Here is a 246,716-nt window from a genome sequence, read left to right as displayed (position 1 = left end):
TGAAAGTCTTTTCTCGAGCTTCTCTTACACGGTTTAGTACCACGAATAAGTATAATTTATTTCTAATGTGTTTCCGTCTGCGTGAAATTGAGTATGTCATTGCTTGTTTAGTTTGTAAGTTCTTTGCTTTAACTGGAACTAGGGTTATAGATGGTTCAACAATACTTGTTCGTTTATAATTGATAATATATATATATATATATAGTATATTGATGTGATTTGGATGAAAGTCGACCATGGGTGTATCGGTTGGAGACAATACATTGGGTGTGGTGTTTGCTGCGGCACAGCGTAGTCGACCTGTTGTGCCAAGGCGTAGAGGTTGATAAATCGTCTACGGGCGTGTGTTACCGAGCACATATTCGGTGGTGTTTTGGCCTGTTAGTGGGCAGCGAGTGTACACCTCGCTAGGACCATTGTTTGATCTCTGGGTACTTTAGGTACCATGTTTGCAATGTGTTATGATTAAATTATATTTATTCGGAGTATTCTGTCCGGGTCCATGGACTTCAAATTTAGTATCCCATACCTCATTGAGTGACATCTTCGTTACTCACACCTCTCTCTTTCCCATTTCAGGTGAGACTGACGAGTATATGATATTTGGACGGATTGATATTATTGAACTTTTTATTTGGATTTTTATTTGGGCTTTGGGTGAATGTAATTGGGTATATGAGTTTTTATTATACGAGATATTGTTGGTGACCCGCTGTTCTCCGGATCGGAGGTGACGGGTGTCACAAAAACTTGAGAACAAGTAATGTTTATGATAACAAAAAAGATCAGAACAAAACAAAGGTCTCTAGTGGTTTTCTTTAAACATTGTAAATTTATCAAAAAATAAGTATAAACTAATAAACGATATTAAAATAATAAATGAAAATATGCCACAGATGTTATGAATATGATGATGTCCATTATGAATATTATGATGATGTCCATCATGATGTTATGAATATTATGATGATATCCATTATGGCTAGCTATTGTAACAAAGCGATTGTGATATAGTTACATTATGTTAATTAATTAATAATTACTTGGATCAGTTGGAACCTAAATAAAAAAGACTAGAGAGTGAAGTTGAATGACGTCATCTGACAGTGACGAGCACGTGGAACTCGCCAGCAAGTAAAAAAGTAGTGAGAATCCAATTCCAACTAAAACCCTTTTTTTTTTCCGCGGCTACTTTTGTCTTTCACCGTTGACACTTTTTCACCGCTCCTTTTAGGTTTAATTGGTAATTTTGCGGAATGACGACAATCAAAACTTAGAAAACAGCCGTAAATGACGGAATAGCTGACAAAAATATTAAGAAAGATTCTAATAAATAGAAAAGTGAAATTTTAGTAGATTATGACGAAAAAATTTACAAAATCAACATTTTCATATTATTAATTATATATGCTAATACTATCATAAAATTTAAAATACATATCCATAAATTTTTAATGATAAATAGTTATGTTGTAAATAAAATTATAATATAATTTGTATATTATTAAATATCAATCTATTATTAAAACATATTGAAAGATAAACTAGATATTTATAGTAAAAACTAAAATATTTTTAAATAAATTTTAGTTATTTTCACATTTTGTAATAACTAGTTTAATTATTGATATTTGTTTTTATTATAACAAATTGAATATCATATAAAATAGTTTGATCAGTTTAATATGTATTCCACTATTCCGCAAAATTTAAAATTTTCTACGGTTTGATTATTTTTTTCCGCAACTTAACTATTTTTTCCGTATTTTCGTGATACCAATCAGAGTCCTAATCCCTCCATCTATATACACACGCTTCTTTCAGCATTTTTCTAAACCGATGGTTAAATCCGGCTAACACATTTATCTGTTAACTGACAACAGTTAACAACCCATCTATTCTCCTTAAAAATTGACAAGTAAGTCTTCAAACAAGTCACAACCATCTATTCTCCTTAAAAATTGACAAGTAAGTCTTGAAACAAGTCACTGGTTGGAACTAGAATCTTGAACAGAGACAAGACGCAACTTGCACTTGCACCCCCAAAAAGATAACAAAGGGATACAGTTGTACACATAATGGAGTTAAATCATTGGTTAATTAACTAATATAGTTTTTTTTTCCGCTGATTATTTTTTTCACATTGATGTTGTACTGATCTTAAGAAAGCATTGGTCAAAGTTTCTTTCTAAACCCCCAGGAACAGAGAAGAGTTTCCTTTTAGTTCAAATTCAGACAAAAAAAAGATTAAACCTTTTATGAACACAGTTTCCATTTCTTACCTCTTGAGTGGTTCATTGAACCTTAGCTCTTAAGTTGCGTCTTAAAATCTCATCCTCACCCAAATAAAAAAAAAAAAAAAGTTTGCATTTTTATTTTCTGGGGTTAGGTTCTGTAATAAAAAAGGAAAAGACTTTACCCTTTTATCCGGAATCGTTTGTGTCGATTCCTCTGCCTTTCCAGTAAGTTTTCTCTTTCTCATTCTCTTGTTCAATTCTCTCTTTGATTGGTTTATGGATCTTTGTCTCTTTCATGATGGTTCTGTTTGCTTATGACTGCTTCTTTACAGATTCTTAAACATCGTTGTGTTCGGGTTAATGCTGGTTAACTAGCATCAAAACAATGGATGCTGCTAGTAAGAGATCTATTACACAGTTCGGGTGTTCTAAGCTCCACTGTCTTCCTCTGCTCTTGTCTTTGCTGATTTGGACTCCTTACATCTCCTTTGCTGCTACTAACCCTGACGATGGTAAGCAAGCACTGAGTTCTGAGTGAGATCTGTGTATGTTTCTTCAGATTTTCTGAGAATTTAAATCAGCATTGTTTGTGATTTTGAATCAGTTGTTGCAATCAACGGTTTATACGCTGCGCTTGGGGCGCCTACGCTTCCTGGTTGGACTGCTTCTGGTGGAGACCCATGTGGTGAAGCTTGGCAAGGCGTTATCTGCAATGTCTCAGATGTTATAAGCATGTAAGAAGTTCTTTTATATTTTTATATTACAATTGCACAGATTATTACAGTTTCTAAGTTGACATTTTATATTATATTGATTTTCTTGAATGGTTTATAGAACTGTAAATGCGGCGAATTTGGAAGGAGAGCTTGGTGACAACTTATCTAAGTTCACTTCTATCAGGGGAATGTAAGCATTTTCACACACACACACAAGAAAAATTATTGTGACAATTTAAGTTGGATACTTTTCTTTGTAACGTTTTTGTGTTTGTTTGCTTTATCTTCCAGAGATTTTAGTAACAACCGCATTGGAGGATACATACCGACTAATTTGCCAGTTACATTGCAGCATTTGTATGTATTACATTACACCCTAACAATGCGGCTTTTTTTTTTTTTTTGATAATGGTCCTTTTTTTTACCTTTGTGGCAGTTTTCTTTCAGCTAATCAGTTTACAGGAAGCATCCCTGAATCTTTAGGAACACTAAGCTCTCTGAGTGACATGTAACTTCTTCCTATTACTCTCAGTTTCTATTTGATTATTTCCAGTTTTTTTAAATTTGTTTTTATAAAAAAATCATACCGTTTGTTTTTGACAGGTCTTTGAATGATAATCAACTCTCAGGAGAGTTACCTGATGTGTTTCAAAACCTTGTTGGGCTGATCAATCTGTACGCTTGTCTTTTATTTTTATTTTTTATAAACTTGTGTGGGTTGTTTTAGTGATCTGTTATCTTTTTGCAGAGACATATCTGCTAACAATCTAAGCGGCACATTGCCTCCTTCAATGGAGAGTTTATCAGCTCTTACAACATTGTAAGTTTTGTTCTCTTTTTTTTTTTCCTTCTGTGTCTCTCTTCTTTTAGTTTCTTCAGCTGATATATCTGAATTTCTCAGACATGTTCAGAACAATCAGATCTCAGGAACTCTAGACGTTCTTCAAGTCCTTCCTCTTCAAGACTTGTAATGTTACTTTCTCTACCAACAATGTTCAAACTCTTAACTCCAAAACTTCTAATGTGTTTATTGGAAACAGAAACATAGAGAATAACCTCTTCTCTGGACCCATACCTGAAAAACTACTAAGCATTCCGAGATTCCTGTAAGTACTCTCTAGTTTTATGTTTTTTTCTCTAATGCTCTTTGTTCATGCTTACATTTGGTGATGCAGAAAGGAAGGAAACCAATTCAACTCCACCACACTTGCACCATCACTGTCTCCTTCTACATCTCCAACACGACCGTTCGTTGGAGTTCCACCACCTCCTCCTCCACCTGAAAGAAACCGAGGGAAAATTGATGGTGAACCTCCTTCTCCAAAAGAGCAGAAGAGCTCTTCACAAACCACACGGATAGTCCTCATATCAATCGCTGGCGTCGTCCTCTTCATAATCCTTGTTTTGGCATTACTCTTGCTGTTGCCAAAGTGTTTAAGAAGGAGAAGAGAAAGTGCTAGTAGTGTCTTTAAACCGCATCAAGTTGGTGCTGACAGAGGAAACAGAGAGAATGCTCTGGAGAATGGGCCTCCTCTACTGCCACCACCTGTTCGGTCTGAGAAAGGTAAAAAGATTTGAGTCTCCATTGCATTCTTATGTCATTATTGCTTAAACAATGCTTATGGAAACAGTACCATTCACCAAAGCTGGACAAGAACCAAAGGTTTTACATGACATTGAGCGGTTGCAAAGACCTATAACAAGACAAGAGAGTCAAGACATTGACTTCTCAACGCTTACGCCTCCACCTCCTCCTCCTCCTCCTCCACCGCCGCCACCAGCTCCTCCTGTGGTCACCTTTATGCCAATTAAGTCTCCTGAGAGACCCTTTAAGAAGCCTTCACCAAAGACACGCGTACCCATAACTTCTGTGAAGCATTACTCCGTTGCATCTCTTCAGCAATACACTCAAAGCTTCTCTCAGGAGAATCTCCTCGGCTCTGGGATGCTCGGGAGTGTTTACAAGGCTCGTCTTCCCGATGGAAAGGTACAATGCAACTTAGTTTCAAACACTTCTGAATCTTTAGTCTTATGATGTTGTCTTTTACAGATGTTTGCTGTCAAGAAGTTGGACAAGAGGGCTTGTGAACAGCAACAGGATCATGAGTTCATCGAACTAGTGAACGATATAGATAGGATACGCCACGCCAACATCGTTGAACTTGTTGGTTACTGCGCTGAGCACGACCAGAGACTACTGATCTACGAATATTGCAGTAACGGTACGTTGCAAGACGGTTTGCATTCAGACGATGAGTTCAAGAAGAAGCTCTCGTGGAACAAACGTGTCAGAATGGCACTTGGAGCTGCTAAAGCCCTTGAGTAAGTTTCTTGGTTTCTTTAACTTAAAATTTTTTTGGAATCTTTTCTAACTTGTGTTAATGTCTTAAAGGTACTTGCATGAGGTGTGTGAACCACCAATCATACACAGAAACTTCAAATCAGTCAATGTCTTACTAGATGATGATCTGAGTGTTCTTGTCTCAGATTGTGGTTTGGCCCCATTAATTTCATCAGGCTCTGTGAGTCAGGTAAAGTTTTAAACCCCCAATGATCTTGATTCAGATGGCTTTCACCTCTGTAGTTTTATTAGGGATAAAGTATCACACATCGGGAATTTAAGGAAACCGTAAATACTACTCCCTCCATTTCAAAATGTTACATATTTAAGACTTTTCACACATTTTAATAAAACACATTAAATTTGCATAATTTTGTGTGATTATCTTTTTCCTATAATTTTAAGCCAATAAAAATCCAATAAGTGCAATTAAGTTTTTTGAAGTTTGCAATTAGTTAATAAAACATACATTAAAAATGCAAAAAAAAATAGATCTTTTTGAAATAATTTTTTTTCCTATAATATGTAACTTTATGAAACGGAGGGAGTATATATATATAAGGTTTAGTGCCAATCCACTTAGTACCAATTGGTTTAAATTGGAAGCTTATGATAAATCCGAATTTAACAAGTTTCTTGGAGATCTAAAACCAACTTTTTTTTATTGTATTAATCAGTTATCAGGACAATTGCTTGCGGCTTACGGATATGGAGCTCCAGAGTTTGACTCAGGAGTCTATACATGGCAGAGTGATGTATACAGTTTTGGTGTTGTTATGTTAGAACTCTTGACTGGTAGAATGTCCTACGACAGGTATTGCACATTTACATTTTTGTTTCTTTCTGGTAAAATGTGTATTCATTCATATGAGAGTCTGATTTATAGGGACCGGAGTAGAGCAGAGCAGTTCTTGGTGAGGTGGGCGGTTCCTCAGCTTCATGATATCGATGCGTTGGGGAAAATGGTTGATCCATCTCTTAATGGACAGTACCCTGCAAAGTCATTGTCACACTTTGCTGATATTATTTCGCGGTGTGTTCAGGTAAAAAAAGCACATGTTGAACTATTATGAGAAACTGTGATTATATGCTTGTGATTGTGTGTTTGGTTTGAATAAAAGAGTGTTTGTTCTTTTTTTTTCTTGTGACAGTCTGAACCAGAGTTTAGACCATTGATGTCTGAAGTAGTTCAAGATCTTCTGGATATGATCAGAAGAGAGCGGCATGGTTCAGGGGAGCCCTAGCGCAGACTAGTGAATTGTGAAGAAGCATTTTTTCCTGAGGATATTTGTGAATTAGCGGAAACAAGAGATGTTCAGTTCTCAGAAACAACAACAAGAACAAAGGGGAGTGAAAAACGTAACACTTGAGTCATAATCCTGAGAAGGAAGCTGATTCTGCAGCCAAAGGGAGGCTTGTTTCATGTAAATTGGATAAGGAAAAGATCATTGTGCTCGTCTCCAGTGGTAGATGATTTGATTGGTAGGGGAGCTCGTTTTCTTTTTTTCTTTCTTTTCTGTGAATCTTAGATCATCCCTATTGTAATCATTGTTTGTTGAACGACCTCTAGTGTCAAATTGTGTGTTTACTTGATTCTTTGAAACTTGTTTGTACTAAAAAAAAAAAGTATGTATAATTTGCTGTGTTGTTGTGTTCTTTATAGTGCGTGTAACTTTATTCATATTTAACATTGCAAAACAAAGCTGTACTTTGTTAGTTACCGAAAGGACTTGCATTGTGCGAAAATGTATGTTGTTGTTTTGTTGCTTAGTGTATAAGATCAAGTAACGAGGATTGTTCAGGGCTTGTTTTCAGAATCTCTCTCTCCCAAACAACCAAATGGAATTAGAACCTCTACTAGCATATTAAGTCGGTAACAAAGAGAAGGATGAGTTGTAGAGAACAGAAACAGTGCAGAGTAGTACCTATTAGGACAAGATTGGTCTTATTAAAAAATTTAAGACAATGATCTAAGCGTCTAGGTCTTGGTGAATCTTGAATCAGTCTCTGTGTATTAACTTCTTTTTCCTTGAATACAAACCTCCTCTAGTGTAAAACTGTGTGTTTTGCTCTATTCTTTATGAGCTTGTTTCTGGAGGATTTTTTTTCTGAGTGTGTGTGTTCCTACCTTTAGACAAACACTATAGCTTGACCCGCGCGGGCGTGCGGATGTTCATTTTTATTTGTATATTGATCAATATTTTTATACATTTGTACTTAAATAACCGGGTAAACGAAGTACTTTACCAAACCGGATTAAACCAGACTAAACAAAAGGATAAGTTGTTGTTTGTTAGAACAAATCTAGGAGGATAAGTAGTAAAGAGATAGTTGAGATATTTCCTCACTATAGAGAGAGAGAGAGTCTAGACCCTTGAAGCTGCGCATCAAACCAACGTTGAATTTGTGAACATGGTAATCTCAAGAGGAATTTTTACATATATTCTCGTTTTTTCTTTAGCAGTTCCATGCCTTAAATGCATGAAACCCTGCTTGTGATCACAGGTATTACAGGAACGTTATGCGATACTAGAGAGGTTCAAAGCGCTTAGAACTTTGAAAGTAGGTTCTACTATGCTTTTTCGTGAAACAAGAGCTCCGTTTTGTCGTGTGGTTGGCTACATTTTTGGACTTGACTATGTAAAGAAACCTTTATATATTGTGAGATTGGAATCGGAGTCAGATTTCCAACTGCCTCTCGGTACACGTCTCCCTCTAATCCACGATGAATCTGTACAATATATTGATGAAGAGGATCTGTTCAAGATATTTCATGATCCAGCAAAGACTGACGTCTTTGATGAAGAAGAAGAAGAAGAAGTTAATGATTGCCAGAGTACAACAACAAAGAGGAGAAGGATGAGTACTAATGAACAAGAAATCATTAACTCAAATCATTATGATGGGAGCAGTCAGTTTTCAGAACCAAACCTTGGCGCACAAGGATTATCAGGGCAGAACAATTCTAACCAACTTCTTTGTATGCAGCCGCATCATATGGACGTTGTTCCCAATCTATTTCCAAGTCAAGCTTCTAGTTGACATGATCTAAGCGTCTAGGTCTTGGTGAATCTTGAATCAGTCTTTGTTTATTAACATTTTTTTTCCTTGAATGCAATCTCTAGGTGTAATAAAACTGTGTGTTAACTCGATTCTTTGAGCTTGTTTTGTACTTAAAAGCTTTTTAGTGTGTTTCCATTTGTACTACTAGATAATCAAACGAAGTTCTTTACCAAACCGGACTAAACCAGACTAAAAGGATAAGTTGTTGTTTGTTAGAACTTAATGATTTCAATATACACAAGAGATATGAAAATCTTTAGAAATCTAGGAGGATAAGTACTACGAGATATCTGCTATTTCTTAACTATAAATCGTGTAGCTAGAGAGAATATAGACCTTTATCAACAACAACAACAAAAAAAAAACCCCTAGAAGCTACATCAATGGGAATATCAAGAGGAATTTTAAAACTATGTTTGTTATCACAGGTTGTAAGGGCACGTCATGTGGTACTTGAGATGATCGGAGAGGATAGAACTTTGAAAGTAGGTTCTACTTTGCTTATAAGTGAAACAAGAGCTCCTTTTGGTCTTGTGGTTGGTTACTACTTTGGATTTGGATATGTAAGGAGACCTTTCTACGTTGTGAGAATGGAATCAGACATCAAAACGCCTCGCGGTACACTTATCCCTCTAGTCGCCCAGAAAATTGCAGAATATATTGATGAAGAGGATCTGTTCAAGAGATTTAATGATCCAGTAAGGGCTGCGTTTGACATCTTTGAAGAAGAAGAAGAAGTTAATGACTGCCAGAGTACAACAACAAAGAGGAGAAGGATGAGTAGTGAAGAAGAAATCATTAACTCAAACAAGAAGATTTTGAGGACTTGCAATCATTATGAGGGACAATGCCAAGACAATTTTAACCAATTTCTTTGTATGCAGCCACATCATGTGGACATTGTTCCCAATCTACTTCAAATTCTATGTCAAGCTTTAATGATGTACAACCAACAGCAGCAACTCACGAGACCTGAGACCAATCAGAATCTACTCCCAAGTCAAGCTGCTCCAGTGATAATGTACAACCAGCCACTAGGTCAGCACAATCTCAAACAACCTTTTGGCATGTTCCAACAACCTTTTCTCAATGCAGCAGCTCCAATGGTATACAATCCGCCGCATCATTTCATGAGACCTGAGATCAATCAGAATCTACTCCCAAGTCAAGCTGCTCCAGTGATGATGTACAACCAGCAGCATGGTTTCAGGAGCAGTCAGATTACAGAACTAGGTCAGCACAATCTCAGACAGCCTTTTGGCATGTTCCAACAACCTTTTCTCAATGCAGCAGCTCCAATGGTATACAATCCGCCGCATCATTTCATGAGACGTGAGATCAATCAGCCGAACAATATGGGAGTTGTTCCCAATCCATTCCCAGTTCAAGCTCCAATGATGTACAACCAGCAGTATGGCAGTCAGATTACAGAACCAAACCTTGGAGCACAAGCATCAACAATGTTTTTAGGTCAGAACAATCCCAACCAGCCTTTTGGTATGCGCCAACAACCTTCTCAAAGTGCAGCAGCTCCAGTGATGTACAACCAGCAATCCATGGGACCTGTGACTAATCAGCAAAACCAAATGAGTTCTATGAGGATGTTCAATGCTGCAGGACAGTCTTCTTACCGTGGCAGAGGAAGTCATCGCAGTAGAGCCAGAGGTCTTGGGAGGGGAGGTCGAGACTAAGCAGAAGCCTAAGTGACATGATTATCTTCACTATCTCAAAAGAGTCTCTGAAGGACTGTCTAATCAACTTTTATAACTAACTAGTTAGTTGAACTTTTCCAAATTATGTAGCAAAATTTCTGTTGGGCCGTTTTCTTGCATTGGTTTTGGTTGATCTTTTAGTATTGTCATCTCTTATGTGAATAAAGACTATGCTGCTTTAGGACTTATTTTATTAATAAAGGATTTTAGGAAATGTGTATAGAAAGCTTGGTCATGTGGCTTAATAAATGCTTACTTTCTTAACCTCGTTGCAATGTGTTTATTTCAGATTTGTGGGGGAGTTTTGCCTTTTGTCAATCTTGAATCTTTCTCTACTTGTAATCATTGTTCCTTGAAAACATGTTTGTGAACGGTAGATTCGGATCCACTTTGTCCTTGTCCCTAGTGCTCTTGTATACAGTATTTTTTTTAGTATGTGTGTTTGTGTCTGTAACATATTTTGTCTTTGTCATTCTGTTCCGGTTTAGTTTTTTTTTTTTTTTAATTCTAGAGATTTAGTATCTAATATAGTATTAAAAAAATTTTGGTTCGGGTAACAAAGTTGGCAACCGACTAATATCCGAGAAAAATTTGGATTTCATTTGGTTTTAGTTTGGTTTCGGTTTTCTGGTAATCCATATTAAAAACAGAAAATTTGGTTTTCGAATTAAATATCAGATTTTTCGGATTTTTGGATAAAATTTTGAATAATTTGGATAATTAAAATATTTTAGATAAAATTTATTATGGTAATTTTTTTTTGGTATTTTGGTTTGTATGTAGTATTTTAATTGATTAGTTTAAATGCAACAATGACTGTTTTTTTTGTGCACAATAATGACTGTTAATATTTACTTGTATATAAACTATAAACTATATTATATAAATTTGGATACTTATTCGGTTTTTGGTTCGGTTCCGATTCAGTTTTGATTTTTTGGTTTTAGAGATATAAGTCGCTCGGGTAATTCCTGAACCGATAAGTGTGCCCAGCCCTAAACATACTCATCCGAAGAAACATTGTGCTTACTAATCAGTAGAGGTCCAATAAACAGTGTTCTTATTCATCAAGAAATCACTAAAACCAAAGATGGCGAGATTAAATAAACCATTTCTCTTTCTCAAAACTCTCTGAAAACAATTACCATCCCTTATATAAAACTCAAAACAAAGGAGTCAGGTTCCTTGCTCTTCACTCTACATAATCTTTTTTAAAAATGACTCTCCTACCCTTTTTTGGTGTAATTAGTAACTACTCACTCTTCATAAGCGCGTGAGATTCCAACGATTCGGTTAGTGTGGAGTTTCACACGCACTTACAAACCCTAACGGTCTAAGCACTCGCGCCATATATTAGAAGATCTTTAACTTGTTTCTTCTTCTACGCTCTCTCATCTTTCTCTCTAGAAACTTCTCTCATATCTGGCCATGGCTACTTCTCCAACTGATAAAGACGAAGTGCAGAGAGAGGAGGTTGATCCCGCCAAAACAACCGAAGAAGAAGTCAATGAAGAAGCTATCGAGAGCTCTCTTAATCAGAATCGTCAAGAAGACGCGATCGCGGTAAGCATATTGTCTCTGCTTCTTGTTACTACATTAGTACTGATCCAAGACTTAAACCAGATTCGTACGAGTGGTGAAACGATGGAACGTGGCTCAACCTCTTTTGCAAGTGAACAACAGAACCCGTATAGTCCTTGCCCCTATCTTGGTGGCATTCAGTTCAATACAGAGGAGGAAACTTTTGGGTCATTAGGATTCTCGTCCACGGTACCTTCTAAACTTTGTGATGATCAAGAACGTTTTTAGTGATTAGAGTCTATGTATATTGTCTCTGTTTTGCTCTGTTTTGCTCTGTTTCGCTCTGTTTCGCTCTGTTTCGCTCTGTTTCGCGTCCCGCCATTAACGTTGGATTAGTTAGACGTAGTCTTGTTACTACTCCGTACTGATCCAAGTTTTGATCAGATTTATAGGAGTGGTCAAATGATGGAACGTGGCTCAGCATCGTTTGCAAGTGATCTCAACCGTCCTCTTGATTCTAATCCCAACACTTCTGCTATTAGTCTCAGCATACAAGACCAAGCAACTGAGAACCAGAATCGTCAAGAAGACTCGAGCACGGTACATCCCAAACTTTGTGATGATCAAGAACTCTTTTAAGTGATTAGAGAGTCTAAGCATATTGTTTATGTTTTGCTATGCTATGCTTCTTGTCCTGCCATTAATGTTGGATTAGGTTTAGTCGTACAAGTGGTAGAGTCTAGGTCTATTGTCTCTGGTTATCTCTGCTTCTTGTGCCCACCATTAACGTTGGCTTAGGTTAGTCCTAGTCTTGTTACTAATGATCCAGGTCTTATTCAGTTTCATAGGAGTGGTGAAACGATGGGACGTGGCTCAATATCGTCTGCAAGTCAACAGAACCGTGGTCTTGTTCCTTCTGGCGCTCAAATGTCTCAACAGATGATGATGCCTCATCCATATCAGCAGGAGCGACCAGTTGCACATTTTCAAATGCCTCATCCATATCAGCAGGAGGGATCAGTTGCTCCTTTTCAAATGTCACAACAGATGATGATGTCGCATCTTAGACCAAGTGTGCCTCCATATCAGCAGGAGCGACCAGTTGCACCTGTTCAGAATGAGTTTACTCAGCAAAGGGGAAAGCGGAAAGTGTATGAGGCAGGTGAGAGCTCCTCCTCCAGGAAAAGGCAAAACCATCAGCCTGGTATGAGCCAACAGCATCTATGGCAAATTGAAGCTCCTAGGGATTCAGAGGGGTATCAAGAGTACTTGGAGCGTCTAGGAGGATCATCAGGTGGATCACTTGGGGCTTTTAGTGCTAGGCATCCCTTGAACCAGGGAAGGCAAAATCAGCCGCCATGGATGAACTACAACCAGCCGCAGCAACAAGCAGTGAGGCCAGTGATGAACTACAACTACAATCAGCAGCAACAAGCAGCGAGGCCAGTGATGAACTACAACTACAATCAGCAGCAACAAGCAGTGAGGCCAGTGATGAACTACAACTACAATCAGCAGCAACAAGCAGTGAGGCCATGGATGAACTACAACTCCAATCAGCAGCAACAAGCAGTGAGGCCATGGATGAACTACAACTACAATCAGCAGCAACAAGCAGTGAGGCCAGTGATGAACTACAACTACCATCTGCAGCAACAGCAATTCCACCAAGGACAACAACGCTTTAGGTTCCCCATGAATATGATTCAACACCACCAAGCTTCTCCCAGTGCAGCAGTACCACCACCGCCTGAGCAGGTAAATCAGCAACTTCAGCCTCAAACACAACAGCCAAGGCAGTTTCAGGGGTCTAACGCTGATGAACCATCGTCTTCACGCCAAGGTCAAGGCTAGAGCAGAAGAGGTTAGGTAAAAAGTAAAAGACGATTTTCTTTCAAAAAATAGACTTCAGATTGATTTTGATAATTGTAAATGAAATACTGGGTACTGTTTTAGTCAAAGATCTGTTTAGAAACCAGTATGTTCTCCATTAAGATCTAGAAGCGCCTCCTTATAGGAGAGGCTGGAGATTGCAATGTATGTGAGGTAATGAAACTCAAAATTGTACAGTGCTTGTGTTACACTCAATAGAAACAGTTAATACAAAACGATCATTGTATCCCAAATGTTTCTAATATAAAGCAATAACAGTAGACAAAATTTTTTTTTATAGCAAGCTGGATTGGATCAGAAACACGTTAAGGGATTTGAAAGACACAAAAATGGATGTTCTCTGTGTCTAGCAAGTTTTGGTTTCTCTATATTGGTGTCGATCATTTTTACAATGGACCCTTCTTTTGTGGTGTTGATCAATTACCATTAGATAAATGTTTTTTTATGCTTAGAAGAATCAAATGCGGACATTTCAAGATGTGACCATCCAAGATCAGTTAGCAATGTTCTAGTTGTAATGATGATAATGATCTGAGGGTACTTGTCTCAGATTAGTGGGGGAGTTTTGCCTTTCGTGAATCTTGAATCTATCTCTATATGTAATCATTGTTCCTTAAAAACAACATGTACCTTAAAACGTAGATTCTCCCATTTTGTTTCTACTGCTCCTGTATTTTTCTCTTCTTTTAGTATGTGTGTTTGTGTCTGTAACATACTCACCTGAAGAAACATTGTGCATACTAATAAATTGGAAATCTAATAAACTTTAATTATTCTTCCTCTTCAAGAATCTCTAAAACCAAAGATGGTTATGATAACGACCTCTAGTGTCAAATTGTGTGTTTACTTGATTCTTTGAAACTTGTTTGTACTAAAAAAAAAAAGTATGTATAATTTGCTGTGTTGTTGTGTTCTTTATAGTGCGTGTAACTTTATTCATATTTAACATTGTAAAACAAAGCTGTACTTTGTTAGTTACCGAAAGGACTTGCATTGTGCGAAAATGTATGTTGTTTGTTTTGTTGCTTAGTGTATAAGATCAAGTAACGAGGATTGTTCAGGGCTTGTTTTTAGAATCTCTCTCTCCCAAACAACCAAATGGAATTAGAACCTCTACTAGCATATTAAGTCGGTAACAAAGAGAAGGATGAGTTGTAGAGAACAGAAACAGTGCAGAGTAGTACCTATTAGGACAAGATTGGTCTTATTAAAAAATTTAAGACAATGATCTAAGCGTCTAGGTCTTGGTGAATCTTGAATCATTCTCTGCGTATTAACTTCTTTTTCCTTGAATACAAACCTCCTCTAGTGTAAAACTGTGTATTTTGCTCTATTCTTTATGAGCTTGTTTCTGGAGGATTTTTTTTCTGAGTGTGTGTGTTTCTACTTTTAGACAAACACTAGAGCTTGACCTGCGCGCCCGCACGGATGTTCATTTTTATTCGTATATTGATCAATATTTTTATACATTTGTACTTAAATAACCGGGTAAACTAAGTACTTTACCAAACCGGATTAAACCAGACTAAACAAAAGGATAAGTTGTTGTTTGTTAGAACAAATCTAGGAGGATAAGTAGTAAAGAGATAGTTGAGATATTTCCTCACTATAGAGAGAGAGAGAGTCTAGACCCTTGAAGCTGCGCATCAAACCAACGTTGAATTTGTGAACATGGTAATCTCAAGAGGAATTTTTACATATATTCTCGTTTTTTCTTTAGCAGTTCCATGCCTTAAATGCATGAAACCCTGCTTGTGATCACAGGTATTACAGGAACGTTATGCGATACTTGAGAGGTTCAAAGCGCTTAGAACTTTGAAAGTAGGTTCTACTATGCTTTTTCGTGAAACAAGAGCTCCGTTTTGTCGTGTGGTTGGCTACATTTTTGGACTTGACTATGTAAAGAAACCTTTATATATTGTGAGATTGGAATCGGAGTCAGATTTCCAACTGCCTCTCGGTACACGTCTCCCTCTAATCCACGATGAATCTGTAGAATATATTGATGAAGAGGATCTGTTCAAGATATTTCATGATCCAGCAAAGACTGACGTCTTTGATGAAGAAGAAGAAGAAGAAGTTAATGATTGCCAGAGTACAACAACAAAGAGGAGAAGGATGAGTACTAATGAACAAGAAATCATTAACTCAAATCATTATGATGGGAGCAGTCAGTTTTCAGAACCAAACCTTGGCGCACAAGGATTAACAGGGCAGAACAATTCTAACCAACTTCTTTGTATGCAGCCGCATCATATGGACGTTGTTCCCAATCTATCAAGATTCAATGATGTACAACCAACAACAGCTCGATCAACCGAACCAAATGGGATTTTTTCCCACTCTACCCCCAAGTCTAGCTCCAGTGACGCCAATGATGTACAACCAGCAGCTTGGTTTCAGGAGCAGTCAGCTTACAGAACCAAACCTTGGCACACAAGTACCAGCTATGCTTCTCAGACAACCTTTTGGTATGCGCCAACAACCTTTTCTCAATGCAACAGCTCCAATGATGTACAACCCGCCGCAGCAATTCATGAGACCTGAGATCAATCAGCCAAACCAAATGAGAATTGTTCCCAACCCACTTCCAGTTCAACCTCCAATGATGATGTACAACCAGAAGTATGGCAGTCAGATTATAGAACCAAACCTTGGAGCACAAGTATCAGCAATGTTTTTAGGTCAGAACAATCCCAACCAGTCTTTTAGTATGCGCCAACAACCTTTTCAAAGTGCAGCAGCTTCAGTGATGTACAACCAGCAATCCATGAGACCTGAGATCAATCAGCCAAACCAAATGAGAATTGTTCCCAACCCACTTCCAGTTCAACCTCCAGTGATGATGTACAACCAGCAGTATGGCAGTCAGGTTATAGAACCAAACCTTGGAGCACAAGTATCAACAATGTTTGTAGGTCAGAACAATCCCAACCAGCCTTTTGGTATGCGCCAACAACCTTCTCAAAGTGCAGCAGCTCCAGTGATGTACAACCAGCAGCAGCAATCCATGAGACCTGTGACTAATCAGCAAAACCAAATGAGTTCTATGAGGATGTTCAATGCTGGACAGTCTTCTTACCGTGGCAGAGGAGGTCGCCGCAGTAGAGCAAGAGGAGGACTTGGGAGGGCAGGTCGAGACTAAGCCGAAGCCTAAGTGACATGATTATCTTCACTTAGGATAGAACGTTAAGCATATCTTTGTCTTTAACTAGGATTTAGTCATGGTATTTGATTAGTTAGCTCTTGGTGGTTGAAATCATTTACTTAGAACCTGGAAACTCTACTGCAAAATGTCTATTGAATCATTTCTTTTTTGGATTATTGAGAGTCGGTTTTATGAATCTCTTTTTATTGGTTTGCATCCAAAATTTTATGTGTTCACCTGTATCAAAGGCTAATAAACTGAATCTGGTTTGGTGTTGAAGAAACATATTCGAATCAACATCATTCATTCGATAGGGTAATATGGTTTTAAGAAATGAGAAAAGTGTACAGCTAGGGTGAAGAGGCATGTTTAGGTTTCAGAGACTCAAACTGGATGTTCCCTGGTTGATCCATCTCTTAACGGTCAGTACCCTGCAAAGTAGTTGTCACACTTTTGCTGATATTATTCAGGTAAAAAAGCACATGTTGAACTATGAGAAAACTGTGATTAGATTGCTTGTGATTGTGTGTTTGCTTTGAACAAAAGAGTGTTTTGTTCTTATATTTTTGTGACAGTGAACCAGAATTTAGACCATTGATGTGTGAAGTAGTTCAAGATCTTCTAGATACGATCAGAAGAGAGCGTCATGGTTCAGGGGAGCCTAGTGCAGACTAGTGAATTGTAAAGAAGCATTTTTTTCTTCAATAGATGTTCAGTTTCTCAGAAAAACAACAAGAAAAACGGGCACTAAACCGAAGACATAAAATGAGTCATAATCCTGAGAAGGAAGCTGAATCTGCAGCCAAAAAGTAGGCTTTGTTTCATGTAAATTGGAGCTTAAGGAAAAGATCATTGTGCTTGTCTCCAGTGGCAGATAATTTGATTGGTGGGGGAGCTCGTTTTCTTTTTTTCTTTCTATTGTAATCTTTGTTTGTTGAAACTTGTTTGTAACAAGAAAAAAAAGATGTATAATTTGCTCTGTGTTGTGTTCTTTATAGTACAATGTTTTAGTTGACATGATCTAAGCGTCTAGGTCATTAACTTTTTTTGTGAATCTTGAATCAGTCTTTGTTCATTAACTTTTTTTTTTCCTTGAATGCAATCTCTAGGTGTAATAAAACTGTGTGTTAACTCGATTCTTTGAGCTTGTTTTGTACTTAAAAGCTTTTTAGTGTGTTTCCATTTGTACTACTAGATAATCAAACGAACTTCTTTACCAAACCGGACTAAACCAGACTAAAAGGATAAGTTGTTGTTTGTTAGAACTTAATGATTTCAATATACACAAGAGATATCAAAATCTTTAGAAATCTAGGAGGATAAGTACTACGAGATATCTGCTATTTCTTAACTATAAATCGTGTAGCTAGAGAGAATATAGACCTTTATCAACAACAACAAAAAAAAAAAAACCCCTAGAAGCTACATCAATGGGAATATCAAGAGGAATTTTAAAACTATGTTTGTTATCACAGGTTGTAAGGGCACGTCATGTGGTACTTGAGATGATCGGAGAGGATAGAACTTTGAAAGTAGGTTCTACTTTGCTTATAAGTGAAACAAGAGCTCCTTTTGGTCGTGTGGTTGGTTACTACTTTGGATTTGGATATGTAAGGAGACCTTTCTACGTTGTGAGAATGGAATCAGACATCAAAACGCCTCGCGGTACACTTATCCCTCTAGTCGTCCAGAAAATTGCAGAATATATTGATGAAGAGGATCTGTTCAAGAGATTTAATGATCCAGTAAGGGCTGCGTTTGACATCTTTGAAGAAGAAGAAGAAGAAGTTAATGACTGCCAGAGTACAACAACAAAGAGGAGAAGGATGAGTAGTGAAGAAGAAATCATTAACTCAAACAAGAAGATTTTGAGGACTTGCAATCATTATGAGGGACAATGCCAAGACAATTTTAACCAACTTCTTTGTATGCAGCCACATCATGTGGACATTGTTCCCAATCTACTTCAAATTCTATGTCAAGCTTTAATGATGTACAACCAACAGCAGCAACTCACGAGACCTGAGATCAATCAGCCTAACCAAATGGGATTTGTTTCCAATCTACTCCCAAGTCAAGCTCCAGTGATGATGTACAACCAGCAGCATGGTTTCAGGAGCAGTCAGATTACAGAACTAGGTCAGCACAATCTCAGACAGCCTTTTGGCATGTTCCAACAACCTTTTCTTAATGCAGCAGCTCCAATGGTATACAATCCGCCGCATCATTTCATGAGACGTGAGATCAATCAGCCGAACAATATGGGAGTTGTTCCCAATCCATTCCCAGTTCAAGCTCCAATGATGTACAACCAGCAGTATGGCAGTCAGATTACAGAACCAAACCTTGGAGCACAAGCATCAACAATGTTTTTAGGTCAGAACAATCCCAACCAGCCTTTTGGTATGCGCCAACAACCTTCTCAAAGTGCAGCAGCTCCAGTGATGTACAACCAGCAATCCATGGGACCTGTGACTAATCAGCAAAACCAAATGAGTTCTATGAGGATGTTCAATGCTGCAGGACAGTCTTCTTACCGTGGCAGAGGAAGTCATCGCAGTAGAGCCAGAGGTCTTGGGAGGGGAGGTCGAGACTAAGCAGAAGCCTAAGTGACATGATTATCTTCACTATCTCAAAAGAGTCTCTGAAGGACTGTCTAATCAACTTTTATAACTAACTAGTTAGTTGAACTTTTCCAAATTATGTAGCAAAATTTCTGTTGGGCCGTTTTCTTGCATTGGTTTTGGTTGATCTTTTAGTATTGTCATCTCTTATGTGAATAAAGACTATGCTGCTTTAGGACTTATTTTATTAATAAAGGATTTTAGGAAATGTGTATAGAAAGCTTGGTCATGTGGCTTAATAAATGCTTACTTTCTTAACCTCGTTGCAATGTGTTTATTTCAGATTTGTGGGGGAGTTTTGCCTTTTGTCAATCTTGAATCTTTCTCTACTTGTAATCATTGTTCCTTGAAAACATGTTTGTGAACGGTAGATTCGGATCCACTTTGTCCTTGTCCCTAGTGCTCTTGTATACAGTATTTTTTTTAGTATGTGTGTTTGTGTCTGTAACATATTTTGTCTTTGTCATTCTGTTCCGGTTTAGTTTTGTTTTTTTTTTTAATTCTAGAGATTTAGTATCTAATATAGTATTAAAAAAATTTTGGTTCGGGTAACAAAATTGGCAACCGACTAATATCCGAGAAAAATTTGGATTTCATTTGGTTTTAGTTTGGTTTCGGTTTTCTGGTAATCCATATTAAAAACAGAAAATTTGGTTTTCGAATTAAATATCAGATTTTTCGGATTTTTGGATAAAATTTTGAATAATTTGGATAATTAAAATATTTTAGATAAAATTTATTATGGTAATTTTTTTTTGGTATTTTGGTTTGTATGTAGTATTTTAATTGATTAGTTTAAATGCAACAATGACTGTTTTTTTTGTGCACAATAATGACTGTTAATATTTACTTGTATATAAACTATAAACTATATTATATAAATTTGGATACTTATTCGGTTTTTGGTTCGGTTCCGATTCAGTTTTGATTTTTTGGTTTTAGAGATATAAGTCGCTCGGGTAATTCCTGAACCGATAAGTGTGCCCAGCCCTAAACATACTCATCCGAAGAAACATTGTGCTTACTAATCAGTAGAGGTCCAATAAACAGTGTTCTTATTCATCAAGAAATCACTAAAACCAAAGATGGCGAGATTAAATAAACCATTTCTCTTTCTCAAAACTCTCTGAAAACAATTACCATCCCTTATATAAAACTCAAAACAAAGGAGTCAGGTTCCTTGCTCTTCACTCTACATAATCTTTTTTAAAAATGACTCTCCTACCCTTTTTTGGTGTAATTAGTAACTACTCACTCTTCATAAGCGCGTGAGATTCCAACGATTCGGTTAGTGTGGAGTTTCACACGCACTTACAAACCCTAACGGTCTAAGCACTCGCGCCATATATTAGAAGATCTTTAACTTGTTTCTTCTTCTACGCTCTCTCATCTTTCTCTCTAGAAACTTCTCTCATATCTGGCCATGGCTACTTCTCCAACTGATAAAGACGAAGTGCAGAGAGAGGAGGTTGATCCCGCCAAAACAACCGAAGAAGAAGTCAATGAAGAAGCTATCGAGAGCTCTCTTAATCAGAATCGTCAAGAAGACGCGATCGCGGTAAGCATATTGTCTCTGCTTCTTGTTACTACATTAGTACTGATCCAAGACTTAAACCAGATTCGTACGAGTGGTGAAACGATGGAACGTGGCTCAACCTCTTTTGCAAGTGAACAACAGAACCCGTATAGTCCTTGCCCCTATCTTGGTGGCATTCAGTTCAATACAGAGGAGGAAACTTTTGGGTCATTAGGATTCTCGTCCACGGTACCTTCTAAACTTTGTGATGATCAAGAACGTTTTTAGTGATTAGAGTCTATGTATATTGTCTCTGTTTTGCTCTGTTTTGCTCTGTTTCGCTCTGTTTCGCTCTGTTTCGCTCTGTTTCGCGTCCCGCCATTAACGTTGGATTAGTTAGACGTAGTCTTGTTACTACTCCGTACTGATCCAAGTTTTGATCAGATTTATAGGAGTGGTCAAATGATGGAACGTGGCTCAGCATCGTTTGCAAGTGATCTCAACCGTCCTCTTGATTCTAATCCCAACACTTCTGCTATTAGTCTCAGCATACAAGACCAAGCAACTGAGAACCAGAATCGTCAAGAAGACTCGAGCACGGTACATCCCAAACTTTGTGATGATCAAGAACTCTTTTAAGTGATTAGAGAGTCTAAGCATATTGTTTATGTTTTGCTATGCTATGCTTCTTGTCCTGCCATTAATGTTGGATTAGGTTTAGTCGTACAAGTGGTAGAGTCTAGGTCTATTGTCTCTGGTTATCTCTGCTTCTTGTGCCCACCATTAACGTTGGCTTAGGTTAGTCCTAGTCTTGTTACTAATGATCCAGGTCTTATTCAGTTTCATAGGAGTGGTGAAACGATGGGACGTGGCTCAATATCGTCTGCAAGTCAACAGAACCGTGGTCTTGTTCCTTCTGGCGCTCAAATGTCTCAACAGATGATGATGCCTCATCCATATCAGCAGGAGCGACCAGTTGCACATTTTCAAATGCCTCATCCATATCAGCAGGAGGGATCAGTTGCTCCTTTTCAAATGTCACAACAGATGATGATGTCGCATCTTAGACCAAGTGTGCCTCCATATCAGCAGGAGCGACCAGTTGCACCTGTTCAGAATGAGTTTACTCAGCAAAGGGGAAAGCGGAAAGTGTATGAGGCAGGTGAGAGCTCCTCCTCCAGGAAAAGGCAAAACCATCAGCCTGGTATGAGCCAACAGCATCTATGGCAAATTGAAGCTCCTAGGGATTCAGAGGGGTATCAAGAGTACTTGGAGCGTCTAGGAGGATCATCAGGTGGATCACTTGGGGCTTTTAGTGCTAGGCATCCCTTGAACCAGGGAAGGCAAAATCAGCCGCCATGGATGAACTACAACCAGCCGCAGCAACAAGCAGTGAGGCCAGTGATGAACTACAACTACAATCAGCAGCAACAAGCAGCGAGGCCAGTGATGAACTACAACTACAATCAGCAGCAACAAGCAGTGAGGCCAGTGATGAACTACAACTACAATCAGCAGCAACAAGCAGTGAGGCCATGGATGAACTACAACTCCAATCAGCAGCAACAAGCAGTGAGGCCATGGATGAACTACAACTACAATCAGCAGCAACAAGCAGTGAGGCCAGTGATGAACTACAACTACCATCTGCAGCAACAGCAATTCCACCAAGGACAACAACGCTTTAGGTTCCCCATGAATATGATTCAACACCACCAAGCTTCTCCCAGTGCAGCAGTACCACCACCGCCTGAGCAGGTAAATCAGCAACTTCAGCCTCAAACACAACAGCCAAGGCAGTTTCAGGGGTCTAACGCTGATGAACCATCGTCTTCACGCCAAGGTCAAGGCTAGAGCAGAAGAGGTTAGGTAAAAAGTAAAAGACGATTTTCTTTCAAAAAATAGACTTCAGATTGATTTTGATAATTGTAAATGAAATACTGGGTACTGTTTTAGTCAAAGATCTGTTTAGAAACCAGTATGTTCTCCATTAAGATCTAGAAGCGCCTCCTTATAGGAGAGGCTGGAGATTGCAATGTATGTGAGGTAATGAAACTCAAAATTGTACAGTGCTTGTGTTACACTCAATAGAAACAGTTAATACAAAACGATCATTGTATCCCAAATGTTTCTAATATAAAGCAATAACAGTAGACAAAATTTTTTTTTATAGCAAGCTGGATTGGATCAGAAACACGTTAAGGGATTTGAAAGACACAAAAATGGATGTTCTCTGTGTCTAGCAAGTTTTGGTTTCTCTATATTGGTGTCGATCATTTTTACAATGGACCCTTCTTTTGTGGTGTTGATCAATTACCATTAGATAAATGTTTTTTTATGCTTAGAAGAATCAAATGCGGACATTTCAAGATGTGACCATCCAAGATCAGTTAGCAATGTTCTAGTTGTAATGATGATAATGATCTGAGGGTACTTGTCTCAGATTAGTGGGGGAGTTTTGCCTTTCGTGAATCTTGAATCTATCTCTATATGTAATCATTGTTCCTTAAAAACAACATGTACCTTAAAACGTAGATTCTCCCATTTTGTTTCTACTGCTCCTGTATTTTTCTCTTCTTTTAGTATGTGTGTTTGTGTCTGTAACATACTCACCTGAAGAAACATTGTGCATACTAATAAATTGGAAATCTAATAAACTTTAATTATTCTTCCTCTTCAAGAATCTCTAAAACCAAAGATGGTTATGATAACGACCTCTAGTGTCAAATTGTGTGTTTACTTGATTCTTTGAAACTTGTTTGTACTAAAAAAAAAAAGTATGTATAATTTGCTGTGTTGTTGTGTTCTTTATAGTGCGTGTAACTTTATTCATATTTAACATTGTAAAACAAAGCTGTACTTTGTTAGTTACCGAAAGGACTTGCATTGTGCGAAAATGTATGTTGTTTGTTTTGTTGCTTAGTGTATAAGATCAAGTAACGAGGATTGTTCAGGGCTTGTTTTTAGAATCTCTCTCTCCCAAACAACCAAATGGAATTAGAACCTCTACTAGCATATTAAGTCGGTAACAAAGAGAAGGATGAGTTGTAGAGAACAGAAACAGTGCAGAGTAGTACCTATTAGGACAAGATTGGTCTTATTAAAAAATTTAAGACAATGATCTAAGCGTCTAGGTCTTGGTGAATCTTGAATCAGTCTCTGTGTATTAACTTCTTTTTCCTTGAATACAAACCTCCTCTAGTGTAAAACTGTGTGTTTTGCTCTATTCTTTATGAGCTTAATCAACCGAACCAAATGGGATTTTTTCCCACTCTACCCCCAAGTCTAGCTCCAGTGACGCCAATGATGTACAACCAGCAGCTTGGTTTCGGGAGCAGGAGCAGTCAGCTTACAGAACCAAACCTTGGCACACAAGTACCAACTATGCTTCTCAGACAACCTTTTGGTATGCGCCAACAACCTTTTCTCAATGCAACAGCTCCAATGATGTACAACCCGCCGCAGCAATTCATGAGACCTGAGATCAATCAGCCAAACCAAATGAGAATTGTTCCCAACCCACTTCCAGTTCAACCTCCAATGATGATGTACAACCAGCAGTATGGCAGTCAGATTATAGAACCAAACCTTGGAGCACAAGCATCAACAATGTTTTTAGGTCAGAACAATCCTAACCAGCCTTTTGCTATGCGCCAACAACCTTCTCAAAGTGCAGCAGCTCCAGTGATGTACAACCAGCAGCAGCAATCCATGAGACCTGTGACTAATCAGCAAAACCAAATGAGTTCTATGAGGATGTTCAATGCTGGACAGTCTTCTTACCGTGGCAGAGGAGGTCGCCGCAGTAGAGCAAGAGGAGGACTTGGGAGGGCAGGTCGAGACTAAGCCGAAGCCTAAGTGACATGATCATCTTCACTTAGGATAGAACGTTAAGCATATCTTTGTCTTTAACTAGGATTTAGTCATGGTATTTGATTAGTTAGCTCTTGGTGGTTGAAATCATTTACTTAGAACCTGGAAACTCTACTGCAAAATGTCTACTGAATCATTTCCTTTTTGGATTATTGAGAGTCGGTTTTATGAATCTCTTTTTATTGGTTTGCATCCGAAACTTTATGTGTTCACCTGTATCAAAGGCTAAGAAACTGAATCTGGTTTGGTGTTGAAGAAACATATTCGAATCAACATCATTCATTCGATAGGGTAATATGGTTTTAGGAAATGAGAAAAGAGTACAGCTAGGGTAAAGAGGCATGTTTAGGTTTCAGAGACTCAAACTGGATGTTTCCTGGTTGATCCATCTCTTAACGTTCAGTACCCTGCAAAGTAGTTGTCACACTTTTGCTGATATTATTCAGGTAAAAAAGCACATGTTGAACTATGAGAAAACTGTGATTACATTGCTTGTGATTGTGTGTTTGCTTTGAACAAAAGAGTGTTTTGTTCTTATATTTTTGTGACAGTCTGAACCAGAATTTAGACCATTGATGTCTGAAGTAGTTCAAGATCTTCTAGATACGATCAGAAGAGAGCGTCATGGTTCAGGGGAGCCTAGTGCAGACTAGTGAATTGTAAAGAAGCATTTTTTTTCTTCAATAGATGTTCAGTTTCTCAGAACAACAACAAGAACAACGGGCACTAAACCGAAGACATAAAATGAGTCATAATCCTGAGAAGGAAGCTGAATCTGCAGCCAAAAAGTAGGCTTTGTTTTATGTAAATTGGATCTCAAGGAAAAGATCATTGTGCTTGTCTCCAGTGGCAGATAATTTGATTGGTGGGGGAGCTCGTTTTCTTTTCTGTGAATCTTTTAGATCATCCCTATTGTAATCTTTGTTTGTTGAAACTTGTTTTTAATATAAAAAAAAAGATGTATAATTTGCTCTTTGTTGCGTTCTTTATAGTGAGTGTAACTTGATTCATATGAAACATTGTAAAACGAATCTGTACTTTGTTACTTACTGAAATGATTTGCAGTATGAGAAAATATATGTTGTTGTTTTGTTGCTTAGTGTAGTATAAGATGAAGGATTCGAAACTGTCTTTATTTAGAATCTCAGTGAAGACAATGTTCTAGTTGACATGATCTAAGCGTCTAGGTCTTGGTGAATCTTGAATCAGTCTTTGTTTATTAACCTTTTTTTTTCCTTGAATGCAATCTCTAGGTGTAATAAAACTGTGTGTTAACTCGATTCTTTGAGCTTGTTTTGTACTTAAAAGCTTTTTAGTGTGTTTCCATTTGTACTACTAGATAATCAAACGAACTTCTTTACCAAACCGGACTAAACCAGACTAAAAGGATAAGTTGTTGTTTGTTAGAACTTAATGATTTCAATATACACAAGAGATATGAAAATCTTTAGAAATCTAGGAGGATAAGTACTACGAGATATCTGCTATTTCTTAACTATAAATCGTGTAGCTAGAGAGAATATAGACCTTTATCAACAACAACAAAAAAAAAAAAACCCCTAGAAGCTACATCAATGGGAATATCAAGAGGAATTTTAAAACTATGTTTGTTATCACAGGTTGTAAGGGCACGTCATGTGGTACTTGAGATGATCGGAGAGGATAGAACTTTGAAAGTAGGTTCTACTTTGCTTATAAGTGAAACAAGAGCTCCTTTTGGTCGTGTGGTTGGTTACTACTTTGGATTTGGATATGTAAGGAGACCTTTCTACGTTGTGAGAATGGAATCAGACATCAAAACGCCTCGCGGTACACTTATCCCTCTAGTCGTCCAGAAAATTGCAGAATATATTGATGAAGAGGATCTGTTCAAGAGATTTAATGATCCAGTAAGGGCTGCGTTTGACATCTTTGAAGAAGAAGAAGAAGAAGTTAATGACTGCCAGAGTACAACAACAAAGAGGAGAATGTAGAAACACAAACTCAATAATAAGAAGTCCTTCTTTTATTAATCAATCACAAGATCTTAAGATCACAATTCACCGAATATCAAAATCACACTATGCATCATATTATGCATTCAATATATATAGGACCTAACATATTCCTATTCCATCTATCATTATCATATTTCCTAATCCTTAAAGATAATCATAACTTGACAAGGAAAAGGAAACTTGTATCACAAGCTTATCCAACATTCTCCCCCTTAAGCTTGAACTTTCTTTCACACACATCTTGAACACCAATGAGGTCCCTCATTTCTTTGAATTTTATTCTTCCAAGTGATTTGGTAAGAATGTCTGCCTTTTGTTCGCTCCCCGGGATATGCTCGACCTCCACTTGTTCTTTCTCAACACACTCTCGTATAAAGTGAAATCTTCTGTGAATGTGCTTGCTGCGTCCATGAAACACGGGGTTTTTACTCAATGCAATGGCAGATTTGTTGTCAACTTTGATCACCACTCTTTTGCTTTCTTCACCAATAGCTTCACTCAAAAGTTCTTGCAACCAAATTGCTTGTTTTGCTGCTTCTGTTGCAGCCATAAACTCAGCCTCGCATGATGATAATGCTACTATCTCTTGCTTCGTCGAGCACCATGTTATGGGACTCTTACCAAAATAGAATATATGTCCAGTCGTACTCTTACCATCGTCAGTATCAACATTGTGAGACGCATCACTAAAACCCAAGAGCTTAGTACCTTGGTCACGAGGATAATATAATCCCAAAGTGCAAGTACCACGTAGATATCTAAGGACCTGCTTCAATGCTGCACCGTGAGATGTCCTTGGGTCCTGCATATAGCGACTGAGCACACCCACACTAAACGATAGGTCAGGTCGCGTGTGCAGTAAGTAACGGAGACACCCGACAGTTCTGCGATAGTTTCTCTCGTCTATCTTCTCTTCTTTACACGCCTTAGATAGATTTGCATTTAGCTCCATCGGAACATGTACTGCGTTACACGAGCTCATCTGAGTTTCCTCAAGTATCCGCAAGGCGTATCTATCCTGTTTGAGCACGATTCCATCCTTACCTTGAAGAACCTCAATTCCAAGATAGTATGTCAATAAGCCAAGGTCACTCATCTCAAAATTAGTTTGCATCTCGCCTTTGAACGCCGCTATAGCCTTTAACGAAGACCCTGTGACCAAGAGGTCGTCTACATAGACTACCACAATAAGCATATCACGGACGTTCTCTCGTCGGTAAAGTGATGGTTCCTTTGAACAGCGTCTGAAACCCAAACCTCGGAGGATTGCATTAAGCTTTATATTCCACGCTCTAGGTGCTTGCCGTAGCCCATAGAGAGCCTTCCTTAGTTTATACACTTTATGTTCTTTTCCAGTGACAACAAAACCTTCTGGTTGAGTAACATATACATCTTCTTTTAGTTCTCCGTGTAGGAATGCGGTTTTAACGTCAAGGTGATGTACTTCCCAGCCGTGTGATCCAGCTAAAGCTATGATCAACCTAATTGTTTCAATACGAGCTACAGGAGCAAAGACTTCATCGTAATCAACACCATGACGCTGAACATATCCTTTAGCTACTAGACGAGCTTTGTATTTGCTAATGGTTCCGTCTGCATTACGTTTGATCTTAAACACCCACTTTAATCCGATAGGTTTCACTCCTGCTGGTAACTCAACAAGATCCCAAGTATTATTCTTCTCAATAGAGAAGATTTCATCCTTACAAGCGTCTATCCAAACTTTCAATTCCTTAGCTTCCCTAAAATCCCAAGGTTCGTCATTAATAACCATTAGTAAGCGTTCGCTTTCTACTTCTGCTAAGAGAATATAGTCGTCGAGGTATGCGGGCTTTGTTGATATTCTTCCTGATCGTCGAGGTTGCTCTGCTACACTTAAGTCGTTGTTGTCGCTATCGTCATCATCGATATCTTCTTCGTCGTCACTTATGAGTTCTTCATTCTCATTGGTATTATCTGTCATCTCAATACCCGTAGCTCCAATACTCAAGTTGTCTCGTCGTATAATGAACTTCCCAGCTTCGATATCGTGGTTTTGTTCTGTCCAACGCCATTCCTTTCCTTCGTCAAACACAACGTCCCGACTAACAATAATGCGTTTTGTATGAGGGTCAAGAAGTCGGTATGATTTAGATCCCGGCTCTGTTCCTAAGTGGACAAGAACTCTGGATCTATCATCTAGTTTCTTCCTTCCGGCTGTCTCTGTTCTCGCATAACACATGCAGCCAAAAACTTTCAGGTGGGAGAGATTCGGCTTTCGACTCTTCAAAGCTTCATACGGAGTTAACCCTTCCAATGATCTTGTTGCTACCCTATTAATCAAGTAGGTAGCATGTCTGATTGCTTCACCCCAAAGATGATTTGGAACATTCATGTGTTTCAAGATGCTCCTTGTCATCTCTAGAAGTGTTCGGTTTCGTCTCTCCACTACTCCATTCTGCTGTGGAGAGTAGGGTGCTGTTAAGTGATGATTGATGCCGAACTTATCGCAGTAAGATTGGAATTCCCGTGATACGAACTCGCCACCTCTATCCGTTCTTAAGGTTTTCAATTCAGCTTTAGTTTCTTGCTCTACACGCTTCTTAAAGATTTTAAATTTTTCAAATGCTTCACTTTTATCTTTGAGAAGCACTGTCCACATGTATCGCGAGTGGTCATCGATAAGGACGAAAATATATTTCTTCTGAGATGGAGTTGACGGGGTGATAGGTCCGCAGAGATCGGCGTGGACAAGTTCCAGGAGCTTCGGTGCACGATAAGAGGTTGCTTGCGGAAAGGGCTTCCTAGTTTGTTTTCCTTTTAGACAAGAAACACAGGTCTCTGTGTTGTCCGCTAATGGGGGTAAGCCGGTAACAAGCTCCTTCTTTATCATAGCCTTCATTGTATCTTTGTTGACGTGTCCTAAGCGTGCGTGCCACACTGCAGTTTCTTCTCCAGACGTTAAATGCATACACTCGATAAGTTCGGTCTGTAGTGTGACTTTGTACAGACGATTTTTAGCCCTTTTGGTTTTTACCATTAATTGACCATGTCTATCGAATAACTTGAGCATGTTATCTTTCATATTCACTTCGCAGCCAGCCTCTGTAGCTTGTCCTAGTGAAACGATGTTGCTTTGAAGTGCTGGTATATAGTAGACATCCTTTAGAATTTTCTTTTCACCATCAATAATGAAACGAACAGAGCCCTTTCCCATTATGTCAACTCTTGAATCGTCTCCGAACCGTACTTTTCCATTAATAGTGTCATCAAGCTCGCAAAAGAACATACGATTCCCACTCATATGGTTGCTAGCCCCATTATCTAGATACCATACATTCCTTGCATCCGTTTCTGTATCAAACGTTTTAGGGTTTACGTTTTTTTCATTCAAGTAAACTATCTCGTTCATCATCAAGTTATCCGCTTCATGGGTATCTTCATCTTTTTCCTCATCCTTTGCAACAGTTTCTTGAAGTTTTAACAGTTTATCTGGACAATCAGTGGCATAATGTCCAACTTTATCACAGTTAAAGCACGTGATATGTGATGCGTCACCTCCAGTTCGACCTTGTTTATAGGCTTCGCGCTGTTGTTGGAAGGATCCTTGTCGGCCGCGACCTCTTCCCCTCCAGCTCGATCTTCCACCGCGTCCTCGTCCTCGGCCGTTGTATCCATAGTTTTCTGATCCAGAGCTTGTATTAGCATACATCAGTTTACCCGAATCATCATCTTTATCATCTTCTTCTTCAGCTATTCTTTCTTCATATGCTTTCAATCTACCAACAATATCTTCAAAGCTTGTAGTATTGAGATCTAGAACTTGTTCAAGTGAAGCAACCATGTGGATAAACTTCTTTCTTGGTAAGCTCTTTAGAATTTTCTTTACAAGCTTAGGTTCTTCAATTACTTCTCCTAAAGAAGCGGCTTTGGAGACAATTTCCGATAGTTTGTCCGAGAACATATCAACTGTATCACCATCTTTCATCTTGATCCTATCGAACTCTGCCATTAAGGTTTGTAACCTAGCCTCTCTAACTCGTTCAGCTCCGACATGTCTTGCTTTAATTGCATCCCACGCTGCTTTTGCTGTATCTATATCCCCAATTTGTAAGACTAACGTCTCTGGTATGGATTGGAACAAGAATGCAATAGCCATATTGTTCTTCTTCTCGTCTTTGTTTCCGGGATCAATTGTTTCCCAGACCTCGCTAACTTTGAGTGCGATCTTCATTCGTAAAGCCCATACAGTATAGTTCGATGGAGTTAACATCGGAAACTTAACAGAGTTTGGTCCGGTTTCTTTGCGCGACACGGTCTCATCCTTGACATCTCCCATGGTTGTATTTCGTAGGTTTCAAAAGCTTTATATGATGGCTCTGATACCAAATGTAGAAACACAAACTCAATAATAAGAAGTCCTTCTTTTATTAATCAATCACAAGATCTTAAGATCACAATTCACCGAATATCAAAATCACACTATGCATCATATTATGCATTCAATATATATAGGACCTAACATATTCCTATTCCATCTATCATTATCATATTTCCTAATCCTTAAAGATAATCATAACTTGACAAGGAAAAGGAAACTTGTATCACAAGCTTATCCAACAGAGAAGGATGAGTAGTGAAGAAGAAATCATTAACTCAAACAAGAAGATTTTGAGGACTTGCAATCATTATGAGGGACAATGCCAAGACAATTTTAACCAACTTCTTTGTATGCAGCCACATCATGTGGACATTGTTCCCAATCTACTTCAAATTCTATGTCAAGCTTTAATGATGTACAACCAACAGCAGCAACTCACGAGACCTGAGATCAATCAGCCTAACCAAATGGGATTTGTTTCCAATCTACTCCCAAGTCAAGCTCCAGTGATGATGTACAACCAGCAGCATGGTTTCAGGAGCAGTCAGATTACAGAACTAGGTCAGCACAATCTCAGACAGCCTTTTGGCATGTTCCAACAACCTTTTCTCAGTGCAGCAGCTCCAATGGTATACAATCCGCCGCATCATTTCATGAGACGTGAGATCAATCAGCCGAACAATATGGGAGTTGTTCCCAATCCATTTCCATTTCAAGCTCCAATGATGTACAACCAGCAGTATGGCAGTCAGATTACAGAACCAAACCTTGGAGCACAAGCATCAACAATGTTTTTAGGTCAGAACAATCCCAACCAGCCTTTTGGTATGCGCCAACAACCTTCTCAAAGTGCAGCAGCTCCAGTGATGTACAACCAGCAATCCATGGGACCTGTGACTAATCAGCAAAACCAAATGAGTTCTATGAGGATGTTCAATGCTGCAGGACAGTCTTCTTACCGTGGCAGAGGAAGTCATCGCAGTAGAGCCAGAGGTCTTGGGAGGGGAGGTCGAGACTAAGCAGAAGCCTAAGTGACATGATTATCTTCACTATCTCAAAAGAGTCTCTGAAGGACTGTCTAATCAACTTTTATAACTAGTTAGTTGAACTTTTCCAAATTATGTAGCAAAATTTCTGTTGGGCCGTTTTCTTGCATTGGTTTTGGTTGATATTTTAGTATTGTTATCTCTTATGTGAATAAAGACTATGCTGCTTTAGGACTTATTATTTTATTAATAAAGGATTTTAGGAAATGTGTATAGAAAGCTTGGTAATGTGGCTTAATAGATGCTTACTTTGTTAACCTCGTTGCAATGTGTTTATTTCAGATTTGTAGGGGAGTTTTGTCTTTCGTGAATCTTGAATCTTTCTCTACTTGTAATCATTGTTCCTTGAAAACATGTTTGTGAACTGTAGATTCGGATCCACTTTGTCCTTGTCCCTAGTGCTCTTGTATACAGTATTTTTTTTAGTATGTGTGTTTGTGTCTGTAACATATTTTGGCTTTGTCATTCTGTTCCGGTTTAGTTTTGTTTTTTTTTTTTTAATTCTAGAGATTTAGTATCTAATATAGTATTAAAAAAATTTGGTTCGGTTAACAAAGTTGAGAACCGACTAATATCCGAGAAAATTTTGAATCTCATTCGGTTTTGGTTTGGTTTTGATTTTCTGTTAATTCATGTTAAAAAATCTGATCTTCGGATTAAATATCAATTTTTTTTGGGTTTTCGGATAAAATTTTGAATAATTTAGATAATTTAAATATTGTAGATATAATGTATTATGGTAATTTGTTTTTTTTTTGTATGTAGTATTTTAAAATTATTAAATTAGTTTAAATGCAACAATGACTGTTAATATTTACAAGTATATAAACTATAAACTATATTATATAAATTCGGATACCTTTTCGGTTTTGTTCTGATTCAGTTTTGATTTTTTTTGGTTTTAGAGATATAAGTCGCTAGCAAAACTCTTACACACAACTCCAAATGATGAGGAGACTCAACCACCGCCTGAAGCGCAACACCTCGGCCCCCTATGGTCGATTGACGCCTCTTGGCATAAAGACGACGCTCTCTTTGGCGGAGGTATGGTCCTGACGGACAAGGATGGGGTAACGACCTTCGGTTCATTCACTAGTAACCGAAGCTTAACCCCCCTACATGCTGAGCTTCATACTCTGCTGTGGACCATGAAATCCTTAATCCGACTGGACCAACTAGATATAACCTTTGAGACAGATTGTCAACAATTGGTCAAGATCATCAAAAACGAAGAAGAAGACGACTGGCCAGCTTTATTGGTCGAATTTGAAGAGTTTCATCACCTTCACTCTATGTTTGAATGTCATCATCTTGGCAGAATAGCGTAAACAATAGTGGTGGAAAGCTGTTTTTCATGGCTGACGATCCTTCTTTCTACCAACTTATTCTTCGAGGCGCAGCTCCTAGCGTTGCCATGGACAGTGGAATTATTTTTTCACCTACAGGTGAAGAAAATGATATTTGAAACATCATCTGAATAGCTTAGGCAAGCTTTCATCCCACATATAGAAGTACCCAACACTCATTTATCATTTCCGAAACATTCATCATCTCCTTGTGTCTTTTCGTAGTGGAAATTGGATCATGTGGGTAAAGGAAGGGCTGAGGTGGCTCAACTCATCGCTACTAGTGTTACTAAGGAACATCGATTCCAATCGTACGTAGCAACATGAGGTCCTAGATAGCCGGCTACAAGAGATTATCTCTCAAGAGTTGATCTCGATCGATCTTGTGACATGATTTGGCGACCAAGATATCTCAGGGACTTGTTGTACATCATCTCTTACTATTGTCTCTACTTACAGAGAGCTTTTAAAAAATTGGAAAGTTTTCTAAAAGAACTTTTATATATTTCCTTTAAAGGATTTAAAAAAAAATGTATGCAAATCTATGAAGATCAATCACAATCAGTGGAAATCTATATAAAATATTTGTTAAGTTTACTTAACTTTTAAAAGTCCATCAACTTTTAAAACCACTAAATTTCATACAAATTCTTGTTTGAATAACCCCCCTAAGTGTGTGTTTCTACGTTTAAACAAACACTAGGTGTTTTCCTGCACCATGTGCAGTAAATAATTTTTTTAATCTAACTTATATTTAAAAATAAATTTTATTAAATATTATAGATTTTACTATTTTCTTACTAATATTTACTATAGATTTGATATATATTAAATCAATTTGTATAAAAATAATATAAAATTGTATAATTATCAAAAATTTACCCTAAACAATATTTATAAAATTTGTAGGTATATAAAAAACTAATGATTTTACTATTAGATATTTAAAATTTTAAAAAATTGTAGGAATTTTTGAAAGTTTTAGTAATACAAATTGGATAATTATACAAAAATAATAATATTTCGAAATTTGAAATGTTATATATGAATATATTTATTTTATAAATGATGTATGAGCTATTACCATATTTAAAATAAAATTTACCAAAAAGAAATATCAATATTAAATGTAATATATGAATTATTACCATATTCTAATAAGTTTGCCAAAAATATAAATCAACATTAAATGAAATTATCCATGTCATATTTTTACGGAAGTCATGTCATCAATTTCATTAGCCATGTCATATTTGTTTTGTGAAATTGATTGTAGAAAGGACATGTTGCAAAATCACTTCGCAAATATAGTCTAGGGGATTTGTACTTGAATAACCAAACGAAGTACTTTACCAAACCGGATTAAACCAGACTAAACAAAAGGATAAGTTGTTTGTTAGAACAAATCTAGGAGAATAAGTACTAAGAGATAGTTGAGATATTTCCTCACTATAAATGAAACAAGAGCTCCGTTTTGTCGTGTGGTTGGTTACTACTTTGGATTTGGATATGTAAGGAGACCTTTATATATTGTGAGACTGGAATCAGATATCCAACTTCCTCACGGTACACTTATCCCGCTAATCAGAGATGAATTTGTAGAATATATTGATGAAGAGGAACTTTTCAAGAGATTTCATGATCCAGGAAGGTCGACCGAGTTTGACATCTTTGAAGAACAAGAAGAAGAAGTTAATGATTGTGAGAGTACAACTACAAAGAGGAGAAGGATGAGCAATGAACAAGAAATCATTAACTCAAATCATTATGACTCTTATGTTCCTCAGTTTCAACAACATCACCATTATGGGAGCAGTCAGTTTTCAGAACCAAACCTAACAGGGCAGAATTTTAACCAACTTCAGCCGCATCATATGGATGTTGTTCCCAATCAAGCTTCAATGATGTACAACCAACAACAGCAACTCATGAGACCTGAGATCTATCAACCGAACCAAATGGGATTTGTTCCCACTCTACCCACAAGTCAAGCTCCAGTGATGATGTACAACCAGCAGCATGGTTTCCGGAGCAGTCAGATTACAGAACCAAACCTTGGGGCACAAGTATCAACAATGTTTGCAGGTCAGGACAATCTCAGACATCCTTTTGGTATGCGCCAACAACCTTTTCTCAATGCAACAGCTCCAGTGGTGTACAATCCGCCGCAGCATTTCATGAGACCTGATATCAATCAGCCGAACCAAATGGGAATTGTTCCGAATCCACTTCCAGTTCAAGCTCCAATGATGTACAACCAACAGTATATCGGTCAGATTACTGAACCAAACCTTGGAGCACAAGTATCAACAATGTTTTTAGGTCCGAACAATCCTAATCAGCCTTTTGCTATGCGCCAACAACCTTTTCAAAGTGCAGCAGCTCCAGTGATGTACAACCAGCAATCCATGGGATATGTGACTAATCAGCAAAACCAAATGAGGTCTATGAGGATGTTTAATGTTGGACAGTCTTCTTACCGTGGCAGAGGAGATCGACGCAGTAGAGCCAGAGGACTTGGGAGGAGAGGTCGAGACTAAGCAGAAGCATACTTTACATGATTATCTTTCCTAAATTCTGTAGCAAAATTTCTATTGGGCCATTTTCTTGCATTGGTTATGGTTAATCGCTTAGGAATGCTATCTCTTTATGTGAATAAAGATTAAGACTTTGATGCTGCTTTAGGACTTGAAGAGATGATTTGGGTCTTCTGTCTGAATCAATTTCATTTGATGGATTTTAGGAAATTTGTATAGAAAGCTTGTATCTGTTAAGAATGATTATAACCAGCAAAATATTTTTACTTCTGTTTATGTAATTCTTGTATATCTGTCAACCCTTGTTGTAGTTTAGTCAGTCTCTTAACTGATGTCATGTGTTTATGTGTAACAAATATAAAGACTTTGGTGCTACTGCTGGTTACATGTTGGAGAGACTAATTTAGTTAAATATCCTTCTGCACCGGTCTGTATAGAAAAATGTTTTTTCTTTGGGAACAAGGAAAATGTATAGCAGGCTGATTTGGATCAGAAACACATCAAGGGTTTTCAGAGACAGAAACATGGATGTTATCTGATTCTAGCAAGTTTTGGTTACTCTATATTAGAGTCGATCATTTATACACTGGATCCTTCTTTTGTAGTGTTGATCAATTACCATTAGATAAGTGTTTTTTTTTTTTTATGCTTAGAAGAATCAAATGAGGACATTTGAAGCTGTGAACGTCCAGGATCAGTTAGCCAATGTTCTAGTTAATGATGATGATCTAAGGGGACTTGTCTCAGATAACTTATCGCAATGTGCTTGCTACATATTGGTGTTGGAGTTTTGCCTTTTTGTGAATCTTGAATCTGTCTCTATCTGTACTCTTTGTTCCTTGAAAACAAGATGTACTGTAAAATGTAGATTCTTCCAATTTGTTTCTACTGCTTTTTGTATTTTTAGTTTTCTTTTAGTATGTGTGTCTGTGTCTGTAACATACTCATCAGAACCTGAATCAGCCAATGCATTCACAAACGCAGCCATTTCTCATTCTCTCACCGAGAATGAAGGAGGAAAGCTCAAGATAAGAAGAAGATAACCCTTTTTTCACTGACATTTTCTCACAAACGTTCTTCGGATAGATTATATGAACTATAAAGAAATGTTGAAAACTCTATGTAAGAATTTTTTTTAACTTCTTAATAATTTTTAGATTAGTAACATGCACCATCCCTTATATCAAACTCAAAACAAAACAAACAAAACAAAAGAGTAATGTTCGGTGCTCTTTACTCTACGTAATCTTTTAAAGACTGCAACATTTTTTCACTTTTTTGTGTAATTAGTTAATTACTCTGCATACGCGCGTGAGCTTCCAACGATTCGGTTAGTGCGAAAGCTTCACACGCGCCTAATCCCTAACGGTCTAAGCAACAACCAACAACCTCGCACCATTATATATATATAAGATTCTTGGACTTGTTCTTCTTCGCTCATTCATCTTTCTCTCTAGACACTTCCCATCTCTGGCCATGGCTACTTCTCCATCTGATAAACTCGTCCAAGAACAAGAAGTGGGAACAGAGGAGGTTGTTGATCCCGCCAAAACAACCGACGAGGAAGACGAAGCGCGAACAGAGGTAGACGAAGTGCGAACAGAGGAGGTTGATCCCGCCAAAACAACCGAGGAAGAAGACGAAGTGCGAACAGAGAAAGAGGAGACGCGAACAGAAGACGACGAAGCGCGAACACAGGAGGTTGATCCCACCAAAAAAATCGAGGAAGAAGACGAAGTGCGAACAGAGGAGGAAGAAGTACAGACAGAGGAGGAAGAAGTACAGACAGAGGAAGAAGATGAGCCCAAGGAAGAAGCTATCGAGAGCCTTCTTGAATCTGCTCGTAATCTCAACATAGAAGACGAAGAGACCAACCAAGGAACTGAGAATCAGAATCGTCAAGAAGATCCGATCACGGTACATCCCAAACTCTATGATAGATCAAGAACTCTCTTAAGTGATTAGAGTATATGCCTATTGTCTCTGTTTTTGCTCTGTTTCGTGTCAACGCCATTTATGAAATGATTAGGTTACTAATGATCCAAGTCTTGATCAGACTCGTAGGAGCGATCAAGCCATGGAACGTGGCTCAACATCGCTTGCAAGTGACCAGAACCGTCGTCTTGATTCTGATTCCAACACTTCTGCTATTAGTCTCAGCATACAAGACCAAGGAACCGAGAACCAGAATCCTCAAGAACAGTCAATGGTACATCCCAAACTTTATGATCATCAAGAACCTTTAAGTGATTAGAGTCTATCCCTATTGTCTCTGTTTTGCACTGTTTCTTAGTCCCACCATTAATGTTGGCTTAGTTTAGTCGTAGTAGTTATAGAGTCTAGGTCTATTGGCCCTGTTTTGCTCTGTTTCTTGTCCCACAATTAATGTTGGCTTAGTTGGGTCGTACTGATTAGAGTCTATGCACACTGTCTCTGTTTTGCTCTGTTTCGCTCTGTTTCTTGTCACACAATTAATATTGGCTTAGGTTAGTCGAAGTGACTAGAGTCTATGAATATAGTCTCTGTTTTGCTCTGTTTCGCTCTGTTTCTTGTCCCACAAGTAATGTTGGATTAGGTTTAGACGTAGTCTTGTTACTACTGAGTACTGATCCAAGTCTTGATCAGATACGTAGGAGCGGTCAAAGGATGGAACGTGGCTCAACATCGTCTTCAAGGGATCAGAACCAAAACCGTCCTCTTGTTCTTCCGAATCCTCCTCCTAGCGCTCAAACCTCTCGACAGATGATGATGATGCCTCCTCGTCTTGGACCAAGCGTGCCTCCATATCAGCAAGACCCTTTCGGTTTGCCGCAGCCAAGATGGCTCGTAGTAGACCACTTCTACTCAGACGGGCTTGGTCTATACGGTGCACTATGGAGATTCCGAACTATAACTCCTTTTCTCCCAAATCAGAACACATATCCGCATCAGCTGGTGGCGATGGAGCTCCCTGGTCAGCCTGGAACTGTTTTAGTATGCTACAGCCAGTCGTTCGGTGTGCTTCACCAGGGCCAGCTCGTTCCCCACCACGAAGCTCCTCCAATGAGGCCGCAGCAGCAGAATCAGTTTCGAAGGCTACCTCCAATGAGGCCAATGCTGCCACAGGACAACTTCGTTGTCCATCTAGGTCAAGTCCCGGTGAGGCCGATGATGTATTACCAGGAACAGAACCAGATTGTTCCCAACGCAGGCATAAGTCAACCCCCATTGAGGCCAAGCCTACCCCAACTTGGAGCTCCGATGATGCAGCCACCGGTGCTTTTATATCCGCCACCTATAGTTAACGCTGTACCAGTGAGGCCAGTGATGAACCAAGGAGGACAACGGTTTAGGTTCCCCATGATTCAACAGCACCAAGGTTCTCCCAGTGCACCATGGCCTGAGCAGAATCAGCAACTTCAGTCTCCAAGGGAGTCTCAGGGTTCCAACGATGGACCGTTTTCTTCTGGCGGAAGTCAAGACTAGAGCAGAAGAGGTTAAGTAAAAAGTTAAAAAAAGAACGATTCTCTAGATACAAAATGATCTCAGGTTGATTTTGATAATTGTAAATGAAATGTTGATTACTCTTTTTTTACTCAAAGATCTGTTTAGAATTTTAAAAGGAAGCGTTATCAGGTTATCTCTCACCGTTAAATAAGTATACGACTAGGTTCTATAGTTTCTTTCTTCTCCGTCGATAATGCCACGTGTATTTCATATGGTCTAAGATAGTAATTAAAAGCTGATTACAAAACCATGAATTTTTAAAGGAATCACCTTTTGAATAATATTAACGGGCCAGAGAGAAATCGGAGAGGCCTGTTAGTGTAATAAACGAGCCCATTAATATGTTGTAAATGAAGTGAAACAGTCCCACATCGCTTGTGTAAGAAGAAGAATCTGTGTTTATATAGCGATGGAGTGACGAAGGTGATTGTCCCTTCGGGGACATCCGATAAAATTGGAACGATACAGAGAAGATTAGCATGGCCCCTGCGCAAGGATGACACGCACAAATCGAGAAATGGTCCAAATTTTTTTTGTTCTTTTTTTCCTTCAATTCCATTCGGATTGCAGCTCAAATGTTGATTGTCAAATGGATTTGTTCCCATTCCCGGTCGATTTTAGATCTTCAGAAACCACTATGTTCTGCATAACGATCTCGAAGCTTGGAGCATGCTATGTCTGTGAAAGAGTGATCCACCAGGCCCTGATGCTGAGAGGTTAAAGGAGCTTGCTCAGATACTTTTATCTAATGAATACAGAAGTAAGCAGTGTTCATGAGATGTAATGAAACTCAAAAATTGTACATTGCTTGTGTGACACGCACAAATCGAGAAATGGTCCAAATTTTTTTTGTTCTTTTTTTTCCTTCAATTCCATTCGGATTGCAGCTCAAATGTTGATTGTCAAATGGATTTGTTCCCATTCCCGGTCGATTTTAGATCTTCAGAAACCACTATGTTCTGCATTAAGATCTCGAAGCTTGGAGCTTGCTATGTCTGTGAAAGAGTGATCCACCAGGCCCTGATGCTGAGAGGTTAAAGGAGCTTGCTCAGATACTTTTATCTGATGAATACAGAAGTAAGCAGTGTTCATGAGATGTAATGAAACTCAAAAATTGTACATTGCTTGTGTGACACGCACAAATCGAGAAATGGTCCAAATTTTTTTTGTTCTTTTTTTCCTTCAATTCCATTCGGATTGCAGCTCAAATGTTGATTGTCAAATGGATTTGTTCCCATTCCCGGTCGATTTTAGATCTTCAGAAACCACTATGTTCTGCATTAAGATCTCGAAGCTTGGAGCTTGCTATGTCTGTGAAAGAGTGATCCACCAGGCCCTGATGCTGAGAGGTTAAAGGAGCTTGCTCAGATACTTTTATCTGATGAATACAGAAGTAAGCAGTGTTCATGAGATGTAATGAAACTCAAAAATTGTACATTGCTTGTGTTACACTCAATAGATTTTTGTATCCCAAATGTTTCTAAAATACAAAACAATAACGGTAGAAAGCAAAATGTTTATTTCAAAATCAAGGTTTAAGCAAACTTGTGTAGAGGATAGGGAAGAGAATCACAATGACAAGAACAATAGCGAGTATGATAGCAATACAAGTCCACTTCCTCGAGTTCCTCTGAAGCACTTTAGCTCCCTGCAACTGCTCAGACCCTCTCATGACGAAAGAGCTCGCCTTTGAAACGTTAGACTCGATGTCGTTGAGTATACTCCCTTGAGCTTCAACAAGAGCTGCCATGTCGAGGAATATTTGGTGCAGCTCCAGCAGACTCCGTTCTATGTCTTTAACCGCGTCGTGCCTTTCTTGAATCTCTGATAACGTGTCCATGATCTGTCCACGACCTTGCTCTTGTATGGCCTTTTGGAGGAAACGCTCGCTCTCTCCGCTTGATATCAGCTTCTCTATCGTCTCTTCGTCTGCTTTTTGGCCCGTTACAGTGAAGTACCTTCAAAAATTCAATATCAAAACACATAAGAACGTTACCATCTAAACCTCATAATGATATAAACTTTTCTTGTGAAGCAAGGAAGGTTGATCTTTGGTGAATCATAGTATACCCTAAAATGAAGTAACAGAAGAAGGACCGGTTTGGTTTGGCATCGGTTACTTTGGTTCTCTATAAAAAATATATTTTGTAACCATAATACCAAAACCGAACTAACCAAATCTCAAGAACTAACAAAAATAAATGAACTAACCGAATTTATCTGAAATATTAACAAAATTAAACCAAAATCTAACCAAAAAAATTGGTAAATTTTCAAAAACCGAATTAACCAAATTTATCCAAAATTTTAACAAAATTAAATAAAAATATAACCGAAATAAAAAAATTGGTAGATTTTCAAAAATCGAACTAACTGAACCGAACCGAACTTTATTTCGGTAAAATTTATGTTGAACCGAATTACACAAACCAGCATGCCTAATCTAAACCCTTCAAGATAAACTTTCCTTGTGAAACAAGAAAGATTGATCTTGTGTGAGACATAGTAAGCCCTAAAATGAACACAAAAAGAAGAAGAAGAAGAGGAGAAGTACCGTCTCTCGACTGTTTCTTTGTATTCACTAGCCATTTTGGTTCGTAGTCTCTGAAAATCATCCATCATGTCTTTAAGCTTCTTCCCTAACCCACTCACGACAGATGTCCTCGTCCGATCAGCAGAGGAGCCAGGTCCACAACCAGGGACTTTCCTCTGAGCAGCATTCGATTTCTCCAACGCCACGAGCTTGGTCTTTATCATCTTGACACGTTTCAAGACCTCTGTAACACTCGTGTCCATACGAGCGCGGAGCTTCTTCACGGCCTTGGAGTCGTGTACGGTCTTGGACTCTTCGTTAGCATCTTGTAGACGCTTATGAATCTCGTCGACAGCTTTCATGTCTTCTTTAACACTCTCGACGTATCCGAAGAACTCATCGAGGTTGCCTGAGTCGAGAGACGCGTTTTGAGACTCGATGTCGTCGAGCTGGACTTGGTGGTTTAGGTCTGTGTATCTCTTGAACGAGCTTGAGATGAGATCGTTCATGGTGTCAAAATGGAGAAATCAGAGGAAATGTGCAAGTTTATTTTTTGAGAGAAAGGAGTGGTTACATGATGCTAGAGAGAGACCTTTAAGAGCTGTCTGAAAACGAATGAGTTGTTACTAAACAGAGTTATTTTATGAGCTGTGTTTAGGAACCAGTCAAGGGTTTTAAAGACCAAGGAAGACTTTGTGATGGAGATCGAATGTAATTAAGACATTATGATTTGGTTGGTACCATGTTGCGGGGACGTGGTCTCCATTAGTTATTACCATTTCTTATTTCTGTGTAAACATGAAGGCCACTTAACTATAAATCCATTGTAATTAAGCCAATGGAGAGTCAATGGACCTTGATGATTTATGAATTTCGTACAAAGTCTGATCTAGTAGGCTAGCTTAAATATTAGGATTCAGAACATGAAGACCAAAGCCTGTTTTCTTTAATACAGAGTAAGAAAATTTTGATTTGTTGACAAATAAAGTTTTGAGTTAGAGTTTTCTGGGTCAACACATTAAAAAGGGTTTAGATAATCAATTTGTGGTATACATAATCAATATTAACCATTGTTATAAAAAATTCGAGTAATGCATGCTAATTTCTCCATCTTAGTATTCTCTGCACATAGAATAGTATATGTCTCATAACAAAATTAGTTAATTACTGAAAAGACTTCATACACTGCAAAAATTGAATTAATATAAAATCCATATAAACACCATTTTCTTCAAAGTCAGAACAGCTTAAAATGTTTTCATGCTCAGTAGAGACCCATATTACAACTTCCTCTAGTATTTTTCATCTATTCCCTCACTACAAAATCAGCTTTTTCTTAAAGATCATCAACATTTGAAAGATTATTACTCTGAAAATCATGAATGATGAGGACCTTAAGTCAGTAGCTGGACCACCAGCTCATAAGATCAACCATACAAGCTACATTGGAGCCAGCACTGACATAGGTGCATCCAAAGAAGGATATCTTTGCGACCATGAGGATTTTGGCCGTGAAACCACTTCCTATAGATTCTCAACTCAACCAGAGCACGCGGCGAATTGGTTTCACACCGAAAGGAGTAGTGGTTTAGGAGATACACTATTTACAAGTCAGGCTACCTACACTGCATCCGAACTGGTTCTATTCAAGGAAAGTAATTCTTTGCTTAAGGAGTGTGCAACTCAAACTCACGTGTGGAAGCCAGGAGATCATTCATTACATCTAAGACCAGTTGGAGAGTTGATACCATGCACTAAACCTCACTGGATCAGCCAGATTCTTCACCATCTCAACTTGCCATTTTTGGAGCAGATTTACAATAAATCCCAACAGCTCTTTCTCTCTATGATTGCAAGCACTTTGGCGATTTGTTCTATCAACCATAAGATCTCAAAGGCTCCTAGGATCTTCCCAAAGTTGTCCAGATCCAAGCAGCTCATCCTTTGGCCGAGATTCTTGCATAATTTCTCATTTAAAGCCTAACGGCTAGTTTTCTGAGCATTATATAAGCTCATTAGATATCACATTGTAAGGCACAAATTTCCTACCCAAGAATTAATAAACTTCTTAGTTTCTTTTCTCCAAAGTCTTTGTGTCTTTGTGTGATTTTGGTCATCTAGTCTTGTGTGGAATCACTAGGCTCTTTGATTAGCGAGTTAGATTGCTTGTGGATTCAAGTATTCTTATTCGTGGTTGATTGTGGAATCAGTCAACACCCTTTTCTGTCCGATATCATCATTATCACTCCCATCCAGCCGGTTTTATAGTCGATTAGATAGAATAGAAGAACCACCCCACTTGTTGGATCGATCATCACTTTGATCCAAGGTGCTTGTAATCCTTTGACAGCTTAGGACTACATCAATGAAAGTAGAGGTTTCTGAAAATCCGTTTCTTTCCAAACACGTGAAAGATTATGTCTAATTTGGTTGTAATCTTATAATTTGATAACTGGAAGATTATTACTCTGAAAATCATTAAATTAGAGGTTTCTGTATATTCCTTACTAATTTTCTGTCGTGTCTAGTTTTTTCTTGTAAATTTTCTTTGTTTTTCAGTTATCAAATTATAAGATTAAAACAAAATTAGACATGCTTTCAAACCATGAGCCACTACGCCGATTTATTTGACATTAAAAAAGTTGATTTAAGCTACTCTCGCAGAGAGTTCTTTCAGTTTTACACACGAGACACTGACACTAAGCTAAAAGACTCCACAGAAGACTCTTAGACCTCGATAAGACACAACCACAACAACCTCTCTCTCTTACTTGTTCCTATATCAAGCACGCAAACACCATAGAGAACCACCTTTTCACCTGAGCGGTCTCGAAAAGCCTCCCAAGTTGAAGAGAGTATGAATCGAAGCAGCATCGGTCACAAAAGGAATCTGAGCATAAACCCCAGCGAGAGCGCACCGAATACACTCAAGAAGCAGACAGATGTACGTAAACCCAATCACCATCCAGTAATACATCCCAAGCCGTCCTTTGAAATGAATCAGCGGGAAGAAGTTGCTGGTGCACCAAATGATCTGAAGCGCCGTCTCGAGAAGCATACCCATCATCATGTGGAACCTGAAGTAGTGAGGCAAGTCCTTGTTCTTGACCACGAACATGTAGCCCAAGTAGCAGTAGAGCATGAAGAACCAGCTCGGCCATCTGTTAATAGCTCCGGGGATGAAGTAGATCATGTCTCCGATGGCGTCGTACTTTTCTAGAAAAGGCTGGACGTAGAAGCCGACGTCTGATATCTGGAGGGATATCAGGTAAGGGATGCAAGCCAGCGTCCTCCACCACCACTCTGGTCTCTCAGCGATTTTGGGGAGTTTGATTTTGAAGAAGTCGTCTTTGAACGCTCTCGCAGGCTCTACAGGTCTCTGACGTCTCGTAAAACCGGTAGTTAATGGTGGTAAGCCATGAGCAAAGAGATCGTTAGATGATGCTGGTGCAGTTGCTGCAGAGTTTACAAACATTTGTTAAATCACATTAGTACAGTAATTAATCTCAAACTCTCAGAGCCATGGAACAGAGACAGGACAAACACAAGTTATTCAAATGTCGTCCAGGCAACATTTGGGATGAGTTAAAACCACACTAGAACAGTAACTAATCTCAAAGTATCAGAACCATAGAGCAAACACAGGACACAAGCTTATATAATGATTTATAAAAGATCTTTTTTTTTGTAATAAAGGGTGACAAGTTAATGTCTTCTAGGTGATTATATTGTTATACAATAATACCTGAAAGAGGAGAAATCATCACACGGGGACATCTCTGTGAAACTGAGTCTGCTGACAATCTTAGTTTTGGGAATGAATCGAGCTTGGGGAAAGACACTCTTTGATTCACATACTTGTTTAGGATTGGACTATGCTGCTGCTTCCTGGTTTTATATAAAATCACAATCATTAATCTAACTGAAAGACTCTAAACCAAACGGAGACTCCGAGAAAACATAAAAGAAACAAGACGACGAGACATAACGTTGGGCTGCAAGTGAGACTCAGATCCCAATTCAAATCGAACGATTTTAAGATTTCAACAGTAAACCATCATCTCAAGAGAGATGAACGAAGAGTCCTAAATCAACATCTATCGACACGAAAACGAAGCGAGATGATTGAATGAGACCATGAGTTGATTACGATGTCAGAGAGCGAGAAGACTAAACCTGGGAGCGAAGAAAGTACGAGAGCCAAGGTTGGTGGTGGTGGTCGCCGCCAAACCCTGCATAGTTTCTTTACCGGCGGAAACCTCTCTTTTAGGTTTTCGATGTTAAAAATAAAAATCAAAAAAAGAAAATTCACAAAATAGAGTATCTTTACGTGCAAGAAATATGAATGAATCTACCTGATTTTTTTCTTTGACGAGGTATTTTCTAAGTCGGTTTTAAGGATCTTTCTCGAACTTGAGTGAGTCTGCAGTCTTATTGGGCTTTCAATTAAAGCCCAACTACACATAGACCGGTTCGTATAGGTAAGCTGGTTTACGTTAAACCAAAGAGGATTTAGTGTAAAATGTAAATGATTTTAACATTAACTAGGCCGGTTTACATTAAAATCAAATCTAATCTAACAATAATAAAAGGAGAATAAGCTCAACAAAGAGAGGGTCCACGTCGGCATTAAAAATGAGCCAATCATATGCATCTATTATGTCATGTCATCACTCGACACTAGCAATTGAGTCGAATTATATGGGCTCTTCAGTTTTGGTTATGGCCCATATCAAACCTACCTCTCTCCTTCGGCTCCGACTCTTCTTCTCCATCACGATCGTTTCCACTCTCCTCAGCTCTCTTCTACTTTGCAATAACCAACACCCACTCTGAATGATTGATCCATGTTCTTAACTCCTTCATTTATGTCAGATGTACCCTTCTACTTCTAATTTGTTTTACACCTATATAAATTCTTTGTTGGTTAAGCAATTTACCAAAATCTACATCCTCCACAGTCGAAGATCAACCCTCATTCTTTTTTTTGTCTGTTTCGAAATCTAGATCTAAAACGCAAACAGTTAACTCTTCCACATCCCCTCTCTCTCAGTAGCCGGTTGTCTCTTTTGATTGAAGGAGTTATACATTGGAGAAGAAGATGGTCTCCACCAAAGAGATAGAAAATTAGTGACTTCGAGCTATTGGGTGGTGTCTCTACCAGTGAAGGACTCTGCTTGGAAGCATTCCTTTGATACTCCTGTTTATCGGGAACTCAAGAGTTTCATCGATTCTATTGAAAATTAGCAAAGATCTCCCGATTGCGTTCTGACGATCTGATCTCTTCCATTACACAGCTTAAATTCCTAATCTTTGGGTTGGAACATTAAATCTCTCTCGAAGATGGTCTGCTCAAAGGTAATATTTTGCGTTTTCATCTCCGGATTGGATCATATTTGGAATTTGTTCTAGGTGATTATGATGATGATCATGATCTATTGAGATATGCAAATACTGATGATTAGTTTCTTTTGATGTTTTTCACAGAACAAGGAGAATCACCAAAAAAAATTGCTCCACAGGGTGAACCGCAATAATAGAATATGAGAATCTTCTGAGGTATTGTTTTTGGAGCAGAATTTTAAATTGGATTCTACAGATTTTAATGTTTTTGGTACTATTAATTAGCTTACGATTGTAGCCTCACCAATGTAATATTGTATATCCTTCAGATGGTGCTATTCTCCATCTCAATTAACCAAAGAGGTAAGCACATTGTCTCATCTATGATGTGTAGTTTTTGTTAAGACAACCAATGTTTGGTATCAATGTGTCCACATGATATCTCATGTTTAAGATTTTTAAGACTGAGATGGAGTAATTCAAAAGCACATATAGTATTAATGTTCTTTGATTTGCATATAATTTATAGTGATAAAATTATTTTAATTAAAAAAATTCAACAGAAAGGCCACGATCCAACAAAGAAGTTAAGCTTATCTCACAACAGTCCTTACAATATTTTTTGCTAAATTGCAGGCCTACTTGATGTTCTATGTGATTTTATGTTGTCTTTTGTTCGAAAAGCCGTAACTTTCTCCTCTAATCCTTCGGTAGAATTAATAATGGGGAAAATGAAATCTTTAGTCTGTGATCAGTATGTTCTAAAAGGAAATGAAAACATATAGTAGTCTTTCTCTAATTGCTTGCGTTTGTAGGAAAATACATGATCACCCTAAAGTATAGCATGTTTGTGATTGTTTTATACTAGCAATAATTGTTTAGGAATAAGAAGGCTAGAAGAAAACTGTTTGTTTGATAGATTTTTGGATGGATTTGTTTTAGCTGTAGAGTATGGAATTATGCGTTTGTGTATTACTATTTCATAGCTGGAGACTGGATTGTGGAATCTTACAACCAAGTGTTTTCACTGCATATATATAATATAAAGAGTAAAAATCCTTGTGATGATACTATTTTTTGTTTGGCGTTACCTTTCAGAGTGCGTTAAATATTTGTCTGGCTGGTATTGAAGACACGACGGAGCTTTTGGAGACGCAATTACACTTTTGAAATATCAAACATGTTGCTATAGGAAGCACTGACACTGGCTCGTGCCTTCAGCCACTTTCTTAACATGATAGGCGTTGCCAAAACCCATCATAGGCTAGCTAACTACACTTGACATCCGTGTCACAAAAATAAAAAGATTTAATCAATTTAAGTTTTCATACACTTGGAAGATTGCTTTATCATTTAGAAATTTGTTTTCCTATTTTCAGAGTTAGTAGAGACTGCAACCTTCTACACCTCATGAGGTCATGCAATGATGTATTCACTAAGCCGAGGCAAGGTGGTATTTCCCCATATGAGCTTCACTACTTAGTTTGCAAACAGGTTATGCTTCATTGTCCTACTCACTTTTACAGTTTCATCATTGCCAGCTCTTCTCAGACGCCTTTAATTCTTTGGTAGGCTCCTAAGTCCTAATTAAGTACGTTTTTCATGAGCCATATTCAGTGTAGATGATGAAGAAAGATCAGAGCAGCATCTCATAAATGCAGCAGACAAAGAGGTTGTGTATCTAAAAATAAACCAATGGGACTTACTAAAGAAGATATCTAAGAAGCCAATCAGCGATTACTTCCTTCTGAAAAATCATAAACAAGGGGAGTAAAGTGGCATACGTCTCCTAATTATTGTGATTGAACTACCCGTAAAATTGGTTCAGTATTCTTCTCACTCTACGAATGTAAAAGAAAACATATATATATATATATATATTTCCTATGGAGCTCTATGGAGTTCTCAAGGACATCGAGTTCCTATCTGCACCTTTTGCTTTCATCTTCTTTTCGCATGTTTCAAGATTATGTAACTCTCGAGCTGATTCGTTGGCGAAGAATGCTCTGTTATGTGATTGTTCTATCTTGTACTGAACCCTTTATCCTATATAATTTAGCCGTTGTTCAAAAAAAAGGAAGCGATGTTCTCTTCGAAGGAATGAGACACAGTTTAATCTATGAGCAAAAGCCACTACCAAAGTTTTTGTTTCTTGATCTGAAACATTTTATATCCTATGTAAATTATGTCTCCTGATGACCTGAAGAATATATAATATGTATTTTTTTTTATTTTTTTTTTGTGTTGTGAATTAATAAGAAATAAATCTTTGAATATGAACAAGTTACCGAAGACTTATTCATTTTAGTTTTTACTGCATGTGAGGTTGGGTAAAATAATACACGGTTTGTAACGTAAAAGAATACCAGGTCAGGTTTATCAAAACTGAACCACCATTTGCAGTAAAACTTTGAAGTTTTCTCCGCATCTTTCATATTTTACTTCTTTATGATATTTTGTCCGAACATAAAAGTAGAAATATTCTTTTTTTTTTTATTTAGTAGCTTTTAACATTCTATTAAACATTGCATGTTAACTTTGTTCCTTTTTCTATGAGCGTAAGTGTTTATAAATCTAAAATTATTTTATTTGAAACCTTTAATAAATTTTACATAAAATATCAAGTCATGTGTAATAATACTTCCTCCGTTTCAGTTTAATTTTTGTTGTAGAGTAAAGTTTTCGTTTCAAAATAAGTGTTGCTTTAGAATTTAAAGCAAAATTTATTAATAATATTCTCCAGATTATTTTTATATTGGTTTAAATATGGTTAGGTGTATAAATAATGGTGTTTTTTATTTTTAAAATATGCAAAATTAAATATTTTCTTATTCTGTGTACATAAACCTCCACAATTAAAATGAAACGAAGAGATTACGTGTTTGTATGATTTATAACTTCTTATAAAACGTATATTTATTTGATTATAAGTCTATTCAGACACTGTTATAAATGATTTGTTAAATTTTTATAAATAATTTTAAAATTCTTATAAATGATTTTGTATACTTTTAATAAATGATATATAGACTCTTATAACAATTTGTAAATCTTATAAAATTCTTATAAATGACTTTATAAATCTTAATATTGAATTTATAAAAAATTATAAATAATATTATAGTTATATTAAGTATGAATTTTATGAAAATTAGTATATTATGATAATGCTTTATATAAAATGTAAAGTCGTTATATTTGTTGCCACAACTTATTCTTTTAAAACAAATTGTATAATTTATAAATTCCTAATTGGTAAAAAGTAATTGATGAAAGATTATATATATACTTTCCATAATTTTATAATTAGTTAAAACATGTATATATGAAATATAATTTTTACATTTCTAACATACCCTCCATCTTATATAAAAATTATAATATACACCAACGATTGTAAAGCTTTCACAACAACTAAGCATCTATGTTCACATAGCTAAAAAGCATAAATAATCAAAAATATAAAATTATTGTGGTGGAAAAGATTACATGTTCAATATATAACTGTCAAAACAAGAACCCAAAATGTAATACATTATGATTAATATCTCTTATTTACAGGGAAGCTAATGCTCATTTCATCGCTAGCGACACAGTTTTACTTTGACAACATAATAAAAATCATCAAAAGCATCTAAGGCAAGATAAAATTCAAGTTTAATGTATGAATTTGAGAAAAAACAAAAAAACAACCTATACAATTCATAGGATGATCTTCAAGAAAACCCAACTAAAAGCAACTTTTTCGATCTGTCTTTCAAACAGTTTTTGTATTCTAAACTTAGTCTTAATATTTTAAAAACTTACAAAAAACAATTTAGAAGAACAAAAATAAAATAAAATGCAACATTTAAACAACCAAAATCAGCCCATGTCATCCCCCCCTACCCCCCCCCCCTCATTTTATACTACTCCATCCGTTCCATTAAGATAGACTTTTTAGAAAAAAAAAAGTTTGTTTCACAAAGATGTATTTTCTTGTGTTTTCTATGAAAAAATTGTAAAGTTCAAAAAAATTAATTGACTTGAAAATTGAAAATTACATAAAACAATACATTTATTATGGTAGTTTGATGTGTTTTCTTAATATGTGTGAAAATATTAAAAAGTCTATATTTTTGGAACAAATAGAGTATATGTTAGGGGTTAAAAAATTGTAAAATTGTAAAATTGTTAACTTTAAAAGTAAATTATCCGCGCGTAGCGCGGAAAACGAACTAGTAATGGTAATAACACAACGAATTTAGGGTCTGATTGGTAAGGGCTTTAAAATTTTTGCTGTAGAAAAAAATTAGTTTTTGCTGTGGTTTTAGATTTTATTGTTGTAGAATTTTATGGAAAGCACTAAAAAATTGCTTTGGATATTTGGCTCTGCAGAACACTTGTACAGCTGTAGGTTGATTGCTCTGAATTTGGTGTTTTAAAAATAAATAGGGTTGTGGACAGCACCTACAGCAACTACCAATCGCACCCTTAGTCTGTAAATATATTAAAAGATAGAAAGATCTTCCTTTTGAAAAAAAACACTAATAAGTAATCTTGATGTTTTTTTTTTGTGAAACTGAAAAAACTTTAAAAGCAGTTGTTTGGTACAGGGAATAGAGTATTATTGACTTGGGAAACTGTATGGAGAGGTGGGTGGAGAAGAAAAGGCCATTCTGATACGAAGCAAATAACATTTCAGCCAATGGCCATTAAGGACTCTGGAAAAATTTAGAAGATCGTCAGAATGTGCTTATATTCCAATACAAGAATCTTCCTTCCTTCACATCAAGATCAAGGTTTTGTTAACAAGACTCTCTCCCTCTCACACACACACCATCGTAGGTCGATTACAAACTGATATCTTCAAACTTATTTACTAAGTACCATCATCATCGAAGCGAGCAAAATGAAAACAAAGAAGCCTAAAACAAATAATCCTATATCAAGTATGCAACACGATGAGTATCATCTTTTCACCTTAGTGGTGTCTCGAGTGTGAATGGAAGCAGCATCGGTCACGAAAGGAATCTGAGGATAAACTCCAGCGAGAGCGCACCGTATGCATTCAAGAAGCAGACAGATGTATGCGAATGCCATCGCCGTCTCGTAATACATCGCAAGCCTTCCTCTGGAATGAATCAACGGGAAGAAATCGCTGGTGCACCATATGATCTGAAGACCTGTTTCGAGAAGCATACCCATAATCACGTGAAACCTAAAAAAATGAGGCACTTCCTTGTTCTTCACCAAGAACGTGCAACCCAAGTAACAGTACAACATGGAGAACCACCTCGGCCATCTGGTTATCGCCCCGGGGATGAATTTAATAATGTTTCCAGTGGCGTCGTACTTTTCTAGAAAAGGTCGGACGTAGATTCCGACGTCAGATACTTGGAGGGATATCAGATAAGGATACAAGCCAGTGTCCTCCACCACCATTCAGGTCTCTCGGCGATTTTAGGCAGTTTATCGTTGAACGCAGGCTCAAATGGTCTCTGTCGACGTCGACGTCTCCCAAAACCGTCATCAAAGGGCGGCAAACCATGACCAGGGAGCTGTTTAGATGATGCTGATGCAAAGTAAACACACAAGTCAGTGTGTTAAACCACACTAGAACAGTAAATAATTTGAAAGTCTCGAACCATAAAAAAAAGACAGGACAAGCTTCTGTAGTGATTTATAAAAGATCCTTTTTGTAGTGAAGGGTGAAAACACACAAGTTTAGTGTTTTCCAATCCTAATTATTGTCACGATTTGTCATTATGTTTTTATACAATACTCCCTTAGATTGATTCTTGTTTCAAAATTAGTGTTGTTTTATAAATTCAATGCATATTTATTAATTTTATATGCTATTTTATTTTTTTATTAGGTGAAATGTGGTTAGTGTATGAGTATAATAATTTATTTTAAAAAATATGTAAAATTAAATGTTTTTAATTTGTGCATAGAAACCTAAAAGGACAACTAAAATAAACGGAGAGAGACTATTATGTTTATAGAATCATGTTGTGAGTCGAAATAATACCTGAAAGAGAAGCAATCTCACGAGGAGATCTTGAGTTTGCTGACAGTTGTAGTTTTGGTAATGAACCGAACCTGGGGAAAGATACCCTTTGATTCACATACTTGTTTAGGATTGGACTATGATGCCTCCTGGTATATCTAAAATCATGAGCACAAAATGGTAAACATGAGTTGATTATGATGTCGAAGAGGGGGGGAGAGAAGAAAACCAAACCTGGGAGCGAGAAAAATAAGAGAGCCAGTGGTGGCCGTCGCCACCAAACCCTGCATAATTTCTTTTCCGGTGAAAACCTTGGGAGCCTCTTTTAGGTTTTCGATGCTAAAATAAATCATAAGATATCTTTACCTGCAAGAAATATTCTAAGTAGGTTTTAAGGAGATTTCTTGAATTCTACTCCTCAATCTTATTGGGCTTTCCATAGAAGCTCAACCAATATCACATAATTAGGCCGGTTCACATTAAATTCAAAATAACGGTTCCGGTAAAATACAGATTTAGTCTAAAAAAGACATTCATTTTGTAAAAGTTTACTAATGATAACCTTGTTTTTTTTGAAACTGAAGGAACATATTAAATATAAAAATACTATAAAAGCAGTCAAACAAATGAGTTCATACATTCCAAAATGGGACTGACCTTCCACGACCAAACGAAAATAAAGAATAATAAAATGACACATTGTCTTATCGAAAACTCGTTTAATAGTAGAGGAGGAGGACCTATCAGCCCGGTAGCCTTAACCATTATGGTTAAGTTTACTCAAACTTCCTCCAGTCAAGACCGAGAGAGATCTTTCTCCACATCCTCCTTCTCAAAGGAAAGAATTGTTCCACCAAAATCTTTCTTTGTAAGAGGTGACCAGTTCCCGGTAAACAAAACTGGACAAAGTTGCCAATTTCCAAACCGCTTGCTATCTTGTGTAAAAGTCCACTTGGGGCTGGTAAATGCAACAATTCTCATTCAGTTAAGATTCTGAGGTTTTGGAAAAAGTTGTGCACAAAAAAAAAAGTAGAGGAGGAGGATGAAATAAAGAAAAGATAAGAGAATTGGTCATTGATGAAGATGCATACTTGATTTTTTGTTCAAGACTGTTTTCATATGATCTTCTGGGTTTGGCATGTTCTGCTATCTTCACAACGAAATAGGCGTAGTGGTTATCTTTTCACCTCCCACCTTTGATATTGTTCCACGGGAGGGTAGTATCACAGTTAAACAGTTTACTCTGATGTTACATACTGCTTCAAACAAATAAAAGAGTTACTCTGAAAAATTTAGAAAGAGTTAGAATTTACTTATATTCCAAAACAAGAATCTTTCTTCACAACAAGGTTTTGTTAACAAGACTCTCTCCCCCCTCTATCTCTCTCTCTCACAACTTGGTAGGTCACTTACAAACTGATATTTCCTCCCAAGTCTGATATTAACAACGCTTATTTACTAAGTATCATCATTATCATCATCAACCAAAGACTAGCGAACCAAATGAAAACCACAAAGAAACAAAGCCTAAAGCTCCAATCAATCAATCGTTTCAATACACTGAACAACTGGTAGTGCCAAGTCGCGGTAGGTCTCTTCTCGTCCTCCTCGTCTCTAGCATATGCTCTTATGCGCCCCAGGTTTCTTCCAGCAGATCTTGTCAAGCCATGAGCAAAGAGGTGCTTGTTGAACGATGATGATGACGTCGCTAGCGCTGCAGATCCTCACGGATTAGTTTACAGTCATTATTTAACAAGAAATCAAGCTTCGATCGAGAGCATTATACCTAAATGTGAAGCAATCGAGCTCCCAAAGTTAGAGAAACACACGCTTGCTGGTTTCCTGAGATTCGAACTCTTCGGATTCCTGCTTCAAACCCTAACTCATCAATCAAACGGAAAGATAACATCCAAACGCAGCGAAATCGAAAAAACGCAATGGAAACCTTGGTTTTAAATGTCGTGTGGCGAAAGGAGGCTCGACACTCGCCACTCGCCATGGCGTTTCATGGCGATCGCATCGCGTATCAGCCGCTCAAAAGGTACCTTCTATTCCTAATACCATCAATTATATGAACCTTTGAAAAAAGACATAGTAAATAGAAAACCAAAAACCAGTTTTATTTGATAACTTAAACTTAAAAACACCAAATGAAAAGCATAAAACCAAAACCAAAACATAATCCAAAGTAAAGAAAAACAATTCAAAGCAGAACACATAACATCAACACTCTAAAACTCAGTTTCAGAGTCATCTGGAAACTCCCATTCCTCATCTTGACCGAAACCACCTGCTTGTAGTTCCAAATCAATTTCCGGTTCATCCTCATCAATATCAACAAGAGATAGAACAGAGGGACCTGGACCATATCGTTTCTCTCTTGTTTGAGTTGAAGAAGATGCTATCCCTTTTCCCTTCTCAGCAGCTGAAGCGTTTGTTCCTCTAGTAGAGTAGGTTGGTTCCTCAGCTCCAGTGGCTTCACTCCATGTCAGATCTTCATTCTCGAAGACATGATCATCTAGTTCATCACTGTCAGAGTTCCCATCCATTCTTCCCATCAACCATTCATTGCTTTCATCAATCTCCTCTAGGATAATAGGATCCGTGGCCTCACTTCTCTTCATGCGACGCTGCAAAGCTCTGTTGTACTTGACAAATACCATGTCATTCAAACGATGTTGAGCTAAACGGTTTCTCCTCTTTGTGTGAAGCTATAATAAATTTAATCAACAAACCATTAGTGAGCTACTGAGCTTAAGATCAAATCTGACTATGAAATAGGAAGAATATAGAAAAGACTTACAAGCTCAAAAACACCCCAATTTCTTTCACATCCAGATGCACTGCAAGTTAAGCTAAGTACTTTCACAGCAAAGTCTCTTAGATTAGGAGCTGATGATCCATAAGTAGACCACCAATCAGCTACAAAAAAAATACTTGATGAGATTAGTTTAGAAGTAAAGTTGTCAAAACAAAGTAAATCGTATGGGTGAGTCTTTTACCTCGTGCTTTCATCTCTCTTTGCCTTATTGCCATGTTATGGCCAAAGAGACCAGCAGCGTTCTTAAACATATCAAGCTCCAGCATCACCTTGTCTTGAATCTCACTGTCCGGGACAAGCCTGTTGATACAGTTGTACAAACCGGTCTCAACTTCCTCACAACAAACGTCCTCAGGATTGGCGTAATGGATAGCTGGATTTAGGAAGTATCCAGCTGCGTGAAGAGGCTGGTGAAGCTGACAATTCCACCTTCTGTCAATGATCTCAAATACATTCTCATATTTCTCTTGCTTCATCTTGAAACTCCTTGCAATAGCTTCTTTAGCTCTGTCCATAGCCGCATATATGTATCCCATAGTCGGCTTCTTATCACCATCCACCATCCTAAGCACCTTCACCAGTGGACCAGTGAGCTTGAGGGCGTAGCTAGCATTCCTCCAGAAGCTTTCTTGTAGAATGTATTGCTTCAGTTTCTTTGCCCCTGCTTCCCTTGGCCATTTGCTCTTGTTCCAATCGTCAGATGTGACCATCTTCTTCAGGTTTGATTGCTGGATGTGGAACTGAGACATGGTGATAAACGAAGTGGCAAACCTCGTTACAGCTGGCCGATGAAGATTGTGTTGATTGGTGAATCTCCTCATCATATTCACCAGAGGCACACGACAGTAGATGTATCCATTCATGAAAATACACTTCTTCAACGCATTCTTAACCGGCTCCAACTTCCCAATGTCTTCTAGCATAAGATCAAGACAGTGTGCTGCACAAGGAGTCCAATAAGGTTTGGTCGTTTAGCCTCTAGCAACTTCCCTGAAATTTCAAATTGTTTTTCATTAGATAAATGATCTATCTCGGTTTAGATGTAATCTAGAAAAAAAAATAGATTAGATAGACAGTACCTGCTTTTACATAATTAGTAGCATTGTCTGTGATCACTTGAACCACATTCTTCTCACCAACTTCTTCAACCATCTCATCAAGCAGCTTGAACAACATTGTTGCATCTTTCACCACTTCTGAGACCTCCTTAGACTTCATGAAAACAGAGCCCTTGGGAAAGTTAACTAGAAAGTTAACTATGTCCTTTTGGACCACTGAGTCACGCCATCCATCTGACATGATAGAGCACCCTTTAGCAGCATGGTATGAATGTTTGCGACTTCCCTCTGAAGGAGAGGCACTCTGAGCTCATGCATACTAGGTGGTTTTAAACCCATTCCATACTGTCCAATGAACTCTGTTATCTCTTTGAAAGAGTCATAGGTGACAGCATTGAACGGAATACCCGCATCATAGAACCACCTAGCTATTCCAGCGCACACCTTCTCCCTTAGCTCTTTGTCACAAGCTCCAAACACACGCTTCATGTCCTTCCTTCCTTTCAAAATGTCAGGAGGAGTTGAAGTGACAAACCTGTCAAAGAACAGAGAATATATAGTTATTTGTTTGTCCAATGATCTATCAAACCAAGAAGACGAGAAAAAAAACTATATACCTGTCCAGTGGACCTCTCTTCTTCCTCTTGTTAGAGTTAGCTTTCTGTTTAGGCTCACCTTCAACATCCTCACCATCGATATCATTCAGGACAGGTTCATACCGCATGGTCTGAGCTGCTCTTTCCTCAGCTTTTTTGATTGCATAGTCTCGCAATTCAATTCTCACATGCTCGGGACAAGTTGGACACCTGATCACGCTTGTGCTGTCTCCAATTAAGTGGTGTTTCAGACGTGAAACACCTCCATTTGTTTCTTTCCTGCAGAAGATGCACGTCCACTTGTTCCTGTTTTTAGGCAGACAGGTTCCATACTTACGTCCTGGATCAACTTCATATGCCCCTTGTTGTGATGCTCCACCTTGTGTTGCGCCTCCTTGGGATGATCATCCAATCTCAGATATGATGAACCTTCAAAGAAAAAGCAAAAAATATAAGCTAAGTACATAAACTTTAGCAAACATAATTTAAAAAGAATGTTAAGCTACGTATATAATACAAACTAGGTACATAAACGTATAAGGTTCTTAACACAAGCTAAGTAAATAAATTCTAACAAACAAAATGAATGATGCGTGATACATAAGAGGTTTGCGTGAATAGAGAAGAGATGAATGGTATGTGATAAAGAAGATATGACACTATGAGCCTTATACGTGATCAACATGATGTGTTAAACACTAAAACTTTAACTAACAAAACAAACCGATAAAGTGAAGAAGAGCTTATGCCGTCAGTAGCTTAGAGAAAGCAAGAGAACTTGTGAAAAAGTAAGGGGGACGTATTACTATTATATAGTACATTCACTTAGGGTTTTTACTTTTTAGATGGATTAAGGCATTCGGTTAGAGTATATTTAGCGTATATTTAGAGTATATTTAGAGGATATTTAGAGTATATCGTGGTCTTAATTACTTGGAGGATGAGTGTTTGTGGAAGAGGGAAAATGGAGTTCAAGCCGGGTTTTCTCACTTCTCACACCTGGAATATCATTAGAACATCAAAGCCGAAGGTAGAGTGGAGCAAAGGGATTTGGATTTCTGAGGCCACTCCCAAATTTGCTTTCATAACATGGGTGGCAATGCATAATAGGCTTGCAACAGGAGACAGAGTGTTACGTTGGAATCCTCAAGCCATAACTACTTGCTGGCTTTGTAGGATAGAACCTGAAACTAGAGATCATTTGCTATTTGAATGTCCTTTTTCAGAGGAAGTGTGGAAAGGAGTCATTGGAAATTTGGTGAGTAGTGGTACTGGCTATAGCTGGGCTCAGGTGACTCAAACTGTGGTAAATGGATTGAGGGAGAGAATTGCAACCTTTCTCTTGCGATACAGTTTTCAAGCAGCAGTCTATGCTCTTTGGAATGAGAGGAATGCTAGAAGAGTGGGGGATTTTTCTCAACCAGCTACATGTCTGATTACAAGGATAGATAAGTTGGTGAGGAACAGAATAACTTCACTTAGACAGAGGAATAGAAGGAAGTACGAGAAGGCAATGGAAAAGTGGATGGAGAGAACTTGATTTTCTTTTTTTCTATTGTTACATAAATTAGAAAGTAAAAAGTTTTGTTTCTTTTTTCAGTATACAGAAAAAGAATAGCAGTCACCTCTGTAATAAGGTTTTTTTTGAATAAATTTAAAATTCTTTCAAAAAAAAAAAAAAAAAAAAAAAAAAAAAAAATTTTGTTAACGGTTTGATTATCAACACGATCGACTCAGTGTATACAGGTATAGCGAGGAAAGGCGGTCAACTCTCGTACCTCGCTTAGCATTGGGGTCTTGAGTTGTTTTGGAGGTCGCCTCACGTCGCTACTCGCCATGGCGAACGGAGCGGTCGCCTTTTAAAACCAAGATGGAAACAACTAGAAAAGTGGAGACGATGAGAGGAGGAGGAGAAACGAACATTGGAGCGAGGAACTTGAGAGAGACTCGGTTGGTGATCGTCGTCATAACTGCTTTGCAGGAGAAAGTGCTTTCCAAAGAAGTTTCCAGAATAATCGTTGAGAGAAGAAGTTACAGTGAAGAGAGGCGGTTTTTCTCTATATATATATATACAAGTTTTAAGGCCATAAATTTTTATCGGGCCTTCGTCTAAAGCTCATTTACCGTAAAAATTTCCGGTTTCCTATCAAACCGGTAACGAATAGGAACATTCGGTTTACATTAAACCATCAACCGACATGTTTCAAGAAGAGCGAAAATAATAACGAACTTATCGGGCTTTGAACAAGGCCCACCAACTCGATGATATAAACCAACATTGACGAAAATGGAAGTTTAAATAGCGGGGTAGATTCGTCAATTTAGACTAGGGTTTTTAATCGAACGCATGCTCCTCTATGTATATATAACAATCGTATGAATTCAATAGCAATCACCACCACCAAACCTTCACGATTGATTCTTTCTTTGTAGCGTAGGGTTCTTTAAAACTTAGTGTTAAATTATTAAGTTCTTGCAGGAGCCTCCCGGGCTAGTCTGATTATAAATTCATGAGGAATTAAGCCCCAAAGCTCCTGCTAGATTGGTGCCATTCGTGTTGCAGTTCTGTCTCAAATTTCTTCTGGCTTAACTGTGTCAAAGCAATGTCTAGATTTCGTTTTAATTGTTTTATTAGTTTTGATGATGATCAAAGGTGTGTTTGGCTATGATTACAAAATTATCCGCGCTTCTGAGATTTATTCCATGAAGTAATCGGAAAACAATGGTTGAATTTCTTAATATGAGCCACCTCTTTGCAATTTGATTTGATTTAGTGCTTTGTATTTGGGCAGTGATGATTAAAATTAACAGCTTTACGCCAGTTCTGCTTCAGAAAATTCTTGATAGAAGAAGCTGTATAAACTCTGAGCCCCTTTAAAAAAAAAAATTATTGAAAAAGTTTGTTTTGATGCCGATGAGGAAATCCAATATTGTGAGGTGCAGTGGAGCTGAGACCCTGTTTTTCAGGGAGAACCCCTTGGCAGAAACTGCAATTTCTATGAAGCTAGTGGACTAACTGAGGCTTTGTTTTTTTATTCTGTTTCAATTGATTATTTGATTTATTTTCAGAGTTTAATTATACACTAGCAGTAAGCCAGTAACCAATGTGCTTGTAGTCTGAATAACTCAGAAATTGGATTGTGTTTACATCAGCTTTGTCTCTGGCTTAGGCCTTGAGATTCTGGTTAAACTAGAACTCCTAATTTTTATCAGCCTCCTTGAGTTCTTGATCGTCGTTTTATTAGCGAACCAGTTACTTGGTTGATGTTTCCCCGGACCCAACGTTGACCCATTATTCGAAAAATCTATATAAATTTAACTGTGTCGAATAAATTTCTAGCTTTGCTTGATGAACTAAAGAATGATGTATATTGTGTGGATTGAATTGGGATCTTTGTTTTATAATGGTTCTTGTTTGTTTGTAGAACCATATTGAATTACAATAAACATTATGACCCGATGTACACAGATTGCGACTCTCATGTTATTGGTATTTCTCACAGATTTGTTTGGATTCTGCTCTTTTTTTGGGTTAAAAAGTTTGGTTATATTATATTTGGATAATTTCTATTTTTTATGTAAAAAAGAGATAATTTCTATATTTATCATATTTATCTTCTAAAATTAAAATGTCAAACCAAATCTTCTTAAAAAATAATATTTATATTAATCATATTTATCTTCTAAAATTAAAATGTAAAACATACATATAAGACATTGAAGATGAATTGGCTCAAAACTCTCACGAAAAATAGGGATTTGGATCATTAGTTTTGTTTTAATTTAATTTATATTAGGTGTTGTATTTTTTATTTTGTAATGTGTTTGTTTCTATTTAGTATTTAATATTTATGTTTTAGATTTTTTAATATTTAAATTTTGAACAATATTATAGACGTTATTCTATCATTATTTTATTTTATAATTATTATTTTTATTTATATCACGAGTTAGCTCATTTAACTCATGTTCTAAATGATCTGAGTTCGAGTTTACATATAATAAATGAGGTGAGCTGAGCTAGTTCATGAAAGAGCCGAGCTCACTATGAATTGAGCTGAGTTGAGCGAGTTAGCTCATTTTGACACCCCAAATCATATACTTTAGTGTTGTTTTAAAAAAATTAACCATATTTTGAAATTGTACTAATGTATGTTAAACTTTTTCTCATTATGCATAGAAATCGTTTCAATTTTTTATCAATTAATTTAATAAAATTCATAATACTCCTTATATCGCTATTTTTCTAGAAAAACAGAAACAAAAAAAAGTTCCAAATTTTTTTGAACATTATAATATATTAGTGCAGAATGCAACTGTGCATTAAAACAATATTGTCGTATTTTTTTTAAAAAAATTCAAAATCTATGCGTTAACCCCAATAAAAATATTGAGTTTTTAGTAAATACTTTATATAAGCCTATAATCTTTAGTGTTTTTTTTTAAATTTCTATTCATATTCTACATTTGTATTAATGTATGCTAAACTCTCTTTCATGGTAAATGAACATCGTTCAATTGTTTTTATAAATTAATTTTGTAAAACTTCATATATCCCTAAATTAGTGGAGTAACCATTATAAATTCACTATTTTTTAGAGAAATTGAAACAACAAAAATTCCAAACCTCTTTGACCATCATCATATATTAGTACATAAGACAACTATGTATTAAAGCAATATTGTTATATTTTTTGAATTTTTCTCAAAATCTATGTGTTAACCTCTACAAAAATATTGAGTTTTACGTTAAACGCTCTATATACTGAAGCTTATATTTTTTATTGTTGTTCTAAATTTTCTAACAACATTCTAAATTTGTATTAATGTATGTTAAACTCTCTTTCATGGTATATGAGAATCATTCCAATTTTTTTTTTATCAATTAATTAGTAAAACTTCATAATACTAATCAATGGAATAACCACTATAAAATCGCTATTTTCTTAAGAAACAGAGAAAACAAAGGTTCCAAGCGTCTTTAAATATCATCACATGTTAGTGCAGGATGCAACTATCCATTAAAAATACTGTCATATTTTTTGAATTTTTCTCCAAATTTATGTATAAATTGCTACGAATATATTGAGCTTTACGTTAAACGCACTATATACTGAAGCCTATACTTTTTAGTTGTTTTAAAAACTTTAACTACATTCTACATTTGTATTAATGTATGTTAAACTCTATTTCATGATGCATGAAAATCGTTTTAATTTTTTATCAATTAATTTAGTAAAACTTCATAATACTCTCTAAATCGGTGGAATAACCACTATTAAATCGCTATTCTATTGAAAATAGAGACAACAAAGGTTCCAAACCTCTTTGAATATCATCATATGTTAGTGCATGATGCAACTATGCATTAAAACAATATTATCATATTTTTTGATTTTTTTTCAAAATCTATGTGTTAACCCCTACGAAAATATTGAGTTTTTAGTAAATATTTTATATACTGTAGCCTATAATCTTTAGTGTTGTTTTAAAATTTCTGACCACATTCTACATTTGTATTACTGTATTTTAAGCTCTTTTTCGTGGTATATGAAAATCGTTATAATTTTTTTATCAATTAATTTAGTAATATTTCATAATATTCCCTAAATCGACAGAATAATCACTATAAAATCATTATTTTCTTGAAAAACAGAGATAACAAAGGCTCCAAACTTCTTTGAACATCATCATATGTTAGTTCAGGATGCAACTATGCATTAAAACAATATTATCGTATTTTTAAAAATTTTCTCAAAATCTATGTGTTATAACCCCTGAGAAAATATTGAGTTTTTGGTAAATATTTTATATACTGAAGCCTATAATCTATTGTGTTGTTTTAAAATTTCTAACCAAATTCTACATTTGTATTAATGTATGATAAACTCTCTTTCATGGTAAATGAGCATCGTTCAATTGTTTTTATAAATTAATTTAGTAAAACTTCATATGCTCCCTAAATTAGTGAACTAACCATTATAAAATCGCTATTCTCTAGAGAAATGGAGACAACAAAGGTTTCAAACCTGTTTGACCATCATCATATATTAGTACATGAGGCAACTATGTATTAAAGCAATATTGTTATATTTTTTGAATTTTCTCAAAATCTATGTGTTAGCCCCTACGAAAATATTGAATTTTACGCTAAACGCTCTATATACTGAAGCTTATATTTTTATTGTTGTTCTAAATTTTCTAACAACATTATAAATTTGTATTAATTTATGTTAAACTCTCTTTCATGATATATAAGAATCATTCTAATTTTTTTTATCACTTAATTAGTAAAACTTCATAATACTATCTAAATCAGTGGAATAACCATTATAAAATAACTATTTTCTTAAGAAACAGAGACAACAAAGGTTCCAAACGTCTTTAAACACCATCACATGTTAGTGCATGATGCAACTATCTGTTAAAAAATATTGTTATATTTTTTGAATTTTTCTCCAAATCTATGTATAAATTACTACGAATATATTGACTTTTACGTTAAACGCACTATATACTTTTTAGTGTTGTTTTAAAAACTTTAACCACATTCTACATTTGTATTAATGTGTGTTAAACTCTATTTCATGATGCATGGAAATATTTTAAATTTTTTATCAATCAATTTAGTAAAACTTCATAATACTCCCTAAATCGGTGGAATAACCACTATTAAATCGCTATTCTCTTGAAAAATAGAGACAACAAAGACTTCAAACCTCTTTGAACATTATCATATGTTAGTGCATGATGCAACTATGCATTAAAACAATATTGTCATATATTTTGAAATTTTTTCAAAATCTATGTGTTAAATATTGAGTTTTTGGTAGATATTTTAAATACTGAAGCATATAATCTTTTTTTTTTTTTTTTTTTTGTCATCTACTTTACAGACTCATATAGACTTTGTGAACTAAACTGGGAGATCTTGATCCATGTGAACTACAAAAGACGTTTCTTTCCTAGCGCTACAAAAGAAGCCTATAATCTTTAGTGTTGTTTTAAAATTTTGGACCATATTCTACATTTGTATTAATGTATTTTAAGTTCTTTTTCATGGTATATGGGAATCGTTATAATTTTTTTTCAATTAATTTATTAAAACTTCATAATATTCCCTAAATCGACGGAATAATCACTATAAAATCACTATTTTCTCTAAAAAACGGAGAAAACAAAGGCTCCAAACCTCTTTGAACATCATCATATGTTAGTGCATGATGCAAATATGCATTAAAATAATATTGTCGTATTTTTTGAAATTTTCTGAAAATCTATGTGTTAACCTCTACGAAAATATTGAGTTTTTGGAAAATAATTTATATACTGAAGCCTATAATCGTTAGTGTTGTTTTCTAATTTCTAACCATATTCTACATTTGTATTAATGTATTCTAAACTATCTTTCATGGTAAATGAGCATCGTTCAATTATTTTTATAAATTAATTTCGTAAAATTTCATAATACTACCTAAATCGATAGAATAACCACTATAAAATCACTTTATACTTGTAAAACGGAGATAACAAAGGCTCCAAACCTATTTGAACATAATCATATGTTAGTGCAACTATGCAATAAAACAATATTATCGTATTTTTTAAAAAATTTTCAAAATCTTTGTGTTAACCCCTACGAAAATATTGAGTTTTTGGTAAATACTTTATATACTGAAAGCTAAAATCTATTGTGTTGTTTTGAAATTTCTAACCAAATTCAACATTTGTATTAGTGTATGCTAAACTCTCTTTCATACTAAATGAGCTTCGTTCAGTTGTTTTTATAAATTAATTTAGTAAAAATTCATATACTCCCTAAATTAGTGGACTAACCATTATAAAATCAATATTCTCTAGAAAAATGGAGACAACAAAGGCTCCAAACCTCTTTGACCATCGTCATATGTTAGTGCATGATGCAAATATGCATTAAAATAATATTTTGGTATTTTTTGAAATTTTCTCAAAATCTATGTGTTAATACCTACGAAAATATTGAGTTTACGTTAAACGCTCTACGGAAGCTTATATTTTTTATTGTTATTCTAAGTTTTCTAATGACATTCTAAATTTGTATTAATGCATGTTAAACTCTCTTTCATAGTATGTGGGAATCATTCTAATTTTTTATCAATTAATAAGTAAAACTTCATAATACTATCTAAATCAGCGGAATAATCACTATAAAATTGCTATTCTCTTGAAAAATAGAGACAACAAAGCCTCCAAACCTCTTTGAACATCATCATATGTTAGTGCATGATGCAACATGCATTAAAACAACATATTTTTTGAAATTTTTTCAAAATCTATGTGTTAACCCCTACAAAAATATTGAGTTTTTGGTAAATGTTTTATATACTGAAGCCTATAATCTTTAGTGTTGTTTTAAAATTTCTAACCACATTCTACATTTGTATTATTGTATTTTAAGCTCTTTTTCATGGTCTATGGAATCGTTATAATTTTTTTATCAATTAATTTTGTTAAATTTTATAATTTTCCCTAAATTGAGAGAATAATCACTATAAAATCACGATTTTCTTAAAAAAACGGAAACAACAAATGCTCCAAACCTCTTTGAACAGTATCACATGTTAGTTCAGGATGAAACTATGCTTTAAAATAATAATGTCATATTTTTTGAAATTTTCTGAAAATCTATGTGTTAACCCCTACGAAAATATTGAGTTTTTGGTAAATAATTTGTATACTGAAGCCTATAATCTTTAGTGTTGTGTTATAATTTCTAACCATATTATACATTTGTATTAATATATGCTAAACTATCTTACATGGTTAATGAGCATCGTTCAATTATTTTTATAAATTAATTTAGTAAAATTTCATAATACTACCTAAATCGATAGAATAACCACTATAAAATCACTATTTTCTTGAAAAACGGAGATAACAAAGGCTCCAAACCTATTTGAACATAATCATATGTTAGTGCAGGATGCAACTATGCATTAAAATAATATTATCGTATTTTTTGAAATTTTCTCAAAATCTATGTGTTAATCCTCTACGAAAATATTGAGTTTTTGGTAAATACTTTATATACCGAAGCCTATAATCTATTTTGTTGTTTTAAATTTTCTAACCAAATTCAAAATTTGTATTAATGTATGCTAAACTTTCTTTCATGATAAATGAGCATCGTTCAATTGTTTTTATAAATTAATTTAGTAAAACTTCATATACTCCGTAAATTAGTAGACTAACCTTTATAAAATCGATATTCTCTAGAAAAATGGAGACAACAAAGGCTCCAAAACTCTTTGACCATCGTCATATGTTAGTGCATGATGCAAATATGCATTAAAATAATATTGTGGTATTTTTTGAAATTTTCTCAAAATCTATGTGTTAACACCTACGAAAATATTGAGTTTACGTTAAACGCTCTATATACTGAAGCTTATATTTTTTATTGTTGTTTTAAATTTTCTAACCACATTCTAAATTTGTATTAATGTATGTTAAATTCTTCTTCATGGCATATGAGGATCATTCTAATTTTTTGTCAATTAATTAGTAAAACTTCATAATACTATCTAAATCAGTGGAATAATAACTATAAAATCGCTATTCTTTTGAAAATAGAGACAACAAAGGCTCCAAACCTCTTTGAACATCATCATATGTTAGTGCATGATGCAACTATGCATTAAAAAAATATTGTCATATTTTTTGAATTTTTTTCATAATTTATGTGTTAACCCCTACGAAAATATTGAGTTTTTGGTAAATGTTTTATATACTGAAGCCTATAATCTTTAGTGTTGTTTTAATATTTCTAACCACATTCTAAATTTTCATTATTGTATTTTAAGCTCTTTTTCATGGACTACGGAATCATTATAATTTTTTTTATCAATTAATTTAACAAAATTTCATAATATTCCCTAAATCGACGGAATAATCAATATAAAATCACTATTTTCTTAAAAAACGGAGACAACAAAGGCTCCAAACCTCTTTGAACATCATCATATGTTAGTGCAGGTTGCAACTATGCATTAAAATAGTATTGTCGTATTTTTTAAAATTTTCTGTAAATCTATGAGTTTTTGGTAAATAATTTATATACTGAAGCCTATAATCTTTAGTGTTGTTTTCTAATTTCTAAGCATATTCTACATTTGGATTAATGTATGCTAAACTCTCTTTCATGGTAAATGAGCATCGTTCAATTATTTTTATAAATTAATTTAGTAAAATTTCATAATACTACCAAAATCGATAGAATAACCAGTCAATATTTTTTTGAAAAACGGAGATAACAAAGGCTCCAAACCTCTTTGAACATCATCATATGTTAGTGCAAGATGCAACTATGCATTAAAACAATATTATTATATTTTTTTGAAATTTTCTCAAAATCTATGTGTTAACCCCTACGGAAATATTGAGTTTTTGGTAAATACTTTATATACCGAAGCCTATAATATATTATGTTGTTTTAATATTTCTAACCAAATTCAACATTTGTATTAATATATGCTAAACTCTCTTTCATGCTAAATGAGCATCGTTCAATTGTTTTTATAAATTAATTTAGTAAAACTTCATATACTCCCTAAATTAGTGGACTAACCATTATAAAATCGATATTATCTTGAAAAATGGAGACAACAAAGGCTCCAAACCTCTTTGACCATCTCAATAATTTAGTGCAGGATGCAAAAATGCGTTAAAATAATATTGTCGTATTTTTTGAAATTTTCTCAAAATCTATGTGTTTAACACCTACAAAAATATTGAGTTTACGTTAAACGCTCTATATACTGAAGCTTATATTTTTTATTGTTGTTCTAAATTTTCTAACGACATTATAAATTTGTATTAATATATGTTAAACTCTTCTTCATGGTATATGAGGATCATTCTAATTTTTTATCAATTAATTAGTAAAACTTCATTATACTATCTAAATCAATGGAATAATCACTATAAAATCATCATTCTCTTGAAAAATAGAGACAACAAAGGCTCCAAACCTCTTTGAACATCATCATAGGTTAGTGCATGATGCAACTATGCATTAAAAAAATATTGTCATATTTTTTAATTTTTTTCAAAATTTATGTGTTAACCCCTACGAAAATAATGAATTTTTGGTAAATGTTTTATATACTGAAGCCTATAATCTTTAGTGTTGTTTTAAAATTTTTAACCACATTCTACATTTTTATTATTGTATTTTAAGCTCTTTTTCATGGTCTATTGAATCGTTATAATTTTTTTTACAAATTAATTTAGTTAAACTTCATAAGATTCCCTAAATTGACGGAATAATCACTATAAAATCACTATTTTCTTAAAAAACGGAGACAACAAAGGCTCCAAACCTCTTTGAACATCATCATATGTTAGTGAAGGATGCAACTATGCATTAAAAGAATATTGTCGTATTTTTTGAATTTTTTTGTAAATCTATGTGTTAACAACCCCTACGAAAATATTGAGTTTTTGGTAAATAATTTATATACTGAAGCATATAATCTTTAGTGTTGTTTTCTAATTTCTAACCATATTCTACATTTGGATTAACGTATGGTAAACTCTCTTTCATGGTAAATGAGCATCGATCAATTATTTTTATAAATTAATTTAGTAAATTTTCATAATACTATCAAAATCGATAGAATAACCACTATAAAATCACTATTTTTTTTTGAAAAACGGAGTTAACAAAGGCTCCAAACCTATTTGAACATAATCATATGTTAGTGCAAGATGCAACTATGCATTAAAACAATATTATCGTATTTTCTGAAATTTTCTCAAAATCTATGTGTCAACCCCTACTAAAATATTGAGTTTTTGGTAAATACTTTATATACCGAAGCCTATAATCTATTATGTTGTTTTAAAATTTCTAGACAAATTCACAATTTGTATTAATATATGCTAAACTCTCTTTCATGCTAAATGAGCATCGTTCAATTGTTTTTATAAATTAATTTAGTAAAACTTCATATACTCCCTAAATTAATGGACTAACCATTATTAAATCGATATTCTCTAGAAAAATGGAGACAACAAAGGCTCCAAACCTCTTTGAACATCATCATATGTTAGTTCAGGATGCAACTATGCTTTAAAATAACATTGTCGTATTTTTTGAAATTTTCTGAAAATATATGTGTTAACCACTAAATAGAGAGTTTTTAGTAAATAATTTGTATACTGAAGCCTATAATCTTTAGTGTTGTTTTCTAATTTCTAACCATATTATACATTTGTATTAATGTATGCTAAACTATCTTTCATGGTAAATGAGCATCGTTCTATTATTTTTGTAAATTAATTTAGTAAAATTTCATAATACTACCAAAATCGATAGAATAACCACTATAAAATCACTATTTTCTTGAAAAACGGAGATAATAAAGGCTCCAAACCTATTTGAACATAATCATATGTTAGTGCAGGATGCAACTATGCATTTAAACAATATTATCGTATTTTTGGAAATTTTCTCAAAATCTATGTGTTAACAACCCCTACGAAAATATTGAGTTTTTGGTAAATACTTTATATACCGAAGCCTATAATCTATTTTGTTGTTTTAAAATTTCTAACCAAATTAAAAATTTGTGTTAATGTATGTTAAACTCTCTTTCATGCTAAATGAGTATCGTTCAATTTTTTTTATAAATTAATTTTGTAAAACTTCATATACTACGTAAATTAGTGGACTAACCATTATAAAATCGATAATCTCTCGAAAAATAGAGACAACAAAGGCTCCAAACCTCTTTAACCATCGTCATATGTTAGTGCATGATGCAAATATGCATTAAAATAATATTGTGGTATTTTTTAAAATTTTCTCGAAATCTATGTGTTAACACCTACGAAAATATTGAGTTTACGTTAAACGCTCTATATACTGAAGCTTATATTTTTTATTGTTGTTTTAAATTTTCTAACGACATTCTAAATTTGTATTAATGTATGTTAAACTCTTCTTCATGGCATATGAGGATCATTCTAATTTTTTGTCAATTAATTAGTAAAACTTCATAATACTATCTAAATCAGTGGAATAATAACTATAAAATCGCTATTCTTTTGAAAATAGAGACAACAAAGGCTCCAAACCTCTTTGAAAATCATCATATGTTAGTGCATGATGCAACTATGCATTAAAAAAATATTGTCATATTTTTTGAATTTTTTTCAAAATTTATGTGTTAACCCCTACGAAAATATTGAGTTTTTGGTAAATGTTTTATATACTGAAGCCTATAATCTTTAGTGTTGTTTTAAAATTTATAACCACATTATACATTTTCATTATTGTATTTTAATCTCTTTTTCATGGTCTATTGAATCGTTATAATTTTTTTAACCAATTAATTTAGTAAAACTTCGTAATATTCCCTAAATCGACGGAATAATCACTATAAAATCACTATTTTCTTAAAAAACGGAGACAACAAAGGCTCCAAACCTTTTTGAACATCATCATATGTTAGTGAAGGATGCAACTATGCATTAAAATAATATTGTCATATTTTTTGAAATTTTCTCTAAATCTATGTGTTAACCCTACGAAAATATTGAGTTTTTGGTAAATAATTTATATACTGAAGCATATACCCTTTAGTGTCGTTTTCTAATTTCTAACCATATTCTACATTTGGATTAATGTATGCTAAACTCTCTTTCATGGTAAATGAGCATCAATCATTTATTTTTATAAATTAATTTAGTAAAATTTCATAATACTATCAAAATCGATGGAATGACCACTATAAAATCACTATTTTTTTTGAAAAACGGGGATAACAAAGGCTCCAAACCTATTTTAACATAATCATATGTTAGTGCAAGATGCAACTATGTATTAAAACAATATTATTGTATTTTTTTGAAATTTTCTCAAAATCTATGTGTTAACCCCTACGAAAATATTGAGTTTTTGGTAAATACTTTATATACCGAAGCCTATAATCTATTATGTTGTTTTAAAATTTCTAACCAAATTAAGCATTTTTATTAATGTATGCTAAACTCTCTTTCATGCTAAATGAGCATCGTTCAATTGTTTTTATAAATTAATTTAGTAAAACTTCATATACTCCCTAAATTAATGGACTAACCATTATTAAATCGATATTCTCTAGAAAAATGGAGACAACAAAGGCTCCAAACCTCTTTGACCATCGTCATATGTTAGTGCATGATGCAAATATGCATTAAAATAATATTGTCGTATTTTTTGAAATTTTCTCAAAATCTATGAGTTTAACACCTACGAAAATATTGAGTTTACGTTAAACGCTCTATATACTGAAGCTTATATTTTTTATTGTTGTTCTAAATTTTCTAACGACATTCTAAATTTGTATTAATGTATGTTAAACTCTCCTTCATGGTATATGAGGATAATTCTAATTTTTTATCAATTAATTAGTAAAACTTCATAATACTATCTAAATCAATGGAATAATCACTATAAAATCGTTATTCTCTTGAAAAATAGAGACAACAAATGCTTCAAACCTCTTTGAACATCATCATATGTTAGTGCATGATGCAACTATGCATTAAAAAAATATTTTCATATTTTTTGACTTTTTTTCAAAATCTATGTGTTAACCCCGTACGAAAATATTTAGTTTTTGGTAAATGTTTTATATACTGAAGCCTATAATCTTTAGTGTTAATTTAAAATTTCTAACCACATTCTACATTTTCATTATTGTATTTTAAGCTCTTTTTCCTGGTCTATGGAATCACTATAATTTTTTTTATCAATTAATTTAGTAAAACTTCATAATAATCCCTAAATCGACGAAATAATCACTATAAAATCACTATTTTCATAAAAAATGGAGACAACAAAGGCTCCAAACCTCTTTGAACATCATCATATGTTAGTTCCGGATGCAACTATGCTTTAAAATAATATTGTCGTATTTTTTGAAATTTTCTGAAAATCTATGTGTTAACCCCTACGAAAATATTGAGTTTTTAGTAAATATTTGTATACTGAAGCCTATAATCTTTAGTGTTGTTTTCTAATTTCTAACCATATTATACATTTGTATTAATGTATGCTAAACTATCTTTCATAGTAAATGAGCATCGTTCTATTATTTTTATAAATTAATTTAGTAAAATTTCATAATACTACCAAAATCGATAGAATAACCACAATAAAATCACTATTTTCTTGAAAAACGGAGATAACAAAGACTCCAAACCTATTTGAACATAATCATATGTTAATACAGGATGCAACTATGCATTTAAACAATATTATCGTATTTTTTGAAATTTTCTCAAAATCTATGTGTTAACAACTCCTACGAAAATATTGAGTTTTTGGTAAATACTTTATATACCGAAGCCTATAATCTATTTTGTTGTTTTAAAAATTCTAACCAAATTCAAAATTTGTATTAATTTATGTTAAGCTCTCTTTCATGCTAAATGAGCATCGTTCAATTGTTTTTATAAATTAATTTTGTAAAACTTCATATACTCCGTAAATTAGTGGACAAACCATTATAAAATCGATAATCTCTCGAAAAATAGAGACAACAAAGGCTCCAAACCTCTTTGACCATCGTCATATGTTAGTGCATGATGCAAATATGCATTAAAATAATATTGTGGTATTTTTTGAAATTTTCTCGAAATCTATGTGTTAACACCTACGAAAATATTGAGTTTACGTTAAACGCTCTATATACTGAAGCTTATATTTTTTATTGTTGTTTTAAATTTTCTAACGACATTCTAAATTTGTATTAATGTATGCTAAATTCTTCTTCATGGCATATGAGGATCATTCTAATTTTTTGTCAATTAATTAGTAAAACTTCATAATACTTTCTAAATCAGCGGAATAATAACTATAAAATCACTATTCTTTTGAAAATAGAGACAACAAAGGCTCCAAATCTCTTTGAACATCATCATATGTTAGTGCATGATGAAACTATGCATTAAAAAAATATTGTCATATTTTTTGAATTTTTTTCATAATTTATGTGTTAACCCCTACGAAAATATTGAGTTTTTGGTAAATGTTTTATATACTGAAGCCTATAATCTTTAGTGTTGTTTTAAAATTTCTAACCACATTCTACATTTTCATTATTGTATTTTAAGCTCTTTTTCATGGTCTATTGAATCGCTATAATTTTTTTAACCAATTAATTTAGTAAAACTTCGTAATATTCCTTAAATCGACGGAATAATCACTATTAAATCACTATTTTCTTAAAAAACGGAGACAACAAAGGCTACAAACCTCTTTGAACATCATCATATGTTAGTGAAGGATGCAACTATGCATTAAAATAATATTGTCGTATTTTTTGAAATTTTCTGTAAATCTATGTGTTAAAACCTACGAAAATATTGAGTTTTTGGTAAATAATTTATATACTGAAGCATATACTCTTTAGTGTCGTTTTCTAATTTCTAACCATATTCTACATTTGGATTAATGTATGCTAAACTCTCTTTCATGGTAAATGAGCATCAATCAATTATTTTTATAAATTAATTTAGTGAAATTTCATAATACTATCAAAATCGATAGAATGACCACTATAAAATCACTATTTGAACATAATCATATGTTAGTGCAGGATGCAACTATGCATTAAAACAATATTATCGTATATTTTTAAATTTTCTCAAAATCTATGTGTTAACCCCTACGAAAATATTGAGTTTTTGGTAAATACTTTATATACCGAAGCCTATAATCTATTTTGTTGCTTTAAAATTTCTAACCAAATTCAAAATTTGTATTAATGTATGCTAAACCCTCTTTCTTGCTAAATGAGCAGAGTTCTATTATTTTTATAAATTAATTTAGTAAAATTTCATAATACTACCAAAATCGATAGAATAACCACTATAAAATCACTATTTTCCTGAAAAACGGAGATAACAAAGGCTCCAAACCTATTTGAACATAATCATATGTTAGTGCAGGATGCAACTATGCATTTAAACAATATTATCGTATTTTTTGAAATTTTCTCAAAATCTATGTGTTAACAACCCCTACGAAAATATTGAGTTTTTGGTAAATACTTTATATACCGAAGCCTATAATCTATTTTGTTGTTTTAAAATTTCTAACCAAATTCAAAATTTGTATTAATTTATGTTAAACTCTCTTTCATGCTAAATGAGCATCGTTCAATTGTTTTTATAAATTAATTTTGTAAAACTTCATATACTCCGTAAATTAGTGGACTAACCATTATAAAATCGATATTCTCTAGAAAAATAGAGACAACGAAGGCTCCAAACCTCTTTGACCATCGTCATATGTTAGTGCATGATGCAAATATGCATTAAAATAATATTGTGGTATTTTTTGAAATTTTCTCGATATCTATGTGTTAACACCTACGAAAATATTGAGTTTACGTTAAACGCTCTATATACTGAAGCTTATATTTTTTATTGTTGTTTTAAATTTTCTAACGACATTCTAAATTTGTATTAATGTATGTTAAATTCTTCTTCATGGCATATGAGGATCATTCTAATTTTTTGTCAATTAATTAGTAAAACTTCATAATACTATCTAAATCAGTGGAATAATAACTATAAAATCGCTATTCTTTTGAAAATAGAGACAACAAAGGCTCCAAACCTCTTTGAACATCATCATATGTTAGTGCATGATGCAACTATGCATTAAAAAAATATTGTCATATTTTTTGAATTTTTTTCAAAATTTATGTGTTAACCCCTACGAAAATATTGAGTTTTTGGTAAATGTTTTATATACTGAAGCCTATAATCTTTAGTGTTGTTTTAAAATTTCTAACCACATTCTACATTTTCATTATTGTATTTTAAGCTCTTTTTCATGGTCTATTGAATCGTTATAATTTTTTTAACCAATTAATTTAGTAAAACTTCGTAATATTCCTTAAATCGACGGAATAATCACTATAAAATCACTATTTTCTTAAAAAACGGAGACAACAAAGGCTCCAAACCTCTTTGAACATCATCATATGTTAGTGAAGGATGCAACTATGCATTAAAATAATATTGTCGTATTTTTTGAAATTTTCTGTAAATCTATGTGTTAAAACCTACGAAAATATTGAGTTTTTGGTAAATAATTTATATACTGAAGCATATACTCTTTAGTGTCGTTTTCTAATTTCTAACCATATTCTACATTTGGATTAATGTATGCTAAACTCTCTTTCATGGTAAATGAGCATCAATCAATTATTTCTATAAATTAATTTAGTTAAATTTCATAATACTATCAAAATCGATAGAATGACCACTATAAAATCACTATTTTTTTTTTTGAAAAATGGTGATAACAAAGGCTCCAAACCTATTTGAACATAATCATATGCTAGTGCAAGATGCAACTATGCATTAAAATAATATTATCGTATTTTTTGAAATTTTCTCAAAATCTATGTGTACCCCTACGAAAATATTGAGTTTTTGGTAAATACTTTATATACCGAAGCCTATAATCTATTATGTTGTTTTAAAATTTCTAATCAAATTCAACATTTGTATTAATGTATTCTAAGCTCTCTTTCATGCTAAATGAGCATCGTTCAATTGTTTTTATAAATTAATTTAGTAAAACTTCATATACTCCCTAAATTAATGGACTAACCATTATTAAATCGATATTTTTTAGAAAAATGGAGACAACAAAGGCTCCAAACCTCTTTGACCATCGTCATATGTTAGTGCATGATGCAAATATGCATTAAAATAATATTATCGTATTTTTTGAAATTTTCTCAAAATCAATGAGTTTAACACCTACAAAAATATTGAGTTTACGTTAAACGCTCAATATACTGAAGCTTATATTTTTTTATTGTTGTTCTAAATTTTCTAACGACATTCTAAATTTGTATCAATGTATGTTAAACTCTCCTTCATGGTATATGAGGATCATTCTAATTTTTTATCAATTAATTAGTAAAACTTCATAATACTATCTAAATCAATGGAATAATCACTATAAAATCGTTATTCTCTTGAAAAATAGAGACAAAAAATGCTTCAAACCTCTTTGAACATCATCATATATTAGTGCATGATGCAACTATGCATTAAAAAAATATTGTCATATTTTTTGAATTTTTTTCAAAATCTATGTGTTAACCCCGTACGAAAATATTGAGTTTTTGGTAAATGTTTTATATACTGAAGCCTATAATCTTTAGTTTTAATTTAAAATTTCTAACCACATTCTACATTTTCATTATTGTATTTTAAGCTCTTTTTCCTTGTCTATGGAATCTCTATAATTTTTTTTATCAATTAATTTAGTAAAACTTCATAATATTCCCTAAATCGACGGAATAATCACTATAAAATCACTATTTTTTTTAAAAATGGAGACAAAAAAGGCTCCAAACCTCTTTGAACATCATAACATGTTAGTTCAAGATGCAACTATGCTTTAAAATAATATTGTCGTATTTTTTGAAATTTTCTAAAAATATATGTGTTAACCCCTACGAAAATATTGAGTTTTTGGTAAATAATTTATATACTGAAGTCTATAATCTTTAGTGTTGTTTTCTAATTTCTAAGCATATTCTACATTTGTATTAACATATGCTAAACTATCTTTCATGGTAAATGAGCATTGTTCAATTATTTTTATAAATTAATTTAGTAAAATATCATAATACTACCTAAATCGATAGAATAACCACTATAAAATCACTATTTTCTTGAAAAATGGAGATAACAAAGGCTCCAAACCTATTTGAACATAATCATATGTTAGTGCAGGATGCAACTATGCATTAAAACAATATTATCGAATATTTTTAAATTTTCTCAAAATCTATGTGTTAACCCCTACGAAAATATTGAGTTTTTGGTAAATACTTTATATACCGAAGCCTATAATCTATTTTGTTGTTTTAAAATTTCTAACCAAATTCAAAATTTGTATTAATGTATGCTAAACACTCTTTCTTGCTAAATGAGCATTGTTCAATTGTTTGTATAAATTAATTTTGTAAAACATCATATACTCCGTAAATTAGTGGACTAACCATTATAAAATCGATATTCTCTAGAAAAATGGAGGCAACAAAGGCTCCAAACCTCTTTGACCATCGTCATATGTTAGTGCATGATGCAACTATGCATTAAAAAAATATTGTCATATTTTTTGAATTTTTTTTAAATATATGTGTTAACCCCTACGAAAATATTGAGTTTTTGGTAAATGTTTTATATACTGAAGCCTATAATCTTTAGTGTTGTTTTAAAATTTCTAACCACATTCTACATTTTCATTATTGTATTTTAAGCTCCTTTTCATGGTTAATTGAATCGTTATAATTTTTTTTACCAATTAATTTAGTAAAACTTTGTAATATTCCCTAAATCGACGGAATAATCACTATAAAATCACTATTTTCTTAAAAAACGGAGACAACAAAGGCTCCAAACCTCTTTGAACATCATCATATGTTAGTTCAGGATGCAACTATGCTTTAAAATAATATTGTCGTATTTTTTGAAATTTTCTGTAAATCTATGTGTAAACCCCTACGAAAATATTGAGTTTTTGGTAAATAATTTATATACTGAAGCCTATAATCTTTAGTGTTGTTTTCTAATTTCTAAGTATATTCTACATTTGGATTAATGTATGTTAAACTCTATTTCATGGTAAATGAGCATCGTTCAATTATTTTTATAAATTAATTTAGTAATATTTCATAATACTACCAAAATCGATAGAATAACCACTATAAAATCACTATTTTTTTTGAAAAACGGAGATAACAAAGGCTCCAAACCTATTTGAACATAGTCATATGTTACTGCAAGATGCAACTATGCATTAAAACAATATTATCGTATTTTTTGAAATTTTCTCAAAATCTATGTGTTAACCCCTAAGAAAATATTGAGTTTTTGGTAAATACTTTATATACCGAAGCCTATAATCTATTATGTTGTTTCAAAATTTCTAACCAAATTCAACATTTGTATTAATGTATCCTAAACTCTCTTTCATGCTAAATGAGCATCGTTCAATTGTTTTTATAAATTAATTTAGTAAAACTTCATAAACTCCCTAAATTAGTGGACTAACCATTATTAAATCGATATTCTCTAGAAAAATGGAGACAACAAAGGCTCCAAACCTTTTTGACCATTGTCATATGTTAGTGCAGGATGCAAAAATGCATTAAAATAATATTGTCGTATTTTTTGAAATTTTCTCAAAATCTATGAGTTTAACACCTACGAAAATATTGAGTTTACGTTAAACGCTCTATATACTGAAGCTTATATTTTTTTATTATTGTTCTAAATTTTCTAACGACATTATAAATTTGTATTAATGTATGTTAAACTCTCCTTCATGGTATATGAGGATCATTCTAATTTTCTGTCAATTAATTAGTAAAACTTCATAATACTATCTAAATCAATGGAATAATCACTATAAAATCGTTATTCTCTTGAAAAATAGAGACAACAAAGGCTCCAAACCTCTTTGAACATCGTCATATGTTAGTGCATCAGGAAATTATGCATTAAAAAAATATTGTCATATTTTTTGAATTTTTTTCAAAATCTATGTGTTAACCAACCCCTTACGAAAATATTGAGTTTTGGGTAAATGTTTTATATACTAAAGCCTATAATCTTTAGTGTTGTTTTACAATTTCTAACCACATTCTACATTTTCATTATTGTATTTTAAGCTCTTTTTCATGGTCTATGGAATCGTTATAATTTTTTTTATCAATTAATTTAGTAGAACTTCATAATATTCCCTAAATCGACGGAATAATCACTATAAAATAACTATTTTCTTAAGAAACGGAGACAACAAAGGCTCCAAACCTTTTTGAACATCATCATATGTTAGTGCATGATGCAACTATGCATTAAAATAATATTGTCGTATTTTTTTAAATTTTCAGTAAATCTATGTGTTAACCCCTACGAAAATATTGAGTTTTTGGTAAATAATTTATATACTGAAGCCTATAATCTTTAGTGTTGTTTTCTAATTTCTAAGTATATTCTACATTTGGATTAATGTATGTTAAACTCTATTTCATGGTAAATGAGCATCGTTCAATTATTTTTATAAATTAATTTAGTAATATTTCATAATACTACCAAAATCGATAGAATAACCACTATAAAATCACTATTTTTTTTGAAAAACGGAGATAACAAAGGCTCCAAACCTATTTGAACATAGTCATATGTTACTGCAAGATGCAACTATGCATTAAAACAATATTATCGTATTTTTTGAAATTTTCTCAAAATCTATGTGTTAACCCCTAAGAAAATATTGAGTTTTTGGTAAATACTTTATATACCGAAGCCTATAATCTATTATGTTGTTTCAAAATTTCTAACCAAATTCAACATTTGTATTAATGTATCCTAAACTCTCTTTCATGCTAAATGAGCATCGTTCAATTGTTTTTATAAATTAATTTAGTAAAACTTCATAAACTCCCTAAATTAGTGGACTAACCATTATTAAATCGATATTCTCTAGAAAAATGGAGACAACAAAGGCTCCAAACCTTTTTGACCATTGTCATATGTTAGTGCAGGATGCAAAAATGCATTAAAATAATATTGTCGTATTTTTTGAAATTTTCTCAAAATCTATGAGTTTAACACCTACGAAAATATTGAGTTTACGTTAAACGCTCTATATACTGAAGCTTATATTTTTTTATTATTGTTCTAAATTTTCTAACGACATTATAAATTTGTATTAATGTATGTTAAACTCTCCTTCATGGTATATGAGGATCATTCTAATTTTCTGTCAATTAATTAGTAAAACTTCATAATACTATCTAAATCAATGGAATAATCACTATAAAATCGTTATTCTCTTGAAAAATAGAGACAACAAAGGCTCCAAACCTCTTTGAACATCGTCATATGTTAGTGCATCAGGAAACTATGCATTAAAAAAATATTGTCATATTTTTTGAATTTTTTTCAAAATCTATGTGTTAACCAACCCCTTACGAAAATATTGAGTTTTGGGTAAATGTTTTATATACTAAAGCCTATAATCTTTAGTGTTGTTTTACAATTTCTAACCACATTCTACATTTTCATTATTGTATTTTAAGCTCTTTTTCATGGTCTATGGAATCGTTATAATTTTTTTTATCAATTAATTTAGTAGAACTTCATAATATTCCCTAAATCGACGGAATAATCACTATAAAATAACTATTTTCTTAAGAAACGGAGACAACAAAGGCTCCAAACCTTTTTGAACATCATCATATGTTAGTGCATGATGCAACTATGCATTAAAATAATATTGTCGTATTTTTTAAATTTTCAGTAAATCTATGTGTTAACCCCTACGAAAATATTGAGTTTTTGGTAAATAATTTATATACTGAAGCCTATAATCTTTAGTGTTGTTTTCTAATTTCTAAGTATATACTACATTTGGATTAATGTATGTTAAACTCTATTTCATGGTAAATGAGCATCGTTCAATTATTTTTATAAATTAATTTAGTAATATTTCATAATACTACCAAAATCGATAGAATAACCACTATAAAATCACTATTTTTTTTGAAAAACGGAGATAACAAAGGCTCCAAACCTATTTGAACATAGTCATATGTTACTGCAAGATGCAACTATGCATTAAAACAATATTATCGTATTTTTTGAAATTTTCTCAAAATCTATGTGTTAACCCCTAAGAAAATATTGAGTTTTTGGTAAATACTTTATATACCGAAGCCTATAATCTATTATGTTGTTTCAAAATTTCTAACCAAATTCAACATTTGTATTAATGTATCCTAAACTCTCTTTCATGCTAAATGAGCATCGTTCAATTGTTTTTATAAATTAATTTAGTAAAACTTCATAAACTCCCTAAATTAGTGGACTAACCATTATTAAATCGATATTCTCTAGAAAAATGGAGACAACAAAGGCTCCAAACCTTTTTGACCATTGTCATATGTTAGTGCAGGATGCAAAAATGCATTAAAATAATATTGTCGTATTTTTTGAAATTTTCTCAAAATCTATGAGTTTAACACCTACGAAAATATTGAGTTTACGTTAAACGCTCTATATACTGAAGCTTATATTTTTTTATTATTGTTCTAAATTTTCTAACGACATTATAAATTTGTATTAATGTATGTTAAACTCTCCTTCATGGTATATGAGGATCATTCTAATTTTTTGTCAATTAATTAGTAAAACTTCATAATACTATCTAAATCAATGGAATAATCACTATAAAATCGTTATTCTCTTGAAAAATAGAGACAACAAAGGCTCCAAACCTCTTTGAACATCGTCATATGTTAGTGCATCAGGAAACTATGCATTAAAAAAATATTGTCATATTTTTTGAATTTTTTTCAAAATCTATGTGTTAACCAACCCCTTACGAAAATATTGAGTTTTGGGTAAATGTTTTATATACTAAAGCCTATAATCTTTAGTGTTGTTTTACAATTTCTAACCACATTCTACATTTTCATTATTGTATTTTAAGCTCTTTTTCATGGTCTATGGAATCGTTATAATTTTTTTTATCAATTAATTTAGTAGAACTTCATAATATTCCCTAAATCGACGGAATAATCACTATAAAATAACTATTTTCTTAAGAAACGGAGACAACAAAGGCTCCAAACCTTTTTGAACATCATCATATGTTAGTGCATGATGCAACTATGCATTAAAATAATATTGTCGTATTTTTTTAAATTTTCAGTAAATCTATGTGTTAACCCCTACGAAAATATTGAGTTTTTGGTAAATAATTTATATACTGAAGCCTATAATCTTTAGTGTTGTTTTCTAATTTCTAAGTATATTCTACATTTGGATTAATGTATGTTAAGCTCTCTTTCATGGTAAATGAGGATCATTATAATTTTTTTTTCAATTAATTTAGTAAAACTTCATAATACTCTCTAAATCGGTGGAATAACCACTATAAAATCGCTATTCTCTTGAAAAACGGAGACACCAAAGGCTCCAAACCTCTTTGAACATTATCATATGTTAGTGCATGATGCAAATATGCATTAAAAAATATTGTCATATTTTTTGAACTTTTTTCAAAATCTATGTGTTATCCCGTACGAAAATATTGAGATTTTGGTAAATGTTTTATATATTAAAGCCTATAATCTTTAGTGTTGTTTTAAAATTTCTAACCACATTTTATATTTTTATTATTGTATTTTAAGCTCTTCTTCATGGTCTATGGAATCGTTATAATTTTTTTATCAATTAATTTAGTAAAAATTCATAATATTCCCTAAATCGACGGAATAATTATCATAAAATAACGATTTTCTTAAAAAACGGAGACAACAAATGCTCCAAACCTCTTTGAACATCATCGTATGTTAGTGCAGGATGCAACTATGCATTAAAATAATATTGTCGTATTTTTTAAAAATTTCTGTAAATCTATGTGTTAACCCCTACGAAAATATTGAGTTTTTGGTAATTAATTTATATACTGAAGCCTATAATATTTGGTGTTGTTTTCTAATTTCTAAGCATATTCTACATTTGGATTAATGTGTGCTAAACTCTCTTTCATGGTAAATGAGCATCTTTCAATTATTTTTATAAATTAATTTAGTAAAATTTCATAATACTACCAAAATCGATAGAATAACCTCTATAAAATCACTATTTTCTTTTTGAAAAACGGAGATAACAAAGGCTCCAAACCTACTTGAACATAATCATATGTTTGTGCAAGATGCAACTATGCATTAAAACAATATTAACGTATTTTTAAAAATTTTCTCAAAATCTATGTGTTAACCCCTACGAAAATATTGAGTTTTTGGTAAATACTTTATATACCGAAGCCTATAATCTATTATGTTTTTTTAATATTTCTAACCAAATTCAACATTTGTATTAATGTATGCTAAAATCTCTTTCATGCTAAATGAGCATCGTTCAATTGTTTTTATAAATTAATTTAGTAAAACTTTATATACTCCCTAAATTAGTGGACTAACCATTATAAAATCGATATTCTCTAGAAAAATGGAGACAACAAAGGCTCCAAACCTTTTTGACCATCGTCATATGTTAGTGCAGGATGCAAATATGCATTAAAATAATATTGGCGTATTTTTTGAAATTTTCTCAAAATCTATGTGTTTAACACGTACGAAAATATTGAGTTTACGTTAAACGCTCTATATACTGAAGCTTATATTTTTTATTGTTGTTCTAAATTTTCTAACGACATTCTAAATTTGTATTAATGTATGTTAAACTATCCTTCATGGTATATGAGGATCATTCTAATTTTTTATCAATTAATTAGTAAAACTTCATAATACTATCTAAATCAAAGGAATAATCAATATAAAATCGTTATTCTCTTGAAAAATAGAGACAACAAATGCTCCAAACCTCTTTGACCATCATCATAAGTTAGTGCATGATGCGAATATGCATTAAAAAAATATTGACATATTTTTTGAATTTTTTTCAAAATCTATGTGTACCCTACGAAAATATTGAGTTTTTGGTAAATATTTTATATACTGAAGCCTATAATCTTTAGTGTTGTTTTAAAATTTCTAACCACATTCTACATTTTCATTATTGTATTTTAAGCTCTTTTTCTTGGTCTATGGAATCGTTTTAATTTTTTTATCAATTAATTTAGTAAAACTTCATAATATTCCCTAAATCGACGGAATAATCACTATAAAATAACTATTTTCTTAAAAAAAACGGAGACAACAAAGGCTCCAAACCTCTTTGAACATCATCATATGTTAGTGCAAGATGCAACTATGCATTGAAATAATATTGTCGTATTTTTTGAAATTTTCTGTAAATCTATATGTTAACCCCCTACAAAAATATTTAGTTTTGGTAAATAATTTATATACTGAAGCCTATAATCTTTAGTGTTTTTTCTAATTTCTAAGCATATTCTACATTTGAATTAATGTATGCTAAACTCTCTTTCATGGTAAATGAGCATCATTCAATTATTTTTATAAATTAATTTATTAAAATTTCATAATACTACCAAAATCGATATAATAACCACTATAAAATCACTATTTTTTTTGAAAAACGGAGATAACAATGGCTCCAAACCTATTTGAACATAATCATACGTTAGTGGATTAACCATTATTAAATCGATATTCTCTAGAAAAATGGAGACAACAAACGCTCCAAATATCTTTGACCATCGTCATATGTTAGTGCAGGATGCAAAAATGCATTAAAATAATATTGTCGTATTTTTTGAAATTTTCTCAAAATCTATGAGTTTAACACCTACGAAAATATTGAGTTTACGTTAAACGCTCTATATACTGAAGCTTATATTTTTTATTGTTGTTCTAAATTTTTTAACGACATTCTAAATTTGTATTAATGTATGTTAAACTCTCCTTCATGGTATATGAGGATCATTATAATTTTTTATCAATTAATTAGTAAAACTTCATAATACTATCTAAATCAATGGAATAATCACTATAAAATCGTTATTCTCTTGAAAAATAGAGACAACAAAGGCTCCAAACCTCTTTGAACATCGTCATATGTTAGTGCATGATGCAACTACGTATTAAAAAAATATTGTCATATTTTTTGAATTTTTTTCAAAATCTATGTGTTAATCCCTACGAAAATATTGATTTTTTGGTAAATGTTTTATATACTGAAGCCTATAATCTTTAGTGTTGTTTTAAAAATTTCTAACCACATTCTACATTTTCATTATTGTATTTTAAGCTCTTTTTCATGGTCTATGGAATCGTTATAATTTTTTTTTATCAATTAATTTAGTAAAACTTCTTAATATTCCCTAAATCGACTGAATAATCACTATAAAATCACAATTTTCTCAAAAAACGGAGACAACAAAGACTCCTAACCTCTATGAACCTCATCTTATGTTAGTGAAGGATGCAACTATGCATTAAAATAATATTTTCGCATTTTTTGAAATTTTATGTAAATCTATCTGTTAACCCCTACGAAAATATTGAGTTTTTGGTAAATAATTTATATACTGAAGCCTATAATCTTTAGAGTTGTATTCTAATTTCTAACCATATCTACACTTGTATTAATGTATTCTAAACTCTATTTCATGGTAAATGAGCATCGTTCAATTATTTTTATAAATTAATTTAGTAAAATTTCATAATACTACCAAAATCGATAGAATAACCAAAGTAAAATCATTATTTTCTTAAAAAACGGAGATAACAAAGGCTCCAAACCTATTTGAACATAATCATATGTTAGTGCAAGATGCAACTATGCATTAAAACAATATCATCGTATTTTTTGAAATTTTCTCAAAATCTATGTGTTAACCCCTACGAAAATATTGAGTTTTTGGTAAATACTTTATATACCGAATCCTATAATCTATTATGTTGTTTTAATATTTCTAACCAAATTCAACATTTGTATTAATGTATGCTAAACTCTTTTTCATGCTAAATGAGAATCGTTCAATTGTTTTTATAAATTAATTTAGTAAGACTTCATATACTCCCTAAATTAGTGGACTAACCATTATAAAATTGATATTCTCTAGAAAAATTGAGACAACAAAGGCTTCAAACCTCTTTGACCATCGTCATATGTTAGTGCAGGATGCAAATATGCTTTAAAATTATGTTGTAAAATTTTTAGAAATTTTCTCAAAATCTATGTGTTTAACAACACCTACGAAAATATTGAGTTTACGTTAAACGCTCTATATACTGAAACTTATATTTTTTATTATTGTTCTAAATTTTCTAACGACATTATAAATTTGTATTAATGTATGTTAAACTCTCCTTCATGGTATATGAGAATCATTCTAATTTTTTCTCAATTAATTAGTAAAACTTCATAATATTATCTAAATCAATGGAATAATCACTATAAAATCGTTGTTCTCTTGAAAAATAGAGACAACAAAGGCTCCAAACCTCTTTGAACATCATCATATGTTAGTGCATGATGTAACTATGCATTAAAAAAATATTTTTGAATTTTTTGAATTTTTTTCAAAATCTAAATGCTAACCCCTACGAAAATATTGAGTTTTTGGTACATGTTTTATATACAGAAGCCTATAATATTTAGTGTTGTTTTAAAACTTCTAACCATATTCTAAATTTTCATTATTGTATTTTTAAGCTTTTTTTCATGGTCTATGGAATCGTTATAATTTTTTTATCAATTAATTTAGTAAAACTTCATAATATTCCCTAAATCAACGGAATAATCACTATAAAATCACTATTTTCTTAAAAAAACGGAGATAACAAAGGCTCCAATCCTCTTTGAACATCATCATATGTTAGTGCATGATGCAACTATGCATTAAAATAATATTGTCGTATTTTTTTAAATTTTCTGTAAATCTATGTGTTAACCCCTACGAAAATATTGAGTTTTTGGTAAATAATTTATATACTGAAGCCTATAATCTTTAGTGTTATTTTCTAATTTCTAAGAATATTCTACATTTATATTAATGTATGCTACACTCTCTTTCATGGTAAATGAGCATCGTTCAATTATTTTTATAAATTAATTTACTAAAATTTCATAATACTACCAAAATCGATAGAATAACCACTATAAAATCACTATTTTCTTGAAAAACGGAGATAACAAAGACTCCAAACCTATTTGAACATAATCATATGTTAGTGCAAGATGCAACTATGCATTAAAATAATATTATCGTATTTTTTGAAAAAATTTCAAAATCTATGTGTTAACTCCTACGAAAATATTGAGTTTTTGGTAAATACTTTATATACCGAAGCCTATATTCTATTATGATGTTTTAATATTTCTAACCAAATTCAACATTTGTATTAATTTATGCTAAACTCTCTTTCATGCTAAATGAGAATCGTTCAATTGTTTTTATAAATTAATTTAGTAAAACTTCATATACTCCCTTAATTAGTGGACTAACCATTATAAAATCGATATTCTCTAGAAAAATGGAGACAACAAATGCTCCAAACCTCTTTGAGCATCGTCATATGTTAGTGCAGGATGCAAATATGCATTAAAATAATATTGTCGTATTTTTTGAAATTTTCTCAAAATCTATGTGTTTAACACCTACAAAAATATTGAGTTTACGTTACACGCTCTATATACTGAAGCTTATATTTTTTATTGTTGTTCTAAATTTTCCAACGACATTTTAAATTTGTATCAGTGTATGTTAAACTCTCCTTCATGGTATATGAGAAACATTCTAATTTTTTATCAATTAATTAGTTAAACTTCATAATACTATCTAAATCAATGGAATAATCACTATAAAATCGTTATTCTCTTGAAAAATGGAGACAACAAAGGCTCCAAACCTCTCTAAACATCATCATATGTTAGTGCATGATGCAACTATGTATTAAAAAAAATATTGTCATATTTTTTGAATTTTTTTCAAAATCTATGTGTTAACCCCTACGAAAATATTGAGTTTTTGGTAAATGTTTTATATACTGAAGCCTATAATCTTTAGTGTTGTTTTAAAAATTTCTAACCACATTCTACATTTTCATTATTGTATTTTAAGCTTTTTTTCATGGTCTATGGAATCGTTATAATTTTTTTTATCAATTAATTCTGTAAAACTTCATAATATTCCCTAAATCAACAGAATAATCACTATAAAATCACTACTTTCTTAAAAACGGAGACAATAAAGGCTCCAAACCTCTTTGAGCATCATCATATGTTAGTGCATGATGCAACTATGCATTAAAATAATATTGTCGTATTTTTTGAAATTTTCTGTAAATCTATGTGTTAACCCCTACGAAAATATTGAGTTTTTGGTAAATAATTTATATACTGAAGCCTATAATTTTTAGTGTTGTTTTCTAATTTCTAACCATATTCTAAATTTGTATTAACGTATGCTAAACTCTCTTTCATGGTAAATGAGCATCGTTCAATTATTTTTATAAATTAGTTTAGTAAAATTTCATAATACTACCTAAATCGATAGAATAACCACTATAAAATCACTATTTTCTTGAAAAACGGAGATAACAAAGGTCCAAACCTATTTGAACATAATCATATGTTAGTGTAAGATGAAACTATGCATTAAAACAATATTATCGTATTTTTTGAAATTTTCTCAAAATCTATGTGTTTAACCCATACGAAAATATTGAGTTTTTGGTAAATACTTTATATACTGAAGCCTATAATCTATTGTGTTGTTTTAAAATTTCTAACCAAATTCAAAATTTGTATTAATGTATGCTAACCTCTCTCTCATGCTAAATGAGCATCGTTCAATTGTTTTTATAAATTAATTTAGTAAAACTTCATATACTCTCTTAATTAGTGGACTAACTATTATAAATTCGATATTCTCTAGAAAAATGGAGACAACAAAGGCTCCAAACCTCTTTGACCATCGTCATATGTTAGTGTAGGATACAAATATGCATTAAAATAACATTTTCGTATTTTTTGAAATTTTCTCAAAATCGATGTGTTAACTAACACCCACGCAAATATTGAGTTTACGTTAAACGCTTTATATACTGAAGCCAATCATCTTTAGTGTTGTTTTAAAATTTTTAACCACATTCTACATTTGTATTATTGTATGCTAAACTCTTTTTCATGGTCTATTGAATCGTTCTAATTTTTTTTTCAATTAATTTAGTAAAACTTCATAATACTCTCTAAATCTGTGGAATAACCACTATAAAATCGCTATTCTCTTGAAAAACTGAGACACCAAAGGCTCCAAACCTCTTTGAACATCATCATATGTTAGTGCATGATGCAACTATGCATTAAAACAATATTGTCATGTTTTTTTATTTTTTTTTTAAATCTTTGTGTTAACCCCTACGAAAATATTGAGTTTTTGGTAAATGTTTTATATACTGAAGTCTATAATCTTAAGCGTTGTTTTAAAATTTATAAACAAATTCTACATTTGTGCTATTGTATTTTAAGCTCTTTTTCATGGTCTATGGAATCATTATAATTTTTTGTCAATTAATTTAGTAAAACTTCGTAATATTCCCTAAATCGACGGAATAATCAATATAAAATCACTATTTTCTTAAAAAACGAAGACATCAAATACTCCAAACCTCTTTGAACATCATCATATATTAGTGCATGATGCAAATATGCATTAAAATAATATTTCTGTATTTTTTGAAATTTTCTGAAAATCTATATGTTAACTCCTACGAAAATACTGAGTTTTTGGTAAATAATTTATATACTGAAGCCTATAATCTTTAGTGTTGTTTTCTAATTTCTAACCATATTCTACATTTGTATTAATGTATGCTAAACTATCTTACATGGTAAATGAGCCTCGTTCAATTATTTTTAAAAATTAATTTAGTAAATTTCATAATACTACCTAAATCGATAGAATAACCACTATAAAATCACTATTTTCTTGAAAAACGGAGATAACAAAGGCTCCAAACCCATTTTAACATAATCATATGTTAGTGCAGGATGCAACTATGCATTAAAACAATATTATCGTATTTTTTGAAATTTTCTCAAAATCTATGTGAACCCCTACGAAAATATTGAGTTTAAGGTAAATACTTTATATACCGAAGCCTATAATCTATTGTGTTGTTTTAAAATTTCTAAACAAATTCAACATTTATATTAATGTATGCTAAACTCTCTTTCATGCTAAATGAGCATCGTTCAATTGTTTTTATAAATTAATACAGTAAAACTTCATATACTGCCTAAATTAGTGGACTAACCATTATAAAATCGACATTCTCTAGAAAAATGGAGAAAACAAAGTCTCCAAACCTCTTTGACCATCGTCATATGTTAGTGCAGGATACAAATATGCATTAAAATAATATTGTCGTATTTTTTGAAATTTTCTCAAAATCTATGTGTTAACACCTACGAAAATATTGAGTTTACGTTAAACGCTCTATATATTGAAGCTTATATTTTTTATTGTTGTTCTAAATTTTCTAACGACATTCTAAATTCGTATTAATGTATTTTAAACTCTCTTTCATGGTATATGAGAATCATTCTAATTTTTTATCAATTAAGTAGTAAAATTTCATAATACTATCTAAATCAGAGGAATAAACACTATAAAATCGCTATTCTCTTGAAAAATGGAGACAGCAAAGGCGCTCCAAACCTCTTTGAACATCATCATATATTAGTGCATGATGCAACTATGCATTAAAACAATATTGTCATTATTTTTTATTTTTTTTCAAAATCTATTTGTTAATCCCTACGAAAAATATTGAGTTTTTGGTAAATGTTTTATATAGTGAAGTCTATAATCTTTAGTGTTGTTTTAAAATTTCTAACCACATTCTACATTTGTGTTATTGTATTTTAAGCTCTTTTTCATGGTCTATAGAATCATTATAATTTTTTGTCAATTAATTTAGTAAAACTTCATAATATTCCCTAAATCAGCGGAATATTCACTATAAAATCACTATTTTCTTAAAAAAGGAGACAACAAATGCTCCAAACCTCTTTGAACATCATCATATATTAGTGCATGATGCAACTATGCATTAAAATAATATTGTCGTATTTTTTGAAATTTTCTGAAAATCTATGTGTTAACTCCTACGAAAATATTGAGTTTTTGGTAAATAATTTATATACTAAACCTATAATCTTTAGTGTTGTTTTCTAATTTCTAACCATATTCTACATTTGTATTAATGTATGCTAAACTATCTTTCATGGTAAATGAGTCTCGTTCAATTATTTTTATAAATTAATTTAGTAAAATTTCATAATACTACCAAAATCGATAGAATAACCACTATAAAAACACTATGTTCTTGAAAAATGGAGATAACAAAGGCTCCAAACCTATTTGAATATAATCATATGTTAGTGCATGATGGAACTATGTATTAAAAAAATATTATCGTATTTTTTGAATTTTTCTCAAAATCTATGTGTTAACCCCTACGAAAATATTGAGTTTTTGGTAAATATTTTATATACTGAAGCCTATAATCTATTGTGTTATTTTAAAATTCCTAAACAAATTCAAAATTTGTATTAATTTATGCTAAACTCTCTTTCATACTAAATGAGCATCGTTCAATTGTTTTTATAAATTAATATAGTAAAACTTCATATACTCCCTAAATTAATGGACTACCATTAAAAAATCGATATTTTCTACAAAAACGGAGACAACAAAGGCTCCAAACCTCTTTGACCATCGTCGTATGTTAGTGCAGGATGTAAATATGCATTAAAATAATATTGTGGTATTTTTTGAAATTTTTTCAAAATCTATGTGTTAACACCTACGAAAATATTGAGTTTACGTTAAACGCTCTATATACTGAAGCTTATATTTTTTATTGTTGTTCTAAATTTTCTAACGACATTCTAAATTTTTATTAATGTATGTTAAACTCTCTTTCATGGTATATGAGAATCATTCAAAAAAATTTATTAATTAATTAGTAAAACTTCATAATACTATCTAAATCAGTGGAATAATCACTATAAAATCGCTATTCTCTTGAAAAATAGAGACAACAAAGGCTTCAACCCTCTTTGAAAATCATCATATGTTAGTTCATGATGCAACTATGCATTAAAACAATATTGTCATATTTTTTGAAATTTTTTCAAAATCTATGTGTCCCTACAAAAATATTGAGTTTTGGTAAATGTTTTATATACTGAAGCCTATAATCTTTAGTGTTGTTTTAAAATTTATAACCACATTCTACATTTCTATTATTGTATTTTAAGCTTTTTTCATGGTCTATGGAATCGTTAAATTTTTTTATCAATTAATTTAGTAAAACTTCATAATACTCCCTAAATCGGTGGAATAGCCACTATAAAATCGTTATTCTCTTGAAAAACGGAGACAACAAAGGCTCCAAACCTCTATGAACATCATTATATGTTAGTGCATGATGCAACAATGCATTAAAACAATATTGTCGTATTTTTTGAATTTTTTTCAAAATCTATGTGTTAACAACTCCTACGAAAATATTGATTTTTTGGTTAATACTTTATATACTGAAGCCTATAATTTTTAGTGTTGTTTTTAAAAAAATTAATCACATTCTACATTTGTATTAATGTATGTTAAACTCTCTTTCATGATGCACGAAAATCATTAAAATTTCTAACCATATTCTACATTTGTATTAATGTATGTTAAACTCTCTTTCATGGTATATGGAAATTGTTATATTTTTATCAATTAATTTAGTAAAACTTCGTAATACTCCCTAAATCAGTGGAATAACCACTATTAAATCGATATTCTCTTGAAAAATAGAGAATAACCACTATTAACTGCGCATTAAAACAATATTGTCGTATTTTTTGAAATTTTCTCAAAATCTATGTGTTAACCCTACGAAAATATTGAGTTTTTGGTAAATACTTTATGTACTTTAGCCTATAATCTTTAGTGTTGTTTTAAAATTTCTAACCATATCTACATTTGTATTAATGTATGCTAAACTCTTTTTCATGGTAAATGAGCATCGTTCAATTGTTTTTATAAATTAATTTAGTAAAACTTCATATACTCCCTAAATTAGTGGACTAGCCATTATAAAATCGCTATTCTCTAGAAAAATAGAGACAACAAAAGTTTCAAATCTCTTTGACCATCATCATATATTAGTACATGAGGCAACTATGTATTAAAGCAATATTGTTATATTTTTTTAATTTTTCTCAAAATCTATGTGTTAACCCCTACAAAAATATTGAGTTTTACGTTAGACGCTCTATATACTGAAGCTTATATTTTTTATTGTTCTTCTAAATTTTCTAACGACGTTCTAAATTTATGTTAATGTATATTAAACTCTTTTCATGATATATAAGAATCATTCTAATTTTTTTTATCAATTAATTTGTAAAACTTCATAATACTATCTAAATCAGTGGAATAACCCACTATAAAATTGCTATTCTCTTGAGAAATAGAGACAACAAAGGTTTCAAGCCTCTTTAAACATCATTATATGTTAGTGCAGGATGCAACTATCCATTAAAATATATTGTCATATTTTTGAATTGTTCTCAAAATCTATGTATAAAATGCTACGAATATATCGAGTTTTACATGAAACGCACTATATACTGAAGCCTATACTTTTTAGTGTGTTTTTAAAAAATTTAACCACATTCTACATTTGTATTAATGTATGTTAAACTCTCTTTCATGATGCATGGAAATCGTTTTAATTTTTTATCAATTAATTTAGTAAAATTTCGTAATACTCCCTAAATTGGTGGAATAACCACTGTTAAATTGCTATTCTCCTGAAAAGTAACAAAGGCTCCAAACCTATTTAAACATCATCATATGTTAGTGCAGGATGAAACTATGCATTAAAATAATATTGTCATATTTTTTGAAATTTTCTCAAAATCTATGTGTTAAATGTTTTATATACTGAAGCCTATAATCTTTAGTATTGTTTTAAAATTTTTAACCACATTCTACATTTTCATTATTGTATTTTAAGCTCTTTTTCATGGTCTATGGAATCGTTATAATTTTTTTATCAATTAATTTAGTAAAACTTCATAATATTCCCTAAATCGACGGAATATTATCAATTAATTTTGTGTCTAGTTTAGGCCTTGACATCTAATCTATTAAAACAGGAGTACAAATAGTACTTAACCCTGAATTTTCTTCAATAATTACAGGAGAATGCCACTGAAATTAAAACACAATCGTTTCATATACAATCATTAATAACCCTTTCCTTCGGTGGCCAATCCATTGTGCTAATCCAATTCGTTCGCCAGCCCATCAATTTGCCAACTTTGTTACGAATAAATTAGTTTAGGTTAGGCTTATTATAACTTTATGGCCCAGATAATATTGACTATTTATAAAATTCAAAACCAAATCAACAAAACATATGACCAATTTTTTATCTGTTAGCTAACCCATCACAAATGAAACGATTGATCTAAGTTTACGAAAACATGAAATTTGTAATTTATATGAGATTATGTGTTTTCAGTAACCAATACATGAGTAGTCGATTTCTTAACATTATTTATTTCGTTTTTGATTTATGAAGACCAACATTGGGTAGCTGATTTAATGGTTTAGGTATTTTATGGTTTAGCTGAATTCTGATATGATTATATTTAATGAGTATAGAATCAAAACTAACCATAATTTTTTCCTTGCAAAACTCAACATCTTTCAAAATACCATTCCTGCTTCTACGCAATATCAATTCGCTGGAGAATATCATAACTAAATATTCATTTTTGAAAAACAAAACAATATGACGATTTTGTTTTCTACGCAGTCGCGCATATCAATTAACTACTGAGATCATTATATTATGTGTTTAACAAAGTATATAGGAAAAAGTGAATGGATCTGTAATCATTTAAAAACATATATTTGGTTGGATTTTGCGAGTAAATCATAACTAACCAAATCATTTTTAGTTACTCGAATTTAACATGCCCTTTCCAGTCCCAAGTGTATATATCTCATATGTATTGTCAAACACATCACAAAAAAAAACAAACCTCAACCTAAACATGTCTATTGTGACGGCTTTTACTCCTCTCACAAAATGTTATGTGCATATATAAAAAAATATGTAATATGATAAATGTAACATTAAATATATGTTTTATATTAAAAAAATTACATCCGTGCGGGTGCGCGGATCAAAGGCTAGTTTTAGTTAAACTAGAACACCAAATTAACAATCAACAATACAGATTAGTCAACCCATTATCTTTTTCTGGCTGAAGTTTTAAATTAATGATGATACTTTTGGCTTGATGAACTGGTAATGAAGATACAGTATGGCTTGAAATGGGATTACTTGTCTTACTATAGTCGATTTATGCAAGACAATTCGTATTATTTTGTTGAACGATACATTAGTGTTAACAGATATGAAAAGAACACAATCTACAAATAATATGAATATAAGCCAAACAATATGAACAGATTTACTTAAAAACTAAGAATTATACAGACTTTTCACTTCGTCTCATAGTCAGGATTCATTAATTTAAAAATATAACCCACCTATAGCGTCGTATAAAATTAGCAACAATTTTTACAATGTGCTCTCGCAAACCTAGACACTATAAAACAAACTCAGTTCATGTGATATTTCCTTCTAGAATGCGAGAGAAAAAAGGTTAACACAAATAAGCCAAAAAAAAATATAAACAAACAATCATAAAATCATCAGCTCATTGAGCTAAGATCTGACCCTTCTTCATCATTTGTCTAAACTCCTTGTAATTAACCCTACCATCACCATCACCATCCACTTGTATTATCATCTTCCTACACTCCTCCAAGGTCTTACCTTGCTTGAGTCCCAAGGAAGACAAAACCGTTTTCAACTCATCCACCGTAATAAACCCATCACCGTTCTGATCGAAAACGTTGAACGCTTCCTTCATATCTTCATCTCCTATCTCATCCTCCTCTTGGACCATTATCGACTTGTAAAGCTCTCCAAACTCTTCGACGTCAACGCAACCATCGCCATTCACATCGATCTTCTCGATCATCTGCGATAGCTCGTTTTCTGGTATTATTATCCCGAGGTTTTTGAATGACTCGTTTAGCTCCGTCTGTGTGATCCGACCGTCTCCGTCCTTGTCGAACATTTGGAACACACGTTTCAGCTCCGTGGAGTCCATTTTTAGGGTTAGGTTTGGATTTAGAGATTGCGTGTGGATTAAGAAATGGTGAAAACAGAGGATGGTGAGACTCCTAGAAGCCGAGAAAGCAGTTCTTTCTTGGCTCCTTGGAGACCCGATGAGGGTAGGTTCAGAAGCTAAGGAGAATTTAAAAGAAATGTGATTGAAAATCTTAGCAAAGAGTTGAGATAATAACTTGTAAACACGGATAAAAATAGAAGAGGTCGTCCAAGGGTTTAGATTATTGTTGGTGGAGAGGAAGTCTTGGGTCTTTTAAATACGGTTCTTTGATATTTAAACCTAAAATAAACCCTAAACTTTATTTTTAGTTAGATACAATACTAATTTACATTATTACGGATTAAGTAAAAAGAAAATCCTAAAATATCAATTCAAACCAAAAGCTGTATTCAACATTATGGTAATTATAAAGTGATTAACTAAGTAATTAGCAGGCGGTTAAAGACTAATTCCGTTGGAGTGGAGTGGTGGTGAACCACTTTGTTGTGCCGTCTCAACTACGTAAAGTCTTTATAATAAAAACAATAAAGATGATATGTCAACAACAAAATATAATAATCATTTGTCAACTCTTTTTTTTTTATAATGGTATTTGTTCACATTCTCATTTTGATAATCGCTTGTGTTATGGGGAAAAGATATACAAAGAGAAGGTTGGTAAAATTGTAACACGACGCGTTTTAAAAAATAGAAATGAGCCAAAAAAGTGCCCACACGCAGGATCGAACTACGGACCTTCAGTTTACAAGACTGACGCTCTACCACTGAGCTATACGGGCTTCTTGTAAAGAATGTACATACAATGATAATTTTGGAACACAAAGTGTATGTTGAGATTTGAGACCAGATCTAACTACACCGAAAAACTTGCATAGATAAAATCATAAAATTGTGAAATTAAACAAAAGACATAGGAAGTGAATGAACATAAAATTCATATAAAGAGGCAAGAATTCACAGAGTAATTGCCATGAAATGTATGATTACACACATCTTTTACATTATAATAACATTCAAATACAAAAAGACAGCCATCCCCCATTCTTCTCCCCACAAAAAGAGTTGTTGTAAGAGAGATTTAAGACCACCAAGGGGCATCACCAGTCCTGAAGTCAGTTTCAACCCATGGAACAAACACAACCTTTCCACCATCATCAATATCGGCATGAGCCAAGGCAAGCGACTGTGTTTCATGAAAATCAAGTTTAGCATAGACAGTTTACTCAGAGATATACTAGAGAGAAAGACCAATGTATTTGACTTACCAATGGAGCTGGACCTCTAACGACTCTGCCTTGTGCATTGTATTGGGATCCATGGCAAGGACATAGGAACTTGTTCTCAGCTTTGTTCCATGGCACAACACATCCAAGATGTGTGCATACTGCGTTTATACCGTATGTCGCTAGTGTCTTGTCGTTCTCCACAACTAGGTAAGTTGGATCTCCCTATAACATTAAAAATAAACATCATTGAGATCAAGTGATTTTTCAAGGGCTTAATAACTTCTTCATCTACCTTCAATCCTTGGGTCAAGGTTCGATCACCAGCACCGTGAGTCTTTAGCCACTCCGCTGCAATTACATCGTTTCCAAGTGCATCCTTGGCTGGTGTACCACCACCTTCACCTCCTGATCTGCATTTTTTTCAAAGAAACGTTAGAGATTAAAGAAACCAAGAACAATGAACTGGAAAAAACTCTCAATGAAGTCTCATTGATCTCACAACATCTCAGTAAGATAAAAAGAAACTGTCTCCAGTTGTTCTAACCAGTGTTTTATCGGTCTAGTCGGCAAATCGGATCTGAACAAAACAATTTTTCCAAATCAATTTTTCAAAAAATGACGTTTAAAAAATCGGCTTAGACACCCACCTAAACATTTATCCTCTATAAAGCGTGTAACCACCGCCTAGCGATTTCTTGAACATTAGTTCTAACTAGTAACTACACATTGAAGTCAGATAGAACCACAAGCTAAAAGCATATAGAGCAAATGAAAACTTCACACTCAAGCAAAACTCAACACAAAGAGGTAATAAAATTTATGAACTGTTATTGTAATAACATCTCAGTAACACCAAAGAAACCATCTAACATTATTCATAATTTCATATTAGACTGAAACAGGACACTACTCTTAAGGCTTTTTGTAACGATAAGAGTCTCGAGATAAATTCCTAATGCAATAATCAATGTTCAGAACAAAAAGAAGAAGGCAAGAGCCATGAGATTAAAAAGGGAAACTGACCCAGGAGGAGCAAAGAAGGTAGCGTAAGGCACAAGCATAAAGCCAGTAGGTAAAGAAAGAGCTCCGACAAGAAGAAGATTCAAAAGCTTCCTCTTCTCCATGTCTGGAACATTTTCCGCTGGAATACTCGTCGCCTGACAAGCGATTCTCAGACCAATCTTCTCCTTCCTCACCATCTGGTGACTCGTCCTCGCTGGCTTCACGAACATCCCACGCGACATCATCGCCAACATAGTAGCACTTCTGCTCGAACCAAGCTGCACCCACGACAACAAAACTCAAGAATAAACAAGACCCATGAAACAAGAAAGAGACTTTTTGATTAAAATGAACGAGAGTGTGAAACCTGAGTAGCAGGGGAAATGGGAGAGGACGCCATTGATGTATGTAGTCCTCGAAAGCTTTAGTCGAAAACGTGAAAGTGTTTTGATGTTATGGAGGAGGAAGAGAGAGTAGGATCAAGCAAGAGAGATTTAAGACCACTGAAGCAGATAAGGCACGCGCCAGCCTCTGATTCCACATAGCCACAGATTTTGGATTTCCCGATGACGTAAGCATAAAATGGGCTTTTAACGGGCCAAAACAAAACTAAATTGGTTGGTTATTAGCTGTTAGGCCCATGTTATTAATGATACTAGTTAGAAGCCATATTCTCTAATGGTTATTTATCAGAAACAATTAGCAGTCAGCAGGTCACTGGTTTCAGTTAGATTAAAGATTGGTTTTCATGCACAATTATTAAAGATTTTCAGTAAGTTTGCATGCACAGTATTAAAGATTTCCAGTAAGTTTGTTTTAATCATTTCCACAAAGTAATATTTTTAATAATAACCTCCAAACCTAATGTAAAACCATTAGTAGAGATCACTGGTATATGCATGTTTTTTCACGATATTTCCCATTATTAAGAGATGAGTGGCTAAACAAATGGACTTTATAGTGGGCAGATTAATCTGTTTCAGCCCATATAGTTAAAAATGTATTTTGATTAAACACAAGAGGAGAAAGAAAATTACTAAGTAAAGAGGCACCGAGAGTTGATCAAAAAAAAAAAAAAGAGGCACCGAGAGTCAAAGAAACAAGTTTAGGTGACATGATGAAATGTGCATGGCGTGAGACTCTGAGAGACATGCACTCATCACGTGCTTGCATGTGTGTCTCTTTGCTTTCTATATCTCTCTTTTTTTTTTGCTTAGTTTTTTTGAAAATTATTATTTTTGCTTAGTAATGTTAAATAGATAATCCCCAATTCATAATTGTCTTTCTTAATTGGCTAATCAGTTTCACATTATTAATTAGGCACGTAAATATGGAAATGACCCATATCCGTTGCCATTTTTGCCTTGAATCTTTCACCACTTAGATTTAACAATAATCCAAAGTTATATTCTTAATTTTAATCAGATTAAAAACCCCTAAAATAAATAAATAAAACATTCTTAAGCCTTTTGACTATTATATTTTTATCGTTTTTAATTATTTTTGTATTAAAGTATCGTTTTAGGTCGAATGTTTGGCCTTTAATTTTGTAAGAAGGGTAGAAAATGGTTATTTGCCTTATTGTTTATATAGGAGTCACGATTCGGCGTGATTAGTGTTTTCATTTGATTGAGATATATTATATAAAATAAAAAATAATCAAAATATGAACTTGTAAATTACAACTACTTTCTAAACCAACTAAAATGATTTTGATCATTCTTTCTATTGTCTTATAGTGACTTTTTCGGTCGGCTCTATTTTGGTAATGGTTAGAAAAGCAGAACATGCGAATGTTCTTTTTAAATGGATATATTCACGAAAAAGAATACATTAATGTTACAGAAACATAAAACCTTAGAAGAAATTATAATAATTCAATTGATTTGTGGGAGTGCTTTTAGGCTTTCCCTTTATCCAATGCATCATATCTTTCCTGTCCTCTTTCCAACAATGCATCATATCTTAAACCTTGAAAATTCGTTAGGTAAAAGTAAAACTGTATCAACTTTTTCGGGTGCATATAATTCCAGTAAATAAATGCATTTGCTCCATATTTATAGAATGGCATTAAGTCTTTTTCTTGCATTTATTAAAAGATAACACATAAACTTTCAAAGTATACATATTCACTTGGACCCGAGATGCAACTAATCACACTTGCAAACAATTTGAAAATTTACATTATCTTTTATTGCTTAGTGTATTTGCAAACAATTTTCATAGGATGCTATACATTAAGCATATAATATTATGACGAAAATGATAGTTTAGTTATAAATATATGAAAATACAAATATAGTTTAAAGATGGCGCGATGGCGAAGCAAGGCACCCCAAGGCAAATAAGTGAGCTCATAAAGTCACTGACGCTTCGTCTAATATTCGTCTGCTCCCTTTTCTATCCTTTTCATTTTATTTAGTGGGTTATTTACAAGAAAAGGCACCTCCTATGCTTTATACGAGATTGCAATTCTTGAATCATACGAGATTTAGATATAACCAAAGTAATTAATATTAGTAATACATCTAACTCACGCCCATACACTACTATAAAAACGGAAAATTATCATATATATAATATATTGTTTATATTTCTCTCAATGTTTTGCTGTGAGTTTTCTAATACATTTCTTCCATGTTTAGGAATGAACAATTGGAGCGTGAATAGGTGGGATTGTACACACAAATGCATTACAATCAAGAGATTTTAAACCTTGATTATGATTCTATACTATATTAGTAATAAATTTAATCCATAACCAAAAATTAGTTCAAAGATGAAGGATTGTACTTATATATCATCCACAATTTTTAGAAAAGTTTTGATGTTGGACTAATAAAAATTTTAAAGACAGAAGATAAACTAATAATCTTGAATTTAGCAACCCCTCCTCCATTAGTCAATTTCACATTTAACTATCAGTTACTTGTAATCTCCGTTATCAACTTGTTATTTTTACTATAGGCTCCAAGCTTTGGATTCCACGGGGAATTACAAAGCTCATCGTTTTCAATTATTCAAACGACAATAAACAAATCATGTGTCTTGCTTGTACATTTGGTAACTACATATATAGAATATGGCAAACACATATTTCATTAAGGTTTCTTAATTAAGATTCTTTTGTAAAATGCATGCGTTGATCATGATGAAACCTTGTGGCTATTAGATGACCGGTCAATGCACATATACCTCTCTATACATAGAGGTTTCCAATGATAATCGACTTATTATTGACACGTCTTACTTAAAATTTGTTAAAAGCAGATATTAATGAGATAATATACATTAATTAGTCATGCAACTAGAAATGTTGGTATATAGTGTCATGATTTGGTCGTGGATCTCTCACTCTGTTCCACACACTCTGCAGTTGCAGAAATAAACAGCAGGTTCTTTGATTTATAATTGGTTGTTTATTTTTGTAATTCTCTGGAATGTCAACATATATATATACATATCTGGGGTGGGAGTTTTATTTTTAGTGATTAGAGATTAATATATATATATATATAATATAATCTTTTCTGTTGGGAACCTGAATCTCTCCGGACCAAACTAATCACAAAATATTCAAGCACCTTGATAATAATGTAGTAGTAAAAGACTGAAGTGCATCTGCTGATCTACTATGTAGTTTATAAATTACTGAGAATTATACAGATTATCTAATAGACAGTTAAAAAAGTAACAATAAGGATATGCTTTGCATCATTGTTAGTTTATGGACTATTGCGGAAAGTAAGAAAGAAAAAAGCAAAGCAAAGCAAAGAAGTACCCTTTAGTCTTCAAACAAAGTAGGTGGATGGCCCTTGAGAATTTGGGTGTTATTCACTAATCAACATACTTTGAATCATTTTTTTGTTTCATATAACTTTGAATCTTCATTTATTTGATTTTTTTTGTAAACATTAATTTGAATTTAATCCCTTCTTCTTATGCGATTACCAGTCTCAAACAGGTATGATTAATATCTCTCTTCTTTGTTAGTCATATTAGGTTAGCACTGTTTCTTTCTATTGCTTATTAGCTAATACGCCAAAACTAAAACGCTTGTTTCCTTACGTTACATGCATAACTTATATTTTCTTTACATCTTATTTAAGTTAGGTACTATTTATTACTAACGGTCAGTCAAATGCCTTTTTCATTTCGTTCACGTCTTGAATTTCAGAGGGCTTGATATTTCACATTGTGTAGCATATATAATAATATACTGTTTTTAATGTTTTTTCTTTTTGTAGTTGTCGTCAAAAAAAAAAAGACAGACAGGCTTTGGCAGTAAAAGATAAAAGTAAAAAAAGAGGGTTGTTCAAATGGCATATTCACATGGCAGTTTGTTCATTGACTTATCAATTTTCTTTATTGACTTAAAAACATAATTAATTTGAATACCTATAATATTGGGAAATTCAAAACCTAACAAAAGGTGAGTACAAAGACTTAAGGACAAGGAAACCAAGCTGTCACAACCTAATTAACAAATGTATGATAAAATAAGAAAACAAGACTAAGATTTCCAAAAGTTAATTAATGTTTGTAACTGTTGGGACGAGATGACGAATCTTTCGATGGGATTTTATAAATACAACAATACTTTAGTACAGAACTTCATTAATTACTGCGCGCGTGAGTTGGTTAAAAATATGGTTTGATGATGAATGATAGTGTATCAAACCAAGAAAAGATATGTGCTAAAGATGTAGAAAAACAAAAATGTTATGCATGATCTAAACTTGATGAAGAATCTCTTTATGTAGTAATAAAGACTTGATTTACCTATGTCAGAATCTTAACTAGGAACAGATGAATTTAAGATTTTAACTTGATGAAGAATATCTTTATGTAGTAATTAAGACTTGATTTACCTATATTAGAATCTTAACTATGAACTATTAACGAGAAAAATCGAATAACTACTTTAAAAAAAAATCGAATAATTACAGAGCGATGATCATATGTTAATAACTCAAAAATGATAGATTAAGTAAGAAAAGAAGAGTAATAGCAGTATCCCTCAAAAGACCAAAACACCATCTCTCTCACAATAAAGTCAGCTTCTCTCTTTTAATGTCTCCCTCCTCTCTATCTCTCTCTTCTTCTTGAGCAGAGACTCTCACTAGTCACTACTCTCTCTCAGTCAATCAATGGAGTTTCATCTCGAACACCCTCTCTCACATTCTCCTTCTATCCACAACAACAAAAACGAAACAAATTTCAACGATGATACTTTACCACCACACTCTCTCTTCCTCGTCGAACCACAACACATGCCTTCTCCTCATTACTTCCACACCCTCAAATCCTCGGCTTCTCTCCTATCTAATCGAAACCACGCCATTTCTTCAATCATTAAGGTCTCTTTAACAAACTTCTACTGAGTCATTATCTTGTAAGAAAAACTTATACCCTTTTTGATGGTTTACTAACTTTGCAGTATTCAAGAAAACTCGACGACCCTTCTCTGACGTATCTTGCGGTGAATTATCTAGACAGGTTCTTGTCCAGTGAAGATATGATGCCGGTAAGAAAAAAACAGAACATGTCCTAATGTTTCATCTGAGATTTGACTTTGTTTTTTAATTTATAATTATTGTTTTTCTTTGACAGCAATCAAAGCCTTGGATTCTCAAGCTTATCTCTCTTTCTTGTGTCTCTTTGTCTGCTAAAATGAGAAAGCCAGATATATCTGTCTGTGATCTTCCGGTAAGAGACCTCCACTAGAAAGGACACTGATCATTGTATCTAAGGTTCCGGGTTCGGGTCCGAATGGCCGTTAGGACGAAACTAATATTATATGATGTGGTTTTGGGTTTGAGGGGATTAACATATGCTTCGGTCTCGAACCTCCTTGTATTCAAAAACAAAAAGAATGTATGTATGTGCTTCATACTTTCATGTGTATGAAGAATTTGAATTTTTCAGGTGGAAGGTGAGATGTTTGATGCTCAGATGATAGAGAGAATGGAGAATGTGATCTTAGGAGCTCTTAAATGGCGAATGCGCTCTGTTACTCCTTTCTCCTTTCTCTCCTTCTTCCTTAGCCTTCTCTTCGAGCTCGAAGAAGATCATTCAGTACTTAAACATTCACTCAAAGCTCAAGCTACTGATCTCACTTTCAATCTTCAACATGGTATAAAACAATTGAATGTTTCACAACTTCTTCAATTAGTCTAAATCTAAAACATCTTTTGGAATTTTTTTTTTGGCAGATATCAAGTTCCTAGAGTTTAAACCATCAGTGGTTGCAGCAGCTGCACTTCTCTTTGCTTCTTCTGAGCTTTGTCCTCAACAGTTTCCATGTTTCAGTAACAGAATATGCCAATGCACATATGTAAATAAGGTAAAAAAAAGTTGTAACCATCTCAAACTTTGTTTTGAAAACCGCGCACTAAATTGATATGTTTTGGGTTAAAGGATGAGTTAATGGAGTGTTACAAGGCAATGCAAGAGAGAGATGTAGTTGAAGACAACGAAGGAAGCAATGACACAGCAATAAATGTACTTGACCAGCAATTCTCTAGCTGTGAAGAAAGTGCAATCACAGCTTCGTCACCTAAGAGGAGGAAAACTATTACTACTAGTCGATGTTAAGCTGAAAAGGTGGTTTAATGGTCAGACATAATCTCCAGCCAATGCAATCACTTCAAAACCACTTATGATCGTCCCCTTTTGAAAGAGACACTTTGCTCTTGCTTCTTTCTTCATCTCTGCTTCAAAATAAGCCATTACTCTCTTCATGGAAGATGAGAGAGTGATGAATGATCAAAACACCATATCTCATTGCTCCTTCCTTTGGACCACATCATAAAGCTCAAAAAATGAAGAAAAAAAAAATCAATCAATGTGTGTTATTTTTATCTATCATCATGTTCTGTATTTACAGTTTTGGTTTCTGCAGTTAAGTTGTTTCACTTGAAGTGGAATAATCAATAAATATGTGTTCTTACGTAATGTATATAACCTATGGTTTATGTTACTTACTAGATGGACACTAATGTGGTCACGAGAAGAAAACTATTGAATTTAATTTTCAGGCATAAGATTTTGTCTTATGAGACTTCGTTATCCGAGTTATATGGATCCAGTTGCCAGAATCTCTGTTGCCGGCAGGCACGATGATACTCTTTGGACCACTTTACAGTTTTGAATCATTCAATTGCTTTTGTTCTTACTGCAAGGCTGTAACAAAACAATTGACCATCCGGTTTACCAGAATCAAAATTGAACCGAAAACTAAACTGAAAACCCGGATTGGACTCAAACAAACATTTAAGAGAAAGAGATTGAAAGACTCTTTGCAATCTATAATATCTCAAACTGTGCTTAAAAGAATGTATAACATATGTTTTTTAGTTTCAGACATTATTGAGAAGCTGGAAAAAAGAAACAAAGCTTCTCTGATGTAACTTTTAATGCACAACAACAAAGTAAAACATAAAGAGAAGATATTGAAGAGAGAAAACCATCTTCTTCATCATTACCTCTCAGATAGGTCCAAGATTGCCTTCGCTACGAGTTCTACGCATAGACAACTCTGATCTCAGAGTAGCCAACCTATCACCACTCGCAACGCAATAGTTCTCGTAAGCAGCTGGTGATACTTTGTGTCCCACAGGTGGAAGACGGCTGCTGCTTCTCTCCTTTGATGATCTTTTCTGCACACCCGAAGAAGCTTTACGAGCTGCGGATGACGATCCGGCTTTGTGTGTACTCGAAGCACCGTGGCTACTCTTCCTGCCGTTGTTTTTGAGCTCTGATCTGAGACCTCGTTCCAACTGAAGCGTGCTTGTCCCTAGCCTAGCGTCTTTCGCGCCTTGTCTGTTATAGTACACCAAATGTGGCAAGAGCCCCAAAAGATACTTTCTCAGTTGCTCATCGCCAACGTTCTTCTGCGCAGGGTTGCCTTCCAAGCTTATAGCCTGGAGAGAACTGTAGTTTGCAGCGAGCAGGCCGAGACATTTGGTGGTTGAAAACTTATTGAAGCGTAGATCCAAGACGGCCAGCTTCAAGAGACGATGAAGACCCTCGATCTCGCTGATCTTGTTCCCAGCTAGGTATAGTTCTTTCAGGGAGGAGCAAGAAGCCAAACCTAACCCAACAACAACAAAGATCAAAAGCGTAAGTACATCAAACATGGATGGTTTCAATGTAGCTGAGCAAAGAAGTCATACCATGACCAAGTCTCAGTATCTTGTTGTAACGCAGGTCTAACACTCGAAGCCGAGTGAGTTCACGCAGCCCCTCGATCACCGAGATACAGTTCTTTGACAAGTTCAATGCATGTAGTCCTCGAGGAAAAGCACCAGCGGTTATCTTAACTGTAACATTGTATTAAGATCAGTAACAATAGACGGAAACACATAAACAATCACAGGGCAATAGAGTCTCTCTACCTATTGCATTTCCTGAGAGATTGAGAACTCTCAGACCAACGAATTTGCTTAGGAGTGGTATCACAACAAGGCCACGGCTAACCAGCTGAGCTGTGGTTGCAGCACTACTCAGAGAAGAGAAATACTTTTTCGCAGCCTCCATTCCAGGAGTTGGCCTCATGACATCTACACTAGGAGAAGCAGCTGTTGTTAGCTCCGGTTCTCTTTGAAACTCATCATCGTTTATTTCATCGGCTTCTTCCGCTGAGGAGTTTACATGCTGAAGGTCATTGACCCAATCATCAATACGCTTGAATCTAGAATCCTTTCCTGGATATCCTGCATGCTGGTTTGATGTTTCTCCTTTGATAAACTCTGTTGAGTTGAGCTCGTCTGTAGCTGGTACTATCCAATCTTTTGCCATGGAAGAATAACCATTTGCATCATCATCATAGTCTTGATTTCGCTTCGCTTTTGCATCAGTTTCGTGGACAGGTTTATTATCTCTCTGGCGTCTGCCAAGAGCACAAAGGTCATCTGAGGATCTTGAAGAGTATTTGAGAGGTGAAGATTTCCCTGAAGCAGAGTCTGCGATATTAGGCATTGAGTTCGACCTCACAAGCAATGGTGAACCATAAGGCGTTTGGCTGTTTGAGTTCTCCATCTGTTCACCGTATAAGGAGATATCATCATTACGAAGATCTCCAACCGAGAAAATGGACCCATAGAGCGCTTGATCAGAGCCCTGGCAAGCAGAAACCGAACCTGGAGCATCTTTCTGATACACATTAGGACTTCTTTCTAAACGCTTGGTGCTGCTCATTCCTGCCGCGAGAGTCTCCCTCTGTTCAAGAGAGTTTGGAGAACCAACCCGATCTGTGCCATCGTCTGTTCCATTCTCCGTAGCGTCCCTCCCGTCCAAGTAGAGCTCATCTCCATGAGACTGACTTTTCTTGAGATGACATACATGATGATGCTTCCCAGTTTCTTGAGGAGGTTTAATCTCCTCAGATTTCCAGATACGCTCAATAGCAGCGGTAGAGTCATCAGCAAGCTTGCTGCTTTCACCAACGGAAGAGCTCAATCCTTTTGAGTTAGACCCATCTTCTCTGATCACTCGTTCTGACAACCCTTCCACGGATTCCTGTATCACCGGAACATGAACAAAACGGTTATACAGTAACAAGAGTCAATGATGTTCCAGAGCTTTACCTTAGGTCTATGGCGAGGGATGCGGGAGTTGAAGCAGAAAAACCTTACCATTGTGCCAAACTCAATAACATAGACAACATTACCCACTAGAACTATTAAAAAAAAAAAAAACTAAAAAAATGTTCTAACTCAAAAGACAACAACAACTATAAACAACAAGATTGTTAAGAAACGTTAGCCGTAATCAAGGGTGAGACCCTGAGAGACACGACGGAGCCTCCAAATGATTGAAGCGAGAGAAACCCTGGGGAGAGGAGAGAGTGAAGTCACCACATCAAGGCCACCCCACACCTGTGCAGAGGTGCGAGAAGCACGCGGCTTTGCAGAAGCGGCCAGAGTGTAATAACAACTTGATCTCGAGCTTAACAAATGCCCAATTCCTCCTAAAACTCCTAATAAACAATGAGACATGACCCAAATGAAAAAAAGCAAGAATCTTTCTGCAATTCAGATCACAACAACTTAATATACCAAAGATGAAGAACACTAGGGTTACAGAGAATCAATCCTACCGTCAAAATCGAATCGAACAAAGACGATGTCTCAAACCGTTCGACGAAATTACAGGGAATCAAAAGGTCAACTAACAACCCAAACACCGCAACAGCAAATCACAAGCACTAATTGCAAAAAACTACAATCGAGAACGAAGCCCAAACATAGAATCGGAGATCGGAGGAATGTGGAGAGAGAGAGGGAGGAAACATTCTCACCAGAGAGCGAAGCGAGATTTGAAATGGAGAGGAGGATTGAGAGCGAACGGATTCGAAATCAAGCTTCAGAGAAAACGGATTATCTTCAAAATGAGAGAGACTTTGAGGAGGCAAAAAGACACGCTTTCCCTAAACAAAAAAAAAAAAAAACTTGTTTGGACGGAATCATAATAGAACGACGACCACACACTTTTTTTTTTTTTTTTACCAAAGTTGTCAACGGCTCTGGTTTTTTTCAAGTTTCTGTTCACACACACATTAACTGTTTTTATTTGTTTGACTTATTACAAACCGGACCGCCATTTACGTAATAAACCGGCTGATCAAATCCTTCTTGTGGGCTTTAAATGGGCTAATCCTGCTTGCTATTCTTTTGAATCGCAAGCTTCGTGTGGCCTTCGTAACAAACCAATTTAGCTAAGAAATTCAATAACCGGTACCGGTTTAGGAACAAAGCAAAACCCAAAGAATCCAAAAATTCAAACCTAACTTTAGAATATATGAAAAAAACAAAACATCTGAATCATCCAAATTTATAATTTTAATTTTAATTATTTTAATTATTATGTGTGTTAATATTTTCTAGACATACTATTTGGTAAAACATAATTTTTTTGTTTGGTTCAGATTGTTTTGGATATAGTAAATTTAGATTCCTGTTTGGATATTTATATCCAATCAGGTTTGGTATTCGGATTCGGATATACTGTCCATGCTTAGAGGCCATTACATACATACATACAATAGTTAAATAGCTCACTGCTTCTTTCATTTTATCACTTTGATAGACATATTATGGATACCAAAATGTAGAAAAAGCTCTAACATTTTTTCACTTACCTATTAAAACCATGTAACCTTTATTCACATCCTAAACGGTATAAACAAACCGAAAATTTTCCTAATCTTCTTCCTTTGTACCTCTTAAACTTAATCCATAGAAGAGCTAGATTCTTCCGTTTCGTCTCCATTGAAACTAGACGGCAACTCCACACCAGACCTACAACATCCTCAGTCAATTTCATCTCTCTGTTGTGACAACAAATATACATTATGATGATTTTTTTACCAACCGGTTTATCTGGTCTTTTCTTTCAAAAGTCTCGCTGTAGACTTGCTGAGGATAGCCATGTTTCAATCGTTTGGTAACCTTTTTTAACAGAAGAAAAGATTAAGGTTAAGAACAATGCTGGACCCTTCAAACTCTCAAGTATGCTTAAACTTCAAACTCACCAGCGGTTCACCGGTTGAATGCAATTTTTCTCTATGCATTTTCATATGATTTATCTTCTCTCCATGATACTTTCCCACCTTACCACACAAAACAAAAGTCATATTTCTTCAATACAAGAGTAAGGAATGAACATGTAGGGTTAGATGTATTGGAGAAATCATTACCATTCCAGAAGATGTATCTCTCTCCATTGAATCAGAGGATCGGCTGCCACTCAGAGGCAACATGTTTGAAGATTTAGTGAGATACCCGGTCTTGCGTCCACCATTGAGTATACTTTTATCATAATCATGAGCCTGACTGGTTCCAGAGAGATTATGGAAGTTGTCAATCAGATTGTTTCTCGAACCTTCAGCCCGACCTTTGGAGCTTATATGACTCTTCTTGCTGTTTGTTAGAGGGACTCCTTGAGGTGGACCTTTGCGGTCAGGGACAGTGTTAGAGTAACTGAGAGAAGGGGATTTAAAACTTGGCTCCCGAAGACTCTGCTTATCTCCTAGACCAGGCTCCATTCCACCCATCATGTCATCATCATCATCATCGTCATCCTCCTCCTCCTCTGATGATGAATATGGATCTGACGAAAGCATCTTCGGTTTACGAGCTGGTTCATAGCTCTATTACAAGACATCAAAACATAAAGAAACTTAGTTTATGATCCTATGGATATGTAAAAAAGAAGAAGAAAGGCTTCAAGAAATTCACTTACAGGACCAGGAACAAAGCTCTTCCTAGTTCCAGTGAAGTATGGAGGCTGAGACCGTCTTTGATTCCCAACATAGATTGGCTCTGACACACAAAGAAGATGACTTTAGCTTCTCTGAACCACTAACTCAATAAAGCTACAACATTTTTTTTATCATGACTCACCTTGAACTATAACATTATTAGTCTGAGGCTCAAATGCACCAGGAGGAAGAGGATCAAACTCAACTCCCAAAGGAGGACCATCCTCTCGGTACTGTCTTCCTAATTGTCTCTTTACCGCAGTAATAGCAACATTCTCACTATCTCCCTTCACTTTCAAGTACCCTGAAGGCTTACTAGCCCCATGGCTTCTCATAGCCTGAGGATGATGCTCACTACGTCCAACGTATCTAGAACTCTCCACATCTTTGCTAGAGACAAGATTCTTATGCAACGACGAGCGACGTTCCGAAGATGTGCTATCTTCACCATCATCATCATAAAGCCTTTGACTTTCAACTTCCCTTGCCTTCGGGTTCCAATAATCGGTTTGCTTAGTGCTACCGCATGAATCCTGTCGAAGCACGCTGCCACGATCCTGAAGAACAACGCTTGACCGATCTTGGCTCCCTATGTTGTTCCCATCTTCTTTAACAGAACGTTTGTCCTTTAACCTTCTGTGGCAGAACCAGCCTGAAACTTGCTTCTCGGTTAAGCCTATTTCCTCTGCTATCTCAGCCTTCATTTCTTCGCTCGGGTACTTATGCTCTGTAAAGAAAGCAAATCACAAGCATATAAATACAACTTGGCATAAAGGAACATATACACAAAACATAAGTCCATTAACTACCATTGTAAAAATTCTCAAGGGCCATGACTTGCATAGGAGTCTTAAGCTTCCGTTTCTTGCTGTTCTCTGCAGAGTGTTTATCGCCATCAGCAGGCATCTCTCCTGAATCTATTAAACAGAAAACACATAGCTTGATTTAACCATAACCAAGAGATTAATCACAAGACCAAAATCAAAACTTTTGATTATGTATTTATTTTCCTACAATTTTTTTTTCCCAGTAATTCTGCAATTTAGACCTTAAATCTACACAAATTTCACATAAATGATTCAACTTTAGCACCAAAACACCAATCAAAACAATTAGAAGAGCAAAATCTACAAAAGTTTTCCTACAAATGCTGCCATTCAAGCCTTAAATCTACACAAGTTTCACACAAACAAAAGGATTCAGCTTTATCAGTTTTTGACGTTTCTATGATCTGCACCCTCCAGATGTTTTTAGCTCCATTGCTAGTACCAAAACGCTCAAAAAATCACGGTTCCTTTGATGGGTTTCACTAATTAAAACTACAAAACATGGGAATCGCATTGTGATTCGACAGACAACATGAACTCGAGAGGATCATTGAAAAAGCTATTCTCTCACGTAAATTAGCAGGAAAGAGGAAGAAAAATAGCAATATAATAATGGAAAAGACAGATATTGAACCTGAGAGCATGTTTCCAGAGACTGATGGATCAAAAGTTCCAAAACCTAATCAAAACTCTGATTTTCTCATCCGAGGAAGAAGAAGAAAACAACTCTCTTCGCGAACAATTCAATCGGTTTCACATCCGGGTTAGCTACAAACCGATGGGTGAGATTTGAAAATTCTTGGTTTGTTCGGTACATGGCAAATTGGCAACCAAATAAACTAAATAAATTAATACCAATTTTACTTGACTAATTTTGGTTTTCACCCAATTAACCGTATTTCAACACAAAATGATACTCAAGAACAAATTGAATAACCCAGCTTCGAACCTAACCCAAAATATAATTTGGTTCATTCTCGGTGATATTTTTCGAAACACATTTAAAAAAAAAAACCGACCAAAAACAGAGAACCGAATGCCCAGCTATAGAAATTTTTTGAACCGGATTGTATTTTAAACCGGTGACTCTAACCGGGTAAATCTAAAGTTGGGCTTCACTGTGGGTCTAATTAGACAAGGAATAAATAAAAATCTATTGGGCCGACCAAACCTGAAAGTTGAGACTTAGTATGGGCCTAATTAGCAAGCGAAGAACAAGTACAGAGGGAGAGGCGACGAGTGTTGTCAAAAAGATTAAAGCTCGTCTTTTTGTGATTCTTGGAGGCATTGCTCATCCCAATAGTAAGGGAACTTCAACCTCGCAGCAGTGTGTGGCATAAACCAGTCATCGTACGCAAAGCTGTTAGAAAAAAAAGAAGAAGCAATGTTCACATACAATAATCTATATATGAAAATTGGTGGAAACAGATGTTGCATACACTTTAATTGGCGGGCGAGATATAATAACCAGCAACTGCAGGTCCTCTTGACCAGTGTTCTTGACCTGTAAGAACCGTCATAGATGAATGTAAGCTAGTTGGAAAAGACCAGTGTTTCTAATCATTGTCTGTAAGTGTAACATAGGACATGCAGCAAATCTAACACTCTCGAGCAAGACTAAGCAAAAGATATGGATATTAGATTGGTTATCATCAGCCTTAGACAACGTTTTTCTAGCGTTTAATCAAAATTACAATGAACGCAAACTCTAACGAATTTGGATTTCAAAGTCTTAACTCAAGAGTCTAGGCAAGGGCCAAATCATCTGAAAAGATTTGGGAGGTTGAAGACTTATACCTGATGAGCATCATTGATGGGAATATGAATAGTACCCGTTGGCAAAGACTGGAAACTCAATTGGTTTCCCAGGGAAAGTTCCATGTGTTTCAGCGAGATGCAGAGTACTATTCCCCTTAAGAACAACGAAAACCTATTCACAAGAGTGCCTGTGAATCGGTGTCCCTGAGCCTGGAGCAAACGTTTAAAGCCATATCTCAACGAAGACTTCTTCTCTTTCCCTGGGAGCTCGAAATTTGAACCATGGAGGGACCAAACAGACTTCACACATCTTAAGATCAGGAATCAACACATGTCTGAAACATAACATTCACGTAGATTAGCTGAAAAAACAAGGGACTTTTCAGATGCTTAATAAACTTGAGCTAATCTGTCTCAGCCACAGATAAATAAGCAAATATAGATAATCTACCTGTTTTTTTCTAGAGCATTTCCACAACACCAGAAGCTAAGAAGTTCCCTCCCAAGCATGGAGTCTTTTTTAGGAGAATGCAATCAGCAATAAAGATCCTCAGTACACAACATCATGGCAAAATAAAGTCTGGACTTGAGACAAGAATCCCTCAATGTCTGTTTCCTTCCAGTTCATCCTCGAGATTCATGGTTAATATGCGAGTTTCACTGATAAAGCTAACCACGAGGTCAGTCCATGGAGGTCAGTCTGTTTCCTTCCAGTTCATCCCCTGCATTTTCTCAATATAGCCGAGTACATGGAGGTCAGTCTCTTAAATCTTAACACCAGCTTTAGTTCGGCATTTATTCACGCATCTGCATTTACACATCTCTTTTGTCTTCTTCGACTTTTTGGTTGCTTCAATGGATGTTGTAATGGACGAAGTCAAATGTAGGCCAAAAGGGTTTGCTTATGTCACATTTTATTCTAAAGAATAAGCTGTGGAAGTTTTGTTACAACTGAACGGACAGGTATCAAATCCTTCTTGCAAATCAATGACCCCAACACAATCCTATCTCGATCTCCTGTCGCTGTTATTGGTGTAGGATTAATCGATGCATGGTAAAAAAATTTAACCTTGAAAGCGAAAAGATTGCATAGTGTATAATACTTATCATAATGTTTTTAATGAACTCTTCAGGTATAGACTTATAGTGGCCATTGTTCAAGAATAGTTGCTCAAAAGAAACAGAGGAAGCTGGAGAATAGCCCATATTCTGCTCCAAACGCAAATTTAGCTCTCATGGCTTGCTCTCTCTCATGTTACTTTGAGTAGAGGTTCAATGCGGAAGGAAGAGAACCCAACCATGGTCTCTCATGATATTCCAATGTCTCGCAATAGCTCAAACCGACAAGCTGTTCTAAAATGGTGAGATTTTAACCTACCATAGTTACTGTGTTTAGCTTAAAAAGTCTAAAAGATGTTTGGCTTGATGATAGTAGTAACATGTGAGAGCAAATCGTTACAAAAGGTTGTCAACCTTTTCTCTGTTGTTTGATTGTGAGTACAAGAATCTAGGATGTGTATTAGAATATGCTTTTAGCTTAGATTCTTTCATATTCTTATATGTGTGTATTTGTCTTCAAGACTAACCTTTATCTTAATAAAATAAGTGAAAAAGTAGCATTCAGCTCTATTGTAATATATCACATGGAACCACATGAACAAAATTATTTAGACCAAAGACGTCTAGGTTAAAGAACATGATTGTTTATCTTTTTCTCTTTAGTCAATTCATAATGATCATCTTTGTCTAAAATATGTGGGGGCATCTGCAGGATAGAACGTGATATGTGGAGTTGGAATACTTTCATTTGTTTGAAGCTGCCAAAGAAGGAGGATGGTTGGGACACCACTGTTTATATATGTTTTGCTTTCTTTTTACACCGCAATACTCCTGCGTTCAGCCTCGACAATGAGTCTGACCTCAAGACCTATCCCGACATTGACCAACCTGCGTTTGATACCACCAGACGTATCTTTGTTTCGGTAAGGAGCTAATTTCTTTCAAAAGATTATAAATCTACCTTCACAGTGAAGTTATAAAAGTTAAGAACCATATAAGAGAATATGATTTGTCTTTTGGATTTTGACCGAGTGGAAATTCTGAAAAGCTAAGGACATCAAGTAGATCAATCAGTCAATCTCTCACAAATGTTTCCCTAATTGCTATCAGAAGTCAATGGTAAAATATATGAGTTCACACTATGTTTCATCGAATATAACAATAGATTCTTACAACTATGTTCTTAGTGGAGAACACTACTCTCCTTTGTAGTGAAATTATATTATAGTTACAAATGAATGATATACTACTCTTAAATGATTAACCCAGTTTATGAAAGTCGAGCCTTTCTTTCAGATATGTAAAATATCTGTTCTTTTGAGATTTACTCGCTAAGTTATGTCTGTACAATTGACTTAGTAGTTAGTACAATGTTTGTAGCTTTAGATGGTTTAAAAAAAGTTTTCCAAGAAAGTATCAAATTTACCTGTTGAAAATATGATTCTCATAGTTACCGGTTGTGTTCAAGTTACCAAATGGCTTAGCAAAATTAATAATAAAAAGACAAGATAAGGTTGTAGAAATTTAAAGGCAGAGACGAAATCCTATTTATTAAAGAATATTATTCAAGATAATAAAATAAATTAAGGATAGGACATTCAAAACAAGAAAGAAACGAGTTAGATTGGTCGTCTATATTTTTTTTTCTTATAAAAAAGCTTCGGTTACATATCATGCATTATCATGTGTAATCCAAAGACATCTATATATATTTTTAAGCACGTAACATAATTTGTTATACTTTGTCAATAACTATTTTGCTCAACAGCCAATTCTGAGAAAATAACAGTATTTTCAAAATACGTTTGGGTCATTATTCAAAATTGATTATATATAGCAAAAAAATATAGATGGTGCAAAATTGATTATATAAATAAAATAGATCTAAGACGAGGTGGAACAAAAATGATTATATATATATATCAAAATAAAATTCTAATTCTCTTGAAATTTATGAATTTAATGTTTTAAACACAAAAATAAGCTTTATGTTGGATACATTTAACAATTATTTATAGATAACCAAAACAAGTAAAATAAAATAACATTCAGATCATAAGAATCAATTATTTTTATTCACTTTATTTATCATGTTATATGTTATATTATTTGTAGTAACAAAAAAGATCATAATTTTTAACAACCGAAAAGTAAATTAATATGAATTAAACTTACATTTTCATAACAGATGTCAATACAATATAACAAAATATACTTACAAAATATATAAAAGATTTAAGTGTTGATGTGTCAAAACTTAAATTTTATGTCATGTTGTTGAAATCTTAAGAGGTTATATTCCCATTTATCAGGTTGTAAATATTTTCCTAGCCTATATAAATAAAATTAAAAGAAACTAAAATGATTAAAGATGAAATTTATTTACTACAATCTTTGACTATTAAAAATATATATAGATATGTTCATAATAAATAAATAGTTTACGCTATAAATAGAATTAAAATCTCTACAAACCATGTACAAGTTTTAGTACTTCAGTAATAGAAATCCAAATATTATGTATTTCAGGTTTTTTTTAAAAGTATGTTAGTTGTTTTAGAAAAAAATAATCCTCTCTATTTATAGAACAAAAAATATTTAATTTAGTTCGAATGCAACTTCGGATCTCTTAAAAGGAACCAGTTTCTACCAATGGGTCCTCCAAATCTTGACAACAAAAATATCTTGGTAGCTGATCTCGAATGAAACATAGATACCATTATGAATCTCTTCCCTCCAAAATCTAAAATCCAATGCTTAAGAGTTAAGACGAAGCAAGAAATGGCCCATAAATGTTCATATTTGTTCCTAACAAACAGTTGGACTTATTTTACCAAAACTGAGTATCACTCAACAATAAACCTAAGAAATGAAACCAATGAACACCAAGAACAACATTCACAACCGAGGAACACCATATCCAACCCAACAGGATGGCTAATGTTTGGATTGCCAATTTCTCACCAAAATTGAGATTTTCTTTTTGGAAAATTATGCAAAGGCCTTACGGTTGGCGAAAACCTCAAAGAGTCATATACATATACAAATTATTCAACTGCAAATGACATAACAACTCACGTGATGATGCCATTGAAGCAAAAATTCAAAACAAAAATTACTTACAAACAAACTAACCAACAACTTAAATTAATAAAATAGTATATCTCAATACCAACCAAACGTTCATTACGCGGTGTCTCTATATTGAAAAAGAAGTGTTATCGAACTAATATGATATTTATTATGCCACTAAGAAAAAGCCATCTCAATAATCTGGAATCAATGCAGTGATTTTTATTACTATAAACAAATAGAGAAGTTCTTAGAGTTGGTTTTACGGTGAATAACAAGTGTCTTTAGCACCGACAACTACTCAGTTTTCACACTTTTCCATTTCAGTGTTTTCTTATTTTGATTAGCTTTGCTTTACTACCTTCTTCGCATTCAATATAATATTCTACTTTAAATAAGAAATGCAACTTCAAATAATAACCACTTCCACTCTAATAGCATGTCGAAAGACTATGATTTCAACATAGTAACTACTCTTATAACATGTACAAAATTACCCACAACCCGATCCTTCCGAACCTAAAATACTATAAACCACAAATAACTCACCGATTTTTTTTTATAAAAGGAAACAACATGAAAACCATTTGAATCAATATAAAAACAAGTAAAACATATCTTATCACATATACCCTCCTTATCTAAAATTTTCTAAAAGACAAAAATCAATATCATACACATCTCTTACAAATGCAAATCTAAAACACAAACCACAAAATCATACGAAAAATAATAATCTAGATTACAAATAAATTATATCCCGCCCGTATGGCGGGCCGACCCTAATAACCTATAAGAAGAAGCGAAGAAATAGAAGGCATTATCATAGACCGTATAAGTAAAAGATGAGTAGAAAGACACAGATATCAACTTCTACTTGTTGATGAAAGGATAATCCAAATAATCCTTAGAGAACAGAGATGTATGTTGTCGTAGTACCTGATGCCCTTGTGGGGTAAGCAAATGGATCTCAATTCGAGTGCATATCCTGCAAAAAGATAAACACCTCTGCCAAACTAACCATATAATGGATCTGATACAGCTTTACAGGTCAATGATGAATCAAGAAAGAAATGATAATAACTCTCCAGCATTTATCAATAGTGGCATTGATCTTCTTCGGTTTACAAATCTCCGTAACAATAATCCCCCAAGTAGAAGCTTACTTACTCATCATTACTTCCATAATCTTACAAGCTCCTGATACTCCCTGCGGCTTCAACAAGCTCCTCCCTTCTTCACAAGAATCTAAATTCTCGCTCAAACTCTTCAAAAATATGTTACAAGGTAATCACATCCGGATCACAATCTAACATACAGTTCAAGAGATCAACCGCTGTAGAAGCATACACAAACCATCTAGATGTATATTGTAAGTAACCAGGTTGTGACTTGGGTTCCTCTTGGCATAACATCTCAAGTTAAAGTCTTAAAGCCGCATCAATAGAGCCAATGCCACAAAGATCTTTAATCATCGAACTAAAAGATATGATATCACGGTTGTGAGCATCTTTGGCCAAACCATCATTAAAAAAAACCATAGTTTCATTGCATCATAAAAAGCCCAACTACATACAAATCGACAATAATGACTTTTTTTTCAAACAACAAACCTAAATTCAGAAAAGTAATGAAACTTTGATTCCAACTAAGGTCATGACTGACCCATCTAAACCGGTTCATGAGTGTCATCTTCTTCTTCTGCTGCAGCCTCCGCAAGCTTCCCGTCTCATTTAACATTAACTGAATCAAACTCGTGCATTATAGAAACAAGATTTTCTCTTGCCATTTCCAGAGCAAACTCGCTCCTCTTCATTTCACACTCCATCTCACAAATTTCTTCAACAGAACTCACCAATACCAAATTGGTTGCAGCATCCTTGTAGGCGCAGTTGGCTCGCTTCAAATCTCTGTCTGCTATCTTTAGGAGCATAGTGGTTGTCAACCATATGATAGCAATCACAGATAGATGCCCAAATAGTAAGCTCGATCTATCCATAGTCCTCTTAAAATCAAATTTTGATTTTAATCAAGATTTCCCATGCTTTCAAGACTAGATATGCAGTGAAACTTATACCAAAGAATAGAAGACATGCATTGGACATGTCGTTTGAAGAAGAGGGAGGTACTGGCACATGATCAATAGTTTCATTATTATTCAGTTGCCCAAATTTTGTTATAGTAAGATTTTGTTACATTTTTCCAACAAATTTTGCTAACTAAAAAAATTCAAACTCATAGTTCCTAATTGATAGAATTTCTTTTTATCATTTAAATTTAATAATATAAAAATAATTTTATTTAAATACTAATATAATCAGACTTAGATAGAGAAACCATCCAGTAATGTTACTTTTACACTTTCAAGGATTCTAAACACAAAACCAACAAAAGAGCTGAATGAAAATAATAACCATACATAAGTAATTAACTAAATCCACTCTTTTTGGATTAATACAACTATACAAGCATCTAACAGGTTTCCGGTTTCCAAAATAAGGCAATTCACAAGCTCTTTCTTTTAGTTTCCTCAATTTTAGAAAAGTCATTAGTGTTCAGCTAAAATGAATAAAGATTCACTTTCTTGATTTTGATAACACTGATAAAGAAAGTTTACATGATTGTATTCCAAGAGGCCAGCCCAAGAAAATACTTGAAGACAATTAGATAAGAGACAATAAGGACTCTTCAAGCTGTGACCAAACCGGTTCATATCAGTTGTGTTCGACCAAGAGAAACTTCTTACCAAATTCGGTTTAGTTGTCTCCATGACGCTACGTTCCTTATGTACGTACATTATTATCTCCTATATATTATTTGAAAAGCATTACAACTTCTTTTTATAGCCACATGTCATCACTAAGATGATTCTTATAATTATTAGAGAAATATGTTGGTTCATCTAATTATATAATAAGCTTTTTATTAAACTAACAATAAATTCATCATTAATGTACTTTATTATTTCCTTAAATAAAATTTATGGAATTGCCTAATGTGGCTAAAGTATATAGGGTAATTAAAAATTTTAAATAATAAAAATTTGATAAAAAAATAGTGTATCTTCTATCATATTTGTTTAATTTTAAACTATTAAATAAATTAAACAACCACAATAACCATATAATAAAAATTTAGATTTTTATTTATATGTTATATTTTGAATTTTTACAAACGGCTATAAATTACTAAAACTGTTAAGAGTCTCGCATTCAAATTTTATGATCCATGGTTTAAAAATTTTGTTATGTCAAAATACAAATGATTACAAAAATTATATAAGTAAAAAGTCTAATTTAATTAATTATTAAGATTAATATATATATATCGTTTTAAATTAAACTATAAACCATATAAAATACAATATTTTAGTTTCAAAATTTACTTTGAACAATTTTTTTGATAAAAGTTTTGAACGATCATTGACAACTTATTTTTTTTTAAATTATAAATTACTAAAACTATTAATCCCACATAAAAATTTTGTTATCAGTAATTTAAATTTTTTTCTATAAAAGATATAAATGATCAAAAAAACTATATGAGTAGAAATTATTATTTAATAAACATTAATATTAAAAATATACTAAAATATATTATCTATGTTAGTATCATTTAAATTTAATTACATATTCTATCAAATATGAAAAAAAATTGGATTAATAAAATTGTTTTATATGTTCGCACCAATTTAATTATATATTTAATAGTTACTAAACTTTAATTATTTAATATATATTAATTATTTCATAATATATAAAAAATATTTAATACATAAAATAGTTTTTATATATAATGTTGATCCCGAGCGGACCCTAGTTATCTTTATTTATCAACAAAAACGTTGATCTTGTTACTCGCAACATAAGCAAAACATAAAAACATGGAATTTTTCTTTTACTTGGACAGCAAGCGAGTAAGAGAAGAAGAGTCAAAGACAGGAGGACTACAGGTAAAGTGTTGACAAACAAGAGCCACCACTTTCTCAGAGTTTCTGTTCCTCTTTGCCATCTCAGCTACGCTACTGTTACACTCTTCCCAAAACTCCATCTCATCAGAACCCCAAGGATCTATGTGAATCACCTGCTCATCCAAAAACATCCCAAACTTAATGCTCGTTGGTCTGAGAACTCTGAATCAATTTTAAAAGCCTCTTTACCGTTTTATTAGGATCATAGACCGAGTGTGCTGCTGTCAGCATGTTGTTGAGCTCCGCAGAAGACTTGGAACCAACCAGCACAACCTGTTTCCTCGACGGAACAGAGATCATATCCGCCGCACAGCACATCAACGGCACCGCCACGGCCATTTCTTTCAACCTCAACTCAAAGACTGCCTGCAAAAAACAACAGCAAAGAGACACATTAACAAAAAACCTCAAATGAATAGCAGATTGAGTTAAGTTGTTTAGTTTATTTACCAGGAGACGCTGTGCAGTGGTTAAGTAGGAGTTAGCCTTATCTCCAGCAACAATGGAAGCTAACCTCACAAGGTTAATAGCAGAAACAGAGTTCCCTGAAGGCTCTGCACCATCATGATCCTCTTTTACACGGAGAAGAACAGATGGGTCATGTCCTTCAGTGTTGAAGTACGCTCCTCCTTCTCGGTCTAGATACAACTCATCCTAAAAACAGTCTTTCACTTTTAAAGCCAAAAACATATACAGTGAGAGAAACTGAGATCTAAACTTACTTGTGTCTCTTGAAGTTCAATGGCCCATTTAAGCCAGTTGATCCCACCTCCATTCTCGTAGAGATCAAGCAAACCAGAGATCAAAAAAGCATAATCATCTAAAAACGCAGGAGCCTTGGATGGTCCCTTTCTGTAACTGTGTTGCAGCCTGTGTGATTGCTCATCATAGAGATTCTTTCTTATAAACAAAGCTGCTTTCTCTGCAACGTCTATGTACTCTTCCGGCTGTAAACAGAACAAGAAAAAGTCAAAAGAAGAGACCAAAAGGGACAAAAGTAAGAAAGCATTTCATTACCTGACTATTCACCACAGGGAAACAGTACTTGGTGCCTTCAGGCTCAGCCCCAAGAATCTTAGACGCTCTCGCCAAAGCCGAGATAACAAGACCGTTCCACGACACAATTATCTAAGCAAAAAAAAAAAATCTTAAAACACTTAACAAAGGTGAAGAAGGCAATTAAAGAGTCTTTTACCTTATCATCTAAATGTGGCTTAGGTCTCTTCAGCCTGACGTCGAAAAGCTTTCTTCTGCATTCACCCAAAATCTCCTGATACTTCTCAACGGAGAGGCTGAACTTTGACGCCATTGCAGACAGCTCATTTCTCTCGATCAGCACGTTCTTGCCAGCGAACTCGTTGTGCGGATCACTCATGCTTGAGAGGTCGCAGTTACCTGACTTCTTAACATAGTAATGCTCCTTGAAAAGATCTGCATTCTCCCCAAGAACCTCATCAATCTTGATACCAAACACATAACACAGAAGGAAAGAAATGTTAGTATACATAATGCCAACTCAATTAAGTGATGAGTGTATAGCATGCAAATTTGGTTCGGTTAGTTTGGTCCGATTAAAATCTCACCGAATTGAACCGTAAAAAAGTTTAGTTCGTTATTAGAATAGTTCGGTTTTTAAAATTTTTACCGAAACTAACCAAAGTTTTTTATTTCGATTAAGTATCATTAAAAAATTTGGGCAAAATAGTTTAAATTCATATCATTTCGGTTAGTTTGGTTACTTCGGGTTAAAATTTGATTAGTTTCGGTTCAAAATTTTGGACAATTTCGGGTGGTTCAGTTACTTCAGTTCCAAATTTTGGTTAGTTCGGTTTGAAATTCGGTTAAAATTCCCATCCCTAAGTGTACATAAGAGCAAAGAACAACCTCATCGTTGGTCCATATATAGAAAGCTCCTTCCTTCTTTCTCTTTGCGCCTTCGAACTCAAAGCTATCAGCATCTTCAGCAGAGTATATTCCACCTTCAGGTGCAATCATGTCTCTCCTCAGATAATCAAGGACGTCTCTCGCCACATACGAATACATAACATCCTTGGTGATGATGAAACCATCTAGGTAGACATTAGCTAGCTGTCCTTGATCATATAACATCTTCTCAAAATGAGGCACTGCACCAGAAAAAACACAAGACGCATCAACTTAAAATATTCTTAATCTGTAAATTTGATAATATTTGAAAGTCTCTCTCACCATGCCAACATTCATCGACGCTGTACCTATGGAACCCGCCTCCAACGTGATCATGCATCCCTCCATTGGCCATGCCTTGGAGGCTGAATAGAACCATGCTTTGGTCTTCATCAGCCTCGCTGGTTTTTCCAGCTTCCTTGAGCTTTTTGGAGTAGTAAAGCATCAGCTGGATCTCTACAGGCCTTGGGAACTTTGGAGCAGATCCAAAACCACCGTATTTTGAATCGTAGTTTCGAGAAAGCTTTGAAAACACAAACATTGTAATGTTAGAAGGGTTCTTCATTGCACACCAGAGTTTGAGACATTACTTGTTTTGCGCATATAGTCACAGCCGTCCGGGAAAGTCCATCTGGCAATTTATCATTGCCAGCGTTTGCAGATAAGGCTTTTGAGAGTTCTTCAATAGCGTAAGTACCGCTCTTCACAAGCACATCCCTCTTAGTGTCCCACGCGTCTTTAACTTTCCTGAACCAAAGTCAAAAGAAAACCAATGGCACCAATTTTGAGCTGAGAATGCTAAGTGTATAACAAGAGAGAAGGGGTATAGTTCATGTACTTGAGGAGAGTCTTGAATCCTGGTCTTCCGTAGTTGTCACTTGGAGGAAAGTAGGTTCCACCCATTAGCGGCTTCAGATCAGGTGAAAGGAAGACGGAGAGTGGCCAGCCTCCTCCACCGTAGAGAGCCTGGACGAATGACATATAAACCTACAAGTACAAGTAAAAAAGAATTGTATGTCAAAAGTCCATGAACGTATCACCGCTTATTTTTTCCACATGCTCAGAAACCATTACAGTTAGAACTAATTCAATACAACTAGACTATGAATTTGCATCTCTCTCTCTCTCTCTCTAGAGTTACCCTAAGAAGCAATGTTCTCCAATGATGTAACCAAACATGATCGAACCAGATGAAAGAGAGAGATCGGAAACTAAGCATTCATAGAAATGAATGAGAGTTCCAATTTCAAGGAGGAGTAAATTACCTTATCCACATCAGGCCGCTCTTCTCGATCCACCTGTTGCAGAGACATGTGAAACAAGAAGTTAGTAAAGTGTCTGAAGAGAAACCAGCTCATTTTATAATGGACAGACAAGAATTTCTTGGGCCTCAAACTCTAACCTTGATACTAACAAATGAATCGTTCAAGAGTTTCGCCACTTCTTCACTTTCGAATGACTCAACTTCCATCACATGGCACCTGAAAAAGAGTTTGACTGGTACTGAATCATACATTCCAAAACGGAAAAGAAGAATCATAGCATCCCAAAACAAGATTATGATTTCTTAGACTACAATTCTTCCTCCACTTTCCTTTCACAAAATCCTTGTAGTCCTTCATTAGGATTATATTAACAAAACTAGAATCATTATTTCATTCATTCTCCTACTTCTTCAACTCAGCAAAAGAAGAACTATAACTCAGAATCCAAATATAACAATTGAATCCTCACCAGTGACAGGTACTGTATCCAACTTCAAGATTCCATACCCAAAAAAAAAAAAAGAGATTTTTCAAAACAAAAGGGATCCCAATTAGTGTCATAAACTAAATAATCAAGCTGAAGTAAAAAAAGATCAATAAGGGATAAAAAGAAAACTTACTTGATAAGAAGATGGGGACGTCTCTCTTCCTTGCTTCTTCAAAAGCTTCTTCTCCCCATGGATACCAATCAACCTTTTTCCACATGAACAATTAAATCATTCCAAATTCAAACCAGGAAAAATTAAAAAAAAGTTCAATCCTTTGAGCAAAGAACCGGTTAATGAAGCTATTATGTCAACAATTTAAACCGGTTATGGCCTAACTACTTGCAACAAAACTCCCTAACTGAAACTAAAGATGTCTTAATCGAAAACAAAGGTGTTCTTTTTATCTATAGACCTTGTCTGAATACTAGAAAAGATTAATACTTTACAGAAGGGAGAGTTCAATACCGGATTGTGCGCGTGCTGAAGGAGATAAGGACTGTGCTCAGCAGCCAAACGATTGGTATGTTTCGGAGATGCTGCTGACGAGCTCGACGCCATGGCCAAGACCTTGCCTGAAGAAACGGGTCTCGAGAGAATCGGGAAAGGAAACGAAGGACGATTTGTACGGACGATGATTCTTCGTCTGAGTAGAGGAGAAGACAGAGTTGCGATGCTGCGAGAAGCGAAGCGGTGGAGGAGGATTGGGGAAGACAACAACAAGTGGAGACTTTTCATCAGCAAGCATTTGGGTGTGGAGTGAAACGACGGCGTATTGAGGTTTTGGATAAACGAGGTGAGGTGAGGTGAGGTTCTATTCTACACTAGAAGATTCGCCACGCGAGCGGGGAGAGGTGTTCAGAGTTCAGACACATCTTACTTCTGTTGTTGGATATTTTTTTATTATGTGGCACGTGCAGATAAGACAAGAACACGGATACTGGATCTGATCGGTGGCCTACAACTTTTTATTTTTAAAGAACAGCAGTAAAATGGGGAAGTGCTGTTATAAGAATTGGTGAAGTATAAAATTTGTTTCATATTATGGAGAATGAAGAATAAAAATATGAAATTCGTTTTTATTACCAAATAATTTAAACTTATTCTAATTATTTATGTTGTATAGATAACATCATAAAAGTGATTCGTCATTTTCGAAAATAATTTTATTCGGTTATTTCCAATTTTAAGTTACTATACAAACTTATTCACAAATAATTTTCTATTAAATTTAAATTATTTTAATTTAGTTTTTTTTTTTTTTGAGAAGGTTTTATATTTGTTATTTCAATTTTCCATGCATTGTGGTATTCATCCTCATGTCACCAACTGAAATGTGAGTACAATTACTAACAAAAAAATTGTAATGAATTTAACAATTTGTTTGCAAATGAAGTTAAAAAAAAATACTGGCAATTCATTTGGAGGGTACAATCTGTTTTCATAAATTTTATAATGTTTTGTACAATATGATGTGAATGAATTTCAGTGGTAAAATGCTTAAAATTAAATTATTTTCAATATGGAGGGTAAAAAAATTTATACTGGTAATTTTGAGGGAAATTGCCAAAAATAAAAATTAAAAAAAGTTTTTTTTTTGGAAGTTATACTGGTAAACTGTTTATTTTAAACCTGCCAATTGGATCTTCACACCGTTTTCTATACCGTAAACTACTAATAAACCGATGTGAATGCATGTGTGAACTGTGGTATTCCATAAATAATTGGATTTAAGAATCATATTACACAGACTACATGTGATGATTGGTGAAACTAATTATGATTAACGCAACCAACTAAATTAGTGACATACACAGGCTACGTAGCCGGAGGTTGCACATGGGTGCAAGCTCAACTCTATTAATGGTCTCACATGGCCACTGTCTCCTCTGTTTTCTCTTCTCTGTTGTCAGGTTTATATATATCAAAACCTTCAATTCTTTCGACTCATTTCGAATCAAATCTCAAAACCTCTCTTCCCTCTCTCTCTCTCTCCGTCTCTTGTTCTGATGGATCGTCGATTCCCATTTAAGGTTCTTGAGCATATCTTCTCCTTCGTTGACTCCAACGAGGACCGGAACTCTGTTTCTCTGGTGTGCAAGTCGTGGTTCGAGACAGAGCGGCGAACTAGGAAACGTGTCTTTGTCGGAAACTGCTACGCGGTTAGTCCTCTCAAGGTTGCGCGGCGGTTCCCGAAGATGAGGTCTCTGACACTTAAAGGGAAGCCTCATTTCGCTGACTACAACTTGGTTCCTGACGGTTGGGGTGGCTATGCTTGGCCGTGGATTGAGGCTATGGCGGCGAGGAGACCGTTTCTTGAAGAGATCAGGTTGAAGAGGATGGTGGTGACTGATGAGTGCTTGGAGAAGATCGCTGCTTCGTTTAGAGATTTTAAAACACTTGTGTTGACTTCTTGTGAGGGTTTCTCCACTGATGGTATTGCAGCCATTGCATCAACTTGCAGGTTCGGTTCCAAACAAAACACAACAAGGAAAACTTTATTTGTTAAGATTAAATGGAATCTTGTGTTAACAACTAGGCATATGCATGGGCATTTAGAAAATCAGTTTAGATATTGGGTAGTTCGGGTAGGTTTTAGGATCTAACAGTTTTGGGTTTGGGTCGGTTCTAATAATAACCGGCTTTGAGGTTCCTCTTTGGTTATTTTGAATTAAATATTTTGTATTTTAAAGTCACTCAAATGATTTCGATAAAAATTTCATATAATTCGGGTTAGTTTGGACAAAAATATCTTGAAATTTTAAAGATAATTTCGGTAGTTTTGAGTCATTCGGATAATTTTGAATAATTCAATTTTATGAAATACTAAATTTTAATTATATTTACCCATACCCATTCGAATCTCGATTTAGTTATGGTTTGGTTTAAATATTTTGGATATATATATATTTGGGTATTTGGAAGTTCCGGTCCGGTTCCAGTTACATTTATTTGGTTCGGTTTTTTTGAATATAGGGTAAAATGACTAGGCCTAGTAACAACTTTGATTTTTTTTTTCTGTTGTCTGAAACAGAAAACTGAGAGACCTGGAACTGCGAGAGTGCATAGTTGATGATCTAGGAGGAGACTGGCTTAGCTACTTCCCTGAAACTTCGACTTCTCTCGTCTCTATAGACTTCTCTTGTTTGGACTCAGAGGTAAAACTCTCGGACTTAGAGCGTCTCCTAAGCAGGTCTCCAAACCTCAAGTCTCTCAAGCTGAATCGATCTGTGACTCTAGACGTTCTCGAGAGCTTACTCCGTCGAGCTCCACAGCTAGTTGAGCTTGGCACAGGTTCTTTCTCAGATGAGCTGGATCCAGAAGAGATTGCAAAGTTAACAAAAGCTTTGTCAGAGTTGAAGCAACTTAAGAGCTTATCTGGTCTTTGGGATCTCCTCCCTGAGTATATTCCACTTCTTTACTCTCTTTGTCCTCGTCTTACCTCGTTGAACTTGAGCTATGCTACTGTCCAAATGCCTGACCTTATCGACCTTCTTAGTCGATGTTCGAAACTGCAGAAGCTATGGGTGAGTACTCTGCATTTGATTCTTACAAGTTATAACACTTTTTACTAGTGTTCTGAAATGCGACGGCCTCGACAGTATTTAGGTCCTATGCGCTAGTCAGTCGTATCATTTTATGTTATACAATGTTTTATTTGGATTTATATAATGCAGATGTATAATAGCGTTTTGGCAGACATTATGCGGGTTACGAGGATGCTTAGGCGAAATTTAATTATTAATATTAAAAACTAAATTGTTATTATTATATATTTTATTGATTTTATTATTTATATTAATCGTATAATTATAACTATTGGTTTAATTGTTTGCAAATTTTATTTATATCACTAATAGATAATCTAAAAGTTTTAACTACTAACTCAACTCGTTGGTATCTGTATTTGGTTCTTACTATATTGGTTTCTTGATACTAAATGAGACATTTTTCTTACAGGTAATGGACTTGATAGAGGACAAAGGTCTCAAAACTGTTGCCTTGTGTTGCAAGGAACTGCGAGAACTTAGGGTATTTCCATCTGGAGCAGATCTAGATGAAACAGACGTGACTCTCACGGAACAAGGTCTGGTCTCCGTGTCTGAAGGCTGTCCAAAGCTTGAGTCTGTTCTCTACTTCTGCGTTCAGTTTACAAACGCAGCTTTAGTCTCCATCGCAAAGAACCGTCCAAACTTCAGATGCTTCCGTCTCTGCGTGATGGAGCCGTTCGCTCCGGACTACAGAACACAGCAGCCACTTGACGAAGGATTCAAAGCCATAGTCGAGAGATGCAAGGATCTTCGAAGACTCTCCGTCTCCGGTCTCCTTACTGACAAGGCCTTTGAGTACATTGGAGTACACGCCAAGAAGCTAAGGATGCTGTCGATAGCATTCGCTGGAGACAGTGATCTAATGCTACACCACTTGTTGTCGGGATGTCAAAGTTTAAAGAAGCTAGAGATAAGAGACTGCCCATTTGGAGACACCGCGCTGCTCGAGAACGCTGCGAAACTTGAAACCATGCGATCCCTTTGGATGTCTTCTTGCTTTGTGAGTTTTGGTGCTTGCAAGCAGTTGAGTCAGAAGATGCCAAGGCTTAACGTTGAAGTCATCGATGAGCATCCTCCAAAGACAAGACCTGATAGCTCTCCTGTTGAGAGGATATACATATATAGAACGGTCGCGGGACCGAGGTTGGATACGCCTGAGTTTGTGTGGACGATACACAAGAGCCCTGAGGTTGGAGTGTCACGTCTATCCATACGGTGAAACTTGCTGCTTCAGTGGCTTTTCAAGTTGAGTTTTTTTTTGCAGGCAATATTGTGGGAGTATCACCTTCTATATATGTTCGTTTTTTTCTTATTGTTTTTTTTTCACTAAGGGTGTTAGAATCATTTCATTAAACAAAAGCTTTTGTCTTTGTACTAAAAAGTTTGGAATAAAAAAAACTCACTTTGTGAGATTTATATATTTCATCAGTTGTTGTAAACAGTAAGCAAACACAATGTAATGCTGATACTTGCAAAGCCTAGCTAAAACCTACAATAAAAATTACCTGAGGCTAACACACTTAGTACAATACGAACCAGTAATAATATCATTGACAAGAACTCGATCAGTTCTTTCGATGTTACCTTTTGCGTTTTTTGTTTACTTGTTTTCTTACAATTCTGTTTGGAGGTTAAGGTGCCTTTTGTAGTAATAGAACTCATTAAAGACTTTTCCTTTACACTTTACTTGATATCCACGTAACACAGTAGCAGCAACAACAACTAGAGCATTTTAACCTGGACCGAAAAACCCGAACCGAAACCGACAAAAAAATACCCGATCCAGAACCGAACCTAAAATTTACAAGTACCATTTGGGTCTAAATTTCTTTTACCTAAAAGAACCGAAACCGAAAGGAACCGACCCGAATAAACCCGGTCCCGAAAAGAAAAATGTTTTATTTTAATTATTAGTAGTTTCATTTAAGTTATTTGTAAAATTTTAGATATATATAACAAATATCGACTAAATTTGGTGGAGTTGGGTATGCCACGTCTTTTCATATCCTAAATACCTTAAACCCGATCCGGACACGATATAGACCCAAAAAATTACGGATATTTTATGGGTATTTTAGTTACAGACCTGAACCGATCCATACCCGAAAAGAACCGACCCGAACCCGATCCGAAAATTTGTAAGTACCTATTAGATTTAAATATTTAGGACACAGAAGAAACCGGCCCGAAGACCCGAATGTCCAGACCTAACGACAACCATTAAACTTTTATACAAAAAGACAAAAACAAATAATTTTTCCGCAGCCAGGATTTGAACCCGGATTTCATCATATTGAAATTAACCTGTGTGCTACTGCGGATCTGATTGTACATGTGTTCCACTATATATATATAACAACATATAATCGGGAGAGGCCCATCAGGATGGATATTGAACGGGCCTTGAATTGATTTGATGGTCTTTAGCTTTTCGTAACATTGCGAGCCTTATGATCAAAATATGACGTCATCTTATCTTTCTCACTCGACTCAACTGCAGCCACCGAACAGAGTAATCACCAAAGTGAGTGGTAGAGCACGAGAGGAAGGAAAGAATGAGCTCATGGGTTTGCTCTTACGTGACTCGAAACGTCGTAACCTCCGATCATCCACCACAACATCCTTTCTCACTATCCCAACACTTTGGTTCTCCGGCGTCGTTTCGAAGAGCATCCGTCAAGTTACCCTTAACATCTACGCCGAAGTTTCGGCCACTGAAACTCCAAAAGTTTCGATCTTTATCGACGACACATGAAGGGGGAGAAGACTCCGAATCAGTCGTACAAACCCTCAAGATTCCAGACGAGTGGTTGCTCCCTTCCAAGGCCATTGAGGTGCTTACTCGAACTCCCCTGCTTTAGGGTCTCTCTGTTTACTCATAAAGTTGCTTACTTTAACAAAAATAGCAACGTTTCTCTGTTTCTAGTTCTCTGTTTTTTTCACAAAGTTGCTTACTTTCTCATGAATACCAAAGTTCCTCTGTTTCTAGTTCTCTTTTTCTTTCACAAAGTTGCTTACTTTCTCATGAATAGCAAAGTTTCTCTGTTTCCAGCTCTCTGTTTATTCACAAAGTTGCTTACTTTCTCATGAATAGCAAACTTCCTCTGTTTCTGGTTCTCTGTTTATTCATAAAGTTGCTTACTTTCACAAGAATATCATGCTGATCTTTGACATGTCTGATCAGGAATCTGAATGGTTGAGAGTAACTCTGCACAAGTGGTTGGATGATGAGTACTGCCCTGAGCCAACCAATGTGGAGATCAGTAATGTAGCTGCAAAGTCTTTCCACACTTCACTCTTAGAGAAAGAAACTGACATGGGGACGATTTTGCTCAAAATGGCTCAAGACTTAACCTCAGTTTCTTACCAAGAAAGCTTCCACGGAGCCTTCACATCCGCAAACGCAGCTATAAATTTGATTGTAGAAAGATTAGAATCATAGTTTAGTTTAAGTATGTTTCAAGAACAGTGTCTTGTTTTGTAAAAGAGTTATGAATATTATTAAACTTGATCAGGTGCAGGGAAATCTAAACTCTTTACAGTTGTGAATCCTCCATCTACCACAAGGTTATGCCCATTTACATACTTCGAATCATCTGATGCTAAGTAAACCGCTGCGTTAGCTACGTCCACCGGTTCGCAAACCTCTCCGTTCAACACTCCTGTGCCGTGCACTATCTTGATTAGTCTTGAGTCGTCGAGGTTAGGGTACATCTGCCGCATCTCGTCCAGCACGAACGATGTCGTGATTGCGAATGGGGAAATGCAGTTGACTCTGATCCTGTGCCTGCATAGCTCTGAAGCTGTTGATCTAACTATACCGATGACTGCGGATTTCGAGACGCTGTAAGTGTGTTGTGATAAGCCTCCCATCATCCCCGTGACGCTCCCTGCGCAAATGATGGAACCTGAGTTGCGTGGGATCATCACGCGAGCTGCGTGTTTGATTCCTGCTATGACTCCACGTACATTTGTGTTTATTACCTGCAAAAAACATAAAAAAGAACCTGATAAAACTGTCTTTAGACCTGTTCTCTAGTATGTTCTTGTATTATCAGTACCTTGTCGAAAACGTTGAGATCGAGATCGACGATACTTGGAGGCGTTTTGCAAGGGATACCAGCATTGTTGTACATAATGTCAAGCTTTGTGTGTAGAGAGACAGCGAAATCAACAGCGTTTGCAATGTCTGATTCTTTGGTCACGTCGCAGAGACAAAACGCTGCGTTTGGACCGAGTTCTTGCTCGGTTTCTTTACCGAGCTGCGGTTGGATGTCTGCAATGACAACTTTGGCTCCATGGCTGATGAATTTTCCGGCTGTTGCTTTGCCAATCCCACTTGCTCCTCCTGTGATGAGAGCTACTTTGCCTTCTAGCTTCCTATTACAAATGTGTGACAACTATAGATTATGAATTACTGTTAGGTAAGACTTCTCATATAAAACTAAGTATGCAAACATTTTTTAAATTTCATATGTTCAAACATGGCTTGCAGATTGGTTGGAATCCAGCAATCCAGTATTAACAGAAAACCGGCCAAAACGACCAATTTCTTTTTATTTTTTATTTTTACATCAAAAGATCATTTTATTATTCAAATTTGAAATGGTTTAAAAAAAAAACTGAAAATATGTAATAAAAAATAACTCTTATTCGAAAATCTAGCACTCTTTGACCAAACCCACCAGTTATAGGAGGAATCCAAACCAATTCAACCATACCATTCAAGTTGAAACCTAACAACTTATGTTCAAACATGGCTTGCAGATTTTTTCTTTCAAATATATAAACAGGAACACAAAGTTTTAGCACTTAGCAAACAGAGAAAATAAAACAGAAACATGTTTGTGGATTGTGGTTCTACTTATGTTTAATTAATATTTTGTTTCTGCTTTATTTTCTTTACTTGCTAAGTGCTAACCCATTTGACATTTCTTAGCTGGAAGAAAGACGAAAAGCATTCTAACTTCAAGATAAGGTTTTGTTGAAGAAGACAAATGAAAGCAACACAACTTGTAATATCAAAATATTTACGTGTACAACATATTGACATTCACAACAAAGACATATATATTGAGATTATGGCTTTAATTTGTTTGATTCACAAACCCCTCAACTTGCAATGAATAAATAAGATCCATTTGTTTTTAAAAAATAAAACAGAACATGTTATGCCAGGTATCTCTATCTATTATTGCTTTGACTACTAATAAACCTATAGTTATACATACAACTTTTTGTGGTTCAATTAAATATAAGATTCTTTGACACATGAACTAAAATAAAGAGGTCAACAGTTCAGATTCTATGGAAAATGGGAATAAGATGGGACTTACCTTGAACTTGAATGAGATGATGCAGAAGAGGAGAATCCCTTGATGACAGAGTTTGTGCCCACGTACAATAATCTCTTGATCAATGCATTTCTTCTGTTTTCAGATATATAAAAAATAAAAATTTAGAATACAGATAGTGTTCATTGCTAACATCAGCAGAAATGGAGAAAATAGGTATTGGGAAAAGAAGGTTTACCTTATCTGAATCATGTCTCGTGTATTGCTCTGAGATAGATCGGTCTTTGTCGTTTTCTAACTTCTTTCTTCGAGTCCTGAGATGTGTTTCTGTATTTGTATATAGAGTAGATATATATAGAGTAACAGAGAAACAGAGAGATACGTAAAGGTGGTGGGCTTTAAGGAGAGAGAGAGAGAGAGAGGTGTACCCTTGAAGGATAGAGAAGGAGACAAATAAAAGAGAATCTAATGTGGCTGTGATTGAACCAGTAGCATCCTCGCATGCATGTGTTTTTGTAAAAAGTTTGATCCTTATTTTTTTTGTTAATAACGACAGAAAAGGAACATTTTATAATAGTCAAGCAAGTGTTGATTTCTTACCAACATAAGATGTAATAGCTTAATAGGCTGAGGCTAATCTTAGATCTACAGATTTTAATCCTTAATATAATTTCATAGTATTTCCATGTTCTAACAATTAGACAGCATATAAACGTCGTATATATAAACATTGACGCCTAATAGTCTTCTATCGGGTTTTTGAACATCTTTTAATTTCTATCGTTTTTGTCATAACATTATTTTCTAAATTCAGGGTCTCAATTCTACCTGCAAAGATTTTTGAGGACGTCAGAAAAAATTTATAAAACATATGATGCTTGTGGCATGCATGCGTTGGTACTTATTATGAGCTGTCTGTTAATGAATTATATTTACGTATTACACTTATACAACGTACCTACCAATACCATCTTCAGATGCCGACAGAAAGCTATTCACATTATGATGTTATTATCCAGACACATCGATCTGCTGGATTGCATTTGACCAATTTTCATTTGTTATCTAATGGTGTTCCACCTAATCAGATGTTTTCTAGGTGTATCTTCTATATTACAGTATAAATAAAAATTAAAGTGTTGATAAAATATAAATCTTCTTTACAGCATGCTACATATTATGTAAACTACCTTATTAAACTTTTATAAATGTAATTAGGTGGAACACTTAGCTAGATACATCGCATGGGATGAAAAAAAAGAAACTAGAGGAAGGGAAAAGAAAAGCAAAGTGTTGCCCATCCTTCTCTGACTTATGGATAAACCGTAAGATTCTCAAATATTCGATCTTGCTTATAAATTGTAATTAGGTGGAACTACATTAGATATACATCATAATCTATAAAAATGTTATATATTGTAAGATTCTTGGCCAATTTTCTTACCAAGAAAAGAAAAACCGAGATGAATCGAATAAGTAGTTTTGTTTCCTTCTAGAAGGCATACATAAAACGTGTTTACTCCTTTTTGTGGAATATAGCTGAAGATTTAAAGGGAAAACGATATAGCTGAAGAGAATATGGTGAACAAGACAAAGAGAAGCAAAATAAATAGACGAATGAAAAAGAGGGGCGTTCCGAGAATTGAACTCGGGACCTCTCGCACCCTAAGCAAGAATCATACCACTAGACCAAACGCCCTTTGTGTTCGTTCTGTTACATTTTACTTATTAAATTAAAACTTTATTTTCAAAACCATTCGACATAGCCCTGGACTCGTCTCTCTCCCGCCCAATGTCCCCCCCCCTCACTATCGTCAATGGAATCTCTAGGGCTTCTTCTCGGTCACTAGCTCTAGGGCGATTATAGCGATTCGATTTCTCGAAATTCGAGTTTCGATGGCGAACGACAGCGACGCTGAAGCTTACGCCTCCGATTCGAAGTCTCCTTCAGCTTCTTCGGATCACAGTGAGTTTTTTGCGATTACGAACGATCTTATCTTCATTTCGCCTTACGAATTTCGAAATAACTGTAGCTTTGAGGTGTGGTAGATTCAATTTGACGGATGAACAAAACTTCCCCTTTTCCGAATTGTCTTAGGGTTTGAGGTTAATGAGATTCACGATACAGAGCCGATTGATGATGATGATGATGATAATGATGATGATGATCTCTCCTTAGTTGAAAATCTATTCAACGATACGGAGCTCGTAGGTGACGGAGAAACACTGGACCACGAATTTGGCGGTTTTGATCAAGTGGTGGATGATAGCGAGGATGACGGAGGAGGAGGAGGAGGAGGAGGTAAAGGAAGTGTCGATTCCTCTAAGCAGCAATGTTTGCTGGAGAGAAGAAGCATTAAAGCTGGAGATATGCTCTTGGAGTCTGATGGATCTAATGATCAAGAATGTCACACAGGTAGAAACGAATCTGATCCTCTTCTGGTGCAAATGGATCTCTCTGATGAAGTCTTATTTTATCTTTTTTTTTTTATTTTAAGGGAAACAAGAATCGAACTGTGATGTCGTTACTGATAGTCATGGTCAAGGGCTGGATTATTTGGATTCTCAGGAACCAGGAGAGGCAACACAAGCGGAAGCTCTTGGTTTTGTGGACCAACTTTTGATGGACAAAGATCTGAACTTGTCACCACCAGTGAGTCTCACGGAAACTAGTCTGAGAAGGAAGTCGCCTCCTTTCTCAGGTGCTAAAGGACGTCAGTCTCTGGCCAAGAGAATCAAGACCATGAGTCCAACCAAGAAAATGAGTGTCTTTGATTGGGACTGTGAGGATCAGTGTGATGTGAGTGGCCCTCAAAACTCTCCGGTCAATGGTGCAAAAGTTACATTCTTCAAGAAAAGAGAAGCTCCTGCTCCTGTTAAAGATGATGATCCGTGTGAGGATAGAAACGTCTCAACTCCTCCCACTAAAAGATATATGCAGAAAGATTCTGCTAAACATAACAAGATGGATGCTCAGTTGCAGGAAAAAGCGTCAAAGGAGCATTCTGAACCTGAGGAAGATTTTGTTGATGTCGGTATTAACACTCAGATAGCTGCTGAAGCAATGAGTGCTTTACTGTTTGCTCCCTGCACTATAGAAGAAGCTAGTGAATCAGAAACGAGGGTTCAAGCCTGTAATCTCTCCGGAAGGAACAATGATACCATTGAGGGTAGTGCTCTAAACAAGAAGAGAAACTCTAAGAAGAAGAGGAAATTTACTATGAAAGAGAGAACCGGTACAAACCCCTATGCTGTAGCATGTCTTCTCAACTCATGTGAATGGAGGCATCCCAGGGCCAAAAGATCACGTCTCATCCAAACGCATCACGTCCCACGTAGGAAATCTTGGGGTGCTAGCTCGTCTAAAGACAGAAGCGAAACCAACACTCTGTCAGGTAGGTTAGTAGTATCATTAAGTGGGACAAGACAAGCCTCTTCTTGCCAATCAGGTGTCGATTTGGATGTTCTAAACCATGCATCTCCAAAGAAAATATACGGCAGAAGCTCTCGTGATAAAGATTTTCCTAGGCCATTTCTTCCGAAGGAGATCAAAAGGCTTGGAGGATCAGGAAAGGTGGGTGACTTTAAGTGGAAAGACTTGAGGAGACGAAGAAACTTGGCACATGTTCGAGTATTATTCAGCCATAATCTGGATGATGAAACAATCAAGCAGCAGCAGAAGGTTTAATTCCAATTCCTCATTTTTATCATATTTGACAAGAGTTAAGTATACCATATTAGTTATCAAGAATTCCCTTTCTTCTTCCATAGATTATGGGCCGACTGGGAATTTCTCAGGCATCTTCCTCGGCAGAATCAACACATTTCATAGCAGAAAGGTTTTGTCGGACAAGGAATATGTTGGAAGCCATAGCCCTTGGTAAACCTGTTGTTACACCTCTATGGCTGGAGAGCTGTGGACAAACAAGATGCTTGTTAGATGAGAAGAATTACATCTTAAGGGATAACAAAACGGAGAAAGACGGGTTCTGCTTGCTAACATCCTTGGCCCGTGCAAAGCATCATCCCCTTCTTAAGGTCACAATCTATCTCAACTGAAATTTATCCTCAGAGCTTCACTAACACTCTTTGCTCACTTTTATTCATAGGGGTTAAAAGTCTGCATCACTCCTAACATTAAACCGGATAGAGGTATGATTGCTCACTTAGTGAAGTTGACTCAAGGGCAGGTAAGAACAATTGACTTCCGTTGAGTGATTTTGTTTTATAGACAGACATCTTGGCACTTCTTCAGAATAGTTACGAGTTCATTTTATCATTTATCAGGTCGTGGAGATAAGTGAAATAATTGCTGCAGAGGATAGAGAAATTCCAGATGATCTATTGATTATTTCTTGCGAAGACGATAGAAAATTATGCCTTCCTTTCATTGATCAAGGTAACCTACCTCTGCGAATTTAGCACTATGAAGTCACACTAAGAAACAGAACTTTTAACTTGTGTTTTGTAATGTAGGAGCTGAGATCTACACCGCAGAGCTTTTGCTGAATGGAATCGTGATTCAGAAACTGAATTATGCCAGGTTTGGAACTCTTCTTATATATCACAGGTCACTACATTCTGATATTTATAATCCTAGTTTGTGTGACGACGAATCCATTTTAATAGATGGTAGAAAGTGGTCACATGCCACAAATCTCCTTAAAACTCTTTGTTTCTGTGTTGCTGCAGGCATCGTCTCTTCTAAAAGGAACAAAAGAAACACAAAGTTTGCAGCAACACGGATATATTGGTTGGTGCAAGCAATGAAGTCATTTTATCAAAATCTTTTTTAAACCTGACTGTTTATTATAAGAGACCTTTCATCATTCTATGGAAATAAGAATCTAGTACATAATATTAAGCAATTCACATACAATATTTCTAAACGTCTTCACATGGATTAAGATTAGAAAAAGGTAAAACAAAACTGTGTTAAACAAGAGCGGTGAGCATTTTTTGGCAGGAGAAAAATAACTCATCAGACCTACAGTCTACTCATTGCTTTCAGGAGATTCAGCACCAGGGTTCGGATTGTTGAAGCCAACACTTGGTGGAGCAGCAGCTGGATTTGTATGATAAGGAGGCGGAGGAGGAAGTCCATTGTAATTGGGAGGTGGTGCACCACCTTGACCTGGTATTTGAGCCAATCCTGGCGGCCTAAGCATACCGTTTTGTGGAGGTGGTGGTGGTAGAGGAGCGCCAGGCGGTGCCATCATCTGTGGTACTCCTGGAGGAGGCATGTAACCTGTAAAGGTACAATATTATCACAAGTCAATTAAACAATAAACAACTGAATGCAATGACTTATGATACATCACACAAGTGACAACCGAATCTCAGATTGATCAAAGTGTAAATCCGTGCACCAACCAAGCAGGTTATAACTTTATAATTCTAGTAAACAGACATTACCTTGACCAGGCATCATGGGTCTAGGGAGAACAGGAGGTCGCATCCCCATAGGCATAGGCATCATAGGAAGGCGAGGTCTAGCAAGCATATGCTGATTAAACACAGCACCAACCTGATTGTACGCTGCAGCTTGGCCAAGATGCTCTTTAATCCTCTGATCAATCAGACTTTGCGTTTGCTGTTCCTCAAATTGCTGATAGTATGTTCTCACATTCGCCTGAAACATCATCATAACTCTTAAACTTAAAACAGAGGTAACAATACAAAGCATATACTTAAAACATTGTGGACTCCTTATGTATTAAACCTTGTGTTTGTAACCAGAATTGTGCTGCTTCCTCACGGATGGCTGAAACAAAAGAGAAAACATATAAACACATGAGTGATAGATGATAACAACTCAAAAACATCAAAAAAGAAAACAATAGGCAAGTAAACTAAGTCAAGCCAAAAGCAAGAATCGAACGAATGTTTTTAAATCTAAAACCTAACTGACAATACAACTAATGTTAAGTTCATTAGCTGCCTATAACTAAATTAAAACCTAACGGAGATTAATTTCAATACAACTAGATTAAGTTCATCAACAACGGCGACGCATAAGCAAAGAGAGAAAAAAAGGAAGGAAGACTTACGGAGTCGTGGGTGAGATAAGTGTCGCAATAATCACAGTAATACCTGCCAAAAATCAATATTAAGCAAAATAAACCTAATATCGAACTACATATGTATCACACTGTAAGGCTAATAATAAAGATCTAGAAACCCTATACCTCGGCATCGTGAGAGACAGCAGCAGCGAGAGGAAAAAGACGACAGTGCAAAGCGTCGGCTTTTTCCTTGTCTTAAAAAGGATGAATTTTCATCCAACGGTTTAGATTGGTTTATAACATCTAACGGTTATTAATAACCGGAGAAGTATCTTTATTAGAACGACGTCGTTTCGCACGACGCATATTTAAAAAAAAAAAAACAAAGGGGACACACCATTTCCTAGAAAGGAACAATGATCGGAGATATCTCCCCGCCGGTTGCTTCAATCCCAGGTTCGTCGGATCCTTTTGCTTTTGATCTCTCTATGTGTTTCATGTTAAATATCGTGAATCGAGATTTCATCGCGGGAAGATATGTATGTGTAGTGGTTGTTGAAGGAAACGCGCAAGCGATGAATCCGAAGAATCTTCTTCCGCCGCTATCGACGGTGGCGACTCACTTCGGCACTAGCGGATTGTCCGTCGCGTTGGCTACTGGCGTCACTCATCCACTCGGTTAGACTCCTCATTGCCTTTTTTTCTTCACTTCGTATGAATCCAATTATTGAAAATGTGATCAACGTTGGGTCTACTAATACCGGTTCAATCCGGTTAAGGGATGAGATTGCTCTTCAATCATTTACTCTATCTTTAAATGTTTGCTTTGGCAGATGTATTGAAAGTAAGGTTGCAGATGCAGCATGTGGGCCAAAGAGGCCCTCTACTCGGAATGGTAATACTCCCTCCCTTTCGATTTAATTGTCTGCAGGGAAAATTTTTTGTGTGTTTAAAAATTTTAATGCAAAATTTATTAATAAGATTCTCCACTTTATTTTTCTATTGGTTGAAATATGATGATGTGTATAGGTAACTGTGTTTTTATTTTGGAAATATACAAAATCATATGTTTTCTTAATCTGCGTGCATAAAACTAAAACGACAATTAAAATGAAACGGAGGGAGTATATTGTTCTAATGAAATAAGTAATGACCTCTCTTGATGTTGTTATTGGGGTTGTTAGATTAATTCTTTAAATGTTGTTTTTCAGACAGGAATCTTTCTTCAACTAATGAAGCAGGAAGGGCCTAGGTCTTTATACTTGGGTTTAACTCCTGCTCTCACTAGATCAGTACTCTACGGTGGTCTCAGATTAGGATTATACGAACCAACCAAGGTTTGTTTTGATTGGGCGTTTGAGTCTACCAACGTCTTGGTGAAGATAGCATCTGGCGCGTTTGCAGGGGCGGTTTCCACTGCATTAACCAACCCGGTTGAAGTTGTCAAGGTAGATGAAATCATGAAACCTTATAGTATTGGTTTTAAAAGACGCGTAAGCAACGGTTTGTCTTTCTGTTTAGATTAGGTTGCAGATGAATCCAAACGCGGTTCCCATTGCGGAGGTGAGGGAGATGGTTTCTAAAGAAGGTATAGGAGCTTTATGGAAAGGAGTTGGTCCTGCCATGGTTAGGGCTGCTGCATTAACTGCCTCACAGCTTGCGACATACGACGAAACCAAGCGGGTCATTTTCTAAGACTTTACTATGCTGTTTTCTAACATTTCCAGCTTCTAAAGTTTATTGTGAATTGCAGATTCTGGTAAAACGGAGTTCTTTGGAAGAAGGGTTTCAGCTTCATTTGTGGTAAAACCATTAACCAATTCAATTGTTATATTCGGAGATAATGTACATAAACTAACTTAGTCTAGCACTTGATGAATGAAGCTCAAGTGTGGTTGCAGGTGTAGTAAGCACTCTGATAACCGCGCCCATAGACATGATTAAAACCCGCGTGATGTTGCAGCAAAACTCTGGAAGCGTCAGAATCTATAGGAACGGGTTTCATTGCGGTTACAAGGTAATGTAATATTGGTCCCTTCTTTTTATACATTACAGGATTTGCGTGCGTTGGAGTTTAATGTTCTGTATCTCTGTATCATCCTTCAGGTTATTCGCAAAGAAGGCCCTCTGGCACTTTACAAAGGGTTAGAAAAAAAGAATCATTTTCTTGAGGATAATATAGTTAAAACAATTCTTATTAAAATATATACATTATTGTTTTTTCATTGACACAGAGGCTTTGCGATTTTTGCACGGCTGGGGCCACAAACGATGATCACGTTCATACTCTGCGAGAAGCTAAGATCACTAGCTGGACTTCACAAAATGTAGCCACTGACCAGCTCGTGCCATGCCTGTCCGGTTCCAGCTAAGTTCTACTCCAATCATTTTTTTTCACCACCAAAAGTTTTATTGATCATTTATTTGTTCCAAAACTTTTATTATAAAGAAAGGTACGTCCACGCTGGATGTGAATTATGTTTTTTTTTTTCTTGATTAGTGTGGATAGACATTGAATTGAAATGCAATTATCCAACTACGTAGTGGTTATGTTGAAATCATTTCTATATTGCAAAGTGTGCGTCACTCTAATAATACTAGTCTCTATCATGAAGAATACAATTTTGTGTTTATAATTGAATATTAACTAATTTTTTTTCTTTGAGCAACTGAATATTAACTAATTATCCAACTAATTATGGTGGAAGTTGGTTTTTAACTTTTTATTTTATTTTTTGGGGAAGAATAGAACATGCACGTTAAAAACTTGTAGGGTCATAACGTAAAAGGTGAATGAATTCAGGGGTCTATTTGTTGGAAATAGAAGAAAAAATTTGTAATTTTGTGGCGTGGAGAAAGGAACAAGTTGGAGCAGCTCGAGTCTCTTGTTTTCGGGTCGCGTTGGTGGCGCGACAGCCTGTCATGCTTATGTTTTGCCCCTGAGTTCACGATTTATTCACGGTTTTACCATTCTGAGTATTTTCTCTCAAGACAATGACCTGTCAGTTGTGCTCCTCTTGCATTATTTTTGACATCTACGGTCAAACTCTTTCCGATATAGTTCAAAAACATTTTACTCGGAAACTTTTAAAATGTTATTTGAATATCGGATATTTTATTTATATTATTAAAAGTTTTCGATATTATTATTTTAGCATCATAAGTGATAAATAGTAACTGGCTGTTTCAATGAATAAATATAACACTAGTTGATAAACAATATTAATGATTTATATATTTAAAATAATCAATATTGTTTTCTCTTGTTAATTTTACAAAAAAGTTAATTATGTGGTCAACTAATCATATTAAACAGAATCACCCACCAACCAAACTACAAGTTTGACTATATTTCGAAATAAGAAAAAAAAATAAAGAGAACCACAAGAACGGCGCGGGTAAAACGGGAGGGTAATTATGTAAATTCGATTGCATTACCACAAGGAGACAAAACAATCCGAAGTGTTCCGTGGCATCATAAAGCTCTTTCGCCTTCCCTTTTGTACAGCTGTAGTGGCAACTTCCGTAATTTAATCGTAACAGAAAGGGCGAATTTTGTCAGCATTTAATTTATTTCCAACTTCTCAATTTTCCACCAGTTTTTTTTTTTCCTCCTTCATTTTGAGAATAAATAAACTTTGGAAACAAAAATTTTCAGAGAGGAGAGAAGGAGAAGACGACGAAGACAGGTAGGGAGAGAGAGAGAGAGAGAGAGAGGGGGACGACCGTTTTTGTCAACAGAGAGGCAAAAGAAGGAGAGACGGAGACACAACAATGGCGGAAGGAAAGGAGGAGAAGCAGAACGGAGAAGAGAGCGTTAAGGTTTTCGTCGGACAAATACCGAGACACATGTCGGAATCTCAGCTCCTTGCATTGTTTCAAGAGTTCGCTGTCGTCGACGAGGTCAACATCATCAAGGACAAGATCACACGCGCCTCTCGAGGTTTCTCTTTCTTCTTTTTGGTTTAAGAAGTTTTCAATTCGAGAATGTGATTCCTCGAGATTTATTTGAATTTTCGAAAGCCTAATTTAATTTTGTAAATATATATATTTTTTTTCTATGGATATTAGGATGCTGTTTTGTGCAATGTCCGTCGCGAGAGGAAGCAGATAAGCTGGTCAATAATTGCCATAACAAGAAGACATTACCTGGTGTATGTTTTTTTTATTTCTTACTCTTTTTTTTTTTTTTTTTTTTTTAAATTTCTTCAGATGCTTGAATTTGATTGATGATGTTCTGTAGTTTACATTTATTTCAGAGTCAGGTTTTAGAATCTCAGAAGAATTTCATTTTTTTTTAATACACTGCATTGTACTTCTTTTTGGTTTTCTGTTTAATTCCAGAATAGGCAATTTGTGATTTGTGTAATACATGTTTACTATCTGTGTTTAGGTGAAGGTCAATTTTCCTTTTATCAAATCAGAATCGAATCTCTCGATCTTATGAGATTGTTTCGAAAATGATGTCTTCAAACCCAAGAAACTCTCACATCAATGCAAATTATCTAGAAATTAGACCAATGAACTCGCTTAAAACAATAACAACAGTTCTGACAAACAAATGCAACCCCTGTGTGTGTGTGTGTTTTCCAAGCTGTGACATGGTTAAATTCGGTTTCTTTTCATATGTTTGACAAACAAATTTGACTTGCTTTTTATATGTTTCACAGGCAGCTAGTCTATTGCAAGTAAAGTATGCAGATGGCGAATTGGAAAGGCTAGGTACCATCTCTTGTTTTAACTGCTTATAAGTAATTGTTGTATCAGCAATTGATGGATGTATTGTACTGTGTTTCTAGAACACAAGCTTTTTGTTGGTATGCTTCCAAAGAGCGTCTCCGAAGCTGAACTTCTATCGTTATTCTCCAAGTATGGTACCATAAAGGATCTACAGATTCTTAGAGGCGCTCAGCAAACAAGCAAAGGTTTTAACTTCATTCTCTGTGTTCTACTAATCTTTGGTTTTTCCATTTGCCAAAGTTTTGATCACGTTTTTTTTTTTTTTTTTTTTTTGCTAGGCTGTGCTTTTCTCAAGTATGAGACAAAAGAACAAGCTGTTTCCGCCATGGATGCCATCAATGGAAAACACAAAATGGAGGTGATTGTCAACACTCTTCACCTTTTCCCCCACCTCTAGTGTAACAGTTTCATCATTTTTGTTTGTTTGCTTTCTTCTTAGGGTTCAACCGTTCCTTTAGTTGTCAAATGGGCAGACACAGAAAGAGAGAGACACACAAGAAGACTCCAAAAGGCTCAGTCCGACATGGCTAGATTATCCAACGCTGATCCAACAAACCCTTCATTGTTTGGAGCATTGCCAATGAGTTATACTCCACCATATAACGGTTATGGTTATCATGTAAAGCAAAAAAAGCCTAAAGCTATATAACATTTGCTTCGTTTAAGCTATATAAAAATCCTCCTTTCTTATTTACACAGCAAGCTCCTGGAACTTATGGTTACATGCTACCACCGATTCAGAACCAAGGTAATCACAACGCCTTGCAAAGAGCCTCACCTGACTCTATCCCACCTCGCTTGGCCCGGAGAAACTTTCCTTACATGGGCTCTGGTTATCCTCCTGTACGAGGTCTTCCTTATCCACTGTCTTATCCTAGAGGGATCATGAGTCCTCGCCTTCTAAGTAACTCTCCTGGTTCTATATCTCCTGTCATTGCACACAGCAGCGGGTCAGCAACACCTTTGAGTTCCATTGTTCAAACCGAAGGTTAGTGTTGGTTCTTTAGCTTCTCTCATTCCTTTAGATTTGAAACATTAAGTTTGGTTCTTTTTAGGTCCGGAAGGTGCGAATCTGTTTATCTATAACATACCTCGTGAGTTTGGGGACCAAGACCTCTCCGCTGCGTTTCAGCCTTTCGGTATTGTTCTGAGCGCTAAGGTTTTTGTAGACAAAGCCACTGGTGCAAGCAAGTGTTTTGGTAAGCTCTCTCTTTGTTTGGTTCTTGCTACTCTCATTGTAAAAGGTAAGAGTGAATGCATCTTCTTGTTGTTGGTTGCAGGTTTTGTTAGTTATGACTCACAAGCAGCAGCTCAGAAAGCTATTAACATGATGAATGGTTGCCATTTAGGCGGTAAGAAACTGAAAGTCCAGCTTAAGAGAGACAACAACAACAATGGCCAGCATAATAGTTAAAAACTCTAAGCCATCCTCATGCAAATAACAATTTGTAATTTATGTGCATTATTGAAATTTATGTAAACATTTTATGATTTATTAACATTAAAATTCATTCAAATTTTTCTCTTTACTTTTATTGATGTTTTGATGTTGGTCTTTAGAAGAAAGATTCACTGTTTCAAATGAAATAAGTAAAGTGAGAGATCATATTATCTTTGCTACAACAAACCAAACAGCAAAACACACACAGACAAACACAAACATGGAGCAAGGACTACAACAACAGTCAACAAACAGGTTCAGCCCATGCTGAACCCTAATCAGACTCAGCACCAACAATCTCTAAAGACCCTAACAAAGTGGACAATAATCTCTGTATTGATTTACAGACACAACCGGTTCTTGTTTGCTCTATCTGCAGCAGATTAGGCATGACAAAATGTGATGGTTACCTAAAGTGTTGAATTAGACGGTCATAGATTCATCTTGGTCGCTTGTGCTTGAGCCAGAAGTGTTGTTTTTGTTGTCTGTGAATGATACCACTGGAGAGCATTTCGGGCTTAAGTCTTCAGACATACTGGTGTCTGAAACTCTAGCATTGTTGTTGAGCTGACTCAAGAAGCAGTCCTCTATCAAGCTTAGTGATCCAATATCATTTACATCTTGTTTTTCTTGTTCTTCTTCTCCTACTCCGGATTCTGAATCTGTGCCTTGTGATTCACAGCTAACTTCCATATCTTGTGCATTGTCAGACTCAGAATCAGTTTGGGAATCTGATGAATGGGAAGGTGAATACCCTTCTGATCCACTTGTCGTTCCTTCCCGTTCAGCTAGTGTTCTGGTGATGAGGGTCTTAAGCAAGTTCATCACTTGGACAGCATGCATAAGAGCAGTTAATGGATCTGTCATCTAAGAGTTATACAAACACAAGAGTCAGTATGTAATATTAAAAAAAAAACAAGGTCATGTTTAACTCTTCTTACCTGAGTCATATTAGGAGCAAAAACCATGGCGATATTCCTCGCATTCATCTTATTCAACTCCTCTTCCTCAACAACATCAGCCATAAGATCAACAGCCCAACTCAGCAAAGCAGACTCAGTAGGCTTCAGCTGCTTTATAAGCTCAACAGAATCTTCCTCGGTGTTGCAGTTAAGAACCTCCTCAGGAGAAAGACCATCAAGCACTCCACAAGGCAACTCTCTAAACCAAGCTTTGATAAGAGCACCCAAGCAATGCACATCGATGTTCTCAGGGACAACGCCTCTGTTGAGTTGGTCTCTCACATGCTCCTCTTGACTGTTCTCAGGGTTTATCCTAAAGATCCCTTCAGCCTATTTATTTAATCCACACAACAAAGATAAACAAAAATGAGAACATGTGAGAGTATAAATCTTGATTTGGTTTTGTTGCAGTGTCCTTACCTTGAGACCTTGTTGAGAGTATAGTCTCTGCTGCATTAGTAATAGAATAGTTGGGACACTGTTTCCTTTGTTGTCATAAGAACATTGCATTGACTCCGCAGAGACACCAAACACACTCACACTGCATTAATGTTGTAAAGATGTCAATGTTCTAAAAATCGGTTTAAGCGTGCACCTAGACAGCAAATCATTCATATCCAATTTTTTTTTTTGTTACAATTTGATTTATGCAACTCAAATCGGTTTAAACAGTTATAATAGATTAAAATTGATCTACATTGGTTTAAATCAATCTAAATTAGTTTAAATTTGCTGAATCAAACAATAATGTTAATAAAAATCTATAAAATTGTCTAATTTCTTTTTGTACATCTAATATAATTAAATCCAAAAACTAAAATATCTAACATAAATATTATTTTTACATATATTTTATAATTCGTTGACATCTTGCCTGAATCCTGAATAATCTGTCTAGTGGCTATTACTTTACAAATCAACTAGTTACTTGCCTACAGTTTTATTGAACATTGACAGATGTAATTAAGAAGCATTGATTAAGCTAATTACACACGCATAATTACAGATCAAGTTTCAAAGTCTCTGAAGCATTTTATACCTTGCACTAGGGACACGACATGGGATCTCGACTTGAAGCTCGTGCGGGAGACCGAGGAAGCCACGGAATCTATCGAACGTCACGTGAGTGATGTGTCGGACGTTTGTTGGCCATCCGATCTCCATGTGATGAACGGAGGAGATCCCTCCTCCTCCTACGACGTCGTCTTGCTGGTTATTGTCGACGCGGCAGGATATTACGGATTTACGGAGAGCTGTTAGTAGAAACTCAACTACAGAGAGTTGCTGCTGGTTCTGCTCCTCCACGGTGGATTTGGTCTTCCCTCCTACTTTTCCTCCGCCGCAGCCAACGGTGGATTTAGTCACCATCACAAGCCCCGTCATTGGTTAGAGAAGAAGAAGGAGACAAAAGGATGTAGTAGAGACAAAGATTGCGGCTCGGACAATGAAGAATCTCTCTCTCCGGACTGTGTGTTTCTTCTTCTCTCTCTCTCTTTGGAAGAAGAAGAGTAAGTTTGATTTTGAAGTTCTCGAAAAGGTTTTTCTATCTTTATTTTATTGGATATTAATAATATTTATTTTTGGTTGAGATTTGTCTTTTTGAATTTCTGTCTTTTTTTTGGTTGGATTCGAAACCCAACGGCCACTCGTTTTCAAATTTCTCTCCCTCTTGGAGGAGGAGACTGCTATGCTTTTATTATGTAATGTTTGGCTTTTAATGTGAATCACGTTTTTACCCTGAGAGGTTTTGTAATATCTACCATAGTGCCACTCTATGTGTTACCTGGTTTGTTCCTAGTTTTCTTTTTCTGGCTAAACTACATCTCATTATCCCATATACAAGATTTTTGATTTCAACGAAGATTTTAACCACAAAGACAATGAAGTACCATCTAGTATCACCTATGATCACTCAAAGAATATCTGCGTTATCTAATCGACCATTGTTGACCTTCTTTAAAGTCTTCGTATTGCACCTCTTTTTATTTGATGAAAAAAAAAATTATAATCGACCATCGATGAATTATTATACCATTGTGACTTGTGAGAACATATTTGTTCTATGAAAAAATGAATCGTCTCTTAAACTTTAAAATATAGAAATATTTGAAAATAATTGATAATATATCGAGCTTAAATGTAACAAATCCAATCCGAATAACATAACCAGTGATCGCTGGATGATATGAGAGAAATCATGGTCAACTGACGCCACACTAAAAATGAATCCTCCCTTAAACCTTAAAGGCTAGAAATATCTGAGAATGATTGATTATACATCGAACCTAAATGTAACAAATCCAATCCAAACAACATAACCATTGCCGCATGATCCGAGACAAGTCCATGGATCAACTAGTGCCAGCCACACTAAAAAGCAAACATGCTTCTTGTTCACCGAAGTGAAGCCGAAAGAGGAGGAGCAAACACAACACCTCATAAAAGAGAAAGAAAAGGGAACAACAGTATACTGGTGCTAAAGGGGGTTTGTCCAAAACAAAGACTGCCGTAAAAAAAACTGTTATTACACCAAGAGCCGAGAGTGGTTAAATTCTTGGTTGTTGACATTACTAGAGATTTTTTTTTATGACAAAACTGATTTTTATTTCACTAAATAAACTCTCTAAAGCAAAAGTGTCAACAATAGATGATAACAGTCAACAACGTTACCTTAAGAAATTGGGCCAGATTGAAAAATCATTTGGGCTTCGATAAAACGTTAAAAAAAAAAAAAAATCATCACGTGTTCCCTCACGTGATTGTCTTCCTCGTCGTCTCGACATTTGTAAGCAAAAAAAATGGTTATTAGGGTTTGAAATTGAAATCGTCGCTGGGGGCAAAAAAAATAATCAGATTAAGCCCGCCGCTGACAAAGAGAGCGAGAGACGACGCAGTGTCACTACATCCACTAATTGACCTCCCTCTTCATTCAATTTTACCCTTTTACCCTCCGCTTCAAATTCAATTCTCAATTCATCCTCCCTCGCCTGCTAATTTCATCTCTTCAGTGACTGTTGAGTCATGAGTGGGTTGCTGGAGCCTAATCAAGTGGTTGCAGCTGTGAAAGGCTTGCATTGGCGAACCTCTCTGGAGATTCACAAGCTTCTTAAGGATAACGAAGACTTATGTATTACTTACAACGATGGAGAAGAAGGTGCAGAACCAGAAAAGGTGAAAACTTTTCCTTTTGGGTTTTGTTTTTTTTTTTTGTTGTTTTTGTTTGTTTTGGAAGTGAAGTGTTGATTTTTGAGTTGTTGGATTCAGATAGATGTAGAGAAACTGGTGGGGATGTTGCCTCTTCACCTCTTGTCAGTGTTTATATCTTCTGATGAGGAAGACGGGAAGCTTAGGTATTTGTTGTCTGGGATCAGACTGTTGAATACGTTTTGCGACTTAACGTCTCGTCATCCTAGATTGGACCAGGTTTGATCTTTTGTGTTCTTGTAAAAAAGAATTGGGATTTTATGTCTTGCCTATGGAGAAGTAATTAGAAAAAAAAAAATGCATGTTTGTATTATTGTGATAGGTGTTGCTTGATGATGTGGTATTAACAGCTCAGATGCTTGATCTTGTGATCTTTACCATGGTAGCTCTCGGCGGTAATAGGAAGGTATAATACTCTCTCTGTGTCTGATAGATTATGTCGAAATTAATTGTTATTATCTCGAGGGAGGGTGTTGGAGTATAGATCTATGGGACATATAAGGGACTTGTGCCACTACAATGGTTTTAAATTGAAAGCGTATGAAACTTAACAGGGTCTCTTCCTTGTAGGAAAGCTGGAAATCAGATTATGACTCATTGATAGAAGCTACAATGGTGGCTTCTACTCTTCACCTGATGCACGGGTTCATCTCTCCTAACTCCCAAGATCTTGTTATAGTCTTGCTTGCCCACCCTAAGGTATGACCTTTTACCATGAGGTGTCCTTGAAATGCCAATATATGGAAAGATCACGCTTGTGCTTTGAGATATTGGGATTCATTTGATCTGATTGTTATGTTTCTCATCTAGGTTGATGTGTTTATAGACGCTGCTTTTGGAGCGGTTCATAATGTTGTGAGATCTTTAAGAGCGAAGTTGCTGCATCGGCAAGCCGACCAACCGAAGAAGCTAGGTGCTAATTCTGTAGGGGCCGTTAACGCACACTGCCAACAAGCTGAAGCTGCTTTGCAGTTCCTTCACTCTCTATGCCAACACAAACTGTTTAGAGACCGTGTCGCTAAAAACCAGGTTTCTCTACTGCCTGACTCTTTAACCGCTATGATAGATTAATAATGTTTGGGAGAGTGATTCTCAGAATTAGGTTTTATGGTATTATTCTTTTCAGGAGCTATGTGGAAAAGGTGGTGTTCTTATGCTAGCTCAGTCCATACTATCACTATATATAACTCCTGAATGGGTTGGAGCAGCCGTAATAATAGCTTCCATATCTAGAATAAATGCAAAAGCCCTCTCACTTGTAAGTTTTGTTGTAACTTAGCATAGTTGTTTCCTCTATTTACTACTGTCTGTAAGTCTCATACCAAAAGTTTTATGTTTCGTGCAGTTGCACCATTTGTTTGAGGCGGAAAGTGTCTCATTCCTTGACGAGGTTGAGCGTTCAGGAAGCTTGCATTTAGCCCAAACTGTTGCCTCAAAGGTTAGTCCTAATAAGGGTTCTGTTTAAACAGTGGAGTAGTGTTGACTTATCTAATGATGTTATATCTGTAATCTAGGTTCTTGAATTAATGAGGCTTGGCCTTTCTAGAGCCTCCAAGGCTAGTACTCCTCCTCATGAGTATCCAATGGGTTTTGTGCTACTTAACGCTATGCGCTTGGCTGACGTGTTCTCGGATGACTCACATTTTCGACGTTTTTTCACCAAACATTTTGTAAGTATTTGTTGAATTACTCCCCTTGCCTTTGCTTTATCTGTGATTTTAATGTGTGAGGGATGTTAAATCTTAATCTACAGACAATGGTTCTCAGCGCAGTGTTTTGTCTCCCTCATGGAGATTTCTTGTCAATGTTGTGCTCTTCTGATCTTTCTTCAAGGGAAGACGATGCAACGCTTGACTACGATCTGTTTACCTCATCTGGATGGGTTCTAAGTGCATTCTCATCTCCTGGTGAATTGGCCGTTCCTCAGTTCAAGCTTAATTTTCAAAATAACCTCACCATGTCTTCATACGCTCATCAAAGAACGTCCTTGATTGTTAAAATCATGGCTAATCTTCACTGCTTCGTTCCCGAAGTCTGCACAGGTGAATTTTTAAATAACCTCACCATGTGCTTGTACCTTTGTTTCTCACTATGTGGATTTGCTGTTGAAACCTGCAGAAGATGACAGGAACCGTTTCATTCAAACGTTTGTGAGTGGATTGCGAAAGGATCCCACAAGCATACTGGTTAATCTATTACCAAGCTCTACATATACTCCGAAGGCTCAGAGAGGCACTAGTGTTTGCAAAAACATAAGTGTGTACCCCTTTATCCCCACACATTCTTGTTACACATCGTTTTGTTGATTTCATTGTGATGGATGTTTGTATTTTTGTAGGTTCTCTGTTGCATCACGCAGAGTTCTTGATCCCTAATGCACTCAATGTCGAAGATTTAATGATTTTGAGGTGAATGAACCTCTCTCAGTCATTCTACGTTTCACCTTGAAGACAATATTGAAGAAGATTTCTATAGTTCTTGAGCGGTGCTGTTTTGTATTGATATATATATATATATATATATTTTTTTGGGATGCTGTCGTCTGCAGGGTGTTCTGTCAACAGTTGGAGCCGCTAATCCGTTCTGAGTTTGAGGAAAGTCAGGCTGAGGTGAAGGTGAAAAGCTACTTACTCTCTTGTACATTGTTGTTACTTGTTACAATTGTATGCATTTGTTTATGAGCATCTGTTTATTTAAACTGATACAAGTAACTGCAACGACATTTTACTCTTGTCGATCATATGTTCTAGGACAATCAAGGTGCGGGAGGGAGTTCATCTGGCAAGCAGCTGGGGAAAGAGCCTCTGAATCTCAACAACGACGAAGCTTCAGAGGATTCTGATGTCCGAGCGGAAGGTGCCGCGACAAAGCAAGGCGTGAACAAGGAGGAGATGGAAACAGCTGAACGGTCCAAAGAAAGCGACAATCTCGAAACCAGCGGTTCAGAAACAAGCTCTAACAGAGGAGGGAAAGGTCTGGTTGATCAGGCTGAAGATGGAGATTTGGCTCGCACTTTCACCAAGCGGCTTAAAGTGAGCGCTTCCTCTGGAGAGGTGAAGGAGGATGAGAGAGCCGAAGCTTCTCTTTTATTGGAGAAACAGAGGACCAAAAGGAAGCGGAGTATAATGAGTGATGATCAGATGGCGATGATGGAGAAGGCGCTTGTTGATGAGCCTGATATGCAGCGGAACTCGGCTTGGATACGGACATGGGCTGATAAACTCAGCTTGCAGGGTCCTGAGGTTACATCTGCACAGCTGAAGAACTGGTACCTGCTTCTATCTCTCTCTCTCTAGCTATCACTATGTCTCAATCTTACATTTTTACTACCTCTGTTTCACAAAGATAGAATTTTGACTGTTTTCGTACATATTAATAAAACACATTAAATCGCTATAATAAATGTATTATCTTCTGTAATTTTGAATTTTTAATAACGTTGCATCCCAATAATAATTCAATAAAGTCGATTAATTTTCCTGAAGTTTAAAACTTTTTCAATGAAAACACAAAAAATTATTTTCGTGAAACAATTTTTTTTTCTAAAACATCTATTTTAATGGAACTGAGGGGGTAGTTTTTTTGTTGTTGTTGTTGTTGTCAGGCTGAATAACAGAAAAGCAAAGCTAGCTCGAGCAGCAAGCAAGCAAGGGCCATCACGTGATAACAATAGCTCAGGGGATTTACCAGAGAGTCCCGGAGATGAAAACACTTGGCAGCAGCAGCAGCAGAAACCAACAACACCATTTGCAGATAAAGCTTCTGCATCATCGTCAGAAGGGCTGAAGCGTGGGCAGCAAGTGATGCTTGTGGACGAGAGAGGAGTCGAGGTCGGTAAAGGAACGGTTTTGAAAACGGACGGTGAGTGGTACGGTTTAAGCCTGGAGACGAGACAGGTTTGCGTGGTTGATGTGATGGAGCTTAGTGGGTTATATGATTATAGCAAGATGAGCATCCCTTATGGGTCTGATGATGTTGGGAGGACTTTTGGAGAAGCTAACTCGAGGTTTGGTGTTATGAGAGTGGCTTGGGATATGAGCAAGCTTCAGTAACAGACTCGGTTTGCATTGAGATATCTGACCAGTAGGTTTTTTTTTATGTTCTTACCTGTTGTTTAGACTTTAGAGCTTTCTCTTTTGGTCTTAACCCGAAAGATTCTCTGTTTTTAGGAACTCTGTCTCCCTCTCGCTCTCTGGTTGTTAACAAGTAAAGGTTGAGACTTTGAGAGCAAATAACTGAAAATAAGTATAACAGTGGGAAGAGTTGACTCTTTTCTTCTTTAGTTGACTTTAATGCTATTTAAAGTACATTTCTTAATTTTAACAAGTAACCTTAGACAATGAAGTTCATAATGACTAGTGATTATTTGGAAATAGCACTTACTAAAAGTGTTTCTAGTCTTTCATAAATTACATAAGTAATTAATTAGAGTTTTTTTTTCAGAAATTGATTTGTTTTTGAACTATATAATTAAATATATGCATGTGATAACATATCAAATTACAGAAAACATGAAAAGAAAAAGGAACAAAACCTATACCATATAATGTGAAGTCAATTACATTCATTATTGTGAATAAAAGTTTAAATGTTTTAGAGAGCACAAAAAGCATGGAGAGTAGATTCAACTCTGCTACCTGCTTCCGAGTGAAAGAAGTTAAGGAAATCCATATATTCAAAGGGTTTGAACATACGAGGATGTTCTTCGTCGACAACCTCTTCAGGTGAATCTATGATAACTCCTGATTTTGGAACAGAGAACATTGCAGTCGAATACCTTGTCTTCTTTGCCACCATCAAGACTCGGTGGTATGGAGAATACAATCTACCATTCAAAAGTGCCTGCAACATCGATCAACAAACAAATGAGTATTGTTTTAAATAGTGTGTGCATGTGTGTGAAGTTTGAAGGAACTTACACATAGAGAATCTCCAACCATAATGATGAAAGAATGTTGAGATGGTTTCACTTTGATCCATTGTCCATCTTTGGTCATAATTTCCAAACCATCAACTTCATACTGATGAAGTATGGTGATGATGTTCTTGTCCGTATGAGAACGTAAACCTAGCTTTGCCTCTTCTACATCTTCATCAGGAGGTGCTGTGTACTTCATCATTCGAAAGAGATAGTTTGTAGAATTTAGATGCTCGTCAAGGTACTTCTCTACTCCAAAACTCTCCATTATCATTCTTCTCACCATTACATCCAGTTCCACTAGTTGCTCCGAGAACTTGTGCATCATCTCACTATTTCAAGAATGTTTCAAACGGAAATGATCAACCAAAATGTTATTCATAGACAAAAAAAATACTCCCTCCATTTTAAAAAGGTTAAAATATATATTTAGAGTTCCCCCAAAGAAAAAAAGAGTTCTCTTACATATTAATAAAATATATCAAATTATTATTATAATTTTATAAATATATTTATTTTCTGATTAACTATTTTTCATGTTAAAATTCAATAAATAAAATTAAATTTTTAGAAATTTACAATTTATCATTATCACTTGATAAAAATATATGAAAAATGTAAAAATATATCTTTAGAAACAATTTTTTAAAACATAGATTAAAATTACTAAGCCCAAAAAGTTAAAGTCATACCTAATACTCTTGTTTCCATGATCAGGCCATAGCAGTTGAATGAAGTCGTTGACTTTCTCTGCAACATTAGCATCTTCAATCCCTAAACTCTGGTAAAGATTGTGACTTAGATACCCATGAAAGGGTTTGGAAGACACGTTTCTCTGTTTGGTCTGAACCGGCAAATCGAAAAGCTTTTCCATGGCTTCATAAACAGACTTGTCAAGCTCTATGTTTGACACTTTGTCAACGTATGCTTGGAAACAGCCGTAGTCTTCTAACGCTTTACGCACATCAGCCTTCACTTTATCCCACTTTGAGGTTCCTGGTGTTAAGTTCTGGTCGGAGAAATCTATGACTGGGAGCTGGAGAGATTCAGAAAAAGGAAGAAGAGAGTCTGTATCCATTTTTTTCTTAATTCTCAGAAGTTTGGTGGTGTTTCGCTTTCTTGATTTTAGCCTGAATACCAAACTTTTTTCTTTTTACGGAATCGAGTTCTATAACTAGTAGTTAGAATGTGATTACAGATGCTAGCTTGAATTAGCTGTTATGCTAGTTGTTTATTAATTAAATAATTTTGTAATAAATGCGTTTGTTGAGAGTGACGACCACAATTAATAACAACTGTAACGCTGCTGCTTGCATGTGTATGTATTGAATACGTGTGTTATACACTTATTCGTTGAATGATTAAAAAATTAATTAGAGTCTAGAGTTTGTCTAATTTTTTTTCTTGATAATGCATACACAGTTGGTCTCTCTCTCAGTTTTCTTGTAATATAGTTTCATGTAAAGGTTTTGAAACATCTGATGTATATATTTTAGCAAAAAAAAAAACATTTGATGTATATATAAATATAATTGACGGGGATATAAATTGCATATACAGAAAACACGTGTTAATTCTATAACAAGCCAAGACATTATTATGCTATGCACACCAGCACCCATGTTTATATATGTTTCACAACTCAATCGAAGTTACTAGTTATGCGTGTGCATGCCAACGAAATCTCCAGAATATCGTCACTTTTGCTTACATATGAAGGATTGTCCTTGAACAAGACGGTCTAGTAGAGTTAATGTACCCATGTGATAACATATCAAATTACAAAAACATGAAAAGAAATAGGAGCAAAACCTAAACCATAAAATGTAAAGTCATTACATTCATTGTTGTGAATAAAAGTTTAAAATGTTACAGAGAGCACAGAAAGCATGGAGAGCAGATTCAGCTTTACGACCAGCTTCCGAGTGAAAGAAGTTAATGAATTCATTATACTCAAAGGGTATGAACATACGAGGATGCTCTTCGTCGACAAGTTCTTCAGGTGAATCTATGATAACTCCTGGTTTAGGAACAGAGAACATTGCAGACGAATACCTTGTCTTATTTGCCGTCATCAAGACTCGGTGACGTGGAGAATACAATCTACCATTAGAAAGTGCCTGCAGTGACATCAACATTTTAGATGATCATTACCGTCTTAAATAGTGTTTGTGTGTGTGTGTGAAGTTTCGAAGAGCTTACACAGAGAAAATCTCCAACCATGATGATGAAACAATGTTGAGATGGTTTCACTTTGATCCATTTTTCGTCTTTGGTCTTAATTTCCAAACCATCAACTTCATATTGATGAAGTATTGTAGTAATGCTCTTGTCGGTATGAGAAAGTAAACCTAGCTTTGTCTCTTCTACATCGTCATCAGGAGCTGATGTATACTTCATCAATCGAAGAACATAATATGTAGAGTTCAGATGTTCGTCAAGGTACTTCTCTATCCCAAAACTCTCCATTATCATTCTTCTCGCCATCACATCCAGTTCCACTGATCGCTCTGAGAACTTGTGCATCGTCTCACTATTTCAAGAATGTATCAAACGCAAATATGTTTTTATTTCATTTTTTCTAAATGTCGCCCAAGAATAAAATTTTATTACATTCTTACAAAAAAAAAAATTAAAAATTATGTGTGTTTTTATGATTTCAATTCAAATTTTTTTTATCTCTTTTATATCTTATTAAATTAAAAATAATAAATGTTATAAAATTATAATAATCAGAATTATAATAATCAAAAGGAAAAACTGAAAAATTTAACTGTTTTTTAATTTGCTTGATTTTTCTTATAACTATATCAATTTAAAGCACAGATGGAGTAGTTATAGTTTCAAACCTTTTTTTTTTGGACAACATAAAGTTTCATACCTAATACTCTTGTTTCCATGATCAGGCCATAGCTGTTGAGTAAAATAGTTAACTTTCTCAGCATCATTAGCTTCTTCTATCCCTAAACTCTGGTAAAGATTGTGACTTAGATACCCATGAAGGGGTTTAGAAGACACGTTTCTCTGTTTGGTCTGAACCGGCAAATCGAATAGCTCTTCCATGGCTTCAAAAACAGGCTTGTTAAGCTCAATGTTTGACACTTTGTCAACGTATGCTTGGAAACAACCGTAGTCTTCTAACGCTTTACGGACATCATCCTTCACTTCATCCCACTTTGAGGTTCCTGGTGCTAAGTTCTGATCGGAGAAATCTATGACTGGGAGCTCAAGAGATTCAGAGAGAGGAAGAAGAGAGTCTGAATCCATTTTTTCTTGATTCTTAGAACTTTGGTGGTGTTTTGCTTTCTTGATTTTGGCCTTAATACCAACTCTTTTTCCTTTTGTGGAATTGGGTTCTATAGCTAGTAGTTAGTAGGGCGTTTACGCATGCTGGCTTGATTTAGCTGTTATGCATAGTTAGTTGTATATTAATAAAATAGTTATGTAATAAATGCGTTTGTTGAGAGTAACGACCACAATTAATAACAATCATAACTTTTTTTATTTGAATTTAGATATATCTATCGCTTATTTTTTTACATATAGTATTTTTACCGGTTGAATCGGCATATTTTTTGAAACCCTGTAACTTTTCTTCAGCAAGGCTTGGACAGAATAGCAGAGCAAGTACACACGTTATTGATTCAAAAGAAGTTCATATTCAAGCGGAGTGCAGACGATATAACTAGTAAATATGGTTCCGTATGTATACGTGTGTGTTATTCCTTTATACATTGAATGATTAATTTTTTTTAAACTAAACTATACAGTTTGTCTATTTTTTTCCTGATAATGCATACGCAGTTAGTCTCTCTCTTTTTTTCTTGTAATATAGTTTCATGTAAAGGTTTTCAAACATCTGATATGTATAAATAATTGACCCAGATACATCATTGCATATACCGAAAAAAAAAACAGCGTAAATCACCTTCATTTGGAGAGGTAATCGGAGAGTAAAACACCTCTGGTTTATCATGCCCTGACTTTCTTGCTCAAAATCATTTAACATTCTTAAGATGTCTAATTAAAGATTTAAACTATCATGTCAAGACATATATATGTATCAAAGTATCAAAAAAAAATCAAAAGAAAAAATCAATGGAAAATTCAAATTCAAATTCACTTTCCCTTTATTTGTTTATTATTTTGAGTTTTATAAGTAAAGTAGAAAACTAGCAATGGAAATAATGTTATGACAGTTCGGAAATCTCGGTCTTCATTAGCAACACTGGCCAGGCGGCCACTATATTTTCAACATGGACTAATCTTTCTAGCTGCACAAAGTATAATAGTTAAAATGTTGGGTTCAATTACCCCAAAAAGAAGAAGTAGAAAGTTCTTGGAATTAAATTCATGCAATTTCATTGTTTGTCTACATTCTATGATTTGTTTTATCAAAGCTTTAAGAACTCCCTCTGATTACAAACACTACCCTCTAAAAAAAAACTACCCACTAAAAAAACTTCTATTTCTATTCGTAACCAACAAAGCATGAAACGAAAATCAGACGTGTGACCTAACAAATATATAATATCATTTACGAATATCTTTAATATATGCCTAAGTGAAAAAAAAATCAAAATCCTAATTTCATTTAGTCTCAACAACAGTCAACAGTACACAATGTACAATGTTGATAGTTTTCTGTCTTTTTCTAAAGCGGTACATAAGATTTGAATATCGCACACATGCGTGGGTTATAGTCTAGTTAAAAACAAATTAAAGCTAATTATCAGTCAAAAACTGTCACTGAAGCAGAGGCTAGATCCTCATTCCAAGCCCATTGCTATTTCGTCTCCTCCCCTTTAATAGCGGAGGGGCTGGCAGTGCGCGAAGCAATATCGCTATGCATAGAGAAGGGCCATCGGCATGTGCACTTAGAAACAGACTCGATCAACCTCGTTAAAGCTCTCACGACTGGGCCTCCAGCAATTGAAATTTACGGAATTGTGGAAGATATCACTTGTCTGTCTGCTGCTTTTGATTCGATTTCCTTTTTTTGGATCCCACGCAATAGGAATAGGGATGCTGATGCTCTTGCTAAGCAAGCCCTTCATAATGAATCTCTTGTAATGTCTCCCTTAAACATTGGGTTTTAATTTTAATGGAAGTCTGTGTTACAAAAAAAAAAAAAAAAGCTAATAATCAGTCAAAAACGTCATTTGGTATTGTGTCCTTTGAAGACCAAAACATAGAATCGTAATGATGATTATCTAACAATGTCCAAGTTTATTCATCAATCATCGACTTCAACCTCCAATCTTCTACCCAAATGCTCAAGTGGATCCAGCCAAGAATTTTGCTTTAACAATGAGCCTTGCTCCTTTTTCTCTTCATTATTGCTTTTCTTGATAAAAACAAATCACTAGCCTCAGAATTCAAGTGGTGATAATCGCAAGGAATCACTTTTACACTGTACATGAATGGCTCACGACCTCACGTGCTTAGTTAGTTAATTAGCTAAGAAGGTATATGAACATCATTATTGATGGTTTTTCAGTTAGTCCATCATCATTAGAAGAATGAAAATAATATAAATGTAGGAGATAGAATGAGATGAGTGACATGAGTCTCTCAAGTGAAACGCATAAAAAAACTTCAAATATGTTTTGTAAGAATTGGCTTTATATCAACAATTTAAAATGTCTTTGCAACTTAAAATTTGATTACACAAATAAACTATATTAAATCTGTTGTTATACTTGTTAGGAATTCACAAGAGTTTCTCAATAATGATTGATCTAAGAGTGTGAATGTTAATTTGGAGTGTAAATTTTTGACTTCAAATCTTGAAACAAAACCCCTTTTTTTTCAAAAGAAACACTAAAATGGGTTTCTTCCTCAAAATATCTTCTTATAAAAAACCGAAATTCCATACAATTAATAATTCATAGCCGTTGTTTTTCACATACACTTATCGTTTTCACAAAAGAGGAATGTTAGGTTAGTGATTGAGTTGTTGTTCATCTTATACAACGAAGGCAATTCAGTGTATTGGGACGCTATAAAGGATGAGATATACAATTCACCAACTTTTTAAAAGGTATCTGTTTTTGTGACATACCAACTTTCCTCCCTTTGAATTTTCATATTAAACCCACGTGTGTTTCTCTAAAGGAAAAAAAAAAAACCTGAAAGTAGAATGTTCTATCTATAAATGGGACACTCCATCATTTACTTTCTCAGCACGGAAGCAAAAAAAAAAACCTCAGGAAAAGAAAACTAGCTTGATCTCTTTGAATCAAAAAAACTCCAAAGGTAATTTTTTTTGCTAAAATGTTAAATACTCCAAATGTAGTTTTTCTTATGAATTTTGAATGTTTTCTTTTGTTGTGAATGATTAAAGAGCTACTTAAACAGTTTCTTTCGGGTTAAAATAAAGCTAATTAACATTTTATAAATATATTTTTTGGATTTGCACCAAAGGCGAAAAGAATGGGTGCAGACACTCCTCAACTTCCAGTCATCTATCTCTCGGACCAAACCCTAAAACCAGGAGATGAGAAGTGGGTTGAAGTGAGGAGTGATGTCCGTAAAGCTCTTGAAGACTACGGCGCTTTTGAGGTGTCATATGATAGAGTGTCAGAAGAGCTTAAGAAGTCAGTTTTGGATGCCATGATAGAGCTTTTCGAGTTACCAGTTGAGGCTAAACAGAGAAACGTGTCTCCGAAACCTTACACTGGATATTCAACTCATAATGGTCTCTCTGAGAGTCTAGGGATCCAGGATTCCAATGTTTTGGAGAAAGTTAACGAATTTACTCAACTGCTACGCCCTGATTGTGAGGGTAACAAGACTATGAGGTAACGTCATGTCAAAAAAAAAAAACTCAGTAGAGTAAATTAATTGTTCGTAAATTCCTGTTAATCTTTCATCAAAAATATTTTCGTAACTTTTTGCTAGTTGTTTTTCATAAGTTATGTGACAATTTTCTATAAAAAACCTTGTTTTTATCTTTATTTTTTTTGAAAAATGTCAGTTCACTCATATAGTAATGAACTGAAATTTTGTTTTCAATCTCACGTTTCACGCATTTTTTTTTGTTTCTATTAAAATAGCTATATAAATTTTCTTTGTGTTGAAAACAGCGAAACGATCCAGAAGTTTTCAGAGAAGTTAGCAGAATTGGATGTAATGGTGAGAAGAATGGTCATAGAGAGCTTTGGGATAGAAAAGTACTTTGATGAACACCTCAAGTCAACGAATTACCGTCTGCGACTGATGAAGTATGTAGCACCACCTGATGTTGATGCTAATGTTGCGGTTGGTACTAAAGATTCTGATGATGGTGGTAATACGAATACAACTGCTAACGCTGATGCTGGTGATATTGCTAATGGTATTGCTAAAGTTCATATTGATGACGATGCTAATGCCAAGGGTGACGTTTGCACTGGTGTTGGTACCAATCATAATGGTGATGACGTTAATACTGGTGATTGTGCTAATGTTAAGTCTAATGTCGACGTTGGTACTAATGTTAGTGCTAAATCTAGTGTTGGTGCTGATGTTAACATTGGCACTATTGCTGATGTTAAGGCTAATACTGGTACTCGTACTAGTGCTACTGTTGGCGTTAGTGATAGTGTTAAAGCTAATGGTGGCGCAGATGATGAGGAGAAGAAATTAGGTCTACCTTCTCATACTGATAAAAACCTTTTGACGGTACTTTATCAATATGAGATTGAAGGTTTGGAGGTGTTAACCAAAGATGAAAAGTGGATCAGGTTAAAACCATGTCATAACTCTTTCGTTGTTATGGCCGGAGATTCTCTATATGTAAGTTCTAACTTATTTTATTTTTAAATCGGATGCACCATCCCCTATATATCATTTGAGAAGCATTACAACTTCTGTTTGTAGCCACATGTCATCACTAGGATGATTCTTAGAATCATTAGAGAAATATGTTGGTCCATCTAATTATATAATAAGCTTTTTATTAAACTAACAATAAATTCATCATTAATGTACTTTATTATTTCCTTAAATAAAATTTACGGAATTGCCTAATGTGGCTAAAGTATATATGACAATTAATGATTTTGAATAATAAAGATTTGATAAAAAAAATAGTTTATCTTCTATCATATTTGTTTAATATTTAAACTATTAAATAAATTAAATAACCACAATAACCATATAATAAAAATTTAGATTTTTATGTATATGTTATATTTTGAATTTTTACAAACGGCTATAAATTACTAAAACTGTTAAGAGTCTCACATTCAAATTTTATGATCCATGGTTTAAAAATTTTGTTATGACAAAATACAAATGATTACAAAAATTATATAAGTAAAAAGTTTAATTTAATTAATTATTAAGATTAATATATATATCGTTCTAAATTAAACTATAAACCATATAAAATACAATATTTTAGTTTCAAAATTTACTTTGAACAATTTTTTTGATAAAAGTTTCGAACGATCATTGACAACTTATTTTTTTAAAAAATTATAAATTACTAAAACTATTAATCCCACAATGAAAATTTTGTTATCAGTAATTTAAATTTCTATAAAAGATATAAATGATCGAAAAAACTATATGAGTAGAAATCATCATTTAATAGAAATTAATATTAAAAATATACTAAAATATATTATCTATGTTAGTATCATTTAAATTTAATTACATATCTTATCAAATATATAAAAAATATATTTTGGATTAATAAAATTAATTTATATGTTCGCACCAATTTAATTTTATATTTAATAGTTATTGAACTTTAATTATTTAATATATATTAATTATTTCATAAAATGTAAAAATATTTAATACATAAAATAATTTTATATATAATGTTGATTCCGCGCAAGGCGCAGATCTTAACCTAGTAATATATTAATTGCGATCCTCATAATAATCATAACTTTTTTATGATATATATATTATAACTTTATGATATACACATTCATAACTTTAGGATATAAATATTATATAATTCACCTTTTTATTTTTTCTTATCACTTTCACAAATGCATGTCGACGTTACTAAAGTGTTTATACATTAACATTATGTTTTCTTCTCATCATGAATCTTGGTGTTGGATTTTTTTTTACTTTTTTTTTGCAGGCACTTATGAATGGTAGACTATCTCGTCCGTTTCATAGAGTAAGAGTAACGGAAAGAAAGAAGACAAGGTATTCAATAGCATTGTTCTCGACTCCAAACGGAGATTACATCATCGAACCACCAAAAGAGCTTGTGGACGAGAAGCACCCACGTCTCTTCAAACCATTCACTTACGTTGACTTGATGAGTTTCTATCACACTGAGGCTGGTCGTAGACCTCGTTCTACTCTTCACGCTTATTGTGCCGTCTCTGGAGCATAAATGTGTGCGCTTACTTACGAGAGTTTCAACAATGTTTAAGTAGTTTCATGGTTCAACTAATATCAAGAACTACATGTAGTACTAAATAAGAGTTTTTGGATTAGTTGAGTATATGTGTTTTATTTCGGGAGAAGCAATCAAGTCTCTCTTTTGTATGAAAAATCAATAAAGTGTATGTGTATGAGCATGTTCAATAATGTAATGAATTTGGTTGGATCTGTTGGTTCACAAGATGTCAAGATCGTAAATAGGTTAATTAAATAGGTTAATTTCTTCTTCTTTTTTAAACTAAATTAAATTCATTTTTTTTTCTAAAAAAATACTAGTTTAATTTCAGCAGATGGGAAACGAGTGTGGAACATATAAAAACGGGTGTTTGCGATTTCAAACATTAAACGCTAAATAAGTGAATGATTTACTTTCATGTTATCGTAGCGATAGTGGTTTTGAGTTGACATGTAGATCCCCCTTACCTTAGGAATTTGTTTGTTTGCAAAATGCCAAAATCGTAAATAGTAAATTAGTAATGTTATTTAAAGTTTGACCGGTTTACTTGCAATAGGTGTATGTGTTGTGGTCCAAAAATTAGTGAAACGAATAATTACAATTGTAAATTAGTAATGTTATTTAAAATATAGACATGCATTGTCTCATGAACAAAGTGTTTGAAATAGCGATTTGCAAGTGCCAACACTCTTCTCATGAACAACGTTACAAATTAGGATCGGTCTTGGGCAAAGCCTAACGAAACATTACCTTTAATAAATCACCTTTGGCCCCCCAGCCTTAAAACGCCTCCAAGATCTAGCTTTTCAAATCTCAAGCTTCAAACCCTCATTTGACTTCAAGAACATCACCTCAGGTTATAAACTGTACAAGTTTTAAGAGCTTCTGAAGACATGGTAAGGAAACTTTTCGCTCTACAAACTACAACGCTAGTTACCGGCGAAGAATCATGGCAAGACGTTACTTAAAAGAAGAAAAAGGAAAGACCCAAGCGGTTGAAGAACATGTACCCCACATCAAAAGAATGAAGGCCCCCTATGTAGACAACTCAGCGCTTATCAAGGAAAACGCCCTTACTCTCATAGGTAGGGTGACTAACCCGCAGGAGCAAAGAATCTGGGCAGTCTTACCAGCCTTACCTCGCAAATGGCACATGCAAGGAAGAGTTACTGGGTCAGATCTGGGAAATAGATGTTTTCAGTTCAGATTTATAAGAGAAGAAGATCTACAGAGAGTTCTGGACAACAGACCTTACCAGTTTGCTTACTGGATGGTCATAATACAGAGGTGGGAAACCATAATATCGGCTTCATTTCCTTCACAGATCCCCTTCTGGATTCGCATTAAAGGTCTTCCTTTTCACTTCTGGCTAGAAGACATGATCTGTAATATAGGGAAGGACCTTGGAACGATCCTAGACCACGAACTGACTAAAACAACAACAAGGGTCAAAGTTCTAGTAGATGGACTCAAGCCACTGACTAAAGAAGCCATCATCGAATACGACTCCGGAGAGGAAAGCATCATCTACCTCGAGTATGAGAAGCTTGAAAATCATTGTTCACTCTGCAACTCCTTGTCCCATCTGAAGAAATATTGCACGATGGCTCTCCGGGCTGAACATGAAGGGGAATTCAAACAGAAGGAAAATATGACAGCACAGAGAGTGGGAACCTACTCGGAAGAAGATGGCTCGTACCGTAACAGCAAACATCTGGCACTAGTCCCCCACTGTAGTGAAGATGGATCTTTACCTGATGGAGGGGGAAGGGTTATGAACAGAGTTGAACAGCATAAGAGTGCCTTCCATGAGAGAGTAGACCGCCATGGGAACAGCTTCGGTGCTAGAGCTGCGACCAAGCAAACACGGGTTCCTCCACCAATAAGGACTTTAGAGAAATCAAGGGGAGAATCTCACAACTGGAGAAGCAAAGCTTCAGAAAGAGCTCCTGAACCCCAAGGATATAGCTCTCCGCCCTACACAATGAGAAGAGACATCGTGAGAGAGACTAATTTCCCAAGGAAAAACTCGTTCCCTCAGAAAGGGCTTAGCGAATGGAGAATGAAGCCAGCAACACTTACTTGCTCAGAAAGGGCCCATGTAGGTGTTCCAGGCGTTACATCTTCTCAGGGTCCTCTTTTAGAAGTCACTCAAGAACAAACTCGTCAAGAAACACCAAAGGGTCAAACGGAGGAACAAATTACAGAGGATCTAAATGAAGCAACAAAGCTTTACCTAAGCTGCCCAGATCCCATGGAAGCGGCTGCAAGAAGACACAAGGTACTGGCAGGGGATATTAGAAATCAAACTGAAGAGACTGCTGTAGGCCTTATGAGACTACGTGGAAGCTCTGATGGACATACGATAGAGACTAGTCAGAACTACCGTAATGGTGTGGGCTTATCTAAAGATCAGGTATTACAAGAATTGCAGGAAGTTACAAAACAGTACCTCAGTTGTGCAGATCCGGTTGAAACCGCGGCAAGAAGACAACGAGTACTCGCAGGAGACGCTGAAGGCTTAATGGAAAAGACTGCTGAGTCAATCTTAGCGGCATCAGCAGAACAGAGACGTCCCCTATCTCATTGGGAGCGTGGAGTTCGATCAGAAAGCCCTCCGGGTATTGACTTCGACTTAGCTATGCAACCATCAGACGTAGAAGTCACCCCTCCCCCCCCCCCTCCGGCAATACGAAACATTGACCCAAACGGTATTGAGTCCGTAGTGCTGACAAGGCGATCAAACAAGAGTCCTGAGGATATCTATTCTGGAAGGCTCAAATCAATTGTTGTAAGCCCTGAAGTTCGTATAGAAGAAGGAAATACGATTTCAAAGGAAGTTTTGGAAGTAGCAGATGATGAAGATACGCTACTAAATTTCCAAAACAAAACAAAGAAAAAGAGAGCATATAAATTTAGGATACGCTCACCACGCCTATCTCCAAACATTCTACGAGGAGTAAGCCTTAAGAAAAGGAAGTTTTCGCAAATCCAACACTCACCGATCAACGGAAGAAAGTGCCTCTCTGGAGCTCCATCCAAAAATCATCTGTCATCAGGAGTAACCAGAAGAGGAGATGCTGTGGAGAAGGGGAGTATATTGCTGACAAAGAACCCGGCCATACAATTGATTCCAGCAATGTCGCGAAAAAAGCAGGATAGCAGAGGTTCTCCTTCTAAGCAAAGTGAAGCAAGGCAGAAAAATGGAGAGGCAGGACCATCAAGAAGAGTTAACACCTCCTCGACCAGAAGACCTCCAAATCCCCCAAGGAAGAAGCAGGATTTTCGGCCTCTTCCACCCCCGGCTCCTTAGTCGCTCTGATCTGGAACTGTTGTGGGCTGAGGAACCCCATAACAGTCCAGCGTCTGAAAGAGATCCATGGAAGGAACTCACCAGACATCCTCTTCCTCATGGAGACGAAAAACAACACGGACATGGTCACAGAAACTCTGAAATGGCTCCCAATTGATAACTATCACACTGTTCCCTCACATAGCCCGGGAGGTGGAGGCTTGTTCCTCATCTGGAAAAAGGAAGTTCAACTCACAGTGAGAGCTAGCACAAAGAACTTTATAGATACCATCGTATCAGATAAAGGAAAGACGTACCAAATTACTTTTGTCTACGGGGAACCTGACCATACCAAGAGGCTCTCAATTTGGAATGAACTCTCATCTCTGCAACCAGCCCCTGGAAACCTGTGGCTTCTGACCTGAGACTTCAATGAACTTACTGACAATAGTGAGAAAAAAGGAGGGCCTGAGAGAGCAGAAGGAACTTTCTGCTCATTTAAATCTTTCCTCTCAAACAACGGGCTCTTTGATGTCAAACACTATGGCAATTACCTATCTTGGCGAGGGAAGAGAAGTACTTACGTTGTACAATGCAGACTAGACATGACCATTAGCAACAGTGAGTGGTTTGACACATTCCCGTCATGTAGGTGCCAGTATCTCAAGTACGAAGGTTCAGATCACCGCCCTCTGCTCACCTTCCTAGACACTAGAAGAAAGAAAGGAGCTAAAATCTTCAGATTCGATAGAAGACTCGAGGATAATCCGGAAATAAGAAAACTGGTACAAGAAACATGGAACGCATTTCCCTACCTGAAGGTGGAAGAAAAACTCTCATACTGCAGGAAAGCGATCTGCAGCTGGAGCAGGGCATATCATGAGAATAGTAGGAAAAATCTTGAGACTCTGCGATCTCAACTAGATGATGCAATGACCAGTCACACTCCTGATGATGAACTGATTCACGAGTTAAACATGAGACTCCTTAAGGCCTACAAGGCAGAAGAAGACTATTGGAGGCAACGCAGTATACAACTTTGGTTAACGCTTGGTGACTCTAATACAGGGTATTTTCATGCCTCCACTAAAGCGAGGAAATCGAGAAATAGAATGACAGTTTTAGAGGATGATAATGGAGTACCTTGGTTTGAGGAAGATCAAATTGCAGCAGTCATCTGTAAATACTTTGATCATATCTTCACCTCAGACAGCTTCAATGGGCTACAAACAGTAGAGAAGTCATTGCAACCTTGCGTCACTGCAGAAATGAATGAGGAATTAATAAAAGAGCCAACAATGGAGGAGATCAAAGAAGCAATTTTTTGCTATTCACCCGGATAAAGCTCCAGGTCCTGATGGATTCTCAGCTAGCTTCTTCCAAGCTAATTGGGATGTGGTGGGCCTAGATGTGGTAAAAGAGATCAAGACCTTCTTCGAGATAGAAACCCTCAGACCCTCGCAAAATGTAACACATGTCAGATTGATTCCCAAGATTGTTGGAGCAAAACGAGTCGCCGACTATCGCCCTATAGCGCTATGTAATGTCTATTTCAAGATTATTTCGAAGTTACTGGCACTCAGGCTAAAACCAACGCTACATTCTATCATATCCGAGAATCAATCAGCATTCATTCCAGGCAGGGCAATAGCAGACAATATAGTAATCACTCACGAAGTTCTACAATACCTAAAGACCTCTCAAGCTCAAAAGAGATGCACAATGGCATTTAAGACTGATATGTCTAAGGCATATGACAGAGTATAATGGAGGTTTATTGCACAGGTGCTTCAGAGACTAGGTTTCCACGAAAAATGGGTTAATCTGATTATGCAGTGTGTAACTACGGTGTCATACTCCTATCTGATCAACGACACTATTCAGGGCTCAGTCACACCTAATAGAGGAATTAGACAGGGAGATCCTCTATCTCCCTATCTCTTTATTCTATGTGGCCAAGTTCTATCTGGTCTGTGCCAAAGAGCGGAAAGAGACGGTACCTTGCAAGGTATTCGAGTGGCCAAGGGAAGCCCGAGGGTTAATCATCTGCTTTTTACAGATGATACCATGTTCTTCTATCAATCATCCCCTTCTAGATGTACGAAATTGAAAGACATCCTCTGGGAGTATGAGCAAGCTTCAGGCCAGAAAATAAACAAGGAGAAGTCAGCTATCACCTTTTCCTCCAGAACTTCAGCAGAGATGAGAGAAAATGTTAAGAGTCTAATCGGAATATCCAAAGAAGGGGGAAATGGAAAATATTTGGGTTTACCTGAACACTTTGGAAGACGCAAGAAGGATTTGTTCACGGCCATAGTGGATAGAATTCGACAACGAGCCTCCAGTCTGTCAACGAGATTCCTGTCCAGAGCAGGTAAGCTCACGATGCTGAAGTCGGTTCTGACTACGATACCAACCTTCTCTATGTCATGCTTCGAACTTCCTATACTTTATGCAAGCGTATACAGTCAGTTTTCACTAGATTTTGGTGGGACAATCCAAATGGAAAAAGAAAAATGGCATGGGTTGCTTGGGACAAGTTAACTAAACCTAAAGCAGGTGGAGGTTTAGGAATCAGAAACATCCAGACTTTCAACCAAGCATTGCTAGCTAAACAGGCTTGGCGCCTGCTTACAAATCCAGATAGTCTACTCGCTAGAGTCCTCCTAGGAAAGTATTGTCACTCAAAATCTTTCATTGACATTCAAGTGCCGGCGGTTTGCTCCCATGGATGGAGGAGCATCCTCCATGGAAGAGATCTCCTGAAAGGGAACCTAGGCAGGGTGATTGGAAATGGAGAGACTACTAGGATATGGAAAGATTCATGGATCTCATTGACTACACAGCTCAAACCGTTTGGCCCCCTAAGAGAAGCAGAGTTGGACTTAACAGTCTCAGATCTACTCACGGCAGATATGCAGTGGAATAAAAACAAGATTGAAGCACTCTTACCTCAACTGACAAAGGAAATTCAACTGCTGCAGCCAAGTCTGCTGAAAGCAGAGGACTCCTTCGTATGGCAACCACTAGCATCTGGAATATACACTGCGCGTTCAGGGTATTTCGCAGCATCTATGCAGTTAACTACACAACCAAACTGCTTCGAGCCAGGAGCCTTTAACTGGGTGAAAGATGTCTGGTCCGAAAAGTGTTCACCAAAAATGAAACTCTTTATGTGGTCTGTCATCCAGAGAGCTTTGCCTTTGGGAGAGAACCTGCAACAGAGAGGTATGGCATCAGGAGCCTATTGTAAAAGATGCAATGAACTAGAGACTGCAACGCACACCTTCTTTCATTGCCCCTTTGTGCGGGAGGTTTGGGAGCTCATTCCTCTTAATCGCAAGATCCAACTGGAGATAGGAAAGAGTTTCAAAGATGATGTCGTCGCCCACAAGAGAGTGGTGTGTCTACCCCCAACTGGAGTCACGAGCACAGTGCTCCCTTGGGTATGTTGGATGATCTGGAATGCGAGGAATCAACTGGTTTTTGAGGACAAAATAATTTCACCTAAAGAGACGGCATCGAGAAGTCTACGTTTAGCAAAGGAATGGATCACAGCACAATAACCAACCCAATCGAAATCAAAGGTAGTACCTCAAGGAAAAAGACAACGAAATCAATTGAGGGAAGATCCACTAGCGGTGACTTGCCGATCTGACGCAGCTTGGGATGTACGCTCCAAGAGAGCTGGCTTGGCCTGGATATTTACAGAGGCTACAGGAACAATCATTGGACATGGTACTACAACAAAGGAACTGGTTAACTCTCCTCTAATTGCGGAAGCACTTGCGCTTCGATCATCTCTTCTCTCCGCAGGGAACTTAGGGCTCACAAAGCTCCGATGTTTCTCTGATAACTCAACGCTCATCAGAGCTATTACCAACGACCTGCAGATAAAGGAAATCTTCGGTGTCATCAAAGATATCAAGCAAATTTCCTGTGCTTTCGTCGAGATCACTTTTTCTCACCTTAATCGATCGCTGAATGCCGAAGCCGACTGTTTGGCTAAACAATATCTTTCTTCTTCTTTGTTGCTGGACCCTCCTATTGGCTAAACTTGGGCCTAAGACCTTGATTGCTTTTAATTAATGAAAGCATGTGTTACAAAAAAAAATTCACTTTCCCTTTATTTGTTTATTATTTTGAGTTTTATAAGTAAAGTAGAAAACTAGCAATGGAAATAATGTTTTGACAATTCGGAAATCTCGGTCTTCATTAGCAACACTGGCCAGGCCCAGGCGGTCACAACATTTTCAACATGGACTAATCTTTCTAGCTGCACAAAGTATAGTTAAAATGTTGGGTTCAATTACGCCAAAAAGAAGAAGTAAAAAGTTCTTGGAATTAAATTCATGCAACTTCATTGTTTGACTACATTCTATGATTTGTTTTATCAAAGCTTTAAGCACTCCCTCTGATTACAAACACTACCCACTAAAAGAAAAACTACCCACTAAAAAAACTTATATTTCTATTCGTAACCAACAAAGCATGAAAACGTATACATACACCTGATATATAAAGGAATAACACACACGTATACCAACAAAGCATGAAAACGTAATCAGTTAGTCCATCATCATTAGAGCATCTTTAATAGTTTTAAATTTTTTTTGGTCTGAAAAAAAATAAATAAATTAAAAAACAAACCAATCGCGGATCGCCACGTATCGGTGGGGCCCACAAACAGTGCAAAAGCCCAACCAAGATCGGTCCTTAGACCATGATTAACCCATGGTTCTTAGAGTGGTATTCTTAGCGGAAGTTAAGAAACTGTTTCTTAACTTCCGCTAAAAATCTCATCCTAAGAATCACGGGTTAATCACGCTCTTATTTCATTACTTTTGTGATCGGTTTTTATGGTTTTTGTGGAACCTCCGGGTTAAGAAACCTCCTGATAACCCGGGATTAAAAAGAATGAAAATAATATAAATGCAGGAGATAGAATGAGCTGAGTGACATGAGTCTCTCAAGTGAAACACATAAAAAAACTTCAAATATGTTTTGTAAGAATTGGCTTTATATCAATTATTTAAAATGTCTTTGCAACTTAAAATTTAATTACACAAATAAGCTATATTAAATCTGTTGTTATACTTGTTAGGAATTCACAAGAGTTTCTTAATAATGATTGATCTAAGAGTGTGAATGTTAATTGGGAGTGTAAATATTTGACTTTTTTGAAACAAAATCTTTTTTTTTTCAAAAAAAACACTAAAATGAGTTTCTTCCTCAAAATATCTTGTTATCAAAAACCGAAATTCCATACGATTAATATTCTTAGCCGTTGCTTTTCACATACACTTATCTTTTTCACAAAAGAGAAATGTTAGGTTAGTGATTGAGTTGTTGTTCATCTTATACCACGAAGGCAATTCAGTGTATTGGGACGTTATAAACGAGATATACAATTCACCAACTTTTTAAAAGCTATCTGTTTTTGTGATATACCAACTTTCCTCCCTTTGAATTTTCATATTAAACCCACGTGTGTTTCTCTAAAGGAAAAAAAAAAATAGAATGTTTCTGTCTATAAAATGGACATTCCATCATTTACTTTCTCAGTACGGAAGCAAAAAAAAAAACTAAGGAAAAGAAAACCAGCTTGATCTCTTTGAATCAAAGAAAAACTCCAAAGGTAGTTGTCTTATGAGTTTTGAATGTTTTCTTTTGTTGTGATGATTAAAGAGCTACTTAAACAGTTTCTTTCGGGTTAAAATAAAGCTAATTAACATTTTATAAATATATTTTTTGGATTTGCACCAAAGGCGAAAAGAATGGGTGCAGACACTCCTCAACTTCCAGTCATCTATCTCTCGGACCAAACCCTAAAACCAGGAGGTGAGAAGTGGGTTGAAGTGAGGAGTGATGTCCGTAAAGCTCTTGAAGACTACGGCGCTTTTGAGGTGTCATATGATAGAGTGTCAGAAGAGCTTAAGAAGTCAGTTTTGGATGCCATGATAGAGCTTTTCGAGTTACCAGTTGAGGCTAAACAGAGAAACGTGTCTCCGAAACCTTACACTGGATATTCAACTCATAATGGTCTCTCTGAGAGTCTAGGGATCCAGGATTCCAATGTTTTGGAGAAAGTTAACGAATTTACTCAACTGCTACGCCCTGATTGTGAGGGTAACAAGACTATGAGGTAACGTCATGTCAAAAAAAAAAAACTCAGTAATGCTTCATAGAGTAAATTAATTGTTCGTAAATTCCTGTTAATCTTTCATCAAAAATATTTTCGTAACTTTTTGCTAGTTGTTTTTCATAAGTTATGTGACAATTTTCTATAAAAAACCTTGTTTTTATCTTTATTTTTTTGGAAAAATGTCAGTTCACTCATATAGTAATGAACTGAAATTTTGTTTTCAATCTCACGTTTCACGCATTTTTTTTTGTTTCTATTAAAATAGCTATATAAATTTTCTTTGTGTTGAAAACAGCGAAACGATCCAGAAGTTTTCAGAGAAGTTAGCAGAATTGGATGTAATGGTGAGAAGAATGGTCATAGAGAGCTTTGGGATAGAAAACTACTTTGATGAACACCTCAAGTCAACGAATTACCGTCTGCGACTGATGAAGTATGTAGCACCACCTGATGTTGATGCTAATGTTGCGGTTGGTACTAAAGATTCTGATGATGGTGGTAATACGAATACAACTGCTAACGCTGATGCTGGTGATATTGCTAATGGTATTGCTAAAGTTCATATTGATGACGATGCTAATGCCAAGGGTGACGTTTGCACTGGTGTTGGTACCAATCATAATGGTGATGACGTTAATACTGGTGATTGTGCTAATGTTAAGTCTAATGTCGACGTTGGTACTAATGTTAGTGCTAAATCTAGTGTTGGTGCTGATGTTAACATTGGCACTATTGCTGATGTTAAGGCTAATACTGGTACTCGTACTAGTGCTACTGTTGGCGTTAGTGATAGTGTTAAAGCTAATGGTGGCGCAGATGATGAGGAGAAGAAATTAGGTCTACCTTCTCATACTGATAAAAACCTTTTGACGGTACTTTATCAATATGAGATTGAAGGTTTGGAGGTGTTAACCAAAGATGAAAAGTGGATCAGGTTAAAACCATGTCATAACTCTTTCGTTGTTATGGCTGGAGATTCTCTATATGTAAGTTCTAACTTATTTTATTTTTAAATCGGATGCACCATAATATATTAATTGCGATCCTCATAATAATCATAACTTTTTTATGATATATATATTATAACTTTATGATATACATATTCATAACTTTATGATATAAATATTATATAATTCACCTTCTAATTTTTTCTTATCACTTTCACAAATGCATGTCGACGTTACTCAAGTGTTTATACATTAACATTATGTTTTCTTCTCATCATGAATCTTGGTGTTGGATCTTTTTTTATTTTTTTTTTGCAGGCACTTATGAATGGTAGACTATCTCGTCCGTTTCATAGAGTAAGAGTAACGGAAAGAAAGAAGACAAGGTATTCAATAGCATTGTTCTCGACTCCAAACGGAGATTACATCATCGAACCACCAAAAGAGCTTGTGGACGAGAAGCACCCACGTCTCTTCAAACCATTCACTTACGTTGACTTGATGAGTTTCTATCACACTGAGGCTGGTCGTAGACCTCATTCTACTCTTCACGCTTACTGTGCCGTCTCTGGAGCATAAATGTGTGCGCTTACTTACGAGAGTTTCAACAATGTTTAAGTAGTTTCATGGTTCAACTAATATCAAGAACTGCATGTAGTACTAAAATAAGAGTTTTTGGATTAGTTGAGTATACGTGTTTTATTTCGGGAGAAGCAATCAAGTCTCTCTTTTGTATGAAAAATCAATAAAGTGTATGTGTATGAGCATGTTCAATAATGTAATGAATTTGGTTGGATCTGTTGGTTCACAAGATGTCAAGATCGTAAATTGGTTTTTTTTTTTTGGCCATCTTTTATTAAAGTGCTGCGCCGAAGCCCAAAACACAGAAAAAACATTAAAAGCCCACAAAATGGACATAACAAAACAGAAACAAATAGGCCTAAAGCCCAATCAACCCACAAACGTAAACGCGCGTCAACCAAACATACGTGACCGTCCACGCGTTGAGATTCACCGTCAACGCGACACACGCGTCCGGACACCTCATGAAGCATGAACGCCACGTGCTGAAAAAGCCCAAACGCAGGGACACGTGCCACCCATCCACCACTTCTTTCCTCGTCGCCTGAACGGCACCGCTTTAATTCATCACCGGAGACACGGCCAGAGACCTCGTATCGCCAGAAAACACACCATACGACTACAAGCCTTCAACGCCAAAGATGACCACCAGCAAAGAAAATATCGGCGATTATCGAATCATTCAAGCGTCAATTCCAGAGCCAAATCGGAGAAACTCTATTCTCCACCATTTTCCGATGAAACCCACCTCTAACAACTGTATTAAAGGTATCGGGTTTCATCAGCTTCATCTCTCCGACACACACCGGATCACGTCCAGATCATGCGTATAAAACGCATACCCCTTCAACACCATCGCCTCTTCCAGCGATTGCCTTCCTCAGCTTCACTTCCTTTTTTCACCACCCGATCGTAAATAGGTTAATTAAATAGGTTAATTTCTTCCTCTTTTTTAAACTAAATTAAATTCATTTTTTTTTCTAAAAAGATACTAGTTTATTTTCAGCAGATGGGAAACGAGTGTGGAACATATAAAAACGGGTATTTGCCATTTCAAACATTAAACGCTAAATAAGTGAATGATTTACTTTCATGTTATCGTAGCGATAGTGGTTTTGAGTCGACATGTAGATCCCCCATACCTTAGGAATTTGTTTGTTTGCAAAATGCCAAAATCGTAACTAGTAAATTAGTAATGTTATTTAAAGTTTGACCGGTTTACTTGCAATAGGTGTATGTGTTGTGGTCCAAAAATTAGTGAAACGAATAATTACAATTGTAAATTAGTAATGTTATTTAAAATATAGACATGCATTGTCTCATGAACAAAGTGTTTGAAATAGCGATTTGCAAGTGCCAACACTCTTCTCATGAACAACGTTACAAATTAGGACTGGTCTTGGGCAAAGCCTAACGAAACATTACCTTTAATAAATCACCTTTAGCCCCCCCCCCCCCCCCCCCGCCTTAAAACGCCTCGGTGAGAAAGGACTCTCCCAGGCACATCTTTCAATGCAAGGAAGTAACGTCCCCAAGGTTTAAAGTATTCGACAACGACATATCAGCGCAATACCTTATTTGGAAAGAAACTGTCGGTCTCTTACGGTCTCCTCCTAGGAAGCCCTATTTCTTTTCTAGAAGTAGCGTCCTCCAAGATCTAGCTTTTCAAATCTCAAGCTTCAAACCCTCATTTGACTTCAAGAACATCACCTCAGGTTCTAAACTGTACAAGTTTTAAGAGCTTCTGAAGACGTGGTAAGCAAACTTTTCGCTTTACAAACTACAACGCTAGTTACCGGCGAAGAATCATGGCAAGACGTTACTCAAAAGAAGAAAAAGGAAAGACCCAAGCGGTTGAAGAACATATACCCCACATCAAAAGAATCAAGGCCCCCTATGTAGACAACTCAGCGCTTATCAAGGAAAACACCCTTACTCTCATCATAGGTAGGGTGACTAACCCGCAGGAGCAAAGAATCTGGGCAGTCCTACCAGCCTTACCTCGCAAATGGCACATGCAAGGAAGAGTTACTGGGTCAGATCTGGGAAATGGATGTTTTCAGTTCAGATTTAAAAGAGAAGAAGATCTACACAGAGTTCTGGACAACAGACCTTACCAGTTTGCTTACTGGATGGTCATAATACAGAGGTGGGAACCCATAATATCGGCTTCATTTCCTTCACAGATCCCCTTCTGGATTCGCATTAAAGGTCTTCCTCTTCACTTCTGGCTAGAAGACATGATCTGTAATATAGGGAAGGACCTTGGAACGATCCTAGACCACGAACTAACTAAAACAACAGCAAGCGTCAAAGTTCTAGTAGATGGACTCAAGCCACTGACTAAAGAAGCCATCATCGAATACGACTCCGGAGAGGAAAGCATCATCTACCTGGAGTATGAGAAGCTTGAAAATCATTGTTCACTCTGCAACTCCTTATCCCATCTGAAGAAAGATTGCACGATGGCTCTCCGGGCTGAACATGAAGGGGAATTCAAACAGAAGTAAAATATGACAGCACAGAGAGTGGGAACCTACTCGGAAGAAGATGGCTCGTACCGTAACAGCAAACATCTGGCACTAGTCCCCCACTGTAGTGAAGAGGGATCTTTACCTGATGGAGGGGGAAAGGTTATGAACAGAGTTGAACAGCATAAGAGTGCCTTCCATGAGAGAGTAGACCGCCATGGGAACAGCTTCGGTGCTAGAGCTGCGACCAAGCAAACACGGGTTCCTCCACCAACAAGGACTTTAGAGAAATCAAGGGGAGAATCTCACAACTGGAGAAGCAAAGCTTCAGAAAGAGCTCCTGAACCCCAAGGATATAGCTCTCCGCCCTACACAATGAGAAGAGACATCGTGAGAGAGACTAATTTCCCAAGGAAAAACTCGTTCCCTCAGAAAGGGCTTGGCGAATGGAGAATGAAGCCAGCAACACTTACTTGCTCAGAAAGGGCCCATGTAGGTGTTCCAGGCGCTACATCTTCTTAGGGTCCTCTTTTAGAAGTCACTCAAGAACAAACTCGTCAAGAAACACCAAAGGGTCACACGGAGGAACAAATTACAGAGGATCTAAATGAAGCAACAAGGCTTTACCTAAGCTGCCCAGATCCCACGGAAGCGGCTGCAAGAAGACACAGGGTACTGGCAGGGGATATTAGAAATCAAACTGAAGAGACTGCTACAGGCCTTATGAGACTACGTGGAAGCTCTGATGGACATACGATAGAGACTAGTCAGAACTACCGCAATGGTGTGGGCTTATCTAAAGATCATGTATTACAAGAACTGCAGGAAGTTAAAAACAGTACCTCAGTTGTGCAGATCCGGTTGAAGCCGCGGCAAGAAGACAACGAGTACTCGCAGGAGACGCTGAAGGCTTAATGGAAAAGACTGCTGAGTCAATCTTAGCGGCATCAGCAGAACAGAGACATCCCCTATCTCCTTGGGAGCGTGGAGTTCGATCAGAAAGCCCTCCTGGTATTGACTTCGACTTAGCTATGCAACCATCAGACGTAGAAGTCACCCCTCCTCCCCCCTCCGGCAATACGAAACATTGACCCAAACGGTATTGAGTCTGTAGTGCTGACAAGGCGATCAAACAAGAGTCCTGAGGATATCTATTCTGGAAGGCTCAATTCAATTGTTGTAAGCCCTGAAGTTCGTATAGAAGAAGGAAATACGATTTCAAAGGAAGTTTTGGAAGTAGCAGATGATAAAGATACGCTACTAAATTTCCAAAACAAAACAAAGAAAAAGAGAGCAGATAAATTTAGGATACGCTCACCACGCCTATCTCCAAACATTCTACGAGGAGTAAGCCTTAAGAAAAGGAAGTTTTCGCAAATCCAACACTCACCGATCAACGGAAGAAAGTGCCTCTCTGGAGCTCCATCCAAAAATCATCTGTCATCAGGAGTAACCAGAAGAGGAGATGCTGTGGAGAAGGGGAGTATATTGCTGACAAAGAACCCGGCCATACAATTGATTCCAGCAATGTCGCGAAAAAAGCAGGATAGCAGAGGTTCTCCTTCCAAGCAAAGTGAAGCAAGGCAGAAAAATGGAGAGGCAGGACCATCAAGAAGAGGTAACAACTCCTCGACCAGAAGACCTCCAAATCCCCCTAGGAAGAAGCAGGATTTTCGGCCTCTTCCACCCCCGGCTCCTTAGTCGCTCTGAGCTGGAACTGTTGTGGGCTGGGGAACCCCATAACAGTCCAGCGTCTGAAAGAGATCCATAGAAGGAACTCACCAGGCATCCTCTTCCACATGGAGACGAAAAACAACACGGACATGGTCACAGAAACTCTGAAATGGCTCCCAATTGATAACTATCACGCTGTTCCCCCACATAGCCCGGGAGGTGGAGGCTTGTTCCTCATCTGGAAAAAGGAAGTTCAACTCACAGTGAGAGCTAGCACAAAGAACTTTATAGATACCATCGTATCAGATAAAGGAAAGACGTACCAAATTACTTTTGTCTACGGGGAACCTGACCATACCAAGAGGCTCTCAATTTGGAATGAACTCTCATCTCTGCAACCAGCCCCTGGAAACCCGTGGCTTCTGACCTGAGACTTCAATGAACTTACTGACAATAGTGAGAAAAAAGGAGGGCCTGAGAGAGCAGAAGGAACTTTCTGCTCATTTAGATCTTTCCTCTCAAACAACGGGCTCTTTGATGTCGAACACTATGGCAATTACCTATCTTGGCGAGGGAAGAGAAGTACTTACGTTGTACAATGCAGACTAGACAGGACCATTAGCAACAGTGAGTGGTTTGACACATTCCCGTCATGTAGGTGCCAGTATCTTAAGTACGAAGGTTCAGATCACCGCCCTCTGCTCACCTTCCTAAACACTAGAAGAAAGAAAGGAGCTAAAATCTTCAGATTCAATAGAAGACTCAAGGATAATCCGGAAATAAGGAAACTGGTACAAGAAACATGGAACGCATTTCCCTACCTGGAGGTGGAAGAAAAACTCTCATACTGCAGGAAAGCGATCTGCAGCTGGAGCAGGGCGTATCATGAGAATAGTAGGAAAAATCTTGAGACTCTGCGATCTCAACTAGATGATGCAATGACCAGTCACACTCCTGATGATGAACTGATTCACGAGTTAAACATGAGACTCCTTAAGGCCTACAAGGCAGAAGAAGACTAATAGTGCCTAATAGGACCTATATGTTGATTCAAAATTCACCTTTTCACATCAACGAGGACACGCACTGCCTAAATGTTGATTCAAAATTCACCTTTTCACATATCTATTATGTCACGTTGAAAAATCTGAATTCCCCCCCCCCCCCCCCCCCCCCCCCCCCCCCCCTCAAAAAAGAAGAGAAACCTGAACTAAGCCCAGTTTAGGACCGGTTTAGGCCCACTTAAGGCCCAAGAAGCCTCACCCTGCTCACGATTACTCTTATAAAAATCTTTTTATCAAGCCGTGGAATCAGAATCAGTCCTTTGATCATTTCCATCTTCTCGATGACGACTCTCCCTCACTGATCCATCAAGTCGCCGGAGATCTCTCTCCCCGTCGGCACAAACCATGCCTTTACCAATCTTCTCCTCACGCCTACAGTCCTCCTCCTCCTCCTCCTCATCATCATCATCATCATCATCATCCTCGCGACCTTATCTCCCTCGCCCCAAGCCACGAATCGACCCAACCCTAACCCTAATCCCCGGCCTATCAAACGACGTCGCTCGGCTCATCCTCTCCTTCATCCCTTACCCCCACATCCACCGCCTCAAATCCACCTCCAAATCCTGGTACGCCTTCCTCTCCTCCAAGACCCTAATCTCCCTCCGCCGCCGCGACGACAACCGCCACCGCCTCTCGCACCTCCTCTGCGTCTTCCCCCAGGATCCCTCCATCTCGCCTCCGTTCCTCTTCGATCCGATCACTCTCTCCTGGAGATCCCTCCCCTTGATGCCGTGCAACCCCCACGTGTACGGCCTCTGCAACTTCGTCGCCGTCGGGGTGGGATCGGATCTCTACGTCCTCGGCGGCTCGGCGTTCGATACGAGGTCGTACCCTCTCGATCGGCCTTTGCCGAGTTCGTCAGTTTTCCGCTACAGCTTCGTGAAGATGGCGTGGGAGCGGTTGGCTCCCATGCTGTCTCCACGTGGCAGCTTCGCCTGCGCTGCGATTGGTGGAGATAGGATTGTTGTTGCGGGGGGAGGTTCGCGGCACTCGCTGTTTGGCGCTGCGGGGAGTAGGATGAGTTCGGTTGAGGTGTATGACGTGGAGAGAGATGAGTGGAGGGAGATGGATGAGTTGCCTAGGTTTAGAGCTGGCTGTGTCGGGTTTGTTGTTGGTGGAGAGGAGAGAGAGTTTTGGGTGATGGGTGGATATTGTGGGTCAAGGACTGTTTCCGGAGTTCTACCCGTTGATGAGTACTGTAAAGACGCGGTGGTGATGAATCTCGACGGTGGTGAGATTGAGAAGTGGCGTTTGGTTGGAGATATGTGGGGAGAGGGAGAGAGTCCCAAGCTGGGGAAGATTGTTGCTGTGGAGTCTTCGTTTTACATGTTGGATAGGGAGTGGATTCTTAGGTACGAGATGGGTTCGAACCGTTGGGTGAAGGAGTCGAGCGTGCCGAAGAAAGCTCATTTCGATAAACCGGTTGGGTTCGTTGCGGTGAATGGGGAGTTGCATGTTATGATTCTATTGGATGGGTATAATCTGATGGATACTAGACAGAGGAGCAATGCTGGTTGTTTGATGATTCATGTGTATGATCCGAAGAAGAGGACTTGGAGGTCTGTTGTTGCTAAGCCGCCGTTTAATCACCAGCTTGATTTCAGGACCACGGTTATGTGCACCATCAGATTGTAGCATCACATCATCTGGAAGAATAAATAATTGGTGTTCATGGTGTGAGCTCTGATTCTGAACAGTTCAGTTAGTATTACTGTGTCGTTTGTTTTACCTTTACGTTGTCTGTACAGGTTGAAAAAAAAATGAAGTCGGGGGTATTATGTTATATTGTAAATACAGATATTATTACACTACGGGTTTACTACCAACCAATGAAGGATTTGGTCATTGTCTTCTCTGTCAGTTACCGTCTAGAACATGGAGTGGATGATGATCGTATAAAAGTTTAGGTGAAGAGTTCTTCTTCTTCTATTAGTTAGTTGTCTTCATTTACTATCCAAATCCTGACACTCAGTCATCACAACAGGTTCTGTAATAAAGGTTTTACCATAAAAGAGAAGACAGTTTTCTGCTGCTTCCGTCCATAGGCAAAGGTGGTCATGGAGCAATACAAGACAGTCTCTTACCATTAAATTATTGTCGTAGCATGGTGTGATTGTTTGTGCTACGAACCAGACGTTTTACCTATTAGTAGATATAATAGTATTCTAAGTCATTTGCCAAATTTGCACTGGTATTTATATATATACTCCGTACACCAATCGGATTGAGATAATATGTTTATAATCACAATTCATATCATATGTTGTGTGACAATGGGTTCGAAGTTGCTAATTTTGAGTCAAAATCAAAAGATAAAAATAAAACCTTGATTATCTAATATAATCTGAATTTAGTAATTGAGTATATAGCAATCAATCAATGATTTGGAAGAGTGACCACAACACTTGCTCTATGGTACAAAGTCAAACGTGGCAAACACAGCTCTGCACGCTCCATCAAGACACACGTCGACGACACAAAACCGTATCCGCTCAAATTCGTCGAAAAAGGCAAAAACTTTTTTAACTCCGACAACTTGAGTTAAAGAGAAGAAGAGACCAGCGATCCTTTTTGCGAGAACCGTTACGAGTCCTCCTCCTTCGTACAGGTAAATCAATCAATCAATCATTTCAATCGAATTCGCGATCAGGTTTCCCAAAAACGATCCTGTTTCTGGGGTTTCTCTCGATGTCTCTGGTGATTTTATTTAGATAAAGACAACAACTTTGATTGATTTTGGAACTTGGGTTTTGTTTTTTGGCAGGTGAATTGGTGGTACGAGCGAATGTTCGATGGTGGTTGTCTCCTATAATGTTTTCTGGACCAAGTGATTCTGATACTGATGAAATGGGTTATGCAATGAGTAGACTCGAGATTGAATCCGATCTATGCGACGCTGGAAAGGGCTATTACGGTGTTGGTAGCAGCAGTGGTAGTAGTCACAGATCGAGTGAGCGTTTGGGTGATTTAGACAATGAGATCAGCCAAGTCACTAAGCTGAAGTCTTGTCCTCATGAACGGTTTAGCCGTCAAGTACCCGGGAGGCATCAGTTGCCTGTTTCCACTGTGAAGATGTTGGCTGGTCGTGAGAGTAACTTCTCTGGAAGAGGAGGAAGGTTTTCTTCAGCTGATCGTTGTCATATCTTGAGTAGATATTTGCCTGTTAAGGGTCCTTGGCTTGTGGATCAGATGGACAGCCGAGCTTATGTCTCTCAGTTTTCAACTGATGGGTCTCTCTTCATTGCTGGGTTTCAGGTATATTAAGTAACATGTCTCATCTCTAGTCTTGTGTTATGGAAATGTCTTGGCTTTGTCTGTTTGCAAAGTTAATTTTTTGGATTGTTTTACTTTCAGGGAAGCCATATTCGGATTTACAATGTAGAGAAAGGTTGGAAAGTTCAAAAGGATATTCTTGCAAAGAGCTTGCGTTGGACTGTTACTGATACTTCTCTGTCCCCTGATCAGCGAAACCTGGTGAGTTTTTTTTTGGATCTTTCAGTAACTAGTTGTTCATGTTTGATGTGAAAAGGTTTCATATGATTTTGAACTTTTTTTTATCATATTATTCCATCCATTTTACAATAAGTGTCGTTTAAGATTTTTGCACATAAAATACGAAAACTAGTAGATTTTTTCTGTTTTACCCTTGTTTAATACACTAATTTGTTTAATTTTTTGTTAATTAATGAACTAAAATAAAGGTAAAAGCTGGGAGTTATTTAATAATGCATTGAAAATGTAAAACCACACGTATAATAAAAAAAATTAGAAACTAAAACAACACTTAATATGAAACTGAAAGAGTATTTTATAGTGATGCAGGGAAAGTAGTTTTGTCTAGTCTTCATAGTCTCTGGTTTTTATATCAAATCTTTCTTCTTATCGTCCAAAGAAAGGAATAATGAATCTTTTTTTTTTTTTCATTTTTGGAGGTTTATGCAAGCATGTCACCTATTGTTCACATAGTCGATGTTGGATCTGGTACAACCGAGTCTCACGCAAATGTCACGGTATGAACCCACACCACTTTGTTAGTAAGAAGAACAGGATATTATAATGAGATGATATCTCAGCAGCTTCTTAATGGTGTTTAATTAAACTTCTGAGGTGTTTGTCTTTTACCAGGAGATCCATGATGGATTAGACTTCTCTTCTGAAGAAGATGGAGGCTACTCTTTTGGGATATTCTCTGTGAAATTTTCAACAGATGGACGAGAACTCGTTGCTGGTAGCAGTGATGATTCCATTTACGTTTATGATCTCGAAGCAAACCGAGTCTCACTCCGGACTGTTGCACACACGGTAATAAATCATTTCTCATTTGCTTTCCAGAGAAAGTTCCTTCCAATACTGATAATAGTATATTCTCCATTGCTGCCTGCAGTCTGATGTGAACACTGTGTGTTTCGCCGATGAAAGTGGACACCTGATTCTCTCTGGAGGTGATGATAATCTCTGCAAGGTAAAGTTACAATCATTTCTTTTGTCTTCTTGAAGGACCTTGTGGAAACTTCATCTGCATCAACAGGTGTGGGATAGGCGTTGTTTCATTGGGAGAGATAAGCCAGCTGGTGTTCTGGTGGGACACCTAGAAGGTGTTACATTTATCGATAGCCGCGGAGATGGTCGCTATTTCATATCAAATGGGAAAGACCAAACCATCAAGCTATGGGATATTAGAAAAATGTCCTCAACTGTACCTGCAAGGTAACACCAATCTTGTTTATGGTTTTGATGATTTGTGACAAGTGATTAGTTAGAATGAAGTTGAATTTGTTGTTATTTATTCTTATAACAGGAATGAGGTGCACAGAAACTATGAATGGGATTACAGATGGATGGATTACCCTTCGGAGGCAAGAGATCTAAAGCACCCTTATGATCAGTCTGTGTCTACATATAAGGGTCACTCAGTGTTGCGTACTCTCATCCGTTGCTACTTCTCTCCAGCTCATAGGTCAGTAGTCTTCTCAAGCTCAATAATGTACTCTAGGTTCTTGTCTCTGATTCTTTTTTATTTTTTTACAGTACTGGTCAAAAGTACATATACACAGGATCCAACGACAGTTCTGTCTACATATATGACTTGGTAATAGCCTTATCCTCCTCATAAACACATTCTAAGAGATAATCCTTATTGACCAATCTTGGAATCTATGTATGTGTTCTTAGGAAAGTGGAGATAAAGCGGCGGTGTTAAAGCACCATAGCTCACCTGTGAGAGACTGTAACTGGCATCCGCATTATCCGACGCTTATAAGCTCGTCGTGGGACGGAGATCTTGTGAAATGGGAGTTTCCTGGGAGCGGTGAGGCGCCGATCATGAGCAAGAAGAGGGTCCGAAGGAGACATTTCTACTACTGAGCCAATCTACTACATCTACTACACATACACATATATGGTATCTGTAAGTTTATATATAAAAAATGTAGAGAAGGTGATGAATGATATAAAACACAAGTGAGAATCATCGAATAAGGCTTTTAAAGGTAAAAGAAGGCTATGTTATGGTGTATGTTGTTGTGATAAAAATAAATAAACTATTCTCTTCTCCAACCATTTTTAAAAGGTTATTTATATATGTGTGTGTTTGTGATGGATTTTTGTAATATAAGTAAACTGAATAATAGGATTATTGAAATGAGAAACGAGCTTTGCAAGTTCAGCTGTTGATCTCTATCTCATAGTGATATCGATCACCATCTATGATCTCACGATGATCGTTCCGAGACTCATAGAGATGCAATATATAGTACATTTTTCCAGTCTAAAGATTCAAATCTGCTATCAACTATGAATTTGATTGAGCTCTATTTCTATGCTACATCTCTTTTCTTATTGGGAATTTTCAAAGACATTCCAAACTTTTACATATGTATAATCTCTGAGGCGTAAATAGAAATAGTTGTTCTTTTTTTTGTTTGTATTCACTGCGACTTTAAATTCTTGTTAGAACGTTTGCATCATGATCAACCAAAGTGGGGACTGATTTCGAAAGTAAAAAAGGTTTGTTCTGATTATAATATATGGAAATTTGTAAACCTTTTTTACAATTAGTAAACTAATCATTGTGATTGTGTTTACAATCAACACCTAACAAACCATAAATGATGGTTTTTATGGAGAACAAAAATTATATTAAGTATTGTGAAGAATCTTAAATATGCGTAAGATAAATACTTTTCGCATAATTTTAAAATTGAGATAGTATAATACTATTTGATAATCTAGCATCTCATACAATTTCAATATTAAGAGTTTCAAATATTAAATAGCGTATTTTTCTTTTGTGTAGACTTTTTGGTTTTAGGTTTTGATTTTTGGTTTACCTGTAAATTTAATAGTTTTAACTTTGAAAAAAAATATCATGTTTTGCGGTTTTTAAAAAGTGTCATTAATGAACAAAGTTAAGAAAACGATTGTAAATGTGCTTTAAGTATTTTTAGAACTTTATTTTATCAGATGAAAACGATTGTGAATGTTGTAAAAATATTTTTAGAACTTAAGAAAAGGTACTTTTAATCTTTAGAACTTTTAAAACTTTTATAAAAATAAAGTGAAAAAGATTAAAAACGAGTTAGTTAATACATAGGTCTTGCTCGTTTTATTCGAAGCCGTACGAATAAATTAAACATACATTGCATTATGGTTCTCATTCACAAAGTCACCAACGAATAAACGAATAGTTTTTCTTTATACCCTCGAAACTCGAAAGTTGTAACAAAATAACCGGAGAAAAATCTATTTGATACGAAAACCCATAACTATCTCAAATGACATTATTACCCTCTCCACTCGTTGCATTGCGTCGTGGGTCTGGTTTTCTGCGGACCGGCCTTAACCGGACACGGAGTCTGTACCGGCGGCACCATACAGTTGTACTGAAGACACAAAGAGCTGCTCACCGGAATATCCGCCGCCGGACTAATCTGTATCCCCGTCAAGAAGTTATGCTGAAGGTATAGCGTTTGTATACCCGATGCCAATAACCGATCCACGAAGGTAACCGGGACTTGACCGGTGAACCGGTTATTGTTTAAATAGAGGTTCTGCACGCTGGAGAGAAGCGGAGAAATCTCGCCGGAGAATCTGTTGAAGCTTAAATCGACGGTTGCAATCGTCACCTGATTCGCCGGTTGAACCGCGCCGTAGAAGAAATTGCGCTGTAGCTGGAGATTCGTGATCGGGAAAGCAAAGATCTGACCGGGAATTGCACCAGTGAACCGGTTTAAGCTGAGATCGAGGTAGCTGAGCTGGTTTAATCTGAGTAAAACCTGGTTTACCGGACCGGTTAGCTGGTTCCAACCGAGTGATAAGTATTGTAGCGACGGAGGGAGAGACGTGGGAGAAATTGCACCGGTGAGGTTGTTGCTTTTGAGATCGATTCTGGTGAGCGTCTGAGAGAAGAACCGAGGAAGCGAACCGTTTAAATGATTGTGACACAGAATCAAATTGGATAGCTCCGGTAAGGATCCGATTGACGGAGGAACCGACCCGGTTAACTGATTATAACTCAGATCAAGCGTTCCGAGTCCGCGAAGCTCGCCAAGACTCGCCGGAATCTCGCCGGAGATGAAGTTTCTGGTGATTGCTAAAAACCGGAGATTTTTGGAGTGAGAGATCGTGTCGGGTAACGAACCTATGATCCGACCCGGGACGATCGTGAGCTCCGTTAAAGCGTAGAGCTTTCCGATCGCCGGGTCGATCCGGCCCGATAAACCGGGCGACCCGGCTCTTGGATCGCCGAGATTAAGGGCGGTGACGTTGTCTCCGTCGCAGTAAACGCCGGCGAAGCTGCAAGGGTCGCCGGTGAAGTCCCAGGAGTCGAAGAAATTGGAACCCGGCAAGTCGTCCAGAGACTTTCGTATCGCTTGGAGAGCTAAGAAGTCAACTGGGTTGATCATCGCCTCCGTGAAAGGCTGCTCCCAGCGTAGTAGAAGAAGCAGAACCGGAACCAAACTCAAAGGAGCAAATCTCATGTTCTTCAAGTTACTTAGCCGTTACAGCTTTAAATAAAAACAGAGACTTTTTAGACACAAACCAAATGGATCGTGCGTGTATGTCGGAAAAAGATGATGGTGTGTTTGTGGGAGTTTTAATGGCGGATTTAAAGAAGAAGAAGAAGAAAAAAAGATTTCTTCGGACAGAAGTGTGTGAGAGAGAGAGGGACAAAAGAAATGGTAATGAAGATGGCTTGAGAAGGAAGCGAAATCAAGAGCTGAGTATTCTTTCTTTGTTCTTCTTCTTCTTCCTCCTCTGCTTTTTTTTTTTTGTTTTTGGAAAGCAAAAGATGTTTGGTGACTTTGTGAAGAAAAGAGTAATAAATTCTATAATGAAAAAGGGTTTTACATTTATGATTCGACCGTGTCAGTGAAATACTATTACTATAATGTAGTTTTTCTGTAACAGGGAAAACGGCCGTCCGAACCTGAGGTTCGGATTGACAGATCAGCACGGAAAGAAGAGCCTGTGGTGGTGGGGTCGTAAGTCATGTGCCACGTATATGCGATGTCTGTGACAGGTCAGCTATTTGTGTTTTGTTAACAATTTTATCACAATTTTTTAATACTTATAACAAATTTGCAATAAACAAGTTTACCAAAATTCATGATATTTTGGATTTTACATGCATATTATTCTTGTAAATTATATACATTAATTTAATATTAATCAGAAATCACACCCACGTATTTTTAAGAAAAGTAATTTATCTTCTTCTTTTTGACATGAAAAGTAATTTATCCATGTATCATTTTTTTTGGTTTTAATGAATTTCAAACGACGAAAAAGGATAGACTCTCTTTTGCCTCTTTGGAAAAATCAATTTACTTCTACCATTTTGGTATCCATAAAATTTTGAGTTTAGTATGTTTTCTTATTTAGCTGAATTTAAAACTTGATTTAGTAGCATATAAAACAAATTTGCTTTTCCTATCCTTGATTTATTACATTTTATATAACAGAATTAGGTTTGAATAAGTGTCATATAGTGTATTGCATCGAATTAGACTCTTAGAGCATCTTTATCCGGGTATACTAGAGGGTTTCTTAGCCTGTGGATCCCGCGTATGACCTATTTTTTTAAGAAATCGGTTACAAAAACTACTAAATAGTAGTCGGTTTTTAAGGGTTTCTTACACTGTTCGCGGGCCCTACTAACACGTGGCGGCTCACGATTGGTTCGTTTTTTTTTTTTTTTAAATTCGAAAAAGTAAAAAAAAAAAAATTCAGAGATAATGATGCTCTTAGTAGTCTGAGGAAGCCAATAGAGAAACTTCCAACTGATCAAAGCCAAAGCAGAAAACGTTACAAGCCTCCAAATCAAGGTCCCACCAATAGAGAAAATGTACACACCTGTTTGGAATGTGTGTTTGTGTCCTCTCAGTCGTCATGATCACTTTGCACCGATGTGCACGCCAAAGCTTATAACATAAAACAAAAACTAAGAAAGCTTCGACGTTAAGTTTTTTTTTTTTTTCCGACGTTAAGTCGTTTATGATGATGATGGTTGTTAACGGGATATGAGTGTTAGCGATGCTCTGTGAGTCGTCATTCTCACTCCATCTATCATTCCACTGTTTCTTCTTCATGGTCCCATACTTGACACTCACAAAGGAAAAGAAAACTACGGCTTCTAATGATTATTATCACACCAACATAGTTAGAACGATTCATTCTTGAAATGGAGTAGACTAACAACTTTTCAACTTAGAACAATCTTTTAGCTGCATGTGTGTGCACATTAACGAGGACACATCAAAACCTATATGATGGGACCATGTAATTCAATCGGTACCTAAAAAGATAAGCGATTATATATAATTAACCATTATCAATTGTCGACAATCATGTCCTAGAAACTAAATTAAATTGCTAATCATATGCCTACAAGACTAATGAACTACGCATTATATTCCAACCACTTGTGTATTTTGATAGAGGGAAATTATTAGTTTAAAGGTTGAGTTATCCACACGTTGTGATGATAACAAAAGGGTCGCATAGTATTCATAAGCTCCTATGAAAAGCGTTTTGCTTTACGGCTAAGCACACAAGAGTACTAACAAACTTTATGTATAAAAGCCATTGCCATATGAAAAACCATTATCAAAAATCTTATATGAAAAGAATCAAAATATCAATGTCCGTTATGAATTATGTCATAGTGAGAAAAACTGCTCAAGAGTGCAACTAGGCATATGCATATTTATCCGGAGCCGAACCAAAAAAAACGGAGGCTCAACCGAAATTTCATAAATATTCGAACCACTTTTCTATTTCTGAAACTGAAAAATAGAAACCGAGACGGAACCGTCCGTGAACCAATGGATACTCAATCTTTTTTACATTATTGTTTATATACTTAAAATTATTATTTATGTTTAGTTTTAAAATAACAAAATATTTAAAAAATACTATTTATAAACTGAATTACCGAAAAAATACAAATAGATTTCTATCCAAAATATTTCAGATTATCCGAAGTATCCAATATTTTTTTTAGAAAAACTAAAACTATCCATAAAATTTATCTGAATTAAACAAACATTTCCAAAAACTTGAATTGACCCAAAACCGAAATGGACCTTAAATTTTTACAGATTATTATCTTTAGGACCGAAAAAAAAAACGAAAACTAAATTTACTGAATCGAAAACTGAAATGCCAATGCAACTATCATAAATATATAGCGTGTAGTAGAATCAAGACCAAACTTTAAACAAAAATGAAATGTAAAGAAAGTCGGCAGAGCCTCTTCCATTTATTACTGATGGATATAAGAAAATGAGGAAATGTAAAGTCACCCTTTACAAGATGTGTATAATTTAGACGTAACTGATGTAATAAGAGCAGTTCAAAGAGAAAACAACCAAAGCAAAACCTTCATTGCCATCATGGTTCGAAAACACGTAAGCGGATAAAAAGCTTTACCCGCGAGCAAAACGAGCCTGGATCCTCCTCTGGATCTTGGCCCGACAAGACGGACAATCATCCATGGCTTCCTTCTCATGAAGCTGGTTGCATTTAGAGCAAAGAACCTGATGAGCACAAGGCAAGAAAATCACACTCATCTCTTCAGACAAACACATCACACATTCCCTCTCCCTTTTGATCTTCCCCTCTGTCCTATGATTGTTCTCCCAAATCAGACTTGCCTTTGTAGTTGTGGTGGTATGAGTCATATCATTGCTTCCATCAATACCTTTCTTCAACGCAGCTATCTTCAAACAATCTGACTTGAGTTTCAGCTTTGAGATCTCGCTCTCCAGTCTCTTGATATTCTCAGTGTAGTACCTCACGTCGTTCTCAGCTTTTGTTTTGATTCTCTCTTCTTCTGCTTTACCGAGCTCTTCCAGTTTCACCCTCTCTTCATGTAGTGCAGTCGCTTGAGCAGCAAGTTTCTCCTTTGCTGCCTTTTCTTGTTTCCAAGTAGCCTGCAAACTGTTTCATTAGTTATCTTTCATTATATCTTCTGCACTCAGGACCGGATCTGAGATTTTGGAGGCTTAAAACATTTCCAAAAAATTTAAATAAATAAATAAAAAATTCTCGTAATTTAGAGCCTATAAAAAATGTAAAAAAACCTTCAAAAATTTTGTGGGACAAGGCCAATGTTTCATTGGTCTCTGCCCAGATCCGGCCCTGGACTGCACTTAACACTACAATCTTTCACATACCGACCACTTCTAATCAACACATCTTGATGCAAAGAACCAAAAGATACCTTCTCTGTTGAAGGATTATGATCAGTAATCAAACAAAAAGACCTAATCTTTGCAAAAGGCTTTTTGTCTAACCTCAATTTGGTTTTGGCGATTTTTCGCCTTGGCAACTTCTTGCTGCAGCTCTGCCACCTTGTCCCTTTGACTCTTAACCTCTTCCTGCAACAAAGCCTTCTGCCCTTCCCATGACTGACTACTCTTCAACGTCTTTTGCACTCTCTCCTTGGCTTCTTTATAGTTCACAGCAGCCTCTGAAGCTCTTAAGTTAGCAGCTTCCCTCTCTTTCCTCAACAGAGACTGTTCCATCTCGAGCCTGCGAACCGCGTTGTTCGCTTTCTCCAGCTGTCTAGTCATGTTACTCAACGCAAACTCCATTTCGGACCGCCTCTTCGTATTGCTCTCTTCTAATATTTGCCTCTCTTTTCTCAACTCCTCCGCCTCTTCTTTCTCTTTCCTCAGCGCCTTGAGCTCAGGCTGGTCCTTGAGAAGTCTGCTAGTCGCCTGCTTTACTTTCTGATTGGCCCAGTCGGTCCATACCTGAAGCTCAGTCTCCAGATCTTTCATCCTGGGAGCTAGCTTTAAAACCAACTCATCTCTTTTGTTCCGGGGAACGTAGATCCCTAGAGATGCATCATAAGGGATCCCAGTGTAGTAATCCAGCGCTGGCTCAGAACCAGAAGGTAACGGTGCTGGTGGAGCATTAACAGCAGGTAAGGCAGTAACATATCCACTCCCATCTAATGCTGGAGGATCTTTCACAGCCTCTGGTGCTATCTTTGATGGTGATTTGCCTCTCTTCTCCACTAGGAAGCCGCCTACCGACGCATACTTTGCAGTCTTATAGCCGCCACTCCCTTTGCTGTAAGTTCTGATCTTATCCACACATGATTTTTGCCGCATCATGGCCACTTCTTTCTTGGTCCGGCCTTTTCGACCGGACACTAATTTCTCACCGGAAGAAGCAGCAACAGAAGAAGAAGAAGAAGCTAAGGTTTTTCTTTTAGCGACTTCACTAGAAGAACCATTACAGTTCTTGAAGTTCCCAAATTTGACGACAGGCTCACTGTACTTTGTAGGATTGCACTCCACAATGCCATCTCCTTCCATCTCAAACGCTTGGAAAACATTCAAGTCGCACATCAACAGCCTCCACATGGCTTCGACCGTCGAAACAGACGGCCTAACTTCTTTAACAAGGCTTATCTTCTCTATCAGCGTATACGCGACGAGCTGCTGCAGATCCTCAAACAAATAGTCTCTCAAACCAGAGACTTTCTTCCCACTCTTCAAGAAACTCAACGTGTCGTTCACAATGTTGGAAACAAGATCATTCCCTCCGCAGTAGAGTCTGCTCCCTGAGATAGCTTTGAGGACTACGTCCTCTCTGTACCCACAAGCCACGATCTGATCCATTGCGTTACGGAAGAGAGCCATTAGATTTGATGTTAAGAGCTCTTCGAGGTAACAAGCAAACGGATCATCCCATCCTAGGGATTCAGACTCTTCAGACAAAGGAGTTTGAAATTTTAATGAATGTACTAACTCATATGGAGGGAACTCAGTTAAGGAATCAGTGAGAGGTTGAGGAGAGTCAGCTAACTTTCTCTTGTTCTTTCTTCCTTTCCCTTGAGGCTGTGGTGGTGGTGACACTCCCACTTTGTTGGAACCATTGAGAGAAGCAACCACACACTCGTTCATTGCTTTCTGAGACTTATGACAAAAAGAAAAAAGAAACGATTGCGTTCACAAAACGGCGTTTAGATAGATTCAATAAACGATAAAGAACGAAGCTTTGAGATATATAATAATCAAACTCAATTCACACATTAGAAACATAAAGGTAATAAAGGAATTAAATCGAATCGAGATTGAATTAAATCAAATCAATTAGCAAAAACTGACCGGAATTGGATTGGACAGCCGGGGAAAGATGATCGGAGGAGAATTGATGAGAGAGAGGGATCGATGAATAAAGTGTTTTTTAAGACAGAGATTGTACTGTGAGGAGAAGACAGGAAGTGCGTGGCGAGAACAAGGAGGAAGAGCCGAACAGAATTGATCGTGAGCTTCCTTTTTGTCTTTGCGACAAGAAGAGGGGTTGGTGCTGGAAACTCAATATTACTGATTTGCCCCCATGAGGGTATTTTAGTCACTAGGAAAAATATTTATTACCAGAATGTTATCGAGAGTAGGCTTCCGGTTTGGTTCGAACGGTTAATTCGGTTGTCAGTTAATTTAGTTAACACATAATTGTGTTGAACTGAACCAAATGAATGTTTTATGGTTTGGTTCAGCATTCTGTTAGCTCGGTTGATAAAAATTCTATTGTAATTGCTAAAGCTTTTGATTTCAATTTGACGTTGGTTAAAATTTCGAGATTGCTTCGTTAATTTTTGTTAATTTAGTTAGTTTGGTTTAAAATTTTGAAAATTTAGTTAAAATTAGAGATGGCAAAATGGAAGCTTGCCTGCGGGCCTGGCCCATAAAGACCCAATGCGGGGCGGGATTGGGCACAGATTTTACGGCCCGTTTGTTAGCGGGCCTCGCGGGTTATGCCCGCAATGGTATTGGGTCGAAGCGGGTTGGGCAGAAGCGGGACGCGGGACAATTGGGTGGCCCGCTTGAATTTTCTCATTTCGTCTCTTTGGTAACACCGACAAGAGCTTAGAGCAAACTGGAGATGATTATGGTGATTCTCATTCCCTCTAAACGGTGAACCTAAACTCATTTACTTCAGTTGTGCCTCTTCTAGTTTGCTTTCAATCAAGGAATCATCTTTTCTCTTCAAGCTTTGCAATGTTGACCAGAACTCATTCACTTTCTTTGTTACTTATCGTAGGGAAAAAAAGTTTCGTTTTTTTTTTGAAGTGAGTGTGAGTGGAGACACGAAATTCTACACAAAACTTGTTTTTTATTGTTGTTTTTTTTCTGGAACAATCATTAGCTACGTGATGTAAAGCTTTTGTCTTGCTTTGGGACTTGATGGTAGCATAAGCTTTTACTATTAGTTACAAAAGCTTGCGGTTCCTATTGAATTTATTTAGTGATGCCAAGACTAATTTTTTTTTTTTTTAACTTGTATATATATATATCAACATGATTGTAGTAGGACAAGTTGCTGTTTCTGGAGAACACCAATGGGTACAGTGTCTTATGCTACAAACAAGAGTCGAGACAATATTTGTAACTTAATGGAATTGATCAACCTGATAACTTATTGCTGTCTCTTCTTCTTGCATGTTTACAAGACTGGTCAAGCTTTAAAGATATGGGCCCGCGGGCCGACCCGCATACCCGCTGCTATAGTGCGGGTCGGGATTGGTCATAGGGTTCAGGGACCGCGTCCCGCAGCGGTAAGACCCGCAAAGACCCAACTGAAAATGGTACCACAGCGGGACGGGACAAATGGGTTGCGGGTGAACCCAATTGCCATCTCTAGTTAAAATTAATATGATTTAATTACTATTTTTTTTAAAAAAAAAATGGAAAACCGACCAATTCCTAAACTAAATTGACAAGCAAATTGTTTTTAATCTGCTGAGCTGAGCCGAACCGAATTCATAACCAAATTTTGATCCAAAAAATAAAAGTTCGGTTTGGACCATAATGTCATTTCTAATCAAGACGAACAGAACGAATGGATACAATGATGAGGAGGATATTCTGATCAACAAAGAATATGTTATGTTCGAATTCAAAGCAAAATCATTATGTATCAAAAGACATCATTACATTCTTGTTCTGTTATCAACTAGGAAGAATCTGTTCTGTTCGAATTCAAAGCACATCATTCTCCACTGATCATCCATTAAGAAACAAACTTTTACTTGAATTCATTGTCTGAATAATAGAACATTGTTCTGTTATCAACATGAACAAAAAGAGTCGTTACAACGATAAGAGATTCTAAATCAACAAAGAATCTGTTCCGTTCGAACTGATCATCCATCAAGACACAAACCTTTTTACTTCCATTTCATTGTCTGAATCTCCCATTCGACCTTTTTGTTCCAAACTCCTCGTCCTCATCATCATCTTCCTCCTCCTCGTACTCAGATTCCTCCTCCTCCTCCTCCTCTCTTTCAGGCTGCATCAACGTACTCATATCAAAAGAAGCTGGACCGGACTCAACTTCCTCAATATCAATAGTATCATAACTCATCCTCTGCTCAAACTTCTCCTCTGAACAGTTCAGCATCCAAGCCAACGAACACTTAATCCCCTTCTTGACTATCCTCTTGTGCCTCGGCTTCACCGTCGACTCAAGCCCATAGGTAAAGAACGCAGGGAAGTCCACAAGATCCTGAAGAGGCCTCCTCATCTCCTTCCTAAAGTACTCGAAGCTAAGCTTCATTATCCCAATGTTCAAGGCCAGAACCTGAGGACACCCAATCACCATCTCCCTCGTCTGCTCCACCGAGAATCCACACTCCTTAAGGAAACCAACGTGCTTAACCATAGGCGCCTCGCTTAAACTAACGAACTGCGGCATCCTCTCGACTAAAGTCCCGAGATCCTCAGGGTTTAGATCGATAACCGAAGAAAGCAGCTCCCTCTGCGCCTCGAGCTTCGGTTTAAGATCTATCCCCATGATCTCGGGATACTGCGCGATCACAGAAGGAAGGTAAACTTCTCTGACGTTGAAATCTCGCAACGTCTGGACGTTGCGTTTCACCGCGTCGTCCAACTCGAAGCCGAGAATGTGAGGCCGCTTCTCGATCAGCCTCGCTATCGCCAGCTTAGGTATCCCAACACCTTCGAGATACTCCACGAGAGGCTTGATCACTCTCGCTACACGCATCCCCAAAACCTCGGGGTAACGAGTGAGAATCCCACCGATCTCCCTCCTCGCCACACCTATACCAATTAAATAAGCAACCGACGTGCTCATAGTACCTTCGAGCTTAAACCCCAACACCTCAGGATACCTCTCGAGCACTCTAGGCACGTCGACGGGTTTGATGTCAAGCCCTTGGAGGTACTTAACAACCGGAGCGAGGTCAATCACGACGCTAGCGTGCAGAACCTGAGGGTAGCGTCTGAGGAACTCTGTGAACGTCGACTTCCTCACGCCTAGCTTCCCTAAATAGTCTAGCACGGGAACCATGTTCTTCTTCACGCTACAGCCGAGGACTAGAGGGTAGTTGTTGATGTCTTCGATAGTAAGTCCCAGCTTGTGGAGGAAGTCTACACGCTCCTTCATCACGTCGGATGTCACGGGGAGCTCGAGGCCGTCGAGCTCGTCGGGGACGATGCCGACGCCGCGCAGGAAGTCGTAGACTTTTGCGCGGTTGGCAGCTTTCTCCTTGTTCATTTCTAGTAAACTAGGACGAGCGTAGAGGGACTGAGAAGAGGGAGAGTCTCTCTTCTTCCCTATGTCTTTGTTGTCGCGACGAAGCCTTTCTCTTTTGGGTGAGTTTGAAGAAAGTCTCCGACTTGCGATGGCGCAACGGACGTTAAGGCCTAGCCCCCCGTGTCGGTAAGGGAGTGAGTGAAACGATGGTGGCATGAAGTGGACTAGTAAGAGCCCCGGTTTGGTTAAGCCGCTACAGAGCCTAAGCTTCATCCTTCTCAGCGACTTGTGTACCTTATCAACGACAAAAATCGTATCGATTCAAAGGATTAATTTCTCAGAAAAATTTCGAAGAATACTGAAATTCGAACCTGATTAGAAGCAAACCGCAGATACTATGAAATTGAAAGGGAGAAGATTGAGAATGAAATCTCACCGGAGATGAAGGACGAGGAGGGTTTTAGAGGAACGGGTAAGGTTTTTTTCTTTCACAGGAGAACATGAATCCTCATCACAACAACAACAACTCAAGTCTCGTTCTCTCTCTCTCTCTCCAAATGTTTTATTTATCCGATCGCTCTACCCCATATTTTCTTATAGTTTCCATAATCGCCCATATTTTCTGAAATGTTTCACATTAACCCATATTTCTACTTCGATTGTCCTGATCAGTAAGTAATTGATTGGCTAGTCAAGTAGTAAAATGTCAATCTTTGCGATTTTTTTTTTCCTACCAGATTTTGATTTATTAAGTTACATTTTTCACATTATCGGATTGATCATGAATTATGTAAAACAATTAACTAATGACAATATTGATAAAACAATTAATTATATAAATTTGATTATCTGATTCAGTTATATTATTATATTATTCAGATTTTTGTTATATTTTATGTAAGCTTATATTATATTTTACTTTGACTCTAAATAGTCTTGGTTGGATATAACTCGATTTTATTATAAAAATACAAAATTTAATGAATTCAATTTAAAATGTTTATATTACACATACCAACGATATTTTAATTTTTTAAAATATCTTATATAATATAATAAGGATAATATTTTTAGTTTTAGAAATAAATTCTAAAATAAAATTGTGTATTCTAGATATAAATCATGACATATATTACCATATTAATTTAAACTTCACAAATATGAGTAATAATTTAGGATTATTTTATAAGTATTGGCTTTTAACCGTTTTTAAAGTATTGGGGTTTATGTAGAAATATACAAAGTTACAGGCCTATTTCGAAGTATCTTCATCTTTAATAAGTTGGGAGAGTTTTAAAGAGAGAAAAAAAAAACTGTTAGACGAAGCATCGCGATATAGCAATGATCCTACTTTCGGTTAGTTCCTCTTCATCATCTCCCATCGCCGCCGTCTTCTCCGTCGCGTTTCTTCTGATCTACTTCTCTGAACCTACTCTTGCAGCTCCTTGCCCGATCAATGGTGAATCTCGCTTTATCCCTTTTATACTCGCCATAAGGTTGCTTCGATTCACAACGTAGGAAGGAGACTATGCTCTTAAACTGCATATTCCCTCTTGTTTAGCGTTAGTTCCATTAGATTGATAGAATCGAATCTCCCACTTAGAATCTCCGATTAGAAATCAAAATGTGCTGAACTTTCGACCGACTCATTTCTCGAAGTGTTTGATTCCGTTGTGCCCCGGGTTCGAACCAGCTTTCATACGGATTGACTTCTGATTATGTGAGAGATATATGATAATAATAATAAGAGTAGAAGTTTAATCTCAATCTCTTGTATTAATTAGAGAGAATCTGATGTTAGTACTTGTTGGTTTTGGGATATTGAATGGTGAATCTAGGGTTGCCAATCGTGAGGAATATAAGTGAACTTCCTCAGGATAACTATGGAAGGCCAGGCCTTTCTCACATGACTGTTGCTGGCTCTGTTTTGCACGGAATGAAAGAGGTAGTAGTGTTTCATGAATCTTTAACTAAACACCCATGTTTCTTTTTCTTTTCCGTTGTTTATTTCATTATTGGATTTGTGATCGTGACTTGTTTTGGTTTTTACAGGTTGAGATATGGCTTCAAACGTTTGCTCCAGGTTCAGGGACACCGATCCACAGGCACTCTTGTGAAGAGGTTTTCGTTGTCCTTAAAGGCAATGGTACTCTGTATCTCGCGGAAACACATGGAAGTTTCCCTGGGAAACCAATTGAGTTTCCAGTCTTTGCCAACGGTACTATTCATATTCCCATCAATGATGCTCATCAGGTATAAGTCTTCAACCTCCCATATCTTCCCAGATGATTGCATAGACTCTTAAGTTAACGTCGCTTTGAAGTCCATGTTTGTTCGAGTTTTGTGTGTTAATTGGTAATTTTGATAAAAACGCTAGTGAACGTAGTGCAAGGCTGATGATAACCAATCATATCTTTTGCCTAAGATTGCTTGAGAGTGTTAGACTTGCTGCATGTTGTATACAGAGAACAATGATTTAGTACAACGGCCTTTTTGACAATCAATGTATATACAAGTAAATCAGAGAAAGATGGCTTATCTTCTGTTAAAAAAAACTCTTTGGGTTTATGAGATGAAACTAGCTTACATTCATCTATTACGGTTCTTACAGGTCAAGAACACTGGTCAAGAGGACCTGCAGGTGTTGGTTATTATATCTCGGCCGCCCATTAAAGTGTATGCAACATCTGTTTCCACCAATTTGCATATAGATATTATATGTGTCTCTGTCCTTTCACTTATCATTTGAACATTGCTTTTTTTTTCTAACAGCTTTACCTACGATGACTGGTTTATGCCACACACTGCTGCGAGGTTGAAGTTCCCTTACTACTGGGATGAGCAATGCCTCCAAGAATCACAGAAGGACGAGCTTTAATAAAGTAAATGAATGTTCACTCTTTGAAACTCTCAGTCTTATTGGTTTTGAAAAATATGTAACTGAGCAACATCTTACATACACTATTAGTCTGTACTTTGTAGTCTTTTCATAAACAAGTTAATGCGATCTATAGTTTTATTTGTCAACACACATTCTGACATTTGATCTTTATACTTGTTCCTATACTAATGACATAACACAAAGCTTAAAATGTCCAACAACAGGAACAAAGTTACATTTCTGTCAGCATATATTTGCAGAAAGCTGTGAAGCTATAAAGGAATGAGAATACTACTGCAACATAGTTATGTTCGAGTGTTTGTACGTTGGTCATCGGGTAACACTTCCTGGAAAAATCTCAATCGTATCTCCCTGAGCAACACGGTTCCAGCGGAATGACTGCTTCTCGTATAAAATTTGTGTTTTGTGTATAAAGAAGTGCCCTCCTTCAGGGAGAAGTAACTGACACCTCTGCTGCATCTTCGCCAGCTCTGTCCTCAGTACTTCAACGTTATCACTCGCGTTCACCTCCACAGGAAACTTGATCGCAGGTGTGTCACTAACGGGAAATGACAACACCATCACTGTCGAAAGATTCTTGGCCCGTTTCTTGCTGCTATTCTCAGGCGAATCTGGAATGTTAATCACGTGTCTGATCGACCTCGTAGGTGTCTGGGTCTGAACCACTTGACTCACAGGCAAATATTGATCGCTGATCCTATGTTCTTGGGTTGTACTCGCAGGCCAGTGACTTTGAATGTTACTGAAAAGTTCTGTTGGCAAAGGAAGATCCCCTCCGAATGTGTTTGACGTAGAAGATGGCCCACTTTGAAACAATTCTTGATTCTTGTCCTGTCTCGCCATCGCAGACCCTGCCAGAGATTGCTCCGGTTGATCAAGCATCTGAAAGAAGATGCTCCTCTCCACCGCAGACCAATCTTGATACTCTCCGAGCGAAGCTTGAACCGACGTTGACTGAGCTAGAGATTGCTCTGTTGGCTGAAGCATTTGGTTGTTGTCCTCATCGAACAAGAAGTCTCCAAATATGTTTGACGTAGAAGATGATGACTCTCTTTGAAGCCAAGCTTGATGGACGTTGTTGTTTCTCCACGACGGTTCTGGAACACTAACGTTTCCTTCCGTTGCCGCAGGCCATTCTTGAGTGCCGAAGACCTCATCAATTGACCATGATGGTACTAGAGATTTCTCGAGTTGATGAAGCACTTGATGACCGTCGTTGCTCTTGTCCATCACGTTCGAATCTTGATTCTTTTCAGGCGAATCTTCAATGTTAACCGACGTTGACGGAGCTGGAGATTGCTGCATTTGCTGAAGGATTAGACTGATGTTGTAACGTGAAAGGGGGAAGTATAACTCGACACGAGATTTTTTGACGATCTTGCATTGCGTGAGAGTAAGAGAGTCTCGATCTGCAAATAGAAGCTTGCCTTTGAAGAAGATGGTTTGGTCGGAAACAGCGATGCCTGTAGACTTTTTGATCTCTTGTTTCATCTCTAGAACTGTAGTCGAGGGATCTAATTCCATGGAGAATAGAATGACATTATTGCGCTCGAAGAACACCTCCATAACTGTATCAGTGGTGGAGACTGGTGAAGAAAAGAGTCGAGAGCGAGGTAAGTGATTTGACTTGCGACGCAAGTCATTTAATTTACCTTCTTTCGTTACACTAATATCGACCGTCCATATTTCGCCTTTGCTAAAATGGTCCAACGGTCAATTAAGCATCTTTTGTGTACGATAAAACTTGAAACGCAGTTTTTTTCTAAATAGAGATCTGACACATAAGCCAAAGTATTGACACATAAGCCAATGATCATTTAAAAGACGGTATGGTGATTTATCGTTTTGAAGATTGATCTTGATCAAGTTTTATTTATTAGGTTTGTTTATACCTAAAGTGTCCAACAACAGGAACGAGTCTCTTCGTATCAGCTCATACCGGTAATTACATTTCTGTCAGCATATATTTGCAGAAAGCTGTGAAGCTATAAAGGAATGAGAATACTACTGCAACATAGTTATGTTCGAGTGTTTGTACGTTGGTCATCGGGTAACACTTCCTGGAAAAATCTCAATCGTATCTCCCTGAGCAACACGGTTCCAGCGGAATGACTGCTTCTCGTATAAAATTTGTGTTTTGTGTATAAAGAAGTACCCTCCTTCAGGGAGAAGTAACTGACACCTCTGCTGCATCTTCGCCAGCTCTGTCCTCAGTACTTCAACGTTCTCGCTGGGGTTCACCTCCACAGGAAACTTCATCGCAGGTGCATCATTAACGGGAAATGACAACACCATCACTGTCGAAAGATTCTTGGCCCGTTTCTTGCTGCTGCTCTCAGGCGAATCTGGAATGTTAATCACGTCTCTTTTCTGGGGATGAACCACTTGACTCGCAGGCAGATCTTGATCGTTGATCCTCTGTTCTTGGGCTGTACTCGTATAGCCGAACCTTTGCATGTCGAAAAGTTCTGTTGACAAAGGAACATCCGCAAGGAACGATAACTCTCCAAATATGTTTGACGTAGAAGATGATGACTCTCTGTGAAGCCAATCTTGGCTGTTTTCGTTTCTCCACGACGGTTCTTGAACACTAACGTTTCCTGGGTTAAAGAATGCTTCAGCTTCAAATGTGTTTGACGTAGAAGATGATTGCTCTCTTTGAAGCCAATCTTGATAGTTATCGTATCTCCACGACGGTTCTTGAACACTAACGTTTCCTTCCGTTGCCATAAGCCATTCTTCAAGGGCAGAGAGCTCATCAACTGAACACGATGGTGGTACTAGAGCTTTCTCGGTTTGATGGAGAACCAGAGTCGAATCTTGATTCTTTTCAGGAGAGTCTTCAATGATAATGACATCTTTAACCGACGTTGACGCCGGAGCTGGAGATTGCTCTGTTTGCTGAAGCGCTTGACGGAGGTCGTGACGTAGACGTGAACGGCAGAAGTATAACTCGAGACGTGATTTGTTGAAGATCTTGCATTGCGTGAGAGTGAGAGAGTCTCGATCTGCCAATAGAATCTTGCCTTTGAAGAAAATGGTTTGGTTGGAAACAGAGATGCGTTTGGTCTTTTCGATCTTTTGTTTCATCTCTAGAACTGTATTTGAGGGATCTAGTTCAATGGAGAACAGCAAGACTTTCCTGTGGTAGAAGAACAACTTCATAGCTGTATCAATGGTGGAGACTGGTGAAGAAGAGAGTAAAGAGAGGGAGCGGGAGAGCGAGGAAAGTGATTTGACTTGTGACGCAAGTTTTTAAATTTACCTTCTTTCGTTAGGATAAAATGCGGAGTTTTTTTAAAAAAAAGAGATCCGACACCATAACCCGAAGTATTGACCCCTCTGTTCTTCCTCATTTTGTTTTTGATTGAAAAAATAATGCACCAGCCGGGATCGAACCCGGGTCTGTACCGTGGCAGGGTACTATTCTACCACTAGACCACTGGTGCTTTATGCTACATCAATCCGAGTCTACACATCCCTACTTATCTTGACTGATCTTTCCTATCAAGTGTAAGTCGTTATTCTATGATTAGGGATATTTTTCTTCTATGACTTAGTGATCATATAAAAGAAGGAACGGTGATTTATCTTCTTGGAGATTAATCTCGATCAATCTTTTTTATCAGGTTTGAACAATGTCTCATACTTTTTGTTCTATATATAAATACATAACGTTTTTGAATCCAATTTTTGTGGCTATTAAACAGCACCTGAAACACTTCCATTGAAGATTATCAATTTGTATAGCCGTTTATCAACATGGTGCCACACGGAATGGCTGGTCATAATCCATTAGAGCATGATTATCGGGTAAAACTCGTTTGGGTTTTTAATTTTTTTTTTTTATCTGATTAAAAAAAAAAAAATTAAAAACCGAACCAATCGCGGGCCGCCACGTGTCGTGGGCCCGCGAAATAGTGTAACAAACGGACCAAACCCGTTTCTTATTTCGCGACATTTGCAGCCGGTTTTTATGAAAAGTGTGGGGTCCCCTTTTAAAAAAACTCATTAGATCCTGCGTTAAAAGATGGCCTTACATTCTCTCTTTTTTTTTTATGTAAAGAGATACCCATCTTGAGGCAGACTTGGAGACCTTTGATATAGGCTTGATTGAAAATGATCGTGGTGATATAATATGGGTGTAGTAGTTTGGTGAACAACTCATGAGCATTATTGATGAGAATATATGAAATTTTTTAAAAGTTTTTGATTGTAACTTCATACACACGGTATTAGTGTGTAGTGGGTTATTCAGTGTGATATTTGGTTTTAATTTGAAGAACGCAATAAACTTCAAGAGAAAACTGAAAACTATAAATGTTCAGGAGATTTCAGAAAGTAGAGCTTAACTTAAAGGATCATTGATCTTTACTGAATTTGACAGTAATAGAGATTTCTCAGCTTGATGAAGCACTTGATATTTGCTGTGATTAGGGTTATTATGGTCAGATGATACTTGTGGAGGACGTTACGACACTGTTTGACATCAAGATCGTCTCGAAGAGATGTCATCTAGACCAAACAGAGAACTTTAAGTGTTCAAAAACAACATCAAGTCTCTCTTCTTTCAGCTCATATAGGTAATTACATGTCTTTTTTTTAGCATATTTGCACAAAGATGTGAAACAAAAAAAAAGAGAGAGTAAACTTTGAACAAAACAAAAGCTATAAGGGGAAAGAGGAGACTTGCACAGAGAGTTAACGACGATATCTTTGATTAACTCGTCCGTCTTTGGTAACATATCCTGGGAAAACCTCAATCGTGTCACCGTGAGCTACACCGTTCCACAAGAATGTCTGATCATCGTCCAACACGTTCTGTTTGTGTATAAAGAAGTACCCTCCTTGAGGTAGCTTTAACTCGTTCCTCTCTCGAAGCTTCTCCAGCTCTTTCCTTAGCTCCTCAACGTTCTCATTAGCCATCACACTAACAGGAACCTTACTCACAGGCTCGTTATCAGGTGAATGTGGCAACACCATTACTCTCAGTCTCTGCGGTGGCTTTCTGAACTTCCTCACCTTCTTCACAGGCGAATCTGGAACGTTAATGACCTCTTTCATCAGTGGAGCCTTCTCGGTTTGAACCACTTGACTGCTGCTTAAAACCCTACCAGGCTGCTCCGTATGAGACGCTTGTTGCGTGTTCATCAAGGTATCTTCTGTTGTGCCCTCGGACATGAAACTTTTAATGTTAGCGAAATCTTCAGTGGACAAAGGAGGATCCTCACCGAAAAATGTGTCTCCAAACGGTAATGTAGACTGTTCCGTGTGAAGCACGTTACTGAAACCTTCTGTTGGCAAAGGAGGATCCTCACCAAACAATAAGTCTCCAAATGTGTTTGAGGGTATTGTAGACTGTTCCGTGTGAAGCACGTTACCGAAACCTTCTGGCAAATGAGGATCGTCACCAAAAAATAAGTCTCCAAATGTGTTTGAGGGTATTGTAGACTGTGCCGTGTGTAACACGTTACTGAAACCTTCTGTTGGCAAAGGAAGATCCTCTCCAAATGTGTTTGACGTAGAAGACGGCTCACTTTGCAGCAAATCTTGTCTCGCCATCATCGCAGACCGTCCCAGAGATTGCTCCGGTTGATCAAGCATCTCACGGAAGATGCTCCTCGCCATCGCAGACCAATCTTGAAACTGTCCGAGCGAATCTTGAACGGGAGCTAGAGATTGCTCTGTTGGCTGTGGCTGAAGCACTTGGTTGTCGTCTTCTTCATAAGGTAAGTCGAGAAGGAGAAGGAGGCGAGAGTTTGCGACGATGTTACATGTATTGAGATCAAGATCGTCGTTAAGAAGAGGCTCGCCGTTGTGGGTAAGGGTTTGCATGCAAACAGGGATGCCTTGAGAGTTCTCGATCTTGTTTTTGATGTCTAACACTTTATCGTTGAGGTTCAGCTCGATGTCGAACGTTGAGCCATACGTAGTGTCTACGGGGACCAGCATAGCTGCTATCAATGGTGTTTTAAGATCAATAGATACTGATGAAGAAGAAAGAGAGCACAGAGAGAGAGAGAGCGAGAGAAAGAGGAAGTGATGATGATATAACTAACGTTTTCTTTAAGCAAATTTGTTGTGTACAAAACAGTTTATTTTCTTTTTAATTAATTTAACATTCATTCAAAAAAAAAAATTAGAAATTGCTCATACATAATCTTTTTTTTTGGTGTATTATGAAACATGACATGGTCGAAACGCAGTCTCTTTGGGAAAAAAAAGATAAATCTGATTTTAATATTGTTTACACCAGAAAAAAAAAAAGATTACATCCGAACCATTAAGAGCCACCGGAAACACTTCCATCGGATAGCTCAATTACATCACCAAGTTCAACACGGTGCCACCGGAATGACCGGTCATCGTCCATTACATTCTTCTTGTATATGAAGAAATAGCCTTCTTGAGGTTGAGGCTTGTTTAACTCAAACCTCTGTTGAATCTTGGCCAGCTCTTTCCTCAGCACTCCAACGTTATCATCTACGTTCACCTCCACTGGAATCTTCGTGGTCCCCCATTTCAGCACCACCATCGTAACCACCCTCGCCTTCTTTTTCTTGTTGTTGCTGGAATCTTGATTACAGTTGTCGATGATCTGTTGTTCTGTTGAGTTTGGCGGCTCGGGTTTGAGCTCTTGCTTGATGCGGTTTTTGTCGTTGTTACCAGGAGAAGAGATGAAGAGATGGAGGCGAGAGTTGTTGAAGAGATCACATTGCTCGATATTGTGATCGTCTTGAAGAACCTTGCCTTGGAAGACAAGGGTTTGTGTGGGGACAGGGATGCGTTGATACTTCTCGATCTTCCCTTTGATCTCTAGAACCGTATCGAAGTAACCCACTTCAATGGAGAATGATGAACCTCTCTGAGTCTCGAAGATCAGATCCATTTGTGTATCAGTGGAGAATGAGGAAGGGTGGAAAAGAAAGAGATAAACTAACGACCTATTTATATATAGTTCTGAGTTTTTGTGATATAGTTTCCTTGTAATGCTTTGACATGGGATATATTTATTCTATTCCTTCTCGTCTCTGGCCAAGAAAAGAATTATATTGTTTCCGTTCTTGAAATATGTAATCGAAGATACAAAATATGCGTTCTGGTTATTGGTCAATGGATACATGAACTTTCCATCTTTGGAACAGTCAATTCAAGTGAGTGTTTATGGTTTTGGAAATGTATTTTTGCAAATCTTGAAATATGCATATAGTCTCACTTACTATAAGGTAACACGAATCACATAGTGATGCTTTAATGTCTCTTTGTTTAATACTCCCTCCTTTGTTTAATTGTATACGATGTTTTAGAGAATTTTTTATTTCAACTTGGCTGATGTTTTCGACTTTTGGTGTAAATTTTATTGACTTTTATATTTTTTTTCTGTTGGTTAAATTGTGGTTATATAAATAGTCAGTACTCTTTTTGTTCCGAAAAAATTAATGTTTTAAAAAAAAATTATGTAAAAACATAGTTTTTACATTTTTTATTATTTAATGATAAATTATATATTTTTAAAAAAAATTGTGTTTATTGAAATTTTATTGGTCAAAGTTTTGGAAAACCGTTAAATACAAAAAAGAAACAAAATTAATAGCGTAAAAATTCTAAAACGTGCATCTTTTTGGAATGGAATAAATAGTATTATAGAAAATTTACAAAATTAAATATTTTCTTATTTAATTCGTGTGTATAAATGTCAAATAAGAAAAACAGAGAGAATAAACGATAACACCAATCACATAGTGATTTTCTTGTATGCTTTTGTTCAATGAAGGCAAGATCTTGAGAATATAGACTGATAAATAAAATAGTACACAAAAACAAAAACAGAAAAGAACACATGCCTCTTGAGATTTAAGAAAACTTTAGTTCTATCTATAAACCCTGAGTTAAAACCTAAACTGAATTCGAAAGAAAGAAAAAGACAGGAACAAAAGAGAAAGAAACAGAACATGGCTTGAGACATGTGACCAGATCGAAGTGGCTTGGCTTTAGGCTCAGGCTCCACCTACACTGATCACAGGCTCAGAGGTGGATTCTCCAGCAGGAGAAGAAGCAGCAGCAGGAGGAGGAGGAGGAGGAGGAAGCAATCGCTTCTTCTGTGCGCGTGGAGGCAAATGCTTCACATGTTTTCTTGAGCTAGCTGAGGCCCATGGTAAGAAAACACCGGTACCATTACCGGTTCCCATCACACTGGGACTTGATAGTACCATTGGTTGAACCGGTGGTGGTGCCATTATGACCATTGGTGGAAGGACTCCGAGTTTTGGCATCATTTCAAGTGAATGATCATAGTATGGAGTTGGTGCCATTGGGTAGTGACGTGGTTGTTGTTGCCACATTGTCATTACACCATCATTGTGAGGACTGTTGTGGTTGTTTATCTCAGGACGTACACGAAAGAATGTGATGCTTACTCTTTTGGTTTGTGATGGGCACATTACATGCCTTGCCATGTCTGCACTGTTTCCTCTCATCACCAACAGAGATCTACAAAGATCAGGTTTCAGCAACGTTAGTAGAGATAAAAATAAAAAATAAAATAAAAAATAATAACACTATTTTTAAGTGAAGAAAGTTTTTATTTTATTTTATTTTTACTTACCCTTGTTTGAGAGGAAGAGTCAAAGGTCCTCTGAAGTTGCCTTCATTGTCACTAGAGAGAATACGTCCAAAGGCCATTGTTGATTCAGAGAGGACAAGAGTGGAGATTGGTTGTTCAAGATGAGGTGGTTTCAAGAAAGGCTGTGAGTGTTCACCCTGCAGACAAGAACATAATCCTAAACGTTAATTCAAAGTGATAATAAGATTGTGTGATCAATGTAGATATCATTTACCTCTTCAAAGAAGTTGATGACGCAGCCGTTTGGTCTCTTGTACTCAGGGATGAGTCTCCATGTGATAAAATGATCAATGACACTCTCAAGAAGTGGTGGAATTGGCTCTATGTTAACTGCAAACCAACAGATTCTCAACCACTTACATCAAACCATTTAGACCGAGTCCTGTAGATCAGAGTGATTCCTTACCAGAGTTGTTGCTGTCGTTGGTGTTTTCATCCCTCGCATGGCTAAAGATTGGGACACCAAGCTGAACCAGCTCTCTCTTGTTCCCCTTTATCTGCTTGTTGAAGAGGATAAAGGTCTCACCTGTATTCATTTATCATGAGTAAGCACCAGGAAAAACTCTTTAAAAAGTCATGTGATAGAGTAAGAAAAAGTCACCTGAAAGCTTCCCATTTTGGCCAGCTTCTCGGAGATCAGCAACAAGGTCTATCAGCTTGGTTAACTCCTCTTCTTTTAGTAACTCTTCATACATCTTTAGTCCTTTCACAACATTCACCTGTCCAAAAAGTTTCATTCAAAAGTCAGTTTACATTTCAAAAGTTCCATCAAAAGATTTCATCAAACCACTCACAGTGTGGCCTTTCACTTGCTCCTTGGCTTGGAAACCTTTGATAGGTTTGATCTCAGATGAACGTGCATCACAATCTTCATGGTTCTGGCATATAATCTGTGGAGTATCCGCAGCAGCAGTATGGTGAACATCCTGATGAGAACCTATGTAACAAAACATAAAATTAAAAGTTTTTGGTTAACTAATATGATACACTGACACTTGTCTAAGTTGTCTTTAGTGAGAAAACGATCAACTAGTGAGTAAAGACAGTTTCTTCATCTCTCATGGACCATTCTAGAACTTATAGTTTCTCCTTGTCTTGTAAAGTGTATCAGAGAAAGTCAGAGATTCAATGAAGAAGACAAAGTTACAAATTCAATGTGATCTTTTGGCTTTAGTGAAAACACCATCGAACTAGAGTAAAAACAATTTTCTTCTTTTAGTCCAATGCATGAACAATATCATCATGGACCATTCTATGAACTTATAGTCAATGTGAATCTGACACTGGGATCCCAATGTAGAAAGACAAAACTACGAAGTCTATGCCTTGGTGCACGTGTCTCATTCTATACGTTACCTAAACTTCAACTTTCAACATGAGTGAATAAATACACACACATCACGATAAAAAATCCCAAGACTGGTAGACAGGTCAAAAGATCTCTTAAAAATAAAATAACCTTTTTACACTGCATGGCCGTGAACAAAAAGCAAAAAAAAAAACTGACTTTTCATTAAATAAGCAGTTGTTTATTTAAAAACGAATATTAAAAAGGTGCTTTACTTTAAAAATGTCACTAAATATATAAATTGAATATAATCTGATTGTTCATAAAAGTTATAGAATAGTTATAAAATTGTATAAAATATAAAATACCTTATATTGTAAAACAAAAAATACTTGGATCCTTTTTTATGAAATATAAAAAATATATTAAAAAAAGGCTGCTCGTGAGGCGTGAAGGATTCGAACGTTCAGGAGAAAAAAGAAAAATAAAAGAAGGGCGGCACGAAAAATCGTGGGGACCATGATTGATGACGACCTAGTTGTAACTAGATCCAACGGCTGCCAAGAGCTCCCCATCCGGAAAGAGAAATAAAAATACAAAACGCAATAAAAATCATCACACGCGAATCAATGTGAGATTGATACCCCTTTGATGCGTTTTACAGTTACATCAACACTGCAATGTTCGTTTAAGTGTCGCGCGACCTGCGACTAAGATTACGTTCGTTTATGTGTCGCGCGACTTGCAACTTGCGACCTGCGACTAAACATGCGACCTGCGACTAAAACTATGTTCGTTTACGTGTCGCGCGACCTGCGATCTGCGACCTGCGACCAGTCGCGCGATCAAATTTTTCTTAATTTTTAATCGCTGTTTTTTCGGGCGACTTAAATGGGAACCCGCGACTGGTCGCGCGATCAGTCGCGCGACATCAAAACAAACAACAACCTGCGACTTGCGACTTGCGACCAATCGCAGGTCGCATGTTACGCGACAGCAAAACGAACAACAACCTACGACCTGCGATCAGTCGCATGTCGCAGGTCGCGCGACATGTAAACGAACACGGCATAAAGCAGCAGAAGACAACAACAAAAATGGTTGCTACCACTTGTGTACTTGTACACACAAGCCACTTACATTGAGAAACGGGAATCCTAATCTTAAAAAAGCGAAACGTTTCAAAACGACTGCGTTTTCTAGTTCTTTATCTTCTGAAAGTCAGAGACTTTTCAAGATTATGCTTTTCGAACCTGTTTACAACAGATTCGTCCTTTTGTACGATTCTCAATCTCATCAAAGTTGTCTTAAATTTTTTTTTTTTAACACTGGGTACAATTTTATTTTATTTTATTAATGCAAAGGTCTTATCGTATTATCAGTAACAAAAATTTCAAGAAATTAACTTACGCACAAAGCTAAAAGTAAACTTTTTCAAAAGAAAAGCTAAAAGTAAACAAATTAAATAATAAAATAATAAAACACTTCCTCGGTTAAATTTGTCTCAAATAATAAAAATTTAAAAGGCTTTCTTATGTATTTTATTAGCATTAAAATTATTCTTAAGAAATAATTAAATTTATTAAATTAATAATTTACTAAAATAATTAGGTATAAAATATTGTATTTATAATCGAATTTTAATCTGTTTTTAGTGTGTCCATACGCTATAAAATATTATTTTGAAATATAAGAATTAAAAGAGAATACAATCTCTAGACTACAAAAACCGCTTAATATACCAACAAAAAAATTCTTAATAAATTATAATTTCTTTTGTAAATGCGTTACACGTTAATATTTTTAAATCAAAGTATAGCGTAAACTTTACTTTTTAGAGAAACCCCATTAGTCATATTTTCTATTTTTAAAAAGAATCAAGTATATTTTCATGGTATTAGCTTAACGATTTGATAGGGGTTTAGTGTTGACGGAGAAAAAACAAATTTTTATTTCTTTACGGAGAATCTGGTTATTTTAGTAAAAAAAATGTTAATGAAAATCGGATCCATGCCATAAATGTTGCAATAACATCTGATTAAAAATTCACAAATTATGAATCTAATAGTCAAAATTTTTTAGAATACATATCGGATCCAGGTGAGGGAAACACGTACTTGAATCTTGAAACTTGAATGAGTCTGAAAAAAACATTTTTATTTCTTATAAAATTAAATATTCGATTTGTTTCTTTACTAAATATAATTTATTCAAAAAATACTTTTTAAAACCTATTCCCACATTTTAATGGAGTTTTTTTCTGTCGTCACCAACCACAGAACTAGTTTGCTGTGTACAGAGAATCAAATGACCAAACTTCAAAGAATATGCTTTTATGCAAAAAAGGAAACACACGAAAAATAATTAAAGACAGAACTAAAAAAAAATTAAGACTCAGATTCAGATTAAAGCTTATGAAAAAAACTCAAGTCTATATAGGGAAAGTTTTTACTGCTACTTACCTGAATCAGTGATATCACTACTCGGAGAATCGTCTTCAACGTCTCCGTTAAGTTCATTTTCCGTCAGCTTCTCGCCGTTAAAACAAACGCTCTTCATCTCCGCCGTCTCTGTTCGGCTCTGTTTCAGATCCTCCGCCGTCTCCGTTTTCATCTCCTCCACCAGATCCTCCGCCTTCTTCGCCTCCAGTTTCTGAAGCTCGATCGCCACCTCCGCGATGGAGTGATACTTCTGCATCTGGAGAACGGGGATCCAGTTCAGGCGCCGGCGATGGATCGCGGCGAAGACGGCGTCGTACTCCGATCCGGGAACAGCCTCCCTGAGATGCGAGCACACGGCGTCGATAATCGCGTTGGCGGCGGCGAACTCGCCGCGAAACCACGAGATCAGCGCGTCCTTCCCCTGTCCGTCGGAGACAACGGCCACCGGCGTCACCGTCTTCGCCGCCGTCGCGAAAGGAGAGGCTGATCGATCTGTTTGGCGTGATGGCGTCACCGCAATCGTCATCGGCATGCGAGGAATCTCGGTTGTTTTCACGGCGGCGGGAGCAGGAGAAACAAACGGGTGAGAAATGCGGGTCGGGTTGCGTCGGGCCGGGTCGGGTCGATGCACATGCAGTTTATAATGAAGAAAGGTTTTCGCTGGTGGGGATCGTTCCAATATATATTGGAGCAGCCGGGGAAAGAGATCTGTACAGGTGGGTGACGTGACGTGGCGCTTTCTTAAGGCTGACGTGGCTAAGTTTATGGCGCAGAGTTTTTATAAATTGGGGACAAAAAGGGATTAATATTTTGGTGGTTATTTTCTTCCATCTATTAAATTGGTATTAAGAGATTGCGATTTACTAGAGATAGAGATTAATTTAAGACTGATGACAGTTAGCAGATTTACTTGGGCAATACTCAAAGGGATGTAAGTGGTTGTACATTTAAAAGAATAAAAGTTTAGTCAAAACTCCAGTTATTCAATATTTTGGTAAAAATATATACAAACAAAAGGAATACTAATACATTTAAATTCTTTTTAAAAAAAATTATACTAAAAACTGTTAATACTGTTTTTTGAAATTTTGAACGTAAAAAATGATGTAAAACACTTATCCAGTGGTAATATAATTAGATAAAATAGTATTCAAAAAATAATTTTATAGTTAATTTATACTCCTTCCGTTCTTTTATAATAATTGATGTTTTAGGAGTTTTCACACAAATTTAAGAAACTAACATAATGCCTATTTTAACCTTTATACATATTAATTTACTCCACAATATTAATACGACAGCTCATACAAAAAAGGTAAAAGAAATCAGTTTATCTTATTTGCTGTCTAAAATTCTGGAAACGGCAAGTATATAAAAACAAATTAAAATTCCTAAAGCGTCAATTATAAAATAACGGAGGGAGTATATTTTAATTTTTTAAAATATTTAAATATTGAAATGATCCTTTATATCATATTATTGTTTTATTTTGTAAATTTATATTTTTCTTAATAACTTGTTGTTACTCTATTTTACAATCTTGTCGGTTTGAACTAAAACTTTAAAAATCTCAAATTTGTAAAACCTAAAATTTAGTACACATTACTTATCTATGATTTAAGTTTACTCTTAAACAGAGTCGATCCTCATAAGAAAGTGGCCATGCACTAACTTATGGCCTATACAAAATGATAGAAAACTAAACTTTTGTTAGCACATCAAATTCATTTTGATATATGATAAATGCCTCTTTAAATCTGTGCCTAAAAAAAAATGTCAGGGGCAACATTATTACTAAAAAATTGATTTAATTAAGAGTTGGCCAAACAAGTATATTATATTAATCTGTTTTAAAAGAGTCATGTTTCTTAAGTTCTTTCAAAAAAACTTAAGTTCTTTCAAAAGTTGTGACATGGCTTACCTTTTTGGGTTGATGTTAACGCACAATAGTTCATTGGGATAGAAAGAGGCAAGAATAACGAAAGGACGGCCAAGAGCTAAAGAGTTATCTTGTCCATGTTACACAAATGACCTTATGTAACCTGAATTAGTCGCATTTTGATAGGCAATTTTCTCTTTTCACTTTCAACGAGTTTTTAGAAGGGCATAATCTAAATATAGTGTCGAACATGCTGAAATATGGTACTCATATTTTAAAATAATTAACTAGAACTTGATCCACGCGTTCAGGTATTAACTTATGTTTTTAGAAATTGATATTTATTTTTCCTAATTATTGATTTATATTATAGATGTGTCGCCATATTCAAAATATTCGGATTGAAACGGATCATATAGTTATTTTTGGTACAAATATTCGGAATCCGTTTCAGATATATTGGTTATTTAGATATTTTTAGGTTTTTATACATCAGAACCAAACTATCTAAACCGACTCAATTCGAAACCCACACATAAATTTATAATATCCAAACGGGCCTAGTTTCAAAACCCCCAAAAAATCTGATATCCGAAAGAAACAATCCGTAGTGCACATTCCTAACTGATTCTGTAAACAAATAAATATAGAAAGAGTTCTTTTTTTATTTAGTAAAATAGTTATATGGTGTAAAAGATTAAGTGACAATATATGTAATACATTTTTATTATTTTGATCTAAGTTATTATTTTGTTCACATAAATTATGTCTTTGAATTATGTGTTTGATTACGTAGTTTTTCACCGATTAAAACTAAGATAAAAAAATAGTAAAACAGAATAAACCGATTTTTTAATCATAAGCAAAATCGGATTATTTTACATTCTTTATTTTTATAATTGGTATAAAATTAATTTGATAAACTATTAAATAAAAATTTGCGCTATTATCATTATAGTAATATAATTAATGATATAATGTATTGTTAAAATAATATAATTAATGAAGTTGTTAAACTAAACGAGAAGTGGAATAACAATTAATGTAATAATGTGTTGAAAGGAAAGTTTGTTCTATTTGTAATTCAGTTTTAATATTATAGATGATATATTCATTTTCACAGATTGTTAATGAAATATAAAACTTACATATATGATGATAATTTATCTAATATCATCTGTCAAAAAAAAAATTGTGGGTAAATATGATTAGTTCTTTTAATCATATTTTTCCCCACATAAAATTTTGGTAGATGATATTAGATAAAATATTAGTTCTTTTGAATACTATTTTCTCTGCTTTTCTATCAATGTGTACCATAACAACTGCACCACTGCTTCAGCTGGTATTGCAAAGATGATATATAGAGACGTCAAACTCGCAATCTTTTCTAGGAGTAAACTGAAGCAATTCAAACCTCTCCTGCCAAGCTGGATCCTCTAAGATGTTGGGCAACCAACGTTAACTTACTCTGCCTTGTTTTTCCTTTATTTTTTGCCTTGGTAGAGTAATTATAGATTGCACTTATTGTAAAATCTGAACATCATTTATATGATATTAACATTCTTAGCAAAAAATATATAAAAATAATAAATTAACTACTTACTAGTGAACTGTATATATAAAATGTACTAATAAATTGATTGTTCCATGTTTAAGTGTTCTTTAACTTTACACCAAACCAAAGTGGCAAACTCATGAGTCATGATTTCAAGGACCATGTCCATGAGGCCCGTGGAAGATGATCTAAGAGATGACGTATAAAATAATACAAATCAAATTGATTTGTATATATGTCCAAGATATTAACTAGTCTAAAGACCTTTTACTATTGTCGTTGTTCTCATTTGACCTTTTCCTTTGTTTACAAGTCAATCGACTAACAATGAAAAAGTCCCTTCTACGTGATTAATTATAATATTTTATGACATTATGTATCACAGTTACATTACACGATTATAGTATAAAAAGAGAGAAAGTACTTGGATTCTTATAACATTTCTGATTAAGGCCAAAATCTCTAAATATCCAATATAAGATGGTTGACAAAAGTAATAATTGGATTTAGTGGTAATACTAATTACAACATACCCATAAGGAGCAAAACGTTATGTAGCATTGTCAAAAAGCTTCGAGAAGCAATGAATGATGGGTTAGAAACAACGAAATGTACACTTATGGGACCCGAATGAAAAGTCTACAATTTCGTGGGGGGGAGGTGAAAACTGGCCCTACGTCTTCCAGATTTGTGGGTCGCATGAACATCTCCACCCTCTAAGATCAGTAGATTCCCCTTTCCACTACCTAAGGCACAAACTCAAAAGAGAGCATGGGGTTAACCACGAACCCTTGGTGACCCCTAAAAGTGTTGCTCATTCTATTCATAAGAAGTTTCTAGTCATGGTTCACGGAGATATATATACATGTAAACTTTAAGACCGTATGCAAGTTATTATCACATAGCTTTACTAAATAAATTTCTTAATAGCTTTTTCTGGTATTATATATGGTGCAAAACCCAATTAATTTGAAAGTGGACAACGTTGTTGAATACAAATACACTATGTTAAACATTTTAAGTGAAGTTTATAACCAACTAGTCCAAGAACAACACTCGGATCGACAAATAATTATGCATGTACAATATCCAGGATCCTCAATAGACAGATTGTTTACGCAGCACATGAATATAACAAATGCTTATGTCCACGACATTCTTGAACCTCGGATAAGTTTTGCATTTTATAATTTGAAAGAAATGGTAGCATTTTGAAACCAAATTTCTCTGATGTAACAATTTTTAAATCTTAAACACTAGGCCAATCGTTTCCACCAAATTTACATATCTAATACATATTTCTTATTAAATAATTAATCATATAAATCTCTTACATATTAATTTATTCATTCGTTAGGAAATAAAGTTTCTTTTTCTTAAAAGAATATTGTTACATGTGTTGGACTGTAATGAGTTTTTATATTCTTCCAACTTTGATCGGAGTTTTGCTCTCTAAATGAAGTAAGTCTTTGAGTAGCCTTTTCTCATTAACATACATATATCAATAATTTAAACATGTCGAATATGTGGATATCGCATTATCCGTGTGTATATAGAGATACCCCCCTTCCATGTGAGAAAGATGGTCCAACCAAGTAAAAGCTAGCATGTATATTTGTTTATCATGAACCTTTACAAACAATTATATAACTTATTTTATTAATCATTAAGTATTGATTGGTGTAAAGCTTATAATTATTATTATTCATGGAATATGAGCCAGGCTCTACAAGAAGAAAGATAGAATAATTTCTCTCTTTTTGCAAATTGCTAAGAATAATTTATCTCGAGAATGAGGAATCAAAAGATGACTTTTTCACTTTATCAATTTATCTCGAGTTTGTATGTAATATGTATATAAATTTTCAAGTTGACAGCATTATAAGTACAGATATTTATGTGGTTATGTAGTATTGACACACTGAGGTTCTTAATGCAACAACGAAACTATCTCTGTGTTGGTAAAAAGTAGCGACCTCAACTAGTTGTACCCTAATGGCAAAGATAATTTGAGGTACAACGTAAATCTATCTATACTAAATTTGATTTAGCTGAAAACAATATAAGTGGGTATTTATTCAGTCCGAGCTTAGATTTTGATCCAGACTGTTTACAAAATAGTATAGTAGCAGCCAGTTCAGTTGTTTTCTTAGCATTAGTTAGAATACAGTTTAAACTGAGGTTAGACAGTGTGATAGCCTATCTACTTTGTAATATTAAGTATATTTTTTTCAGGCATCAACCGTATCATCAACTATTAAGACATTAAAAACATGATCTATGTGATATGAAGTTTTAATTTTAGCTTCAAAAAAACTTTTAATTTCTATTATCTTAATTAGCTATATTCTTATTTTTTTTATTTTTTTATTTTTTTTTGATAATCCAGGGGTTCCCCGCTTCGCGGATCATTCCCCTGGGCCCGGTCAGGCAGAAGTCCACTTCATCCGGGAGGGCTTTACCTGGGCTGGATCGAACTCAGTACCGCTTTGGTGTCCAGAAGAGGCAGGGTAGTTTCCGCATGGGGAGGGGAATCAAACCCGAATGGTGGTTGCCACCACATGCCCGTCCTGCCACTTGGACTACCTCGTCCGGACAGAATAGTTAATTCGCTAAATAATATAGTGTTCTAGTTTAACTAATATCCCAAGGCCGAATATATTCTTATTTTCTTGCATATTGTTATGTATAGAGTCATTTATAAAAATCTTGTACATTATAGATCATATAGTTAAATTCTTATCTTATGACTATATGATAATTATATCTATGTTTATGGATATCCTGGCATTCTGCGAAGTCCATTTTAACCATACACATAGGTAGGTACTTTACGATATTACTGGATAATCATACAAAACTCAGCTTTTAGCCTCTAGATTTAAGTTATAACAAAATGAATTAATAACGATGAGAGATTAGCGATATATTGCCAAACAATTAAAGTTGGAAAAGTGATATTCTTTTTTTTAGCTTTGCCGCTAAAAAGTACGATAAATGGAAAATATGCTCTTGTCTTCTGAGCCTCAAAGCCTTAAGAAGATTCTTACATATCTTACATGCCAAAGTAGTAAAGAGATAGTCGGTAACACATTCCCATGTGGTCCGGAAAACAAAAGACAAGTTTTCTATATTTACATATTTTTTGCGAATATTAATAGGCAAATCGGTGGAGGATTTGAGTATTCTATGTTGCATACGTAAAACGTACAGTAGTCTGTAGTGATTATTAAAAATTAATGTCTTTAATCCAGTGGTTGGTTTCATGGTCTTAAACTTCGATAATATGTGAAGTTTCTTCTTTTTTCGGTTAAATATTGTAATGGATTAAAGTACAAAAAAAGTTACTGTAATGGATTTAAAAAGAGAAGTAACACTGTTATGTTTAACATTATAACTCTAGAGTTTATGATGTTCATACAATGAGATATAGAAAACTATTATGCATATATATATATCCCTTATTTATTAATTGAGAAATTTTAAAACATGTGAGTGATATCATGTGTTATCATCAGAATGACTCTTAAAATCTTTAAAAAAATATATTGGTATATCTAAACATATACTATATTTCTCATTAAACTAATTATAAAATTAATTAGTAATCTACAAAACATATTATTACTTCTTTCCTTAAAAATTATAAATTATGGAATTACCTAATGTGATTAAAATATATATAATAATTAATAATTATGAATAATAAAAGTCTGATAATACTTTGTATATCCTCTATCATTTTTGTTTAATTTATATTATTAAGATAAATTAAATAATAAATTAAATATATAATATTTTTTTTTAGTATTTTCCATATATGTTATATTTTAAAATTTAAAAATGAATATAAATTACTAAAAGTTGTTAAAAGTCTCACTTGAAAATTTTGTGATCAATTATTTGATTTTTTTATTATAGCAAGAAAAAATGATCATAAAATCATATGAGTAAAAAGTTTTGTATAATAGATACTAAAAATGTATATATATTTTTATATTGTTTAAATGATACTATATACCATATAAAATACAAAATATTTTAATTTCAAAATTTTAGAAATATGTATCATATTTGAATTGACAAAAATTGAATTCTTTTTACAATTTTAATTTAAGAAATCAATAAAATATATTTTACATACCTTTTATTATTTTTTATAAATTATTTATTTAACAAATATTTCATAAAATATCTTACAGAACGCAGATTATTTCTTAGTATCAAATTACATACATCAATCCTCTATATTCTAACTTACTATAAGTATATTGTTGGGTGGGGCTGTGATGCATTTTCGTTGTAGAGATGTAGGCCGTGTTCGTTTACATGTCGCGCGACCTGCGACATGCGATCTGCGACTGATCGCAGGTCGCAGGTTGTTGTTCGTTTTGCTGTCGCGTAACATGCGACCTGCGATTGATCGCAAGTCGCAAGTCGCAGGTTGTTGTTCGTTTTGATGTCGCGCGACTGATCGCGCGACCAGTCGCGGGTTCCCATTTAAGTCGCCCGAAAAAACAGCGACTAAAAATTAAGAAAATTTTGATCGCGCGACTGGTCGCAGGTCGCAGATCGCAGGTCGCGCGACACGTAAACGAACATAGTTTTAGTCGCAGGTCGCATGTTTAGTCGCAGGTCGCAAGTCGCAAATCGCGCGACACATAAACGAACGTAATCTTAATCGCAGGTCGCAGGTCGCGCGACACGTAAACGAACATGGCCGTACACGTTTCAACCAACTTCAGTTAACCATAACAAAAAGCTTATTATCAAATTTTTAAAAAATATATAATTTGGAGGTCACATATTTTTCCATGGGTTCGACGATTATGTTTTGAATGCATATATGTGCTTTCTGTTGTATATGTTTTTATAGAAAATTCCAATTTTAATACTTTTTTGAAGGGATGCCTTCATCTCAAATTTCGAAACTATGATGTCTAAAAATAAGAAATGTTTTACCCCGATCGGTTGCCTAGTTTTTTAGTTGCTCTTATCAAATACAATATAGTGTGCTTTGAAGAAGTTGGTTGAGTCACGAAATCGTTAAAATCGCTGAAATTGTTCGATATTGATGTTGTTAATCTATTTAGAGGTTTAGAACCCTTATGAAATTCAGTAAAGTAAGTTGTTTTTTGTGTATGATAAAACCATTTTAAAAGCTAAAATGATATATATTTAGTAATAAAAAGTCAGGCACTATTTTTATTTCTCAATATTAGTTTTATCTCTGAAACTGGTTTGATTTGGCATGATTTTATCAATCACATTTTATACAAATTATGGTTTAAGTGTACATTTCAGCTAAACACCTAATACATGTGAGTATTAAGTTAATTCCTACTTTTTTACAAGTATGAAATTTTGCTGTATCATCAAACCAAACTTCTGGTGTTGGGACGTAAAAAGCTTTCTTGCTTTCTTGTTGATATACTGGTGGAAGAATCGTGATCTTGAAAGAAAACTTTCATGTACAAAGGCTTCAACATCGTTAATGGCATCTTGGGGTATCAAGAAATAATAGGATTGATATAGACTATTAAGAAATAAAGTAAGGCGGTCCATGGCAACGCATGTGATTAGACGAACTACTAGCATGCAACGTGGATAAGTAGGAACCGTTGCTTTGGAAAGCATAAGAGAGACATCAATTACAAATGAAATCGCCTAAACACTACAAAATGCATCAGTATATTGTGACATTTGAGATGGTCTTGACAAAGATATACAACTTAATCCCGACATACATGTCTATTGAAGAAACGCAACTCATTTAATTAAGGATCTCTTTCATGTATAGTTGTAGACAACTTGTACACTCTATATTAATTCAAAAAGAAGAATAAATGTATTAGAGAGTTCTAGATTTTTGGATATAAACATTTTTCAGACTGGGATCACAATAAGTTCTTTTTTAACAGATGAGTTATTTTTTCAAATATAAATTTATCTTGGATACTTTGAGCTAACATAAAAATTAAAATAAACATTTATAAAAATTATTTTCTTTAGAAGAAATTTTACAAAATAATTATACTATATCTAATTTTATTATAACTGATAAGACTAAACATAAATGTAAAAATAGAAACACATTTATAAAATAGAAAAATCTTCAAAAAGCATCAAATCAAAACAATTATTTGTCCCAACAATAGCAAACAAAAATAAAAAATAACAGATTACCGTTTATAAAATTATTAAAAACAAATATAACTACAGAGTTTATGATTTAGAGTTAGGGGTTTACTTTTAGGATTTAAAATAATAATATTTAGTAAAAATAATTAGTCTTTTTGTTCCTTAATAAATGTTATCCTTGTAACTTTTAACATCCCTTATATATATTAATTAAGAAACATTACAACATTTTTTTGTAGTCACGTGTCACCATGAGAATGAAATTCAAAATTCTTAGAAAAATAAGTTGGTTCATCTTAACATATATTATACTTTATAATTAAACTAACTATCAAATTGATAAATAGTGTACAAAGAATATTCTTGCACTTTCCTTAAATAAAAGTTACCGAATTACCTAATATGATTAACGTATAATCAATATTTGATAACAATTTTTGTATCTTACCTCTTTTTTTTAAGTTTATATTATTAAACGATATTAAACAATCACATCAACCATATAACAAAAAATAGATTTTTTCTTATATGTTATATTTTTAATTTTTAAAACAACTATAAATTACTAAAAATGTTAAATATCTCACACTAAAATTTTGTGATCAATGTTTTTTTTAATAATCAGATACAAATGATCATAAAATCGTATAAATATAAATTCTCATTTAATAAACATTCATATTATATATTAATATAGTTTAAAATTAAAATATATAACATATAAAATACATAAATATGTTTATTTATAAATTTGTATTGAAAAAATATTAAAACCTTACTATTTTAATTTTGAAATTTGTATTGAAAATATCGCACATTAGAAAATTTGTGTTTATCATATGAGTACGAATTCTCAATAATAAATATTTATATTAAAATATACTATATATCTATATCCATGTCATTGAAATTTAGTTATATACCTTATAAAATAAATAAAATAATTGTTTTGATTTATTTACCAAAATATTATCGTAAATAAACAAGAGGTATTGTTTTGATTTATGTGCTTACTCTAATTTAATTATATACGTTAAATGAGCAAAAATAAATAATAATATATAAAATATATTTTTATATATAACATTCATCATGTGCAATTGCGCGGATCTTAGCCCGGTTGTATGCTATTTTTGTGACTTCTTTTTAGTGCTACTGATGGGTCTTGCTCTCTTAACATAATCCAGTAATGATATAATAGTTAATTTCACATACATAATGACCTATATTTTATAATTAGAAACTGAAAAAAAATGGTTTTACAATCCAATGAAAGAAAGCTAAAAAGAATAAAAATTATTTATAAACTGAAACCCCAAGTTTTATCTTTAAATGGGGCCTAAAACTCTTTATCCGAATCGATTCATGGTAATGTTAACAAGTTTTATCGGGAATCTATGTTGAAATGGGCCAATATTAGTTAAGAATCACTTAAATGGGCCAATAATAGTAAAAAGAGAGAGCACCAAATGGGCTTATCCGGGTCGGGTCGGGTCGGGTTATAAGAAATGAATTAACAGAAACCCTCACAGGCGACTAAAACCCCAAATCTCACTTCTTCCTGTGTAGACTCGAAATGGCTTCCGTCGCTCTTCGTAACCCTACCTCGAAGCGGATTCTTCCCTTCTCTTCTCGGATCTACTCACGCTGCGGTGGCTCCATTACTTCTTCTTCTTCTCCCTCGATCTTGCATTCAATCGGAGGAGATGATCTCTCTCCTCTTCCGTCAAGTTTCGGAGCTTCTCTGTGGAGATCGATGGCCACTTTTACTCGAAAGTGAGTTTGTCTGATTGATTTTGAATTGGTTGGGAGATTGGTTTAATGATTGTGTTATTTTGCTGCAGTAAACCTCATGTAAACGTGGGAACGATTGGGCATGTGGATCACGGGAAGACTACGCTAACTGCTGCAATCACAAAGGTGATTCCTTTTTTTTTCTATACATTGATGAGAGTTTTAATTGGGAGAAGAGTTGATAGATCGATGCTACTAATTGTTTAGGTTCTTGCTGAAGAGGGCAAAGCTAAAGCTATTGCCTTTGACGAAATTGATAAAGCTCCTGAAGAGAAGAAGAGAGGGATTACTATTGCTACGGTTTGTGGTTTTATCTTCTTCTTCTTGTCTCCAAGCGAATGTTTTTTTGATTTAGTCTTTTTACTTGATGGTACTTGTTTATGTAGGCTCATGTGGAGTATGAGACTGCTAAGCGTCACTATGCTCATGTGGATTGTCCTGGACACGCAGATTATGTTAAGGTAAGAAGCAAAATATTCTTTGTATTTCATATAGGTGTTGCCAATAATGATACTCTAGAAAATAATATACGTGTCCTCTTGGTATATAGCATTCTAACGTCAAGCATGTTATACATTTCTGAAGCTCTTTAACTCCAGTTAAATGATCATGAAGTATGATTGGTGGAAGTATTGTTATCTCGGAGTGCATCATCATATATAGTATATGTGAACTGTTTGGTGGAGTAACATGCATCAGTATATGGTTTTTCTTTGAAGTACTTTGATGAACTCTTGTGCCTCAGTGTTTAAGTTGCTAACTTTCAGAATATGATTACTGGAGCTGCGCAAATGGATGGTGGGATTCTTGTGGTTTCAGGTCCTGATGGACCCATGCCTCAGACGAAGGAACATATTCTACTTGCACGTCAGGTTCGCATCATTACAATCTCAACACTTAAAGCTACTCAAAATGAGGTTAGGTATTAATTTTCTGATGTCCCAACAGGTTGGTGTTCCATCACTTGTGTGCTTCCTGAACAAAGTCGATGTGGTGGATGATCCAGAGTTGTTGGAGCTTGTAGAGATGGAACTGCGTGGTTTGTAAATTTTTTATGTTACAGAATTTAGTTTTCTGATCGTATGAAGTTAAGTTCAAGATTCTGACTGACATCAACTCTTGTCTTGATCCAGAACTTCTCAGCTTCTACAAGTTTCCTGGGGATGATATTCCCATCATCCGTGGATCTGCTCTGTCTGCACTGCAGGGCACAAACGATGAAATAGGAAGGCAAGCTATATTGAAGCTAATGGATGCTGTTGATGAATACATACCAGACCCTGTTCGTGTGCTGGACAAGCCTTTCTTGATGCCAATTGAAGATGTTTTCTCGATTCAGGTATACTAATCTGCATCCTTGGCGTTTTCTCCATTCACTCACTTGTTTCGGAAAATAAGTTCTGATAGTTTTCTTCTTCTTAAAGGGACGTGGAACTGTTGCAACGGGTCGGATTGAACAAGGAGTCATCAAAGTGGGTGAAGAAGTCGAGATATTGGGTTTAAAAGACGTGAGTGTGTATGAATACTGCGTTTATTCAACCAAAGTAATGATTACAGTTAAGCATTTTCTTGATTTGATTTCCAGGGACCTCCAATGAAATCCACTGTAACTGGGGTCGAGATGTTCAAGAAGATTTTGGATAATGGACAGGTAAAGGCACCATCGAGAGATTACAAAGACAGGTTCTAGGCATGCTTGATTAAACTTTGGCTTTCATTATGTTAGGCCGGTGATAATGTAGGACTTCTTCTTCGTGGGCTAAAGAGAGAAGACATCCAGCGTGGAATGGTAAGCTTATGCATCCTTATTTTGACTAGTGGATGATTGAATGTGAGCACACTAATGCTTTTGCTTATTAGGTAATTGCTAAGCCTGGCTCATGCAAGACATACAAGAAGTTTGAAGCGGAGATTTACGTGCTCACAAAGGACGAAGGTGGACGTCACACTGCTTTTCTCTCCAACTACAGGCCTCAGTTTTACTTGAGGACTGCAGATATCACGGGAAGAGTAGAGTTACCACAAGACGTGAAGATGGTTATGCCTGGTGACAATGTCACTGCAGTTTTCGAGCTTATCATGCCTGTCCCACTCGAAATAGGTCAAGAATCTTTCAGACACTCTTCCCTTTTTGTGTTTCAACTGTTTCAGTTTCTGATTTGCTATCGCTATTTCTCAAAACAGGTCAAAGGTTTGCTCTGAGGGAAGGAGGTAGAACAGTTGGAGCTGGTGTTGTCTCAAAAGTGATGACTTAGAGTGTTCTCAAAAGGCACATTCTTACGTTTTCTTTAGGAACCCATCAGTGATGTGATTCTTTTTTCTTTTGGTTTCACTGCTTTATGTTGACTAAGATCAAACCTTGTTTCCCTAGTATTTCCATAGTTGAGTTTGAATTATTCCATATTTATCCAGTGAAAATAATGATAATGATAAGATTTTCTTGATCATATAATCAATGAAGAGATTTCTTACAAAACATTAGTTCTCTGCGCAAAACATTAACTATTTACTATTTTACCAATCCAATATATTGAAAATGAAAAACTGAATCAATCTGAATTATACATAATCACATAGTTAACTAAGATAACAACATAATTTAATTTACACAATATTCTATTTACTTTTCCTACATATAAATTATAAAAAAGATTTAAAATTTATCAATAAGTGGAAATGGCACATTAACTAATTATAATTTAATGATTTTGTAGTTTATACTTGTGCATGACCATGAAAAAGTCACATAGTAAGTTTAAACTGTATTAAAAATCATGACGCATATGGTGATCAATTTACAGGAACATCATGTTACTGAGAAGAAAGGAGCAGCCAGCCAGCTGCGATCAATGCCTAATCTATGGTAATTACATAAAATCAGATGAGCCTTGAGAATGTGAAGGCTGGGAGAAAAGGGAATCTCAATGTGGCAAAAGATCATCAATAACTAAAGATCATCAATGTGACTAGTTTGGTTTAGATTAAGATAACAAAGTTTAGTACACACATGTCTCAATAACTAAAGATCATGTCACTAGGTTTCATAATACCAAAACATTCAAGAGAATGACTCCTAAACGACAATCTCAATATCCCCTTTCACTCCAACCTCACCTCACCTCACCTCCTACCTTTGTTTGCTTTAAATATGGTTTCTTTGTAGTACTTAAGCTCCTTGATGCTTTCTCTTATATCATCCATGGCTCTGTGATTGTTTTTCTTTGCAGGAGCTCTGTTTTTATCTAAATGCTCAACAAACAAAAACAAGTATCATTTTTATACACACGGCAACTTTTATATTTTCATAACAGACATACGCTTTTTCACATAGTTTTTTTCTTTTATTTTTTTTTTATTTTACCTCTGGGAAACCATCGGGTGCATAAAGACTTGACACTACTGACATCGACAAGTACATGAGGGAAAAGAGCAGCCAAATCTGGCATGTACTTCTGTAAACACACACACATTATATATTGGTTACAATCATCAACATGCAATTGTTCAGATTACAATCAAAACTTTCGAGATACCTTTAAGAAAAGGAAATCAACGTAAACAGAGTTCCAGCTAATTGTGGATTTTCATTACCAACATGCTTTTTCACAAATTTGATGACCTGTAAACAAAACAAGAATAAACTAATTAACAATAACTGTCAACCAAACATGACAATGTTTTTGCTCAAGATTATCTAAAATTACCTCTTGTTCAGCTTGCCTTTCACTTATAGTACTAGAGAGCACTTTCTTTGTCAAACCTAAATCAGACGGAATTCATTGGAAAAAGATAAAACGTAGAATGGAACAAATATCTTGAGAGAGAGATAAAAAGAGAGAGAAGCTTTACCACGGTCTCCATGATGAGTTTGACACTAATCACCCATTTTATCCATGCAGTCATTCGTCTGATGTACAACTAAATCTGGACCCTAAATCAGTAGACTAACGTTTTCAATAACAAACAATGCTCATGTAATATGAAAAAGAGTTTAGAATACATTAATACAAATATAATGTGGTTAGAAATTTTAAAATAACACTAAATATTATAGGTTTCAATATATTAAACCGAAAAACTGAATATTTTGTTGGGTTTAACACGTAGATTTTGAGAAAAATTTAAAATATATAACAATATTTTTAATGCATATTTGTATCATGAACTAACATACGATGATGGTATGAGAGGTTTGGAACCTTTGTTATCTCCGTTTCTCTAGAATAGCGATTTTATTGTGGGTTGTCCATTGATTTAGGGAGCATATGAAGTTTTTCTAAATTAAATGATAAAAAATAGAACGATGCCCATGTACCATGAAATATAATTTAGAATACATTAATACAAACGTATAATGTAGTTAGAAATTTTAAAATAACATTAAAGATTATAAGCTTCAGTATATTAACCATTTACCACAAAACTGAATATTTTGAGAAAAATTCAAAATTCATATTTTGAGAAAAATTCAGTATAACACACATATTTTGAGAAAAATTCAAAAAATAACAATATTGTTTTAATGCATAGTTGTATCATGAACTAACATACGATGATGGTATGAGAGGTTTGGAACCTTTGTTATTTCCGTTTCTCTAGAATAGCGAATTTATTGAGGTTTGTCCAATGATTTATGGAGCATATGAAAATTTACTAAATTAATTGATAAAAAAATAAAACGATGTCTATGTACCATGAAAGAGAATTTTGAATACATTAATACAAATGTAGAATATGGTTAGAAATTTTGAAATAACACTAAAGATTATAGGCTTCAGTATATTAACAATTTACCGAAAATTGATATATTAACATTTTACCAAAAATTGAATATTTTGTAAGTGTTAACACATAGATTTTGAGAAAAGATAAAAAAGTATGACAATATTGTTTTAATGCATACGAAGTTATACTAAATTAATTGATAAAAAAATAGAACGATGCTCATGTACCGTGAAAGAGAGTTTAAATAGATTAATACAAATGTATAATGTGGTTAGAAATTTTAAAACAACACTAAAGATTATACGCTTTCGTATATTAACCATTTACCGAAACTGAATATTTTGTAGGGGTTAACACTCAGATTTTGAGAAAAATTCAAAAAAAAAATGTTAAAAATGTTTTAATTCATTGTTGTATCATGAACTAACATATGATGATGGTTCGAGGGGTTTGGAACATTTGTTGTCTCCGTTTATCTAGAAGAGCAATTTTATTGGGGTTTGTCCACTGATTTAGGGAGCATATGAAGTTTTACTAAATTAATTGATAAAAAAATAGAACGATGCCCACGTACCATGAAATAGAGTTTTATAATACATTAATAAAAATGTAGAATGTGGTTAGAAATTTTAAAACAACACTAAAGATTATAGGCTTCAGTACATTAACCATTTACCAAAAAACTGAATATTTTGTAGGAGTTAACACATAGATTTTGAGAAAAATTCAAAATATACAACAATATTTTTTTAATGCATAGTTGTATCATGAACTAATATATGATGATGGTATGAGTGGTTTGGTACCTTCTTTATCTCCGTTTCTCTAGAATATCGATTTTATTGGGGGTTTCCACTGATTTAGGGAGCATTTGAAGTTTTACTAAATTAATTGATAAAAAATAGAACGATGTCCATGTACCATGGAAGAGAGTTTAGAATATATTAATACAAATGTAGAATGTAGTTAAAAAAATTTAAAACAACACTAAAGATTGTAGGCTTCAGTATATTAACCATTTACCGAAAAACTGAATATTTTGTAGGGGTTAACACATAGATTTTGATAAAAAATACAAATATATAACAATATTTTTTTAATGCATATTTGTATCATGAACTAATGTATGATGATGGTATGAGATGTTTGGTACCTTTGTTATCTCCGTTTCTCTAGAATAGTGATTTTATTGGGGGTTTCCACAGATTTAGGGAGCATATGAAGTTTTACTAAATTAATTGATAAAAAATAGAACGATGTCCATGTACCATGAAAGAGAGTTTAGAATACATTAATACAAATGTAGAATGTGGTTAAATATTTTAAAACAGAACTAAAGATTATAGGCTTCAGTATATTAACCATTTACAGAAAAACTGAATATTTTGTAGGGTAACACAGAGATTTGAGAAAAATTCAAAAAAATGAAAATATTGTTTTAATGCATAGTTGTATCAAGAACTAACATATGATGATGGTTAGAGAGGTTTGGAACCTTTGTTGTCTCCGTTTCTCTAGAATAGCGATTTTATTGGGGGTTTCCATTGATTTAGGGAGCATATGAAGTTTTACTAAATTAATTGATAAAAAATAGAACGATATCCATGTACCATAAAAGAGAGTTTAGAATACATTAATACAAATGTCGAATGTAATTTAAAAATTTAAAACAACACTAAGGATTATAGGCTTCAGTATATTAACCATTTACCGAAAAACTGAATATTTTGTATGGGGTTAACACATAGATTTTGATAAAAAATTCAAAATATATAACAATATTTTTTTAATGCATAATTGTATCATGAACTAATGTATGATGATGGTATGAGAGGTTTGATACCTTTGTTATCTCCGTTTCTCTAGAATAGTGATTTTATTGGGGGTTTCCACTAATTTAGGGAGCATATGAAGTTTTACTAAATTAATTGATAAAAAATAGAACGATGTCCATGTACCATGAAAGAGAGTTTAGAATACATTAATACAAATGTAAAATGTGGTTAAATATTTTAAAACATAACTAAAGATTATGGGCTTCAGTATATTAACCATTTACAGAAAAACTGAATATTTTGTAGGGTAACACACAAATTTTGAGAAATTTTTTTAAAAATGAAAATATTGTTTTAATTCATAGTTGTATCAAGAACTAACATATGATGATGGTTAGAGAGGTTTGGAACCTTTGTTGTCTCCGTTTCTCTAGAATAGCGATTTTATTGGGGTTTGTCCGCTGATTTAGGGAGCATATGAAGTTTTACTAAATTAATTGATAAAAAATAGAATGATGCCCATGTACCATGAAAAATAGTTTAGAATACATTAATACAAATGTAGAATGTGGTTAGAAATTAAAAAAAAACACTAAAGATTATATGCTTCAGTATATTAACCATTTACCGAAAATGAATATTTTGTAGGGGTTAACACTTAAATTTTGAGAAAAAATCAAAAAATGAAAATATTGTTTTAATGCATATTTGTATCATGAACTAACATATGATGATAGTTAGAAAGGTTTGGAACCTTTGTTGTCTTCGTTTCTCTAGAATAGCGATTTTATTGGGGTTTGTCCACTGATATAGGGATCATATGAAGTTTTACTAAATTAATTAATAAAAAATAAAGCGATGTCCATGTACCATGAAAAAGAGTTTGTAATACATTAATACAAATATATAATGTGGTTAGAAATTTTTAAATAACACTAAATATTATAAGCTTCAGTATATCAACCATTTACAGAAAATCTGAATATTTTGTAGGGGTTAACACTTAGATTTTGAAAAAAATCAAAATATATAGCAATATTTTTAATGCATAGTTGTATCATGAACTAACATATGATGATGGTATGAGAGGTTTGAAATATTTTTTATATCCGTTTCTCTAGAATAGCAATTTTATTATGGTTTGTCCATTGATTTAGGGAGCATATGAAGTATTACTAAATTAATTGATAAAAAATAGAACGATGTTCATTTACAATCAAAGAGAGTTTAGAATACAGTAATACAAATGTAGAGTGTGGTTAGAATTTAAAAAAAACACTAAAGATTATAGGATTCAGTATATTAACTATTTACCGAAAATTTGAATATTTTGAAGGGTTAATACATAGAATTTGAAAAAAATAAAAAAATAAAAATATTGTTTTAATGCATAGTTGTATATTGAAATAACATATTATGATGGTCAGAGAGGTTTGTAACCTTTGTTGTCTCTGTTTCTATAGAATAACGATTTTACTGTGGTTTGCCAACTAATTTTGGGGACATATAAAGTTTTACTAAATTAATTGAAAAAAATAGAACGATATCTGATACCTGTGTACCGTGAAAGAGAGTTTAGAATACATTAATAGAAATGCAGAATGTGGTTAAAATTTTATAATAACACTAAAGATTATAAGCTTCAGTATAGTATACAGTAGAACCTCTACAAATTAATAATGTTGGGACTTTAAAATTTTATTAATTTATAGAGATATTAATTTACAAAAATTTCCTTATTTAGATTTCTTTTTTTAAGATATATTTATTTTAAGATAAGAAAAATATTTGATTTTAGTGTATAGACATTAATTGTTATCTTTTGAAATTTGACATTAATATTAATTATATTATTTTATTTAGTGTATATAATATATTGCATAGAACTTAAATGTGGTTTTAGAAATAATATTACTAAATCTCTTCAAAAATATATTAATTGTTAAGAAAATATAAAGATAATTCCATTGTGAATATAAAACAAACAATATAATAATAGATTCTTACTTATATAAAATATGTATACATATAAATTATTAATTTCTAATTTTAATGGGACCATATATTTACTTAGAATTTTCTAAAAACTTATTATCTTATTATTTTAATGACTTGTATCAAATTTTGAAACGGAATAAGTTTGGACCGGCGAAATTTATTAATTTATAGAGATTATTAATTTATTGAGTATTAATTTATTGAGGTTCTACTGTATTAACCGTTTACCGAAAAATGAAACATTTTGTAGGGGTTTACCCGTAGATTTTGAGAAAATTTCAAAAAAATGACAATATTATTTTATTGTATAGTTGTATCGTGAACTAACCTATGATAATGGTCAAAGAGGTTTGGAACCTTTGTAGTCTCCGTTTCTCTAGAATAGCGATTTTATTGGGTTTTATCCACTGATTTAGGGAGCATATGAAGTTTTACTAAATTAATTGATAAAAAATAGAACAATGCTCATATACCGTGAAAGAGAGTTTAGAATACATTAATACAAATGTAGAATGTGGTTATAAATTTTGAAACAACACTAAAGATTATAGGTTTCAGTATATTAACCATTTACAAAAAAAAACTGAATATTTTTGTAGGGGTTAACACAGATTTTGAGAAAAATTCAAAAAATGAAAATATTGTTTTAATGCATAATTATATCACGAACTAACATATGATGATGGTTAGAGAGGTTTGGAACCTTTGTTGTCTCTGTTTCTCTAAAATAGCGATTTTATTGGGGTTTGCCCACTGATTTAGGGAGCATATGAAATTTTACTAAATTAATTGATAGAAAATGGAACGATGCCCATGTACCATTAAATTGAGTTTAGAGTACAATAATACAAATATAGAACATGGTTTAAAATTTTAAAACAATACTTAAGATTATATGCTTCAGTATATTAATCGTTTACCAAAAAACTGAAAATTTTGTAGGGATCTATCTAACACACAAATTTTGAAAAAAATTTCAAAAAAATGAAAATATTGTTTTAATGCATAATTGTATTATGAACTAACATATGATGACGGTTAGAAAGGTTTGGAACCTTTGTTGTCTCTGTTTCTCTAGATTAACGATTTTATTGGGGTTTGTCCACTGATTTAGGGAGCATATGAAGTTTTACTAAATTAATTGATAAAAAATAGAACAATGCCCATATACCATGAAAGAGAGTTTAGAATACATTAATACAAATGTCGAATGTGGTTAGATATTTTAAAACAACACTAAAGATTATAGGCTTCAGTATATTAACCATTTCCCGAAAAACAGAATATTTTGTAGGGGGTTAACACATAGATGTTGAGAAAATTAAAAAATATGTCAATATTATTTTAATGCATAGTCGTATCATGAAATAACATATGATGATTGTCATAGAGGTTTGGAACCTTTGTTGTCTCCGTTTCTCTAGAATAGCGATTTTATTGTGGTTTGTCAACTGATTTAGAGAGCATATGAAGTTTTACTAAATTAATTGATAAGAAAATAAAACGATGCTCATGTACCGTGAAAGAGAGTTTAGAATGCATTAATACAAATGTAGAATGTGGTTAGAAATTTTAGAAAAACACTAAAGATTATTTGCTTCACTATATTTACTATTTAGCGCAAAACATAATATTTTGTACGGGTTAACACACAGATTTTGTGAAAATTCAAAATATATAACAATATTTTTTAATGCATGTTTGTATCATGAACTAATATATGATGATGGTACGAGAGGTTTGATACCTTTGTTATCTCTGTTTCTCTAAAATAGCGATTTTATAGGGGGTTTCCACTAATTTAAGGAGCATATGAAGTTTTATTAAATTAATTGATAAATATATAGAACGATGCTCATGTACCATGAAAGAGAGTTTATATTACATTAATACAAATGTAGAAGTGGTTAAAAATTTTAAAACAGTAATAAAGATTATAGGCTTTAGTATATTAACAATTTATCGAAAATTGAATATTTTGTACGGATGTTAACATAAAGATTTTGAGAAAAATTCAAAAAATAAAAATATTGTTTTAGTGCATAGTTGTATCATGAACTAACATATAATGATGTTTAGAGAGGTATGGAACCTTTGTTGTCTCCGATTCTGTAAAACAGCGATTTTATTGGGGTTTGTCCACTGATTTAGTGAGCATATGAAGTTTTACTAAATTAATTGATAAAAAAATATAACGATGCTTATGTACCATGAAATAGAGTTTAGAATACATTAATACAAATATGTCAATATTGTTTTAATGCATTTTTCGTATCATGAAATAACATATGATGATGGTCATAGAGGTTTGGAACCTTTGTTGTCTCCGTTTCTCTAGAATAGCGATTTTATTGTGGTTTGTCCACTAATTTAAATAGCATATGAAGTTTTACTAAATTAATTGATAAGATAATAAAACGATGCCCATATACCATGAAAAAAGTTTAGAATACATTAATACAAATCTAAAATGTGGTTAGAAATTTTAAAACAACACTAAAGATTATAACCTTCAGTATATTAACCTTTTACCGCAAAACTGAATATTTTGTTGGAGGGGTTATACACAGATTTTGAGAAAAAAATAAAAATATTGATTTAATGCATAGTTGTATCATGAACTATTAATTAGGTTTGGAACCTTTGTTGTCTCTGTTTCTCTAGAATAACGATTTTATTGAGGTTTTCCTCTGATTAAGGGAGCATATGAAGTTTTAATAAATTAACTGATAAAAAATAGAACGATGCCCATGTACCATGAAAGAGAGTTTAGAATAAATTAATACAAATGTTGAATATGGTTATGAATTTTAAAACAACATTAAAGATTATAGTATTCAGTATATTAACCTTTTACCGAAAAAGTGAATACCTAACTAACACATAGATTTTGAGAAAAATTCAAAACTATGTGAATATTGTTTTAATGCATTGTTGTATCATGAACTAACATGTTATGATGGTCATAGATGTTTGGAACCTTTGTTGTCTCTATTTCTCTAGAATACCTATTTTATTGTGGTTTGCCAACTAATTTAAGGAGCATATGAAGTTTTACTAAATTAATTGATAAAAAATTAGAACGATGCCCATGTACCATGAAAGAGAGTTTAGAATACATTAATACAAATGTAGAATGTGGTTAAAATTTTTAAAATAACAATAAAGAATATAAGCTTCAGTATTTTAATCGTTTACCGAAAAACTGAATATTTTGTAGGGGTTTACACATAGATTTTAAGAAAAATTAAAAAAATGAAAATATTATTTTAATGTATAGTTGTATCATGAACTAACATATGATGATGGTCAAAGAGGTTTGGAACCTTTAATGTCTCCTTTTCTCTAGAATAGCAATTTTATTGCTGTTTTGTCCACTAATATTGAGCATTTGAAGTTTACCAAATTAATTGATAAATAATAGAACAATGCCCGTGTACCGTTAAAGAAAGTTTAGAATACATTAATACAAGTTTATAATACATTAATACAAGTGTATAATGTGGTTAGAAATTTTAAAACAACACTGAAAATTATAGGCTTCAGTATATTAATCATTTACCGAAAAACTTAATATTTTGTCGGGGTTAACACATAGATTTTGCGAAAAAATAAAAAAAAAAACAATATTGTTTTAATGCAATTTTGAATCATGCGCTAACGTATGATGATGGTCAGAGAGGTTTTGAACCTTTGTTGTCTCCGTTTCTCTAGAATAGCGATTTTATTGTGGTTTATCACTGATATTGGGAGCATATGAAATTTTACTAAATTAATTGATAAAAAAATAGAACGATGCCCATGTACTATGAAAGAGAGTTTAAAATACATTAACCAATGCAGAATGTGGTTAGAAATTTTAAAATAACACTAAATAATATAAGCTTCAGTATATTAACCTTTTACCGAAAAAACTGAATATTGTAGGAGTTAACACATAGATTTTGAGAGAAGTTAAAAAAATATGACCATATTATTTTAATGTATAGTTGTATCATGAATTAACATATGATGATGGTCAAAGAGGTTTTGAACATTTGTTTTCTTCGTTTCCCTAGAATAGCAATTTTATTGTGGTTTGTCAACTGATTTAGAGACCATATGAAATTTTAATAAATTAATTAATAAAAAAATAGAACGACGTCCATGTACCATGAAAGAGAATTTATAATACGTTAATACAAATATATAATATGGCTGGAAATTTTAAACTAACACTAAAGATAATAGGCTTCAGTATATTAACCATTTACCGAAAAACTGAATATTTTGTTGAGGAACACGTAGATTTTGAGAAAAATTCAAAATATAAAACAATATTTTTTTAATGCATATTTGTATCATGAACTAACATATGATGATGGTATGAGAGGTTTGAAACATTTGTTATCTCTGTTTCTCTAGAATAGCAATTTTATTGTGGTTTGTCCCTTGATTTAGGGAACTTATGAAGTATTACTAAATTAATTGATAAAAAAATAGAACGATGCCCGTTAACAACCAAAGAGAGTTTAGAATACATTAATACAAATGTAGAGTATGGTTAGAAATTTTAAAACAACACTAAAGATTATAGGCTTCAGTATATTAACCATTTACCGAAAATTTGAATATTTTGAAGGGTTAATACATAGAATTAGAAAACAATAAAAAAATAAAAATATTATTTTAATGCATAGTTGTATCATGAAATAACATATTATGATGGTCAGAGAGGTTTGAAACCTTTGTTGTCTCCGTTTCTCTTGAACGACGATTTTATTGTGGTTTGCCAACTAATTTAGGGAGCATATGAAGTTTTACTAATTTAATTGATAAAAAAATAGAACGATACATGTGTACCATGACATAGAGTTTAGAATACATTAATAGAAATGTAGAATGTGGTTAAAATTTTAAAATAACACTAAAGATTATAAGCTTCAGTATACAGTAGAACCTCTATAAATTAATAATGTTGGCTTTGAAATTTTATTAATTTATAGAGATATTAATTTACAAAAGTTTTCTTATTTAGATTTCTTATTTTAAGATATATTTATTCTAAGATAAGGAAAATATTTTATTTTAGTGTATAGACATTAATTGTTATCTTTGAAATTTGACATTAATATTAATTATATTATTTTATTTGGTGTATATATTATATATTGCATAGAACTTAAATGTGGTTTTAGAAAAAATATTACTAAATCTCTTCAAAAATATATTAATTATTAAGAAAATATAAAGATAATTCCATTGTGAATATAAAACAAACAATATAATAATAGGTTCTTACTTATATAAAATATGTATACATATAAATTATTAATTTATAATTTTAATGGGACCATATATTTACATAGAATTTTCCAAAAACTTATTATCTTATTATTTTAATGATTTGTATCAAATTTTGAACCGGCCCAAGTTGGGACCGGCGAAATTTATTAATTTATAGCGATTATTAATTTATTGAGTATTAATTTATAGAGGTTCTACTGTATTAACCGTTTACTAAAAAACTGAATATTTTGTAGGGGTTTACCCGTAGATTTTGAGAAAAATTCAAAAAATGACAATATTATTTTAATGCATAGTTGTATCGTGAACTAACCTATGATAATGGTCAAAGAGGTTTGAAACCTTTGTAGCCTCCGTTTCTCTAGAATAGCGATTTTATTGGGGTTTATCCACTGATTTAGGAAGCATATGAAGTTTTACTAAATTAATTAATAAAAAATAGAACGATGTCCGTGTACCGTGAAAGAAAGTTTAGAATACATTAATACAAATGTAGAATGTGGTTAGAAATTTTGAAACAACACTAAAGATTATAGGTTTGAGTATATTAACCTTTTACCGAAAAACTGAATATTTTTGTAGAGGTTAACACACAGATTTTGAGAAAAATTCAAAAAATGACAATATTATTTTAATACATAGTTGTATCATGAACTAACATATGATGATGGTTAGAGAGGTTTGGAACCTTAGTTGTCTCCGTTTCTCTAAAATAGCGATTTTATTGGGGTTTGTCCGCTAATTTAGGGAGCATATGAAATTTTACTAAATTAATTGATAGAAAATGGAACGACGCCCATGTACCATTAAATTGAGTTTATAATACAATAATACAAATGTATAATATGGTTAAAAATTTTAAAACAATGCTAAAGATTATATGCTTCAATATATTAACCATTTACCGCAAAACTGAATATTTTTTAGGAGGGGTTACACACAGATTTTGAGAAAAAAATAAAAAAAAATGAAAATATTGATTTAATGCATAGTTGTATCATGAACTTACATATGACGATGGTTAATTAGGTTTGAAACCTTTGTTGTCTCTGTTTCTCTAGAATAAAGATTTTATTGAGGTTTTCCTCTGATCAAGGGAGCATATGAAGTTTTACTAAATTAACTGATAAAAAATAGAACGATGCCCTTGTACCATGAAAGAGAGTTTAGAATAAATTAATACAAATGTAGAATATGGTTATAAATTTTAAAACAACATTAAAGATTATAGTATTCAGTATATTAACCATTTACCGAAAAAGTGAATACTTAACTAACACATAGATTTTGAGAAAAATTCAAAACTATGTGAATATTGTTTTAATACAATGTTGTATCATGAACTAACATGTTATGATGGTCATAGAGGTTTGGAACCTTTGTTGTCTCTATTTCTCCAGAATACCTATTTTATTGTGGTTTGCCATCTAATTTAAGGAGCATATGAAGTTTTACTAAATTAATTGATAAAAAATTAGAACGATGCCCATGTACCATGAAAGAGAGTTTAGAATACATTAATACAAATGTAGAATGTGGTTAAAATTTTTAAAATAACAATAAAGATTATAAGCTTCAGTATTTTAATCGTTTACAAAAAACTGAATATTTTTAGGGGTTTACACAGATTTTAAGAAAAATTAAAAAGAATAAAATATTATTTTAATGTATAGTTGTATCATGAACTAACATATGATGATGGTCAAAGAGTTTTGGAACCTTTGTTGTCTCCGTTTCTCTAAAATAGCAATTTTATTGTTGTTTTGTCCACTAATATTGAGCGTATGAAGTTTTACTAAATTAATTGATAAATAATAGAACAATGCCCGTGTACCGTTAAAGAAAGTTTAGAATATATTAATACAAGTGTATAATACATTAATACAAGTATATAATGTGGTTAGAAATTTTAAAATAACACTGAAGATTATAGGCTTCAGTATATTAATCATATACCGAAAAAACTTAATATTTTGTAGGGGTTAACACATAGATTTTACGAAAAAATAAAAAAAAGGACAATATTGTTTTAATGCAATTTTGAATCATGAGCTAACATATGATGATGGTCAGAGAGGTTTTGAACCTTTGTTGTCTTCGTTTCTCGAGAATAGCGATTTTATTGTGGTTTATCACTGATATTGGGAGCATATGAAATTTTACTAAATTAATTGATAAAAAAAATAGAACGATGCCCATGTACTATGAAAGAGAGTATAAAATACATTAATACCAATGCAGAATGTGGTTAGAAATTTTAAAATAACACTAAATAATATAGGCTTCAGTATATTAACCTTTTACCGAAAAAACTGAATATTGTAGGAGTTAACACATAGATTTTGAGAGAAGTTAAAAAAATATGACCATATTATTTTAATGTATAGTTGTATCATGAATTAACATATGATGATGGTAAAAGAGGTTTTGAACCTTTGTTGTCTTCGTTTCCCTAGAGTAGCAATTTTATTGTGGTTTGTCAACTGATTTAGAGACCATATGAAATTTTAATAAATTAATTAATAAAAAATTAGAACGACGTCCATGTACCATGAAAGAGAGTTTATAATACATTAATACAAATGTATAATATGGTTGAAAATTTTAAACTAACACTAAAGATAATAGACTTCAGTATATTAACCATTTACCGAAAAACTGAATATTTTGTTGGGGAACACGTAGATTTTGAGAAAAATTCAAAATATAAGACAATATTTTTTTTAATGCATATTTGTATCATGAACTAACATATCATGATGGTATGAGAGGTTTTACACCTTTGTTATCTCCGTTTCTCTAGAATAGTGATTTATTGTTGTTTGTCCACTGATTTAGGGAGCATATGAAGTTTTACTAAATTAATTGATAAAAAATAGAACGATGTCCATGTACCATGAAAGAGAGTTTAGAATACATTAATACAAATGTAGAATGTGGTTAAATATTTTAAAACATAACTAAAGATTATAGACTTCAGTATATTAACCGTTTACAGAAAAACTTAATACACACAGATTTTGTGAAAAATTCAAAAAAATTAAAAATATTGTTTTAATGCATAGTTGTATCAAGAACTAACATATAATGATGGTTATAGAGGTTTGGAACATTTGTTGTCTCCGTTTCTCTAGAAATATGATTTTATTGGAGTTTGTCCACTGATTAAGGGAGAATATGAAGTTTTACTAAATTAACTGATAAAAAATAGAAGGATGCTCATGTACCATGAAAAAGAGTTTAGAATACATTAATACAAATGTAGAATGTGGTTAGAAATTTTTTTAAAAAACATTAAAGATTATATGCTTCAATATATGAACCTTTTACTGAAAAAATGAATATTTTGTAGGGGTTAACACATAAATTTTGAGAAAATTTCAAAAAATGAAAATATTGTTTTACTGCATATTTGTATCATGAACTAACATATGAGGATGGTTAGAAAAGTTTGGAACCTTTGTTGTCTTCGTTACTCTAGAATAGCGATTTTATTGGGGTTTGTCCACTAATATAGGGATCATATGAACTTTTACTAAATTAATTAATAAAAAAATAAAACGATGCCCATGTACCATGAAAAAGAATTTGGAATACATTAATACAAATGTATAATGTGGTTAGAAATTTTAAAATAACACTAAATATTATAGTCTTCACTATATTAACCATTTACCGAAAAACTGAATATTTTGTAGGGGGTAAACACATTGATTTTTAGAAAAATTCAAAATATATAACAATATTTTTTAATGCATAGTTGTATCATGAACTTACATATGATGATGGTATGAGAGGTTTGGAACATTTGTTATCTCCGTTTCTCTAGAATAGCAATTTTATTGTGGTTTGTCCATTGATTTAGGGAGCATATGAAGTATTACTAAATTAATTGATAAAAAAATAGAACGATGCCCATTTACAACCAAAGAGAGTTTAGAATACATTAATACAAATGTAGAGTATGGTTAGAAATTTTAAAACAATACTAAAGATTATAGGCTTCAGTATATTAACCTTTTACCGAAAATTTGAATAGTTTGAAGGGTTAATACATAGAATTTGAAAACAATAAAAAAATAAAAATATTGTTTTAATGCATAGTTGTATCATGAAATAACATATTATGATGGTCAGAGAGGTCTGGAACCTTTGCTGTATCCGTTTCTCTAGAATGACGATTTTATTGTGGTTTGCCAACTAATTTAGGGAGCATATGAAGTTTTACTAATTTAATTGATAAAAAAATAGAACGATACCTTTGTACCATGACATAGAGTTTAGAATACATTAATAGAAATGTAGAATGTGGTTAAAATTTTAAAATAACACTAAAGATTATAAGCTTCAGTATACAGTAGAACCTCTATAAATTAATAATGTTGGCTTTGAAATTTTATTAATTTATAGAGATATTAATTTGCAAAAGTTTTCTTATTTAGATTTCTTATTTTAAGATATATTTATTCTAAGATAAGGAAAATATTTTATTTTAGTGTATAGACATTAATTGTTATCTTTGAAATTTGACATTATTATTAATTATACTATTTTATTTGGTTTATATAATATATATTGCATAGAACTTAAATGTGGTTTTAGAAATAATATTACTAAATCTCTTCAAAAATATATTAATTATTAAGAAAATATAAAGATAATTCCTTTGTGAATATAAAACAAACAATATAATAATAGGTTCTTACTTATATAAAATATGTAAAACATATAAATTATTAATTTATAATTTTAATGGGACCATATATTTACATAGAATTTTCCAAAAACTTATTATCTTATTATTTTAATGATTTGTATCAAATTTTGAACAGGCCCAAGTTGAGACCGGCGAAATTTATTAATTTATAGAGATTATTAATTTATTGAGTATTAATTTATAGAGGTTCTACTGTATTAACTGTTTACTAAAAAACTGAATATTTTGTAGGGGTTTACCCATAGATTTTGAGAAAAATTCAAAAAATGACAATATTATTTTAATACATAGTTGTATCGTGAATTAACCTATGATAATGGTCAAAAAGGTTTGGAACCTTTGTAGTCTCCGTTTTTCTAGAATAGCGATTTTATTGGGGTTTATCCACTGATTTAGGAAGCATATGAAGTTTTACTAAATTAATTAATAAAAAACAGAACGATGTCCATATACCATGAAATAAAGTTTAGAATACATTAATAAAAATGTAGAGTGTGGTTAGAAATTTTGAAACAACACTAAAGATTATAGGTTTCAGTATATTAACCTTTTACCAAAAACTGAATATTTTTGTACACACAGATTTTGAGAAAAATTCAAAAAATGACAATATTATTTTAATATATAGTTGTATCATGAACTAACATATGATGATGGTTAGAGAGGTTTGTAACCTTAGTTGTCTCCGTTTCTCTAAAATAGCGATTTTATTAGGGTTTGTCCGCTAATTTAGGGAGCATATGAAATTTTACTAAATTAATTGATAGAAAATGGAACGACGCCCATGTACCATTAAATTAAGTTTAGAATACAATAATACAAATGTATAATATGGTTAAAATTTTTAAAACAATACTAAAGATTATATGCTTCAGTATATTAACAATTTACCGAAAAACTGAAAATTTTGTGGGGATCTAACACACAAATTTTGAAAAAAAATTCAAAAAAATGAAAATAATGTTTTAATGCATATTTGTATCATGAACTATCATATGATGATGGTTAGAAAGGTTTGAAACCTTTGTTGTCTCTCTTTCTCTAGAATAACGATTTTATTGGGGTTTGTCTACTCATTTAGGGAGCATATGAAGTTTTACTAAATTAATTGATAAAAAATATAGAACAATGCCCATATACCTTGAAAAATAGTTTAGAATACATTAATACAAATGTCGAATGTGGTTAGAAATTTTAAAACAACACTAAAGATTATAGGCTTCAATATATTAACCATTTCCCGAAAAACATAATATTTTGTAGGGGTTAACACAAAGATTTTGAGAAAAATTCAAAAAATATGTCAATATTTTTTTAATGCATTTTCGTACCATGAAATAACATATGATGATGGTCATAGAGGTTTGGAACCTTTGTTGTCTCTGTGTCTCTAGAATAGCGATTTTATTGTGGTATGTCCACTAATTTAAAGAGCATATGAAGTTTTACTAAATTAATTGATAAGAAAATAAAAAGATGCTCATGTACCATGAAAAATAGTTTAGAATACATTAATACAAATGTAGAATGTGGTTAGAAATTTTAAAACAACACTAAAGATTACAAGCTTCAGTATATTAACCATTTACTGCAAAACTGAATATTTTGTATTCACACAGATTTTGAGAAAAAAATCAAAAAAGTGAAAATATTGTTTTAATGCACTGTTGTATCATGAACTAACATATGATAATGGTTAGTTAGGTTTGGGGCCTTTTTCGTCTCTGTTTCTCTAGAATAACGATTTTATTGAGGTTTGTCCACTGATTTAGGGAGCATATGAAGTTATACTAAATTAACTGATAAAAAATAGAACGATGCTCATGTACCATGAAAGAGAGTTTAGAATAAATTAATACAAATGTAGAATATGCTTATAAATTTTAAAACAACATTAAAGAATATAGGATTCAGTATATTAATCATTTACCGAAAAAGTGAATACCTAACTAACACATAGATTTTGAGAAAAATTCAAAACTATGTGAATATTGTTTTAATACATAGTTGTATCATGAACTAACATATGATGATGGTCATAGAGGTTTGGAACCTTTGTTGTCTCTGTTTATCTAGAATAACTATTTTATTATGGTTTGCCAGCTAATTTAGGGAGCATATGAAATTTTACTAAATTAATTGATAAAAAAATAGAACAATGCCCATGTACCGTGAAAGAGAGTTTAGAATACATTAATACAAGTGTATAATATAGTTAGAAATTTTAAAACAGCACTGAAGATTATAGGCTTCAATATATTAATCATTTACCGAAAAAACTAAATATTTTGTAGGGGTTAACACGTATATTTTAAGAAAAAATAAAAAAATGACAATATTGTTTTAATGCAATGTTGTATCATGAACTAACATATGATGATGGTCAGAGAGATTTTGAACCTTTGTTGTCTCTGTTTCTCTAGAATAGTGATTTTATTGTAGTTGGTCACTGATATTGGGAGCATGTGAAATTTTACTAAATTAATTGATAAAAAAATAGAACGATGCTCATGTACCTTGAAAGAGAGTTTAAAATACATTAATACAAATGTAGCATGTGGTTAGAAATTTTAAAATAACACTAAAGAATATAGGCTTCAGTATATTAACCATTTACCAAAAAAACTGAATATTGTTGGAGTTAACACATAGATTTTGAGAGAAGTTCAAAAAATATGACCATATTATTTTAATCCATTGTTGTATCATGAAATAAAATTTGATGATGGTCATAGAGGTTTGGAACCTTTGATGTCTTTGTTTCTTTAGAATTGTGATTTTATTATGGTTTGTCAACTGATTTAGAGAGCATATGAAGTTTTACTAAATTAATTAATAATAAGTAGAACGCTGCACATGTACCATGAAAGAGAGTTTAGAATAAATTAATACAAATTTATAATGTGGTTATAGATTTTTAAATAACACTAAAGATTATAGGCTTCAGTATATTAACCATTTACCGAAAATTGAATATTTTCTAGGGGTTAAACACGTAGATTTTGAGAAAAATCAAAATATATATAACAATATTTTTATGCATATTTGTATCATAAACTAACATATGATGATGGTGAGAGAGGTTTGGAACCTTTTGTCTCTGTTTTCTCTAGAATAAAATAACGATTTTATTGTGGTTTGCCAACTACTTTATGGAGCACAATAAAGTTTTACTAAATTAATTGATAAAAAAAATAGAAACGATGCTTCTTTGTACCATGAAAGAGAGTTTATAATACATTTATACAATTAGAATGGTGGTTTATAATTTTAACACGCTAAAGATTATAGGCTTCTGTATATTAACCATTATGAAAAACTAATATTTTTTGGTAGGGAGCATTTCAAGTATTACTAAATTAAGTGATATAAAAAAATAACGATGCTCTTGTACCATGTAGTGGAGAGTTTAAATACATTAATACAAATGGTAGAGTGTGGTTATAAATTTAAAACACAACAAAGATAATAGGTTTTTGTATACATAGATTTGAAAAAAATATTCAAACAATATGAAA

At 34.9% G+C, this 246,716-nt stretch overlaps 40 protein-coding genes, 9 non-coding genes and 1 pseudogene across 61 annotated transcripts; 24 read left to right on the top strand and 26 right to left on the bottom strand.

The window, feature by feature from the left end:
• The first annotated feature begins 1,999 nt into the window (after positions 1-1,999).
• Positions 2,000-6,977, top strand: LOC106435145 (protein STRUBBELIG-RECEPTOR FAMILY 3-like). Its single transcript, XM_013875994.3, has 17 exons — positions 2,000-2,462; positions 2,570-2,749; positions 2,842-2,971; positions 3,072-3,143; positions 3,245-3,310; positions 3,390-3,461; positions 3,557-3,628; positions 3,702-3,773; positions 3,855-3,920; positions 3,994-4,059; positions 4,129-4,517; positions 4,585-4,940; positions 5,004-5,275; positions 5,346-5,484; positions 5,972-6,108; positions 6,181-6,337; positions 6,446-6,977. Exons 2-17 carry the CDS (start codon positions 2,623-2,625, stop codon positions 6,536-6,538), a joined length of 2,286 nt encoding a protein of 761 aa, XP_013731448.1. The 5' UTR covers positions 2,000-2,462; positions 2,570-2,622; the 3' UTR covers positions 6,539-6,977.
• Positions 6,978-10,646: 3,669 nt separating this feature from the next.
• LOC125593250 (transcription factor mef2A-like) lies at positions 10,647-14,290 on the top strand. The gene is made up of 3 exons (XM_048769591.1): positions 10,647-11,632; positions 11,693-11,839; positions 12,035-14,290. The coding sequence occupies exon 3, from the start codon at positions 12,452-12,454 to the stop codon at positions 13,442-13,444; it is 993 nt and encodes a 330-aa protein (XP_048625548.1). The 5' UTR covers positions 10,647-11,632; positions 11,693-11,839; positions 12,035-12,451; the 3' UTR covers positions 13,445-14,290.
• Positions 14,291-19,822: 5,532 nt separating this feature from the next.
• On the top strand, positions 19,823-23,693 carry LOC125593249 (transcription factor mef2A-like). The gene is made up of 3 exons (XM_048769590.1): positions 19,823-20,813; positions 20,874-21,020; positions 21,216-23,693. The coding sequence occupies exon 3, from the start codon at positions 21,633-21,635 to the stop codon at positions 22,623-22,625; it is 993 nt and encodes a 330-aa protein (XP_048625547.1). The 5' UTR covers positions 19,823-20,813; positions 20,874-21,020; positions 21,216-21,632; the 3' UTR covers positions 22,626-23,693.
• Positions 23,694-37,261: 13,568 nt separating this feature from the next.
• LOC111211889 (protein transport protein SEC31) lies at positions 37,262-39,566 on the top strand. Its single transcript, XM_022713210.2, has 3 exons — positions 37,262-37,847; positions 37,987-38,139; positions 38,556-39,566. The coding sequence occupies exons 1-3, from the start codon at positions 37,407-37,409 to the stop codon at positions 39,393-39,395; spliced, it is 1,434 nt and encodes a 477-aa protein (XP_022568931.1). The 5' UTR covers positions 37,262-37,406; the 3' UTR covers positions 39,396-39,566.
• Positions 39,567-39,815: 249 nt separating this feature from the next.
• Positions 39,816-42,603, bottom strand: LOC106400315 (syntaxin-123). Its single transcript, XM_013840689.3, has 2 exons — positions 41,971-42,603; positions 39,816-41,374 (listed from the first exon to the last, which is right to left on the bottom strand). The coding sequence occupies exons 1-2, from the start codon at positions 42,456-42,458 to the stop codon at positions 40,945-40,947; spliced, it is 918 nt and encodes a 305-aa protein (XP_013696143.2). The 5' UTR covers positions 42,459-42,603; the 3' UTR covers positions 39,816-40,944.
• On the top strand, positions 39,846-39,948 carry LOC125593766. Its single transcript, XR_007329657.1, has one exon. It is a non-coding gene; the product is annotated as a U6 spliceosomal RNA (small nuclear RNA).
• A 1,939-nt stretch (positions 42,604-44,542) lies between the features above and the next one.
• LOC111211887 (protein TIC 20-IV, chloroplastic-like) lies at positions 44,543-46,341 on the bottom strand. Its single transcript, XM_048769589.1, has 3 exons — positions 46,126-46,341; positions 45,695-45,837; positions 44,543-45,405 (listed from the first exon to the last, which is right to left on the bottom strand). The coding sequence occupies exons 1-3, from the start codon at positions 46,185-46,187 to the stop codon at positions 44,765-44,767; spliced, it is 846 nt and encodes a 281-aa protein (XP_048625546.1). The 5' UTR covers positions 46,188-46,341; the 3' UTR covers positions 44,543-44,764.
• A 5,610-nt stretch (positions 46,342-51,951) lies between these two features.
• LOC106398390 lies at positions 51,952-54,045 on the bottom strand (annotated as a pseudogene).
• A 1,470-nt stretch (positions 54,046-55,515) lies between these two features.
• On the bottom strand, positions 55,516-55,971 carry LOC125593248. The gene has a single exon (XM_048769588.1). The coding sequence runs from the start codon at positions 55,945-55,947 to the stop codon at positions 55,516-55,518; it is 432 nt and encodes a 143-aa protein (XP_048625545.1). The 5' UTR covers positions 55,948-55,971.
• Positions 55,900-57,207, bottom strand: LOC125593247. Its single transcript, XM_048769587.1, has 2 exons — positions 56,287-57,207; positions 55,900-56,206 (listed from the first exon to the last, which is right to left on the bottom strand). Exons 1-2 carry the CDS (start codon positions 57,026-57,028, stop codon positions 56,055-56,057), a joined length of 894 nt encoding a protein of 297 aa, XP_048625544.1. The 5' UTR covers positions 57,029-57,207; the 3' UTR covers positions 55,900-56,054.
• On the bottom strand, positions 57,084-58,182 carry LOC125593367. Its single transcript, XM_048769876.1, has 4 exons — positions 57,781-58,182; positions 57,389-57,698; positions 57,195-57,335; positions 57,084-57,095 (listed from the first exon to the last, which is right to left on the bottom strand). The coding sequence occupies exons 1-4, from the start codon at positions 57,885-57,887 to the stop codon at positions 57,084-57,086; spliced, it is 570 nt and encodes a 189-aa protein (XP_048625833.1). The 5' UTR covers positions 57,888-58,182.
• A 541-nt stretch (positions 58,183-58,723) lies between these two features.
• Positions 58,724-59,299, top strand: LOC106398393. Its single transcript, XM_013838958.1, has one exon. It carries the CDS (start codon positions 58,724-58,726, stop codon positions 59,297-59,299), a length of 576 nt encoding a protein of 191 aa, XP_013694412.1.
• Positions 59,300-60,232: 933 nt separating this feature from the next.
• On the top strand, positions 60,233-60,374 carry LOC125593767. Its single transcript, XR_007329658.1, has one exon. It is a non-coding gene; the product is annotated as a small nucleolar RNA snoR134 (small nucleolar RNA).
• A 45-nt stretch (positions 60,375-60,419) lies between these two features.
• LOC125593762 lies at positions 60,420-60,507 on the top strand. The gene has a single exon (XR_007329653.1). It is a non-coding gene; the product is annotated as a small nucleolar RNA U36a (small nucleolar RNA).
• Positions 60,508-60,542: 35 nt separating this feature from the next.
• Positions 60,543-60,634, top strand: LOC125593716. The gene has a single exon (XR_007329614.1). It is a non-coding gene; the product is annotated as a small nucleolar RNA Z223 (small nucleolar RNA).
• Positions 60,635-60,669: 35 nt separating this feature from the next.
• LOC125593726 lies at positions 60,670-60,782 on the top strand. The gene has a single exon (XR_007329622.1). It is a non-coding gene; the product is annotated as a small nucleolar RNA Z278 (small nucleolar RNA).
• Positions 60,783-60,855: 73 nt separating this feature from the next.
• LOC125593751 lies at positions 60,856-60,965 on the top strand. Its single transcript, XR_007329644.1, has one exon. It is a non-coding gene; the product is annotated as a small nucleolar RNA snoR97 (small nucleolar RNA).
• Positions 60,966-95,905: 34,940 nt separating this feature from the next.
• Positions 95,906-96,759, bottom strand: LOC106395246 (calmodulin-like protein 6). The gene has a single exon (XM_013835759.3). It carries the CDS (start codon positions 96,529-96,531, stop codon positions 96,073-96,075), a length of 459 nt encoding a protein of 152 aa, XP_013691213.1. The 5' UTR covers positions 96,532-96,759; the 3' UTR covers positions 95,906-96,072.
• A 500-nt stretch (positions 96,760-97,259) lies between these two features.
• TRNAT-UGU lies at positions 97,260-97,331 on the bottom strand. The gene has a single exon. It is a non-coding gene; the product is annotated as a tRNA-Thr (tRNA).
• Positions 97,332-97,470: 139 nt separating this feature from the next.
• Positions 97,471-99,340, bottom strand: LOC106392303 (cytochrome b6-f complex iron-sulfur subunit, chloroplastic-like). The gene is made up of 5 exons (XM_013833117.3): positions 99,148-99,340; positions 98,802-99,058; positions 98,071-98,188; positions 97,818-98,000; positions 97,471-97,735 (listed from the first exon to the last, which is right to left on the bottom strand). The coding sequence occupies exons 1-5, from the start codon at positions 99,178-99,180 to the stop codon at positions 97,631-97,633; spliced, it is 696 nt and encodes a 231-aa protein (XP_013688571.1). The 5' UTR covers positions 99,181-99,340; the 3' UTR covers positions 97,471-97,630.
• A 4,430-nt stretch (positions 99,341-103,770) lies between these two features.
• On the top strand, positions 103,771-105,737 carry LOC106392302 (putative cyclin-D6-1). Its single transcript, XM_013833116.3, has 6 exons — positions 103,771-104,140; positions 104,221-104,307; positions 104,394-104,489; positions 104,709-104,916; positions 104,996-105,126; positions 105,201-105,737. Exons 1-6 carry the CDS (start codon positions 103,931-103,933, stop codon positions 105,375-105,377), a joined length of 909 nt encoding a protein of 302 aa, XP_013688570.1. The 5' UTR covers positions 103,771-103,930; the 3' UTR covers positions 105,378-105,737.
• Positions 105,738-106,094: 357 nt separating this feature from the next.
• Positions 106,095-109,313, bottom strand: BNAC09G00560D. Of its 3 annotated transcripts, none has more exons than XM_013833113.3 (5): positions 109,084-109,313; positions 108,371-108,762; positions 107,180-108,302; positions 106,958-107,104; positions 106,095-106,875 (listed from the first exon to the last, which is right to left on the bottom strand). In XM_013833113.3, exons 2-5 carry the CDS (start codon positions 108,419-108,421, stop codon positions 106,271-106,273), a joined length of 1,926 nt encoding a protein of 641 aa, XP_013688567.1. In that variant the 5' UTR covers positions 108,422-108,762; positions 109,084-109,313; the 3' UTR covers positions 106,095-106,270. The 3 variants fall into 3 exon arrangements, with proteins under 3 accessions (XP_013688567.1, XP_013688569.1, XP_048625541.1); XM_013833115.3 differs by having other exon boundaries at positions 108,371-108,753; positions 109,084-109,219; XM_048769584.1 differs by lacking the exon at positions 108,371-108,762 and having other exon boundaries at positions 109,084-109,265.
• A 474-nt stretch (positions 109,314-109,787) lies between these two features.
• LOC106392300 lies at positions 109,788-112,648 on the bottom strand. Of its 2 annotated transcripts, none has more exons than XM_013833112.3 (8): positions 112,507-112,648; positions 111,855-111,962; positions 111,188-111,772; positions 111,027-111,106; positions 110,482-110,934; positions 110,317-110,394; positions 110,157-110,233; positions 109,788-110,083 (listed from the first exon to the last, which is right to left on the bottom strand). In XM_013833112.3, exons 1-8 carry the CDS (start codon positions 112,514-112,516, stop codon positions 110,014-110,016), a joined length of 1,461 nt encoding a protein of 486 aa, XP_013688566.1. In that variant the 5' UTR covers positions 112,517-112,648; the 3' UTR covers positions 109,788-110,013. The 2 variants fall into 2 exon arrangements, with proteins under 2 accessions (XP_013688566.1, XP_048625542.1); XM_048769585.1 differs by having other exon boundaries at positions 109,828-110,083; positions 110,153-110,233.
• A 189-nt stretch (positions 112,649-112,837) lies between these two features.
• LOC125593246 (auxin-binding protein 1-like) lies at positions 112,838-114,621 on the bottom strand. The gene is made up of 3 exons (XM_048769586.1): positions 113,670-114,621; positions 113,312-113,376; positions 112,838-113,232 (listed from the first exon to the last, which is right to left on the bottom strand). Exons 1-3 carry the CDS (start codon positions 113,751-113,753, stop codon positions 113,127-113,129), a joined length of 255 nt encoding a protein of 84 aa, XP_048625543.1. The 5' UTR covers positions 113,754-114,621; the 3' UTR covers positions 112,838-113,126.
• A 6,906-nt stretch (positions 114,622-121,527) lies between these two features.
• Positions 121,528-126,277, bottom strand: LOC106392299 (spermatogenesis-associated protein 20). The gene is made up of 15 exons (XM_013833111.3): positions 125,876-126,277; positions 125,543-125,615; positions 125,392-125,413; positions 125,060-125,138; positions 124,923-124,955; positions 124,496-124,644; positions 124,248-124,404; positions 123,940-124,180; positions 123,616-123,857; positions 122,927-123,190; positions 122,749-122,859; positions 122,454-122,678; positions 122,182-122,385; positions 121,921-122,097; positions 121,528-121,844 (listed from the first exon to the last, which is right to left on the bottom strand). Exons 1-15 carry the CDS (start codon positions 126,143-126,145, stop codon positions 121,659-121,661), a joined length of 2,433 nt encoding a protein of 810 aa, XP_013688565.1. The 5' UTR covers positions 126,146-126,277; the 3' UTR covers positions 121,528-121,658.
• Positions 126,278-127,301: 1,024 nt separating this feature from the next.
• Positions 127,302-130,451, top strand: LOC106392292 (GRR1-like protein 1). Its single transcript, XM_048769583.1, has 3 exons — positions 127,302-127,871; positions 128,442-128,934; positions 129,368-130,451. The coding sequence occupies exons 1-3, from the start codon at positions 127,417-127,419 to the stop codon at positions 130,175-130,177; spliced, it is 1,758 nt and encodes a 585-aa protein (XP_048625540.1). The 5' UTR covers positions 127,302-127,416; the 3' UTR covers positions 130,178-130,451.
• A 974-nt stretch (positions 130,452-131,425) lies between these two features.
• Positions 131,426-132,507, top strand: BNAC09G00520D. Its single transcript, XM_013833109.3, has 2 exons — positions 131,426-131,792; positions 132,143-132,507. The coding sequence occupies exons 1-2, from the start codon at positions 131,514-131,516 to the stop codon at positions 132,398-132,400; spliced, it is 537 nt and encodes a 178-aa protein (XP_013688563.1). The 5' UTR covers positions 131,426-131,513; the 3' UTR covers positions 132,401-132,507.
• On the bottom strand, positions 132,414-134,823 carry LOC106389963 (zerumbone synthase-like). Its single transcript, XM_013830322.3, has 4 exons — positions 134,491-134,823; positions 134,295-134,387; positions 133,020-133,338; positions 132,414-132,942 (listed from the first exon to the last, which is right to left on the bottom strand). Exons 1-4 carry the CDS (start codon positions 134,502-134,504, stop codon positions 132,460-132,462), a joined length of 909 nt encoding a protein of 302 aa, XP_013685776.2. The 5' UTR covers positions 134,505-134,823; the 3' UTR covers positions 132,414-132,459.
• An 898-nt stretch (positions 134,824-135,721) lies between these two features.
• LOC106389961 lies at positions 135,722-139,126 on the top strand. The gene is made up of 8 exons (XM_013830318.3): positions 135,722-136,218; positions 136,351-136,668; positions 136,751-137,934; positions 138,024-138,290; positions 138,362-138,442; positions 138,540-138,651; positions 138,729-138,795; positions 138,945-139,126. The coding sequence occupies exons 1-8, from the start codon at positions 136,149-136,151 to the stop codon at positions 138,958-138,960; spliced, it is 2,115 nt and encodes a 704-aa protein (XP_013685772.2). The 5' UTR covers positions 135,722-136,148; the 3' UTR covers positions 138,961-139,126.
• TRNAP-AGG lies at positions 135,880-135,951 on the bottom strand. Its single transcript has one exon. It is a non-coding gene; the product is annotated as a tRNA-Pro (tRNA).
• LOC106392296 (U1 small nuclear ribonucleoprotein C-like) lies at positions 139,087-140,616 on the bottom strand. Its single transcript, XM_013833108.3, has 5 exons — positions 140,441-140,616; positions 140,303-140,345; positions 139,975-140,016; positions 139,668-139,884; positions 139,087-139,500 (listed from the first exon to the last, which is right to left on the bottom strand). Exons 1-5 carry the CDS (start codon positions 140,446-140,448, stop codon positions 139,247-139,249), a joined length of 564 nt encoding a protein of 187 aa, XP_013688562.1. The 5' UTR covers positions 140,449-140,616; the 3' UTR covers positions 139,087-139,246.
• LOC106392293 (mitochondrial substrate carrier family protein ucpB) lies at positions 140,617-143,403 on the top strand. 5 transcript variants are annotated; one of them, XM_048769582.1, is made up of 10 exons: positions 140,618-140,713; positions 140,807-140,935; positions 141,091-141,152; positions 141,469-141,705; positions 141,779-141,940; positions 142,011-142,060; positions 142,142-142,274; positions 142,364-142,401; positions 142,492-142,624; positions 143,061-143,403. In XM_048769582.1, the coding sequence occupies exons 1-9, from the start codon at positions 140,674-140,676 to the stop codon at positions 142,586-142,588; spliced, it is 948 nt and encodes a 315-aa protein (XP_048625539.1). In that variant the 5' UTR covers positions 140,618-140,673; the 3' UTR covers positions 142,589-142,624; positions 143,061-143,403. The 5 variants fall into 5 exon arrangements, 4 of the variants coding, with proteins under 4 accessions (XP_048625539.1, XP_013688558.1, XP_022566072.1 ...); XR_002661460.2 differs by lacking the exon at positions 143,061-143,403 and having other exon boundaries at positions 140,617-140,713; positions 142,159-142,274; XM_013833104.3 differs by lacking the exon at positions 143,061-143,403 and having other exon boundaries at positions 142,492-142,826.
• A 431-nt stretch (positions 143,404-143,834) lies between these two features.
• On the top strand, positions 143,835-146,526 carry LOC106392290 (RNA-binding protein BRN1). Its single transcript, XM_013833102.3, has 9 exons — positions 143,835-144,200; positions 144,329-144,411; positions 144,928-144,979; positions 145,057-145,182; positions 145,276-145,355; positions 145,437-145,616; positions 145,697-145,985; positions 146,053-146,196; positions 146,278-146,526. Exons 1-9 carry the CDS (start codon positions 144,032-144,034, stop codon positions 146,409-146,411), a joined length of 1,257 nt encoding a protein of 418 aa, XP_013688556.1. The 5' UTR covers positions 143,835-144,031; the 3' UTR covers positions 146,412-146,526.
• Positions 146,527-146,570: 44 nt separating this feature from the next.
• On the bottom strand, positions 146,571-149,053 carry LOC106392289 (rho GTPase-activating protein 2). Its single transcript, XM_013833101.3, has 4 exons — positions 148,440-149,053; positions 147,821-147,941; positions 147,380-147,730; positions 146,571-147,305 (listed from the first exon to the last, which is right to left on the bottom strand). Exons 1-4 carry the CDS (start codon positions 148,781-148,783, stop codon positions 146,862-146,864), a joined length of 1,260 nt encoding a protein of 419 aa, XP_013688555.1. The 5' UTR covers positions 148,784-149,053; the 3' UTR covers positions 146,571-146,861.
• Positions 149,054-150,200: 1,147 nt separating this feature from the next.
• Positions 150,201-154,921, top strand: LOC106392284 (nodulin homeobox). The gene is made up of 14 exons (XM_048769581.1): positions 150,201-150,571; positions 150,665-150,823; positions 150,927-151,010; positions 151,175-151,303; positions 151,415-151,633; positions 151,731-151,862; positions 151,950-152,042; positions 152,119-152,274; positions 152,358-152,646; positions 152,723-152,860; positions 152,943-153,012; positions 153,153-153,219; positions 153,355-153,872; positions 154,209-154,921. The coding sequence occupies exons 1-14, from the start codon at positions 150,422-150,424 to the stop codon at positions 154,654-154,656; spliced, it is 2,652 nt and encodes an 883-aa protein (XP_048625538.1). The 5' UTR covers positions 150,201-150,421; the 3' UTR covers positions 154,657-154,921.
• A 162-nt stretch (positions 154,922-155,083) lies between these two features.
• Positions 155,084-156,706, bottom strand: LOC106392287 (probable 2-oxoglutarate-dependent dioxygenase AOP1). The gene is made up of 3 exons (XM_013833099.3): positions 156,215-156,706; positions 155,524-155,854; positions 155,084-155,446 (listed from the first exon to the last, which is right to left on the bottom strand). Exons 1-3 carry the CDS (start codon positions 156,598-156,600, stop codon positions 155,198-155,200), a joined length of 966 nt encoding a protein of 321 aa, XP_013688553.1. The 5' UTR covers positions 156,601-156,706; the 3' UTR covers positions 155,084-155,197.
• A 561-nt stretch (positions 156,707-157,267) lies between these two features.
• Positions 157,268-158,920, bottom strand: LOC106392286 (probable 2-oxoglutarate-dependent dioxygenase AOP1). The gene is made up of 3 exons (XM_013833098.3): positions 158,404-158,920; positions 157,725-158,055; positions 157,268-157,642 (listed from the first exon to the last, which is right to left on the bottom strand). Exons 1-3 carry the CDS (start codon positions 158,787-158,789, stop codon positions 157,364-157,366), a joined length of 996 nt encoding a protein of 331 aa, XP_013688552.1. The 5' UTR covers positions 158,790-158,920; the 3' UTR covers positions 157,268-157,363.
• Positions 158,921-161,642: 2,722 nt separating this feature from the next.
• Positions 161,643-165,087, top strand: LOC106394334 (probable 2-oxoglutarate-dependent dioxygenase AOP1). The gene is made up of 4 exons (XM_048769580.1): positions 161,643-161,780; positions 161,949-162,325; positions 162,611-163,301; positions 164,611-165,087. Exons 2-4 carry the CDS (start codon positions 161,958-161,960, stop codon positions 164,869-164,871), a joined length of 1,320 nt encoding a protein of 439 aa, XP_048625537.1. The 5' UTR covers positions 161,643-161,780; positions 161,949-161,957; the 3' UTR covers positions 164,872-165,087.
• An 8,619-nt stretch (positions 165,088-173,706) lies between these two features.
• LOC106392283 (probable 2-oxoglutarate-dependent dioxygenase AOP1) lies at positions 173,707-176,057 on the top strand. Its single transcript, XM_048769579.1, has 4 exons — positions 173,707-173,807; positions 173,939-174,314; positions 174,610-175,300; positions 175,580-176,057. The coding sequence occupies exons 2-4, from the start codon at positions 173,947-173,949 to the stop codon at positions 175,838-175,840; spliced, it is 1,320 nt and encodes a 439-aa protein (XP_048625536.1). The 5' UTR covers positions 173,707-173,807; positions 173,939-173,946; the 3' UTR covers positions 175,841-176,057.
• Positions 176,058-181,286: 5,229 nt separating this feature from the next.
• LOC106392282 (F-box/kelch-repeat protein OR23) lies at positions 181,287-182,900 on the top strand. Its single transcript, XM_013833091.3, has 2 exons — positions 181,287-182,729; positions 182,804-182,900. Exon 1 carries the CDS (start codon positions 181,398-181,400, stop codon positions 182,688-182,690), a length of 1,293 nt encoding a protein of 430 aa, XP_013688545.1. The 5' UTR covers positions 181,287-181,397; the 3' UTR covers positions 182,691-182,729; positions 182,804-182,900.
• Positions 182,901-183,433: 533 nt separating this feature from the next.
• LOC106392280 (LEC14B protein) lies at positions 183,434-186,605 on the top strand. The gene is made up of 10 exons (XM_013833090.3): positions 183,434-183,663; positions 183,820-184,310; positions 184,410-184,529; positions 184,988-185,065; positions 185,181-185,357; positions 185,440-185,517; positions 185,584-185,762; positions 185,854-186,012; positions 186,084-186,144; positions 186,228-186,605. Exons 2-10 carry the CDS (start codon positions 183,867-183,869, stop codon positions 186,417-186,419), a joined length of 1,488 nt encoding a protein of 495 aa, XP_013688544.1. The 5' UTR covers positions 183,434-183,663; positions 183,820-183,866; the 3' UTR covers positions 186,420-186,605.
• A 1,073-nt stretch (positions 186,606-187,678) lies between these two features.
• On the bottom strand, positions 187,679-189,410 carry LOC106392279 (LRR receptor-like serine/threonine-protein kinase ERL1). Its single transcript, XM_013833089.3, has one exon. It carries the CDS (start codon positions 189,032-189,034, stop codon positions 187,838-187,840), a length of 1,197 nt encoding a protein of 398 aa, XP_013688543.1. The 5' UTR covers positions 189,035-189,410; the 3' UTR covers positions 187,679-187,837.
• A 2,372-nt stretch (positions 189,411-191,782) lies between these two features.
• LOC106392277 (putative E3 ubiquitin-protein ligase RF298) lies at positions 191,783-194,918 on the bottom strand. Of its 3 annotated transcripts, XM_048769578.1 has the most exons (4): positions 194,681-194,918; positions 192,854-194,482; positions 192,781-192,785; positions 191,783-192,490 (listed from the first exon to the last, which is right to left on the bottom strand). In XM_048769578.1, the coding sequence occupies exons 2-4, from the start codon at positions 194,474-194,476 to the stop codon at positions 192,415-192,417; spliced, it is 1,704 nt and encodes a 567-aa protein (XP_048625535.1). In that variant the 5' UTR covers positions 194,477-194,482; positions 194,681-194,918; the 3' UTR covers positions 191,783-192,414. The 3 variants fall into 3 exon arrangements, with proteins under 3 accessions (XP_048625535.1, XP_013688540.1, XP_013688541.1); XM_013833086.3 differs by lacking the exon at positions 192,781-192,785; XM_013833087.3 differs by lacking the exon at positions 192,781-192,785 and having other exon boundaries at positions 192,854-194,488; positions 194,681-194,900.
• Positions 194,919-196,586: 1,668 nt separating this feature from the next.
• BNAC09G00370D (transcription termination factor MTERF4, chloroplastic) lies at positions 196,587-198,661 on the bottom strand. Of its 2 annotated transcripts, none has more exons than XM_013833084.2 (2): positions 198,508-198,661; positions 196,587-198,365 (listed from the first exon to the last, which is right to left on the bottom strand). In XM_013833084.2, exon 2 carries the CDS (start codon positions 198,342-198,344, stop codon positions 196,755-196,757), a length of 1,590 nt encoding a protein of 529 aa, XP_013688538.1. In that variant the 5' UTR covers positions 198,345-198,365; positions 198,508-198,661; the 3' UTR covers positions 196,587-196,754. The 2 variants fall into 2 exon arrangements, with proteins under 2 accessions (XP_013688538.1, XP_013688539.1); XM_013833085.3 differs by having other exon boundaries at positions 198,443-198,634.
• A 686-nt stretch (positions 198,662-199,347) lies between these two features.
• LOC106392275 (auxin-binding protein 1) lies at positions 199,348-202,767 on the top strand. Of its 3 annotated transcripts, XR_007329179.1 has the most exons (7): positions 199,348-199,530; positions 199,910-200,016; positions 200,124-200,324; positions 200,683-200,747; positions 200,844-200,953; positions 201,213-201,616; positions 201,696-202,767. XR_007329179.1 is itself a non-coding variant. In XM_048769577.1 (6 exons), the coding sequence occupies exons 1-5, from the start codon at positions 199,413-199,415 to the stop codon at positions 200,947-200,949; spliced, it is 597 nt and encodes a 198-aa protein (XP_048625534.1). In that variant the 5' UTR covers positions 199,348-199,412; the 3' UTR covers positions 200,950-200,953; positions 201,213-202,767. The 3 variants fall into 3 exon arrangements, 2 of the variants coding, with proteins under 2 accessions (XP_048625534.1, XP_013688536.1); XM_048769577.1 differs by having other exon boundaries at positions 201,213-202,767; XM_013833082.3 differs by having other exon boundaries at positions 201,177-202,767.
• A 249-nt stretch (positions 202,768-203,016) lies between these two features.
• Positions 203,017-204,614, bottom strand: BNAC09G00340D. Its single transcript, XM_013833081.3, has one exon. The coding sequence runs from the start codon at positions 204,136-204,138 to the stop codon at positions 203,017-203,019; it is 1,122 nt and encodes a 373-aa protein (XP_013688535.1). The 5' UTR covers positions 204,139-204,614.
• A 1,060-nt stretch (positions 204,615-205,674) lies between these two features.
• On the bottom strand, positions 205,675-207,058 carry LOC106394333 (ubiquitin domain-containing protein 7SL RNA2). Its single transcript, XM_013834905.3, has one exon. It carries the CDS (start codon positions 206,923-206,925, stop codon positions 205,675-205,677), a length of 1,251 nt encoding a protein of 416 aa, XP_013690359.2. The 5' UTR covers positions 206,926-207,058.
• Positions 207,059-207,099: 41 nt separating this feature from the next.
• BNAC09G00320D (ubiquitin domain-containing protein 7SL RNA2) lies at positions 207,100-208,548 on the bottom strand. The gene has a single exon (XM_013836208.3). It carries the CDS (start codon positions 207,860-207,862, stop codon positions 207,257-207,259), a length of 606 nt encoding a protein of 201 aa, XP_013691662.1. The 5' UTR covers positions 207,863-208,548; the 3' UTR covers positions 207,100-207,256.
• A 207-nt stretch (positions 208,549-208,755) lies between these two features.
• Positions 208,756-213,973, bottom strand: LOC106392271. The gene is made up of 7 exons (XR_007329178.1): positions 213,347-213,973; positions 210,391-210,533; positions 210,198-210,315; positions 210,003-210,122; positions 209,811-209,926; positions 209,579-209,733; positions 208,756-209,463 (listed from the first exon to the last, which is right to left on the bottom strand). It is a non-coding gene; the product is annotated as an RNA demethylase ALKBH10B (transcript).
• A 10,457-nt stretch (positions 213,974-224,430) lies between these two features.
• On the top strand, positions 224,431-227,173 carry LOC106392270 (elongation factor Tu, mitochondrial). The gene is made up of 12 exons (XM_013833078.3): positions 224,431-224,679; positions 224,748-224,823; positions 224,905-224,997; positions 225,084-225,158; positions 225,465-225,569; positions 225,646-225,736; positions 225,831-226,036; positions 226,122-226,205; positions 226,283-226,348; positions 226,424-226,486; positions 226,558-226,798; positions 226,882-227,173. The coding sequence occupies exons 1-12, from the start codon at positions 224,480-224,482 to the stop codon at positions 226,950-226,952; spliced, it is 1,371 nt and encodes a 456-aa protein (XP_013688532.1). The 5' UTR covers positions 224,431-224,479; the 3' UTR covers positions 226,953-227,173.
• The last annotated feature ends 19,543 nt before the right edge of the window (positions 227,174-246,716 follow it).

Source organism: Brassica napus, chromosome C9 (genome assembly GCF_020379485.1).
Source record: "Brassica napus cultivar Da-Ae chromosome C9, Da-Ae, whole genome shotgun sequence".
Classification (NCBI taxonomy): Eukaryota; Viridiplantae; Streptophyta; class Magnoliopsida; order Brassicales; family Brassicaceae; genus Brassica; species Brassica napus.
This window is presented reverse-complemented; position numbering and strand designations above follow the sequence as displayed.

Excerpts from the sequence above, each read along its gene's own strand:
- LOC106435145 (XM_013875994.3), top strand. The coding sequence starts at position 2,623 with ATGGATGCTGCTAGTAAGAGATCTATTACACAGTTCGGGTGTTCTAAG. Across the intron at positions 3,311-3,389 it reads CCAGTTACATTGCAGCATTT|TTTTCTTTCAGCTAATCAGT; the intron begins GTATGTATTACA and ends CCTTTGTGGCAG. Across the intron at positions 4,518-4,584 it reads ACCTGTTCGGTCTGAGAAAG|TACCATTCACCAAAGCTGGA; the intron begins GTAAAAAGATTT and ends TTATGGAAACAG.
- LOC125593250 (XM_048769591.1), top strand. The coding sequence starts at position 12,452 with ATGGGACGTGGCTCAATATCGTCTGCAAGTCAACAGAACCGTGGTCTT.
- LOC125593249 (XM_048769590.1), top strand. The coding sequence starts at position 21,633 with ATGGGACGTGGCTCAATATCGTCTGCAAGTCAACAGAACCGTGGTCTT.
- LOC111211889 (XM_022713210.2), top strand. The coding sequence starts at position 37,407 with ATGGCTACTTCTCCATCTGATAAACTCGTCCAAGAACAAGAAGTGGGA. Across the intron at positions 37,848-37,986 it reads GTCAAGAAGATCCGATCACG|ACTCGTAGGAGCGATCAAGC; the intron begins GTACATCCCAAA and ends AGTCTTGATCAG. Across the intron at positions 38,140-38,555 it reads ATCCTCAAGAACAGTCAATG|ATACGTAGGAGCGGTCAAAG; the intron begins GTACATCCCAAA and ends AGTCTTGATCAG.
- LOC106400315 (XM_013840689.3), bottom strand. The coding sequence starts at position 42,458 with ATGAACGATCTCATCTCAAGCTCGTTCAAGAGATACACAGACCTAAAC. Across the intron at positions 41,375-41,970 it reads AAAGAAACAGTCGAGAGACG|GTACTTCACTGTAACGGGCC; the intron begins GTACTTCTCCTC and ends GAATTTTTGAAG.
- LOC111211887 (XM_048769589.1), bottom strand. The coding sequence starts at position 46,187 with ATGCAGGGTTTGGCGGCGACCACCACCACCAACCTTGGCTCTCGTACT. Across the intron at positions 45,838-46,125 it reads CGTACTTTCTTCGCTCCCAG|GAAGCAGCAGCATAGTCCAA; the intron begins GTTTAGTCTTCT and ends ATATAAAACCAG. Across the intron at positions 45,406-45,694 it reads GATGATTTCTCCTCTTTCAG|CAACTGCACCAGCATCATCT; the intron begins GTATTATTGTAT and ends TAAACTCTGCAG.
- LOC125593248 (XM_048769588.1), bottom strand. The coding sequence starts at position 55,947 with ATGGTATTTGTCAAGTACAACAGAGCTTTGCAGCGTCGCATGAAGAGA.
- LOC125593247 (XM_048769587.1), bottom strand. The coding sequence starts at position 57,028 with ATGCTAGAAGACATTGGGAAGTTGGAGCCGGTTAAGAATGCGTTGAAG. Across the intron at positions 56,207-56,286 it reads AAGAGAGATGAAAGCACGAG|CTGATTGGTGGTCTACTTAT; the intron begins GTAAAAGACTCA and ends TTTTTTTTGTAG.
- LOC125593367 (XM_048769876.1), bottom strand. The coding sequence starts at position 57,887 with ATGCGGTATGAACCTGTCCTGAATGATATCGATGGTGAGGATGTTGAA. Across the intron at positions 57,699-57,780 it reads AAGAGAGGTCCACTGGACAG|GTTTGTCACTTCAACTCCTC; the intron begins GTATATAGTTTT and ends GTTCTTTGACAG. Across the intron at positions 57,336-57,388 it reads TATCATGTCAGATGGATGGC|GGCTCTGTTTTCATGAAGTC; the intron begins GTGACTCAGTGG and ends AACTTTCCCAAG.
- LOC106398393 (XM_013838958.1), top strand. The coding sequence starts at position 58,724 with ATGGAGTTCAAGCCGGGTTTTCTCACTTCTCACACCTGGAATATCATT.
- LOC106395246 (XM_013835759.3), bottom strand. The coding sequence starts at position 96,531 with ATGGACTCCACGGAGCTGAAACGTGTGTTCCAAATGTTCGACAAGGAC.
- LOC106392303 (XM_013833117.3), bottom strand. The coding sequence starts at position 99,180 with ATGGCGTCCTCTCCCATTTCCCCTGCTACTCAG. Across the intron at positions 98,189-98,801 it reads ACCTTCTTTGCTCCTCCTGG|ATCAGGAGGTGAAGGTGGTG; the intron begins GTCAGTTTCCCT and ends AAAAAAATGCAG. Across the intron at positions 97,736-97,817 it reads TTAGAGGTCCAGCTCCATTG|TCGCTTGCCTTGGCTCATGC; the intron begins GTAAGTCAAATA and ends CATGAAACACAG.
- LOC106392302 (XM_013833116.3), top strand. The coding sequence starts at position 103,931 with ATGGAGTTTCATCTCGAACACCCTCTCTCACATTCTCCTTCTATCCAC. Across the intron at positions 104,141-104,220 it reads CCATTTCTTCAATCATTAAG|TATTCAAGAAAACTCGACGA; the intron begins GTCTCTTTAACA and ends CTAACTTTGCAG. Across the intron at positions 104,490-104,708 it reads TATCTGTCTGTGATCTTCCG|GTGGAAGGTGAGATGTTTGA; the intron begins GTAAGAGACCTC and ends TGAATTTTTCAG.
- BNAC09G00560D (XM_013833113.3), bottom strand. The coding sequence starts at position 108,421 with ATGGTAAGGTTTTTCTGCTTCAACTCCCGCATCCCTCGCCATAGACCT. Across the intron at positions 108,303-108,370 it reads TCCCTCGCCATAGACCTAAG|GAATCCGTGGAAGGGTTGTC; the intron begins GTAAAGCTCTGG and ends CCGGTGATACAG. Across the intron at positions 106,876-106,957 it reads GATACTGAGACTTGGTCATG|GTTTGGCTTCTTGCTCCTCC; the intron begins GTATGACTTCTT and ends TTGTTGGGTTAG.
- LOC106392300 (XM_013833112.3), bottom strand. Across the intron at positions 111,773-111,854 it reads CCTTGAGAATTTTTACAATG|AGCATAAGTACCCGAGCGAA; the intron begins GTAGTTAATGGA and ends CTTTCTTTACAG. Across the intron at positions 110,234-110,316 it reads ATTCAACCGGTGAACCGCTG|GTTACCAAACGATTGAAACA; the intron begins GTGAGTTTGAAG and ends CTGTTAAAAAAG.
- LOC125593246 (XM_048769586.1), bottom strand. The coding sequence starts at position 113,753 with ATGGAACTTTCCCTGGGAAACCAATTGAGTTTCCAGTCTTTGCCAACG. Across the intron at positions 113,377-113,669 it reads CCATCAATGATGCTCATCAG|GTCAAGAACACTGGTCAAGA; the intron begins GTATAAGTCTTC and ends CGGTTCTTACAG. Across the intron at positions 113,233-113,311 it reads TCTCGCCCGCCAATTAAAGT|CTTTGCGTACGATGACTGGT; the intron begins GTATGCAACATC and ends TTTTTCTAACAG.
- LOC106392299 (XM_013833111.3), bottom strand. The coding sequence starts at position 126,145 with ATGAAAAGTCTCCACTTGTTGTTGTCTTCCCCAATCCTCCTCCACCGC. Across the intron at positions 124,645-124,922 it reads AGCGGCCTGATGTGGATAAG|GTTTATATGTCATTCGTCCA; the intron begins GTAATTTACTCC and ends TTGTACTTGTAG. Across the intron at positions 122,860-122,926 it reads AGCCACATTTAGATGATAAG|ATAATTGTGTCGTGGAACGG; the intron begins GTAAAAGACTCT and ends TTTTTTGCTTAG.
- LOC106392292 (XM_048769583.1), top strand. The coding sequence starts at position 127,417 with ATGGATCGTCGATTCCCATTTAAGGTTCTTGAGCATATCTTCTCCTTC. Across the intron at positions 127,872-128,441 it reads GCCATTGCATCAACTTGCAG|AAAACTGAGAGACCTGGAAC; the intron begins GTTCGGTTCCAA and ends TGTCTGAAACAG. Across the intron at positions 128,935-129,367 it reads CGAAACTGCAGAAGCTATGG|GTAATGGACTTGATAGAGGA; the intron begins GTGAGTACTCTG and ends TTTTTCTTACAG.
- BNAC09G00520D (XM_013833109.3), top strand. The coding sequence starts at position 131,514 with ATGAGCTCATGGGTTTGCTCTTACGTGACTCGAAACGTCGTAACCTCC. Across the intron at positions 131,793-132,142 it reads TCCCTTCCAAGGCCATTGAG|GAATCTGAATGGTTGAGAGT; the intron begins GTGCTTACTCGA and ends ATGTCTGATCAG.
- LOC106389963 (XM_013830322.3), bottom strand. Across the intron at positions 133,339-134,294 it reads TCATCTCATTCAAGTTCAAG|GAAGCTAGAAGGCAAAGTAG; the intron begins GTAAGTCCCATC and ends CATTTGTAATAG. Across the intron at positions 132,943-133,019 it reads ATCTCAACGTTTTCGACAAG|GTAATAAACACAAATGTACG; the intron begins GTACTGATAATA and ends TGTTTTTTGCAG.
- LOC106389961 (XM_013830318.3), top strand. The coding sequence starts at position 136,149 with ATGGCGAACGACAGCGACGCTGAAGCTTACGCCTCCGATTCGAAGTCT. Across the intron at positions 136,219-136,350 it reads TTCAGCTTCTTCGGATCACA|GGTTTGAGGTTAATGAGATT; the intron begins GTGAGTTTTTTG and ends GAATTGTCTTAG. Across the intron at positions 138,652-138,728 it reads CCTTCCTTTCATTGATCAAG|GAGCTGAGATCTACACCGCA; the intron begins GTAACCTACCTC and ends TTTGTAATGTAG.
- LOC106392296 (XM_013833108.3), bottom strand. Across the intron at positions 140,017-140,302 it reads CTTATCTCACCCACGACTCC|CCATCCGTGAGGAAGCAGCA; the intron begins GTAAGTCTTCCT and ends CTTTTGTTTCAG. Across the intron at positions 139,885-139,974 it reads ATTCTGGTTACAAACACAAG|GCGAATGTGAGAACATACTA; the intron begins GTTTAATACATA and ends ATGATGTTTCAG.
- LOC106392293 (XM_022710351.1), top strand. The coding sequence starts at position 140,674 with ATGATCGGAGATATCTCCCCGCCGGTTGCTTCAATCCCAGGTTCGTCG. Across the intron at positions 140,936-141,090 it reads TGGCGTCACTCATCCACTCG|ATGTATTGAAAGTAAGGTTG; the intron begins GTTAGACTCCTC and ends TTGCTTTGGCAG. Across the intron at positions 142,275-142,363 it reads GGTTTCATTGCGGTTACAAG|GTTATTCGCAAAGAAGGCCC; the intron begins GTAATGTAATAT and ends ATCATCCTTCAG.
- LOC106392290 (XM_013833102.3), top strand. The coding sequence starts at position 144,032 with ATGGCGGAAGGAAAGGAGGAGAAGCAGAACGGAGAAGAGAGCGTTAAG. Across the intron at positions 145,356-145,436 it reads ATGGAAAACACAAAATGGAG|GGTTCAACCGTTCCTTTAGT; the intron begins GTGATTGTCAAC and ends CTTTCTTCTTAG. Across the intron at positions 146,197-146,277 it reads TGGTGCAAGCAAGTGTTTTG|GTTTTGTTAGTTATGACTCA; the intron begins GTAAGCTCTCTC and ends TGTTGGTTGCAG.
- LOC106392289 (XM_013833101.3), bottom strand. The coding sequence starts at position 148,783 with ATGACGGGGCTTGTGATGGTGACTAAATCCACCGTTGGCTGCGGCGGA. Across the intron at positions 147,942-148,439 it reads TGTCGTGTCCCTAGTGCAAG|TGTGAGTGTGTTTGGTGTCT; the intron begins GTATAAAATGCT and ends ACATTAATGCAG. Across the intron at positions 147,731-147,820 it reads ACTCTCAACAAGGTCTCAAG|GCTGAAGGGATCTTTAGGAT; the intron begins GTAAGGACACTG and ends TTAAATAAATAG.
- LOC106392284 (XM_048769581.1), top strand. The coding sequence starts at position 150,422 with ATGAGTGGGTTGCTGGAGCCTAATCAAGTGGTTGCAGCTGTGAAAGGC. Across the intron at positions 150,572-150,664 it reads AAGGTGCAGAACCAGAAAAG|ATAGATGTAGAGAAACTGGT; the intron begins GTGAAAACTTTT and ends TGTTGGATTCAG. Across the intron at positions 151,011-151,174 it reads CTCTCGGCGGTAATAGGAAG|GAAAGCTGGAAATCAGATTA; the intron begins GTATAATACTCT and ends TCTTCCTTGTAG.
- LOC106392287 (XM_013833099.3), bottom strand. The coding sequence starts at position 156,600 with ATGGATACAGACTCTCTTCTTCCTTTTTCTGAATCTCTCCAGCTCCCA. Across the intron at positions 155,855-156,214 it reads CATGGAAACAAGAGTATTAG|TGAGATGATGCACAAGTTCT; the intron begins GTATGACTTTAA and ends TTCTTGAAATAG. Across the intron at positions 155,447-155,523 it reads TGGTTGGAGATTCTCTATGT|GCACTTTTGAATGGTAGATT; the intron begins GTAAGTTCCTTC and ends TCGATGTTGCAG.
- LOC106392286 (XM_013833098.3), bottom strand. The coding sequence starts at position 158,789 with ATGGATTCAGACTCTCTTCTTCCTCTCTCTGAATCTCTTGAGCTCCCA. Across the intron at positions 158,056-158,403 it reads CATGGAAACAAGAGTATTAG|TGAGACGATGCACAAGTTCT; the intron begins GTATGAAACTTT and ends TTCTTGAAATAG. Across the intron at positions 157,643-157,724 it reads TGGTTGGAGATTTTCTCTGT|GCACTTTCTAATGGTAGATT; the intron begins GTAAGCTCTTCG and ends ATGTCACTGCAG.
- LOC106394334 (XM_048769580.1), top strand. The coding sequence starts at position 161,958 with ATGGGTGCAGACACTCCTCAACTTCCAGTCATCTATCTCTCGGACCAA. Across the intron at positions 162,326-162,610 it reads GAGGGTAACAAGACTATGAG|CGAAACGATCCAGAAGTTTT; the intron begins GTAACGTCATGT and ends TGTTGAAAACAG. Across the intron at positions 163,302-164,610 it reads TGGCCGGAGATTCTCTATAT|GCACTTATGAATGGTAGACT; the intron begins GTAAGTTCTAAC and ends TTTTTTTTGCAG.
- LOC106392283 (XM_048769579.1), top strand. The coding sequence starts at position 173,947 with ATGGGTGCAGACACTCCTCAACTTCCAGTCATCTATCTCTCGGACCAA. Across the intron at positions 174,315-174,609 it reads GAGGGTAACAAGACTATGAG|CGAAACGATCCAGAAGTTTT; the intron begins GTAACGTCATGT and ends TGTTGAAAACAG. Across the intron at positions 175,301-175,579 it reads TGGCTGGAGATTCTCTATAT|GCACTTATGAATGGTAGACT; the intron begins GTAAGTTCTAAC and ends TTTTTTTTGCAG.
- LOC106392282 (XM_013833091.3), top strand. The coding sequence starts at position 181,398 with ATGCCTTTACCAATCTTCTCCTCACGCCTACAGTCCTCCTCCTCCTCC.
- LOC106392280 (XM_013833090.3), top strand. The coding sequence starts at position 183,867 with ATGTTTTCTGGACCAAGTGATTCTGATACTGATGAAATGGGTTATGCA. Across the intron at positions 185,763-185,853 it reads TCCTCAACTGTACCTGCAAG|GAATGAGGTGCACAGAAACT; the intron begins GTAACACCAATC and ends TTCTTATAACAG. Across the intron at positions 186,013-186,083 it reads TACTTCTCTCCAGCTCATAG|TACTGGTCAAAAGTACATAT; the intron begins GTCAGTAGTCTT and ends ATTTTTTTACAG.
- LOC106392279 (XM_013833089.3), bottom strand. The coding sequence starts at position 189,034 with ATGAGATTTGCTCCTTTGAGTTTGGTTCCGGTTCTGCTTCTTCTACTA.
- LOC106392277 (XM_013833086.3), bottom strand. The coding sequence starts at position 194,476 with ATGAACGAGTGTGTGGTTGCTTCTCTCAATGGTTCCAACAAAGTGGGA. Across the intron at positions 192,491-192,853 it reads ATCGCCAAAACCAAATTGAG|GCTACTTGGAAACAAGAAAA; the intron begins GTTAGACAAAAA and ends AACAGTTTGCAG.
- BNAC09G00370D (XM_013833084.2), bottom strand. The coding sequence starts at position 198,344 with ATGAAGCTTAGGCTCTGTAGCGGCTTAACCAAACCGGGGCTCTTACTA.
- LOC106392275 (XM_048769577.1), top strand. The coding sequence starts at position 199,413 with ATGATCCTACTTTCGGTTAGTTCCTCTTCATCATCTCCCATCGCCGCC. Across the intron at positions 200,017-200,123 it reads TTTTGCACGGAATGAAAGAG|GTTGAGATATGGCTTCAAAC; the intron begins GTAGTAGTGTTT and ends TGGTTTTTACAG. Across the intron at positions 200,325-200,682 it reads CCATCAATGATGCTCATCAG|GTCAAGAACACTGGTCAAGA; the intron begins GTATAAGTCTTC and ends CGGTTCTTACAG.
- BNAC09G00340D (XM_013833081.3), bottom strand. The coding sequence starts at position 204,138 with ATGAAGTTGTTCTTCTACCACAGGAAAGTCTTGCTGTTCTCCATTGAA.
- LOC106394333 (XM_013834905.3), bottom strand. The coding sequence starts at position 206,925 with ATGCTGGTCCCCGTAGACACTACGTATGGCTCAACGTTCGACATCGAG.
- BNAC09G00320D (XM_013836208.3), bottom strand. The coding sequence starts at position 207,862 with ATGGATCTGATCTTCGAGACTCAGAGAGGTTCATCATTCTCCATTGAA.
- LOC106392270 (XM_013833078.3), top strand. The coding sequence starts at position 224,480 with ATGGCTTCCGTCGCTCTTCGTAACCCTACCTCGAAGCGGATTCTTCCC. Across the intron at positions 225,737-225,830 it reads TGTAGAGATGGAACTGCGTG|AACTTCTCAGCTTCTACAAG; the intron begins GTTTGTAAATTT and ends GTCTTGATCCAG. Across the intron at positions 226,037-226,121 it reads AAGATGTTTTCTCGATTCAG|GGACGTGGAACTGTTGCAAC; the intron begins GTATACTAATCT and ends TTCTTCTTAAAG.